The following is a 231,164-nucleotide window of genomic DNA, read 5'->3' as shown; positions in this document are numbered from 1 at the left end:
CTTTCTCAGCAATTGAGAAGGCTGAGTTTCATTTCTATTGTTTTCTTTTCTACTCTTGTCCCCTGGGACATATCATAAGTACCACTATCGAAAGGGTCAACAATGTGAGGAGATAAAAATGCAGGGACTACCTGTTGCATTCCATTGTTCAAATTTCTCTCTTCTTCAGCCTGAACCTGTATTTTTAAAGTGTAACGGTCAGGACATTTTCCACTGCAAGTGACAAAAGCCTAATTCTTTCTGGGTTATATTACAAAGGGTATTTCATTCATATTAACTGAAATGCTCAGGGTATCAGTTTCAGGTATGGCTGGATCCAGGGACTTAATAAATTCAAGACGGTCTCTGTTTCTCTCTGTCTCTATCTCTGTCTCTTTACTCTGTATCTCTTGGATCTCAAGACAAGCTGTCCCAATGTGTTGACAAAGATGCTTACGAGTACCTAGACTTACATTCCTCAGAACTCACATTCTTTTTCCAGTTAAAATCCCAAGGAGAGTTTCAATTGTTCTGGCTTGGTTCATGCGTATCAATGTGGGCAGGAGAATACAATACCCTGATGGGCCAGGCTTGGATATTAATGGTCATCCTTGGACCCTGGGAGTCAGTCAGTCCCATTCAACCACATGGAGTAAGAAAGGGCATCTGGAAGTATATCTGAGTAGAGTAAAAGCCAAAAAAGTCAAGTACATAAAGTGAGTTGTTGCCTTTCCACACCTCATATTAAATAATAAATGTTTTCTAAGAAAGTTCTTGAAGAACCTGGGTAGAGAGGAAGCAGAATAGGGAGAGGGAGGTAAATAGAGACGATAATATTAAACTGTGTGCCTGTTAGTTGTGATTCCAAGAATTTACAGTATCACTGACAAAAAAGTATTTGTATTTTCTTCCTAGTTTTCAGTGTTGATGAGCAGCAATTTCATTCTCAAACTTCAAATGATGCAATGTTGATAACCAATGTCAAAATACAAATTACTAGCTTCAATATTTTCACCTAATCTTTCTTAAAATTCTTGAATGCTAATCTATTTTTGCATGCTAATCTATTCACTAGCTTTGATGTTTCACACATATACTGGTGTATTAATTGTGGCAGAAGGGAAAAGTCTAAGATTTTTCAAAGCCCATTTCTATGAAAAAACAGAAGATGAACAGAACCTTATGGCTTGCCATAGGGATATTTATCAAGAGAAAAAGAAGATACACATTTCAATTTACCTGACACATTCTACAAGAAATCATGGCTGCCAGGTTAGTCTCAAACAGATTCCTTCTAAATTCTGCAGCAAATGCCTGAGCCAGTCTTCACAGTACCTGCGCCAATCTTTCCTGCTCATTTAAGCACCTGCACAGATGTCTCCCCAGCCATGTTGTGTTAAGGAGAAAAAAACTTCCTAATGTCTTTAGAGAAGACAAAGTGATTCAACCCAATGATCTTTCATTTCTCCACTTTTTACCTCAAAACCTCTACCTTCTGACACTTTCCCTTTGTTTTCTTTTTGAGGAAGATGTGATTCTCCACCAAAAATCAAGCTTGCTACTCTCTATTATTAATCCCATTTCTTCCTCCTGAGCCTTGCTTTATGTTTAATCCATGGCCCCATTTTGATCTTTTAGTCTCTGCCTCACATGTAGAATTGTACCAGATGCAGTCCTCTGGCACACTGGTTAAGGTTCATTTCCAGGACTTATTGGAGACTGATCCCAGAACTCTTGGCAAATTTACTTTTTTTTTTTTTTTTCCTTACTGATGAATGTGTCAGGATCATGTTGTATATCCATAAACCTGTTTCCTTTTCTTTTTGGGCACACAGTTAAATATTTTCCAGCCTAGCCTGCAGTTAGGTAGGGCCATATAATTTATTTCTAGCCATTGCAATGGGTAGAAGTGATGTAAACCAGTTCCAAATGTAGCCCATAGAACCTCCCAAGAGATCCTCCACACTCCTCCTCTTTCCTTTCCATAGCAGGCCTCAAGCCTTTATATTGAAGATGGCAGCCACACAAGATGGAAGGAGCCAGCATCTCCAAATGATTTGGTGGCATAAAGCCTCCCCACCACCACCCCCAGCACTGACTGGATTGGATGTGATACAGGTGAAATAAGAAATAACTTCTATTGTTAGAAGACACTGATCCTTTGAGATTAATCTGCTCTTCTACGTAGTAATAACCCTAACTCTGAGCTCAGCAATGCTTATCACTTGTGACTAAATTTAAACCTGTTTAAATTTAATCATTGTGGCTATTGAGCAACTGAAATGTGGCTAGTATAAATAAGAAGCTGAATTTTATTGATTTTTAATTAATTAAAATTTAAATGTAGAGAGTCACATGTGGCTAGTGGCTACCATATTGGACATTGCAGATACAGAGTATTTCCATCACCATAGAAAATTCTAGTGAATAGTGCTGCCCTAATAAATAGAACTGTTCTTTTTAAATAATCTCTTGCCCATAGAAACTCTCTACTTCAGTAAAACTAATTTCTCTCTACCTAAAAGAAAGCTCCAAACCTTCCTTTCTCACATTGTTACCTTTACTTGCCACCGCAGGAATGAACTATCCTACCCTTCCTGCCTTTGCCTACCTTCTTGACTGGGTGGTCTCGAACTCCTTGCAGTCTGTCTTCCTTCCCTACTGCTCACCTGTAATCAGTATGCTTGGCAAAAGTTTGGCCACGTCTCTCTCCCAGGTGTGGCCTAAATTCTTCTCTCTGGATCCATCTGTCTCCTGAGCTCTAGGCACTCATTTTCATTCTTTAGCATCTCAAGGTTACCACGTGTTTCAGTGCTATCTCATCAGAGAAACCAGGTCAACTCTGAATTATTTACACCAAACCCTGAGATGGCTCATGTTATCATTGTTATCCCCACAAAATAACCACAGCACTTTCATGTTCCAGAAGGCAATCACCATTTAGGCAAACACTGAAGGTAGCGTGAACCCCTGACCTTTGCAAGCTCAGAATGAAATGGAAAGGAATTCATGATGAGGCAGTTCCAGTCCTGAGCAGGAGGGCTTTGACCACAAGCTAGTTCATGTGCTAGTCAGACCCTTGTGAGAGAACTCTAGGCCAGCTTGCTAAAACTGAGCAGGAGAATTTGGAGACAGTCCAGACGAGAGCCACAAAAGCGAAGCATGACAAGAGTAATTGAAGTTGTGTTACAGAGGCCGTCTATATTAGGCTCCTACTGAGTATCATGTGGAATGTTACAACACAAAGCATTGGGAACAGCTGTTCTGGGCCTTGACAAGAGACAGGAGAGAAGAAATGAGAACAGGTGTGAAATCAAGAATTTACCCTGGATACGGGGCAAAGTCGAGACGGTCAAAGAAGGATTCATGCTTATCCCAGGCTGAAGAGGAGCCCAAGTCCCCTCCAATCGGCAGCCCCAGTGCCTCTGCTCACCAGCATTTCCAGAGGAAACTTCTGGTCGTGTTAAGCTTGTGGTAAGCTATGGAACTTGAAGTTTGCTTCCAAGAGCTCCTTAATAAGTTCCAAATATGGGTTAAATAGTTCTAAAACTGGTAAAAAGGATAGCTAAAAATATCAAGGTTTATAAAGTCTGTACAGAAGTTGCAAGAATGCAGTGATCTGGAAAAAACCTGGTATGTTCATTTCCTGGAGAAATGAAGCCGGGGTTCAAACTGCAGTAACAAAGGCAACTAAGCTGATGGCAGGTGTAATTAAGTTAATGGAAACTGCAGGGATGAATATAAATCAGAATGACTAACAGTTCGAGGCATTAGTTATGCAAATGTAACATAGAGGAGTCCATGAGCTAAGTTGCCACACTAATAACTCTTTAAACCAAGGGCATCACACATTGCACAAGAACATGGCTTTGGTCCCATTGCGTTTCTGGCACAAGAATAGAAGGGCCCCCTTGGTTCACATGTTGCTTGGGCAGAGCAGGACAAACTGACAGGGATGGCATAATTTTTTAAAACCACCATGGTCATTTACTGAAGTAGTTTCTCTAATAAGTTTGTGAAAATTTAAAATATTGATATATAAATGTAATGCATGCTAATTCTGAAAGATTTTTTTTGTTTGTAATTCTTTATAAATACATTAAAATGAAAATAAATACATACGTGCATGCATACATACATTAAAATGTCTCACAGCTTCTATCTTTACTAGATATTATAGGATTAGTAATTGGATAGTGTTTGCAGAAGTGTGAAAAAACAATCTTTGTAGTTGCCTCGTAAAATGTCTACAATGTATCCTCAAAAGTTGGGTCAGTATCCTAGAAACAAAATATTATGTAATTCATGTTGAATTATCCAGTTACAGAGTTTAAAATTGGGTGTAACTTTTATTTCTGTAGAACTAAAAAATAGTGCATAAAAATGAAAGAAGGAGCATATCTTTCTGTTATGTGGCACCAAATACCTTATTCGAATATAGAAATCCAGTGCAACTTTTGTGTCATTATTTGGTATTGTTCTTTGTTTTCTTTTTTTCTTTTTCCTTTTCTTTTAAGTAATCTCTACACCCAGCCTGAGGCTCGAACTCATGACCCCAAGATCAAGAGTTCCACGCTGTACTTACTGAGCCCGCCAGATGGCCCTATTTTTTTTTCCCCCCTTTTGAATCAAGACTGTATTGGCTTTTATTCTGTGGTCTTCTCACTTGAGATTTTTTTTTTAAGATTTTATTTATTTATTTGACAGAGATTACAAGTAAGCGGAGAGGCAGGCAGAGAGAGAAGAGGAAGCAGGCTCCCCGTAGAGCAGGGAGCCCGACGTGGGGCTTGATCCCAGGACCCTGGGATCATGACCTGAGCAGAAGGCAGAGGCTTTAAACCACTGAGCCACACAGGCGCCCTCACCTGACCTTTAAATTGCCCTGGAAAGTTACATAATATTTTGATTATTGCTGCTGAGGTTTTATGTATCATGTAAAAACTAGTGGAAAAAACTATGGCACCAATGTATTCCTATGAGGAATTATGTTTTGTTCACTTGTATTTTGTTTGCTAAATAACATATTGATTACTTAGACTCACAGCATGCTCTTCTCAAACAAAGATTTTGCGGTCATTTCTAATGACCTTCTAATTTCTAGCCACTTCCCAGTAGGCTATAGAATAAATAAATTTCATACACTAATTCTTGTGTCTCCACTGTTGATTGGTTTAGGGAAATGATATGTGTATGAGAAATGAAACTGGTGCAAAAAAAGATTGTGCAGTTTTCACTCCTAGTTAAATATACTAACTTTTGGTTATAAAACACACATTTAATAATAGAAAAAATAATTGGCTAAAATTAAATATTTTTCTCAGCCAATTTAGTGACTTAGATATTTAAGTTATTAGAGAATGAAACTGTAGGTTCATATGTCCAAAGTGATTTGAGACCAGCTAGAATCTGAGAACTTGGGCTCCAAGGGGAGCTTATTTGGTGTCTTTTGGGTAGAAATATCATTAGAATTGCCAGAGTTCTCCGGAGATTTGGACTGAGATCCCTTAAGATTTGGAATAATTTCTCATGACATTCAGACTGAGAGCTCACAAGATTTGGATTGAGATCGCAGAAGATTTCCCTGACATCTCAATATTTGGAATGAGTTCTCACAGTCTTTGGGTAAAAATCTCATGAGAAATACCTGAGTTCTCAAGAGAATTAGAGTGAGATCTCACAAGATTAGAAATAAATTCTCAGGAGATTTGAGTAGAAATGTCATGAGAAGTTCCCGAGTTCTCAAAAGACTTGGACCATGATCTCATGAGATTTGGATTGAGACCATGTGATTTCCCTGAGTTCTCACAATATTTGAAATGAGTTCCCGTGAGATTTGGATAGACAGCTCAAAAGAAATTCCCAAGTCTGGGGCACCTGGGTGGCTCAGTGGGCTAAAACCTCTGCCTTCAGCTCAGGTCATGATCCCAGGGTCCTTAGATCAAGCCCCACATCTGGCTCTCTGCTCAGTGGGAGGCCTGCTTCCTCCTCTCTCTCTGCCTGCCTCTCTGCCTACTTGTGATCTCTGTCAAATAAATAAATAAAATCTTTTAAAAAAATTCTCAAGTTCTCTCGAGATTTGGACAGAGATCTCTTGAGAGCTGGACCATGATCTCATGAGATTTGGATTGAGATCACGTGATTTCCCTGAGTTCTAACGATATTTGAAATGAGTTCTCAAGAGATTTCTACCCAGATCGTGAGATTCACAATTTGGGTAGAAATCTCGTGAGAATTGCGTGAGTTCTCAGGAGATTTGGCTGCAAGCTGCACTGGTATGTCTTTCAGCAGCTCTCACAATGCAGCTCAGCACTACCTACAGTGACTGATGGCACTGCCATGCCATCCAGCCACTCTCATAATTCAGCTTTCCACCACTGGAAGCAGTGCTGAGCTCCAGTGCAAGAAAATAGTGAAAGATGGGGCAGTTCAGGTTGCTGTCAAGGGAGAGAGTGCTGAGCTGCAGTGGCGAGATGCTGGAAGACATGCTGCTGGAGCCTCCTGACAGTGGATGCAGTGAGCAGATACAGTGCAGTGTGGGAAGGAGAGGCAGTGTGGATTTCTGTCACTGGTGGCAGTGCTGAGTTGCAGTCTGAGTGATGGTGGAAGACGTGCCAGTGCGGCTTGAGACCAATGGAGGCAGGTGGGAGCTTCATTGGGATACACTGGAAGGCCCAGCAGGCAGGTTCACGTCGCAGGAGGGAGTGGTGAGCTGTGGTGCAAAGTCACTGGAAGGCATGGCAATGCTGTTTGCCACCACTGGAGGTAGTGGCGAGCTGCAGTGTGAAAGATGCTGGAAGACGAGTCCCTGCAGCCTGTCGCCAGCACTGAGGGCAGTGGTGAGGTGCTGGGTGAGAGACCGTGACAGGCGACGCACTGCAGCTTGTTTCTATAGGAGACAGTGGTGAGCTGTATAGTCTCTCTTTCTCCAGGCTCAAGAGTGGTGGTAACAACCTCTAGAGCCGTCTACCAACTCAGCATTGATGCCCCATGTCCCTGGGTTTGGTGGTAATGAGCTGTCAGGATGGAGGCCTTCCTGGAGGAAACCAGACCAGACTCATGTTGCTTTTGGAACAGATGAGTTGAGCGTGTTTTTGGAAGAGAAACTTCACTTCTCCAAAAAGGACGACATTGGTCTTTAGAATGAAGCTAATTACTACTTAAGAAACAAGCATGTGTCTCCCCTTCTCCCTGGAACTGGAGCAAGTGTGCAGGCCACAGGTCGGAGGTGCCTTCTTATCCCCACCTGACAACACTTCACTCTGGCTCCGTGAGACCCAATGTTTTGAAATCAGCGTCCGAGTCAGTCCTGCAGCTTGTCACAGAATGTCAGCGTTCGGAGAAAGCAGCAGGTACATTGGGTGCAATGTAACATCCATGTCAGGACGGGAGGTAAAACTTCTCTTTAACCTCAGACCTCCTGGGCTTTTCTCTTGTCTCTACTGGAGCCACAAAGTTAACCTGAAGCAGCTGTCAGCAATCTAGAGTGGGTGCAAGAGTTCCTGAGTTTCCCTGCAGGTAGAAGAACATGGCAGGGGATCCCATTTTCTCTGTTCATTTCTGGCTTACAAAGTTATTTGGAACATCTCTTTCCTAGGCAATCACTTTGATTAGGAAAGGAAGATGAGATTTATTCTGTGTTTTAACCTAGAATGTGTTCCTTCATCTAGCCGTGTTTATTCACCTGGGCCTAGCTGGTGGTGGAGTGGCCAGCATCTGGAGTTAGGTGGCTTTTTGCGGTCAGGCAGAGACTTACATTATGTCTTGTCCTTTGTCAAAGGTGATGTTTCATAATTGATTAGTCTTTTCATCCAAAGTGTTAACAATGAGGGCAGAGGGAAATTTCAAAATGACTCCAAGGAGACTTGGATGATTTAAAAGGGAAGCTTGATTTTCTAGTTTCACTAAATGGATCATCTAGATAGTTGGACATGCCATATTTTCTCTGCAGTTTCATTGATGGTGAAGTCAGAAGGAGAGTCTTTGGGAATTCTCCTAGATGGAGGCATGCTGGTGGCTTCAAGGGGCTTGGCATCAGGAGCCCTGGGGTGAATTTCTGGAACTGCTTGCCTGGCGCTGGGTGAGTCAGGTTATCCCACAGGTTTTCCATTTCCTCCTTAGGAAATTGCTGGCAGGGAATGTTCTGCTTCAAGCAGAGCCCTCCTGCACTGTCGCTGGGCATGCAGCCTGTTGCAGCCACTCTGGAAAAGAGCATAGTGTTTCCTCCAAAAGCTAAAAGCAGAACAACCCTAGGATCCAGCAATTGCACTTCTAGGTATTTACCTAAAGGACACAAAAATGCACATTCAGTGGGGTACAAGCTCCGTGATGTTTATAGAAGCATGAACAACCATAGCAAAATGATGGAGGGAGTCCCAATGTCCATCACTGATGAATGGAGAAAGAAGATTTGGGAGATCGATACACAATGGAATATGCCCCAGCTTCACAAAGAATGAATTCTTACCATCCGCAAGGATGCAGATGCATCTAGAATGGATTAAGCTAAGCAAAATCTGTAAGGAAAGACAAATACCCACTGACTTTACTCCTCTGGGATTTCAAAAGGACCACGGGTAAACATAGTGGGGGGAGGAAGATAGACAAATGAGGAAACAGACTCAGCCTTAGAGCACAAACCGAGGGTTGCTGGAGGGCAGGTGCGTGAGGGGAAAGGGTTAAATGGGTGATGGCTAATAGGGAGGGCACTGGTTGTGATGAGCTCTGGGTGTTCTATGGCAGGTGAGGAATCACGAAATCCTATCCCTGAAGCAAAGGAATGAACACTGCAGGGAAATGAACAAGAATTTAAGTCAACGAAGAAAAGAAAAAGACCATGTTCTGCTTCACGAAGAGTGAGGTAAAAATGGAGTGACTTTCGCTCTCTTATTCTGTAGATGGTAGGTTTCAAACACTGTGGCAGGATACGCTAGTGTCTTACTGCATAAGGAGTCCTCGGAAAGCTGCAGTGAAAGATTCAGATCTCAGAGCACGTTCATGTTCCATTGATATGTTACTTACAGTTTGCCCAGGTAGGAAGATAAGTGCAGAGAAATACGACAGAAGAGGACAGGAGGTGTTAACCATTCAGGAGGTAGCCTTCTGCCTTTCTCATGAAAGCCTTGGGCCAGTGTAATTTTGGAAGGGGCGGGGAATCCTGGAGCGTTGCAGCAGACAGGGGAGTTCCAGGTCTGGGGAGAGCTGACAGGGGTCCCTGAGGAGAGCGGAGTGCATTCTGCAGGAGGGTATGGGCAGGGCTGGCTCCGGGGTGTGGCTGTGTGTCTCCCATGTGACAGTTGCGACAGGTCAGGGCTGTGAGCAGGTTCCTGGCTGAGGACAGGGGAGGCCTCGGTGGCGAGCTGGTAGAGCCCCTTCTGTGCCACCGGCCTCAGCCAACACACACGAGCTCCTCGTCTGTCCCCGTCCCTCCAGTTCAGACTTCTCCGTGTTGCCAGGCCAAGACGTTGGGTTGGGCTTCTTTCTTTGAGTGTGTGTGGAGTTTCAAAAGTTAGATAGTGGAAATGACATCAAGACATGTGTTCCTCTTGTATTTCCTGCTCTCCTTTCAATCACTGAAGTGAATCAGACCTGCTAGTGGAAGGGGCAGTCTGTGTGTTTTTCTTTCCTGTTTTAATTAAACAATGGGAAAACAGGCTTCTGAAATAGTCAAAGAATCCTTTGTGGGGGTTCATGTTTTTCTCTTCCGTGAACACTTTCTCACGTTAGAAATGATTTTTTAGGGGCGCCTGGGTGGCTCAGTTGGTTAAGCATCTGCCTTTGGCTCAGGTCATGGTCCCAGGGTCCTGAGATCGAGCCCCACATTGGGCTCCCTGCTCAGCGGGAAGCCTGCTTCTCCCTCTTCCACTCCCTCTGCTTGTGTTCCCTTTCTTGGTGTATCTCTCTCTGTCAAATAATACATAAAATTTTTTAAATTAGGTTTTGAAGTAAAGCACAGCCTCAGAGCTGTAACAGGGTGCAGTGAGCTTTGTGAGGGGGAGAAATGGAGGAGTGTAAGTTGTTTAGGAGCCTAGGGAGTGGCTCATTGCAATCCCAGTGGAACACAAGCCCCAGTTAGCCTTCCCTTGTGAGGTGGGGAAGGCGGTGTGTGTGTGTGTGTAGCTGCTCACCTGGTGGCCCATCCTGGACTCTGAAACCTGACCCGGTGAATCACTTGCGACTTGAACTGGGGAACTGATAAAGAACAGAGAATGAACCCTGGAGGATGCCTGCACCCTATGCACTCGGACAGCTCCATGGAGCAAAGGAGCTCATCTCCTGTGAGGTGTGTCAGGATCCCTGAGGGTGTTCATTTTGCTTCCTGGGAAGAGGTTGTGTTTTCATCCTTATCTGAACCAGAGCCATGTTGTCTGGTTATGGAGAACCAGACCTTTACGTGACCATGTCATTATTATTCTTGTTATTTTAAGAAGGCAATCTAGACACTGACTTCGAGATACAAATATCCAAAGGAAAAACACAAGATAAACTATATATATGAGGACTGAACTTGTAGGGCCTCTCATCAGGATGGGCAATGTCGGGCTGCCTGTATAAGAAAGAATACGGAATTCTATTTGGATAGAAGTGTGCTGTGCCCTCATAGTGTTCTATCCTTCTCCTTACTTCTCTGAAGGGAAAATAGAGTGGTGACTGGAGCTTGGTGTCTGATTTGAAGGAATGGGAGACAAGAGATTTGAAAGAGCAGTGTTCATGCTGATGTTGTGCTCCATGCCTAGGGAGTGAGGGTTTGAAGCTTGGACTCAGAAGCGTTGGTGTTCAGGAGGATGTGGTCTGAGTTTCTCGCACACAGAATTGCTCAGCTGGTCTGACTAAACAGACCCATTCCTGCCTTTTGAAGGGCAGCTTGAAGGTGGCTCAAAACCCTAGGGCACTGGAGGAAGGATCTAGAAGGGACACTGGGGGGACCAGTGTAGACAAACCCAGGGAATTCCAGAGCTAACGATGAACACGTTTCTGAGACTGGAGTTGGCTTCTCTGTGAGCAGCAGTGAGCTGGGCTAGAAAGCAGTCTCTGGGTCTTAGGAGTCACCATATCAGCATGTGTGAACCTGGCAGGGCAGTCAGATCAGATAGCTGGGAGACTGTGAGGCCTTGGTGGTGGCCTTCGCTCTTGATGCACAGGCCAGCTTGCTCCAGGGCCAGCCCTCCTGTGTGGAAGAGGCCGGTTTTCATTTGGAACTGAAATCTCAGCTCCTGCCACGAGGTTTCAAGGCCACACAGAACACCAGTCTCCTTGAAGCTCTAGTTCCACATGGGGCCTGACCTGTGAGACTGAGACCAATCCTGGGCAGCCTGCTGCTGCTGCTGCTGCTGCTGCTGCTGCTGCTGCTGCTGCTGCTGCTGCAGGTTCCTTCCTGGAAAGTGTGCAGCAAAGCCCGATTTGTGATGACGTCCCAGGAAAGAGGGAGAGGTGCAAGATTCTGCCTAGCACAGGAGGATGCCGGACGTCAATCACAGGTGGCTGGTGCAGGGAGGAGAGACGTCTGTTTCCCAGGACCTTGGCTACAGGGAGGTTTGGACCCTGGGATGCTTCTCTCCTCAGCTTTTCAGATGAGCACATCCGGCAAGGGGAGAAAGTGTGTGTGCTCACCTGGAATTGAGGAAGGTGTCTGGTTTTAGGATTCATGTTCAACCAGATTCCTCTTATGGCTCATTTTCCTGATGCTCTTCAGGGTGCCACAGGTGGACCCATTGTCCCAGGCATCCTTGCTGTGCGAGAGCTCTGGTCACCTTTTCCTCCAGGGCTCTGGACTGGGAAATCAGAGGGAGTCCATGGTGAAACCACCAGAGTAGCGCTCTGTTTCCCCCTTGTCAAGATAGCCTGGTGACTGTTATAACTTGTCTGGAAATAGAAAGCAGGAGACAGGGCTGGGTTGATGAAGGGGAGGTGGAGGTGGTGCTTGCTATTTGCATAGGGGCCAGGTGGGTCTTCACTAGCAAGTTAATGCTTGAGTCAAGTTCTAAAGAAGGTGAATGATCTCCCATCAAGAGCCTTCTAAATGGAAGGGAAAGAATATGCAAAGGCCCTGGGACAGGAGCATACCAGGTATGTCCAGGAGCAGCAAGAAGGCCCTGTGGCCATAGGAGATAGCTTAGGACATGACTTCAGGAAGGTGACAGAGGGTGACAGAAAGTCATTGCAGGGCTGTGACCCCATGAGACTCTGTTTCAGTGAGCCGTCCTGGCTACAGTGTTGAGAACAGATGACAAAGTGTTGAGGATGGGCAAGGAGGTCAATGAAGTGTTTTCAGGAACTCAGGCAAGAGATGGGCTCCAGTGTGGACCAGAGAGGTGGCCTTGGAAGGAAGGGTTAGTCCTATCCTAGGTACCTATTGAAGATGGAGCTCGGAGGATTTGCCAACGGGTTCAAAATTGGGAATGGGAGAAAGGAGGAAGTGAAGTAACTCCCAGCTCTTGCTGATTGTCCAGAGGGAGGTGAAAGAGGAGGTTTCTGGGGGTAAGAGATAGTCTGTTCCACCTGCTGAGGAAAGTGCCTTTCACAGTGGCTCTGCTGTGAACTTCTACCCCCTTAACTACTTTCAAGAACAGGTCTTCCCCATTTTTCTCAAAGTTCATGGTAAGACACTTGACTTTTTGGAAAGGTCTATGTTATTACCCAGCTCCAATAGCAGGAAAAAACCTGAAGAGGATTTCCCTCTTATGAAAAAAGTCAAAAAGTGGGCATCACATTCAGCATCTGTTTTGTGGGGAACCACCACAGAGCAGCGTGCATCCCAACCAGCTCCTTCCTGGGCACGGCTCTCTGCATCCAGCCACTGGCACTTTGAATCATGTCTGTGAGCATCTGCTATGCTTTATCTCCATTTATTTTGGGCATCCATTAGAATGTTATGTCCTGAGGCCTAAGAAGAGCCAAAGAGAAGGAACTTTTGGTGTCTGAGCATGCTCACTAATTTTTCTGTAGAAATGAATGGTAAGTTCTTTAATTACATCATTTTAGTTAGGTAAGTTCTTTTAGTTACATCTTTAGTTACATCATTTACATCTTATAGTTACATCATTAGTTACATCATTTTAGTTAAGTAAGTTCTTTTTTAGTTACATCATTTCTGCTGTGAGAGCAGGAATACTGTACTTTCAAACAGTGGGGGAGACTTTACCCCATCCTGCAGGGTTAGCTTTCGTCTCCATGTAGCACAGAACATTCCATGACTTGCAGATTTTATCACTCAAACATGGTACCTTTGGCCACCTTTACCCCTTTCCTCCCTTCCCTGAATCTGGCAACCACCAATCTACTCTCAGTATGTATGCATTCAGTGTTGTTTTGATTCCATGTGGAAAGTCCATGAGAGCCTTTGGTCTTTGCCTTTCTGTGTCTGAGTTACTTAGCATAATGCTCCCAAGGTCATTGTTTCCATGTCTGGTTATTGTGAATAATGCTGCCATGAACATGGGAGTGCATCTCTCTTTTTGAGGGAGTGTTTTTGTGTTTTCCAAAGAAATACTCAGTAGAGCAATTACCTGGTCATGTGGTAGTTGTATTAATTTTTTTTTCCCAGAACTTCCATAGTGTTTGTCACAGTGGCTGCACCAACTTCTATTCCCACCAGCAGCACACAAGGTCCCCTTGAGTACACACCCTTGACCACACCTGGTGTCCGTCTCTGGACACTGTCTCTGGATTGCCATTCCCACCGTTGTGAGGTGATAGCTGATTGCAGTTTTGACGTATGCTTCCCTGACGACAATTAGTGGTGTTGAACAACTTTTTCTGTGTCTGTTGGCCACCTGTATGCCATCTTTGGAAAGTATCTATTCACATATTCTCCCCAGTTTTTATTCAGTTTTTGTTTGGATTTGAAGGAGTGTTTTGTGTATTTTGGATATTAGCCTCTTCTCACACATACGATGTGCAGATATTTTTTCTCATTGGATAGGTTGCCTTTTAAGGGTTTGATGGGTTCTTTGGCTATGCAGAAACTTCAGTTTGGTGTCATTCCATTTTATTTTTGCTTTTGTTACCTTTGTTTTTGGTGTGTGATGTAAAAGACTCTTTACCAAAATGAATATCGAGAGACTTACTACCCGTGTTTTCTTCTTGGAAGTTTATGGATTCAGTTCTTATGTTCAAGTCATTCATCCATTCATAATTTGTATGTGTGATGTAAGAGAGTGATCCAGTCACATTCTTCCACATTTAGTGTCCAGATTTCCCAGTACCATTCACTGAAGAGACAGTCCTTTCCCCATGGTATATTTTCTGCTGTGTTATAAGTTAAGACCACACATGTGTGGGTTAGTTTCTGAGATTTCTTTCTTTCCTTTCTTTTTTCTTTACTTTTTCCCTTCCTTTCCTTTCCTTTCCTCCCTCCCTCTTTCTTTCTTTCTTTCTTTCTTTTTCTTTCTTTCTTTCTTTCTTTCTTTCTTTCTTTCTTTCTTTCTTTCTTTCTTTCTTTCTTTCTTTCTTGTTTTACAGTTTATTTGTTGGGAAAATATTTTTCCTGTCAGAATATATTCACTGTGGACTTCATTGATGATGTCTTCATACTCTTTGGTAGGACTTTTCTCTGACATCTGTGTTTTTGTAAATGAGTAGCTGGATTTTAGCTTTCAACAGTTTGAACATTTGGGCAGAACTACTTAAGTAGTATTCTGTTCTTCCATCAGACACCAGATTGTGTCTGATTGTCTTCTTTTGTGATGTTTGCAGTTGTGATGATGGATATCTATATTTCCTTTTCTATGGTAAGTTTATTAAAGAACATTTAATTTCTCTTAAAAATGTGGATTCTAAATCATCCTTATTTTATAATATGTATTTATAAAAAACAGCATGTTTAAAGAAATGCATTTATTGGAAGCAACTGTTGGAAGAGGACATCAATATTATTAATTCCCATTCAGAGTATAATTCTATCATTCTATCAGTATATCAGTATAATTCTATCAGTATATCAGTATATCAGTATAATTCTATAATTCTATCAGAGCTAAGTTTAAATATACCTTTAATATATGAATGAATAAATGTGGCCAAAAATACTGTGATTATCAGTTTCTGAGCTTCCTCTTGTGTTCCATTGACCTGTGTGTCTGTTTTTATGCCAGTCCCATACTGTTTTGATGACAACAGCTTTGTAATCTAGCTTGAAATCAGAGTGTGGTGACTCCAGGTCGCTTAATTGCTTGTTTGCTTGCTGTGTTTCTTTCTTCCTTTCTTATCAGTGAGATTATTTATTTATTTATTTATTTATTTTTATGCAGTTAACATTTATATTCTGTAAGGACTTATTTAGCAAGAGGCTTCCATTAAGGTTAAACAGTAACCTTGTTGCCCTGCATTTGTGAGTTCAGTCTCACAGGTATTGACCAAAGCTGTAGGCACTAATTGAAAACTACATTGTGCCTACCGGCCTCAGAGTTCCGGCCAAGTAGAAAGAATGAATCGAACTCTTAAAGAGACCTTGATAAAGTTAATTCTGGGGACTGGCATTGGGTGGGTAGATCTCCTTCCCTTCGCCCTCCTCAGGGTGCAATGTACACCCTACTTAAATAATGTGACTCCATTTGAAATAATGTTCTGGAGGACCTCCCCCCCCCCTAATTACAGGAGGTTGCTATAGCAGAAATGACTGATCAATCTGTACTCCAGTCACTGCAAGCATTACAGCCTGTCTTAAAAAGGGCCCATGCAGGGATCCGGACTGCTCACACTGGGTCGGAGACGGAGGTGAAGCCACATCCTTACCAACCCAGGGACTTGGTTTGGATACACCACCACCAAGTGGGAAACCTCACTGGAAGGGGCAGTTTACTGTCATCCTGACCACCCCCACGGCAATAAAAGTAGAAGGCATCAGGGCCTGGATTCATGCAGGTCACATCAAATAAGCCGAGGACGAGAACGTCCTCCAGAGGTGGATGCCTCTGCCAATGGACCCCGCCGATCTGGACTAAAACTAAGACTCAAAAAACAATGAGTTCATTAATTCATTGTTGCCCCTGTTGTTAAGATATAGGCAGGAGGTATAAGCAATTGCAAAATAAAAAAGAAGGGGTGCTCTGCATAACCCTAGGAGAGAAATACTGTTTCTGGTTAATCACACTGGAGTCCTTAAAACAGTCTAACAGCCGTTAAAGGGGGGTATAGAACTGACTAAAAAGTCAAAGATTTGACTAGTCTCCAAAGAAATGGGGGGGAATGTAAGGACCTATTTAGCAAGAGGCTTCCATTAAGGTTAAACAATAACCTTGTTGTTTAACCCTTAAACTGTCCCTGCTCCCCTTCCCCCAGGGGACTGACTTAAAAACAAGTCCCGAAAACCAGCCCCAGGTAACAAAGCTCAAATACAAGGGTGGGTCAGGCCAGGTGGAGACATCCGATTAGTGGGGGGGGGGGGGGCGCATACTGTCTCCCTAGTTACTAAGGAGTATGGGCCCCACCCTTTGTGCACCTGTTGGGCGCCAATTCTGACCAAGGTGATAGGCTGGTTCAAATGTCTACTAGGGTAAGTTGTAATTCAATTGGTCACCTAGCATGACTCTGCAGCTTTCTGTGTTACAGTGTCATTGGCCACCTGTGTGTGGCCAGGCCCAACCGCATGGCCTTTGCCCTTAAAAGCTAGTCTGCGAAACAGAGAAAGGTCTCCCTCTCTGTAAGAGGCATGGCCCTGGCTGGTCAGTTTGATTCTTGATGCTTGGCAGGAAATAAAGCTTTGCTTGACCTTCGCTTTATATCAGTCTCGCTCCTTTAATCACGACCCGTTTTTGGGGGGGCATAACAAGTTTGAGATCCTTCCATTTTACACAGTGCATAGTGCTCACCACAGCACATAACCTCTCTGTGCCCATCACCCAGCCACCCCATTCCCTCACCCCCTCCCCTTTAGAAGCCCTCAGTTTGTTTCTGAGTTTAAGTGTCTCTTATGCTTTGTCTCCCTCTCTGGTTTCATCTTGCTTCCTTTTTTCCTCTCTTCCCCTATGATCTTCTGTCTTGTTTCTTAAATTCTGCATATCGGTGAGATCATGTGATAATTGTCCTTCTCTGATTGACTTGTTTTGCTTAGCATAATACCCTCTAGATCCATCCATGCCAGTGTAAATGGCAAGATTTCATTTTTTTTAAAAGATTTTATTTATTTATTTGACAGACAGAGATCACAAGCAGGCAGAGAGGCAGGTAGAGAGAGAGGAGGAAACAGACTCCCTGTCGAGCAGAGAGCCTGACCTGATGTTCAATCCCAGGACCCTGAGATCATGACCTGAGCTGAAGGCAGAGGCTTAACCCACTGAGCCACCCAGGCTGAGCACTTTTTAAGGTGTCTGTTGGCCATTTGGATGTCTTTGGAAAAATGTCTGTTCATGTCTTTGGCCTATTTCTTGATTGAATTGTTTGTTCTGTTGGGTGTTGAGTTTGATAAGTTCTTTCTGGATTTTGGATACTAGCCCTTTATCTGATATGTCATTTGGAAATATCTTCTCTTGTTCTGTTTGTTGTCTTTTGGTTTTGTTGACTGTTTCCTTTGCTGTGCAAAAGCTTTCTATCTTGATGAAATCTCAGCAGTTCATCTTTGCTTTTGTTTCCCTCACCTTTGGAGATATGTCTAGCAAGAAGTTGCTCTGGCTGAGGTCAAAGAGGTTGCTGCCTCTGTTCTCCTCAGAGATTTGGATGAATTCTTGTCTCACATTGAGGTCTTTCACCCATTTGTCTATTTTTTGTGTATGGAATAAGGAAGTGGTCCAGTTTTATTCTGCATGTGGCTGTCCCATGTTCCCAGCAACATTTATTAAAGACACTTTTTTTTCCCGTTGGATGGTCTTTCCTTCCTTGAGAAAGATTAGTTGACCTTAGAGTTGAGGGTCCATTTCTGGGCTCTCTATTCTGTTGCACTGATCTGTGTGTCTGTTTTTGTGCGAGTACCATGCTCTCTTGATGATGACAGCTTTGTAATAGAGCTTGAAGTGTGCAATTGGATTGCCACCAGACTTGGTTTTCTTTTTCAACATCCCTTTGGCTATTCAGGGTCTTCTCTGCTTCTATACAAATTTTGGCATTATTTATTCCAGTTCTGAGAAAAATGTGAATGGTATTTTAATAGGGATTGCATTGAATCTGTGGATTGTTTTAGGGAGCATAGACATCTTCACAATATTTTTTCTTCCAATCCATGAGCATGGAACATTTTTCCATTTCTTTGTGTCTTCCTCCATTTCTTTCATGACTATTCTATAGTTTTCTGAGTACAGATCCTTTGCCCCTTTGGTTAGATGGATTCCTAAGTATCTTGTGGTTTTTGGTGTAATTATACATTGGGTGGACTCCTTAGTTTCTCTTTCTCCTGTCGCATTGTTGCTGTAAACAAATGCAAGTGATTTCTGTGTATTGATTTTATATCCTGCCACTTGACAGAATTCCTGGATGAGTTCTAGGAATTTTGGGGTGGAGTCTTTTAGGCTTTCCACAGAAAGTATCCTGTTGTCTGCAAAGGGTGAGAGTTTGACTTTGTTGCCAATTCAGATGCCTTTTATTTCTTTTTGTTGTCTAATTGCTGAGGCTAGGAATTCTAGGACTATGTTGAACAATAGTGATGAGAATGGGTATCCCTGCTGTGTTCCTGACCTGAAGGGAAAAGCTCTCAGTTTTTCCCCATTGGGAATGTTATTCGTTGTGGATTTCCTATAGATGGCCTTTATGATGTGGAAGTATGTATCCTCTATCCCTGCTCGGTGAAGAGTTTTGATCAAGAAAGGATGCTGTAATTTGTCAAATGCTTTTTCTGCATCTACTGAGAGGATACTATGATTCTTGTTCTTTCTTGTATTAAGGTAGTGTATTCCATTGATTGATTTGCGGTTTTCGAACCACCCTTGCAGTCCAGGAATAAATCCCACTTGTTCATGGTGAATCATCCTTTTAATGTACTGTTGGATCCTATTGGCTAGTATATTGGTGAGAATTTTTGCATCCATATTCATCAGGGATAGTGGTCTATAATTGTGCTTTTGGGTGGGGTCTTTGTCTGGTTTTGGGATCAAGGTAATGCTGGCCTCATCAAAAAGGTTTGGAAGTTTTCCTTCCAGTTCTATTTTTTTTTTTTTTTTTAAGTTTCGAAAGTATAGGTATTAAATCTTCTTTAAATGTTTGGTAGAATTCCCCTGGGAAGCCATCTCGTGCTGGGCTCTTGTTTCCTGGGGGATTTTTGATGACTGCTTCAATTTCCTTGCTGATTATGGGGCTTTTCAGATTCCCTTTTCTTCCTGGTTCAGCTTTGATCATTTCTATGTTTCTGGGAATGCATCCATTTCTTTGAGACTTCCTGATTTGTTGACATAGAGTTGCCATCATATGTTCTTATAATTGTTTGTAGTTCTTTGGTGTTGGGTGTGATCTCTCCTTCTTCATTCATGATTTTATTGATTTGGGTCCTTTCTCTTTTCTTCTGGAGAAGTCTGGCCAGGGGTGTATCAATCTTATTAATTCTTTTAAAGAACCAGTTCCTAGTTTCATTGATCTGTTCTACTATTCTTTTTGTTTCTACTTCATTGATTTCTGCTCTAATATTCATTATTTCTCTTCCCCTTCAGAGTTTAGGCTTTCTATGCTGCTCTTTCTCCAGCTCCTTTAGGTGTAGGATTAGGTTGTATATTTGAGACCTTTCTTGGTTATTGAGAAAGCCTTGTAGTGGTATATGCTTCCTTCTTAGGACTGGCTTTGCTGCAACCCAAAGATATTGAACAGCTTTGTTTTCATTCTCTTGTGTTTCCATGAATTTTTAAAGTTCATCTTGAGTTGATACTGGTTGACCCTTTCATCCTTTAGTAGGATGCTCTCTAGCCTCCATGTATTTGAGTTCTTTCCACCTTTCCTTTTGTGATTGAGTTTCATTTTCAAAGCATTGTGGTCTGAAAATATGCAGGGAATGATTCCAGTCTTTTGGGATGAGAATGAATATGGCAGCCTCCCAATCTCTGGCCCCAGAGCTGAGAGCTCGGGGCCCCACTCCTCAGTGTGCCCTCACAGAAAAGCAGTCAGTCATTCATGTTTCCCTGGTCTCTGTTTCACTCCGTGCTCATAGGACCTGTGACCAAGCATTTCTGTCTCTGGTTGACCCCGTTTGGAGTCTCCAAACCCAGCAGACTCCTGCAGCATGCTCAGGCACCACTCCTCTTGGTGGAGGAAAGGGACTCTCTCCAGTTGTGCCATTTCTTGGGCCCCTTCTCAAAGATCAGTGGCCAGACTGTGCTGTGGATCACAGTTTATGGCAACCTCCAGCTTACAGACCACTCCTGGGCTCACTCTTTGCAGCCAGCTTCCCTGCTCTGATACCTGGGAGCTCTGCTGCCCTCAAGCAGAGCTTGAGGGTCTTCCTGGGACCTCGAGGATCCTGACCCCACACTGTCCTTTCAAGGGTTCCACCCCCTGCTTAGCCTCCAGAGTGACATCCCTCACCAGAGCAGACTTCTGAAAGTTCCAATTTTTTGCTCTTTGCCCTTAGCACTTGGCGGTAGCCAGCTGATGGAGGCTCCTTCCCTCCATGGTTTATCTTCCCGCCTAATGACTTGGACTCATTTTTCTGTACTTCCTACCTTTCGGAAAGTAGCCACTTTTTTGTTTGTAGAATTGAAGCTATTCTTTTATTTCTGCTTGAATTTTCAGGTGTTCAGAATGGTTTGATAGCTATCTAGCTAAATTCCTTCCAGGCGAAATGAAGGTCTCCTACTCCTCTGCCATCTTGAACTCTTCTCTTCTTCTTTTTCCAGATTGCTTTGGGTATTTGGGGTCTTTTGTGATTCCATACAAATTTTAGGACAGTCTTCTATTTCTTTGAGTAATGCCATTGGAATTCAGATAGGGATTTCATCACATCTGTAGATTGCTTTGGGTATGGTGTATATGTTGACATTATTAACTCTTCCCATTAATGAGCATGGCATATGCTTCCATTTATTTGTGTCATATTCCAAACCTTTAGCCCATATATTCACCCACCAACACATGCATGTTTTTCCTTTTGCCTTTTTCCACCATGTGTTGAGTATACCAGGTCTTTCTCATTCTTGGTTACTTTGATTACAAGATTTTTTTTTTTTTTTTTTTTTTTTTTTTTTTTTTTTTTTTTGCTTGATGTAATTGTCCATGGCATTGCTTTCTTAATTTCTCTTTGTGAAAGTTTGCCATCAGAATATAGAAATACAAGTTGGGGCACTTGGTTGGCTCAGTCAGTTGAATATCTGCCTTCAGTTCAGGTCATAATTCTGGGGTTCTGGGAATGAGCCCAACATTGTGCTCCCTGCTCAGCAGGGAGTCTACTTTTCCTTGACCCTCTGCTGTGCCCCCTGCTTGTAATCTCTCTCTCTCTGTCAAATAAATATATTCTTTTTAAAAAAGAAATGCAACAGGTCTCTGTATATTGACATTATACCCTGCAGCTTTACTGAATTTGTTTATTCTAACAGGTGTGTGTGTGTGTGTGTGTGTGTGTGTGTGTGGACTCTTTAGGGATTTCTCCGTATAGTATCATTTGCAATTAGTAACCATTTTCTTTTCCTATTTAGATTTCATATCTTTTGCTTTGTTTTGGTTTTGTCTAAATAATTTGGTGAGGGCTTTCAATATGATGATGAATGAAAGTGGTAAGAGTGAACATTTTTATCTTGTTCTTGCTGGTAGTGGGAAAGTTTTCAGCATTTCACCCTCCAGTATAACGTAAGCTGTGGGCTTTTCATATAGGTCCTTTGTTTGGTTGAGGTATGTTCCCTCAGTACCCAGGTGGCTTAGAGTGTTTATCATGAATGCATATCAAATCTTGTCAAGTGTTCTTTCTTCATCTATTGTAGCAATCCTCAGATTTTTATCTTTTGTTTTGTTAAGGTGGTATATGCTATTGGTGGGTGTGCAGATGTGGAATCATCTTGCATCCCTAGAATAAATCCCATGGGATCCTGTTATGTGATTCTCCTCATGGGTTATTGAATTGATGTTGCTGATAATTTGTTGAGGAGTTTTGCATCTCTGTTCATAAGGGATACTGGCCTTTCCTTTTCTTGTAGCGTCTTTATCTTGTTTTGGTAACAGGGTACTGCTGTCTTCATAAAATGAGTTTGGACATATGCCCTTGCCTCCTATCTTTTAAACAAATTAACAAGGGCTGGTATTAATTCTTATTCTACTGTCTGGTTGAACTCCTCAGTGAAATTGTCTGGTCTTGGGCATTTGTTTGTTGGGAGGATTTGATTATTGAATCAATGTTTTCACTAGTGATCAGTTTGTTTAGATTTTTTTTTCCCTTCACAGTTCAGTTCTTCTAGGTTTTTCTTAGGATCTTATCTATTTCTTCTAGGTTGTCCAAGGTGTTGGCCTCTATTTGCTCCTAGTACTCTCTTAAGATCCTTTGTATTTTTGTGGTATTCATTGTAATAGCTCATGTTTCTTTTTAAAAAAAAAGTTTTCACATTTTTAAATATAAATTCCATTAGCTAAGGTATAGTTTTTGATGTAATGGTCAATGATTCATTACTTGCTTATAACACCCAGGGCTCATCACCACATGTCCCCTCCTTAATACCCATCACCCAGTTTCCCCGCTCCCCAACCTACCTCCCCTCCAGTTTGTTTCCTATGATTAAGAGTCTCTCATGGTTTGTCTCCCTCTCTGATTTCTTCCCATTCAGTTTTCCCTCCCTTTCCCTGTGGTCCGCCACACTATACATTGTGTTCCACATATGAGTGAAACCTATGATAATTGTCGTTCTTTGCTTGGCTCATTTCATATAGCATAACCCCCTCCAGTTCCATCCACATCAATGCAAATGGTGGGTATTCATCCCTTCTAATGGCTGAGTAATATTCTATGGTATGTATGTACCACATCTTTATCCATTCCTCTGTTGAAGGACATCTCAGCTCCTTCCACAGTTCAGCTCCTGTGGACATTGCTGCTATGAACATTGGGGTGCATGTATCCCTTCTTTTCACTGCATCTGTATCTTTGGGGTAAACACCCAGGAGTGCAATTGCAGGGTCATAGGGTAGCTCTTTTTTTTTTAACTCTTTGAGGAACCTCCATGCTGTTTTCCAGAGTGACTGCACTAGATTGCATTCCCACCAACAGTGTAAGAGGGCTCCCTTTTCTCCACATCCTCTCCAACACTTGTTTCCTGTCTTGTTAATTTAAGCCATTGTAACTGGTATAAGGTGGTATTTCATTGTGGTTTTGAATTTTGAATTGAAGCGATATGGAGCATGTTTTCATGGTCTGTTGGCCATTTGGATGTCTTCTTTGGAGAAGTGTCTTTTCCTCTCTTCCTCTCTTCTGCCCATTTCTTGAGTGGATTCTTTGGTTTTGGGGTGTTGAGTTTAAGAAGTTCTTAGTAGATCTTGGATACCAGACTTTTATCTGTAATGCCATTTGCAAATATCTTCTCCCATTCTGTAGGTTGCCTTTTAGTTTTATTCATTGTTTCCTTTGTTGTGCAGAAGTTTTTATCTTGAAGTCCCAGTAGTTCATTTTTGCTTTTGTTTCCCTGGCCTTTAGAGACATGTCTTGCAAGAAGTTGCAGTGTCCAAAGTTGAAGAGGTTGCTGCTTGTGTTCTCCTCTAGGATCTTAATGTGAGACAGGAATCAATTATCTTTCTTTCCTGATGTATTTGAGTCTTCTCTCTTTCTTGGTGAGTTTAGCTATAAGTTCATCAGTTTTGTTTATCTTTCAAAAAAAGGCAGCTCTTATTTTCATTGACCCTTTGTCTTTTTTGTCTCCATTAGATTTATTTCCACATTCCTTTGTATTATTTCCTTATTTCCACTGTTATGGAGCTTTGCTTTTATTTATTTATTTTTTTATCCCACTCTTTCCCACACAAAATTAGGTCAGTTATTGGAGAACCTATGTATGGTATGTATGTATGATACTTCATATTTGGAATGATTTCTCATGAGATTTGTGTAGAAATCTCATGGGAAGTGCGCAAGTTCTCATGAGATTTGGCCTGAGATCTCACGAGATCTCTGGATATCTGGACTAAGAGCTCATGGGACTTGACTGAAATCTCATGAGATTTGGGCCGAGATCTCATGAGATTTGGACATAGATCATGAGTTTCCGGAGATGTCATGATATTTGAAATGAGTTCTCATGAGATTTCTACCCAAATTAACAGTGTTTCCCTATCATCTCCTGAAGAAGTGTCCCTGTTTGTCAGACCAAGTGGTGCAAGTTAGTATGTAGCTGCAACTTTGTAATCTAAATATCAAAATGTGGAAAACAGTGACCCCTAATATTTGGCAAGTATGTTGTCTATTATTTAGGAGTTTCTCTTTCCTTGTGTACACACACGCACACACACACACACCCTTAATGGAACATTTTCACATAAAAGTTTATCAGTATTCCAGAAAATTCTACAGCTAAGCAAGTCAGTTTTAAAATATTCTTAAGTCTTTAAAATAACCAAAGAGCAATTAAAGAGGCTTCAAATTCTATCTTTGAAAGAGAATTCTTTTTTTAAAAGATTTTATTTATTTATTTGACAGAGAGAGACACGGTAAGAGAGAAAATACAAGCAGGGGTAGTGGGAGTAGGAGAAGCAGGCTTCCTGCCAAGCAGGGAGCCTGATGTGGGGCTTGATTCCAGGACCCTGTGATCATGACCAGAGCCGAAGGCAGATGTTTAATGACTGAACCACACAGGTGCCCCGAAAGAGAATTCTTAACATTAAAAAATTATTGATCTAATGAGGGCATGTTTCATTTATGTTTCTTGGAACTCTAGTTACATGGTGTTTCTGCTTCAAAACCTTCCATTCTGACAAATAACAGTTTGTTTTATTAAAAGACTCCAGGGATTCATAAAAGGAGCATTACAGATCAAAAACCCAAGGTAATATATACTCTTATTTTCCACTTGTTTTCCCTATGTTCCTTTATTTTCTCTTGTTCTTATTTGAATAAATGAGTCTCACAAAGTAGATGCTTATATGCTTGATAGGATTACTATAGTATTGTAGTCTTGTCAGAATTTATGGGAAGAAGCATGACTAAATTATCATTAGTTCCGTTGTTTTAATACACTCTGTAAAAGATGATGCTTGCGGTGCCTGGCTGGCTCAGTCAAGAGAGCATATGACTCTTGATCTCAGGGTCATAAGTTTGAGCCCCATGTTGGGTATAGAGATTATGTAAAATAAACAAACTTTTAAAAAATCATGCCTTATAAAACAGAGTAATAACTATCTTAATGTTTTGTGTTTAAAACCATTATCTTTCTCTAAATATATTCCTATGTATTAACAAGGTTATGATGGAAGAGTGAAAGGGGAATGGAGCTATCTAGGTACCCTGCTACTTTTACCCCTCTTCCTCCCTACCTCCATTCACTGCCTTTCTAAAGATGCATTAAACAATAATAAAAATTACTTTCATATTTTTGGTGTCCACCTACAAACATAATTTTCTGTAACTGCCATAAACTTCTTTTTAAAAGGAAGCAGAAGAACCCAGTGGTCAAGGTTTGGAGGCCAGATCTATCTGAGTTGGAATTGAGCTCAGCTAATTTCCCAGCTGGATAGTTTTGACACATCCCTTACTCTCTTTAAACTTTTTCTTTTGCGCATTAAATAGGGATGCCTACTGTGATGGTTAATTTTATGTGTGAACTTTACTGGGATACCTAGACATTGACCAAACATTCTGGGTGTGTCTGCGAGGCTGTTTATGGATGAGATTAACATTTGAATCCATAGACTGAGGAAAGCAGGTTGCCCTCTCCAGTGTGGGTGGCATTATTCAATCTACTGAAGGCTTGACTAGAATAAAAAGGTGATCCCCATTTATTTCTTGCAAAATGGTATTATACACATTTCCTCATATCATGAACCACCTTTCTACTTTCAGTTTCTATGATTTTGACTACTTTAGCAATTTCATATGAGTAGAATATACAGTATTGACTGTTCTTTTGTGACTATTTTATTTCACATAGCACAATGTTCTCGAGTTTTATCCATGTTGTAGTATGTTACAGAATTTCCCTTTTTAAAGGTGGTATAATATTCCATTGTATGTATATACTACATTTCCTTTATCCATTCATCTGTCAGTTTTGGTTGCTTCTATCTCTCGACTATTGTAAATAATGAAACAATGAACTTGGGTGTGCAAATATCTCTTTGAGATCCTGCTTTGAGTTCTTGCGAATGATATTGTATTTGTAGTATGCTATTATAACCCCTCTTACCTGGCCATCCCACTCCTAAATTTGTTTGCTCTTTCTAAACACAAACATTGCAGTTGGACTTGGGGCCATGGATTCTGATGAACTACATCCCTGTGGGACCTCAGAATGCACACCTGGGCACCAAGCACCTGGAAAACACACAATGATAGAAGGAAAAGAGAAACCAATTTGTGTAACATTATAAAATGAGATACCTAACTTTGTGTGAAGAATGAAGCCACTTATTTACCTTGATTTCACTGTAAAATTTCCTTCTCCTTGATTTTGTCTTTTTCTCGGAAGAAAACCCTTTCAGAGTTAGCTAACCTTTCCCTATGATCATATGGCAATCATTTCCATCCCTATCTTCTCCTTTTTTGGCTTTACTGTTGGAGGGTAGTAATAAGAACTAACCTTTTTTGAATACTTCTATCAGACACTGATATATATATATATATATATATATATATATATATATATATATATACTTTTTTGTATGATAACTCATTTAATCCTCACAAAAGCCCATGAAGAGATCCTGTTTTTAGCTACATTTTGCCAATAAGAAACTGATGCACTGAGAGACTGAGTTTTACAAGGATATTCAGGTGTGTAAAGATATAGGCTAGGGCTTATGGCAGACAGGATGGAGATGACTTTAGAGCAGCACTTGGAAGATACAAGTCTTGGAAGACAACCCCATTGTTGGGGTTCTTTGCACAGATTCACAAGGACTTGATCTTGGCTGCCAATGGGGCCCTGTCAGATGAGCATGCTGGGGTGATATCTCTTCTAGCCCAGCAAGCAGCTAAGCTAACCTCACACCCCACTGACATTCCTGTGGTTGTCAAGAATTGGATAATGGGAACATTATGATCCGGGAACATGATGGCATCACAGTGGCAGTGCACAAAATGGTTCTTGATGTCTCACAGAAGAAGTTCTCCAGCAGCCTGTCATAGGAGTTCAATCCTGCCTATGTTAATTATCTTACAAAAGCATGAAAGTTCCAGCAGTTAGGCCATTTGTTTAGGTGCATTGGGCAATTTTCTATTAATTTTAGAGTGTTTTGGGACACTCAGTGGACTGACCTATCAAAATATTAGTAAGAGAAGACCATGTTTTGGGGCACCTGGGTGGCTCAGTGGTTTGGGCGTCTGCCTTTGTCTCAGGTCATGATCTCGGGGTCCTGGGATCGAGCCCCGCATTGGGCTCTCTGCTGAGCGGGGAACCTGCTTCTTTCTCTCTCTTTGCCTGCCTCTCTGTCTAATTGTGATCTCTCTCTCTGTCAAATAAATAAATAAAATCTTAAAAAAAAAAAAAAAAAAGATTGGCACCTGGCTGGCTCAGTGGTTTAAAGCCTCTGCCTTCGGCTCTGGTCATGATACCAGAGTCCTGGGAACAAGCCTCACATCGGGCTCTCTGCTCCACGGGGAGCCAGCTTCCTCCTCTCTCTCTGCCTGCCTCTCTGCCTACTTGTAATCTCTGTCTGTCAAATAAATGAATAAAATCTTAAAAAAAAAAAAAGAAAAAAAGAAAAGACCATGTTCTGAAACATGGTTCAGGTCACTTTGTATATAGAATTTTGTGATGTTCAATAAATCGGTTGGAGGAAGAGACAAGTATATAAAAATACAGTGATAGGTACAAAGAAAATTGAGCAAATAAAAAAGTACACTTAACTCCAGGAAAAAAAAAGTACAAAAAGAAAGGAATGTAATTATTTATATTACATTTAATAACATTTGCATAGTAAACACTAATGATTTAAGAAAAATTATGACATAACTATATTGGGAGGACAAGGGGAGCGGAGGTATATGGTCGTGAGTATGTGGTTTAAGACCACAGAACTTTCATCATCCATGTATGAAATCAATAGATTGTTCTGAAATTGGTGTATGAAGAAATAGCAATATAAGCATATTTTTGGAAATATAATAAGAAAGAGTTAAAATAGTCGTGTCTGTTTCTTAGAGCCATATGACAGGATTCTGCCAGACATGTTTAAGTAAGAAGGGGTATTAGTTCATAGAACAAGTCCTAGAACTATACCACAAAACTGGCCTGGTTAGGGGGCTGCTGCAGCTGCCCCCAGAACCAGCTGCATTCACTGTGGTCAGGAAACTCAATCTGCTAAAACTAACCCCAGAATATATTGCCTCTGCTGTACTTACACCAGCAAAAATGGACTCTAGCCACTCAGCTGATTTCCTCACATTCTTTTCTTCTAAATCAAAGTACATGAACCTTACTCACATTCCCCATTTCTGTAGCAAGGGTGGCTGGGATTTTTCTCCTAATTCCACTTTGGTAAAGTGGGGTTCACTAATGGGAGGTTGTCAAACTATGGAGAATGCTTTTCATGAATATAGGCATATCTATGTTTGTAAATTCACAGACCATCTTTGGAAGGACACATGTAGAAGTGGCACTAGTGATTGACTTCTGACAGGAGAACAAAATGGCTGGAGGTGAGGTTAAGTGGGATTCATCATCTTTTGAATTTTGTTCTCTGTGCTTCTAGTACCAATTCAAAAACCAAATACAGGGGCACTTAGGTGGCTCAGTTGTTTGAGCATCCGACTCTTGATCTCAGCTCAGGTCTTGATCTAAGGATCATGAGTTTAAGACCCATGTTGGGCTCCACACTGGGTGTGAAGCCTACCTAAAATAAATAAATAAAAGTGTATAGCATTAAAAACAAAAGACAAAAAATAAATACAAATTTTTTTTAAACCTGGAATTAACTCCTGTCTATGAAGGCTGAAGAGATAAAGGATGAGAGAAAATTAAATTTGAAGCCTGAGTGCAGCAGGTGCTTGGAGCTCCTCTGTTACCCGTACTTGTCTATATCTTCACTTTTCTTGTTTTGTGAAGGATATTACCTTTAGTTTCATATTTACAGATCTGTGGTTTACCAAGTAGGTTTTTTGTTGTGCCAAACGTTCTCATATTTTCAAGGTTCTTTGCTTGGAATAGATACATTATAAATATTCAAAATGTGTAAGTTATGAAAAGTGGAACGACTTTCAATAAGAGTTATTTTTTTCAGGAGTTTAGTTCTAGACTAGACTAGTTATGCCTGAGAGTTTTATAATGTCTGTACGTAGCCTTGGCCGTGTGCAGAACACATGCACATATGTTATCTATTACTTGATCCTTTGCACAAGAGTTCCATGTGATCCTTGCTATTCTTAGCTTTGTCCAAAATCTAAAATTAGAACTAGGCTAATATTACATTTCACTTGATTACCAGTCTGACCAAGGATTTTAATCATCCCGAAGCCACACTGAAAACACTTCTCCCTGAAATCCTCTCTTAGCTGGTCATCACTAACTTAGACCATATCAGCATCCACTGACAATGGTAAGTATTTTTCAAAAATATTTCTTCCCCATTTTTCACATGGAAAGAGATGGCTGATGACTTTACTGTGTCTGAATTTGCTAGAATGTACATCTGAATTTGGAATTGAACTTAAAAGTCTCTTGTGGGGTTTTATAGTCATGCATGTAATTGTTTTCCTCTGGAATACTGATTTCCCTAAAAGTTAGAAACATTTGTTTGTTTGTGGTATTTTTCCTTTCTTTCTTTCTTTTGCCTTCAGAAAGTGGACTCTCCCGGGTATATCCTTGCCAAACTATGTGCTTTTCTGTTATGGTAATAATCAAGGTAGAGAACACAATTCTATGCTGGAAGGAGAAATACATACATCATTATTGACTTATTTTCCTCAAAGGGAAATTGGTTGCTGTTGTAGGAAAGCTGATGGCTGAATGAAGTTCAGTGGCAAACTGAAATTTGAGCATATGAATGGTTATATATGTTTAAGAATGATCTCCCTGATATGAGGAAGTGGAGATGCAATGTCGGGGGCTTGGGGGTAGGAAAAGAATAAATGAAACAAAATGGGACCGCGAGGGAGACAAACCATAAGAGACTCTTAATCTCACAAAACAAACTGAGGGTTGCCAGGGGGAGGGGGGTCGGGAGAGGGTAGTGGGGTTATGGACGTTGGGGAGGGTATATGCTATGGTGAGTGCTGTGAAGTGTGTAAGCCTGATGATTCACAGACCTGTACCCCTGGGGATAAAAATACATTATATGTTTATAAAAAAATTTTTAAAAATTAAAAAAAGAAATACACATTTACATGTAGACACTTGGGATATTTAAAAATGTCTTATTATGTGATAAACACTTCAAACTTGCTAAAATCTGAAACAATAAATTGTAGGTTGACTGTGATGTCCCCAGGGGCTTGGATTATCATCATGTATATCCCAAGGTTTCTCGATGGTAAAAAGATCTTGCAGGCTGTTTCTGTGGAAACAGTGAATTCTTTGCTTAAAAATAGAGATCTTTTCCTACTAATATTCTGCATATTGGCAATTATATATCCATCCTCACGTTTTAAACATTTTTGTCCTCTGTAATAGAGTTATTTTGCCACCCCTCTCTGTCTCAGTCTGTCTCACACTGCATACTTTTAAGGAAATCAGCAATTTAGAGAAGATTAATAATGAAAAGCAATAATCTCTACCTCATTCTCTCTATCACTCTAGAAGTAAGCATTTTAACCATTTCAGGATTTAGTCTTCATTGGTTATCTCCATAGGTCCTGTTTTTTGTTTTGTTTTGTTTTGTTTCAAAGGTGGTTATTATTTCTGACCAACTTTAGGCATTATCTATGGAACTTCATTGTGAAAGATGATGCTTAAGTTCACTTACACCTCCATCAGGGTACATCTTATTTTTAATTTCTCCCTTGATTACCTTTATAACTTGAAACAAATGCTTCAATCTCTAATTCTCATTCTGTAAAATACAGTGTCTATGACTCCCCACTTTGAAGATGTGGCTATTAGTGTTCTTTCCTTCTACTTCTCTATTTCCTTCTTCCACATTCTGTTTAAGTATTTATTTTATATTTTCTTTTTTTTAACATATAGGTATTTTTTTTTTTAAAGATTTTAGTTATTTATTTGACAGAGATCACATGCAGGGCTGGATCCCAGGACCCTGAGATCATGACCTGAACCAAAGGCAGAGGCTTAACTCACTGAGCCACCCAGGCGCCGCTTATTTTATATTTTCAAGATGTGTTATACTTAATACATTCTGTTCTTTAGCCATAAATAAGTCTTCCTTGCTTTTTGATAGGTTGATTTATTTAAAATTTGATTTCCATCACTCAAACAGAAATAATGCAGTCACTCATTTGGAAAGCCCCTGGATATCACTAACCTTTTACTGTTTTATTTTTCTCTATGGATCTACATGTTCTGAACTTTTCATATAAATGGGATCATACGTGGTCTTTTGTGTCTGGCCTCTTTCACTGAGCACACTTTCATTCAAAGTTTATCCATGATGTAGCATGTATTGGTACTTACTCCTTTTTATGGCCAAATAATATTCCATTGTATGGATATACCCCATTTTGTTTATCCATTTGTCCATTGACAGCCAGTTGTTTCCATTTTTTGGCTGTTCTGAATAATGCTACTTCAAATTTCAGGTAGAAGTTTTTTTGTTTTCTTTTGTTTTTGCCTTTTTTTTTTTTTTTAGTAATCTCATTGAATATATTTATTGACATAATCTAAAAATTGTCTCCAGCTTTACTGAGATACAAGAGTAAGGTGTACAGTGTGCTGAATTGATACACTTATGTATTGCAAAATGATTACCGCCATGGCATTGGCTCACACCTTCATCCTGTCACATGATTGCTTTTTTGTGGTGTATGTAATAGAGGATTACAGTTCTGTGTCTTTGGATGAGTTTATACCTGCAGGTTTCTGACATCCTAATTACAACATGAAATATCCCCATCGCTTTAAGCTTGTTGAGCACCTCTTTCTGCTGATTTCCACCACATGGGTCCCTGTGTGTCTTTTATTTTTCTTTCACGGAGCATGTTTCTGAAGTGTATCCATGTTGTGTAGATCTCAAATCCCTCGTATGGGAATCATTGTGAATCATTACAGTATGTGACCTTTTGTATCTGGCTTCACCCATTAGGTTCTTTGTGGAGATGAAGAACTAAAAGAATTAGCAGCGAAGCTTGTGGAAAGAATTTGAAATTCCATAATGGGACAAAGGGAGTAGATTTTAAGATCTTGGCAGCAGACAAAATGGACTATGTTGTGACCAACAGAATGGTCTGGGAGAGCCTTCCAATCAGAGCATATGCTGAGTTGGAAGGAAGGTATGGGGTGATCTGTGTACACCAGGGAAGCAGGGTAGGCACCATCCTGGGATCCTGGAGCCGCAGCCATGTGTCTCTTGGAAGAGCTAGTCTTGACTTCCACCCCAGCTAATTGCTGTTGTTTGGCTTTCTTGAGTTTTGTTCTGTGGTTCTTGGACCAAACCTGCAGCACAGTTGGATGGATCTCCAGTTTTGAGGCCATTTCTTTCTGAAGCCTGACAGCAGGATATGGGTTCTTGCTGAACAAGAATTCCAAACTGGCTAGTTTTTTCTCAGTGAACATGGTTTGTTTCCTTTGTGAATGCCTCTAGTGCTTTCCCTTAGGAAGGTGTCCTGTGCCTGACATCCCAAGATCTAGCTGTGTCCCCATGCTCTGGTTCTGTGTCAAGCCAGGTAGAAGTTTTTGTGTGAACATATGTTTTTATTTCCCTTGTGTATAAATCTAGGCATGGATCTTTTTCTATTTTATACTTTCTTATTTTTTCCCATTTTTATACTAGACATGCCTCTTATAAACAATGCACAGGATTTTGTCTTTTATTTAATTGGACAGTCTTTGTGTATTAACTTGTAATACTTAGTAATCAGGAAAATATAAATTTGTGACCATAATGAGATTTTATGCAGTAGTTTGTTAGTAAGGATGTGCATCAACAGGGACCCTTATACAGTTGTAGTAAGAGTATAAATGGGCACAATCACTTTGGAAAAAATTTGGCTCTATTTTATAAATTTGAACATTCACATATAGTATGATCCAGCAGTTTTTTCTAGGTATAGACCCAATAGAAACAATACCACTTGAGCACCATGAAAATAAGGACAAGAATTTTGGAAACAATATTGTTCATAATAGCAAAACCCTGGTACCCAAATACCCACATTCATTGGGACAGAAAAATTAAATTATGGCATAATCATACATTTTGGAGATCATGGCATATCAGTATATGAAATGTTTTACTTTATGGAGCTATATAATTTCCCATGATATGGATGTGCTATAATTTACTGATCGAAATTTATATTGTGGTGTGCCTGGGTGGCTCAGTAGGTTAAGCGTCTGCCTTTGGCTCAGGTCATGATCCCAGGGTCCTGGGATGGAGCCCTGCATCAGGCTCCCTGCTCAGTGGGGAGCCTGCTTTTCCCTCTCCCTCCACCCACCCCCCGCATCCTCCCCCACTCATGTTCACTCTCTCGCTCTACTCTCTCTCCCTCAAATAAATAAATAAAATCTTGAAAGAGAAAAAGTGTCCAAGGCATAGTATTTTTATGAGGATTATTAAGTGAGAGATGATATGTAAGTGTATAAAATAGTCTTGGGAACATGGAAAGGGTACAATAAATATAAGCTATTATGATCATTTCTGGACCTAGTGAACATTCTGAAACACGTTTTTTTTCTCCACTACAATTAGGTCCTTTTTGAGATGGCATCTGTGACTCAGCTATTCAGAACCTAATGAAGTTGGTGACTCTGTGACAATGTGGAGAAATCATGTCAGAAAATGCAGTTTGTATTGGGGCTGTCAATGCTGTGAAGGAAGTTTGGGAAGAAAGAATAAAGAAACACAATGAAGACCTGAAGCGAGAGAAGGAATTTCAACAGAAGTATGCTTTAACGTGTTTGTTATTTATATTTGGTGAAAATTCAGAACATCATCATTATAGAAAATAGTGCTTATTAAATGCCTTAATTGTTGAATTTGGTATTTCTACTTACTGAAAACTCAAAATATAACTGAGGGGTACACCCGATTCAATTAAGTGTGGCTATGTGATGGTGGCCACAAAAAGTACAAGTGTCCATATGTGAAAATAGTAGTTATTTTTAGGCCCTCAGAAGAGTCTGTTCCATGTTCCTCAAAGTTTGATTAGTATCATTGAGTCCAGTTTTCGGTGATTGCTTGTTCAATATTATATCCCCTAGGCAACATCTGACAAGAGAAGGTACAAGAGATTCTCACCTATTTGAATAGCCATGAGTTTCAGCCAGGGTCCCTGTGGATCACCCAATTCCTTGATTTAGGCTGTACTTAAATAGTTTGGCTCTTATTTCCTCTGCGTTCTTGATATCTACCTATTTTCCTGATTGGATGTCTCCAAAACACTATTAATTTTGCAAGAAGAGCCACTTTCCTCATGGATCCCTATGATTCTCACCCACCAGAACTCTTTCTAAGAATCTAATCACTTTTTGTCCTTCAACATATATGAATATTGGCCCATTAATAATGTTATATGTCAGTTATATCTCAGTGGGAAAAAAATGCTCCTGCATCAGTTAGCAAGTACCATAAAATTCAACTAGAAATGGCTTAAGGAATAGGGAAGTCCTGAGGTAAGGCAATCCCAAACCTGAACAGCTTTAAAGACTGGGTTTATTTTTATCACCTTCTACTGCTAATCTCCGTGTGTCAGTCTGGGCCTCAGGTTCTCCTCTGTCTGTGTCACAGGATGACTGGTCCACTTCCAGGCATCACAGCCAGGCATCATTATGTTATCAGAAGAGTGGAAACTATTTCTGTTCCTTCAAGAATGAGGAAGCCTTTCGGAGGCTCTTTAGCAAGGCTCTCCTTCGCCTCTCATTGACCAGAACTGGATCATATGTACTCTCATAATCCAGTCCCCTTCTAGGGGAATGAGCCTGTATGCTTGGTTTAAACAAAATAAGATTTATAGCTGGTTACTGAGGGGGGGGAGTATAATACTTGGAAATAATAGCTATTCCCCCAGTAAAGAAGAGGGGGAAAGGTTCTTGATCAGCAATTATTTTGTGTCTATTCTCTGTACAAGCAAAAATCTGGATGGGGAGAGTCCATTCTTTTCAACCAAAGCCAATAAAAAAGATAATGATGTTGACAATGATGAGGGTAGCAGCTTTTTATTATGCGCTTACTGTTTTCTAGGCACTCTGCTAAGTGGTTTGTTTGTAGCATCTCATTTAATCTGAACACACAGAAACAGAGTGTCTTAATGAGGATGGATTGCATTATGAGAGAAGGAAAATCAAAGTAACGTTTTCTTTTTTTAATTTTTAAAAAAAGATTTATTTATTTGAGAGAGAGAGAGTGGGGAGGGGGGTGAGGGACAGAGGAAAATGGAAAAAGAGAATCCCAAGCAAACTCCCCACTGAGTGGGGAGCCCGCTGAGGGGCTTGATCTCAGGACTGTAAGATCATGACCTGAGCCGCAATTAAGAGTCAGATGTTTTACTGACTGAGCCGTCCCAGTCCCCCCAAAATAATACTTTCTAAACAAGAGATGTTAGCTTTTTTTGGGTATTTGATCTGAGGCTGGAGTCGTACTCCACTGAGTCAGATACTCAGACTTCTATCTTGTTGCTCGACTGTGCGTGGCTTCCTTTCCTAAAGTCACTTAATGGTCTCAAATGATACACCAACTGCAGCCACCATAGGTGATCCCAGCTTGCAGGAATTTGCACACACTACTGCTTCTGCTAACATCCCATTGATAGGATCCATATCTAACTACAAGGATGGCTAAATGAAGTCTTGTGCCCAGTTAAATGTAGAGACTCAATTCTTGAGGAGGAGGAGGAGTAACCATCTCTGCCACACATGAGTGTTCATTTTTTCCCTTTTAAAGATGGAAAGCCTGAGGGATGGGCCTAAGTAACATGTCAAAGATCACACTGCTAATAAATGCAGAACTGGTATTCATACCTAACCAGTCTGATACAGGAGGCATGATATTTACCTCAGGGCTTTCCCTAGATTAGGCCTTTATATATAAAGCAACCCTTATGAAACCTATTATGTTTGTATGTTACAGATGTAATAAACTGGACTCTAGACTACTCTTAATAAAGCCTATCTCTTTTTAAAACAGTGGGCAGATCAGGAATCCTTACTTGCTTCTAAACTCCCTAACTTCACCTATTACACATATTTAGTTAAGAACCATTTAATTGGGGCACCTGGGTGGCTCAGTCGGTTGGGCATCCAACTCTTCATTTTTGGCTCAGGTCATGATCTCAGAGTTAGGGGATCCAGTTCCTCATCAACTCTGCTTGAGATTCTCTCTCTCTCCCCCCGCCACCTCTCCCTCTCCCTCTGACCTCCCTTGCCCCTCATGCACACTCTTTCTCAAATAAGTAAATAAATAAATAAGTAAATAAGTAAAATCTTTAAAAAGAAAATGATTTCAGCAATTTCAAATTCTCTCTGTACAAAATAGGCAAGAGATAACAAGGTTAAGGACATAAACTAATGTTTCTTCTCTCAGCTAAAGGTGGCTAGAGATTTATTTCAAAAAGGCTAAAGTTTAAACAGAAATTGACCTCATTGTCTTTTGATGCCAAGCTGTCTTGAAGAAATTAAGCACTTGGGTTAGAGTTGGTGTGGCAAATCTGAGAAAGCATTTAGAATATAATAAAAAGGGCTCACAGGAGGTAGAAATTTTCTATTTAAAATTGAAAGAATGTCCTGCTTTGACTAAGTAGTGGATAAATTACAGAATACTAAAGGTGAAGGAAATATTAGACATTATTTAATCCAAACCCCATTTTAATAGGGCAAGGCCCACATAGGTGGTAAGAGTTGCCCACAGTCACCAAGTTAAGTGATACATTCTAGACTTAGATCATAGAAATTCAGATCCAGAAAGAATTTAGGAATCATTATAGAGATGGAAAGAGACCAGCTGAATAATAGTTAGCCTCACTGTAAACTCATTAAGGACAGAGCTTTTTGCATGCACAATGTGCAGCATAGCATTTGACATATAATGGCTGCTTGATGAATTCTTTAAGTAAAAGTTTAGGGAATAAGACATCTGATTGCATTTGTCATTAAATCCTGTTCTGAAATACAAAGATCTTTTTGGCAATTGACTATTCAAATTAATTAAACCTATGTTCTTTGATAACTGCTTATATTTCTTTATTATGTATCATTCTAAGACACCAAAATTACAAAGATTTCAATTCTAAATGTCTTCTTTCTCATTTTTCCTATACTAAAAATTTTCTAGTATAGAAATAAAAATTTTGCAAACTTTTACCAGTTATTTTCATAGCTTGATATTATTCTTATGTATGTCTGCAATGAACCAAAAATCAATAGGAATGTGTTTTTAGAATGACAAACGTTTTATGCATATCCATATCTGAAAAATGAAATCTGAATAAAATTGGAATGTAGTTGTATATAACTTAACTCTGAAGTTGAACTGTATTATTTGAAAGTCGTTATAAAGTTATTAACTATCGGGGTGCCTGGGTGGCTCAGTAGTTTAAGGCCTCTGCCTTCAGCTCGGGTTGTGGTCTCAGGGTCCTGGGATCGAGCCCCGCATTGGGCTCTCTGCTCGGTGGGGAGCCTGCTTCCTCCTCTCTCTCTGCCTGCCTCTCCACCTACTTGTGATCTCTGCCTGTCAAATAAATGAATAAAATCTTTAAAAAAATAAAGTTATTAACTATCTATGGATTAGGTATCTAATAAATGCCAGTCAAAAAGACAAAGAGCTACCTCTAGTTGATGGCTCTAGGATGGCTGTGATCTAAACCATGGACACTAACAGAAGTAGGCAAGGATATGAAGAAATCGGAAGCCTCATGTGCTGCTGGAGGGAAGGCAAAATGGTACAAGCAATTTGGACATAATTTAGCAATTCCTAAAAAAAAGTTAAAAGTAGAATTACAATAGGATGCAGCAATTCTACTCCTAGGACTATACCCAAGATAAAGGAAAACATATGTCTACATAAAAACTTGTTTACAAATGTTCATAGTGGCATCATTCATAAGAGCCAATAAGTGAAATTAACCCAAATGTCCATTAGCTGATGAACAGATATGTTCATCATAATATACACCAACAAATGTGGTATATTCGTGCAGTGGAAGATTCTTCTTCTATAAAAAGGACTATAGCACTGAAACGTGTTACAGCATGAGTGAACTCTGAATAAACTTATACTGTGTGGAAAGGCCACATATTGTATAATTCCATTTGCATGAAATGTCCAGAATAGGCAAATTCATAGAAATAGAAAGTAGATCAGGGGTTGCAAAGGAACTGGGAAAAGGAGGAATGGGTGTGGGTTTATTTTATTGTATTTTTAAACGTTTTTATTTTATTCCAGTTTGTTAATATACAGTGTTGTATTAGTTTCAGGTGTACAATATAATGATACAAAAATTCCCTACAACACGCGAACCTCATCACAAGTGCACTCCTTAATCCCCATTACCTATTTAACCCATCCCCCACCCACGTCTCCTCTGGTAACCATCTTGCTTGTTCTCTATAGTTAAGAGTCTGTTTCTTGGTTTGTCCCCCCCCCCCCCGCTCTCTTTCCCCCCCATTTGCATATCTGTTTTGTTTCTTAAATTCCACATATGAGTAAAATCATATGATATTTGTCTTTCTCTGACTGACATTTCACTTAGCATAATATCCACATTGTTGCAAATGGCATGATTTCATTCTTTTTTACGGCTGAGTAATATCCCATATATGTATGAGCATATATACACATATCTATGCATCTGTGTGTGTGTGTGTGTGTGTGTATATATATATATATATATATACACATATATATATACATGTATATATGTTTGTGTATACACCACATCTTTATCCATTCATCAGTTGATGGACACTTGGGCTATTTCCAAAATTTGGCTGTTGTAGGTAATGTTGCCCTTCATATTGGTATTTTTGTATTTCTTGGGTAAATACATAGTAGAGCAATTGCTAGATTGTAGGGTGGTTCTATTTTTAACTTTTTGAGGAAACTCCATACTGTTTTCTAGAATGGCTGCACCAGTTTGCATTGTGCCTGGAGTTTTTTTGAATGATGAAATTGTCTTGGACCAGATAGTGATGATAGTTGAGTAACTCTATGAATATATCCAAAACCATTGAGTTGTATACTTTAAAAGGATCTATATGATATGTGAATTATATATATCTCAATAAAGCTATTACTTAAAAAATCTCTGGAGAGTTATGACACTTTCAAAACTTAAATATAGGACACTTATGATACTAATCATATTTATAATTCTTACAAAACAACTTCTTTTCTAATTTCCAGATACTATCAATCAAATGATTGTTTTTGATGGATCACTTTTTATGTAAAAGTGAATGCTACCTGTGTATGTCATTATTGGTGAACTAAAATGTTGTTTTCTCTCTTAGGCTAGTGAGGATCTGGGAAGAACGAGTAAGCTTAAGCAAGCTAAAAGAAAAAGTCATCAGGGAAGATGGAAGAGTCATTTTGAAAATAGAAAAAGAAGAATGGAAGGTAAGATTCATAGAAGTAATATTCTTCTGTATTTTGCATTTTGTGGGATAGTTAAGAAAATTACTCTGAGAGTGTATGATTAAGTCCAGAATCGTTAGAAATTCTAATTTTAATAATACACCAAATGAATTTGGGCAACATGAACAACTGAAAAGAAATATAACTTCACATTTTTTTTGGTAAAAACTCAATCAGTTTGCTTCAACTCTGCCTAAACTTAAGTCATTTGCAATTTTTCTCCTATTAATCCTACTAGTAAGCAACTTCTCATTTTCCATAAAAAAGATGACCATCTGCCTAACAAAAATCATATAGCTTTTCCAAAACAAATACTGAGCTTAAAGTCCACAAAATGGAATAAGATATTCATCTTATTCAAGGTCTACTACCTGATTCATATTCTTTCTCATAAATACACATATGCAGTTGCTTGATTACATTAGTCATGCTCTGATTTTTATAAGGGTATTTATACTTTGGGTCAGTGTTTGTTTTCATACATGTAGGTATAGTTAGCTAGTGGTTTATTTTCTCTGGGCTATTTTAGGTAAACAGAAAAAGGCGTAGAGTTCAGAAAGTTTGAAACTCTTAAAACCTTTAAATAAAAAATATGTAAAAAACTTAGAAAATATTTCAAAACATAAGGCAAAGAGAAATTTGAATTATTGATTAAAATGATTTTTGTTTCTCTAACCACCACATTCTCATTTCCAACTACATATGTACTCTAAAAAAGTCTAATACAACAATATCTTTAGGAATTGATATATGGGTGTGCACTATTGACCAAAATACATTATCTTTGTTTATTGTGATAGAGGTTTGAAGGTTTACTACCCCTACCCACAAAGAAGAGTTCTTAAAACTTGGAAGTAACACAAAGCACTTGGAAATATAACCCATTAAGGAAAAAATAATCCAAAAAACACAAGTCAAGTAATATCTCTACAATTATATTTCAGTGTGACATGATACTAAAATAATTTAAGTAATATGGTAATTCTGTCATTTCTTTTACTTGAGTTTAGACCCTCCCTTCTTCTCTACTAAAACTGCGTCAGCTACAGGAATGGCAACTTCATAGAACTGGTTTATTGAAAATTCCTGAATTCATTGGAAGATTCCAGAACCTCATTGTATTAGATTTATCTCGAAACACAATTTCAGAGATACCTCGAGGAATTGGTAAGGAAGATTGACTTTATTCCCTCATTTTTTCTGAGAATTTTTTTGATACATGGAATAATGACATCATTTTTACATAGCCCCGAGTCTTGAGAAAATTGTAGACATCTAAATTGAAGCTTTCAGAAGATCCAAGTTTCTGGGATTTACAGAAGCGATTTAAGATAAGATTTCAAGGCAAGAAAAGTCTCTTTGGAAACATTGTATGTATTCTGGAAACAATGTCTTTTGTTCAGTTAATCCTCCTAGAAGAAAACAGGTTGAAGGTAAGAAAGATAGATTCCTTAGATGAGAAAAAATCCCCAATTGGAAAATTGGCCACAATATAGGAGATGAAACAAGATGAAAAAAAAAAAAAACCCACACATTTTTTTGCTTATAGCACAGATAAACCCCCTTATTTTTAGAAGGGGCAGGACAGGAACTGGGAAAAGGGAAGAACCTGAGAAGTATGATTTGCCAATATGAAACTGGCAAGTAAGTTATGCTGTCATACTGGAAACATTATTTTATATCCATCTGCTCTCTATTGTGTATTATTTTTTTGTAGGACTGCTCACTAAACTTCAAGAGCTGATTCTTAGTTACAACAAAATCAAGACTGTCCCCAGGGAACTAAGTCATTGTGCCAGCTTGGAGAAACTAGAACTTGCTGTAAACAGAGACATCTGTGATCTTCCACAAGAGGTCAGAAAGACATCAGTGTCTATGACTTTATTCTCCACCTACAACTGGTTTACTTCTCAACGGTGTGATCGCCAAAAATACACTAACGAAGAAATACTATAAACTTTATTTCAGAAAATATTTAGTGATAATCATTTCCTATTACTATAACACATATTTTTATTTAGAGAAATACCTACTTACCATAAAAGATACTTCTATTATTGTCACAGTACAGACATCATTTGTGATCTCCTTAAAGGCCAGAGAAAGAGTCTTCCTTATTTCTATTTCCAGAATTGAAGGCACAGCCTAAGTTGCAGTTGTTATTTAATAAGTGCTTGTTGGATAAATGATTACCACAAAGCACAGACAATGTGGTGATGGAGAATCTCTTTTGTTTACTACTTGGTGTTTATAGAGTGATCAGGGTCTGAGATAGAGGTGAAGTGGTAAGAAATGAGTTCTTCAGTATCAGAAAAGTGTTCCTTTGCTAGTTTCTTAATTTCTGCCAAGTAAAAGCAAAGCAATGGGTTTGCAGAGCCTTCAAACTTTGATTTGGTATGATGACTTGTTATTAGTAAAACCAAGCTGATCATAGAGATGTAGACACTTTCAAACATATTTCAAACATATTTAATGATCTTACAATCAGCAAATTTCCAAGGTATTGACTTTGCAAGAGGAAACGTAAGAAACATAGTAAGACCCAAAACAAAATAGAAAGCCTATTCCCTTCTCCCATTCTCCACTATTTTTTGTGAGAATATCACTTTTCTCTCCCACACCAGTAAATATGTCACCAATTATTGTTGCTCTTGCAGATAAAGCATAGTTTCTACATTTATATCTGTCTCTTCTTTTAATAGTTCAACTTAATGAAACATATGCACTTATTTATGATGAAAATGATGATCACGGGGACAATTTCTTTATAAGAGGGCAAATAAATATTTTATTTTGAACTTTTTAAAAAAAGTAACATAATGTATTATTTGCTTCAGGCTACAGGTCTGTGAATCATCAGTCTTAACCCAATTCACAGCACTCACCAGGGCACATCTCCTCCCCAATGTCCATAACCCAGCCACCCTATCCCACCCCCCAGCAACCCTCAGTTTGTTTCCTGAGCTTAAGAGTCTCTTATGGTTTGTCTTATTTTGAACCTCTAATTCCTGTGATTTTTTTCTAGTATTGGCTCCATCACTAAAAATGCTGTATGAATTTGGGCAAGTCTATTAACCTGTGTTTGCCTTAATTTTTTCACATAAGAAATAGGTTTTATTGGGGGCACCTGAGTGGCTGATTCAGTTAAGTGTCTGCCTTCAGCTTGGGTCATGATCCCAGGGTCCTGGGATGGAGCCCCGTATCTTTTCGGGCTCCCTCCTCAGCAGGAACCCTGCTTCTCCCTCTCCCATTCCACTCCCCCTGCTTGTGTTCCCTTTCTCACTATGTTTCTCTCTGTCAAATAAATAAATAAAATATTTAAAAAATACATTTTATTGGAACAAATACTAAACTGAGATCTTAAGCCTGAGATTACTTCCAAGTATGCCTCTAAGTTAGCTGGGTAGCCTTGAACTCACCACTTTCTATAAGGTCTCCATTTTCACATATGCAAAATAAAGACTTATTATAATGTTAATATCTTTCCATATAAAATCAAAGCGTTCTAGCAGGACTGAGAAATCAGTAACAGGAGGAGACTTATCTCTCAGCCACTACATTGCACATACTGTATACACACAAACATATTTACGCCAATGTGAGAACAACCTTTTTATACTCCATTCTAAACCATTGAAAATTTTTAAAGTCTGATGACAGATTTTGAAAAAATGTTTTATTTGTAACCTGAATTCTAAGGCTGGACAAATGTTATCTACTAAATGGAAACCTCCTGTTTTTTGCATTGCCCATAAAACACTGTATTTGTGCTTTTTTGTATGTGTGATGTTAAAGATATGGAACAAATCTTTACATTCCCTGAGATAAAAATAAAACAGAACTTGCCTAGATAAATGGAAATTCTTTTGGAAAAGTTAACTGAGTTCTCACATTTTGAAACTTATACTACAGTGTTATACAGAAAGTTTAGAAATTTTGTGGCTTTAGGTCCGTGAAAACTTGAGTGCACATCACACATCATTTCTAGTTACATGGCCTCTCTCAACCACTTTGTCCATAAAACAGAAATAAGATATTTACCTTAGAAAGTTGATGAATAAACTAGAGTTGTAAGAATCAACATGAATACACTGAGACACTGTTATTAAGAGAAAAAAGCAATTTCAGGGATGTACAGTTTCATAATCTTCAAATAAAAATACTAACTTTTGTTTGTGAAAACATATAATAGCGATTACAGAAAAATATATAAAAACATATATTTACGGGGCACCTGGGTGGCTCAGTGGGTTAAGCCTCTGCCTTTGGCTCAGGTCATGATCTTGGGGTCCTGGGATCAAGCCCCGCATCAGGCTCAGTGGGGAGCCTGCTTCCCCCTCTCTCTCTGCCTGCCTCTCTGCCTACTTGTGATCTCTCTCACTGTCAAATAAATAAATAAAATCTTAAAAAACAAAAAACAATCCCCCATATATTTACATATGTAATGAAAACAAGAAAACATGCACAGGAATAATAAATACCAAATTCAGGAGAGGGGTTCCCTCTGGAAAGGAAGAAGGGAGGAACACATAGAAGGCAGTCAGTCATATCAATATATTTTCTTTCTTCTTTTTTATGGATTTATTTGAGAGAGAGAGAGAGTGGAGGAGGGTGCAGAGGGAGAGAATCCCAAGCAGACTCCCGGCTGAGTGTGGAGCCCAGGGTGGGGAGGGTGGGGGAGTGGGGGTTGGAGGATGGGGAGGTGCAGTGGGCATCTCAAGACTGATGAGATCATGAGCTGAGCCGAAACCAAGTCAGTTGCTTAGCCGACTGGAGCCATCCAGGCACCCCTCAATATATCTTCTTTCTTAAGCTGAGCACACTGGTGTTTGGGATGTTATGCTTAATAAATTTCCATTGATGTTTTCATTGAAAAAATAAAATTACCCAACAGTAAGTGCTATGTCTGAGATAGCATACTTAAAGCATCAGGTACAAAAAAGAGGGTTCAATAAAGATAAGTATTATTTTGAAGTTTGGGTTTTCCCATACAAATCTCAAATGCAGGATGAAAGGAAAATGCAAACACAAGCAGGTTCTGTAAAGGCTGGATCTTGGGTATTTGGAAGATAAATTTTCTTTGAATAGATGAGCTTTCTATAAGAGTTTTTCAATTCTCCGGAGGTTATTTAGATTTATTTTGATTTCAAAGTTATTGTGGATGACTAGGACTAAGTAAAGCCCAAGCGTAATGTGAACATTTGTTGATGTGAAACAGCTCTACCAATGTGAGTGTTCTAGTAGTTTTCATTGCGGACATTTTGAAAACCCTTGCTTGCCTCTTCAGCTCAGCAATTTGTTAAAGCTTACGCACCTTGATTTGAGTATGAACAACTTCACTATAATCCCTCTGGCGGTGTTGAACATGCCTGCTCTCGAATGGCTTGACCTGGGAAGCAACAGACTTGCACAACTTCCTGATACTATAGAAAGGTAAAGTATATGATTTTCTGTGCTATTAGCAGATGTGTTGAAGGCATCCATAATAAATAACAGATGAAACAAAGGGGAACCCAAGTGTAATCAATCACAAGAGATCCATGTAGTACTAAATATGCTACTTTTAAACAATATTTTCATTTACTTAAGTATAAGGGCTTTGGAGAGAAAAACTGGCTGTCTGATTTCAACGTGTTGACATGAATACGTGCAGTAACATTACTTAGTACATGCCAGGCCCTCTGGGCTTTACAAATGGATGAGGAAACTAATGTAGAGATGTTAGCTAAATTGCTCAAGATCGCACTATAGTGTGAACCTAGGGAGCCCGGCCCAGAGTCCAGGCTGTTTGCCATAATGAGTACTTGTCTTGCCCAGCTAGGCAGATTAATAATTTCTGAATTTTCTCCTAACCCTCTAGTTCAGACTGGACAATATTTATAGTCATTCTTTCAGAAATCCCATGAGAATAGTGAAGAATTATAAAATGTGTTGGTTTCCTTTCTACCACCACATGCTGAGAAGTGTGCTGTAGGGATTAACCCTCCAATGCAGTTTCCCTAATAATCAGGTAATGTGAAGTCAGTTAAGTCAACTGGTACACCAGTTAAAAGAGATGTTATGAAAAATGACATTTCTTTTTAGGTAGTAAGAACCAGGGTTTTCATATCATGTATGATTAATCGCAGAAACCTCTTTTAATTAGAATGCAGAGTCTACATACATTATGGCTACAACGGAATGAAATAACATGCTTGCCAGAAACAATCAGCAATATGAAAAATCTGGGTACTCTTGTTCTCAGCAACAATAAACTGCAAGATATTCCAGTGTCTATGGAAGAGATGACCAATCTGAGGTAAAAGTTGTAGGCATAGAACTGACATGTTCCTTTCTGGCTGCAGAACAAAGTAATATAGAGAAATTGTTATTAGTAGATTTGAATTCTCATTCATATGAATGAATACATTTAAAAAATTTTCCAACTTTGAAATCCTATAATTTATAAGTAGGGTTCATGTAATACTGGTCAAAATTATTCAAGAAAGAATCCTTGAAACAAAAGTCATACTGGGATTGTGAGCTTTTAGGAATGCGCTCGGCTGATGACATTTTTATGAAAATCATCTTTGGAATTGGTAACAAACCTCATCTATAAATAAAAATCAAAAGCATGAAAATAGTGCTTATTTTCCTTCTAAATAACTAGTGGACACAGGCAATTTTGTTACAGATAGAATAAATAAAACATTATTACTAAGTTATTTACTCTCAGAACTCCCTCACATGTCTTCCTTCCAAAATTTTGTTTCCTGACAGAGAATACAAGATGTGAGAATTCACATCAAATCCCACAATTCCCATAACAAAATCATCCATTCATTCATTCACCTATTCAGGAGCTGCTGAGTCTTGTACCTGATGAAGATACAGTGATATATAAGACACAAGTCTATATAATATTGCAGAAACTTCAAGGTCATAGCATTAATTGTATATTTGAAATGCACTGGAATTGCTCTGGGAAGCTAAACTTCATATTAAATACATGCAAGGGAATAATAGTCACTTCGATAAGTTTTGACAATGAGTTGTCTAAAGCTAGTGTTATTTTTCCCTTCTGGAAAAGAAACTTAGATTTTTTTTTTTTTTAAAGATTTTATTTATTTGACAGACAGACTCCACAAGTAGGCAGAGAGGAAGGCAGAGAGAGAGGAAGGGAAGCAGGTTCCCGCCTAAGCAACGAGCCTGACATGGGGCTCGATCCCAGGACGCTGGGACCATGACCTGCGCCGAAGGCAGAGGCTTTAACCCACTGAGCCATCCAGGCACTCCGAAACTTAGAAGATTCTTAAGATTTATTACATTTTACCAAAATGTTCGGTTACTGAAATCAGTTTTTAAAAAAGTAATTTAGTGTATTACCATTTGATCTTTCTCCAGGGAAATAAATGTACACTTCTATGGCATCTATAAAAATACTGTTTTTTGGTGAACTACTAGGTTTGTCAACTTCAGAGACAACCCATTGAAAGTGGAAGTAACACTTCCTCCCAGTGAAAGCACAGAAGAAGAGGAGGAACAGGAATTATTTGGCCTTCAGTTTATGCATGCATATATACAAGAGTCCCGGAGAAGAGCAGGTATGGCTTTTTTATGTAACACACATCAAATATTTGATAGAGGAATGTATATATATATAAAAATTCCTTTATGGATTTCTCATTCCATTTTATCTTTTCTGTCAAATTTTGTCTCTTGGTCAACATTGTGGGAGGAAAAAACTGAAATTCCAATCTGTTCACAGTTTTGAGAAAGGCTTGGAGAGAAGTTGTAAAGGTATTGAAAGTTCTTCAAGTAAATAAATTTTTATTTATTTTTCTTTAAGAAAAAATAAATTTTTCTTTAGCCAAAAACTTGAAGCACAACCAAGTGAATGAAGATGTTACTCTTTTATTTTTTATTAAGATTTTATTTATTCATTTGAGAGAGAGCACATGCTCGGGGGGTTGGGAGAGAGGGGGAGGGAGAAGCAGACTCCCCGCTGAGCAGGCAGCCAGCAGGGCTCCCGCCCAAGACCCTGAGTCCATGACCTGAGCCAAAGGCAGATGCTTAACCAACTGAGCCATCCAGGTGTCCCTGAAGATGTGATTCTTAAAGCTTCACTACCTCATTCTAGCAGCTTGTCATATATTTCATTACCTTCCCTGTCATTCCTCTTTTTCTACAGCAATACAAATAGCAATACAATAATTTTGCCTAGGAATGAGAAATATTAAGAGAACATAGATTTTTAGCCAATAGTTAAAATGTGAGGTTTTGATATATAGATTTCAATCATTCAGTCTCCAATAATTAAGAATTAAACCACTTTTTCACTGAAGGAAAGCCTTTAACTTAAACCAAGATTAGAAGAGGCCAAAGAGATAATTCTATTAATAAAACTAATGAAACAATAGTACAGTAATAGAAATCATAGTTTTATAATGCACTAAAACATAAAAAGTTTTTGAATCAAAGTTCAAATATAATTTATCTTCACATAGTTGCTTTGGGGAAGGAGTATAATCCAAGAAAATGACAGCGTTTTAGCTAGAATAAATAATTTTTTACTAACATCCAGTGGCAGATATTAGGAAATGGTCATCTGATCTGTGGTAGCAGGCTACAGAAACAACAGCAAGGAAAAATAGATTGGGAGACAAGTAAAGTTACAGTTTGGGGCCTTGTTTGGGGTATAAATACATAAAAAACCAGATAGTAGATAGAATTGGTGAATGAATGATGGGAAATGAGAAGACCCCAAGATTAATCTGTTTTTGGTTAGAGCAACTGGATGGATAGTGATGCTGAGATGAGGTGGCAGAAGTGGAAGATGCGGAAATCTGACATAGTTGTGGGACATGTGGGAAGAGGTAGTTGTTTGGATGAATCTGAAAGTTCAAGAAGGGGTTTACTGTCCCTGTAAATTTGGCAGGTCAAGGAATAGCAATATACATATCCCACATAGTTACTTTCTTATGGTATCTTAAGGGAAATAAGTTTGGGGAAAACAAGAATCTTGACCTATAGCTTGTTGAAGGACAAGCTCATCTGTCCATAAAGTACTTGGTACCATTTTCAGAAACATCATGAAGCTAAATGGGCACAGGACTATTATAACTATTGAGTGTATGTCTATGTTTTGTGAAACATAATTGAGATTATGCCTGTTGTAGAATATTTTTTATTCCTTGGCATAAATTGTTAAATGATGCAAAACAGATTGTATGACACAAATTAGCATTGCCTGACCCAATAAAATCACGCAAATTATCAAATGATGTATACTACCTTTATTTATGTTCTCTTGATTGGGCAGCATGAATAATGAACTTGAGAAATAATCCAAACTATCTTACTTTAATAATATTTGGCACAGAACTTATAAAAAGAGAAAAAAGTTATAACTTAAGCAGAGATAATTAAACCAAGTTTGTCTATTGTTATTAAAAATAGACTATGTGAATTAGTATTACTAATGTATTTATTGAGTACTTACACTGCGCTTGGAGCTGTTTTCAGTATTTTACACGTGTCATCTCATTTGTTACAACAACCTTGTGAGGTAGGTAGTATTATTATTATCTTCATCATCCTCAGTTTAAAAAGGGAAATTGAGGCACAAAGAGATTAAGTAGTTGTGCAAGGTCATACACTGAGATGGTAGGGCAGGATCTGAACCTAGGTAGTCTTATAAAATATAGGAGATTAAAGTGGAAAAGCCAGGAATTCAAAATGTGTTAGGCTTCTATTTTACAATTCATGTGATCATAAATCTATATATAGGATAAAAAAGTTACCTAAGAATATCATTATAGTACCTAAAATTATTAATTCAGATCTTTGTCTTGGCAAAGGTACCAATGATTAAGACAATTTTTACAAATAAAGACAGAAATACATGAAGTATATATAACATGAAGACAGTAACAGTCCTTACTATATGTTTGGCTTAATATTTGCTTTGCATAGAAACTGCTTATACATTAAATAAGGCCTAAGTGTGAGGTGGTTTTTGGTTTCATTATCTAATTTCCATTTTATTCCAAATTATTTTCTCAAAAGGAGAGGATATACTTTTAATTGTGCTTATATGTATAAAAATGTCCTTTTAAAAGATGTGATAATTAACTTCAGAAGTTATTTCAAGTTTCAACTTAATTTGTGAATGAGGTTTATAAGTTATCTTTTTGGAAGTTCTAACTAGATAATTATTCAATTAAAAAAATGAAGTGAAACAGTTTATTTCCCTTGAAAACCTTCTCTTCAGTTTTGCTGTTTGTCATGGATAAATTCAGATAACACATAAATACATGTATGGCTCTGGTAATCTGAAGGTGAATTCATTAATGATTGTGAATATCTCTGAATTTCTTTGCATTAGGAATAAAAAAATCACAATTGATTATACTTTCCAGATTAGAATGGACAAAAAAACCCATATATAAGCCAAGTTCTCAGACAAGCCCTTGGTACAAACAGACAATTGATCATACATCTTGAACTTGAGAAGTAAAAAGTATTAAATAAAACCAAAGGACAATAAATTTCCAAAATTAATACAAATAGAAAGCTAATGTGCTAGTTGTGTATTGATGTGTTATGTGTGTTTCAGATAACCAAGTCAACTGTTCAACTACTTTACCAATCTCTATAAATACTGATGGATAATATAACTCAAGATGCCCTGCTGAAGAGAATTACTTTGAGAATTTGAATTTGCTAACATTTGGACTTCTAAGTAAAAAACAAAGCTATTACCAAAGTTCAGTGAGGCCACAACATTTTTTAAAGTTCACATCTCTACTACGTAAAGTATATTTCATTAATATAAAAATACAACTAAAAAAAATTTTTTTTGGTGGAAGACAGATGTTCACAATTTCTTTTCCATTAAGCAGTTGTTTCTGGTGATGAAGAATGATTTGGTAAAGCAGTTAACAATACATTTTCCAAAGACACCAGAGGATCTGTATAATACTGTAAAGCAGGACTGAATCCTTTCTGCTGTAAATACTCGACTCGGCCTTGGTCAATCAGCAATTTACAAAGATGCCCTATTTTCTTCTTCTCTTCAACAGTAAGGAACCTAAACCGAATAAATACAAAACATTGTTAAAATTTGTAAAAGTTTACAAAAAGTTATTTTAGTCACTACTATGTATTGATAAGTTCTGAAGTAACCTGCAATATACTAGGTGCAACGTCCCATGCTTCCAAAAGACGTTTTATTTATGTCACAATAAAAGTGTATTTTAATGTATTCTAAAATTGGATGGTAAAATGCATTTTCATGAGCAGATTCCTGGGGACATTTATCTAAAAAGAAAGTCCAGCAATAATAAAACATTTCTGCCCTGGTGTCACGCATTTCCAAGAAGTCACTTACCCAGGCGCACTCCCACTGCTTTCATCCGTGATTCGGCATCCCCCGTCGTCATGCTCTTCACTGTCATCGTTCTGCTCATCTTTTCTCTTTGTGCTGAGACTGGAGGCTTCCAAAGATGTTTTTCGCATCCCACAAGTCGCCCAACTACTCATTCGCTGGAAGTAGTGGAATTCCACTGCTCCAAGGCCTAGAGCCCTGAAATACTCTTTGCCCACATAATGTCTCCAATCACACCTGTGGTGACAACAGAGTGCAATAACAATGCCAGCCACAGGGCTCCACTTCTCTGGGACATTTTTCTCATTTCCTTTCTTGGCCACAGTGTTAATTTCTTTTCCTGTTTTATCATTCTTTATGCGTTTGGCTAAAGGTTCTTCATTCCTTTCCTCACAACTGGCAGCATAGGTTTCAACCAAACATCGTAATGCAAGATCTGCAAACACAATTATGTGGCCCCCCCAAACCACAGCATCTTTAAAAATAAGTATTTTTTACATTTATTCAGCAGTATGGTTTCTAAAATCCCCAAAACAAAAAACCTGTTTAGCTTTATACTTGTAAGAATTCTTCCATGAATTATCAATTTTGCTCATATTTGCTGTTTTCTCATTAGCATCTCATTTTCACAGATTTATTCTACGTCCCCCCAAAACTGGCTAAAGCTTAAGTTCTACAGTCTGTCAAAACTTTTAGTCCAACTAATCAACTTGGCTCTCATTTCTCCTACTCTACCTGAGGAAAACGACTTGAACAGGAAAAAAAAAAAAAATCATTGATCTATCTACACTTACATTCCAGGAAGTTTTGAGCTTAAGAAACCCAAATGAAGAATGGAGGGAAAAGGCATCTGCTTAGCATCTGCTTAGACTGATGTTAGGTGTCAGTCCTGAAACATATAATATTCACAGCAAATCCTGAGAAGCTGAAGAGCTGGTAAGAGGGAGTCATTCTGTGGAAAGTAGACCTCACTGAGCAGCCTTATGTACTTGTGCATTCATTAACTACTGAATGCCTTTCACATGCAAGCTTTGTGAATGTAATGATGACTATATACATAAACGTCCAAGGTAGATATATTCCACTTTCAAAAGAGTTTTAAACTTAAAAGCTAAACAAATAGATTTTTTGATGACTATGACTATTTCCCAGTGAAGACTGCTCTATGGTTGACAATACTGGGAAGACCCCAAATATATACTGTAAAACAAACAAAAAAAAACCCAGAAAACATATTTTCTGTCTGATTAGGCCAGCATGCTGTGCCTATTCAATCAAAAACATATTTTGAAATTTTATTACCCTAAGATGTCACCAATGACTATTAAATGACTTAGTATTTTACTAGTAAATTTAATTCAATATATGAGTTGAAGTCAATAAACACTGGGAGAAAGGGATTTTCATAAACTATTATTAACTGACAAAATATATTCAAGTTAGTTTTATTTATATTGGACTTAAGTAAATGAATTTCAGAAATGTGAATAAAACAGAAAAATTATTAGAAGAATGAAGTTATTTTAGAATCAGGAGGAGCTTTTAACAATCTATTTTAACCCCTCCTTTACAAAGAACTTAAAGGACAAAATGACATACCAAAGAAAGGGACTAGGAAACACAGCAAATTCATGGTCAAGATTATTCATTCATTTACGGAAATGCTTATTGTTTCTATTATATGCCAACCACTGTGTTAGAACACTCCCTATGTGCCAAAAATTCACAGCATAGTGGGAGAGCTAGAATTATATAATAGACAACTAAAATATCATAAAGTAAAGATATGTGGATGGGATTATGATAAACAGAACTTGAAGGAAATCAGAACTTGACACAGTACAGTACATGGGAAAAGTACACAGGATTTCCATTTGCTGACCAGCAGAGCTGCAGGCAGGAAGCGTCAAAGGCTGGAAGGCAGGGGCCAGACTGACAGCCGGTCGTCCTGTTAAAGAGCTTAGACTTTATGCTCTAAGTATTAGGAACTACTGAAGAGTTTAAGACATATTAGGTATGTAGCCAAAAGGTCTAAATATTAATAATTAAAGAACAGGTAGTGGAAGGAGACCACGAGAGAAAGAAGGGCATAGATGTAGTAGAAGAACCAGGAAAGAAGAATGTCACAATAGAGAATGAAAAAAAATTTCAAGAAGGGCAAGCAACCAGGATGCCTGGCTGGCTTAGGCTGAAGAGCATACACCTCTTGTTGCTATACCACATGACCTCGCGGGCATGAGTTCAAGCCCCACGCTGGGTGTGGAGATTACTTAAATTTAAAAAAATAAATAAATAAAAATTTTAAAAAAGGGCAAGCAACTACAGCAGAGATTTTTCAGTAAGATAAGAGTAAGAGGGATGAAGGAAAAATTCAGAGTGACTTAAGAGGGGACAGTGTGTGGAACCATGAAAATGGACAATATAGATTATATTTTTGACAAACTTGGGTCAGATGGGTAAGAGTAAATGAATGCACTTTTTTCCCTTTCCCCAGGACAGAACTGGTTTATGCCAGAAGGCTCTTATGAGGGTCAAATGATATAAGGTACACAAGTCATTTTAAAAACCATGAAGGACAACACAAGCCATTTCCCAGCCAACCTGAATAATGTCTAATGGAGGCTCCAATTTCCTTGTATGGAAGTTGATGAAACCAGCAGGAGCCAGGGAGATGTAGTAATAATTAACATTCACTAATCTGTGCCAGACATTTACATGTAACCTGGTAAATTATATGTTATCTCTGTTTTACAGATGAGATAACCAAAGCTCAGAAAGTTTAAGTAATTTGCAAAGGTTACACAGCACAGCTGATTTCCAGACTATCCGATTTCAAAGCCCGTGTTCTTTCTACCTTACCATGCTACACCTGACAGATGGATGTGCTAAAATAAGACATCTTCTATTTTTTATCTAATATTTCTTTTTTCGTTTTCCCCAGAATCCTGGTACGTATAATCATCTTCTAGACTAGAGGTTTCAGAGTCCTTCCCAAGCAACTTCTTGAAAATATCAGTAGCTTCTGGAGTAGAATCATACAGTTTCCATAAATGATTTGTTTCCTTTTTGGTTGAAATATAACCCAAAAAGCTTTAAGTCTTTTTAAGTCTATTTACATCTAAATATCTCAGTATTTACATGTAACACTCTTGATTCATCCTGGCCAAAATAAGCAGATAAATAAGAAAACTCTATATCTGATCTAACATAGGGCCAGTGCTACTATGAAGATTAATGAGTTGTAAGCATATGTGATAAAAACTAACTCAAGAGACTATTTCAATGACTGGAACCATGTTAAGCTAAAACTTAGTGTGTTCATATAGATTATTAGTATGTTTACATACCTGTTGCTACACCACATAGATGCTTTCCAATTCCTACCACAGGTAGTTTTTCTTTGCTTAGCAAAGGAATCTTATCTGAAATAAAAGGAAATAAGAACCAAGTTAGCATTCTTGTGAGATGAGACATTACCAAGGCCTCCTGAAAAACAGAACTAATTTAAATCTTTGAATTTAAGGGCTGAAAGAGACTCAAACAAAAACTTCTCACTTTATAGCTGTGGAATAAGAGACTCACAGATGTAGTGACCTGAGAAACAACACAGAGGGCTGCTGACCAGCCAGAATTAAAATTAAAGTTTCTTTCTTCTTTTTCCCTTTATTTCCCTCTTGCCCCTGGTGGGGCCTCTTCTCCCAAGGTAAAGTTTCTTGACTTTTGGGACAGTATTATTTCTTCTATACTGCCTCAGGACTTTCCCCTGTATAAGCCTTACTCTGCTAAATATTAACTCATCGATAAAAGAAGTCAAAGCTTCCCCTGCTACAAGATTTATTTTGAAAAAATAATATATATGATAAACATTTATGAATAACATTATAAAATACAATATTCAGTATTAATTAAACTATAGACTTTACTGTTTCTTGATGCTCAAAAATAAGATATTATCTTAGCTTTTCACTTGTTTTTTAAAAAAAGAAAATATTCAGGGCGCCTGGGTGGCTCAGTGGCTTAAGCCTTTGCCTTCAGCTCTGGTCATGATCTCAGGGTCCTGGGATGGAGCCCCGCACTGGGCTCTCTGCTCAGTGGGGAGCCTGCTTCCCCCTGCCTGCCTCTCTGCCTACTTGTGATCTCTCTCTGCCAAATAAATAAATTTTTAAAAAAATTTTAAAAAGATAAAAAAAAGAAAATATTCATAACAGTCCTGAAAAAGTAAAAAAAAAAAAAGAAAAAAGAAAAAAAAAAGGGTCCACAGGTAATGCAGTAAGATGTAATATATCACAGTTGTGGTATGGCCTCATCCCACCCACCATTTATTTTCCTTTTTATAAGATTCTGAAATGTAAAGTATGCTTCCTGCTACAAATCCAGCTATAGCATCTATCATAGTCAACAGTCCAATGCAGGTACTTAGTAAATATTTCAACCATTCTATTGCTTGCTTTCAAATGTTAGTATATTATATGCCAGGAGAAAATGGTACTAAGTGGAATAGTTTGCCTGTGTCAGCAAATATAGAAATTTATTTATTTATTTATTTATTTATTTATTTATTTAAATATAGAAATTTAAATTAAGGTAGTTCAAGAAACTGACCATCAATTAGGGTGAAGGGAAAGGATGTCTAAGAAAGCCCTTCTGCTTTATGCTTAAAAATTGCCTTATTTCCCCTCTCTCTCTCTCTTTTCTTTTCTTAAAAAGAGATTTATTTATTTATTTTTTAAAGATTTTATTTATTTACTTGTCAGAGAGAGAGAGTGAGCACACAAGCAGGGGGAGCGGCAGAGGGAGAGGGAGAAGCAGACTCCCGGCTGAGCAGGGAGCCCGATGCGGAACTCGATCTCAGAACCCTGAGACCATGACCTGAGCTGAAGGCAGATTCTTAACCGACTGAGCCACCCAGGTGTCCCTCTCTCTCCTATTTCTTTGGGCTTGGAAAACAGAGCAGAGGAACTTCTGGGAAATGATGGTAGAGTAAATGCAAATATCTAGTTTACTCCCTCTTAAAACGCCACCGAAATGAGGGTAAAAGGATTTTTAAAAAGGTATAAACTCAACAAAATCTGAAAGAGAACTAAAGGAGACAAAAGTGGGAAAGGCTGTGACTCAACCAAATTTATTCCACAAACCTTCAAAAGACTCAAGAACTAGGGGCATCAGGTACCTTGGCAGTAGAGCTCAGTAGCTACAATAGGGAGTGTTGGTGGAAAGTCTGTTTAATAGTCAGATCCCCACCTCATAGCTCCTTGATAGCTACCTCTTTCCCACGTGGTGAAAGACTAGACTAATTCTCTGGAGCTAGTAGAACAGGAGGACAGCAGCTTGAGGGACAACGGGAAGTTGAAAGTTGAAGTATGGCAAAACTGCAGGAGTCAGTGAGTGTGCATACTAATTTCCCTAGCTTTTGTTCCCCACAGGGTCCTAAGATGTTGGTAATCAGACCTTTACCCTCCAGGCAGGTGATCAGAAGAATCTTCTCTGCTGAATGTGACCTTCCCAAGTGGAAAGATCACATCTTAGGCAGATCACCCCAAAGTGGAGCTCAAACAACTCCACCTGAGTACTCAGAGCTCTGAGTCCCTCAATTCTAAGAACACACCATCAAGGAGCACCAGATGTTTGAGGACAGCCTCAAAAGTCAAGAGACCAAAACAAATGGAAAAGAACAAATTGTGAAAACAGGTAACGAAGGGAGACTAAATCTAAAAAACCATTATTAATATCCTCAGAAAGATATTATAATTATAAAAAAGAACAAGATACAACAATAAAGGTAAATTCAGAGAAAAACATCTTAGAAATTAAAACTATGAGAGAAGAAATTAAGTTGGAGAAATCTTAGAATGTATAGGAAAAAGACCAAAGACAACATAGAGAAGTAGAAAACCACCCCACCACCCATCTAGTAACTATATTGTAAGAATTCCTCCATAATGGGAGAAAAGAGAAAGTAGAGCAGAGAAAATTACGAAAGAATGCAAGGCAATTTCCCAGAAAGCTGAGAGCACTAGAATCTCTAAATCAGGATTTCTTATCCTTAGCATTATTGACTTTTTGACCCCAGTAATTTTGTTTTGGGGAGCTCTACCATACCATATAGGATATTTAGCAGGCCTCTGGTCTGTATCTGTTAGATGTCAGCAGCATGCCTACTGCTATGACAACCAGAAGTGTTTCAGACATGGCCAATGTGCCCTAAAGGACAAAGTAGCCTCCACTGAAAACCACTGGTATAAATCAAAGTGTCAGGCAAAGCGGATAAAAACAACCATAGGAAGGTATATTACTGTGAAAATTTTAAACACTAAGGATAAAGAAGGACCTATACATTTAAAAAAAAAAAAAAGGCAGCTCAAGTACAAGGGACCAAGATTCAGAATAGCACTGAACTTTTAAATAATACTAGTGAAACAGAACTTGCAAAATTCCAAAGGAAAATGATTTTCAACCTAGAAATACAAATACGCAGCCAAGTCAAGTGTAAAATAAAAGATGTTTCCGAACAATGCAAGGTCTCAAATTTATCTCTAATGCACTGTTTCTCAGGAAGCTATAGGACTAGGTGCTCTGCCCGAAAAAACTAAATCAACAGAGGAAGATGTGGGAAAAGATGTGGAAAAAGAAATTTCCACCCAGGAGAGTGAAGGAGGATGAGACTGAAGAGAGTTTTAATGTTGATCATTGTGCCCCAGGAACAAAGGGCATCCAGTCTTGATTAGAACATGTCTGAAGCATGCAGGGAAAAATTTTTCAGGAAGATGAAAACTAAAAGAATACTTGATGAATGTATTTATAACAAATACATTTTTAAAAGACCAAGTAAATAAAACTAAATTATTAATTTAGCAAACAATAAAAATATAGGATAAAGAAATTTACTACATGGTCTGGGGATAAAAAATGATGATTTAATCATTTAATACATATTAGAAAGATGAGGAATGGGAAGTGTTTGCACTTGAGATGGGGCAGGTGTAGAAAATTTTCATCTTCCATTGGGAAAAACCGATAGATTACGCTTGTGGGGAAAAAAAGGGAATCAGGTAAAACAAAAGCCTGTTGTCACTTTAGATAAATATAAAAATTCACCCATAAGAGATAAATGTGGTTGGCTTTAAAGAGAGAGCCAGGGCAAGGAGGGAGTGGCTGGTGCTATGTTTAAAACAACTTGAGAATCTGTAGAACTATTTGACTCTTAACCACATAAATGTAACTTTAATAAAAGCCCCAAATAGGGGGAAAAAAAAAGACAAAAAACAAAGAAAAAAGAAAGGAGGTGGGGATGTCAGCAGTGACCTAATTCAACAGATACTTCTTATTCTTTCTCTTCCCCTTAAATGATTACTCAATTCCAACCCTGCCACCCAGAAAGGAAAAGTCCTTTAAATAAATGTCACTTTCTCCTCATCTCAAACTACCTTTAATCACCCTCAGTATGTCATTACATAAGTCTTTATTTTAACTATTAGGAAAAAAAAGAAGTATGGAAGTCAGGAGTTTATAGTTCACATTTTGACTTGTGGCTATATTTTTAGACAGTCACTGCTTTGCAGGAAAAAAGATTTTCCAATTAATGCAAATTCTAAAAGGGCAGTATTGACCTAGATTGTAGATATTTGCTCCTTTTTCTCTTATTTCAGTTTGAAAATATGGAATGGGAGCACATGGTGGGCACAGAAGGGTTAGAAACTAATAAATATGGTAGGTGGCTTTTCAGTATTATTTTTTTTAAAGATTTTATTTATTTCTTTGACAGAGACAGATCAGAAGTAGGCAGAGAGGAAGGCAGAGAGAGGAGGAAGCAGGCTCCCTGCCGAGCAGAGAGCCCGATGTGGGACCCGATCCCAGGACCCTGAGATCATGACCTGAGCTGAAGACAGAGGCTTTAACCCACTGAGCCACCCAGGCGCCCCTCAGTATTCTTAATAAGAATTCAACACATAGCATAAAAACTTGTCTAGGATTTTCAACATTAGAAAAGTAATATTTTCAGTTAAACAGTTTTAAATACAGTGATTTATATGTAAATGTTGGGTTTCACAAAGCTGTATTAATTAGTGTATGGAAGAAGGTTACTAGGATATGCTTGTATTAATAGAAAAAACTATACAAAGACACAGAAAAGGCACAAAGTGTATGACTGAAGGGGTGTGTGTGTGTATGAAATGTGACTTCCACAGAGATTAATTATCTTGGTACAATTTAAAATTCTAGAGGGGGCGCCTGGGTGGCTCAGTGGGGAGCCTGCTTCCCCCTCTCTCTCTGCCTGCCTCTCTGCCTACTTATGATCTCTCTCTCTGTCAAATAAATAAAATCTTAAAAAAAAATCCTAGGAAGTATCTTTTACCATCAGCTGGACAAAGAATGCTCATTTCTTTAACAGTTTATGTAAAGTCATGTTAATGACAGGCAGAAGGCACTAGCCTTTTTAAGGGGGTGGGGCAGAGAGAGAGGGAGAGAGCAAACCTTAAGTAGGCCTCATGCCCAACATGGAGCCTGAAGCCAAGGCTTGATCTCATGCTGAGATGGTGACCTGACAGGAAATCAAGAGTCGGATGCTCAACCAACTGAGCCATCCAGACGCCCCTGAACAGACTCATAATTAGAAAAGACAAAGAAATAATGTAGGGATATGTCACCAAAACTTTTAAACTCTTTCGTAATATGACACTTCATTTCTAATTGAAACTGAAACCTCATCTTAAAAAAGTTCAAACCCTAATTTGATTTACATTTATCCAAATGATAGATATAACACTCTATATTAATAATGCATTAATTTTAGTCTGTCTTCCCTGAAGGACTGTTCTGCATCACTGGATTTCTAAGCAACTGTCAGAATTTGAAACTTCTATGATTTATGCTAGGGCAACCGAAAGTTAGCAACTTACTCAAACACAAGTGTTGAATATCAATCTGAAGTCTCTCAAATACTGAATTTTTCTTTCTGTGTTTGCCATCTACCTGCACAAATAGAACATTGTCATAACAGCAGCTTTTTTATGTTTAAAAAAAGCTTTATGAAATTAAAAATATTTCTACTTGTTTTCAAAATTCAGAGGAAATAATTTCCCATCTTATTTTTTAATATTTAAAAAACAGAATCACTAGTTAAAAATTTATCACTGTTATATTCTTTGATGGAAACTCCAAAATAACAATATCATACATTTTTAAAAGGCTTGAAAAATTAAAAAAATTATGTATAATTATTTCCTTTAACTCTAAAACTTCCCAATTTATTGATGAAGGAACTAAGGTTTATAGATCTTAAGTGACTAACCTAAGATTATTTGCCAGCTCCTTTGCCTTTGTTAGGCCGTAATATACTATTTTTGGCTCATTCTTCTTACTCTCTCTGAAAGATCACAACCACCATTCTGATCTATGTCCCTATGCCAATGACTTACAAATCAACACTGTGGCCCAGATATTTTTGATAAGCACCGGATACATATCTAGCTGTGAAGTAGAAAGCTCTACTTCAACTGCAAACTCATTCAAAACTGAACTCATCATTTCTCCCCTCAAACCTATTCTTTCTCTTCCACCTTCTATATTCCCTATCTCAGATAAAAAGCACCACCGTTCACTTAAAGCCATAAAGTGTCACCTGAAATAACTCCTCATTATTAATGACTAATAAATCACCAACTCTCTTTGCTTCCAAAGTCTTAGCATTTCTCATATTCTTTCCCTCCTCTCCATCCCACCACAACAGCTTTAGCTCTGGCCCATTTCTTACTTGGATTACTGGATATAATTATCTTGTTATTAATCTCCCTACTTCAAGTTTCAGACTCTTCTGATATAGCTTTAATGGTACTCCTAGGATGAACTTTAAAAAAGCCTTCTTATTTTCTTCACCAACTCTTACATATTCTTTCAATCTCCTCTCAGCGGTCACTTCCTCCAGGAAACCTTCCCTGACCCACACTACACTGGGGCTGGTGTTCTATCTTCTTGCTCCTATGGCTTTTGGTACTTACCATTATCATAAGAGACTTAGCATACTGAACCAAAATACTCATAAGTATGCCCCACTAGATATTAGCTTCTCAAAGACAAGAACTAAATCTCATTCCTCCAAATCCCCAGCACGTAGCAGGATAGAATCAAACTCCTTCTCCTGGCACAAAACAGGACACCTTCCAGTCTAGCCATCCTCTCCTATCTCATCACCACTGAACTCTACTTGGGACCATGCATTCCCATAAGACAGAAGTGTTTCCATGTTTCCCTGTCATTTCAGGTATTTGGTTACACTGTTCCTCAAACCCTCTATCTAGGAAACACCAATTCTCCTTTTAAGATACAATTCAGGCATCACCTTTTCTATGTAGCCATTTGCGTCCTTTCCCTGCAATAAAACATGTCACTCCCTCTTTTGAAACCATACTATACTCTGTGCAGATTTTTTTCATACTTTGATACTTTTCTATAATCATTAATTTGTCTGCCTCTCCTTTCTAAATATCAGTAATAGGACATAGGGACCTTGTCTTGACTTTACCTACCCAATGTGTATCATGGTGCCTAATGGTAGGCTCAATAAATATTTATTGAATGAATAAAATATTTACTGAATGAATAGTCAGTAGGTGGTACAGATAGGTTAGAACCCAAGACTTTTAACTCCTAGCTTGAGCTTGGCCCTTTCCACATATTTTCTTGTCTCTGCAAATAATTTAAAGAACTCATCTCAATGGACTATTAAAATTTAGATTAAAAAATTTACCTTCAGTTTATCAATATAATTAGAATAAAAAGCCATATCAAATCAACATGAAAAATAATTTTCTTTAAGAGACATGTTTCTGAGTATCATTGTTTCTTTTCTTAACAAAAAAAGTACAATCAAAGTTTGGTTACTAATATACTGCCATGGTTTCACTTACCTTGAATCTCGTGGTCACCTTTTCTACTAGGATGAAGTGAACTTTTTCAGCATCTTTTAAGGCAATATCAACCCAATGAGATAATTTTCCCTTTCCTGCTCCAAACTCAACAAAGCATCTTCTTGGACCAAGTAACTTTAATTTTTCAATGTTACCTAAAATAGAAGCCTGCAAACTTCACAAGATTATTTTATAAACTCAAGCAAACACATCTGGCTTGAATTGGAAAAAAACAAGGTAATTTCTACAAAAGGCAGCATGAGCACATTGATAATTTTTGTTTGGCTTTAAATTTTTTCCCTTGCTTTGAAATTTTTAACACATAATACTCAGAACCATATCCATGCCAAAAGTTTTTAATATATGTTTACATTTATTTTTTAAATGGAAAGATTCTGTTCTCTACAAGATAAACTAAACAAAATCGCATTAAGAACTATATTTAGAAAGAATGTTAGCTTTTGACAAATGAACAAAAGGCCAATTTTAGTATAATTACTTTGGCCTAAACATACCTGCTGTTTCAGGTGTTTGGTTGCAGAATCACCATTTTTAGGGTCATTAAGGGCATCATGCAATGCTGGATGGGACATAATTTGATCTTTAAGTGTAGAGTTCAAACCTGTGCCAAATATAAGCACAATAGCTTAAGCAACCAAACATGAAACCGTAGGGCTCTGAGCAATGGTAGTAACATTTTGTAAACCACGCTGGCATCAATTCATGTGGCACCTAATTATTTTAAAAATTTTAACTTGCAACTGTAGGCAAACTTACCTTCACTTGCTTTCTGCAATTTCTTAATTAAGTTTTCCAAATGCTCTTTGGAAAGAGAAGAAATTGGAACCTATAAACAAAAATGGGGCATGAGCTTATCTGGGAATGACACATCACTAATAATATGGATTCTATAGAAAAAATACATTCTAAATTCAAAATAATTAATTTATCCTAAACAAAAATTGGGACATAGCTTATTCACAGAAATAGCTCACAGACACCTTTTAAAATTAAATATAAAGTCAAATACTTACTAATTGTTCAGGTATTTCTGTTTCATCTTTTAAGCCTGCGTTAATATCCTGAATAAAGAAGTCCTTAACAAAAACAAAACCACAATACTGTCATTAATGTGAAGAGCTCAAAAAAATTAAGGTCAAAAACTGATCCTTCCCTTCGTCCCTTACTCTGTACCTGCCGTCCGCCTTTTTTCCCAATTATGAATTAAATAACTATTGAGCACCTACTATGGTCTTTAATTTGCTTTAGTGCCAAGGACTCACCACAGTAGAGAACAGAACAGACAAAAATCTCTGTATTCATGAACCATATATTCTAGTGAGATATTGTTTGAATAAGCAGTCATATTCTAAAGAAATTTGTTAGTAATTTTCATTAACGTTTTCACCTATCTATAGCACAGATTGAGAGCTGTGTCCGTTTTGCTTATGGTGTTAACAGCAAAAACAACAAACTATCAACTACACATGGCTGTTTATCAGAGAGGCAGCATGACCAAAAAGAGAGAGAGGATATGGTATTACAATGGTTTAGGTCTGATTTCTTCTCTTTTAAAATGCTGATTAAATAAATTTTTTATCTAAAATAAAATAAATTAAAATAAATTTATTAAATTTTTTATCTAAAATAAAAAATAGAAATGTATTGTCACTATGTTGTTTAAAATAACATAGCATAAGATCATTCTAGTGTATCTTCAGAAAGATTTTATGTAAGTATCGAGATCAGCATCTTCCAACAGAATCTTCTGCAATGATCAAAGTAATTCCAGATCTTCCCTGGAGAACATGATAGCCACTAGTTTTGAAATACTACTAGTGTGATTGAGGAACTGGGTCTTCAATTTCACTTCAATTACCTCGAATTTAAATAGTTACACATGGTTAGTGGTTACCACACTGGACCATGCAGATATAGAAGAATGAAATAACACTGTTTCTACAAATCCCGTTCTAAAAGTAAAAACTACTCCTGGGACTTTATGCATACTAACGGGCTTTTGTTACACAGAAGGGTAACATGCTGTGTGTTGCTGCCTTTACTTATATGGATAATAAGGATACTGGTGATTAAGTGGAACAGGAGAAGACAACGGGTATTACAATGTTCCATTGGATGACTGGCAAAACTGTAATAGAAAATTAGGTATAACTATTATAATTTGATGTATTCTTAGTTTAAAATGATTGCCAAGAGTGCTCCAGGTAAATTGTGTTGTGGACTAGATTTTTAAATGTGAAAACTATTCATACTGGAGAAATGTATCACCAATTTGATTTTATCTTATATGCAGAATTTTTCTGAAAGATTTATTTTAGTGAGAGAGAGAAAAGAGTGAGAATGAGTGGGGGAGAGGGAGAGAATTTTCAAGCAGATTCCCCACCGAGTATGGAGTTGGAACTGGGGCTCGATCTCATGACCCACGAGATCATGAACTGAGTCAAAACCAAGAGTCAGATACTGAAGTGACTGAGCCACCCAAGTGCCCCAGTATACAGAATTTTTTTAAAAAACAATGAATAGTTTTATAAATTAAAGCACAATAGTGATAAAACTTTGCCTGGGTTCCAAGTTTCACATTATGCATAGTGCACTACATAAATGCCACTCTGCATTTTTTTCTGCATCCTATCATCCCATCGTTTTCCTCCCTTTCCTTTCCACAGTATCTTGGCATGCAATGGTGTCTGTGCAGGGGTATTCCATTTTTAATAAATTCACCTCTTCTCTTAAACTTTTCCAAGAGCATGCATTCCATCTGTTTACCTGAACTAAAATCTAGCACTTAGGTAAGGAAGCCAATCTCCATGCATACTTCAAAGTAAAAGCAACATTCTTTTTACTAAGGGGCTAACTGGGGTGGTCATCTTTTTTCTTCTACAGATCTTAATGTAAAAATGCTTCCTGTTAAGCTTATGTCATCTGACCTAAGCTGGTTCTCAGCTGGAAGGCATCTGGAAATGTATGGTGGTATTTTATTGTCAAAATGACTGAGAGGTGCTACTGGGAGACAATTCTCCATGGGTCTCTCAATTTACTTCAAGTGTTACAAGTAATACGCACGGACACCTTTGTTCCAGACTCTTTTTTCAAGGACATTTGTATACCAAGTAGTCTTGGAAGACAGAAATAGTTCTCCTAGAGCAGATGGCAGGCCTGCTTATTACAGAGTAATAAAGAAATGTCTACTTATGGAACAAGGTCAGGCAGGTTTCCTTACTGCCCATTTATTTTTTTATTATCTTTTAAAATATTTCATTTTTTTATTTTAGAGAGAGAGGGAAAGCATGCATGTGCATGCTGGGAGTTGAGGGATGGGGGAGGGAGGAGGCAAAAGAATCTCAAGCAGACTCTGCACTGAGCATGGAGCCTGACGTGGGGCTTGATCTCACAAACCTGAGATCATGATCTAAGGTGAAATCAAGGGTCAGACCCTTAATTGACTGAGCCACCCAGGTGCCCCTATTATCTTTTTCTTAAGATTTATTTATTTGAGAGAGAAAGAGCATGCATCCAAGTGGGGGCTGGGGTAGAGGGAGAGAATCCTCAAACAGACTCTCCTCTGAGCATAGAGCCCAACATGGAGCTCAATCTCATGACCCATGAGATTGTGACCGAACTGAAACCAAGAGTCAGAAGCTCAACGGACAGAGTCACCCAGGTGTCCCTTTACTGCTTATTTTAAAAGAAATGTATTTCATAATCTTGAGGTTCTTCAGCTGTGACATAAGCTATGCACAAAAATGTCAGGATTCACCTAGGCCCTGTTGACTCCATGGACCTTAGGGAACAAGGGGCATCAATGCAGGCAAGAAGCCCATGTTACTTGCTGAGCAGTGAGTAATGAAGTCCTTTGTCTCTGACCCAGGAGTGTCTTCTGCCAGCATCCACAAACCTGCAGGCTAACTTGTTAGCTTGACAATAAGATTACACTTCAGATCCTTCATATTCCTCATAAGTGCCTTTGCCATTTGCTGCTCAGAGGCCAGGAATACTAAATACAGGGATGTCTGAAATACACAGGACATGACTATTCCACTTGAAATACCAAAAGCCCATTGAGGGTAGGAGCAGCTCACACTTTGATGTCAGTGTCACCTAGAGTTCTGTTCTTGGTCTCATGCTCTATTTCCTGGCTATCTTATCTCATCTTCACTCAGCTCTCCTCTTGTATTCTATACTCCAGTCATGTGCAATGCCCAGTCCCAGATAAAGCTATCAACTTTCTCACTTCTAGGTGCTTACATATGTTTGTTTTTCCTTGTCTGGCTGAGTCTCCTCCCATCCCCCCCCCTCTTTTTGGGGGAGGGGAGGGCCGACGGGGAGGGAGAAATAATCTTAAGCAGGCTCCATGCCCAGCGTGGAGCCTGACTTGTGGCTTGATTTCACAAATGAGATTACCTGAATAGAAATCAAAAATTGGACACTTAACCAACTAAGCCACCCAGGTGCCCTTGGCTGATTCTCCTTTGACCTGTAAGTCTCATTATATGACACTCCTTCAGAGAAGCCTCCCTGACTCCTTCCTCATCTCTCTCATCCCCTATTTCTCCCGAAAGAGGGTTAGGCTCTCTTCCTTTATTCTTCCACAGCACTCTGTATTTAATCAATTTTAAATATATTATATTTTTTTGTCTCTCCTACTAGACTGTAATGTTCTTATAGGCAGGTGCTTGGTACAATGTCTGGTATAAGTACTCAATTAATATTTATTGAATAAGTAAGTTCCTCCCTCACCCTTCCAATCTCTTACCCAGGGTAACTTAAAAATTCAAGGCTTTACCTATGATCTGTATGTACTGACTTCCAAACTACTCTACTGACTTTCAGACTCACATATCCAACTCTAAGCTTTTGGTCACCAACTTTTCTTGATTCTGCTACCTAAATAATTCTTGCATTTATTCCCTATGCTTTCCATCCTCTTTCATTTAGTCTCTTATGATGTCCCACCTGGATTTCAGCAACAGGCCCTCACCAGTCCTTCCAATTCCAAGCCATCTTCCCACACTGGTCTGAGGGAAAGTTTTGTAAGAGGTAAAGCTGACCACATCATTCTTTAGCTTAAAATCTTTCAATGGTTCCCCATATCTTTCAGAATAAAGTCCGAGTTCTTCAAAGTCTCAATGTGGTTTCTCACTTTCTGCCTTTGTGCATATAGTTCTTCTCACCTATAAGGACTTTTCTTCCTTTTCTTTGCCAAATCAAGACTCAGCTTAAGTGTTATTCCCTCTGGAAAGCTTTTCTTGACCCCTTGGATATAATTTTAATTTTTATACAAGTATGCTCTTACGACATGTGTACTTCTTTCACTAAACTTATTAAGATCCCTTATTTACAAGTTAACTTATCAGTCTCAAACTCTTTGAAGGCTGGGGCCATATTTTATTGAAATAAATTTAGTAAGCACTAAGTAAATATTTTGAATAAACTGTGAAATTACTCTCTAAACAATACACTTGTTGCACAAATTCTATTATCTGAATTAGGATTATAAGTGGATTCACAGTCTGATGTCGTATATACTCAAATGCATTTACCACATTCAAGCCTTAAGGCTAGAGTCTAGCTAAGTATTCACATTTGTAATCAACTAAGTATATACAAACATTACATACCACACATATCACCTTTCAATTTGATCAAAGTGATAAAACACTTACAGGTTTTGGCCTCTCTCTTGAGTTACATTTTTTCAAATGCTTTGATAGTTGATCTTCATATACTGTACTAAATTTAAAGAGAAAAGTATTTAAAATAATTTTATAAGACATGTGATAATTACTCTTTCTAGCATAGAAAAACCCTTATTGGACCCATACTTACTGTTTTGGATCTAGAGGACACAGAATTCTTTTCCGAGCATTTTCTTCCTAAGAAAGAAAAATCATATATTGACTTGGTTGAAAAATATCAAGTCATTGCTTACAGATACTAGATATAACTTCAGTGTAATCATAAGTCTACGTGTTCCCAAAACAAGGTAAGGAAACCGTAAAAGGACAATAATAAAACACTGGCAAAATAAGTTTAGCAACAAAAATCTCCAAAGTAGCTAGTTTTTGTTTCTACGAGCAAATACTCCTTTGGATAACGAGGGTTTATAGCTTCAAACAGATTTAGAGAAGGCCTACATATGGAATTTCAAATCTGTGATAGCATCGACTATAATTTGCCTCACTATTTTGTAATAATCTTTTGTGGTGTCTTTTTTTTTTTTTTTAAGATTTTTATTTATTTATTTGACGGAGAGATAGAGAGAGAGAGTACAAGTAGGCAGAGGGAAAGGGAGAAGCAGGCTCTCCACTGAGCAAGGAGCCTAATATGGGGCTCAATCTCAGGACCCTGGGGTTGTGACCTGAGTCGAAGGCAGTCGCCTAACTGACTGAGCCACCCAGGCGCCCCTTTAGCGATGTCTCTTGGGGGGCAAAATCACCCTCAGTTAAGAACCAGAGGGTAAAACTATGTACAAGTGGTCTCAGCTATATATGATACTTAAGACAAAAAAGATGGAAACATAATGCTTAATTAGATCGTATATCTTATATTGCAGATTTAGTAGGATGCCCACAGTTGAAAATCAAATTGCGTAACGTGTCATGTTTCCCTTGGTGTCTTGCAATCTTTCTTCAAGGGACCAATAACAACATTCCTTTCTCTCTGGTAATACCAATCAACTTGTAAGGAACTAGTCACATTCTACTACTGTTAGCACCTGCAGTCATCTTTGAGATGTTTTGTTAAAGTCAAATATAATAAGGTCTTAGAGTGGGAACAAAACTTTTCTCCCACCATAACTCTCATGTTTAAAAATTTAATTAATTAATTAAAATCTCATTTTTTGATCAAGGGATGTTTGCTGATCTCCTCAACCCACAATACAACTGTAGGTATACTTCGAAGAGTTCTCAATGTAAGTCATGGGTCTTCCACATTCCAAAACAAGAATATGCTTGTTTCTGTATACTTCACTCTAGGCAAGTATCCGTCAAATCAAAAATACGAAGTAGAGATATGCTATGATGGACAGCAGCAGATGAAGGAACCCTGATCTGTACTGGATATTGCCCAGGATAAACCACCTAATAGAAATAATGTAAATAATATTGGACATCCAGAAGCCATGAAACCAGGTGCTTGCCTATTTGGTTTCCAAAACTGACTAAACGGGTTCTTCTACAAGCGTTCTGCATCTCTTGTTCTTACTTTTATTTTTTTATCATATATATCCTAAGGAAATACACACAAAATACAGTTGACTCTTGAAAGGGGGGAGGGGAAGCCACACCCCTCCTCCACAATCAACTTTTGACTTTTAAAAAATGAGATTTAAAACTTTTTGAATTAAGTACAAATAGTCTACAGCTAACCTAAAGCCTCACTGCTAACATAAAGCTGATTATGCATATTTTTTGTTGCATGTATTATACACTGTATTCTTACAATAAAGCTAAAGAAAATGTTATTAACAAAGTCTTAATAAGGGAAGCACATTCATAATACTGTACTGTGTTTATGAAATCCAGGTATATGTGGACTGGCAGTTCAAACACGTGGTCAAGGGTCAACTATACAAAAAATTAAAGATTTTATTTATTTGAGAGAAAGCACAAAAACCAAGGAAGAGGCAGAGGGAAAGAGAGAAGCAAGCTCCCCAATGAGTAGGGAGACCGCTGTGGGGCTCAACCCCAAGACCCTAGGACCATGACCCCCTCCCAAGGCAGAGGCTTAACCGACTGAGCCACCCAGGCGCCCCAAGGGTCAACTGTATATTGACAGTACAATTAATATGCCTAACAGTATTCTCAAACAAAATTGTACGCCTCTGGTTTCAATTTTAAAAAGTCAATTCTTACACGATTTTCAATCTTTCCTTCCCCCTTTCAGCAGTTAAAAGTTGCTTTCAAAAGACTGTACTCTAAATTTTTTTTTAAGTTTTTAATCACTCCGTGCTCCTCGCAAGCACACTCCCTAATCCGCAGCACTTACTTCACCCATTCCTTCCCTCTCCCCTTTGGTAACCATCAGTTTGTTCCCTACAGTTAAAGAGTTGTGTGTCTAAATAATTTTTTTTTTAAGTTTCTCAACCGTATTCACAAGAAGTGATTATTACTCACAAAACAATCAACACAATTAGTGAAACCTTGCGATTTCCCATCAAGAAGGCGGAGACTGGGCGGAGTGTATAAGGCGGTGGCTTGGAGTAAAACTAAGATCTACTATTACCCTAACTTAGTATCAAGGTAAACGGGTCTCTGCTGGCGCTTTAGTTAGCGCGAGAAGCACTACACTTCGCTAGGGCTCAGTACCGCTCCATAGGGAGGGCAGGGCTGCGCTTAGTACAGGAAAAGCCAAAAAATCCAGCGAACAGAGCAGAACTCTGGCAAAGGGAGTTTCCGGACCAAGAAACTTATTTCCAACTCTCCAAAGGGTAGGGGCAATACCAGACCTCCGCGGCTCCAGCGTGTTCCCCACAGAATCTTTTCCCCGCTGCCACCACCATCCTGCAGAAGCGCTTCTTCTTTTCCACATAGTAACTGCAGCGACCCTCAACCGGGAAGTCAGTCGTATGCGGGGCCGGCGCAGAAGCCGCCATAATTCAGGGTTCGTTTGTGGTGGTAAGCAGCGAGTGAAGAGAAGAAAAGTTCTTTGCTTCCCTCGGGTCCCCTTCCCTTAACAAATATGGCTGCCGCGGGTCCCGCCACGCAAGTCAATACCCGGAACTGCCCCCCCATCTTCTGCAAAACCGGAAGAAACTGATGGTGGCTGACGAGGTCCAAGTCTTCCCCGCTTTCCCTCTGTTTCTGTTTCCCCGCCTCCTCAGCGGAAGCCGAGCGCCAAACTCAAATTTTAGCAGGACCCGGACTCCTTTAGGCTAGTTCGTGGGCTGGGCCTGCTGGACTTTTCCGGTTACTGGCAGGGGCAGCGGGCCAACATGAGCCAGGTTCTGTTCCAGGAGCTAGTCCCACTGCAGGTGAAATGCAAAGACTGCGAGGAGAGGTGAGGTTCTGCGTTACCCCGTGCCCGCGGGTGGCGGTTGGGGTCCGGCCAAGGCGGAGGACGGGGAGAGGGGGAAGATGGCGGCTCTGGCCAGTGGCCACCGGCTTGCGGCTGGGTGTGCGGCTGGCGTCCCGGGACGCGGAGAGAGTCCCGCTTGGAACCTAAGTTAGCTGCGGAGGGCGCAGAAGGGAGAGTACGAGGAAATGGAAAGCTGACCCGCGTCAAGTTAATTTCCAAAAAAAAAAGAAAACAAAAAACCTAGCTCTGAACGGCATCATAGAAGATTATAGCCCTGCTCTTTCGTTCTGAAAAAGTTAATTTTGTCTGGAGAAGTGAAATAATTTACACGAGAGCTTACAATAAATTCACGGCCAGAGTGGCGCTAGAACTTTGGTCTTGGCTCCCAGCCCTTTTTTCACTCTTTGGATTATATTGGAAGTAAATTTAAGCTTCAACTTAAAACAGTTTTTAGGGCGCAGTGCCTTTTCTTTACATTAGTTACTAAAAATAAATAACGTTTACTCGACTAAAAACAGTAGAGGAAATGGTAAATTTCATTCATTCATTTAACAAATACTGCTTACTGGCAAAACACCTTGCCGGGTACTGGGGACATAGTGGTCAGGAAGAACAGTCCCTGTTTCCGTGGAGGTTACAGTCCAGTGGAGGAGGAAATAAAGGCCAGTCTCACAGCTAAACGCAAAATTACGACTTTGACAAAGGTGGTGGTGCTGTTGGGGTTTAATTTGAAGCCAGGAGATTTCGATTTTGTTACGCCTCAATGGCTGACTCCTCTCTCAACCTCGTTTCCTCATTTGTAAAACTGACTTAAGGTGCCTGCGTACATGATATGAGGATGAATCCTGAAGATGTTTATGGAAACTAAATGGTTGGAAATGTGACGTTAGAAATGAAGACATTGCTTTATTGAGTAATGTGAAGCTAGCTTATAGTTCAGAATTAGGTCTAACGTCAGTCCACAGGTCAGGCAAGGAGATACCAAAACTAGCAGTTACAGGTGGAGATACTGTAGGGTATTTGATTTGGTCATTCTTTTGTGCTGTTCAGTATGAGAGTCACGTATGGTTACTGGACTTTTGAAATGGAGCTAATCCGAACTGATGTGTGGTAAGAGTAAAATGCACATTGAATTTTGAAGATTTACTTACGAAAAAGAATGTAAAATATCTTAATTTTTATGTTGCCTGTAAAGATGACACTATTTTGGATATATTGAATATAATATATGTGGGATATAAATTATTAATAGAACAAATGTTAATAAATATATTCTGTATATCATAAACATTGGAAATATTTATATTTAACATATTGATTATATTTAAGAAAATTATTACAGTTAATTTACCTCTTCCTTTTAAAATTTTTTAATGTGGTTTCTAGAGAATTTAAAATTATATTTTTGGCTCATATTTGTGGCCTCCGTTGTATCTCTGTTGGACAGCCCTGTTTTGGAATAATTTTAGAACTATAAAGGGGGAGAGCATCATTTCTGATTCTAAAACTGGAACTCCTAATTCTTCTCCATTTCATTATATTGTCATCACAGTTACCTTCTTAAAACGCATTATCAATCATTTTACTTCTCTTGTTTAGAAATCTTTGATATATTTCTATCACGTATAACAGGGATCAGCAAACGAGCCCATGGGCCAGGTGGCCTTCTGCCCGTTTTTTTAAGTAAAGTTTTATTGGAACACAGCCATTCTCATTTAAGAATTGTCAAGCTGCTTTTGTGCCGTAAGAGCAGACGTGAATAATTGTGACCGAGACCTTTGGCCTGCAAAGCCTAAAGTATTTACTATCTGGCCCTTTACAGAAAATATGCTGGCCCCTGACCCATAGGGAAAGTAATCCAGACTTTAAATATTCAAGGCCGGTTCAGCTCAACAAATATTTATGAATACCTACTGTGTGCCAGGAATTGTCCTACCTGCTGAAATGGTCTAGCTTCCTCTCTCTTTACTCCTCTGCCTCCCGACGACGACGACAACAACAACAATGAAAACAATTTTCATTCTGGGCCTCAAGGAACTCACACTTAATAGGGGAAACAAAAAGATCTTCTTGGGAGAGGTAGAATAGCACAGGTTAAGAGTTCAGGCTCTGGAGCCATATTATCTGGGTTTAAATCTCATTTCTGTCACTTATTGACTGATACCGTACAATCATTTTTTTCTTTGTGTCTCATCTTTAAATTAATGATGATAAAAGTAACTGCCTCATGGGATTATTAGGAGGATGAAATGAGTTAATACATACACAGTGTTTAAAACAGTGCCTGAAGTAGTATAAGCGTGCACTAAACATTCAGTTATTATTAAGATGTGATTAATGCATGAAGTGACATCAGTGCACTAAAGTCATAAGAAGGAACTTCAGGAAGATAACTCAGAGAACTCTGGAGGGAAGTAATGCAGATTTTGAAGCCCATGGTTTGACACCAACCTCTTTTTTAATTTTTGTTTTAGAAGTTCTGTTCCCCATATGCTAGTCATGTAAGACTACTTATCCATTGCATGTACCTCATACTCTCAGTACCATATCCTTATTCCTGTTCTTCTCCCTGCCTCAAATGGTTTTTCATAACCTTCAAGGTTTGTCTTAAATCCCTTCATTATAAGGACCTTTTCAAAGTTGCCAAAGTTGAAATTAATTGCCCTTATTCATTTATTAGATAGCACAGTGAAGGTGAAAGGTCTGAGTTCTAATTTGGGCTCTGTAAGTTGGCTTTAACCAAGTTTGTAACAGTGCACCTCAGGTTCTTCCTTTGTAAGACAGACATAACTATTAACTTAGTAAGATTGTTGTTAAATAAGATATATGTAAAGCACAGGGTAGGTATTCAGTAGTGTGGGTGCTCAGCGTTAGCAGTCCTTCCCTTCCTTCCCCTGAAGCGCTAAAATGCTAAAATACAGTCAGAAGCAAAGTCTGGATAGAGTCATTTAATCTGATTTGAGGACATGGACCGTGTTTGTTTCTGTTTGTATCCCTAGCATCCAGCATACTACCTGGTTTACAGTAGCTTTTATTTGTTTGAATTGAAAGGCTCAGGTCACAGCTTCTAGGTGGCGGAGGTGGGCTAGAATCCAATTCTGATAATGCCAAATCTGACTGAGAGGGAGGATGTTATGTGAATTTATGCATTGTTCGGAGTATGAGATTTATTTTGAGAAATAGCATTTTTATGAGTTTTTATTGATTTGTTTTATATTGTCCCTCTGACAACCATTTAATGGAGAAAATAAGATTGTGATTTCAGATACTGTATTTTCTGAAAGCTCAGGTTTTTCTACAGTATATTTTGGGGCAAGAAGGAGAGGTTTAATCTATGGGCCTTTCCTCCTCCCTTTTTCTCCTGAAAGTAATGCATTATAGACATTTGGAATATATGCAACAATATCATTAATATCCTTCTTAAATTATATTAATGTGATTCTTCCAGTAGTATCTAAAGAATACTTTGCTAAATGATTTTTTGATTTTTTTTTTTAAAACAAATTTATCAAGTATGACAGGACTTTTGAAAGTGTATGTCACCATAAAAAGTTACCTACTGCAATGTCACATCCCCTGTGGCAGGATGTTTTAGAAAAAACTGCAAGACAAAAACCAAGCATAATGACAGTATAGATCAGGAAAGGTTCTCACAAACCCAACTCAATTCACTTATCTTACAGATTAGGAAATTGAAAGTTTTTTCCCCCAAGAATACTTAATTTTTCTTAAATTATTTTATTTATTTGTCGGAGAAGGAGAGCGAGAGAGCGAGAGCCACACACACACAAGCAAGGGGAGCTGCAGGCAGCTGCTACTGAGCAGGGAACCTGATGCAGGACTTGATCCCAGCACCCTGGGATCATGACCTGAGCCAAAAGCAGACACTTAACAGGCTGAGCCATCCAGGCATCCCCAAAATACTTCATTTAAGTAGAATTAGAGTAGAAATATAATGTTTTACATATATTGCGCTAGATAATAGAAAAATAGAAAACATTTTCTGTTCTAAAAATAATTCTTCCTATCTGTGGTATTTGCCAGTGCTGCTTGTTCTTTTTCAGATAATGTAAGTTATGGTAACCTTATCATATGGTAATGTCATCATACTAAGATTTAGCATCCAATCATTTGTTCAATAGGAAGTTTAACTAAAATGACATAAAAAAGCCAAAAAAATTATTTTTAAGTTGGAGCATAAAAAAATCTGGACAATTGAATCTGTTCTTGGTCAACTGTTACCAAATTTTTCCAACAGTTGGTTGCTATACCTTTTACTTCTTTTACTTCTGCACTGGATAAGTAGCAGAATATGGGAAAATTTTAAAACAACTTTGGAAGAATAGCCTAAAATTCTATTTACTTTTGTTTCCTACACATCAGGAAACAGCCATTGTTATTTAATTCTAGCAAAATATAGAACTTTTGTACTGAGATGTTTTTTCACCAGTTCTTCCCTTTATTTCCTTGATCATTTAAGCATCTTTGCTCAGTTTGATAAATGGTTATGAGCACCTTGATTTATATGCCTCTGTCTGATGCTGAATTCTCTGAGATGCAACAGAGAATGTGGAAAGCTATGGGTTTTTTTGAAGTTTAGAGTTACTCTAGGTTAAGGTGGGTAATACACTGTTGACGTACTTCCATGGATGTATTGAATAGGGACTATATTGAGCAGATGTATTTGGTGGATTTTGTGTATGTATAAGGGAGGGGAATGTGTTATCTTACTTCCTGGATTGTAAACATTCCATGTATTCCAGTACTGCTTCACATTTTAAGTTTTTTAAATGGAATCTTATAAATCAATTAGATTGTTTGAAATGGTAAATTTTTTTAATGTAGGAAATTGTTATTAAGTCATTGGTTTGTTTGGCTTTCAGTAGGTGCTATTTCAGGGTCTGGGCAGTAGGTTATATTCCAGGCCAGTAATGGGAATTCCACATCGTTTATCTCATTTGATTCTCACAACAATCCCATTTTATAGGAGAGAAAAAAACAATCTCTGGTAAAAACCTGATTATTCACTAGTGGAAGAACAAGAACTTAAACTTCAAATCTGGTATGCTTCCGAAATATCTGTTCATAACTTAGGGAATACCAGTGGAAGATCTTACAGCTTAAGACTGAAAACTTCAGCTCGGATGAATGAGTGCTAATTCCTTCCATACGAATGTTTCTGACAATTGGGTATATCTTTTCGTACAGGAGAGTAAGTGTTAGAGTGAGCATTGAACTACAGTCAGTTTCCAATCCAGTTCACAGAAAGGTTGGTATTAATTTCTTTTGAAATATTTTCATTTTGGGGGGGAAATGTAATTTCTATGCATTATAATTATTTTTGTTCTTTAAGAATGTGAGCTCTTTTATTACACCAACTTGCTTTTTAGTTTTGGGCCAGTTTGCAACTTGCAAATCTGGGGTGGTAGAATCTACTAAGACAATGACTGAGAGATTATTATACCATACATTTCTTTTTTTTTCCTTTTAAAGATTTTATTTGTTTATTTATTTATTTGACAGAGATCACAAGTAGAGAGGCGGGGGTGGGGGGGTGGGGAAGCAGGCTCCCTGCTGAGCAGAGAGCCCAATGCAGGGCTCTATCCCAGGACCCTCAGATCATGACCTGAGCTGAAGACAGAGGTTCCAACCCAGGCGCCCCTATGCCATATATTTCTTCCTCTTCTTTTTTTTTTTTTTTTTTTTTTAAGATTTTACTTATTTATTTGGTTGGGGAGGAGTGTGCATGTGGGGGAAGGGACAGAGGGAGAGAGCACAAAGAGAGTCTCAAGCAGACTCCTCGCTGAGTGTGCCCTACTCAGGACTTGATCTCACGACCCTGAAATCATGACCTGAGCTGAAATGAAGAGTCAGATGCCCCACTGACTGAGGCATCCAGGTGCTCCTGTACCATCTGTTTCTAAAGCATACAGGAAGGGTTGGGGATTGGGAGAATTGGTTAGGTTTGCCCAATACCCTTATAAGTTGCTAGAATATATATTGCTACCCTGTAGAATTGGCGTTTCATGTTGCACATGTGAGGATAGAATGAATGGAAGCACTGCAAAGAGATATTTTTGAATCTGTACCTTTTGAAGGGAAGCTTTTAGAGCATCAGTCCTATATGATCTTCAAAAGTATGAGTCATTAGCAGTGATATGGATACAGACAAGATGACTAAGAAGTACAGCATCTGTTTTCTCTGTGTCATAGCTTTCCCTAAACATGATATTCAAGGACCTTGTAGTATTAGTAGTAGCTTCAGTTTTTTATAGCATCTTGGGGTGAATTTCAAGAAGTACTGCAGTAGAAGCTGCCTAAAGAACAGGACGTTCTGAGGTAGAGCAAATACCCAGATTGCTAATTTTCTGGAGAAGAGATTATATGTTATATTTTTTACATGTTATTCCTTAGGCCTTCTGTTCCTCTTCATTTTCTAGCTCTACCCATAAGTGTTCAGATTTTTCTAGGACCCTAGCAGTTCCTCCGTAGCCATAAGTAGATTTTATTTCAAAGTGGAAGCTTATTCTTAACCTGAGTGCTGATTAGTTCTTCATTAGGCCTCCATCATCTTGTTGCTATGTCTGTTTTCGTCACATAAGTGTTCTCTAAAGTACATAATTTCTGTGTACTTCTCTGTCAGCTTTAGCTGCTGTGATGTTCTGCCATACTGTAAGTTTATGTAGAAAGTGGTCTTTATGAAAGATATTTACTTCATGTGAAACTGAAAACAGATGGAGCTCCATGTCACCGGCCACCTGGAGTAGGAGAGAATAGGCCCATAGGAAGAAGCCCTGGCAACATGTTACTTGATACTCCTGTCCTCTGCCTGAGAGGCAAATACTCCTTTATTAGGATACATGATTGCTTGTCATTTCAGCTGATATATTGGCAGTTTTGAAATATTAGACAATTAACTTGTGGGAAACTGAAAATATAATTGAATATGATGTGGCCAGTGGTAAAATATTATCATGGTATAGTGCAGCAAGGACTAGGTCTCAATTCTTCCAAGCCTCTAATAGGAAGGTATTCCTCAGCCTTCAACTGCTAACATTTAATTAGTTTGTATAGACCCCTACATGGCTCTCAAGGAGCAGAATATCTACCCCTGTTTAAGATTCTTAAGTCTCTTGAAGACTAATGAAAACCCAGCTGTACCAGAAAACAAAGTCACCTGAAGAATATTGGTGATACATTGTTGTTATTGGATAATTTCACATTTTTTTAAATTAATTTATTTATTTGACAGACAGAGATCACAAGTAGGCAGAGAGGCAGGCAGAGAGAGAGAGAGGAGGAAGCAGGCTCCCTGCCAAGCAGAGAGTCCAATGCGGGGCTCGATCCCAGGACCCTGGGATCATGATCTGAGCCGAACGCAGAGGATTTAACCCACTGAGCCACCCAGGCACCCGGATAATTTCACTTCTAAGAAGGAAGAAATTTCTCTAAAAGCCTATTTATTGAAAACATTAAAAAATAAAATCTTTCTTTTAGGATTTAGTTATCCGTCTGACTGATGATACTGATCCATTTTTTCTATATAACCTTGTTATTTCCGAGGAAGATTTTCAGAGGTAACTAAATCTATTTTTCTGTTTTTATATTTAATCTAGGAAATAAGTTTTATTAATGTATTGGTACTATTGTCTTTGAAATGCAACGTTATGAACCTTTGGTATTTTGAGAATGCCGGACTGCTTATACTATAATTATTCAGGATGTTTTTGAAAGTAAATATTCCATAGCTTATCAGAATTCTGCTTAAAACAGCTTGAATTTGGAGCTTTAGCTAAATATATTGACTTTTCCCCTCCCATGGGATAAATTCTATAAAAAAGTTCTCTAGTTCTTGATTTTAATGGGTATTTGGTAAATAAGAAAAGAATATTTTAGGGTTTAAATTATAATTAAAGATAGTAATTAAATTTTTTAAAACTCTTTTCTTCTGTATAGTTTAAAATTCCAGCAAGGCCTTCTGGTAGACTTCTTAGCTTTCCCACAGAAATTTATAGATCTCCTTCAGCAGTGTACTCAAGAACAAGCCAAAGAAATTCCAAGGTAAGTCTCATGAGAACCCTAGGTCATTAAAATTCTCTCAAGACAAACTCTTCTTTGTAAGACAAATTGATGGCAAGATATTTTGTATGTGTTATAAGTACTCCTATTTTTAACTGGGTTTAGGGCTATTAAATAACAAATTTTAAGGAATCATGGTTAAAATAAAAATATTTACTCCTTAATTTTCATGTCTTGACAGAGTCATTACAACTATCTGAAATATTTAACAGCATCAAGTACATGATTTTATAATGAACTTGGATAAGAGGAATGAATTTGTGTTTGTATGTGTATATTCATGTTTGTGTGATACTAAAGCCTGATCCTTTCATTGTAAAGTTGACTAACCTTTTGTCTTTTGGTTTCATTAATTGATGATTGTTGTTTGAATCCCTTATTTTTTTTTTTTTTTAGGAACTACAAAGTTATGCATTTCTAATTCCGTCCTTCCTTTTATATTTATTAAGTATAATCCTTTTTATAAAGGAGAACTTTTCCTCATCAGTTTGGGCTGTTTGATTACTCTGGAAAGAAAAAGATAAATGCTTAATTCTTTTAATTTTTAGAGTAAAGAGTTGTTATTTTAATTACTTTTGTGCTTTCAGTGGGTTTTTGGTTTTATTTTTCTGCTTTGTCTTTCATTGTGAGCTTATGAACATTTGTATATTCAGTGTATTACAGTAAATGCTTTCTATGTTTCTTCCTCAGTTTTTTCATTTTGCTATTAGTTTATCCAGTTTTACCACTGGGAGTCCTTTTATATTGGCTCCTTTGATTCCATTGTGCCCCCTTTCCCAGTGTTTCTAATCATCAGTGATTCACTGGCATTTATTCAGTGGGAGAATTTCACTATCTCATAAGTGTTGTTATTTTGTGATACTTTCTTTTCAAAGGTTTTTGCTACAGTTAGTTTCTCCATCACCTATTTTGGATAACTCACCTGCCTTTTTAAATGTGGTAGAGACAAATCCTTTTAAGCATCTTACACACCTCTCATTAAAACTTTTACCTGGAAGTGATGTGGAAATAAAGAAGTTTTTAGCCAGCTGTTTGAAATGTAGCAAGGTAAGATTTAAATTCAAGTTACTCTTTTAAAAATAAGTGCCAGAAGTCTCTGATAAGTCACTGAAGAGCATAGTGCTATTTTTGTTTTCAGAATAAAGTATTTTTAAAGATGTCTAGTAAGTTTTTATAATAAGTAAGGAATTTATTTTTACCTTATTGGTTTTTGTTTTTCTCCATTTAATCAAGATACAGTGAGAGTAGAACTGGGCCAAAAATTGAAAAACTAGGTCCCATCATTTTTATTAATTTTCTGTGATCTGGGGCAGGTCACTTAAACTGTTTATACTATGGTTTCATCAACTGGTAGATAAGTATGGAAATATCTACTACTGTATTACACCTGTCTCAAGGAAAAAAGATATGAAAGTGTATATTGAGAATTACAAAATGCTCAATAATTTTATAAGGTATATGGAGCAAGAAAAAAACATTAGGATACCTCTTTATAGTTTTCAGAAAGTCGTTTTAGTCAAAGCTATAGATTAGTGCATCTCAAATTATAGTGGTACATAAATCCTCTAGAGATCTTGCTCATTCTGATTGTGAAGCAGAAGACCTAAAGTAGAACCGGAAATTCTGCATTTTTAACAAAACTCTCAGGGTGATGCTGATGCTGTACTTTGAGTAGCACAGCTATAGATGATTAAATTGTAAACTGTGTAATTTTATTTTATAAATAGGAAGAAAAATTATCATTGATTCAATCACTAGATGATGTTACTAGGCAACTGAATTTCACACAAAAGGTAATGCAGATTTCATTTTGTCTTTGTGAGTTCTCTAAACATTGGCTCTGAATTACTTCTCGAATCCTATCCAGGCTTTTGTGTATTATTTTTTAAGGCATGTTAACTTTGAATTCCTTCTCCTTTTTGTCACCTTTCCTCACGAGTAAATTGTCTTAATCTGATCCTTTCTCTGATAGTTGATTCCATCCAAACATTTGTTACCTTCCAGGTCTTCATTAAATAATATATAGTACCTGTCACATGTCAGTTCTTTGCTCTTTTTTTCATCTCACACCTCCTGTCTAAAATGATGTTTCAGTTTGTATCTTCTAACCTTTTCCCTTCCATATGAGTGTTATGACTTATTCTGATAGGCTTATTATCATTTCAGTCAGAGCTACTACTTTTTGCCCTTAGTCCTTAAAACTGAGGACCTCAGTATCTGACGAGTGGCATGGCTTTAGGCAGAAATTGTCCTGAGCAACATAGCCCATCAGTTTGATTGTGTGTAAATGAACCACTCCATGCAATTGACTTGCTCTATCCTGGGCTGCTTTATTTCTTAATGTCACAGGAGAAGATTGGGTGGTGAAGAGCCAGACTTAACTAAAAGGTTAAAGATAGTTAAGCTTGCCTTCTGGGCCATGTTAGCTCTAAAATTCTTTTATTCTAATCTTGATTTCCTCAAATTAAAAAAAAAAATCTGTGTAGGAAGAGGCTTTGATGTTTTGGAAAGCTGTGATTCCTTTTCTTTAATATCCTTTGTAAATATTGTCATGTTCTAAGGTAATAACATTCACAAGGCTTAATTAATATTTTGAATTGAACTCTAATACAGACATTATCAGAAAAAATCCAAGAATTAGATAAGTTGCAGAATGAATGGGCATCACATACAGCTGCATTGTCAAATAAACATTCCCAGGAACTGACAAATGAAAAAGAAAAGGCCTTGCAGGTATGAACATTAAAGAAAATAGAAAATTATTTTGTTGCTGCTGTTAGTCACTTTGTTATAAAAGTAATATATGCTTGTTTTAATATGTTCAAACATTACAGAAGTATATAAAAAAATAAAGTTGCTCCTTAAAATTCTTATTACATAGAGGTAATTTTGTAAACATTTTGGTATGTGTTTTTCCAGACTTTTCTCTTTATATGTAAATAATATGACCTTTGTAAATATTTGTTGATATTTACAAATTTAGAAGTATGTAAATCATATATTTGTACATGCATAGTGGGTTTTGGTTGTATTCTGTGCTAATGGGGTCCTACAGTATATATTGATTGTAACTTTTTTCACCTAACATGACATCATAGGTCATTCTTTATCAGTTCAGATATTCCTTTTTAGCGGCTACATAGTATTCATTATTTGGGTATAACGTAAATTAACTACTTACCCAACTGATGTACATTTAAATGCTTCAGTATTTGGCTGATGCAAATAATACTGCAATGAACATTCTTTGTTCCTTGAAGTGAGATTGCAGTATACCTATATAAGATGCCATTGGATATTGCAAATATGCTAGCCAAAAAGATTTTACTAAATCTAAAAGGGTATGACAGTTATTTCCCCCTATTCTTTTTTTCATCTTTATTAAGTTTTTAATTTTAATTCCAGTATTGTTAACATACAGTGTTATATTAGTTTCAGGTTTACGATACCATAATTCAACAATAATATACATTACTCAGTGTTCATCATAAGTGTACTCTTTAATCTCCATCACCTGTTTTACCTATTCCCTCCACCCCACACCCCTGCTCAAATAACCATCAGTTTGTTCTCTATGAGTCTCTTTTTTGGTTTGTCTTTTTTTCCTTTGTCCATTGCCTTTTCTTCGAAATTCCACATATGGGTGGAATCGTATGATATTTGTCTTTCTCTGATTGACTTATTTTGCTTAACATTGTACTCTGACTCCATCCGTCTTTTACAAATGGCAAGATTTCATTCTTGTTTTTGTGGCTGAACAGTGTTTTGTTATATATATATTTATATCTAATGGAACACACACACATGCAAACAACCCACATCTTCGTCATCCATCTGTCGGGAGATGCTTGGGCTGCTTCCATAATTTGGCAATTGTAGATAATGCTTCAGTAAACATAGGAGTGCATATATCCTTTTGAATTAGTGTTTTTGTATTCTTCAGGTAAATACACAGTAGTGTGATTACTGGATCTTAGGGCAGTTTTTTTTTTTTTTAAACCTTCATTTTCTTTAGTAATCTCTACACCCAGTCTGGGGCTCGAATCCACAACCCTGAGATCAAGAGTCACATGCTCTTCTGACTGAGCCAGCCAGGAGCCCTTATGGGTAGTTCTATTTTAAAAATTTTTTAAAAATATTTATTTATTTATTTATTTGAGAGCGTGAGTGAGAGAGAATGAGCAGGAAGAATGGCATAGAGAGGGAGAAGCAGACTGAATCACCCAGGTGCCCTTCTATTTTTAATTTTTTGAGGGACCTCCATACTGTTCTGCAGTGGCTGCACCAGTTTATGTGAGGTTCACGAAGGTTCGTTTTTCTCCACATCTTCACCAACACTTTATGTTTGTTGTTAGCTGCTTTATGTGTTTGGGTGCTCCCCAAGTATGTTGGGTGCATAATAAAATATATGTTGGGTACGTAATTATCTACAATTTTCATATCTTCTTGTTGGATTCTCTCCTTAATAAATTATACAGTGTCTTTGTCTCTTGTTATAGTCTTTGTTTTATTTCTTTTTCAAATTTTTATTTACATTCAAGTTAGTTAACATATAGTACAATATTGGTTTCAGGAGTAGAATTTAGGGATTTATCATATACATATAAAACTCAGTACTTATCATAAGAAGTGTCCTCCTTAATACCCATCACCCACTTAGCCCATCTCCCACCCACCTCCCTCCATCAACTCAGTTTGTTCTCTATCATTAGGAATCTCTTATGGTATACTTCCTTCTCTCTTTTCTACTCCCTTCCCCTATGTTCATCTGTTTTGTTAGTAAATTGCACGTATGAATGAAATCATATGGTATTTGTCTTTCTCTGACTGACTTATTTCACTTAGTAGAATACACTCTAGCTCCACCCACATCATTGCAAGTGGCAAGGTTTTATTCTTTTTGGTGGCTGAGTAATATTCTGTTGTGTATATATGCCACATTTTCTTTATACATTGATCATTTTGTGGATATTTGCTCTCTTACCACAGTTTGGCTGTTGTTGATAAGTCTTTGTTTTAAAGTGGAATACCAGTTTACACTGCCATTCTGAGGGTGTATGAAAATAATGCACACATTTTCATATGCATCTTGACCACCTGGATATTCTCATAGGAATTTCAAGAATTCTCTTGCCTATTTGCATCTTTAGCCCATTTTTATTTTTGTTTATTTTTAAAGATTTTTTTTTTATTTATTTAAGAGAGAGAAGGGGAGAATGAGCAAGCACGAGAGAGAGAGAGAGAGCGCACAACCTGGGGGAGTAGCAGAGACAGAAAAAAGCAGACTCTGCACTGAGTCTGGAGCCCGATGTGGGGCTTCATCCCAAGACCCTGTTGTGACCTGAAGCGAAGGGAGATGCTTAACCAACTGAGCCACTGAGGTGCTCCTAGCCCATTTTTAAATTAGACTATTAGTATTTTACTTACAGATTTGTCTGATGTGGACACGAGTCCTTTGTCAGGTATATTGTATTTAACTTTTTAATCTGGAGTATATTTTTGTGGAGTACAATATGAGGTAGGTATTTTTTGATATCAAGTCAGTCATTTGTTCTAATACCATATATTCCACTGATTTAAAATGCAACCTTTAAGATATTCTAAATTCCTTTGTATATTTGAGCTTGTTTTGGAGTGTTGGGGGGAACTGATATCTTTTGGGATTTTATTTTTTTTTTTCTTTTTTTTTCTTTTGGGATTTTCTAACCCAGAAGAGAGAATATCTTTTCATTTATTCAGGTCTTATTTAAAACAGGCTTATAGTTTGCCTTTTATTTCCCTCTGTTTTCTTTCTTTGTTCCTTTTCTTCTTTTTATTTTTTTTTACAGTTCTTACTAAATTTTTTTGCCTAAGAGATTTTACAGGTTTTTGCTCTATAAATTGGACTATCTGTGTCCCACCACTATGATAACTTTCTGATTGTTGCTGTTGTGCATTAATGTCATACTCATTAATTTTACATTATATATACCGATTCTGATAGATTTAGGGCTGATTGTCTTAGGTTTTTCAGGTAGATATATAATGTATAAAAATGGTAATTTTTTTAAAATTAATGTCTTTTTTTCTTGTATAGAAAAATGCTAAATAGTAGTGGAATCCTTTCCTCATTCTATTCTTTTTTTGATAAATAAAATATCTCCTTTTTTTTTTAAGATTTTATTTATTTATTTGACAGAGAGAGATCACAAGTAGGCAGAGAGGCAGTTAGAGAGAGAGGCGGGGGAAGTAGGCTCCCTGCTGAGCAGAAAGCCCGATGCGGGGCTCGATCCTAGGACCCTGAGACCATGACCTGAGCCGAAGACAGAGGCTTAACCCACTGAGCCACCCAGGCGCCCCTAAATATCTCATCTTTAAGAATTATGTTTGCTGTGCATCTGAGAAAGTTGTCTTTTGTTCTGGGTCCTGAGAGTTAATCCAAAGAGTGCTAAGTTAGATGAAGTGATTTTGAGGGATTTAATCAAATAACCATGTCATTTTTCCACTTTAATAAATGATAATGGATTTTTTTTTTTTTTTGGAGGGATTGCTGGTGTGTGGGGAGGGGTTGGTGCTGGGAAGGGCAGAGGAAGAGGAGAGAATCTTAAGCAGGTTCCATGCCTAGTGGAAAGCCTGATTCAGGGCTCAATTTCGTGACCCTGATATCATGGCCTGAGCTGAAATCAAGAGTCAGATACTTAACCGACTGAGCCACACAGGTGCGCTATAGGCGGTGATTTTAAAATTTTCGTGTGTATCAGAATTACCTATAGTGAACAAAGTAGAAAATGTACATGTTGTAGTGGTATCTCTCACACTTCCTTTCCTTTTTTTTTTTTTAAACAAAAACTCCAAAATTCTAATATCATTGGAATAAAACAAGTCCTTTATTTTTGTTGCCTTTATTGCCTTCAGTGTGTTTAATTACCTTCTTCAACAGTTACATTAGCATCTTTCCCAGTTTATTCTTGATTGCTCCTTCAGGGTTTTCTTCCCACCTTCATTTTCAGTCTTTTTTGAACTTTTTCTGTTTTTCTGTCTTTTATTGCCTTCTCCCTCCTTTCCATTTTTCAAAAAATGAGAGAATTTTAAAGTAGTTATATAAAATTCTATGTATATATTATACACACACACTCACACTTGTATATATAATATATATAATATATATAAAATTTCAAGTATTTTGTGAGGGAGACACTCCCCTGTTCTTTTAAGAATTTTTGAATAGGTACTTTTTTGGAATGTAATTTTGCAACTTACATCACATTTTGTATTTGTTTATTTTTTTGTTGTTTTTTTTTTTTTTAACTAGGCTCCACACCCAACATGACATAAACCTACTGAGCCATCCAGGCACCCCTGTTTACATTTTTTGATCTATAATTGATCATAAATAATCTGAATTTTGGATGTATGTCTGTGTACAAAAGCAATCATAGATTTCTAATTGTGAAAAATTGGAAAGTCCTTACCCATAGTAATGCAGGGTTTAAATGAATTATAGTATATCCATAGAATGGAATATTGTACAGCTATTAAAGTGTTTACAGAGTTTTTTTAATGCTCTGAAAAGGTACAAACGTAGGGTATCTGGATGGCTCAGTTGGTTGAGCGTCTGACTCTTGGTTTTGGCTCAAGTCATGATCTCAGGGTCATGGGATTGAGCCCTGCGTCAGGCTCTGCATTCAGCTCAGAGTCTGCTTGTCCCTCTACCTCTGTTTCTCCCCTGAGCTCTATCTCTAAAATAAAATCTTAAAAGAAAAAGAAAAGGTACAAATGCCAAGGAATAAAAAGTACGATTAAGTTGTATCAGTGGTTTGGTCTTAAACTTAAAATATGTTAGTTAAACTTAATGTATATTGTATGTGTATGGGTGATGTCAATATAAATATATTAGCAATATATAGTCCCAAAATAAATATTCTACAAATATTTATAAATACTTAAAGTGACTCCCTGGATGAGATTATTGGTTATTTGTAATTTTCTTTGTGCATTTAAGAGTATGTATAACTTTCATAATCCAAAAAAAACTTTATATTTGAAAGGTACTTAGGATCTGATAGTGTTCATCAACAGAAATGATAAACAGACTAGTGGTATGATTCAAACAGGCACCAGAGATTACACAGTTATAACCACATTCAAATTTTATCTTGGTTAAATGTTGCTACTAAATGTAAGACTGAACTAATGAATAATACCTTGTTAATTTTAAAATTTTAGAGTTTTTATTAAAAATATACATTGTTGTAAAAAAATGAAATAATGGTATTTAAAATGAACACTGGAAATTCCCTATGTACCTGCTCATTTTTTTTTTTTAACACAAATAGGTTTACACTATACCATTTTGCAGTTTTTTAACCTAATCATATATAATTCTTCCCTTAACTTGAAGACTGTCCTAAATATATGAGGGTTTTACAGAAACAGGAATTAAGGACAAGATCATAATGGTAAATTTGCCTTTGTTGACCTTTCTTCTTCATGAAATCCATAATTGAAAATAGATCCTCTTTAAAACAGGGAAATGTTAAATCACGCCGAAGAATAACTAAGATTAATTTTTCTTCAAATCTTCCTGTATTTTATTTGTTTTGGTTTTTTTGTTGTTGTTTTGAATTTTGGTACTATATTTTTATTATAGGCACAGGTCCAGTATCAACAGCAGCATGAACAACAGAAAAAAGATTTAGAAATCCTCCATCAACGAAACATCCAGCAACTACAAAACAAATTATCTGAGTTAGAAACAGCTAATAAAGACCTAACCGAAAGGAAATATAAAGGAGACTCTACCATCAGAGAACTTAAAACAAAACTGTCTGGTGTTGAAGAGGTATTAAACTTTGGGATTGTTTCCCTCTACTCCAATTTAAAATAACATTTTAATTTGGTGACTTTGTTAACTTGTGTAATACTTCTGATGCTTTTCAAGGTTGTCTTGGTGGTATTAGGGTAATCAGATGTTGCCAAAAAAACTTGATAATCTAAAATCTGATGAAAAGGGATAATTCAGAACAGAACTGAGGTAAATTTGGATATTTTTAGTTATGGTCTTGAGGAGCACTTCATTGACACTGCCTTTAGATTTTTCAGTGTACTTTTGATTTCCACACTGTCTATAGTTTAGCATATTCAGTCTTGACAGGACTGGTTCGTTCAGCCCACTTAACACGTCAGACAACTGTATGAAGTTGTGTCTAATAACAATGATATTAGTAATTATAATAACTAAGGCATACTGAACACATGCTATGTGACAGGTGCTGTTTAATTGCTTTACATATATTAAGCCATTTAATTCTTATAACAATGCTTTTAAAGAAGGTACTATTCCCATTTTGCAGATGATGAACTAAGGCACAGAGAGGTTAAGTAACTTGTCTAAAGTCACATAGTAAGTGGAAGAGCAAGGATTGGAATCCTCTTATTTGCTTGTCTTTAGTATTCCCTTGTTCTTTCAGGCAGCAGAGACATTTTGAAAATCTTGCAATAGTGGCACATTATTGATGGTTTGGCCCTGATGATAGATTCCTTCCTAGCTTTATACATTATTATCATGAATTAATCAGAAAATGCAGATTTTGTTAAGTCCATCATATTTAAATACAAACATCACCGGTGTTACTCAAGCTTATGATACTTCCCACTCCATTTCACCAGTCTCTTGTGCTTAGGAAACTCTAAAGCTTGACTGATTTTATGTTCAGATTCTCAGTATTCTGCCCCAATAGGTGTTTTTAGTGTATTCTCCCTGCTCCCTTTACTGTATCCTCCCTGCTCCCTTTACCCTTCATAGTAGTTTGTAAAATATTGTAGCCTTCCTAGTACATTGGATAGTCATTATAATGCTATATGACTTCTTTTATCTTAGGTCTAAAATTGGCTACTTTATAAACAGTGTGCTCTGTTAGATGGGTTTTATATAATCTAATCAAAATATTTCTTCCAATATTTGCATAAGACTTGAAAATTATGAGTCCTGGGAATTAAAAAAAATTTTAGTTGTTGTATGGTAAAATATTAGCTTCACTACAATATAGTGATTCAACACTTCCATACATCACCCAGTGCTCATCACAACAACTACATTCCTTATCCCCATCACCTATTTCACCCATCCCCCTGGCCACCTCCCCTTGGAAACCATCAGTTTGTTTTTAATAGTTAAGAGTCTGTTTCTTGGGGCACCTGGGTGGCTCAGTCAGTTAAGCATCTGCTTTTGGCTCAGGTCATGATCTCAGGGTCCTGGGATTGAGTCTGGCATTTGGCTGTCTGCCAAGTGGGGAGTCTGCTTTCCTCCCTCTCCCTCTGCCCCTCCCCCTGCCCGCTTATGCTCTCTTTCTCTCTAATAAATTTAAAAAAATAATAAAAAATAAAAAAAACCAAAAGGAGTCTGTTTCTTGGCTCTCTCTTTTTTTTTCCTTTGCTCATTTGTTTTTTAAATTCCACATATGAGTGAAATTATATGGTATTTGTCTATCTCTGACTTACTTTACTTAGCATTAAACTCTCTAGCTACATCTGTGTTGTTGCACTGGGGACTTTTTTTTAAACTTCTGAGTATTATTACCTAATCATGTTAAATTTATCTTTTAAACATTAGTTCTCTGAATATAATTGCTGCCATTTATTATTTACTGTGTGCTAGGCATTATGCTAAGCAATTTGCATTAAGGTTTTTATGAAGATGAAGTGAAGTGATTTATGAAGTATTTATTATTTCTGTTTTACAAATGAGGGAACTGAGATTTAGGGAGGTTAAGTAATTCCCAAGATTACCCCAGAGTACCCTGATTGGTATACAAGTCTGTCTGATAGCAGGGTTTGCTTCTACAACTACTATGGCATATTACTATAAAATTATTTTGTAAAGTTTTGTTAAAAATGAAAGTTATCTAGGAATACTATATCCTGGATTTGTGTATACTGGCAGTATTTTGTTGGTATTACCTGATTATAAAGTGATGTGTCATAAATTTTTAAAAATCTGTTTTTAATTCACAATTATATTTACTTGGTTTTGTTGTAAAGAGTGAACCAAGAGGAAATCCAGAAGTGTTAACGTATTTGTTGACATGGAAAGATATTTGTAATATATAAAGAAGGTTGATTATAAAACTGCACAGTATGAGAACTTTTTAAGAAATTGGTGTGTATAAACAGAGCAAAATATTAACTGTGGATCATGGTTGTCACCCTTGTCCATTGCAGAGCTCTTAAACACCCTAGTTCCCAGGCCATACCACTTGCTAACTTATAAATAAGACTCTCTTGGGGATGGTACCAGGCATCGGTAGGATTTTAAAGCTCTCTAGGTGATTTCAAAATGCATACTAGCTTGAGAACCACTGCCTACGTGTTAGAATGATAGGGCTTTTATTTATTTATGTTTTTGAAATCTGTTATAATGGGCATTTATTACCTAAGTGGTTTTTTTAAAGTGTAAATTTTGAGCTACCAGAAAATCCTTATTACTAGTTTTTAAAAGTTGTAGTAATTTATTCATAAATCAGGATTATTTTCCTTGTTGTCATTGAACTAGATATTAGTGTATCTTACAATTATATTTCAAGTCTACAAGTTACATACACCTTTAGAGTGACTTCTATTTTTTTTTAAAAGTTACTAGAACTTTAAAATATTACTTTCTTAAAAAATTTTTAAACCTCTTAATTATAAGTAACCAGAGCAGCCAACTTCTTTTTCATACTGCATCATTTTTTTTCTTCCTGTAGGAGGTCCAGCGGGCTAAGCAAGAAGTCCTCTCTCTGCGAAGAGAGAATTCTACACTAGACGCAGAATGCCACGAGAAAGAAAAGCATATTAATCAGTTACAAACAAAAGTGGCTGTTTTAGAACAGGAAATCAAGGATAAGGACCAACTTGTTTTAAGAACAAAAGAAGCATTTGATACAATCCAGGAACAAAAGGTCTGTTTAAACATTTTTTAAACAAATTGGTGATCACATTTACAAGTGATGCTTTTCTTAAATACAAACATCCTATTAATTATTCATGTTTTAAAAAATATGTATCAGGTGGCTTTAGAAGAGAATGGTGAGAAAAATCAGGTACAACTAGGAAAACTTGAAGCTACAATAAAATCATTATCAGCGGAACTTCTTAAGGTTTGTTTTTTAAAAAATAATAGAATATTAAGTTTTCTTGGGTTAAGTAGAAAGAGATATATATATATGAAGCTCTTTTACAGGCAAATGAAATTATCAAGAAGCTACAGGGGGATCTGAAAACTTTAATGGGTAAATTGAAACTGAAGAATACAGTAACTATTCAGCAAGAGAAGCTTTTGGCTGAGAAGGAAGACAAATTACAAAAGGAACAGAAAGAATTACAAGATGTTGGACAGTCTCTCCGAATTAAAGAGCAAGAGGTAGTGAATATTTTATATTTTTGCACGTGTGACTATTTGCAAAGTATAACATTTTCTCAAACATACTTTTAAAATTTCTACTTTATTATATTAGAGAAGAGCTTTAGCTTTTATCCCCCCAAAAAGAACATGACTAGCTTCAACAGAAGTTAACTTACTTCAATTTGAAAAGTTGGTTATCATGGCTCAGATACCTTCAGTATTCATATACATGTACAGTATATGTGTATATGTATATATACGTATAGTGTTACACAGTTGAGCTATAATTAACTTTTTCCTTTTAACAGTAGTTAATAGTAATTAATAGAAATACATTTGTTCAGTTTTTATTTAGCCTTTATTATACTTATGAGGATTGACATTTCAGGTGTGCAAATTACAAGAACAGTTAGATGCTACCGTTCAAAAGCTTGAAGAAAGCAAACAACTTCTAAAAAACAATGAAAAATGTAAGTATTTTATGTTTTTATGTAAATGAGGTTTGTAATTGTGTTCTTACTCTGAAAATTGTTTTTGAATTCATAGAAGTATAGGTAAATCAAGATATTGCTACATCCAAAAAATTTATTTTAAATATATTGTTTTGATGTCTTTGTTATAATAACTTGTATATCAGCTGCCCTGTAAAACTGTTATCATTATAAAGAAAACCATATTACATGTGTCAGTAACCCAAAATTAAGTGTTGAAAATATTGACTATAATTTAAATTCTTCACCAAACTTCTTTATTACTTTATTTTAATTGCTGTATTTATCTAATAGTAATAACGTAATTATTTGAAACTAAAGTGTAAGATTAAGCCTTTAACATTTTTTTGGTTTTTGTATTGGTTATCAGACAAGAGTGTGAACTTCAAATAAACTGTAAGATATTCTAGAAATGAAAGCCTTCAAAGAGATCCTTGACTAGCAGAAATGTATGCTTCTGATAGTAATAGAATAAGGAGTTCTCTGTGGCAGTTGCTAAGATAAGAATCTTTAATGGCAAAAATTTAGGTGAACCTGTATTTTCCTGTGATATAAGATAGTTTTAAAGACTTGAAATTTTAAAAATCTCAATATGATTTTTAGATGTTTGAAGTTAATTAGAAAAATTAGTCAAAATTCTTTACCTTGTTTTGTTCTTTTATTTAAGTAATCACATGGTTAAATAAAGAACTAAATGAAAATCAGCTAGTGAGAAAGCAAGATGGATTGGGACCTTCTACCACTCCACCTGTACATTCTAGCAGCAACATAATCAGAAGTGGGATTTCTCCTAACTCAAATGTGGTATGTTTTAAATTAAGACTTGAGTGGTCTTGGTAAATTACCTAAAACTAAAATATTCCCAGACTGTGAGGAAGTCTTCATGACTTCAGGTGCTGGTACAAATATGGCTAGAGTCCTATAACTGTTAGCACTGAGGTAAAGGTTAATCTTAACAAAGAGGCTGTATTTCAAGGGCACACTTATTTTTTAAAATTTAATTGGATATAGAAATCATTCAGTAATAACCAGAGTAATGCCAAATGTTCTGAAGAAGGGAGTACTCTGGGAGCCTTAAGAAGGAAGAACAGAGTTTGGGCTTAAGTTTGAAACTATGATAGAAGAAGCATAAACTGATGCTGAGTGAAATAAGTCAAGCAGAGAGAGTCAACTATCATATGGTTTCACTTATTTGTGGAGCATAAGATATAACATGGAGGACATGGGGAAATGGAGAGGAGAAGGGAGTTGAGGGAAATTGGAGGGGGAGATGAACCATGAGAGACTATGGACTCTGAAAAACAATCTGAGGGGTTTGAAGCGGGGGGTGGGAGGTTGGGGGAGCCTGGTGGTGGGTATTATGGAGGGCACATATTGCATGGAGCACTGGGTGTGGTGCATAAACAATGAAATCTGTTACACTGAAAAGAAATTTTAAAAAATTGCCAAATCAAAAAAAAAAAAAAAAAAGAAGCAGCAGCATAAGCTGAACTCTATTTGAAAAAGAAAAGAGAAAGAAATGTCCTTTTATCAGCCTATCAGCTCTAGATTCTAGAAGGAATTAGTTATGATATCTAAGCTTTCTAGCTCCTAAGACCAGGTCTTTTGCTTTCTCCTTGCAAGAAATTAGGAGAAAAAGAACAGCAGCTCTTTACATCTGGGAGCAAGGCCCTGGTGTTGCTAGGAGAGCTGGCCTGACTCACAACTAGGTCTTGGGGCTCTTCTGTTGAACATAAATAATTTCACAGAATATCAACATCAGGCAAGGCCACTCTGTGACTGTGACAGATCAAGACAAGAACAAGACCACCTCATAATCATATCTGAACACAATTTTAAAAAATGAAAAATGCTAAAACATAGAATGGGCAAGCATCCTCCTATCCTGGCTAACATGATTGACTGTTCCTTTTTTTTTTTTTTCTCTTTAAGATTTTTTATTTATTTATTTGACAGAGAGAGAGATCACAAGCAGGCAGAGAGGCAGGCAGAGAGAGGGAGGGAAGCAGGCTCCCTGCTGAGCAGAGAGACTGATGTGGGGCTCGATCCCAAGACCCTGAGATCATGACCTGAGCCGAAGGCAGTGGCTTAACCCACTGAGCCACCCAGGCACCCCTGACTGTTCCTTCTTTACCAATTACAGTTTTGGCCTTAATACATTCCTCCCGACTTACCTAATATTTATTTCGATGATCAGTCATACAATTATCCTCATTTCCAGATAGCATCTGATCCACAACAAAGCTACACTTTATTAAACTCTCTTAAACCACCTAACATATAAGTCCCTTTTAACACCTGTGTACTGCCACATCCTTACTATGTTTCCCAAGGTATGCAGTCTCTGTTGTTTGTAAGGAGCAATAAACCCACCTTGTATACTTATAGATATGTTTCTGGTAGTTTTTGATTGGAGAGCATTGGCAGAGGATTTAAAATGCACGTATCTAATTGAATTTTAAATCTATACTAGTAAATCAGATTGTACTTGATGTTTAAAAAAAGGAATATATTTTGCTAAATTGGGAAAAGGTGTGAAAAGAAGTGCCCAGTACTGAATTACAAACTTGAAAAATTTGACAGGCTTACCCTCCATGACTTATGATAAATAGCTATGTAGATGTTTTTTGTCTTGCAGCCAGTGATGTATACAATTGTTTCTTTTCTTTTCTTTTTTTTTTTTTAAAGATTTTATTTATTTATTTGACAGACAGAGATTATAAGTAGGCAGAGAGGCAGGCAGAGAGAGAGAGGAGACAACAGGCTCCCCGCTGAGCAGAGAGCCCAATGCGGGGCTTGATCCCAGGACTCTGGGATCATGACCTGAGCTGAAGGCAGAGGCTTTAACCCACTGAGCCACCCAGGTGCCCCTGTACAATTGTTTCTTAAGGTTTGTGTTTCCGTTGTTCTCTTTTAGTCTTTAGGTGGCATTGGTTAATGGTGTTGCGCCTTATTGAAACTTAGTGGCAAAGCAAATTATGGTCTGAATTAGTCTATTTAAGAACGTGTATCTTGTTCTCATTCTGGCAGAAAATTTTTATTTTATGTCTGATTGGCTTATTGATCTATGACTCCACCCTACGCCCATTCCCCCTTTTCAGGAATGGAAGACCTATAGAGAACCAGGATGGTTCAGAGAGGTCGTTGTTTGAACTCAGTTCAAAGACAGGTCCAGTCGCTTATTTTGCTAAGCTTGTACAGCCACTCTTTAGAAAACTTAGAGGTATCCTAGCCTCATGCTATTATAATAAAGCAGAGTTTCATAGTGTCATGATAAAATTGGCCTCTAAGATAGTGCTTTTAAGTATTAGTATTATAACAAAAAATATCTCATCCTTAACCTTTTTATGTTTTTATTTTTAGGTTGATGGTAGACTTCCTTACCCAACTTGTGGGATTGGTTATCCTGTCTCCTCTGCATTTGCATTCCAAAATACCTTTCCTCATCCTATATCTGCCAAAAATACCATCCACCCAATTTCAGGACCAAAGGTAGAAAAATTAACTAATAACTTTTGGGGGGGAAAATATAGCAATTTATTAACAAACATTTTTTTTTCTTGAAGATTAGCCTTTGGTCAGTTGCTAAGTATTAGGTAATACATAAATATATTCCCAAATATCTAGTTTATGCTTACAGGAAATACAGTCTGTACTATATGGTATTTCTTGAGTCACTCTGGTTTGTAAAAAGCTGGACATCATTCTGCTTACATTTTTTTTTATTCCCATTCAGCCTCTTTTTCCACTTTATTCATTCTTGATTACAACTCTGAAGCCTAACTAGCATCACTGACTTCATACTGTTGATATATTAGCTCTGGTGACATTTTTGGATTCTGTTGCCAGTGTTTATTCTCTCTTTCTTTCTTTGAAGATATTATTTATTTATTTGACAGCAGTGAGAGAGGGAATATAAGCAGGGGAAGTGGGAGAGGGAGAAGCAGGCTTCCCACTGAGCAGGGAGTCCAATGTAGGGCTCGATCCCAGGATCCTGGGATCATGACCTCAACAACTAAGCCACCCAGGTGCCCCTGTTGCCAGTGTTTAAAGGTCTGATAAGGCAGACTTGTAGCATATTCTAAAATGTAGTTCTGGCAACATTATCTTAAATAGCATAACCTAGCATTTCCTCCAATGTGATTTATTTGCTAAGGCTTTTTTCTATCCCCTTGAGTTTTTCATCATCATTAGTACTAATGTCTTAGGAGTACTAATGTCTTAGGTGTATATGTTTTCATATATATTATAATTTTATTTCCATAATTTAATCTGCTCAGACCAGCCACTGATTCTTTTTCTTTCCTAACATTAGGTGAAAATTTGATTTTTTGTAAATTGTAGAGACAAATAAATGTTTTTGAAAGAGTTTTTTTTTAAGATTTATTTATTTAAGGGGTGCCTGGGTGGCACTTATTTAAGTGGGTTAAAGCCTCTGCTTTCAGCTCAGGTCATGATCCCAGGGTCCTGGGATCGAGCCCCACATCAGGCTCTCTGCCCAGTGAGGAGCCTGCTTCCTCCTCTCTCTCTGCCTGCCTCTCTGCTTACTTGTGATCTCTCTGTCAAATAATAAAATCTTAAAAAAAAAAAAAAATTATTTATTTATTTTAGAGAGAGAATGTGTGCATGAGGAGCGGGGGCAGAGGGAAAGGGAGAGAATCTCAAACTGACTGCTCCCTGAGCATGGAGCCTGATGTGGTACTCAGTCCCATCACCCTGAGATCATGACTTGAGCTGAAATCAAGAGTCAGATGCTTAACTGACTCAGCCATCCAGGTGTCCCTGAAAAGAATATTTTGAATTGAGGACTTTGAGATTGCTATTATAAATCCTTTATCAAATTAGTTTTGGACTGCCCTAAAAATAAGCTGTGTTGCTTAGCCTATGCTTCTTTTTAACTTTTTGAGCCTGAGAATTCTCAGTGAAATGAGAATTAAACCTGAGTTTTTATACTTTGAATATCATTATGTAAAGAGTATTTAGGTTCATTTAGTTGGCTTTTCTTGCATTGTCTGTTAAAGAGTATCAGATATGTGTATTTAAAGGGGTACTATTTTTTTTTTTTACAATGTTACCTAATGCTTGTACTGTTAAGTTTATTTGTCCATATTTTATTTTTTAATTTTAATTCTAGTATAATTAACATACAGTATTAATTTCACGTATACAAGGTAGTTATTCAGCAGTTATATATATTACTCAGTGTTCATCAAGGTAAGTGTATACTTAATGCCCTTCATTGAGTTCACCCACCCACCTCCCCTCATTTTGTCTTCTGCAGTTTTTTGTTTTTGTTTTTCTTTGACTTATTTCACATACTGTTATACCCTTCAGTTCCTTCCATGCTTTCCAAATGGCAAGATTTCATACTTTCTTTAATGGCTGGACAGTATTACATTGTATATATACCACGTTATCTTGATCCATTCATCTATCAATGGACAGTTGGGCTGCTTCCAGAATTTGGCTATTTTAAATAATGCTGCTATAAATGTGGGGGTGTATATATCTTTTCAAATTAGTGTTTTCTTATTCTTTGTGTAAATACCCAGTAGTGGAATTACTGGATCATATGCTATTCTATTTTTAGTTTTTTGAGGAACAGTGGATGCATCAGTTTGCATTCTCACCAACTGTGTGTGAGGTTCCTTTTTCTCTACATCCTTGCCAACGCTTGTTTCTTGAATACTATGTTCCTTAATGAATATCAATGTACTCAAATGTGATTGCATGTTGGATCAATTTTTTTCTTGAGAATTATGATTGAATTGCTTTTTCATTCTATTTTAAGTTTTTATTTTAATTACAATTAGTTAAATGCAGTATTAGTTTTAGGTATACAATATAGTAATTTATCAGTTCTATATATCACTTGGTGCTCAAGTGATCACAAGTACACTCCTTAATCTTCATGAACTCTTTAACCCTATTTAACCCCAACACCCTCCCTCTGGTAACCATCAGATTATTCTCTGTAATTAAAAGTCTGTTTTTGTTTTGACACACACACTCATTTTTTAATTTGCTTGTTCTCTTAAATTCCATGTATGAGTGAAATCGTATGGTATTTGTCTTTGACGTATATTTATCTTAGCATTATATTCTCTAGCTCCATCCACATCATTGCAGTTGGCAAGATTTCATTCTTTTTTTTTTTTTTTTTAAAGATTTTATTTATTTATTTGTCAGAGAGAGAGAGGGAGAGAGAGGGAGCACAGGCATACAGGATGGCAGGCAGAGGCAGAGGGAGAAGCAGGCTCCCTGACGAGCAAGGAGCCCGATGTGGGTCTTGATCTCAGGACCCCAAGATCATGACCTGAGCCAAAGGCAGCTGCTTAACCACTGAGCCACCCAGGCGTCCCACAAGATTTCATTCTTTATATGGCTGAATACTGTTCCATTGTATAGATATACCACATCTTTTCCATTCGTCAACTCATGCATAATTGGACTGTTACCCTATCTTGGCTATTATATATAATGCTGCTACACACATAGGGATGCATGTATCCCTCTGAATTAGTGTTTTTGTATTCTTTGAATAAATATCCAGTAGTACGATTGCTGGATCATAAAGTAGTTCTATTTTTAACTTTTTGAGGGACTTCCACACTGTTTTTCAAATTGCTTTTTTTTTTTTAATCTTAAACAGCTTTCCAGGAAAAAATATATATATATAAATAATGTCCAAAGGGAGGACAAAAAATACTACACATACTTTCCAGATAGTTGCCTAGTTTATAGGTCTAAATATGACTTACAAGATTACCTTTATAGTTTTTCTAGAATTGGAGGAATCATTATAGCCAGGATGTTCTTGAATATAAGAGCTAGACTTTCAGGGTTTCCTCTATCACTGATCTCCATATCCTTTTGATTATGTATCCCCAAAAGTTAAAAAACAAAAACAACCTAAAACAAATAAAACATGTTGAGCTTGAGTCTAGTGAATATTTGTGAATTATATGCATACACTATTCAACTACTGTATTATGTACAGTATAGTTTAGTGGTTAAGAAGGTGGAATCTGATGTTAGGGTTTAAATCTTTTTTTTTTTAATTAACATAAAATGTATAATTAGCCCCAGGGGTACAGGTCTGTGAATCACCAGGTTTACACACTTCACAGCACTCACCATAGCACATACCTTCCCCAATGTCCATAACCCCACCACCCTCTCCCTATCCCCCTCTTCCCAGCAACCCTCAGTTTGTTTTGTGAGATTAAGAGTCTCGTGGTTTATCTCCCTACCAATCCCATCTTGTTTCATTTATTCCTTTCCTAACCCCCAAACCCCCCATGTTGCCTCTCAACTTCTGCATATCAGGGAGATCATAATTTTCTTTCTCTGATTGACTTATTTCGCTAAGCATAATACCCTCTAGTTCCATCCCTGTCTTTGCAAATAGCAAGATTTCATTTCTTTTGATGGCTACATAGTATTCCATTGTGTATATATATACCACATCTTCTTTATCCATTCATCTGTTGATGGACATCTCGGTTCTTCCATAGTTTGGCTATTGTGGACATTGCTGCTATAAACATTCAGGTGCACGTGCCCCTTCGGATCACTCCCATTTGTATCTTTAGGGTAAATACCCAGTAGTGCAATTGCTTGGTCATAGGGTAGCTCTGTTTTCAACTTTCTGAGGAAACTCCATGCTGTTTTCCATAGTGGTTGCACCAGCTTGCATTCCCACCAACAGAGTAGGACAGTTCCCCTTTCTCCCCATCCTCACCAGCATCTGTCATTCCCTGACTTGTTAATTTTAGCCATTCTGACTGGTGTGAGGTGGTATCTCATTGTGGTTTTGACTTGTATTTCCCTGATGCTGAGTAATGTGGAGCGCTTTTTCATGTGTCTGTTGGCCATCTGGATGTCTTCTTTGCAGAAATGTCTGTTCATGTCCTCTGCCCATTTCTTGATTGATTATTTGTTCTTTGGGTGTTGACTTTGCTAAGCTCTTTATAGATTTTGGACACTAGCCCTTTATCTGATAGGTCCTTTGCAAATATCTTCTTCCATTCTGTGAGTTGTCTTTTGGTTTTGTTAACTGTTTCCTTTGCTGTGCAAAAACTTTTGATCTTGATGAAGTCCCAATAGTTCATTTTTGTTAGGGTTTAAATCTTGCCTTTATCAAGGTGAATTGGGTCAGCCACTGAAACAGACAAAAAAGAAGAAACCTCTAACTTTCATGCTTCAGTGCCTCCACTTGTAAAATGGAACAGTAATTTTATCTGCCTTGCTGGATTATTGTAAGAGCTAGGTGAGTTAATACATTTCCTTAGAATAGTGCCTTGTACGTGATAATTGCTTTATTATGTTATGTATTATTAATAAAATACTCAAATATATAAATTGAAAATGTATATAAATCAAATTTATGAGATTTTCTTCTACCTCAGCATGTGGTCACAATCACTGCCTACTTTGGAGACCACTGATCTAGGTAGACCTGTGCTGGCAGCTATAATCATTAAAACATGCTCTTTTTAGTTGAAGTAAAAAAATTTTATTTCATGATACTGAATCTGTGATATATGTGATGTCTTTAAATGTTTCTGTTAAGATTTAATACTTTTGAGGTACCTGAGTGGCTCAGTTGGTTAAGCAACTGCCTTCGGCTCAGGTCATGATCTTGCAGTCCAGCGATTGAGTCCCACATTGGGCTCCCTGCTCAGCAGGGAGTCTTCCTCTGACCTCTCCCCTCTCATGCTCTCTCTTATTCTCTCTCTCTCAAATAAATAAAGTCTTAAAAAAAAAGATTTAGTACTTTCTAGTAGATGTTTAACTGTAAGGATGTAAAATTACATGAGCTAAATTAAGCAAGAAGCGAAATCATGCTGAAGGACATACAAGAGTATTTTGAAAGATTATGCCATGTTGTCTAATAGAATAGTTTATAATTTTAAAGCAAGATAGACAAAGTAATTTTTCCTTTATTTTTGAAGACAATAATAGCCAAGGATTCACTCATTCAATAAATATTTAATGAATGTTTACTATGGTCATACATTGTTCTAGTTACAAGAGATACAGCAGTGAAGAAGACAGAGTCATTGCTGGTGTGGTGCTTACATTTTGTGGCAAAAACCCCATTATGATTGCAAACTGTAGTATCTTTTAAACTAAACTGTTACTGAAAAGATGTTACTCGATGTCAAAGAAAATACTTATAAAATCACTGAAACATTTAATTTAAAAAAAAATTTTTAGTTCTTTTTTTTTTTTAAGATTTTATTTATTTATTTGACAGAGAGAGATCACAAGTAGGCAGAGAGGCAGTCAGAGAGAGGGGGGAAGCAAGTTCCCGGCTGAGCAGAGAGCCCGATGTGGGGCTCGGTCCCAGGACCCTGAGATCATGACCCGAGTTGAAGGCAGAGGCTTAACCCCCTGAGCCACCCAGGCACTCCGAAACATTTTAATTTTTTTGGAGAGAGTCCATGCATGTGAGCAGGAGGGGATGAGGTGGAGGGAGAGAGAATCTTAAGCAGGGTCCTTGCCCAGCACCAGCATGATGAAGGGCTCAATCTCACAACCCTGAGATCATGACCTGAGCTGAAATCAAGGGTTGGCTGCTTAACCAACTGAGCCGCCCAGACAGCCCTCACTGAGAACTTTTACAATGATCAGATTTCACCCTGGAGATTGTGATGTGAGGGATTTTCTATAATGAGAATGTAGTGAAGATCAGAGGATTGATTTATCTTGATAATGTTTAGCCCACAATGTATATTCAGAGACAGATTTTACCTGCATTCCTCAATTCAGTTAACCACTTTATTCACCAGATGTTTCTAAATTAATTTTTGCTTATTTTGTGTTAACTATTTAAAAAATAATATATGAACATAGGAAGTCCCACTTGTACAAGAGGATATAGTGTCTAAATGTCCCTCCTGTGGTTTCTAGTTGTCACCTCAGAGAAGGTCACTGTTAGGAGTTTTTTTGATATATTCCAAAAATATTTAAGGCATATGCAAGGATATATGTGTGTACCTGTCTGTGTATGTATGTTTGTATACATCAGGGTTTGTATATTTAACCATAGATAGTACATGCCTACTGTTCTGTGCCTTACTTCATTCAACAGTATTATGGAATAGGTCCATTTTCATGTATCAGAATGTTTTTGTTATTTAATAACTACTTAGTATATGGATGGACTATAATTAATTTAAGTAGTGCTTTGTTAATGGATGATGAGTGATGTTGAGCATGTTTTCATGTATCTGCTGGCTACCTGTATATCTTCTTTGAAAGAACCATTCAGATTCTCTGCTCATTTTTTAATCAGATCATTCGTGTGTGTGGAGAGGGAGTGGTGTTGAGTCGTGTCACTTCTTTATATATTTTTGATATTAACTTCTTATTGGATGTATCATTTGCAAATTTCTATTCAGTAGGTTTCCCGTTTTGTTGATGGATTCCTTTGCTTTTCAAAAGCTTGTTATTTTTGTGTGGTCTCAACAGTTTATTTTTGCTTTTATTTCACTTGCCTTTGGACACACATCTAGAAAAATGTTGCTAAGGCTGATGTCAAAGAGATTACTGGCTATATTTTCTTCTAGGAGTTTTACAGTTTCAGGTCTCACGTTTGGGTCTTTAATCCATTTAATTTTTAGGTATGACGTGAATGTCATCCAGGTTCATTCTAGTGCATTGAGCTGTCCAGTTTTCCCAGCACCACTCGTTTAAGAGACTGTCTTTTGCCCCACTTTATATTCTTACATCCCATGCTATAGTTTAATTGGCCATATAAGGATGGGTTTATTTCTGTGTGCTCTATTCTGTTTGATTGATCTGTGTGTTTATTTTTGTGGCAGAACCGCACTGTTTTACTATAGCCTTGTAGTATTATCTTGAAATGTACCTCCAACTTCATTGTTTTTTTCTCATGAACTGCTTTGGTTATTTGATGCCTTTTGTGATTCTGTAGAATTTTTTTTTTTTTTTTTTAAGATTCTATTGGAGAGAGGGAGGGCACACGAGTAGGGGGTGGGGAGGGGAAAAGGGAGAGGGAGAAGCAGGCTCTCCATTGAGCTTGGAGCCTGACTCAGGGCTCCATCCCAGGACTGGGGTATTATGACCTGAGCGAAAGTCAGGTGCTTCACCAACTGAGGCACCCAGGCGTTCCTCTGTAGAAGTTTTAGTATTATTTGTTATAGTTTTGTGAAGAATGCTATTGGTATTTTGATAGGGATTACATTGAATCTGTAGATTGCTTTGGGTAGTGTGGACATTTTAACAAAACTAATTCTTCCAGCCTGTGAATATAATACAGCATTGCATTTGTTTTGTCTTCAATTTCTTTCATCTGTGTTTTATAATTTTCAGAGTGTGTGTCTTTCACGTCCTCAGTTAAGTTTATTCTTAGGTCTTTTATTTCTGGTGCAATTATAAGTGGGTTTGTTTTTTGTTTTTTAAGATATTCATTTTCATCTATAGGTATTATTCAGTGTATCTAAAAAATTTTTTTTTAATTTTCTTAATTGAGAGAGGGAGAGGGAGTATATGTACATGCACATCAGTGGGAGTAGGGGCAGAGGGAGAAAGAAAAACAGACTTCCCGCTGAGTGTAGAGCCTAACGTGGGGCCTGATTCCAGGATGCTGAGATCATGACCTGAGCGGAAGTCAGATGCTTCAGAACCAGAGCCACCAGATGCCCCTAAAATTTTATTGATGAGCTTCAGAACTTTCCAGCTACAGTTTAAGTCAGATTATTGAGGTATCATTTACACACAGTAAAATTTAACTTTTGTAGTGTACTCCACTTAAAAAAAAATCTGTGGCAAAATACATATAAAATTCACTGTCTTAACCTTTTTGAAGATTTATTTATTTGAGATTGAGTGAGCTTGAGTTGGGGGACAGAGAGAGAGGGAGAAACAGGCTCCCTTGTTCCGAGCTCCCTTGTTCCTGGCTCTGAGTTCCCTCTTGGGGGAACTTGATAGGGGCCTCAATCCCAGGACTCCAGGATCATGACCTGAGCCAAAGTCAGACGCTTAAACGATTGAGCCATCCAAATGCCCCTCAACCTTTTTAAAGTTTAGAATTAAAAATTGTGTATACACAGGCAGTGATGTTAAATACATACATAATACTGTGCAACCATCACCACCAGCCATCTCCAGAGTTCCTTTCATCTTGTAAAATCGAAACTCTGTACACGTTAACCAGTAATTTCCCAATTTCCCCCATGCCTCCCAGCTCCTGGTAACCACAGTTCTACTTTCTATCTCTATGATTTTGACTATTATAAATACCTCATATAAAGTGATATCACCATATAGTATTTGTCTTTTTGTGACTGGCTTACTTCACTTAGCATGTGTCGTTAGATTTCATTCCAGTTGTACCATACAACTGGATGTGTTCAGTTTGGATTTGTCAGGATTTGTTCCCTTTATATGGTTGAATAATATTCCATCGTGTGTATATCACACATTTTGTTTATCTTTTGATGGACACTTGAATTGCTTCCATGTTTAGCTATTGAGAATAATGCTTCTGTGTACGTGGGTGTACAAATATGTCTTCAAGCCCTGTTTTCATTTCTTTTGGGTATATAACCAGAAGTAGAATTGCTGGTAGCAACTTAAAAATTTTTTTAATATTTATTTATTTGAGACAGAGATCACAAGGAGGCAGAGAGGCAGGCAGAGAGAGAGGGGGAAGCAGGCTTCCCGCCGAGAAGAGAGCCCGATGAGGGGCTCGATGCGGGGCTCAATCCCAGGACCGTGAGATCATGACCCAAGCTGAGGGCAGACGCCCAACCCACTGAACCACCCAGGTGCCCCAGCAATTTTAATTTTTTGAGTAACTGCCATAATGTTTTCCATTATGGTTGTACCATTTTGCATTCCCACTAATAATGTCCAGGAGTTATAGTTTTTCCACATCCTTGCCAAAACTTGTCTTATTTATTTCTTTTTAATAGTAGCCATCCTACTGGGTGTGAAGTGGTATCTCACTGTAGTTTTGATTTGCATTGCCCTAATGATCAGTGATGTTGAGCATCTTTTCATATGCTTTTGGCTATTTGCATATCATCTTTGGAGAAGTGCTTCTTCAGATTATTTGAGCAGCTTTTTTTTAAAGCTTTAATTTTAATTCCAGTTACTTAACATAGTGTTATGTTAGTTTCAGGTGTACAATATGATTCAGCACTTCCATACATCACCCTGTGCTCATCACAAGTGCTCGCCTTAATATCCCTATCAGCTGTTTAGCCATCCCTTCATCCCCACTCCCTTTTGGTAACCAGCAGTTTGTTCTCTATCATTAAGAATCTGTTGTCTCTTTTTTTCCCTTTGCTTATTTTGTTTCTTAAATTCCATGAATGAATGAAATCATATGGTATTTGTCTTTCTCTGACCTGTTTTGCTTAGCATTATAGCTGCACCATGTCATTGCAAATGGCAAGTTTTCATACCTTAGAGCTAAATAACACTCCATCGCATACATACACCACATCTTATTTATTCATTCATCAATTGATGGACACCTGGGCTGCTTCTATAACTTAGCTATTATAAATAATGCTGCTATAAACATAGGAGTGTCTGGAATTGTTTTCCTAATTTCCCTTTCTGCTGCTTCATGATTAGTGTATAGAAACACAACCAACTCTGTATATTAATTTTGTATCCTGCAATTTTACTGAATTCACTTAATCTAGTATTTTTTGTAGAGTCTTTAGGGTTTTCTATCAGTAGTATCATGTCATCTGTAAATAGTGATTGTCTAACTGTTACTTACCACTTTGTATGCCATTTATTTCTTCTTGTCTGATTGCTCTGGGTAGGACTTCGAGTACCATGTTGAATAAAAGTAGCTAGAGTGAACATCCTTTTACTGATCCTGATGTTAGGGGGGAAAGTTTCAGTTTTCCACCATTCAATATGATGTTTGATGTGGGTTTGTCATATATGGCTTTTGTTATGTTGAGGTATGCTGTTTCTAAACCCAGTTTGTTGAGAATTTTTATCATGAATGAGTACTGAAGTCGTTAAATGCTTTTTCTTTTTATCTATTGAGATGATTGTGTGATTTTTGTTAATGTGGTGTTTCACATATTGGTTGATTTGCAGATATTGAACCATCCTTGGATCCCAGGAATAAATCCCCTTAAATGGGGTGAATGATGCTTTTTTCCTTCCCCTGAGATTTATTTATTTATATTAGAGATAGCGTGCAAGCAGGGGGAGGAGCATAGGGAGAGGAAGAGAGAGAATCCACAAGCAGACTCCCTGACTGAGCTTAGAGCCTGATGTGGAGTGTGAATGATGCTTTTATTATATTTGGCATGTTGTTTGCTACCTTTTGCTGAGGATTTTTATATCTGTGTTCTTCAGGGATGTGGCCTCTAGTTTTCCTTTTTTGTAGTGTCTTGTCTGGGTTTGTTGTGACAGTAATGCTGGCCTTGTAGAATATATCTACGTATTGAAGCTTCCTTTCTTGTTCTATTTTTTGGAATAGATTGACAAGAAAATAGACATTAATTCTTCTTTAAATGTTAGGTAGAATTTGCCTGTGAATCCATCTGGTTCTGAACTTTGATTTGTTGGGAATTTGGGGGGGTTTTGGAAGATGTTATTTATTTTAGAGAGCATGAGTGGGAAAAGGGACAGAGGGAGAGGGAGAGAGAGAGAGAGAATCTGAAGCAGATTCCATGCTGAATGCAGAGCCTGACGTGGGGCTTAGTCTCAGAACCCTGAGATCATGACCTGAGCTGAAATCAAAAGAGTTAGATGCTTAACCAATTAAGCCACCCAGGTGTCCAGGAATTTTTTGATTATTGATTTAATTTATTGACTAGAAATTGGTCTCAGCTGTTCAGATTTTCTGTTTCTTCTTAATTCAGTTTTGGAAGATTGTATGTTTTTAGGAATCTTTCCCTTCTTGGTTGCCCAATTTTTGGCATATAATTTTTCATTTTAGTTTCTTATAATCCTTTGTGTTTCTGTGATGCTGGTTGTTACTTTCCTTTCTGATTTTATTTTCTCTTTTCTTCATGAGTCTTGCTAAAAGTTTGTCAGGTTTGTTGATATTTTCAAAGAACCACCTGATTTCATTGATCTCTTTCGGTGTTTTTTTAGTCTCTGTTTCATTTATTTCTGCTCTAATCTTTATTTTCCCCAGCTTGGGCTTTGTTCTTTTTTTTTTTTTTTCTTTCTTTCTTTTTTTAAAGATTTTATTTATTATCTGCTAGAAAGAGACACAGTGAGAGAGGGAACACAAGTAGGGGAAGTGGGAGAGGGAGAAGCAGGCTTCCCGCTGAGCAGGGAGCCTGATGCAGGGCTGGATCCCAGGACCCTGGGATCATGACCTGAGCCGAAGGCAGAAGCTTGATGACTGAACCACCCAGGCACTCCATCTTTTTCTAGTTCCTTCAAGATGTAAAGTTAGTTTGAGATTTTTCTTATTTTTTGAGGTAAGCCTTTATCACTATAAATTTTCCTCTAAGGATTGTGTTAGTTGTATCCAGTAGACTTTGGACCACTGTGATTTCATTTTCTTTTGTCTTCATTTGGATTTTTGGTTTCTATTTTTTTTTTTTTTTAAGATTTTATTTATTTATTTGACACGGAGACAGTGAGAGAAGGAATACAAGCAGGGGAAGTGGGAGAGAGAAAAGCAGGTTTCCTGCTGAGCAGGGGGCCTGATGAGGGCTCCATCCTAGGACCACCTGAGCTGAAGTCAGATGCTTAACAAATGAGCCACCCAGCCGCCCCTGTCTTCATGTAGTTTTTGATTTCCTCCTTGATTTCATTGACCCAGTGGGTATTTAGTAGCATGTTATTTAAGCTCCATGTGTTTATGCTTTTTCCAGTTTTTTTCCTTGTAATTTCTAGTTTCATAACTGTTGTGGTTGATATGATTTCAGTCTTAAATTTATTGATCCTGTTTTGTGACCCAATATGTGATCTGTCCTAGAGAATGTTTCATGTGACTTTATTTTACTTTATTCTTTTAAAGATTTTATTTATTTGTCAGAGAGAGCACAAGCAGGCAGAGTGGCAGGCAGAGAGAGAAACAGACTCCCCGCTGAGCAAGGAGCCCGATGTGGGACTCAATTCCAGTACCCTGGGATCATAACCCAAGTCAAAGGCAGACGCTTAACCGACTGAGCCACCTAGGCATCCCCATTTCACATGATTTTAAAGCAGTGTGTATTCTGTTGTTTTGGGATGGAACATTCTGTATGTATTTGTTAAGTCTATCTCGTCTGATATGTTATGCAAAGACACGGTTCCCGCTTATTTTTTGCCTGAATTATCCATTGATGTAAGTGGGGTGTTAAAATCCCCTACTATCATTGTATTACTGTCATTTTCTCCATCTGCTAATATTTGCCTATTAAGTGCTCCAATGGTCAGTACATAGATATTTACAATTGTTGTATCCCTTTATTATTCTTTATCTTTTGTTATGCTTTAACGTCTGTGTTGTTTGATTTAAGTATTGCTATGTAGGCTTTATTTCGCTTCGTTTTTGTGGAATATCTTTTTCATCACTTCAGTTTCAGTCTTCATGTGTCCTTAGATCTGAAGCGAATCTCTTGTGGGCAGCATATAGATGGGGCTTGTTTGTTATCCATTCTGTCACCCTGTGCCTTGACTGGACCATTTAGATCATGTATATTTAAAGTAATAATTGATAGGTATGTATTTATTGCCATTTTATTGTTTTCTGTGTGTTTTTGTAGTTCTCTGTTCCTTCTGTTGCTCTCTTGTGATTGATGACTTTCTTAATGGTAGGCTTGGATTTCTTTCTCTCTTGTGTAACTACTACAGATTTGGTTGATGGTTACCATGAAGTTCATATCTAATATCCTAAGTATTTAGCAGTCTGTATTAACTTAATGGTCACTTAATTTCAAAGACATTGTAAAACAACTTTATTTTTACCTCCTCCTTCACAGGTTTTGTGTTTTCATGCTTTACATCTTTTTATTTCACAAGTCCCCCTAACTAAATTTTAAAGATTTTATTTATCTTAGAGAGCATGCCTGTGAGCAGTGGAGGAGCAGAGGGAGAGGGATGGAGAAAGAATCTCCAGCAGGGGGCGCCTGGGTGGCCCAGTGGGTTAAAGCCTCTGCCTTTGGCTCAGGTCATGATCCCCAGGGTCCTGGGATCAAGCCCCATATGGGGCTCTCTGCTTGGTGGGGAGCCTGCTTCCCCCTCTTTCTCTGCCTGCCTCTCTGCCTACTTATGATTTCTTTCAAATAAATAAAATCTTTAAAAAAAAAAAAAATCTCCAGCAGACTTTGTGCTGAGTATGGAGCCCAACATGGGGCACAGTCTCTCAACCCTGAGATCATGACCTGATCTGAAACCAAAAGTCAGATGTTTAACTGAGCCACCCAGGTGTGTCATCCCCTTAACTAATTTTTTAGAAATAATTGAGTTTGCTACTTTGGTCTTAAAAACAACCTTCATCTAGCTTCATAAGCAATTGCTTTGTTACCTTTAGTGTATGTTTGCTTTTATTTGTGAAATGTTTTCCTAATTTTCTTCTAATTATGGCCTTTTCTTTTCCACTTAAGGGAGTCTCTTTAGAAAGTGACTTTTTTCTCTGGGTCCTTTTAAGATTTTCCTTTTTTCAGTAATATTTCTTTCAGCAACTTATTTATGATATGCCTTGGTGTGGCACATGTATGTTATTATCCACTTAGGGCTTTTTATTGAGGACTTGTTGTCAGGGGTTAATGGTTGACGGCTTGGAAAATTGTGATCATTATCTCACTTTGTATTTTTTTTGTTTTTTCCTTTCAGTACTCCAGTTACACATAGTTGGTCACATATTTTTCCATTGAGACTGTTCATTTTTTTTAAAGCTTTATTTATATTCTAATATTCTGTCTTAAAGTTTACCAGTCTTTTCCTTAGTGCTTAATATGCTATTATTTCTGTCAAGTGAGAAATTTGTATTTTAGGTAAAGAATTTGTCATCTCTGCAAGTCCATTTTATTCTTTTTTATATCTTTCATTTTTCCCATACTTCTGATTTCCATTAAATTCTTGTTCATAGTTATCATTGTTCTAACATCTCCTTGTTCTAATTTCTGTCATTATATTTTATTGACTGTTTTTTTCTTGGTGTTTTCACAGTTTCTCTCATTGTGATCTCTAGTAATTTTTGATAGAATGTGGAACATTGTCAGTGGTTACATTGTTGAGTATATGGATTTTGTTATCTTCCTTTAAAGAGTGGCTGCTATTTAAGTTAGTTCGGGGTTCCTTTGATCCCTTTGAAGCATTCTGGATTTTTTGTTTTCTTCTTTAGCTTTACTTCAGTTATCTGGGTAGCTTTTACTCAAGGGGTAGTTTAGCCCTTCTATAAAGCTATGTTCCTTCATGGCTCTTCACTGAATGCCTTAAATAATTGCCAAGGACTTTCAACTTTATCTCCATGATCATGAACCTTGGGAATTGTTCAGATTAAATCTGCCATCTCTTTTTTTTAGTCTTTGGAGATTTGTCCCTATGCACATGTCTAGTGCTGAGCAAAAACTCAAAAGGGACCCATGTGCAGATTTCTAGAGGTTTTTCTCTTTATATGTTTTTTTTTAATTTTATATTTTCATTTATTTGAGAGAGAGTGAGCAAGTGAGCATGAGCAGGAGGAGGGGCAGAGGGAGAGGAGAGAGAATCCCAAGCAGACTCCACAGTGAGCATGGAGCCTCTTGATCTCCCAACCCTGAGATCATAACCTGAGCCTGAATCAAGAGTCAGACGCTTAAATGACTGAGCACCCAGGAGCCTCCTTATAGCTTCTTGCTTGTCAGAATTCTGCTCTGCAACTTCCAATTACCCCAGCCTCCCTAAATTCTGATCTTGATCTCTTCCACTCTTAGCAATTATGTTTTACCTCTATACCTGAATTTAGATAAAGTACTTCCACTTGGAAAGCTGGGTCAGTTGTAGGGATCACACTTCTCTCAAAGATCACAGTGGTGTACCACCTTTTTGTTCAGTATTTGAGACCATTCTTTTTATTTTGTCCAGTTTTGTGATTTATGACTTTTGCCTGTATCTTATGAATTGATATCTGGTACTTAACATTTCTTACTCTTTCATGTTTATTTTTCTATAAGGAATATTGGAAAATTCTTTTTAAAAAATCCACTTTTAAAAATCCTTTTTGTGTTTAAGGTTGTCATGTGAAATGCATAGATTAATGTAGGGAAAACTAATAACTTTGGAATACTGAATATTGATGGTCAAGTACATTATTAGCCTATACTTTTTTTTTAAGATTTATTTGACAGAGATCACAAATAGGCAGAGAGGCAGGCAGGGGTGTGGGAAGCAGGTTCCCCACTGAGCAGAGAGTCTGATGTAGGGCTGGATCCCAGGACCCTGAGATCATGACCTGAGCCAAAGGCAGAGGCTTAACCCACTGAGCCACCCAGGTGCCCCTACCTTTTTTATTCGTAATTTTAACCAATAGTTTGTACCTATCTGCTATTATTGTGAATTTTTACTAAAAATATTTGTTGTTTTCTTGTGCCTTTTCCTTTTGTATGCAAGTAGTCAGTTTTTTTAATCTATTAGTTTGGTGACTTAATATGTATACCTCTATTTTTAAGATACAACCCATTTATAAGTTTCTGGTATGAAACCTCAGTTGTATATCTTAGTTTGGATTTTTGTATAGATTCTTGGATTACTTTTTATTGTTTTTAAAGATTTTTTTATTTATCGTTGGGGGTGGAGAGAGGAGGGGTGTGGAGGGAGCCAGAAAGGGAGAGAAGCAGACTTCCTGCTGAGTGCAGAGCCTGAGCCTGATTATGATCTGAGCCAAAACCAAGAGTCAGTCACTTAACTGAGCCACCCAGGTGGCACTACTTTTGATTGCTCTGAAGTTCAAATTCCTAGCTTTCATTTAGAATCCTTAAATATAACAGCCTTTGAAAATTCTTGAAAAGGAAAGAATTCTCAGAATGCACAGAATGCGCGAGGTATATGCATAATTGTGGTAAATAGGGAGACAACTTTTAGAACTGTGACACTTCCTTAAATGTACAGTTGAGGGGATGCCTGGGTGACTCTGTCATTAAGCATCTGCCTGCAGCTCAGGTCATGATCCCGGGGTCCTGGGATCAAGCCCTGCATCAGCTCCCTGCTCAGCGGGGAGTCTGCTTTTCCCTTGTCCACTCCCCCAGCTTGTGTTCCCTCTTTCACAGTCTCTTTCTCCGTCAAATAAATAAATAGAAAATCTTAGAAAATAAATGTACAGCTGGCCCTTGAACTATGTTGGGGTTTGGGGGCATTGACTCCCCCCCACATTGTAAAAAAACTGCATGTAACTTTTGACTCCCCCCAAACTGAACTACTGTATTTTTAATATATATATTCATATATATTTTTTACCTCACCCCCCACACATGTATTTTATATTGTGATTGAAAAGTAAGATGTTGCCAGATGATAACAAGCAAAGGGAAAGTAGAGGAAAGATACAGGGTAGGCTGGAACAGCAGGACTTTCACGTGCTTTTGGCGCTCCTCATCCCACCACCTGTGTGTGTGAGGGTTAATTCACTGAAGGCTTGAACTGAGAGGCAGTAAAGGAACCAGCTCTAGAGAGCGATTCTTGCTTAAGTGGCAAGGCCAATTACTGGTCCTACTTGGCCAGGGAGCACAGAATGATACCACATCACCAAAGAGTCTGGGGGAACTCCACAATGACAGGAAGAAGCCTGCAGTGCAGAGCTGACAGCAGGGAGAGGTGCTGTCGGCCATACTGAATGTTCTCCAAGTGGATGGGCTAATAGCCCAGGGATCTAGCGGCTCACAGACTACCAGCATTTCCTATAAGCAGAAGCTGCCTTAGAACCATGTAGGGAGTCAGGTGGATCAAGCCAACCCAGCGAGATGGTAAAGGTCCTCTGCGTTCCTCTAGACATTGCATAGAAGGAAATTTTCTACATTTCTGGGTACTGGATAATGAGTGTTAATCCAGGATCCAGTTTTGCTGACTTCGGGTGGGGATAAGGAGATTTATGGTACCTCATTCTACTGTACTGTATTTATTGACCAAGATCCGTGTATAAATAGAGCCCTGCAATTCAAACCCAGGTTGTTCAGCTATATTAATGTTTGTTTTGGTTCAAAATAATTTTTTTAAAAGATTTTTTTTATTTGACAGAGCTCACAAGTGGAGAGAGAGGCAGGCGGCAGGGGTAGGGGAAGCAGGCTCCGCGCTGAGCCGGAGCTCGATGCGGGGCTCAATCCCAGAACCCTGGGACCATGACCTGAGCTGAAGGTGGAGACTTAACCCACTGAGCCACCTAGGTGCCCCTCAAAATAATTAAGAGAATCATTTTATGCTGTTCATCTTGCTTCTATCACAGGAATGTTTTTGACAAGGAGAAAGAGGATTTTTTTGTTGTTAAATCTTCTCAAGAAAATGTGCTTGTGTTATAAAATTTGTGTTGAACCTGTTCTTCTGTGGTCTAGATTTATCAGAAAAAAAGTGGAACCACCTGTCTCCATATGGAACTTTCTCGGTTCTCACTAGTTGGGTTACATGATGTGTTTTCCATCTTTACAGGTCCAGTTTAACTTGCAGTTTACAAAACCAAATACACCGCTAGGAGAAGTTCAGTCAGGAACAACTGTTAGTATGCCTTGCTCAACTGATAAGGAAAAGTAAGTACTTGTTGGCATAAAATTTAATGTTTGCAATTTTATCCATGCTTGAAAGCTTTGATGCCCACTTACTGTGACATTTTAAGTTGCTGATCAGTGGGATTGAAGTGGATTTCTTTTTATCTATAAGAAAGAGATTTCCCGTATTTTTTTAAACTGTAAGAGACAGTTAAACATACAGTAAAAATTTATTTTTTAAGAGTGACTTTCCTGCATAACTGAACCACCTTTCATCTGTTTGGGGGCAAGTCCATAGAAATCTTTTTAACTCTATTTAGTGTGGTTTTGTTTTTGTTTTCTTGTATGGCTGTGTCTGCCTCTGAAAGCTCTCCGTTTTTCTGAATTAATGCTTCCAGTGTAAAGTACTCTGAGAAGCCAGCTATTTAAATTTTATTTATATTTTAAAGATTTATTTATTTTAGAAAGAGAGTGCACGAGCAAAGGGAGGGACAGAAGGAGAGGGAGAGAATCTGACTTCCTGCTAAGCATGGAATCCAAAGGCTCAATCTCAGGACCCTCAGATCATGACCTGAGCTGGAACAAAAAGTTTTACCCTTAACCGAATGAGCCACCCAGGCACCCCAGGAGTCACCTATTTTAAACTGCTAGAATTCTTTGCTAAGAATAAGGCTTGTGAGATTGTCCCATACCTACCAAAATAAGCTTTAATTTTATGACACATTCTGCCTACTCAGAAATCCCTTCCTATTTTTTAACTCTTACATAGGTTTTACATAGTGAGGTTTGTTCCGTCAGTGAGTTGTGACTAAATTAAACAGCTCATGAAAACTTGTCTCTCTGGGTAGTCTCACTGGTAGTCTATACATGTTTGTACTATTTTTTTCTTATTATGCTTCTTCAAAATTAATCACTTTAAGACCTGTCTGCTGGCACTCATTACCATGAGCTAGCATCATTCAAGTATATTGCAGAATAAATTACTAACAGTTCAAAGAGGCTTCTTATCCCAGTTCTCTGGCTCTCATTCACTGACTTCTGTAAAACTGGCACCAATATGAATATTACAGAAGTTTGGGAGCCTCTCAAAAAAAGAATTCTTTGAAATCTTGAAATGTGTTATATTTAATCTTAAACTTGTTTAAATAAGAGGCACAGCATCTGTAATCCCTGTTAATGGTAGAACACCATGTTTGTATATTTAACTCTGTCATATACACCAAGCACAATTTTACTTGCAGAAAATATCATATTTGTGGTACAAAAATCAAACATAATCATGTGTCCCTAAAATTAGGACTGTTCAGCTATTTTGAGTGTTTCTTGTTTATAATTGGTTTTTTCCTGTATTTGTTGTCAGGAAAAAGTGGCAATGGGTATCAAAAGTTAAAAAAAAAAAAAAAGTTAAAATTGAAGGAAATACCTAATCACCCACTTAATTCTTTTCTGAAAATTGGAAAAAGACCACTTAATTTTAAGAATGTACATTGTTTTACAAGTGCCTTTAAACTCTTATGCCATGGAACTATTAGTGAAACTTGACACTGGACAGATTTAGAAAAAAGGAGTATGGTGGTAGAAGGGGTAAAATACAATTACGTAAATGCCCCTGTATTTTTCTAAACTTTTGTATTTGTATTCATCTGACTAGAGTTCATTATTTATTAATTTTAATAGTGCATATTAATGACATCTTTGAAGTACTATAAAGTTCTGAAGAGCTTTTGGCAAAGGAAAAATTTTACTCTTTAATTACTATTTTTTAAAAGTAGGCTCCATGCCTAGTGTGAAACCCCGTGCAGGGCTTGAACTCACAACCCTGAGATTTAGACCTGAGCTGAGATGGATTCAGAGGCTTAACTAGCTGAACCAACCAGGTGCCCCTTACTCATTTTAAATACGAGATAGAAATGGTTAAATGATACTCTTGAAGCATGAACATGTGTTTTCATTCAGCATATATCACTTACGCATTATGGTTTTATGGTTTCATAGTACTAGAGTTTTTAGTTCCCCTTATTCTTTATCTTAGCTCTTCGACTTATTAGTGTTATTTATTATAGTCTCCTGTTCACTGGGAAGGGTACTTTGGCTTATGGATAAACTGCTTGCTTAAGAAACCAGTGAAGGAAAAGAAAAAAAAAAAAAAACCAGTGAAGAATGACTTGTTTTGAACAAAGCTATAAACATAGTTAGATCATTTTATGTATAGTATGTGTTTGTAGATTAATAGTTAATGTTGATGGTTTATCTCAAGTGAAAATAAATGTTAAAATAAATACTACTTTACTTTCAAGTGGTGCAAATGTAGGGCTGGAATCCAAATACCTGAAGAAAAGGGAAGACAGCATTCCTTTACGTGGGCTCAACCAAAACCTGTTCAATAATCCAGGTGAGAGGACAGTTCTGAAATGGATTTGACAGTGGTTTAATTGACTATATTTTATATAGAACTAAGTGAATACAATAATCTTTTTTTGTCCTCATTTGCAGACCATCAAAAAGATGGCACTTTAGGAGCATTACAGACATCTTCCAAACCTGCAGTGCTCCCTTCTGCATCTTCAGCGTATTTCCCTGGGCAGTTAACAAACAGTTAATGCTAGTGTTGTCTTTGACTTTTTATTGAAATTTTATAAATTCCCATGGTTTAAAAATGTATGAGCAGCATAGATCAAAATTCTAAGCCAGCAAGTTTCAGAGTTTACTTGAGCTTACTGTATTAGATTGTTTGGATCCTTTTTCACTCCTGCTGTCGTTCCACGGCAAGCTAGAGGAGCCAGTTGGTACTTGGGGGATTCAGAGTGAAGATTCTGAGTAAATGATGCTTTTTAGTTTGTGAACATAGTGTTTGATAGAATGATAGTATGAATTTTATTAAATGAATCCTTAGAAATTCTCAGAATTTCTGAGGGAAGAGTTGATCCTCGTAAGGGACATTCTAGTCATTGAGGATCTGGGTAAATGAAAACCTGCTTAGAATATGAAACCAAAGAATGTCACTAATTCATTTTATCATTCCCATTGGTAAAATAAAAGTTTTAAGTTTGACAACTGAAAATTATGAGGGAAAATGATTATCTCCAAAGATAACTATATTATTGATATTTATAATAAAGGGGAAATCCTAAAATTACCTTCAGTGAAATTAATCCTTCATAGCAAATAAATACTTTCCTTGCAGCATCTTTAAATTAGCTGTCGAACAAGTCTAATTCTGATAATTTTGATAAATTAGAAAAATAATTTGGACAATGTATTATATAACCTGATTAAGTATAAAGTACTTTGAGCTGCAAAGTTTATAGGATTTTAATGCTTCCTGGAAATCTATACTTACCCAGTTTTTCTCTCATTTGGAGTTTTATTAGTTTGTTATTCAGTTAAATCCGTATTAGTGGAATGTTTTAAAAAGAAGTACATTACAACATACTTTAAGAGCATCATGAGTATTCATTGTTTTTTATACTATCAGTTCATTTTAATGTTTGCTTAATAAGGTAGGCAAAGTGAGTAACTGCTAGAAGTTACAATTTTTTTTTCTTCTTTGTAACCAAACCAGTTTCAAGTAAGAATTATTTGGAAAAAAATTAGGCTCTAAAATTTCACCCAGACTCAAAGGGTCCCATTTTGTTTTCTTACTGATGACCACCCAGTACAGAGTAGCACTGTCTTATGAAATGTATAATTCAATTATTTACAAGGATTGCTAATGCTCATATTTAAAAAACTATTTTCAAGGACCTTACTACATAAATTAGGAAAGAGAATTCAGTATATTAATATCAATGTTATTAGGTTTATGGTAAGACAAAGAATCTAGTATTTGGTCATATTTTTCTGAAGCTGTGCTGGTAGTTGCAAGCAGTCTTAACTAGGGGATTTATTCTAAAAAACTTAGTAACCATTACTGGGTAGTGACTTTTATGTATGACTTGTCATTTCAATATACTGTATGAGTATTAGTAAGAATACTTGGTTACAGTAACATGTAAACATTTAATAATCTAGAAAGTAGCCTCTTGGTGATATTAGAATCTTTCCTGTAAATTTTATGTAATATATAAAAACATTGACAGGGTTTGGATGGGATTTGGGGCATATAGGTAGTTCTTTTTTATGTGAAATTGTTTTGCAGTGTACAGCTGTACATGTGTTAATAATCACAAGGTTGCACTTAACATATTTCTATAAACTGAGCTTTGTTAATAAAGTATTTATGGAGTATGATGTGTATATAAAAATAAACAGGATTGATCTGCAGTTGACGATGCTTAGAACTTAAGTACTTCCATTTAATTTATGGACTAAGTTTCCATTTCTTTGTCTTCCTATGGGAGTATTTTGTAGTGAGGGGGGAAAAAGGATTAAAGGGAAGATGGTGTAAAGCTTTGATTTGTTACTGTAAAAATGGTTATGGTAACAAATAAAGCCAACAGACCTTACAGGGAATGACAGATCAAGACTTTCTTTTTAAAAAAAAAAAATCATTAAAATATTTAATTTTATTAACAGAATATTTACATTTCTTTTAAGACCTTATTTAACCATAGTGAACGTTCCAAGTTTAAAAAGCATTGAGCAATAACCACACACAAGATGAAAACAGTGTAAACTATACAATACTTTATGTACAATTTTTACAAAGTAACACTTTTTAAATAATATAACTGGACACAAAAATATACACTTTAGAGAAATTCACATCAGTAATTGTATAAAGCTCTCTTCTAGAGTCCTGAAAATTTAGGACAAACATTAGCTCTGTAAATAAAGTGTTACTGTGACAGTCCTGAAAGGCCACTATATATATTTATCTACATATAGATATCACATTGACATTTTCAAGGCTACCAGCTTTACTATATAATTTTTAGATTATGTATTCAAGTGTTGAGGTTCTTGTGATTATGCAAACATTAAAAGAATAGTGGTATGAGCAGCTGGGGAACAAACCCAAGCCGGCGCTTAGATTTACAGACTCTACCCCAATTTAAATTCTAAATGGCTGATATTTTCTCATTTCAAAAACAGTGGTGAATGTTTAAAATAAAATTACTACAAACAAGCTTGAAACATGATTCAGATTTAGTACAATTTTCTTAGTTTTTTTTTTTTTTTAATGCAAACAATTCATTTACCATTTCTTTACTTTAGTGCATCTGCATTAAGGCTTTGAATTATTTGACCCAAGATTTTACAATGTTAAAAACGAACAGGTCCATAACCGTACTACCTACTCTGTCTCACTGTGAGTCAGCATAGAGTTAAAGCTCAACACCTGAAGGAAATGGTAGCAGAGACGTTGCTAGTATCTAAGAAGGTATGTATATAGTTTTTAATTAAAGGATGTATAATAAAACAAAAGCTAGTGGCAAGAAATTGGTGCTAATAAACAAAAGGTTTCTTTTCAAAAGAAATTGTAACATCTTTGGAAAACTGTCCGGTTCTGGTTCTTTCTTTAGTTCCCACGGAGTTCATGCAGATACATTTCTTAAGACAACCTTAAAGTACATTGTAGATGGAAATGGAATGTACATCCAGAACTACAGGTGAAAACTAAGACCTGGGTGTGATAGAAAAGTCTTCCTGATTTCAGTCATCACACATTTGTGTCCTGGAGTAAAGGTTCTTTGGCCTCTCCTGGCGCTTGTGTACTATGAGGATGGCTGTGACCGCCACAGTGCTTTCTCCAACTGCTGGACCGTAAGCTTAAATTGGTATGTTCTGGAATAAACAAGGCAACAAGCAGAGCCAGCAGTACTGAACAGGCTCCAAAGAGGAAGGGGGGGCCAGGGATGATCGAATTCTGAGAAAGAGAAAGGTAATTAGGACTTTTGCACTGAAATCTCCGCTCTTAAGAAACTGCTTATCTTTTAATAATCAGATTGCTATGAATTGTAAGCCAGGGTCTTCTCTCTTTCTTCAGAGCCATAGTTAGAAAATGCATTTGCTTTTCAGGAGAAAGGGACACTATCATACTCTCCTATAAAATTCTGAGGGTAACAGCTGACCCAAGGAACAGAGCCACAAGAGTTTTTCAAAAATAGCCTATGCAAAAATAGACTGTCACCTGCAGCACACAATCTGAACACATCATACGGCTCATGAGCCTTCACCTCATTAGTTCAACAGGAAGATCTCAAAAGTAAAATTAAGCAGCATACGCTATGTCAACCATAATAGTGGAATCAATGACCGTTTTCTTTGTTTACAAAAGCAAACTACATTCTCCAGTAACTGTAAGTGAGGGAAACACAGCTAATGCTGTTACCTAAGAATCAAAAGGCTTTTTTTTAGCCCAGATATGTTCATTCTTAACAAAATCTTGCACAGCCAGTTTAACCTGTGTACAGCCTACAAACATTCATTTTTATTTAAAAGCAGTTTCAGCTGCTCTGCTAAACAAGCCGGAAACTGATGAGCTGTTTGTATTGGCTAAAGATACGATGTCTGCCGTTAATGTTTTCAGAGTCCAGAGTGCTAACCATTACACCATGGAACCCCACTGTTAATGTTTTCAGTTGTACGGAGGGAAAGTACAGCAAACAGGTGAACAAAGATGTGAATCAGCACCTAACTGCCATTTGCTGCAGAAGGCAGGCCTCGCTTGGGGACCTCGTGCAGCACCCATATCCCCGACGAGACAGCGGTACACACCGGTGGCTATTAACCATGCCATGAGGTGTAACATCACGAACTACAACAGTTTGATAATTCTTAAATTGACGAGGGGAAAGGTCTGTACAGCCAATTTCAAAAAGAGGTATACAGGGGAACACAGTCCCTTCGGCCTTGATTTTTAAGTACTGTAGATCTAAAATAATCTCACATAAAAGCTTGGGTGACCAAAAACCATTTATCTTTCAACCCAGCTAAATGAACTGTATTTTTAATCAGGTGAATGAAGAATTACCTGTTCGAAATGGTGCTGTGGGCTTGTGTTTGTTCCCAAGTCTGTTCCTGTCATTGGCAGTTCTTTAAGTTCCACATGGAATATGTAGAAAATGAATCCATAAAGAGCTGGTCCCAGACCATTGCACAGTCCTCGAATTCCTGTTATCATTCCTTGAACAACACCTAAATTGTTTACACAAATTATGTAATGCACCGTTTATTTTTTTCCTGCCCCAGAACCAGAACCAGACAAACAAAGTTAATCTAAAACCAAAGTTCTCATCAGACACTAGCAATTTACCACGATGGCATTAACAAAGTACTTAGAAGCCATGAGCTCTACAAAGTAAGCTCTCTGATACAAATGTGAGATCAGGTAGACCCAACCCAAACATAGGTCTAGTTTAAGCAAGTAGGCAAAAGCACTTTATTTCCCTTTAAAACACCCCTGGCTAAAAATCAGGCATGAGTTCACAATCATAACTGTTAAAAAGAAAAATCCTGCCCCTAAGCAGCTACTTAAGACCCTCTGAGTCAAATAAAAAGTTTGAGTTTCGCTTTCCTCTGCAATCTTTTCTCAAATTTAAAATGCAATTTGCTTTGGCCATAGGCCTTTCCTTCCTCACTTAATCAACCACATGATCGCTGTCCCTCTTTTGTAACACCACTTTTTCCCCTTATGACTAGAGAAAACACATCCTTTTCAAAGAATTATCTGTTAGCATTTTGAGAAATACTCCTTTCACAAAAGCATAAGATAAAAAATGTTTTCTATGGTCTTTAGATGACTGAAACCTAAGATTTAAATAAAAAGGTTACTTAAGCCCAGGATGTCTAGCACATCATAGCAAACACATAATAGTGAACGTAAGGTGGCCAGCCTACATCACTAGATTTTCTAGCGACAGAACAGGTAGGGCCACAAGCAGTGAGCGACATGGTTACAGATATCCACCGAAGGACAATACCTTGGAATCTGCTTTTCCTCTTAAAAGTGAAAGCAATTTTAAATACTTTGAAGATACACTTTTGATCCCGTACTGAGGAAGGAGATAGAAAATAGGATTTGAGTATTCCGTGCTTTGAAATAATTATCATGGGTTCTTGTCAACTCACCTTGTTGATCAGCATCGGCAGTTCGTGAAACAAGGGCACTGACCGCTGGAAAGGTAATGCTAGACATGGCCGCCACTGCCCCAGCAGCCCACATCATCCTGTAACCAAAAGCAGCAAAACAGAAATATATTCTTCACTGCACCTGTCAGTCAAAATATACACTTGAATTCAAGTTACTTTTACTGCAAAGTGGCTGTGGTACAAGGAAAAGGAGAACTGTACTTGGTCTATTCCTTCCTTCCTGTGTGACTCTGGGCAAGTCACTCTAAGGTCTGAGCAGCAGGTGGGGATGGGGAGCGTTAGAATACCATACGATACACGTACAGAAACGGCATTACGTGTTTCCCCAGCCAGTAAGACTGCAGGCCGTGTTCCCGCAGACTTGTGCTTCAGTGTGAAGCTACTGAGCTGACCTAAGCCTTGGATGATCTGGGCTTGAAACTTGAAATAAGTGTTTTAGATCATTAAAACTGTGAGTGCCTCTTTGTAAAAACTAGTCTGGAAAACAAAACATCCATCAGAACACATTCTTGGGGCACCTGGGGGGCTCAGTTGTTAAGCATCCGCCTTCGGCTGAGGTCATGATCCCAGAGTCCTGGGATGGAGCCCCACATCGGGCTCCCTTTTCAGTGGGGAGCCTGCTTCTCCCTCTCCCACTCTCCCTGCTTGTGTTCCTGCTCTCGCTCGCTCTTTCTCTGTTAAATTAAATAAAATCTTTAAAACAAAACAAAACAAAACCACTCTTGAGGCTTACTCCTATTCGATCCAAACAGAGGTAGTATGTTTGGGGGAATGAAACCTGAGTGAGCCGAGTTCAGTCCCATCATCCTGAGCATGAAGGCGCAACTGTGCGGCCCAACCTTGACCTCACTACAGCCATCACCCTGCAGGCCACCAGACTGGCAAGAAAAGGAAACAGCCTTCTCTCTGACAGGAAGCTGGGGCCAAAACAATAGGGCTTTCTCAATGAACTTCTGGTCTGTCTTCAGTAATGATCACTGATGTCACATGTTTTTTTCTAACCAGAAAAACAACGAAGGTAAATAACACTAGCTTTCAGGGCTTTGCTGCTTTGAGATTACATGTTTTATCCTAATGACAGACTGATACAGATTAAATGCTCATTAGAGATTTAAAAACGAATCTCATTAAAAAAAATCTGTCACAGAAAATGTCACACCCCTCTACCCTCAAGCCATTCTAGAATATACAAATACACAAGTGAGAAATCTGTATTATATACATTTTGAGAGAAAAAAGGCATAGTAGGAGATGGACTAAAATCTAATAATAAGCCTCAGATGAGAAGGAAATAAAAGTCTGTCAATTAGGGGCACCCACGTGGCTCAGTTGGTGGGGTGTCCAACTTGATTTTGCCTCAGGGTCCTGGGATCGACCCCCCCCCCCCCCCCCCACTCAGCAGGGAATCCACTAGGGATTCTCCCTCTCCTTCTGCCCCTCCCCCACTCACGTGTATGCTCATGCTCTCCTCTCTAAAATAAAAATCTTTTAAAAAGTCTGTCAGTTATACCTCAACAAAGCTGGGAAAAAAAGGGCAAATATCAAAATTTTAAAAATTAAAATATACCTACCAAGGTTCTGAACCAAAGCCATACCATGCCAGCTGTAATATTTGAAATCCCAGACCCAATAAAATGGTGTTCTTATTTCCAATTGACCGCATAAGTAAACTCAAGACTATGGTCTAGAAAAGAAAAACCAGAATGGAATGGTTTATCAGAAAAAGAACTTTTTAAAAATAAAAATAAAAAATACTTGGTGACGTCCTTCAGTCTGTAATATAAAAGGACTACCACTTTTCTACATTTTGGCATTTTTAGCAATTGCCCTGAATATATCCGGAGACCATTACTCCAGGTCATATACAGCAAATGAAAGGTCCCTTTGCTGACACAGATCCAGATCCAGGGAAGAAGAAAAGTGAAAACAGCAAAGTTGAACTTTCTATTAAGTACCTTTCTATTGACTGCTTAAACAGAAACTGTAAGCAGTAGCATCAAAAGGTCTGAACAGGGGGCTGCTTGGGTGGCTCAGTGGATTAAGCCTCTGCCTTAGGCTCAGGTCGTGATCTCAGGGTCCTGGGATTGAACCCCGCATCAGGCTCTCTGCTCAGCGGGGAGCCTGCTTCCTCTCTCTCTCTCTGCCTGCCTCTCTGCCTACTTGTGATCTCTATGTCAAATAAATAAATAAAATCTTAAAAAAAAAAAGGTCTGAACAGATGATTTGGGGATCCTGGTTATGTAACTGCTTTAAAAGTTTTTACGGGTCCAAGTTAATCCAAAATGCTTCTCCCTCTAAGCAAAACTGAAACAGTACAAGAATTACTCTCTATTCTTCATCTAAATTATTGCTGAAAGCATGATGCTTTTACAAACAGTAAACAGCTGTAAGTGTGATTTGGGAAACATACAGCGTAGGAAGGAAGCATTTGGAAAAACAGCCTGGATCATGATCTTGGCTCTAATTATGTGACCCTGGGCAAGTTACTTCACACTGAAATAGTTCTGTCTCTTATAAAATGGCAATGAAGAGTACCTACTTCAAAAGTCTGTCATGTAGGTTAGAGGAGGTAAATGCTTAGCACTGTGCTTGGCACGCTGTAGGTGTTTAATATTATGGGTTGAATGGGTTTTTTCTTTCAAAGCAAATAGAAATTCAGCAATGCTTTGGGAACATGAGAAAGTATTTTTATTATTGTTTAATATTTAATTTAAATAAATTATATTTATTATTTATTATAAATAAATATATTTATTATTGCTATTTTTAGAAAAAGACTGTGTATCTTTTTAAAAATCTGCATCTCTGCCTACTGCTCCCCCTGCTTGTGCACTCTGTCAAATAAACAAACTCTTAAAAAATAAATTCTTTAAATTGAGGGTGCCTGGGTGGCTCAGTCAGTTAAGATCTGCCTTCAGCTCAGGCGATCCAGCAGTTCTGGGATCAAGCCCCACAATGGGCTCCCGCTTAGCAGGGTGTCTGCTTCTCCCTCCCCCCTGCACCCCCTCATGCTCACACTCCCGAAAAAAGCTTTAAAATAAACAAAATTCTCTAAATTGAAATAACCATTTAAGAGCTTAATCCGATATAATCACAAACCAGTGGAAAGCAAATGAAGAGCCCTGTAGGAGTTCTTGAACAATTAAGACTCCTAGATTTCTTCTTTCCGATTTACCCTTAAAACACTAGCAAGTGTAAGAGTTCCACAAGGTATGGAACCTTGCTGGATTCCGTTCTTCTCAACAACCACAACCACAAAAGGGAACTCAACCTGAGTAAGCAGTTAGCAAAGAAAAACTTCCTGTATACAGGACACCCTAACTGAGAACACTGATTTTCTCCCGAAAGGCAGGAACTTCCTTAAGTATCTGTAGCTTTGTATCCCTAGCGGCTACTGTATGTTCTTAATATTTATAGAAAACATGATTTTTAAATATGTCAAAATAGTCTCAATAATGGGATAAATTAGTGTATACAGTGTGCTAGACAAGAAAAATTATTTGGTGTCCCTTAATTTAGTGTAACTTATTTTGTCCCAAAGGTTAAATAACCAATTTAACCAAGGCGTATATAGCTAGTTAACAGTTAACTGACATCAGTTTTGGTCCGTTAAGCAAATATATGCCAAGTTCCTACTGTATCCCACTGCTATTCTAGGTCTAAGGGAACTGACCCAAGGGTGAGAGAATAGGTCAAAGTACTGGTCAGCAAACAAAATACCTCATCTGGGAGGGAAGATGGACGTAAGTGCACTGGTTTAGAAAGATCATTGCAGGTTGTAGCTGCTATGGAAAAAGATGAAATGGGGCAGTGGAATAGAGGTGTTGCTTGAACCAGGATGGCCAGAGAAGGCCCTTCTGAGGCGACAGCTGAATGGGGAGGGAGGTGGCTACGTGAGTATCTTGGGGATCAGAATACTCCAACAAGTGGTAACGGCAAGTGCAAAGGCCCTCAACTGGAATATATTCAATAACAGGGATTATGGGACACAATGAGGTCATGTTGAGTCCAGGTTTTTTTCTGGTTGCAAAGGAAAGTAAATTTTAAGCAAGAGGATTAAAATTTCACTCTACAGGGGCGCCTGAGTACTTAGTCTGTTAAGTGTCCAACTCTTGATTTTGACTCAGGTCACAATCTCAGGGATGTGGGATCAAGCCCTGCATAGGGCTCCCTGCTCAGCGTGGAGTCTGCTTGAAATTCTCTCTCCCCCTGCTCACACTCACTCTCTCTCTCTCTAAAATAAAATCTTAAAAAAAATTCACTTTACAAAAATTACTTTCCCAAGTGGTGAATAAACTATAGGGAGACCACTTGGAGGCAAGAGCCATGGTTCAGACTGGCTCCTAGTATCAGAGATGGGGAGAGATGCTTCAATTCGGAATGGATTTTGGAGACAGAGGTAACAGGAGATACCATCTGAGGGACTGACTATGTGGTAAGGATAAAGAAAGGCAAAAATTCACAAATATGACACCAAAGTTTGTTGTGGCTCCAGCAACCAGGAGCATGGTGATGCCCATCAACGAGGTGAGCAGTGCTAAAGGGAAGGAATCCAGATTTCAGTTTTGGTTATGTCAAGTTTAAATGCCCAACATGTGTCAAACAGGAGCTCAGTCAGGGGCCGGCCTAGAGGTAAAATCTTAGGTGGTCACCAGCACATATAGGACTAGATAAGAACACTGAGGAAGGAAATATGTTCAACAATAACCCTGCACTCACATAAACTTTTATTTAGTGCCAAAGTTAGGCTTGCATGCCTCCTGGCACCAAAGAAGCGATGAGGCCTAAAAGCCCCAGAGGGGACGGCAAACATTTGGCTCCTACTGGAAAGTGTGTCTGTCCATGTTTCCAGATCTTCTCATTTGGGGGGAGAAGCTACACACACATATTTTCGTATAACCTCCCAATCTTTAAATGGTTACTACTAATTTTTAAAGTAAGTATGTATGTATGATTTATTTTAAGATTTTGTTTTTTTAAGTAATCTCTATACCCCATATGGGGCTTGAACTCCCAATCCCGGGACCAAGAGTCAAATGCTCTACCGACTGAGCCAACCAGGAGCCCTTTTTAAAGTTAAAGCAGAAAAATAAACAATGGCTTCTAATTTAGCACTTAACTGAGTAGCGGGCACAATACAGGGTGCTACAGTGACCAAGATGAATGTGCTATAATCCTGACCTCACTCACAGGCTACTCTTCCCACAATCTACCGAGGCAAAAATAATAAAACATAAACAGAGGTAAAAGCAATAGTACAGTGTATTCTGTACAATGACAGAGATATACCTCAGTTAGTATGGGAACTCAGAGAGAGGACACTTAGAGCAGAGGGTGGAGAGGCAGAAAGACCAGCAGGAACAAAGGCACAACGGCAAGCAGTAACACGAGCAGGCAAGCAACAAGTTATTCTCAACTGTATACTTGACATAAATGAGAATACAAGACAATTCTTCTACCTTTGGAGTTATATATTATACTTAATATTTTAGTTCATATAATGACAGCAACATAATGGTCATTTATCTATATATACTACATACTTCCATTAACCTGTTTTTTGAAGTGCAACTAATTTTCTCACTTTTTAAAATGTGATTCATCTCAAAAAATGGTATTTCTACGTAGGCCTCAAAAGCTAAATGGTCACTTAAGGACCATACTCCTTGTGGGAGTATGTCCAATATGTATGTCCCGTATGTCCAGTAGGTCCAATGCTGGCTGGCTGGCAGCTCATATCCTCCCACACTCCCAAGCACTGCAAGCGCTCCGCACATAAGCCCAACCATGCCCCCTCCTGTATCCACAGCTATTTTCCATCTTGTTTTTTTAAAGATTTATTTGACAGAGACAGATACAGCGAGAGAGGAAACACAAGTCGGGGAGTGGAAGAGGGAGGGAGCAGAGAGCCCTCGAGCAGGAAGCCAGTTGTGGGACCCTGGGATCATGACCTGAGGTGTTTAATGACTGAGCAACCCAAGCGCCCCTGTTTTCCATCTTCTACCTTTTGTGCTAGGTGCCCTCTGCTGAGCAGAGAGAAAATTTCCTTTAAAGCACCTTCACATCACTCCAGCAGTGTTACTGCCCAAATTTCTAAGGCATCTGCAGCTTCTATGATCAGTGACATGTGAAACAGCTACTCGTCTCTTACGTGTCATTATAATAAATGTTAGCTTGTTCTCTTCATCTAAATCTTAAACAAAATATTACCAAATGTAATCTCAGCAATGTATGAAAAAGATAAAACATCATGACCGGGTTGGGTTTATCCCAGGATTCAAGGTTGGTTTAACATTCGATAATTCCTCAAGATCAACTCTGACTATTTGTACATTTTCCTTGGTGATATGCTTCAGAAAGGTGTTTTTTACAAAGCTATTTTTACATATAGGCAACAATATATTTTCCCCAAAGCTGAAGTGCACTTTTCTGACAGCCAGAAATGCACATTTAAATGCAACATTATTTCTGATTAAGGGGCTTCAAGATAAAATAGGAGTTAGAATGGATATTAAGGACAAAACATGATATAAGGAGCACTGGGTATTATTTAAGACTGATGAATCACTGACCTCTACCTCTGAAACCAATAATATATGTTAATTGAATTTAAATTAAAAAAAATTAATAAAATGGAAGTTAGAAATAGTACTAATAATACTCAATGCCATATGAATGCAAGTGTGGGGCAATGAGTATATTATAGAATTTAAATCTGAATTTGAAACTTATCACTAAACCTACCAAAAATTCGTAAGTGACAAGATCTGCAGAAGGAATCCTACACCTAAGAGATGGTAAAACATCTGAGAGACCTAGGAAATGGACCCTGCCTTTCATTTTCTGAAGAACAGAATAAAACAAAGAAAGCTGCAATCTAGAAAACTAGATCTAAGGTAAGAAAGAGTGTTAGATTAGATCATCCACATCTACATCTAAGCCAAGCCAGAGAGGAAGAAATGGGTGGGACTTATTCACTGAAAGGAGAAAGACTGACTCGAGAAAAATTCTGGTCGCCGGAATATACTACTTGATCATGGAAAAGAGATTTGAGGCCAAGACGAAATACTCCTAAGAAAATCCAAATTGCTGATTGATTAATATCTTATTTATCAACCAACCACTGCGTTTCCAGGGTAAGTACTTCACGTCATTCCTCCGCTCAAAACCCTCTAACGGCTTCCCATCTTTCCATTAAGTCTCAGCATAACCTGTGAGGCCCCAGATGACCTGATGGTTCCCCCTGCACCTCCTGACTTAATTTCTTGAAGGGCGCTGCCTCGCTTGCTCTGCCAGAGCCGTGCTGTCCCCTGGCTGTTTCTCACACGTGCCAGCTACAGTCCTTCCTTAGAGTTTTGCTTCTGTACCTGCTGCTCAGAATGCTCTTCTAGATATTCCCATGGCCTGCTCTTCATTCCTTTGGGTTTCTGCTCAAATGTCACCAAGTATCAGCTAGGCCTTCCCAACCCGTCCAGGTAAAATAACACCCATCCCCAGTCCCTCTGTATCCCCAGCACCATTTTTCTTTATCGTTTTCATTATACCTGATACATTTACGCAGACATATTTTTGAAGCGTCTGTCTTATCCCACAAGAATGCAAACTCTACAACAGCAGGGATTTAGTTCAGTTCACTGCTACACCCCCATGGCCTGACACATGGCAGTACTCAATAAATATGTGAGGACTGATATAAAATTTTTTACTTTATGCGGGTGTACTCTCTAGTATAAATCAATAAACTACCTTTCCGCTTTATATACTGTATAATGAGTAAAATGTGCCCATCCCCAAAATCTGATCCAAAATACACTTAATAAAACTGAAATACACTTAATAAAACTGAATTTCTGAACTTACAAGCCTCAGATTCCTGACACTGGTGACTCCACCAAGAAAATGTCACTTGAGTATCACTTGAGGCCCCATTGGGATGGTCAACCAGGAGCAACACTCTACCGCCTCACTCTAAAAAGAGACTCACCTGTGCAATAATGGAAAGAATGCCAAGGACTGCTATAAATGCTGCAACACTTTCCGGTGAAAACTTCATTATCTAAAAGGTTTCCAGAAAAAGTAACATTAATAAAGACAAAAGTGCAACAAAAACCGTACTGATGCAAGTCCTTGTATATTAACATTAAATGGGCCAGAACAAACCCCACAACTCATTTATAACCAAAGAATTCTTCAAAGGAAGACTCTGGCTTTCATTGAGAATCACAATTTTAACAACTGTCGACAGACTACAAATAATAGCTACTTAATTTAGATTCGGTAATTCTAAGTCTCTTAATTTAGACTTAGGTTTCATAAATTTGAGACCCCTATCAAGCACTCAGAATCCATGCTCTAAATAGTGCACTGTTTTGTGATTTTATGGATATCGATAAAGGCTTGATCCTCCTTGGTAAGATTAGTGTCAAGGAGGAAAAACGAATGCGCTCAGTAGAGCTTGCTGCTTTACTGATACATGCCTTCCATGACTGAGAGACAGGACCAGACGGACGGATTACAAGCATCCCATCACTTCTACAGACAACACATAAGCTCAAGCCACATGCAGTGATGGGATAATCGTATCTTTCTGCAGAAGCCGAAGTCTTAACAGATATGCCTAAGGAGCATCAACCACTCTACGTAGGAAGTAAACTCCAGTGAGCTGTTATTTACAACACAGGAGGCATTTAAAAGTCTCTGCTATCACAGCTCTCGACATGAAATATTTTTGTTATGAAGGCACTAAACAGTGGAAGAAAAGTCCCCTTGGCACATTAGGATTTTACCTGTCTGAGGTATAAAAAGAAGCTGGAGTATTGGCCTGCCTCTGGTAGGTAGGAGAGGAACACCGTGATGCAGATCAGCAGCACTATGGAATCTTGGCCCACTTTTTTTAAGGACTAGAATAAGAAAAAGACTGATATAAGGTTTTACATCCAAACACCGAACTGTTTTTAAAAATATGCAGTGTTATCTTCTGGCAGTGTACATACAGACACTTAGCTATCTTTTCAAAATGTCTTTCATCCTCCCCAAACTATTCTGAAAAGTATTTCAAAATATTTTAAAAATACGTCAAGATGTTTTCCCCAAAGAAACATCCACGACAAAATACGAACACTGCACTGAATCATACATTCACTTTTTTTGCCGAAGAGAAGGAAAAAACAAACTTTTTACCGCAAAAGGGTCAGCCTGTTCCCAGGAAATGGGTGCCCCCCATGACGCTGGCCGCATCTTCTCGGGCAAAGACTCTGGCACAGCAACAAGGATAAAACAAATATCCAGCAACGCTATGGCTGTAGCCAGGACCACCACCAAGCTGTCCCCATACACACGGCCGAGGTAAGCTCCGATTGCGGGGCTGGTTACCAGACTTGCAGCAAATGTTGCTGAAACCTGCAATAAATCCAAGTGGACAGGAAGAGATTAGTCCGGACACCCTGACTCTCCTTCAGAGCTGCAGAATGCAGATTTACGTCAGTCTTCCTGCCACGCTCTCCCTTTCCAGGATCCTACCTGTGCTATTCTTCTTATATTCTCTTCTTTTGCAGAAAGAGGAAAGAATTAGATTCTTAACTAAAAAAAATATGTAATGGCCTGAAAGAAGTCTAAAGAACAATGCTCTAGGGAAATCCACTGTCACTGTGATTTTTTTTCCCCAATATTAAAATTAAAATGAGATGAATGTTTACCTTGATGCATAAGGCTGGCTGAAATAAAGCTTAAAGACTTTGAGGTTTATCTTCTTTCTCATCAGTAAGAGTGTAAGTGCTAGTACAAAACTGAACTACGTGATCGTTTAGGTGGCAGAGTTAGGAAGGATAGGATCACAGGTCCTTGGCACTGAGTTTATCACTAACCGTGTCTCTCTCAAACTTTGAGGAAGTCCACACACGTCTGGGGAAGATGCAGATTAAAGAGGACACAGGGGAGGAATAACTTAATCCCAGACGTGTCTGGCCTATTAGACAAAATGGCCGGCAAGTCAGTAGACATGGCAGCAAGTATCACCTGACAGAGACCATGCTCTGTGCTGGAGAATTAGAAATTAATGTTGTCATGCGTGAGCTGTTCCCCACCTTGTGCTTTATTTATTCTGTCTCTGTGCCATTTTTGACTTCTGGATGGAGCATTTAACTTCACAGAAGTGCTTATGTTTAGCTGTTTCTTAATAACTGCTCAAAAGAAACAATTCAACTTCCAAAGGCCAATTATTTGACACGTACATAACAATGTAGTAACTTTAAGCATCTCACTATTAACCCAAATGTCCATCAGCTGGGGAATGGCTGAACAAAAAGAGTACATCCCATACAGTGTAAAAGTACACCAAAGTAAAAGAGGAACTACTGGTAAATGTATCAACAGGAACGAAAGAGGATAACGAAGTGCAGACAGAAAAGACCATGTTCTGTTATTTCATTTATATTTAATTTCTATTAAAAGCAAACCTACAGGGGCACCTGGGTAGCTCAGTTGGTTAAACCCTCTCTTAGTTTGGGATCGGGTCAAGATCTCAGGGCTGCTGAGATGGAGCCCCACATCAGACTCGTGCTCACTGCGGAGTCTGCTCTGCTTCAGATTCTCTCTCTCCTGCTGCCCCTCCCCCCACTCAGGTGCTCAGTAACAAAATCTTAAAAAAAAAAAAAAAAAGGCAAAACTACATAGACAGAAAGTACACTGGTGATTGGTTGCCTGGAAGGTGGGTGGGGATGGATGGCAGATGGCCTTTGGGCAGATGGAAATGTTCTAAAACTGGATTGTGGTGGTATTTTGTGAGGACAGATTTAGCAAATTAAAGATTTTTATTTATTTATTTTGGAGACAGGGAGCACTCACACATGCAAGTGGGGAGAAGGGAAGGGGGCCATCATCAACTTCGTATTGTTTAGTGTTCTAAGTTTATAACTGAAATCAGTTTTGTTTTGTTTTTTTTTAAGTTTCTCACAATAGGTATTTCCCCTAAAAACTTCCTAATCCATGATTCTTCATGTCTTTTGAATCAAAGACAGTTTCTTATAAAACTAAGATTCAGGCTGACACAGCACGCAGTCCTTCTTTATCAAAAGATCCTTGTCCCATATTTGCTGACACTCATCACTGTCCTGCTTCGATCTCAAAATGATCTGTATACTATCATGTCTCTGTTAGCGTTTTTATTCCTAGATTTAATGGACAAGAGATTACACTACCACCAACTACTTAATTTCTCAAAATAGCATTCAGAGGTTGGCAAACTGCCAGCTCTGGGTCAATCCAGCTAAGGATGGTTCTTACATTTTTGAAGAGATACACACACACACATAGATACAGAATGAGACTCTTTGTGGCCCACAAATTCACAGAAACGTTCTGCTCATCCCTGACCTATACATTAGCCTATTGCATTTTAGAGTAGCCATTAAATATTAGTAATGTTTAAAAACACATGACATTAAATAATTCCTTATTTTTAGTATTTTTTTAAAGATTTTATTTATTTATATGTCAGAGGGACAGCGAAAGAGCACAAGCAGGAGGGAACAGCAGAGGGAGAGGGAGAAGCAGGCTCCCCGCTGAGCACGGAGCCCCATGTGGGATCGGATCCCAGGACCCTACTAGGATCATGACCTGAGCTGCAGGCAGATACTTAACCAGCTCAACCACCCAGGCGTCCCAATTTTTAGTATTACTTAAAAAGAACTTCTAGAGTAAATGAAGCAAGTTGGGATTGGGAGGGAGATAAACCATAAGTGACTCTTAATCTCACAAAACAAACTGAGGGTTGCTGGGGGGAGGGGGGTTGGGAGAGGGAGGGTGGGGTTATGGACATTGGGGAGGGTATGTGCTATGGTGAGTGCTGTGAAGTGTGTAAACCTGGCGATTCACAGACCTGTACCCCTGGGGAAAAAAATATATGTTTATAAAAAATAAAATTAATAAAAAATAAAAAATAAATAAAAAATAAAAGAACTTCTATAAGGTAAAAATATTCTATAATTTCAAACCTGACATATATGACTACTACTAAAAAATCAAAATTTATAAGGCTTTGTACTGAAAAAAACTTTTGATATAAGTCATCCATTAGATAGTAATTGATGATTTTATTATGAAATGTATTTTATACAAAGAAGTAAATTTTGTAATGCAAAGGCTTACACTTGTAATATGAAACAATTAAAAAACAAGGTATTTTCCCACAGATACAAAGAACAGAATAAACACACATACCAGTCCATAAGCCATACTTCTTTCATGTTCTTGGGTTATATCTGCCACATATGCAAATACCACGGAGAAAGTCACTGCAAAAACCCCAGAAACAGAGATAACAGCAAAATACCACCTAGGATCGAAAAAAAATTGACAAGAACCGTCAGAACAATTACCATTACACCGTAACTTTCCTTTATTCCTATAAGTGAGTTAGAGTAAAAAACAGCTAATTTCAGTCAATGGCTTACTAAGACAGTTCACGGATTCTTCTATAAATCATAAGCCATAGATATAAAGAAAATACACTCTTAGAAGTCACCCTTCAAAAGCAATTCAGTTACTATGCAGGAATACTTAAAATTGGACAATATATCCAGGTGAATATTTTACCCAACTGCTGAGCTGTTAAATGGCTTTGTTGTTGGTCTTACTAAAAAGAGCAACAAACTAAACTCTACTGTAATTGATCCATTACTATTTCCCACCACAGCACTACACAAAACGCAAAATTCAGTGGGTACAATGGAGAAACAAGTTACTCTATATTTATTTTATGCCTCTATATATTTTATGCCTCTATAAACCAGATGCTTTTCCATAAGCTATATTTGGCTTTTCAAATGTTGGCAAAACAAACATTTCAGTCTTCACATAGAAGAAACCTGTGTGGCAATACTCATAAATGAAACAGAGAATAGACAATTATTGTAAAGAGTGAAAAAAGCTATTTTAAAAAGCAAACTATATTTTGGTATATATGATTTCAAAATAACTGGCCAGGAATAAAAACTTCCTATTGTAATGTTGAATGTTTAGTTTTAAAAATCATGTGTCATCATAATGAACTTTCAAATATTCCACTAGGGCTTTATTGCTTACTCAATTTTTTTCTAATACAGTTTTTCACAGCAAATGTTTTGTTCATCTCCTAGACTCCTCTGATAAGATTTCATTTGAGTGATTAGCATTCATCAAGGGTTTGGCCTTCAGAATTGTATCTATCTAACCTACAAGAGGAAGATCCTGGCTCTTATATTCCCTTAGTCTTTCTAGATAGCCATGGAAAATACAGCCCATCTATGATGCAGAACTAACATTAATATGCAGTGGAGTAGAACATTAGGAGAATTAATAAAGCTACAACAAAATTGGGCTCTATCACCTTGAGAAATCATTCTCATTATTAGCTTTCCCTCCCTTCCTCCTCAGTGAAAGAATCCTGATTTCAGTTAAGGAGGCCATGAGCCTAGCATCTTGTAACAAGGAGGAGCATATGCCTGAAATTTGACCAGATACAAGCAGAGGTTGGATGAGAACTGTGTAGTTTCTTTATAGGAAGGCAGTGTGCTCTTCTTAGCCATTCCTTCTGTCTTGCTGCCTGAAGTGTGACACAAGCTGGCGCTCAGGCAGCCATATTGGACATTGGAGGTGCTAGCAGAGGACAGCAGAGCACAAAGATAGAAAAGGTCTGATTCCCCAGAACCGCCAAACCAGCTCTACACTGCTCAACTCCTAACTTCTTTTATATGGAGAAAGAAATAAGCTTCCTTGATGTTAAGCAACTATTATTTTGGGCTGTGAAATCCAAAAGCAGTTTATCGCCAATAGTCTACACACTTCCTATAGTAGTATCTAGCTCTAAAATCATTATGAACTATTACTTAGCCACTATATTTTTAAGGACCCTCTCATCTGCATCAAAGAATACTGGAAGAATAAAATTAAAATCTATATAAAAGGTAAGATGGCAAAAAGGTGAACGAAATTAAGGACTATTCAGAAAACAATGAAGAGAACGATATTTAATCGTTGTGATCTGATTATGCACATACCATGGGCTGATCTTCATTAAAGGAATTGGGGCACATGTGAAAAATACTGTTAGCAGCAAGAAGGATTTCCGACCCCAAACATCAGAAAGAGCACCAATAAGTGGGGCACTGAGGAATGACAACAACCCCTAAAAAAAAGTAAATGAAAAAAAAAATGTATACAATCTATACCAATGAGCCAAAAATAAATCATTCTACTATCATAGAAGAATTTTTTAAAGTTTATTTCTAACATAAGCATAATACCACCAAAACTTTAGATAACTTATTTCTTGTCTATATAAAATTTAAAACTTTCCCAAGATTGTCTAGAATCACCTGCAGGGCTCTGGTTGCATGTTCATATGAAATGCTCTAATGAATTCCCAACACAATAATTCCACATTAACAATTCTAGAAAGAATATCATGTTAGTTATCTGTTTTTATATTCATAGGCTAATGTTTATATTCATAGGCTAACTACCTATTTATAAACCTTGTTGGTCAAATGAAATCAAGAGTAGGGAGTATGCACAACAATCAAGACTTTACCATATAGTTCTATATTTATGTATTTTTTAATAGTTCTTTTCTCTTCAGGCTGTATTTTTGTTGTTAGCTTATAAAAGCATTTAGATCTCTGAAATAAAAATGCCACACATAAATCTGTTATGATGTGGTTTATCATTATATGTAGTTGTCTGTATTTGAGTCAGATCATTTTTAGATGACCAACGAAAGTAAATATATTTTTCTTTAATAATAAAGATATTTAAAACCCAGTTCATTTTTGAAGTGTTAAGCAATCCCCCAAGATATACTCAAATTGTAAAAATTAACAGTGAATTTGTCTATTAACTAACTGTTATACTGGTAGAGGTACACACACGAAAGTGTATGTGCCTGTGTGTACGTTGGCAAATACATCACTGATCCTACCTTTACTCCTTGAATTAAGCCATTCATCAGAAATGTATGTTTGGGAAAGGTTTCATGTAATACCTAAAGAAAAAATACAAAATAAAAATCTCATACCACATTTTACTCTCAGTAAAACTTCTACATTTATATTTTAAAACATACCTTCTCAAAATTTTATCTCTGTAAATTTTCAGATTTGTCTGATGCTATACATTTGAGTAAGTACTAATAATAGCAAACATTTATTTGGAATTTACGATGTCACAAAATGCTAAACTGGGCACTTTACATATATTATTTCCTTCAATTCCTCTTAATGATCCTACAAGAACACTGATACAGGCAGAAGTTAAGCATCTTACACATGATTACATAGTATGTAGCAAAACTGAAACTGAACACAGGAAGCTGGGGTTTGAAAGTCCATGCTTTTACTTAGTATGCGGCGCCTTCACTGTTTTGGCGCCTTCACTGTTTGCCACATACAACTGACTTACAACTCCTTTACAGACAGGTGCAGGCATTATTGAGATAGGAGACTGGGAGAATAGGGAAATTTTAATTGCTAAAAAGTGAATCTAGAAAGACACCATAAAGTAAGAAAAAGAAATCCCCACCTCTGAAAATGTATAACAAGTTACTCTATTCTTTCTAAGACCGAGTCTCAAACCACATAACATTAATTTGTTCAATGGGCAGCAAGTGAACCACTGGGTAGCCACTGGTTAAAAAAGCAACTGGAGGGAAAAATGACTGAAAAAATAAGGAGGAACAGCTATGATTTTTACAGCCTATGTGTCAGAGGCTTTATATATACTTTTACTTCATGCTAACAATATTATGGGTTATATAAAATATCACTCTACAGATGAGGCAACCAAGTTCTTGCTTGACCTAAAAGCCACTGCTTCTTCCATTATACCATGCTGTTTCTCCAAAAAATATAAGAGAGAATGGCAATATGGAGAATAAGAAAGTTGGGAAATCTCTTTAAGAAGAAAAACTATGCTGAGTGTACATTCTAACCCCTTTACAGGGATTAAAATGCTCCCTTTTCTTCAGTTACTCTTATGCCCAAAACTAGAAATTTAACAAAAACGAACTCACATGTAAAAATAAAGAAAATTAGAAATGAAATGTTTAGTCAAAGAAAATCATTAACATGGGAAAAAACACGTATTTATGATATTCGTTTATTTTTTCTCTATATTTTATATGATATATATTACATATTTTCTCAACTGAAGGGGATTTTGACCTCCAGGGGTTATATAACAACGTCTGAATACATTTTTGATTGTCAAAATTTGGATGGGGAGCTACATCTAAGAGGCAGAGATCAAGAATGCCGCAAAACACCTTACAGCACGCAGGTCAGCCCCTCACAACAAATAATCATTTGGCCCAAACTGTCCATAGTGCTAAAAGTTTCTCTAAAGAACCAGACAGCAGGTATCTTTTTATAGCTTTGTAGGCTATACAGTCTCTGTCACAAGTATTCAACTCAACAAAAACAGCCAAAGACTATATGAATAGGAATGGTCTGGCTGTGCCCCAAATACATTTATGAGAAACAGGCTAACATGATGTAAAGGATTTGCTCTATATATCTGGCCATAGTTTGCCAGTTCTTGCGCTAAAGGAAAAGATTTAAACTCCCTAAAGTGGTATCTCCAAACTTTTTGCAACAAATCAGTTTCCTTCCAATAATTACTAAGGGCCAAATCTTTGTAGGGACAAAAAAAAAATGTGTGTTACAAAGAATGAAGACCATAACAAATGCCTACAAAAAGCTTTATGATATGCTAGATCTCACTGCTAATGATTCACTTTGCCAAGCTACCTTCCATTCCAACAATCTGGTCTTTCACCATTTTAAATATTCTCATGCTTTCCAATATTCACTTTCATACAGGACATCATCTCCATCTGGCATGTTTGTTCCCCTCATTTTGCCTCTCTAGCCAACCCCAAACCTTCCAAATTGTACCTCTGTCACCAAACTTTCCTGTCCAAAGCAATCATTTCCTCTTTTAGAGCCAACAGGAAGTGATTATAGCACTCGACAGTCACAAAGGGTTTGTGAAATTTCTTTTATCACTGAGCTACTTGGCTCTAGTATTTTTTAGTTCTTCATGTATTTAATATTTATTTCCTTTCAATTATATTTCAGAGTTCTTAAGGACAGGTACTAGATACACTATACCTTGCATTTAATGTATCTTTATCTTGATTAGTGCCTCACAGAATGCCTTCATTTAGTAACTACTCACTAAATGCTCATAATTATCTGATACACTGTTTCCAAAGTGACTTAATATAATAATTATGCAATTTAGCTAATGTTAAAAAATAAAAACCTTTACAACCCCCAAAAGGAATATAGTTAAATTTGGGGCGCCTGGGTGGCTCAGTGGGTTAAAGCCTCTGCCTTCAGCTTGGGTCATGATCTCAGGGTCCTGGGATCGAGTCCCTCATCGGGCTCTGCTCGGCAGGGAGCCTACTTCCCCCTCTCTCTCTGCCTGCCTCTTTGCCCACTTGTGATCTCTGTCAAAAAAATAAACAGAATCTTTAAAAAAAAATAGTATAGTTAAATTAAGATAAACAAACATTCCTGTTTTGATTTTTTTTTTTTTTTAAGATTTATTTATCAGGCAGGCAGAGAGAGAGGAGGAAGCAGGCTCCATGCTAAGCAGAGCGCCTCATGCAGGGCTTGAACCCAGAACCCTGAAACCATGACCTGAGCCAAAGGCAGAGGCCTAACCCACTGAGCCACTCAGGCGCCCCTCCTGTTTGATTTTTTAGCAAAATTTTAACATAGAGACAAATCTAACAATACAAATGTAAAGATTTTTAATCTGTGAGGATCCTTTTAGCACTGGACATTAGAGCCAAATAGGAAAAGATATAGTATTTCCCAAGAAATTTTACAGGTCATAAAATGTACGGAATTCTAAAACTTTTAGAAGAAACAGCCCTTAAAATATTAAATGCCTCAGGACTATCTCTGTAGCAAAGGCTGATAAGCCATTTACATAGAAGAAATACCGGAGAATTTTGGAGAATTCGAGTATAGGGTCTCGCTCCGGAACACACATTGCATCTGAGCATCCGGGACCATCAAACACTGGCCTAGTTTTTCCAGAACCATAGGTCAAAAAAGTCAAGTCACTTCTTAGCATTATGGATTCTTAAACCTATTATTCTCTGTCTAATATATCATCATCCCTGATTGAATACCCACTATGAACCAAACATATAGCCTCTCAAAGTGTTAGACTTCAGTCCTTAAAAAATATTTGGCAGCCTAAAATTCTTTGTAGTGAATGTAAATCTCCTTGTTGGTGGAGACTTCACCATCCTCCCTTGGGCAGGTCTTCCACATTAAAACACAACTTTGGTTCTTTCACTGTGTTCTAGAGAACACAGGGTTCTAGAAGTTCTATGAGTTTACGACTCAAAGATAATGGAAATCACATGAAATTTTTTAAAAAGAATTCTTTAACTTCACATTGGTTTTGAAAACTAAGGCTAGGGGCTCCTGGGTGGCTCAGAAGGTTTGGCATCATGTCATGGTCCTGGGGTCCTGGGATGGAGCCCCTGCATCTAGTTCCCCACTCAGCAGGGAGTCTGCTTCTCCCTCTGGCCCTCCCCTGCTTGTGTTCTTTCTCTCTCTCCTAATAAATAAATACAGTTTTTAAAAAAAGGAAAAAGAAAACTAAGGCTAATAAATCCCAAACATCATAATCCTATTTATTATAATTAATGTATCTTAACATTGGTTATCTGTTAAATGAATAAATCAAAGAAAATCTTTGAAATTTAAAATGCTGGAATGCCTCCCTGGCTCAGGCAGTTAAGCATTCAACTGGGGTCATGATACTAGGATCCTGGGATCGAGTCTCATGTCGGGCTCCTTGCTCACTAGGGAGCCTGCTTCTCCCTCTGCCTGTCATTCCCACTGCTTATGTGGTCTCTGACAAATAAACAAAAATCTTAAAAGAAAAAATTTAAAGTGCTAAAACTTTACAATTTTTGAGAGCTATGTATGGAGAGATAATGACTTAAAATACAAATAAACTGGGGCACCTGGGTGGCTCAGTGGGTTAAAACCTCTGCCTTCCACTCAGGTCATGATCTCAGGATCCTGGGCTCTCTGCTCGGCGGGAAGCCTGCTTCTCCTCTCTCTCTCTCTCTCTCTGCCTGCCTCTCTGCCTACTTGTCTGTCAAACAAATAAATAAAATCTTAAAAGAAAAAATACAAATAAACTGAATTATAACTTCATCTTCATTCTTCCTTTTTTTTTTTTAAAGATTTTATTTATTTATTTGAGAGAGAGAGAATGAGAGAGAGAGAGAGAGGGTATGAGAAGTGGGAGGGTCAGAGGGAGAAGCAGACTCCCTGTGGAGGAGGGAGCCCGATGCGGGACTCGATCCTGGGACTCCAGGATCATGACCTGAGCTGAAGGCAGTCGCTTAACCAACTGAGCCACTCAGGCATCCCTTCATTCTTCCTTTTTAAAAAATAAATGTTAAGAGCCATGACTCTCTAGATTATAATCCGTTTCAAAGCACATAAAATGGAAAATAAAATGTTTAAAGTTAACTTTTAGAAAGAGGGTGAAGTACTATGATTTGGTGCCTTCTTGTACCTTGAAACCCCCCTCCCCCATGTCCCCAACACCAACATGGGGGTGGGGAGTAAGGGAGCATAGGAATTTAAAACAAAGAAGATTGCCAGAAAGTCAACAACAAAAATTTGAAAGCAAAAAGCCTCAAGGTGAGCAAAACCTTTTTAAATCCACACTGAATTAATCTATTGGTTCTTAATTAGTGATATATACTAGGTATATGAGAATCACTTCTAAAAAATATACATCTGGGCCTCACCCTGAAAGATTCTGACTTCAGCAGGACAGGGTACAAGGCCCAGATATTTTGATAAAACTCCCCAAGTATCATTAATATTCACTTCTAGTAAGAAAAAAAAAAAATCAGTGACAAATGCACATTTTAACTGCTGAAAATGTTCATCTCTGGTTGGCTGATTTGTCCTAACAGGAAAAGTAAAGTTTACCCTGAAGCCAAGATCTCTTATCAAACTGTTGGTGCTTGATTGGAGGGGTAGGTAGGATTGCAGGGGAATTTTTCTGTCCTTACACAATTCTATATTGCTTTAGGTTTTACAACAAGCATACAATGCATCTCTAATTATTTAAAAAAAGTGTAAGGGCCTATTTAGCCAGAGGGGCCCCACCTCGGTTGAACAGCCATTTTGTTGTTCATGCAGTAAACTTAAATTGACCCTTCCCCGCCCCCGCCCCCAGGGGAACTTACTTAGAAGCAAGTCGGGAAACCAGTCCCAGGTAACAAAGCCCAAATACAAGGGTGGGTCAGGTTAGGTGGAAATGACAGCCTGAATGCAGGATGAGTCAGGTCAGGTGGAGACATCCAATCAGTAGAGTGAGCTTACGGTCTCCCTAGCTACCAAGGAGTGTGGGCCCCGCCTTTTGGGCGCCAATTCTGACCAAGGAGATAGGCTAGTTCAAATGTCTACTAGGGTAAATTGTAATTCAATTGGCCACCCGAGTGTGATCTAGCATGACTGTGCAGCTTTCTCTGTGTGTTACAATCTCATTCGCCACCTGCATGTGGCCAGGCCCAACCACATGGCCTTTGCTCTATAAAAGTTAGTCTGTGAGGCAGGGAGGGGTCGCTCTCTCTGTAAGGGGCAGCCCCCACTAGTCGATTTGACGATCGGTTTGATTCTTGATACTTGGCTCGAAATAAAGCTTTGCTTGACCTTCGCTTTGTATCAGTCTTGCTCCTTTGATCATGGACCCGTTATTGGGGGACCCACCAAAAGTAACATATATTATATAGAGAAAAGAATTATATATACATGTGCTTCCACACACAATTTTCTTTAGAGATATTTCAAAGATTCTTGCTATTCCAATGCCTGCAGGCTGCAGTTCCTGAAAGAATCTGCAATATAACAAATCTCAGCATTTAGATACAATCTAATCAGGACAGCTCAGTCCTTGTTTTGCCTAGGTTTGTCCCACCCCATCCCCACCTGGATCTCCCCATCACACAAAGAAAAATGTAGAACACAAAAATTGCAATTATTTAAAAACATGTATACATTACAGATAAGAACTACAAAAATAAAATTCTGAGCCTAATATTCATTAATATGTAAATTTTTTTCTGAGGACGCTTGACTTTAAAATTGTTAATGAAGTAAAATTGGGAAAAGATAAAGAGTAAGGACTATGATAGTATTACAGACAATTCTTCCTAATAACCACAACTCCATTTCGCCATTTAAAAATTCAGATATAAAAGACAAATACGGGAATTAAGAATACTGTTTTAACAACCATGGTGAAGAAATTCTTGCTATAAATCAAATAATTGGCAATGTTATAGATATTATTACAAAAAATAGAATCATGCTGGCCAAAAAAAAAAAAAAATTCATCAAGTCCTCCCAAATTAGCAACTTTCATTTTCCTGATCAGAACACAATTCAACATTTTATAAAGTAAAAAAAAAAAAAAAAAGAAAAAAATCAAAACACTACCCATTTTTTAGCTAACAAAAAAGTAAAAATATACTAAGCACAAAGTTAGTTACAATAAATGAACTAAAAAACAAGCCTTTACGTCTAAATAACTGGACTCTTTCCTGTTCTTAAAGAAGACAGTCTTCTTTTGTCCAATTAGGAAAAAAAATATCAAAGTTAGACAAAAACCTGACCTATCTAAAGGATATATAATAGAAGCAAATTTTAAAAACTGCTATATACACTTTAAATCCTGTTGACAAATTATGGAAATATTACAAAAAGCTTTTTTGATGGCTCACAAACAACTACCCAAAACATTTTAATCTCTCTTCTTAGCTACCCTTCAGACTGCCAATAATCTTAACTACCTAAATCACAGGTATGAACCACTTACTCCCAGCCTTCCCCTAGGCTTAGCACTGGAACAAAGCAAGCCTAGTTTCAAATACCAACTCTGCAGTTTACTATCATAGTAGTTGCAAATAAGCTGCTTAATTTTTCTAAACCTTAATTTTCTCATGTGTATTATCAGGCTAATACCTCACCCATAAGGGGACTTAGACGATTAATAGTGATAATGCATTTCAAGTGCTTAGGACTGTGCCTGAACCACCATAATATAAATAAATATAAATGAACTGCTTACTATCACAAAGCTCAAGTACTTTTAAACTAGGACTGATGCTCCACCAGGTAGATTTATATGTTAAACTGGTAGTAGACTATAAAAAAAACACAGAACACTCTGGAACATGAGGGAAGCGAATATAAGTGTGAGACCACACAGTTATCACAGCACCTCAGTAACCCATGACATCAGGTTATTACAATATAATGAAGTTACAAATGTCATAATGAACTTGTATCACCTGATGAAGTTCCAAATCAGAGTACGGCATGGATATGAAGGCAGGAAATGTATAAATTAATTTTTGAAGGACTCCCATCAGAAATCATTAAATTAAAAAAAGATCAGGTATTTTAAAAGTCCACATTTCAATTATTTTGAAAATCTATTAATGTACAGTTGATGACCTATTACAAGTAAATCCATTTTTTTTTGGAGAAGATTTTATTTTTATTTATTTATTTATTTATTTGACACAGAGAGAAAGAGAGAGAGAGAGCACAAGCAGGGGGAGCAGGAGAGGAAAAGCAGGAAGCCCGATGCGGGGCTCAATCCCAGGATCCTGAGATCATGACTTAAGCCAAAGTCAGACACTTAACCAACCAACCCACCAAGGTACCCCCAAGTAAATCCTTCTTAAAAAGTAAAAGATCTCAATGAAAACAAACTCAAATCAGCATTCTTACAATTACATGTCAGGGAACTGCTACTATTCAGGGAACTATTCTAACTTGCAATGCATGATTTATTTATAGAAGAAACGGTTTACTTGAAATTTCCTGTTCTTATGAATTGTGTTTTTGGTTTTTTGTTTGTTTGTTTGTTTTTTAAAGATTCTGTTTATTTGACAGAGAGAGACAGGGATCATAAGTAGGCAGGCAGAGTGAGGGGGGGAAGAAGGCTCCCTGCTGAGCAGAGAGCCCGATTTGGGGCTCGATCCCAGGACCCTGAGACCATGACCTGAGCCAAAGGCAGAGGCTTAACCCACTGAGCCACCCATGTGCCCCCTGAATTGTGTTTTAACAGTACTGATGAATATGCCCTATATATTCAAAGCAACTATTAACCATCCATATTTTATGTAGCTCCAGTAATGATTGTGTAGCCATATAATATGGAGATACATGGAATGGAAATTTTCTTTCTTTTTTAGAACATAAATCTACTTATATGATCATATAATTTATTTATAAAAGTTTTTGTGAAAACCTTTCCTGTGTAATGAGCAATCTCAAAAAATATAAGGAAGCATATCACTTTAAAATTCTGTTACATTTGGTAAGCTATACATTTATCCTAATTACACCTTTCAAGGTATTACTTCCATAACTACTCCTTCCTTTATTCCATTCCCCTGATCTACATCAAAAGGAGAAAACTAGTTATCACCTGAATTGTTTGGATTAGCAGGAATGTCTTTTCTAAGGTTCCAAACCTTGGGATGTTTGGGCAAAATCAGCTTAGGACTGTGAAAAGGCTACCCCTCGAGACTTACCCTAACCTAAGAGAAACTTGCATTTGGAAAATGCAGCTGCATGAATGAATCTCAAAAGAATAATGCTGAGTAATTCAGGTCATAGATAACATTTTTCCTAAGCCTCTCCGTTTAAGAATCCCATCCACCCTATCCAGAGCGGGGAATGAGCCCCTGCTTACCCAAGGGCAGTATTCACAAGAAGAATCCCACCCAGCCAAGCCCTCCCCACAAAGTGAGGGAGAAGTAAAGGCTGAAAAAGACAACTAAACCAGAAAAATACAGTATTGAAGAGCTGATAATATTGGTGTAAGAATTCACCATGGAAAGGTTAAAAAAAAAAAAAAAAAAAAAAAGGACCACCTTTCCAACCCCCCTGAAACGGAACAAAAAGAGATTTAAGTCCATAATAAATATATTAAAAGATTACTTACCACCAAGGTGGGTGCTGTCAATAGTCCCCAAGCAAAAAACTCCAAAAAGATGACGATAACCGCATGGTAGACACTAGGAGAACCTATTCCTTGAGGCTATAAAAACAGATTTTAAAGAAGTTAACAGTGCATTCCGGAATGACTAACAATTATGGCAACAGTCAATATTTACTGAGATCATACATGTACTGGCACTATGTGAAACGTCTGAATAACTTACTGTCCCTATCCTCAAGGTAAGCACATGTGTCCCTGTCCATCACATAAGCACGGTGTACAACAGTAACACAGTCTAGGGTTGGGATGGGAATATCAGACTTCCCGGAGGAAGATTAAAAGGACGAAAAGGCGTCAGACAGACAAGGGTCAGGGGTGGGAAGGCGAATAAGAGAGGTCAAGGCCACAGCCTCTATCAAAGGCTGTAAGGCTGGAGAGCAGGAGGCATGACAGGACTCTGAGAGTTCAGTACAACTCAAGCATGGGCTGCACGCTGGAGTTTGAGAGGCGAGCTAGAACTGCACAGGGACTAGCTTCCATGCTCAGGAATCTGTAGTTCATTTTGAAGGCAATGGGGAGCCACGAAAGGATGTTAGGTAAGACTCACGTGATCAGATAAAAGTTTTAAGAAAGATCATTCTGGCAAAGGTGCAGCAGATGGATGAAAAGTAGGTAAAAGTGAGGAAAGTTAACAGTCAGGAGGCAACTGCACTAACCTCAAAACATGAATGAAGCAAGTGGCAAGATATTAACATGGCTCAAAAGCAGAACAGGCCCCAGAGTAGTACATCAGTAGATCTGGGATTTGATACACAGAAGAAAGAAAAATACAAAATGAAGTTTATACCGCTGCTAACAATGTCTTAAGAATTACTTTAGTTGTTGAATTTTGTTTTCTAGGGCAATATTAAATTGATGGAAGAGCCAATGACCTGTAACATTAATGCAGTCTCCACTAACAGGTTTCTATAATAAAAAGACAAGTTTAATCAACACATATTACAATGTCATGCATAAGTTGTAAAGTACATTCAGTAGTCTCACGTGGCAACTATTAAGGGTTTGGATTTCTCTATACACTAAAAATGATGCCACATCACTTTTAATATTGTCATAATGCAACATCATTATTTAAAAACAAAACAAAACAAAAAAAAACACGTAACTCTCCCAACCTTCATAATTTAGGTATCTAAAAACCCCCTTGGTAAAACCGGCAGTTTAGGAATTTCAGACAAGAGAGGTAGGGCACACAAGAGGTGAAGGACCACGGCTGGGAATGAATTTGTCCAAGATCTCATTCATTCAACAAACATTTACAGAGTACCTACTATGCACCAGAGGTGCAAGATTATAAAAACCATTAAAACATACTCCCTGATCTCAAGGAACTCACAAGCCAGAGAGGGAAAAAACCTCATTATACATCATCTGCTTATGTGCAAATGCAATAAAAGAGATACATAGAAGTAAGGGAGCAAGGAAAGAGTATTACAAGAAAAGGTGGTAGTATGGACAATCTCACCAGAGAAAGCCATAATGAAATAGAGAAGTGCCATGACAGCTGAAGACTGATGAGAATAAAGTAATAATCATGGAGTAAAGAGAGGAAGGCAGAAGAGGCATCTTCTACGCTTTGTTAAGGAGTTTCTCATCATTACTCCAGAGACACAAAGAACCCCTGAAGGGTTTCAAGCAAGAGAATGGTGTGATGAGACCTCCATTTTTTTAGTACACCATGATGATTTCCTAAAGCTGGAAACCAGGGAGCAAATTGCATGTAAAAGGCTATTTCAATCAGTTTCAAGAAGAAATGATGAGGGCATAAAATGAGGAGTGGCAAGGACACTGGAGGGGAGGTAATGGATATAAGTACAGAGGATGTGAAAGTGGCAGCACTTGAGAAATCTGGGAGAGAGAGTGAAGAATGACTTCAAATTCTTAGCTTGGTTGTCTACTAGCGGAAGCTGGTAGCGTTGCAGCTTTTTCCCCAAGAGGCTTGGATTTACTTCACTAAGACACTGCCCCTTGTACTTGAAACATTTCTATCATCTTTTGAGGACGCACTAAAACAATGAGTTAGCATGATGATGTCTGAAACCACCAGAGTGGGTGAGATTACAGGGAGAAGAGGAAGTGGGAAAAGAGAAGTGGGCTAAACCAGACTCTAAGAAACACCAACATTTAGTGGGCAGAGGAAAATGAACCACGACAAAAATAAAGAAGGAACAAGTCAGAGAAATACCAGGACACTTAAGAGAATACAGTGTTACAGATGACAAAGGATCAGTTTTAGGAAGGGGTAATGTCCAGTAGCAAACAGAGCAAGTACAGTTAATTTAAGAAAAGGTCAAAACACAACCCTAGGATTTAGTAAGGTCCAAATTGTTTTTGTTCACCACTGCATATAGTCAGTCCTCAGTGAAATGCTTAGTAGAATGTCTCAGGACCTTTCACATGCTAATTTACATTATGAATTTCCAAGAAGATACAGTATGCACTGTATTCCAAACTTGATGGAATCCTTCTTTCATAGAACTGGTAGTATCTCATGGCCATTTGAGTTCCTTGTAAAAACTATTTGGGAAGTGCTGATAAAAAGATAATTATAGAACAATGTGGATAAACATACACACAGCAAAAAAACTGGAAGGAAATGATGTTAAAAGTGGCTGTTTCAGTGAAGAGCACTCAGTTGGCTGAGGAGAATGTCAGTGAAGGCTTCTTAGGGAGGTAGGCAGTATTATCTAAGACCTGGAAGTACAGTGGGAAAGATGTAGGGACTGTCAGGTGCGCATGTGTATTTGGGGGGTAGATGTCAGTGGAGGGTAATGATGGCCAAGAGTATCTGAGGTAAAGGGAACAGCATACGCAACAGCATACTAAGACAGGACACATCACAGCTTCTTTCAGTACCTGATGTCTAAGGAGAAGAGGTAAAAGAAGTTGCGAGGTGAGGAGAAGTGAAACTGAAAAGGTGACTTGAAAAGTCACAAGCAGACCTTTAATTTGCAGGCAGCAGGGTAACTGAAACATTTCAAGCCAGGGTTAACATCACATTATAGGACTTTTTGGAACAGTAACTTTCACTGCAGTGTGTCAAAGACTTTGAAAGGGAGGAAGGAAGACCAGAGGCAGGCTACTGAAGAAACAACAGGGGAGAGGTAACAGTAACTATAATAAGATAGTGATAGAAGGGTTAGAGAAAGTGAATAGAATGCAAAAAAACACTTAAGAGGTTGAATCAAAAGGACTCAATGGCTGACAAGATGTAGCAGAGGACAAATAAGGGAAGATCAAAGATGAAAAGATAAGACTTCTGTGGTTTAGTCAGCCATACTGTGAGGAAAGGAGAAAGAACAAAAGATTCATTTTTTCAAGATTTTATTTGACAGAGAGAGAGAAAGAGCGCACAAGCAGGGGAAGCAGGAGGCTCCCCACTGAGCAGGGAGCTCAATGTGGGGCTCAATCCCAGGAGGGACCCTGGGATCATGACCTGAGCCAAAGGCAGACACTTAACCGACCGAGCCACCTAGGCACCCCAAGGTTAATCCATTTAAGGCATCCTAGTTTGAGAAAAACATGCACAACTGAATTTGAAGACAACAAACTGAGGACCAAATGGAAGAAATAATGATTAATATCTAGATAAAGCATTCATAAAAACCAATTCAAAAGTACTAAGACACCATAAAAATAAAACAGACAAAATTAGTTTTAAAAATAGCTAATAACAGGGATGCCTGGGTGTCTCAGTTGGCTAAGTGTCTGCCTTCAGCTCAGGTCCTGACCCCTGGGTCCTGGGATTGAGCACTGCATCGAGCTCCCTGCTCAGTGGGGAGCCTACTTACCCTGCTGCCTGCTGCTCTCTCCCTGCTTGGGCTCACCCTGGCTCTCTTTAAGTAAAAAAAAAAAAAAAAAAAAAAAAATCTTAAAAAAAAAGCTAATAACATTCTATCCTATGAAAATAATCAAACATTCAGAAAAAGCTCTAGGATTAAGATGTTCATGGCAGTATCATTTATAGTAGGAAATATGGAAATCTAAATATGGAAACCTAAATCAGACAGAATATGCAGCCAAAAATTGTTTATGGATCATTTTTTTTTAAGATTTTATTTATTTATTTGACAGAGAGACAGATCACAAGTAGGCAGAGAGGCAGGCAGAGAGAGAGGAGGAAGCAGGCTCCCTGCTGAGCAGAGAGCCCGATGCAGGGCTCCGATCCCAGGACCCTGGGATCATGACCTGAACCAAAGGCAGACGCTCAACGACTGAGCCACCCAGGTGCCCCTGTTTATGGATCATCTTTGATGATATGTGAAAATGCTTATGGAAATGTTAAGTTTAAAAAAATAAAAGGAAGATATAAAATTGTAAGTGTCAAGTAATTTCAACTCTGAAAATCAAAACAAAAACTCACCTCAATGTTAATTAGGTAGCAATTTTAAGGGATGTAAAATTATTATGTTGTTCTGAATTTTCTAAATCTTTTCTAATAAGCATACCCTTACCTGACATACAAGGAGAATGTTTTGCTTATTTAAGAGAAAAACTAAAAACTAGAATGGAAAAAGATAGTTAGATATACTGCCCCTTCTGAGCTATTCTCTCATTTCCCAGAACTAGGAAGAAAAAGTGTGTGTGTGTATTTTAAAATTTATGAGCAAGTGAGAGAGCACACGCGCACACACACACATGCAAGTGTGGGGAGGGGCAGAGAGAGATTCCCAAGGCAGACTCCCTACTAAGCAGAGCACCCCAAGGGAAGCCCAACTTGGGGCTCCATCCCACAACCCATGAGATCATGACTGGAGCCTGAAACCAAGAGTTGGAGGCTCAACTGACTGAGCCATCTAGGCACCCTTATGTACATATTTTTAAAGCAAGGAATGGGGTGGTGGGGGAGAGATAGGCATATTTGCTTATCCTAAAGTACTGGTGATTTTGAGAGCTGTATTGTGTCTATATTCATCTCTTGTTTTCAATAAATTTAAAAGTAATACAAGATCTTGGGGGTGTCTGAGTGGCTCAGTCTGTTTAGTGACCGACTCTTTTTGTTTTTTAAAGATTTTATTTATTTATTTGACAGAGAGAGAGAGAGAGAGAGATCACAAGTAGGCAGAAAGACAGGCAGAGGTGGAGAGGGAAGCAGTCTCCCAGCTGAGCAGAGAGCCTGATGTGGGAGTCAATCCCAGGACCCTGAGATCATGACCCGAGCCGAAGGCAGAGGTTTAACCCACTGAGCCACTCAGGCGCCCCTCAGCTCAATTCTGAGTTCAAGCCTGCTTTGGGCTCCATGCTGGGAGTAGAGCCTCCTAAATAAATAAATATAATAATAATAATAATAATAAATACAAGATCTTAATAAAATTGACAAATCTTAAAAATATTTTACTGATTTACAATAACAAATACCTCTAGGTAGGACTTTTGACACAAGGTCTAGTGGTTTTAATGGAATACCTATCCACTAGCAAAATCCTAGGACAATTAGGGAACGAATACCAGGGTCATGGCCTGGGCAGAAAGACCAGGGGAAGGTTCATTGACAAGTAGGTACAGATTTTGACACTGAGTAGTTTACAGCATTAAGAGTAGAGAATTCGGATCATAATGAGATTATATCAACAGATGGCATCTGAGGGGGCTCAAGAGAATTCAAAGAGGTACAAAGTGGAAAATTAAAAAAAATAATAAATCTGAACATGAACTACCCCAACCCAACCCCAAATGCCAAGATATGACACCTATAACCATAATAATTACTATATCAAAAGTCTTCAATTCAGCTGAGTAATTTCTCTTTTTTTAAAAGATTTTATTTATTTATTTGACACAGAGAAAGAGATCACAAGTAGGCAGAAAGAGAGGGGGAAGCAGGCTCCCCGCTGAGCAGAGAGCCTGATGTGGGGCTGGATCCCAGGACCCCGATATCATGACCTGAGCCAGAGGCAGAGGCTTAAAAACGCACTGAGCCACCCAGGCGTCCCTGAGTAATTTCTCTCTTAAAGAGATATGGTTTCATGACAGTCACCTCTAACTTCAACTTCCAAAGTCAGGGACAATATCCTTTAACCTCACCTCCACCCTCTCATCTAATTCTCATTTTCCAAATCTGTTTCCACTGGAAACAGAATATGGTTTCATCATCTAGGTTTTTGTACTTACGTTCTCTTCTAGCCTATAAAACAAGATAACTTCCACAAATTTATATTTCACTGTGTAAAGTACTTCTTTCATTTTATTTAGCCTAAATTTCCCTTTTTTAAGCTCATGCTCTCTCAGACAGGCCCAATGCTTTATTGTGCTTTGATCTGGAGCATCTGGTACATGCATAGCACAAAGGTGTTTAATGAATGTTTGTAGAACGTAAATGAATTACTCTTTAAGTCCCTTCTATCGCTTTAGATATTCAGTATCATTACTGTATTTAAATACTGTTAAAAGGGCAGTATCTTTATTCATTAATTAAGCTAGCAACGTCTCCTATTAATATCCTCCTCTATGATTTAATATCCCACTACTGGCTACTGTGTAGCTATTACATGGATTTAACATGGATCTAACATTTACACATACCCTAGATTAAAATAATAATGAAAGAGTATTACTGAAAACATAATCGTTTACATTCAAAATCTTATTTCTCTTCCTAACAACCTTTTCAACTGGACATTATTATCTCCATTTTATAGTTTAATGCAGCAAATAAGAGATGGAATGGAATCTATCCAGGAAACTCCAGAGCCCAAGTCTGGAGTTATGCTAGTTGCAGTGGTTAAGTTACACTGATATGTTGGTTGCCACAGACTGTTACTCTTTTAAATGTAGGGATCTAGTTTTTTCCATTTTAGTATTCAGCGTGTAGCACAATGCCTAGTATAGAAAGGGTATTTTGTGACCATGGATTGATTCATAGTCCTAATCATGTGATTACTAAACTGCTAGGGAAATTAAGTTAGTCTACCTCTCTCAGCAGTAAGAGGTAATTAATCTCTTAGCTAAATCCTTGTCTAGCTCCCAAATTTTAAGTCTATGATTGCCTAATCAATATGGGTTTATGAATCCAGCAGTTATTATGCAGAATGTTGGCTTTAATAACTTATGTTGTATACTTATCAGTGAACCAGGGGCTTATGTAGACTGTTGGCCAGGAGACAAAAAGTAATTCTACCTATAACTAGGCATTATAATCCCATCTATTAAACAGAATTTATCATGTGAGTAAACAATGAGAATGAGCTAAACTGAGACTCATTCTTCAAAATAACTGGCCTAGAGTATTAAAAATTATTGATATAATAAAAAACAACAAAAAAATTATTCTAGACTGAAGAGGCACGGCAACTAAGTGCAATGGTTAAATTCTGTATCCAAAAACAACGACAACTATAAGCGAGGTTATTGGAACAATTAGAGAAATGTGACTATTGCCAATATATTATCTAATAGTATTGTATAAATGTTAAATTTTCTGAATGTGGTGATAATATTGTGGTTATGTGGGAGAATATCCTTTATCTTAGGTGATACAATCTCAATGTTTTAGGGGTAAAGTGTCTTGATGTCTACAACTAATTCTGTAATGGTTCAGAAAAAATAGGAGGATGTATAGAGGAAAAAAAAAAGCAAATGTGACAAAATGTTCATTTGTGATTGTGAATCTATGGGATGAGCAAATGAATACTCATTATGCTATTTTTGCAACTTTTCTGTAGTTTTGAAGATTTTCAAAATAAAGGGAAAAATAAAAAACATGGTAAGAACTAAAATACAGTATAAGGGAGAATAATTTTGAACTTAGAATTTAATTTTGACAAGTTATCAATCAAAAATGAGAGTAAAATATAGATTCAGAAAGAAACACTGAATTTTTCTTGGAACAATACACAACTAAGCTAAAATAAGATAATGTAAAAGTCTTACAGGCAAAAAAAAAAAAGATGCTTAGTTACAGGCATCTAAGAATTGTAGTTTTTCATAGAAGAACATTAAAAAAAAAGTACTGTTAACTACAAAGCTGCTTTCATGGGATTCTGACACATTATGGCATAACTAGAGGGAATATAAAACTTTATTGCTGGTATCTGGTATCATGTTTCTTTTCTCACAAAGTCAAGTGGTGCTTTCCTTAATTACTCTGATTTTAATCAAGCAAAGCAAGAAATATTACCTCCGTGGAGCAAAAAGAAAACAAAACCAATCCTCAGTTTCCTGGAAGTATGAATCACCATAAAGATTTTTTAACACTATTATATTAATTAAGCCATTTTGGCTTAATTTGCAGTGAGACTTTAGATTTTATTTATATGCTACGGATCAATTTTAAAGACAGATATTTAATATCTGTTTTATCACATAAGTGAAGATATTAGTTAGATTGGTCCTAAATAGAAATTAGAACTACTTCTTAAACATATTTAACAAAAATATGATGAGATCAAGTTTTACTCTTAAATAACAAAAAAAAAAAACCAAACAAAAAATAGAATTTACCTTGTGGTAAATTTTTTCTTAAGATTTATTTTTAAGTAATCTCTACACCCTAGGTGAGGCTCAAACTTACAATCCTAAAATCAAGAACTGCACACTCCACCAAATGAGCCAGCCAGGATCCCCACTTTGTGGTAAATTTTCAAAAGATTAAGCAACACTACTGCCCATCACATCCCCTCCATTCTTAGGAGAAAAAGATGTATCCATTATATCAAGTTAAGCCATCATTCAATTAAGTGCTTATCCCCATGAACATCTTTAATGGGTTACATGGTTCAAATGACTACAAACTGAACAACGTAAACTAAAATCGAAAATAAAAAACCACCATCAACACAAACATCAAACTATCATCGACACCTAGGACGGAGCCTAAACTTGGTGTGATCTCTAATTAGTCAATTTATATAGCTAAATGAATTATTACGTACCACCCCTTATTTTATAAAAAGACTCCCTAAGAAGGGAAAGTATCTTACGTGGTAGAATTCATAACTGCTTTTATACATTATTGATAAAGTAGACCCATTATTTATTTACTTTTTGAAGATTTTTATTTATTTGTCAGAGAGAGAAAGAGTGCATAAGCAGAGGGAGCTGCAAGCAGAGGGAGAGGGAGAAGCACGTTACCCACTAAGCAAGGAACTCGATGCGGAACTCAATCCCAGAACCCTGGGATCATGTCTTGAACCAAAAGCAGGCACTTAACTGACTGAGCCACCCAGGTGTCCCAAGACCCATTATTTAGAATAAGCTATTATATCTGGCCCTCAGTGAGATAAAACTGTTTCAGGGATCTTAATATACCCTGGCTGCAACTGTGAAATGTTACTTTGACACTTCTAAGTCAAAATAATGTTAAAAGACAACTTGAGCTTTTAAATGATAGAAAAACTGACATCATAAATACCTGTCAGAATACTACCCGGAATAAGCCATTCTTTTTTCAACTTCAAACTTTGGTAGCTGTAAATGAGTTACAGTTCAATAGTGAATTTCTGCAGGTGCTATGATTACTGGGAAACAAGACTTCACACTTAGGATGAACTGGATATATAATCTAAAAAATCTGCTTACTAATTTATCCCCAAACATACTACCCAAAGCAAATGTTGAACCATACCATGGAGGGAAGGAGATAAGTCATTCATGGTACTGTCTGACACAAGTTTACCAAAGATAGTATATTTATCCTGATGTTTCTGGGCATGGGCTAGTGACTTCAGAAAACACTTGCGTTTTGAAGGCACTGTCGCCCCCCCCCCCTCACAGACAGCAGCTCTCAGGGCACTAAGGGCTATCCTGCAACTGCCTCAGCCATCTTTGTAGGTGAAGGATGCAAAGGATGAGGGCTTGGGTCCAGACTTTTGAAATGGTTGCAGACTCCTATTTACATACTTAAACTCAAAGATACAAGGAATAAAAATCTGGTGCTTTGCTTCTCTGGGTATATTTCATTTTGCAAATACCAATTTTATGTTTTATGTTTCCAACAACGCAATTCACACACGCTGGACTTTCTATCAAATCTTTAGTCATTTTACCAATTTATTTGTGAAAAAATTGGACATTTTCCCCTTTGTCAGAGATACAGTACCACAACTGTATTAACAAAACAAAACAATAAAGATCATGTTAAAAAAATAAGCAAACTTCAAAAAACCATTTAAAAGTTCTATTTTTGATAATACAAATACTTCATCTATGTAACTCTTTAGCTCTTAGCCTCTAACAGGAATGTTTATATATAAACAATCTGTTAATAAATACATGGTAAGAATTTAACAACAAAACTGGAAGTATTCTAAAATGTTAGAATGCACTTTTAATTCAACCAACTTAAATGGTCTGCACTGAATAATACACTCATTAATGTCACACTCATTAAAATTTGTAACAAAAGGGGCACCTGGGTGGCTCAGTGGGTTAAGGCCTCTGCCTTCCACTCAGATCGTGGTCCCAGGGTCCTGGGATCCAGCCCGCATCTGGCTCTCTGCTCAGCAGAGAGCCTGCTTCCCCCCACCCCCGCCTGCCTCTCTGCCTACTTGTGGTCTCTGTCAAATAAATAAATAAATAAAATTTAAAAAAAAAAATTTTTTTTTTTTAACAAAACTGTATTTCCACATAAGGATGCTTCAGAAAGCAAATCCACTAATAATATTACAATTACTTTCATCAGTAAAATGGTATACAAAAATGGTATACAGGTATAAATATATACCTACTAAATTTAATCTGTGGAACTCTTCTATAGTTATGAGAAAGTATGGACTCTTTTGGGAATCTCTCTTGAAAAATGGAGAGTCAAAGAAAATTCTGCAAACAACTTCAGGGTGTACACACCCAAGTTAAAAACTCCTGATATATGGGGCACCTAGGTGGCTCAGTTGTTGGGTGTCTACCTTCGGCTCAGGTCTTGATCCGGGGGTCCTGGGATTTAACAGGTCATGATCCCGGGGTCCTGGGATCCAGCCCCGCATTGGGCTCCCTGCTCAGCGGGAAGCCTGCTTCTCCCTCTCCCACTCCCCCTGCTTGCGTTCCCTCTTGCTGTGTCTCTCTCCGTCAAATAAATAAAATCTTAAAAAAAAAAAACAAAAACAGAAAACTCCTGATACAGAATCACACACCTTTATGTAATTTCCCTTAACTGTGTATGAATCAAATAGGCAATTTACTAGGCTCACCCTGGTTTCAGAGCATATTCAAATACAATTTCAAGAAAAGCGTTTAGTAAATTATGATTAACCTGGCTCATTTAGAAGGGTCCACTTCTTCAACTGTCAAAAATGGCAACAAATCTGTTCTAAGTTTTTGAAAAGTCATTATCTCATTATTAGTTTTGGTTATAAAATGAAAATTGGCTAATAAGGCTTACAAAGACATCATTGCAGAAAGACGAAGCAAATAATTTAGCAGAAAGATGAGGCAAAATAATTTTACTAACATTGTTGAGCACTAGAAGAAAACGAAAGATGATAAGGTCAGTATCATTGGCCAAGGATCCAAAATACTGTTCAGAGACTGTGAAGTATGATGATACAGCCTCAGACACCTGACAGAATGAACCACCTACCAGTGGAACACACACACACACACACACACACACACACACAAAATACCAATCAGCAATTTTATTCCCTTTCTTAAAACATGTTTATAAGGGCAGTCTGACCAATTACAAGTAAAGAAGCAGAAAAGGGAGTGCCATTTTAAAATTTCTACAACTATAATATACTTTCTTCATTTATAGCTAGAGTAGCTTAAAATACAAACACTGTAAAAAAATTATCCTGACTCTTCTGAAAATATAAATATCCCATGTGTATGTGTGTGTATAAAATCAATATAGGAATACATGCAATTACCACAAAAAATCCAAAAGTATGTGCTAGCACATACTTTTATTTTAAGAACTTAAAGAGTGTTTTTATCACTCTGAATCCATATTAGGCCCTATAAGATTCAAAGGTGCATAAACAAATATTGTATTCTAAAGAGGTGTCCAATGCTTTTAGAATGGAAAGTGCAACATAAGTGTATAAAGATGATAAATAATTATACCCACATGTCCATAGTTCTCAAGAAAACCTTCCATTTATTCAATGTGCCCTCTTAAAAACTTACTGACGCTTGTGTAAAATTGTATTTTGCTTCCAAAAACAAGCCACGAATTCACAACTTTAACAAATAAGATAAAACATAAAAATCTCTTCCAAATCTCACAGGATTTGGAATGAAAGCATCTGCTGCAAAGTGAATCAAACGAAACTCCAAAGAGGTAACAAAACTGAACTTTACCTTAAGAAAAAGGAAGGTGTGTTTCCTGATCAGAACTCCACTCTTAATCTTTTGCAGAGAATATGGATCTTAAAAATCACTTGCTTTTATATAATACAATCCTTTGTTGCTTCTATTTTGTAGATTTTATATAGAAGTTAAAATATCAAGTCCCTATGGTTAACAAAAACAACTAGTATTCGTTCATGTGATTTCTCTCCCACATAGTTCTAACCAACTTCATCAAAAGGGCCAAACTATTCACAAATGATTTAATCAAAATAATGTTCTAATTATTCAAGTACAACAAAAAGATCTAAGGACTTGAAGTTTCTTTTCTCACTACATGTCAAAGCTGTGACATCTAATTAATTTTACAGTTAGCTAAAAGTATATTCTGAAATTGCTGCACATGTCCCAAACTTTCTAAATTTTAGCATATGGATTGGGTCCCTATTCTGAAATGTCAAAAAAAAAAAAAAAGTTGTCATTTATTTCAAATGGATTGGGCAAATCCTCAGTGGTGGCCTAATTACTGTACATATTTAGCACTATGCAAGCTGTTGAACCGGGCTCCAAATATCCAAATATATATATACATGTGTGTATGTATATATATATATATATATATATATATATATATATGAATAAATATAAGGATGAAATAAGAGGAATCGTTTCTGCACATTTCTCAAGAAAGTGTAACACGTATTTTACCTCTGCATTCTATTTCAGAACGTAATGTCAAAGAATGCAACAAAGACTGGAGAGTAGCAACGGAGAAATTTCAGCATAAAAAAGTATAGTAGAGTTAAATTTTCAATTAAAAATCCTACGTCCCCTGCTGGTTAACTACAGCACACTGCATAAAGTTTATTGTGATGACAACTGTTTCTAAAAAGCACAATTTTTTCTTGCCCTCTGTCTTCCTTTCAAAGTGTCTTCTAATCCTCAGGCCACGATAACTCTATTTGGCGTCTTTTATTTTAAAATAAACAAAGTGAGTTTAAAACAAGAGGGTGGTTACTTGGTTACTGTTCTTTGGAAACCAGCGGATTTAAGTCTAGGCCCCTGATGTCCTCCGTCACGCTTCTGACTCCGCGAAGTAAAGAGGAAAGCCCACCTTCTGACAGTGTTTACCACACTGGAAGGAGCTAAGAGCACTGACCCAGAAGGAGGTGGAAGAAGAAAGTGAAGGCACTGAGGGGCCCCAGCGGGGTCGCCACGCCAGATGCCACCGGGTTAGCAGCCTATGGGAGGCCAGGGACTGCTCCCAGCATCTTCGAAAGGGCCGCGGTGGAGGCGGCGCAGGGCCGAAGGCGAAGCTGCGGGGCCGAGGGGCGCGGCGGTACCAGCACCACCCGGGCGACGCGAGGGGCCGGCCGGCGGAGAGCCGGGCGTCATTTCCAGCCCGCGGCGGAGGCGCACGTGGGGATCGAGGCCGCAGGGCCTCCAGGGGTCGCCGAAAGAGAGGGCGGCAGGTGCGGGAGAGGCAAGCGGCTTCCCCAGAAGGACGGGCCCCGGAGGCCGCAGGCCGGGACGAGGGAGCAGAAACAAGAAGGCCCAGGAGGCTGAGACACCAGCACCACCGACGGGGTGGGGGAGAGCGGGGACGCTCGGGCGGCTGGTGGCGGCGGCGCTGGGGGCAGAGCTCGAATGGGGGCCCCGAGGGACGCTCCCCGGCGCGGTACCCCAGCTCACCGTGCCTCCGTCCTTAATGATGATCTTCTTAGCCAGCATGATACTGCGGTTCGCGGCCCGTTTCTTCTTCTTCCCCTGGGTCATTTTACCATCCTCGATTCCTGGCGTTGCTGCAGCCACTCCCGGGGCGGCCGGCCCCAGCGGCGAGTGCCGTGCCGCCACTACTGCCGGGCCGAGCCGCTCGGGGCGCCCGCCGCCATCTTGAGGGCCCGGCCTGCCTCCGGCGGCGCGTCACATCGTGCGATCCGCGGAGGAGCCCGCCCCGCCCCGCCCACGTGACACCGCCCCGCCCCCTCGGTTCCTCGGCGCTCTCCGGGCGGGGAGGGAAACCCAGGAGGAAACCACTAGGCCCGCGGCTGGTGGACCGTTGTGGTTTTCCGGTTCCTCAGCTCGCTTAGTCCTCACAACAGCCCTGGGCGGTAGGGACCCTTCATTCCTTCATCGATAAAGAAATATAAGTTTCTAAAAGTTACCTGCTCGTGGAAATACGGCTGATAAATGGTTGCCCTGGAAATCTGACCAGGCCCCCTCAACTATTACCGCTATCGCTGCGTTCTAATCAAGACGGGAACCGAGGGAACAGTTGAAATCGTTTTCCGGAAGTAGTGCGTAAGGATAAACTGATTTTTCAGAAACAGTATTTTGTCTTCGTGCTCAGCCCCTAGTCCTACTACCCCCACCCCCGCCCACACCCTCACCACCGGCTCCCGGCTCAACTAGAGCGTGCGTTTCCAGCAGCTCCCCAGTCCCAGGACCTTTTATTTCCTGCCAATAAAAACGTACATAAACCTATGTTACGCTTTGTAACCCACTACTTGTTTTACTGTATTGCTTAAAAATTAATGGGGGTAAAATTCTAGAAATGACAGTTCACACAAGTGAAATATGGACTACAGATTAACACAATGTTAAGTCTGATTTTGATAACTGTACTGATAAGAGAATATCCCTTATCTTAATACACTGAAATCTCAAAGAGTCAAGGTTTGTGATGCATGCTACCTGCTCTCAAATGGGAGAGAACATGTTTGTATATGGGGGGGGGGCGGTAAGAGTGACAAAAAGGCAACTTGTTAAAAATAGTGGTTTTTTGAATATGGTGATTTTAAGATATTTTCACAAATTCAATGATATACTTTGGAAGAGATGGGGTCTCATTCTCGCCTTCAGTGTGGGACTGGCGTGAGTGACTCTTTTCTGTCTAAGAGATACAGCAGAACTGACAGCAGTGACTTAAGCAGGTAGGTCATAAAAGGCATGAATCTCCCTGCGAGGTCTTTTCTATTCATTCTGGGCTCAAGTCTGGGGAAGCCAGCTGCCATGTTATGACACTCAAGAGCCTATAGCCAGGTCTCTGTGTGTCCAGGAGCTGAGGCCTCCTACCAACAGGTAGGTGAGTAGCCTTGGAAGCAGATCCTCCAGTGCTGGTTAAACCTTTAGCTGACTGCAACCCCTGCTAACCTCCTGACTCCAATATCAGGAAATCGTGAGCTTGGACCACCTAGATTAGCCACTCTGGATTCCCTCTCAGAAACTGTAAGGTAAAAAGTACTTATTTTAAAGCACTGTTTTGGGGTAATGTATAATATAGCTGTAGATAGCTAACACGCAGGGTAAAGGGGATGTGTTCTTTGTACTATTGTTGCAACTTTTTTTAAAAAGTAGGCTCCTTGTGGGGCACAAACTCAGGACCCTAAGATCAAGACCTGAACTGAGATCAAGAGTTGAGGCACATAACCAGGTGAGCCACCCAGGTGCTCCTATTGTTGCAACTCTTATGTAAGTTTGAGATTATTTAAAAATAAAATGTTAAAGGATAAATTTGAATTTTCTGTTCCTTCTATTTCTATATAGAAGAACATTTGACTAGAAATGGAAAGCAGGGGCACTTGGGTGGCTCAGTGGGTTAAGCCTCTGCCTTCTGCTCAGGTCACGATCTCAGGGTCCTGGGACTGAGTCTCGGCATCAGGCTCTCTGCTCAGCGGGGAGCCTGCTTCCCCCCACCCGCTCTGCCTGCCTCTCCGCTTACTGGTGATATGTTAAATAAATAAAATCTTTAAAAAAAAAAAGGAAAACAAAGGTGTTTCAGTTTGATGGCTAGTTCAAGTTACATTTTCCCATCAACAAGTAAACTCATCATTTGTTTATTATTATTATTTAAGTAGGCTCCACATCCAAGGTGGGGCTTGAACTGAAGATCAAGCATGGCATACTCTACCATCTGAGCCAGCCAGGATCCCCTCATCATGTTAAAAAATATTCTCTTGCTGAAACATTTAATTGAGCCCCAACCTGAAGCTCCTTAGAGAAGGTCATGACAAGATTCATAACTAAATTCTTAGGAGCTTGTTTTGGATGAATGTAGAGGGCTGGTTAAGATAATTTATTATGTGGTTACTCTGACTTTTCATAGCCCCTCAGAATGATACTTCATCGAGTTATACCAATTTTACCATCCCAAAGAACTGATTATTAGTCAGTCAAAAAATATTTTTGAGTACCTGTGTTTGTCAATGGTTTACTAGACACTCAGGATACATTCGTACATAAAATCCTATTTATCTTCATGAAGCTTAATTATACTGGGGGACAAACTTATGAAACAAACGTAAAAGGAAGATAATTTCAGATTGTGGCAAGTGCTATTGGAAATAATGTAATAAAGAGAAATTTAACACACTGAATGTCCAGAATGTCCCAGGCTTTGAGCTTAGAGTGCAATAGTAAACAAGAGAGAGCAGTCCTGTTCTAACAGACCTGTCGTGTATGTATTTGTGGCTTTGTATATGATTTAGGGTTGTGAAGATTCACAAACTTTACATTGAGTGGTTAGTATGTCAATTAGGATTCTTTGGTTACAGTCAACAGAAACTAGCACTGGCCAGCATAAGCAAAAGGTAGTGATTCTGAAGGATATTGGGAGTCCCCCAAAATAATGAGGCGGCCAAAAATCAGTCTTGAAGACAGGTAAGAACCAAGGTGGAAAGTTCATAAGAACACTTCATGAGGCACCCTGGAAAATACAGGGATTCCTTAGAGAGAAGAGCAAGTGGCTGAAGCTAAATATTACTAAAGAAACTAAGATTGTATCACAGAACCCAAACCTCAAAATGCACCATTTATTAAAGAAACTGCACTTTACTATATGAACAGAAGAGGGCTTTCTTTAGCTGTAAAACTGAGTCACCCACATCCCTTCACACCCTGCCCCTCCCACCCCATAGAACCACCTTTCTTGCTGATGCAGGAAAATCCAGAACATCTTACCAGGAACAGAAAAAGCCACCAAAACCCCATACAAGGCTACTATTAAAACGGAAAATAAAGACTTTTCAATTAAAACAAAATTCTACCCTCTAGAAAATATGAAGCAGAGGAAAACTACATACAACACTCCAATATGAATTAAATATCATTAAATATACAACTGCAGATGTGAAAGGATGCAACATACACAAGATTTAAAACCCACCGGGAAGATGAGAGTAGATCAAACTCAGGCAGTATACTGAAAAAATAAAATCATCTAAAAAATGAATACTGTATTATAGTGTCCCCCAAGAAAGACATAATGAAGGTAAGAAGCATGGAGGAGAAGCATAAATCAGTTATTAGAACAAAAGAAAAGAAAAAGGGTCAGAGAGAAGATGACATGGAAAAAATTATCTGGGCTTCCAGACAAAAGCCAACAGCAAACAAAATTAACATTTCCAAAGAGAAAAATATCAAGTGGTGCCACAATAGCAATAAAACTAAACAATGCAACAGTGGAGCAACATTCTCCAAAAAATTCAAGAAAGTCTGAGTCAAGGATTTTTTAATATCTAGTCAAGCTGTACTTAAAGTATCTAGATTCTAGCGGCACCTAGTGGCTCAGTCCATTAATAACTGCAAAGAAACCTTAAATTTTATTCAGTATGTTTACCATTAGTAATATTGGTATTGTACTACTGAAAAATATACTATATAATAAAACATATAAACAAATATATTGTGACTCAGAACAAGTATTTTCACTGTAAAAGAGATGCAAATACAAAACTAAAAAAAAAACCACCTTGTATTACTAAATGTTATCAATTTGAATTCATGAACTTTTAAAAAATTTACTCCCTAGCTCTGTCCACTGAGATGGTATAAAAGCAAAGAGAGTCCATTCTCCCTGAAAAGAATAGGGCTCCTTGGAGAAATAGTTGATATTCCAGGTTTGGGATGGGACATTTTGTGACTGAAGCAAGAAAAAACTCACAGACTAATGTGATCATGTCTAAAAGACACAGGAGCTGGCCTGCAGTGATTTCCACTGGCTATTGGCTCACAACATCAAAAAGAACTGTGACTGTAATTGACTTTGATACACTGAATAATTTGAAGACCTAATGGTATTTGAAAAAAGGGAGCATTGGGAAAAGGGAAATAGTCTTTTTTCATAGAAGAACATAAACTAATAGGAAGCAGAAGAAAATTAGAAAATTAAAATTTTTAACTTTTTTTAAAAAGATCTTATTTATTTGACAGAGAAAGAGAGATACAAGTAGGCAGAGAGGCAGGCAGAGGGAGAGGGGCAAGCAGGCTCCCTGCTGAGCGGAGAGCCTGATGTAGGGCTTCATTCCGGGACCCTGAGACCATGACCTGTGCCAAAGGCAGAGGCTTAACCCAGTAAGCCACCCAGGTGTCCCTAAAATTTTTAACTCTTAAAAATTTTTCTTTCTTTCTTTCTTTCTTTCTTTCTTTCTTTCTTTCTTTCTTTTCTTTTTTTTTTTAGAGAAAGAGAGAGTGTACAAGCAGGAAGAAGTAGAAGGAGAGACAGAATCAAAGCAGGCTCCAAGCCCAACATGGAGCCTGACCTGGGGCTGAATCTCACAACCCTGAGCTTATGACCTGAGTTGAAATCAAGAGTTGGGTGCTGGGCCACCACCTGGGTGGCTAAGTCAGTTAAGTGTCTGCCCTTAGCTCAGGTCACAATCCCAGGGTCTTGAGATAGAGCCCCACATCGGGCTCTCTGCTCAAGCAGGGAGTCTGCTTCTCCATCTTCCTCTGACCCTTCCTGCTTATGCTCACTCTCTGTCTCAAATAAATAAAATGTAAAAAAAAAAAAAAAAAAAAAAAAAAAGAGGTGCTTAACTGACTGAAGTGCCCAGAATAATGTGTCTTCAACGTGATAAAATATAAAATCTACAAGATTACCCATGAAATATTCTTTCCAAAAGCACTTAAGCTGAAGCTAATCAAACCTACAGACTCCACTTTCAGTTCAGTGGAAATGCAAAGAATAAACGGAACAAGTCAAAGGAACAGATAGATTAAGGATAGGAGGAAAGCGATTGCGATTCTTTAAAATCACATCATGGGGGGAAACACAAAGGGGGTGCAGGGAAGGATCTTCTAGACTAATAAGACAATCAAATACAAAGTATGAACCTCAACTGCATCCTGGTTCAAAAACAGAAAAATTTAAATTCGTTTTTAAGACAATTAGAAATATCTGAATATGAACTTAGATGATACAATCAAGATAATTTAAGTCTCCTTAAGTGTGATAATGGTATTGAGTTAAATAGAAAAATGTCCTTATTTTTAGGATATGCATGCTAAAGTAGTTAGGAGTCAAGTGTTCTGAGAAGCTAGTATGGCAAAATATTAGTAATGTTGTATTTAGGTGAAGAGTAAATGAGTACATGTACGTTTAAATTTTTTCAAAATGAAAAGCTGAAGAAATTTAAATTAAAAAAAGAGTCTAACAATGATTAGTTTGTGAATGCATGGAGATAACCCATGAATTTTTCAAACCTAACCTGGCAAAATCTGTCATAGCATGACTGAAGCCATTGAAATAACAATATTATAAAAATAAAATATTCAAAATAAAGTAAAAAAGGAGACAATATTAAGTAATGGAAATTTGAAGCATTACGTACATAATATCCAAAATGAACTTCAAGTTTTAAAATTCTAAAATTCACAGCAATAATTTCAAAGTCATAAACTGAAACATGGACTCCTCTCCTGTCATGATTTTCTATAACTCTCTATGACCCAACAAAAACAACTCTACTTTGGCTATAATATTTAGAAAACTTATTGAGGGAGCTTGCATATATTAGAAAAAGCCCTTAATATCACAATTTTTAATTGCTGTATTTACTACCTACATAGAATAAACTAGAACACAATAAAACTTTAGCCCGAAGGAGATAATGTAAACCCTCAATTATTAGAAATCATGTTTTTGTACACGCAGTGTCTTTTAAAAGAGAGCAAACACATAAAAACAAAGACATTCACAGATTTTGTTAAAAATTCATAAATCTAACTTAGCAAATTTAACTAAACCCCTTAAATACTTTACAATTCAAGCACATTTTAACAAGAGTATATTTTCAGATGATTACTCCCACAGTGAGGTGTACTTAAAAAGGGATGAAAAGTGTATTTGTCTGGTAAACGAGTTCCAAAGGAATAATATGTTACTTGTCTTAAATAAGTTGTTTTTACATATTAGAAATCCTAAATGAATAAATGTAAATGAATTCATAAATGAAATATTGCTTCGATCCAATGAAGGGCTGATGCTTAACCCTAGCAAAGGATTACTGGAAATGTGGACCTATCGATTAACAGTGAAGCCCTACAGTCAACCAAAGGAACAACTGGTATCGCTTTTATTCTGTTAACCTTTTATCATAATAGTGATGGTTAACGGTAATTTAAAGTTAGCTTATAATTGACTTGGTGCTAAAGACGCTGAACCGCCAAGAGGGGCCTGAGTGTGAATGAAGGACCCAAGGCTGTCTAAAGCCACAGGGAAGCTACTGGAAAATTCATCACCACCACTGCCAGAGTTATTTATGGCTTTGTTTTTTACATAAGCTCTCATTTTCGCTTCATAGTTCTTATCTTGTAGGCTTTTATTCCTGAATCTTGGCTAAATTCCTTGGGCTTAATCTTCTGGTCTCAAAAATATTGGACAGTTGCACTGCCCACCTACCTGATCATTACTATGGTTGGTTACGTATCCTCATTTGGAATAAACATGATGACTATCTTCATTCAACTCCACTCATACAATCATAGATAACTATACTAAAAATCAAGTACAGAGGAAATACTAAGAAAAGGCCATACCAGCATTAAGACATATTCCTATTAGTGAAGGAAACCAAATGTTCTTACAGCCAAAGAACTTTATGCCGAAAACTGAATTCTATATAGACTAACACCAAGCATTTATTATATTTTTGACGTAATAATTTTGACCATAACTGTTCTTATGTATACCCAGTACTGAAATGTCAAAAAAAGCAAGTTGAACTTCTTTTAGATTAAATTCCATTAATATTATAAATATTCTCAAGTATTTGTTATTAATGACAGACTAAATAAAATACTGTATTACCATGTAACAGACTTTTAAAAAAGTATCAGTAAAATCAAGAAGTCCCTCCAAAGAAGCGTTCATGTTATAATCTTCAAATGGCAAAAAATGAGTAAATAAGAAATAAGCTTAAAATTGTATGTTAATATACAATATAATTGTTCTTTAAAAAATAATCCAGCATTTATAAAGTCATTTAACATCAGAACTGAAAACTAAATGAATACTACATGTGCTACGTAGCACTGTATCTGATTATAAATGTTTTTCTACCCTCAAGTCATATGTTCAGAATCATTTGCCAATACTTTTGAAATTAAAATCATAAAGTATAAAAGTCTCTATAAAGAACTGTCATTGCTTGTTGTCATCATCAATTCAGAAGAATGTGTATAGACACAAATGATCACTTTGTAATAAGGAATTTGGCTTTACCTAAAGAAAGTTCTGGCCTGCATCTTTAGGACCTCATACCTGATAATTTATGCTAACAAGATGACTCAGGATGAACACCTGTAACTCGATGTCAGCCAGTTTTCCAGGGAGGGGCAGGGCTGGAAAGTTCTCAACCACATGGGCAAAGAATCAATCAGGCCAAGAAATAAAACGTGAATAAAAATTTGGACACCACAGCATGAGTGAGCTTTCCTGATTGGCAATACTGTATGTATACTGTGGCTGGGAATAAATAACACTGTCCAGGACCCCACAGGGAGTAGACAACTGGAAAGGAAAACTGGAATTTGGACTCCTAGATTCTACCCTATATGCCTCTTCCTTTGGCTGATTCAAATTTGCATCCCTTCTTGATAATAAACATGATGAGAGTGTAATAGCTTTCATTAACTTCTGTCTTTCTAGTGAATTATTGAACCTGCAGGTAGATTTGGGAAACCCATGAATTTGCAGTCACCAAGACACACTCTACTATAGTAGTATTTGACATCTTTGGGGTCTGAATACAAGTTATTTCCTCTTTGCTATTTTCTTTTCTGGAATATGTATGTAATAATCCTGCTTTGAGGGAACCCAAAACTTTTAAGAATGGTAAGAAAGACCATTTACTAATGCCACTATCTGACTCTGCTGAATGGCAGTAATTATGTATAAGATTTGAATTATGAGGTGTAAGTATGAGGTTGCATAGGACTGGGATTCAAGGACTGTGATATACTTCCAACAAAAGTATTCCAATTCCAAAAAGATGTAAAGATTTTCAGTTAATTATTTTCACAAGAAGAAACCAAAGTATCTACTTTTAAAATGCTGACATGCTGAAATAAATAAATGCTGATACTTTTTAGTGACCTTTTAAAACAAAGCACTTCGTACAAGGTTATTTCACTAATAGGCGTGGAAATGAAATCCTTTGTATTGCTTATCATTTGATCTCTATGCACTGAATTGATAGTCACAGTAGAAGCAATTATATTCAATGATTTATGAAGAAAATATATACCAATTACTGTAATTACTTAACCTTGAGGCTAGCAAAAAGATAATTTATTTAAAACAACAACAACAAAAAATTAGGCTATTATCACACAGAGAGAGAGGTTCTAACTAGTTTAAATAAAACCCAGTCTTCCATGCTAGAGCATAGGCTAGGAAAAAGGAAGGAACATCACACATGATAAAGGTAACTAGAGAGATACAGAAAGATCAGGGAGTCATTTCTGATATATAGAAAGGACTCTAATTTGGTTAAGTCAAACACAGGTGAGAAGGGAAACAAGGAAATATAGGAACAAATTGAAGTGGTTAATTATGAAAATCTTTTTCATAAATCTACTAAATAGATAATAACTGGATACCAAAAAATGACAGAGACAAATTGATCCATTAAAAAGCCATTTAACAAAAGACCAATTTATACATTCCTCTAAATTATGTCCATAAAAAATTTAAATATACAAATCACATTCCCAAACTCAAAGGAATCTTTCTAAACAAATAAAATACATAGACATATAAACAAATTCAGAATTCAAATCATTTAAAAATATTTTAAAAATCACAGTAAATTATATCTCATAATAAGAAATAAAACAATCAAATAACAGCCATATATATACACTTGTTAAAATTTCAAAAGCTCAATGATGGAGCAGTGGTGCATAATTTATTTAAATAAGTACTGTTTACTAATGTTTATACAGTATACTAATTTAATATTCTGTTAGATAATGGATTTAAAGAGCAAATGTTGAAACATCCAAAAAATTGAATTATAGTTATTCAAAATGTCAATTTCCCCATGTGTCCAAAATAGTGAATTACAGTAATATCTTTCAGAAAAGTCAGTTATTTGGTAAAGCAAGGCACATAGGACCAGATTTTGATAAAGGTGCTTTTTCTTTGGTCCTGTAATTACTTTAAATATGCTACATGTCTGGGAGATTCTTAAGATGACTTTCAATATAGCATAAATAACTTATAAACCTTTTCTTATGTAAAGCATACATCCATGTGTAATTAAATATAACAATGAAAGTGTAGATAAAATAAGCTAACCCTTATTTTTAAAAACAAAACAAAACTCAGTTGAATGACGATACAATGACATTTTAAAAGTTCAATAATTTGATATGTAGGAAAAGTGTACCAATATTTAAGAATAATCAATATTACACTACATCTACTGGGCACAAAGTCAATTAGTTTCTTTTTAGATTCTGTCTCCTTAGAATCTAGTTTAAATATCAAACTACCTTCCCTTCTGTGAAATTGTGACATTCAATATAAACTGATGTAAACATTGAATTTTTGCATCTCTAAACTATAGTTTCTACCATAAAACTAGCCTCCAACTTCCCTAAGAACACTTATTAAAGAAGTGGTAATATTACCATGTTGAAACACCTACATATTGAATTTTAAACTTTTCTTCCCAAATACTTAATTCTTCATTTTTAATAGAACTATCAACTGGAACTCTTCTCCCATGAATATAGTGAACAAAGTAGTTGAGAGATAACAAGTAAACTTTAAAAAGTAAGAATTTAAATAGTCAAGATTGATTGATACAATAAGGCTTTTGAAGGTCATCAAAACACACCACACACACATATACGAAAATGGCATTATTTGAGTAAATAACATGGTCTAGGATATAGGCCCCCCTTCTCAAATCCAATTCTTTCTCTATGAATTAAAAATTATAAGCCACACAACCCAATCTCTAATAACATCTTTAAGCCTACTAGAAAAGCAAAATATAAATTAAACTTGTCTAATAAAAGTTGGTTTAAAAATAGGCTTTGGATCACTTCATCTTTTCTCACAACTCTTAATTATATTTTTAAAAGCTTTATTGGCAATCTTAAAATTATATTATTTTGGACACTGGAAAATATGGTAACTAACATGTCTAGTATCCAATTATTTGCTTTTATCATTTTTTGAAGGTACACTCAGCCTATGTAAATGTACACTGAATTAATATATACTAGTACCCAACTAGTACTTCCATGCAGGCTGAACATAAATCTTTATATATACTCTTGAATTCTTTGCATTTGCAGGACTTAGATTTCACTCAGAAGTAGATAGTAAGATGTAAGTCTGAATGCTGTTACGATCTAAAAACACAATGCTCAGAATGTGGTGAAGTTATTAACAAATACTCTAAAAGATGGTCACTGAAAATCATAGGTCAGGTTTCCAGAAAGTTTAGTTAGTTCCAATTTGGAATCACCAGCTAATTGATTTAAGATATTTTGTAATTTTAATCACTTTTAGACTCCGAATGGAATAGATTAAACCTGTGTCTTATAGAGATGTGGTTTGCATAAAGCAAAGAAACACAGCCAGTCCTAATAAGCCGAAGTACCCAAAAATTTGTAACACGGTATTTTTGAGCCAAATTCTATTTAACAAAATCCATTATAACCATATAAAAATAGTTACTTTTTTTAGTTTTTATACTATTAGAATGGGAGACTTAAAAATATATAAGCATGAATGAAAAAATAAAATACTTCTTATACATAATAGGTAATTCTATCTATAGTCAATAATTAAATTATATCCATATTCCGTATTCTTGCCCACCAATTCACTTTACCACTTTTGCTATATTTTCTCTCCCTCTTGAACCAACTTATTAAATAACTCATGTAATTTATAACCTCAACTCCAGTGCTAATCAAAACGGAAAAGAAACCACTATCTTAAATCTAAGTGGTGGCTCCTTCCCAGCAGCTTCTACAGGGCCACAGAAAGGGAACTCAGAATTTGCCACCTCTCCTAGGCATGTGACCAGAGTATTCTCGGGGATGGTGGGTTTATGAAAAGCCTAAAAAATTCTTCTGAGCAGCCTTGAGTTTATAGCTATAGTGCCATTTAAAATAATATAATATTATGGCAATCTGGAATGTCTCTAAGAAAGGTCATTTTGGTCTCAATTCATTGATATCTATACTATTATTATTTTGGTTGTTGTTTTTAACAGCTGTAGATTAAAGGAATTTTTACAGATCAATGACTACAATATTCATTTAAAAACATTTTAGTTGTGTACAGTATACGCTTTGATAGTTCAAAATTCTCCAAGTGGAGATATTAGATAATAATAATTATTTTCAATTATTAAATGAGTATTTAATCCTTTTAAATTCATTTTGAAACTTTAATGGAAATTACCACATACAGCAATTTAATTTAAAGAAATATTAAGGATTTATCTGATTTACAGAAAAGAAACACAATTAAGAGATTAAGAACAAAACTCAATTAGTGCAAAAGTCTCAGGCTACAATCTAGCACAGGAGCAACTGGATTGCTTTCAGCAGTTTCAAAGCACTAAACGGATCTTAAAATGTAGATGGAGAAATAGATGTGTGTATTTCCCTACATTAAATTTAAGTATGAATTTTATTCTCTCATAAATTAGACCCAGGACATAACTTTATCAATTTTTATGTAGTTGAACAAATGACATTTAGCAATCTTTTCTTTAGTAATCTTTTGTATAAATATAAAAATCTCAGATACATTAAAATGTTTTTCAAATCATACTTCTGTTTTTTCACAGCTTTATAAGCAATTATAATTATAATTTTCAAACTTTGAATATTCCATGTGATTTGATATTTCTATACAGAAAAAGATAAAAAACATTTAATAAGATTAAATAGATCTCATTTGCAAAAATTGTATCTGACATTTGTTGTGTGCTCTTGCAAAGAGTGCATAGGACATTTCTGCAGCAATCAAAAGGTAAAATCTTTTTAAACTCAGATTTCAAGTTTTCTCCAATAATTATTCTAATAGCTGGAAATACTTTCAAGCTTTGATTTCTAGATGTAAGAGCTATTTCATTAACATATACACATTTAATCCTTAAACTTTTATATTTTCAAATCATTTGAACAATACAATGAGATTCAGCATGATGATATCTTCTGAGAGTCTGTAGAAGTCCTCTATGCAAGATTAATGTTGAGATTCCTAGTGCACCATTGTGAAAAATCAGTTAAAGATAGTATACGACTATGCTTTAGTAGGATTGCCTGTAGGTTTGGGATCATAACCATATAGGAAAGTAGCTGTTATTACAAGGATGGCTCCAAGGAAAAAGACACTAAATAGATGAAGAAAAAATGAAAAAGAGATAATCAGATTAAAAGCAAAACAACTTCTATTTCTTCTCTTATAAAAACAATTTTAACTTGGGAAAAAAATGTTCCAGTAATAAGGCTAACAAATACTAAGTACTTAATACATTCTAGGTATTCAAGCCAAGTGTTTTCTATGCATCTCATTTAATTCTTATAACCACCTTATGAAGAAGTATTAGTATTAACCTCATTTTTTTTATATATGAGGAAACTGAGGGTTAGAGAGTTTAAGTAACTTGCTTAAAGTCAATTTAAGTGGAAGACAAGACTCAAATCTAGGTATGCTTGACTCTAGAACCCTACTTTCATCCACTGCACTGTATTGACTCCCAAAGCAAAGATGTTTTAAATGTATTTCCCCTTAATATGTCTTTTGCCTGTAATACATTGAATAATAAAAGATCTCAACTTTTAAATATTTGAAAATATAAACAGAAAATGGCATTCTTTTGAGACCAAAGTAAAGTTCAGCTTTTTGTTTGTTTTTTTTAGTAAAGTTCAGTTTAAAATCCAAGGTAGTAATTAGCAAAATTCAGGACCAACTTCACATGATGCTTTACAAAAGGAAATTCGATTAAATGCAGGTAGACTTGGTTTATTCTTTATTTTATCTATCCAGAGATATAATATACCTTATTATAAACTATAAATGAACTTAAACTGGTACTGGAACTTAAAGTGGAGATAAAGTGAATACGAATTTAACTTTTAAGATGTAAATTCTTCAAAGTACTATTACAGGGACATGAGTTAGTCTTGGTTTTAAAGTTTCTATTAATAATTCAAAGTTACTCTCTTGAGTTTTACAATAATAAACATTTGTTCTATAAAGGAAAAAGATCACAACCCTTACTATGACATAAAGGGCCCCTTCCTAATGTGGTCCCCCTGACCTCATCTCCCATATTCCACCCACCCAATCTATAGTTCAGCCATTCCATTCAGTGAAACAGTGTGCCTTTCAAGACAGTGTCCTTTTAGATGCTACTCCCTCCCTCTGCTTGCAATGTCCTTTCTCCCAAGAAAATGATTATTCATAACTCATGTCTAATGTCTCCAAGACTCATTCCCCTAGGTGGAGATACTCTATGATAACATTTATTACACGTTATTAAATGACACATTATTGACATGTCTGCACGCCTGCTTAACCATGTGTTCCTCATTCATCATTATATCCCATGCCTAGGATATAGAGGGAGCTCAATAATTATCTGCTGTGATAAATTATCTGCTGTTGGTTTGATGTAAATGGGTAACTTTTCAAAAGCCTCTGATGCAGGTACACATGTAAGATTATGACAACATAAACCTTCCTACAATACCTCTTGAAGAAAATTAGTACCATAGGAATATTTCATAATTAGGCTTTGGGCAAGCTTCTGACTGAAAACTTCCTCTGTCAGGCATTCTGACCTTTGCCTAGCTTTCTGGACCTCTGGAATTACACAGAATCACATGCTCAACTGAAAAGCTGTCTGATCCAATTCTCTACCCACGGCAAGAATCCATTTTATGAAATTTCTAACAGGATCTACTAGAATCCCTAATAATGTCATGAAACCCCCGCTTGTCAAGATAGCTATTTTTACATGGTTCTGAGGAAAAAAAATTTGTTGAGGAAAAACTATCAGAATACAATGATTATTTCAAGGATTTGGGCACCTGATTTCCAACAGAATTGCATATATATACTTCATTGCTGCACTGATCATAAAATTCTCATTTTTCACATGTCTATCTCTCTAATCATTGTTATCTCTTTGAAGAGATGAAATCATATCTCTCTGAAGAGATGAATCATATGAATTCATACATTCCTGTTTCTCCAGGATCTGGTACAGTGAAAGGAAGGCACATAGTGGACACTTAATAAATTTTTGATAGAAGAATAAATAAGCCTAAATGCAAGGATGATTAATACCAATAAGCAAAATAATAACACAAGAAAAATAAGTTAGGAAAAGGAATACTGGTGATATATTAATAAAGGTGTTGAGCAGTCAGCTGAAAATAGGACTCTAGAGTTGAAGTTAAGTTGGGACTTATCTTCACAGAGAGGACAGACAAGACATGGCAGTGAATGAGATGAATGAGAGAGTGAATAAGGATTGATAGGTTATTAAAGGAGCAGTCAGAAAGGCAAGTACCAGGGAACCACCTCTGAGAAAAACAACAAACAAAACCTAAGCAGTTTTAGGAAGTGAAATGGGGATAACAAAGGAAAATACATTAATACATTTGGAATAGGGGTCATTGGATTTATTACTTAAGAGATGTTCTTCACAAAAATAAGAATACATAAAGATAGAGAGTCTAGTTATAGGAAAAATAATCCATCTTCTTCATCTGACTCAGTGTCAAAACATTCATTCATTCAATAATAACAAACTCATTATCTTTTCCCTTTTTATCTTCATCCCAACATACCCTACATAGTCCCTCAGAAACATGGATTTACATGCAGATATAAATCTTATTGACAAACTACTATTCTTTTGCCCTTCTACTGATTTACCTGTTCATTTACTTGTTTATTGTTTATTCCCTACATGACTCAAAGATTTAAAGTTACCATCCTGAGTCAGCTTTATATGAGGTGTTATTTTTTTAAAGGTATGCCTTTTTAAATGTACCCTAAAAATCTAGATTCCAAAACATCTAAAATAATTTAAAGTTCCCAACTTACTCAAATAATACATTCGTGCACAATTTCCTCATTTAATGAATAGAGGCTAAAGCATCATTAAAATATATATCCTAGTTGTTAGGCTAGTCTCACTAGCTAGGTAGTTCATTCCCATACCAAACTAGAAATAGAAATACTTTTAAATCCATGCCTCAGAGAAATTAAACATTCCAACATGTCTGTCCCAGACCTATTACCCAGGTTGCTAGAAGAATGAAACCACAAATGTTTAATATAGAAACATAAAGAGCATATTATGTTTTTCTACTGCCACATTCCATCTATAATCCTATCTCACTCTCAGTAACACAAATAAATATTACTAGCTGTATTAAAATTTTAAGAACTTGAGTATTCATTCAAATAGAGTGCCTATTATAGGCCAAGCTTCGGCTTTGCTGACTTATAAGATGGTAATAAGTCTTCTGAAGAAAGGAGGAAAGAATGTTAGAATGGAGGGGGGTGCTTTTATTTAGGGAGGTCTCCTGATACAGTAAATCTGAGCCAAGACCTGAGGATGTGAGGGAGTTTGTCATGTGAATACACAGGGGATGAGTATTCCAAGATGACTGAAGGGCAAGTCAAAGCCCGTACCAAAGAGGTTGCTGTAGATAGACAGATAGGGGAGGGGAGGGAGGGAGGAAGAAAGGAAAGAAGAAAGAAAAAGAAAGGAGGGAGGAGGGAAGGAAGGAAACAAAAGGAAAGTAATATCAGATGAAGACAGGTGCATAGTTGAGGGCCATATCAAATAGGCCATTAATAATTACAACTTTTAGGTAACAGAGTGGTGAGCAGAGTGGTGATATGATCTAACTTACATTGAAAATAGTTTGCTGAATGGAGAACATTGTAGGGGCACAGAGCAAGAGACAAAGCAATGAGATAAATCAAGAGACTATTTCCTTAATCCAGGTGATAAATGAGTATGCCTTGGACCAGGGGGGTAGCAATGGAAGTTGTGAGAAATGGTTGACTCTGGAGATATTAAAGAGGAAGAGGTGACAGGCTTTATTTCTAGATTGGAATGATGTATGAGAGAAAGGTAAAGAGAAGTTGATAACCTTACTTCCTATTTCACTCAGAAGATAAAGAACTTTCATATATTTTAACTTTCTAAGTCTGTCTACATATCTATAGGCCTTCTCTTAGGTTACTGTGGACAAACTGTTCCTGTTTAAGTCAAGGAGAATTTTAGCCTAAGCAACTGGAAAAGGAAGGTGCTGCCATTTACTAAATTGGGAAACCCTTATAGGGTTAGGGAATGAATTATGTAGTAGACATTCAAGTGAAAATGTCAAATAGGCAATTAAATATACAAGCCTGGAATTCAAAGTAAAATGTGAAAGTAGAGAGAAAGAAAAGGAAAGGAAAGAAAGAAAAGGAAAGGAAAGGAAAGGAGAAGAGAAGGGAAGAGAAGCAAAGAGAAGCGAAGCAAAGCGAAGAGGAGAAAGAAGGAAAGGGAAGGGAAGGTTATCATCCTTGAGAATAGAGATCACCTAAGGAAGTGAGAACAAATAAGAGGTTCAAGGACAGATCCTTCAGAGACTCCAAAGTTTAGAAGTTAAGAAGATGAGGAGGGGAGTGAAGTTGACGAAAACCAAGACTAGTAACCTAGAATCCACTAAAATATAATCTCATTACTCTGGGATTATAAATTAATAATTATAAAAAAATAATAGGACTTTCAGTACCAGCTATAATGGGTATTAATCACACTTCATTCTTCCTGACTCTGTTTCCTCCCTTGGCATCGATGACACTACACATCCTGGGTCTCCTGCCTCACCCATCATTCCTTTGGTAATTCTCTTCCCAACCACTCTTCTGCCACCACCTAAAAGAGTTTTCTCCTGCACATTCTCTACATAAACTATTCTCTTCAAGAATGTCATCTACTCTCCTGGCTTTACGTATATCAATTACACACATAAAAATGCCACTATATGATTTATTGAACTTTTTATATGACATTTTACTTTGGGGGAAAAGTTTGAAAAAATATTCCAGTCTATTGGGAAAATTCTGGCTAGTTAAATTTGTACAAAAAACTTACTAGTGGAATATTTTCTTCTATGTAGTTAGTTTGAAACCTTTTTTTTTAAAGACAATTAAGGAGCACCTGGGTGGCTCAGTTGTTAAGCATCTGCCTTTGGCTCAGGTCATGATCCCAGCGTCCTGGGATTGAGCCCTGCATTGGGCTTCCTGCTCGGCGGGAAGCCTGCTTCTCCCTCTCCCACTCCCTGTGCTTGTGTTCCCTCTCTTGCAGTCTTTCTCTCTGTCAAATAAATAAATAAAATCTTAAAAATAAATAAATAAATAAATAAAAGACAATTAAATGCTGGGAAACAGAGAGTTGCTGGAGGGGAGGCAGTAGAGATATGGGGGTAACTGGGTGATGGACATTAAGGAGGACATGTGATGTAATCACCACTGGGTATTATATAAGACTGATGAATCACAGGCCTATACCTCTGAAATCAATACACTGCATTTTAATTAACTGAATTTAAATTAAAAAAATGTTTTTTTAAAAAAGATAAAACAGAGAGGGAGGTGAACCATAGAGACTCTTAACCCTGGAAAACAAACTGAGGTTGCTGGTGGGAGGTGGGTAGCGGACAGGGTAACTGGGTCTCGGGCATTAAGAAGGGTACATGATGTAATGAGCAGCAGATATTATATGCAACTGAAGAATCACTAAATTCTTCCCCTGAAACTAATAATACACTATATCTTAACTAAATAGAATTTAAATAATTTTTAAAACTAAAAAAAAGACAGCTAAATGATTTTTTACTATATTTCCTTGATTCTTCAAAAGTTATAATAAAATACACAGACCTGTACCCCTGGGGGGAAAAAAAATATATATATATGTTTATAAAAAATAAAATTATTAAAAAAAAAGTTATAATAAAATAAAATTTTTCATACCAGATCTTATTAAGAATTCTTATTTTTCCACATATTTTGGATACTTAAAGAAATAGAAAAGAATACATTACCTGGTTGGCACAAAATCTTGTAGCCAAAAATAGGATATCAGTGTTGATAGTATTATGGATAAAGAGGTTGCAAATCCTTTTAAAATATTATCTGCGTATTTAATAACAGCAGCTATTACAAGGCCTCCAAGTGCCTGCAAAAATTTTAAAAGATTATTTTAAACAAACATATATAAAACTGCCTTTCAAAACAATCTCATTATTCAATGAAGCTTTAAGCTTTTGTCCTATAAATTTAATCCCACTATAATAACTGATTTTTATTAAATATATCCTATAACCAACAGACTTCCAGGTTTCATTCAATAGCCCTTTTATTTCAAAAGTGATCTGATGAAGTAACTACCACAATAATCTGCAGTTTGTTATAATATAGTTTGTACTGTGAAAAAAACATCTATCCTCAACCAATTTAGTAATTAAACATCACTTGTTCAGACAAATGTGGAAAGACTGGTCACTCAGTTCCATGAAATGTTTTTATTTTTGAAGTAAAAATAAAGTGTAACTTGAATTTTTTTTTACTTGGCTTTCTTCCCCCAGTTTCTCACCATTCAACCTACTTTTTATTGCTGTCAGATTATTCTTCTGAACTTTCTACCAAATCTCTCTCAAAGTCCACACTGTGCCTACTTAAATAATGAGGTTTTACCACACTATACAGTTTTGTTTTCTGCCAAACTCTACTTACACATCCTAAATCTGGATTACCCATGTTAAGAACTTTTACTGTACCTCTGCACATGACAGAAGCTTATTAGTGAAAATCACAAACTATGCCAATTGAGCTCACTGCAAACTGATGTCCTATTACCTCCTGGCAATGTGCGTGTTCATCTATTTAGTCCACGATGAATCCCTCATATCGACTGTACCAAACCTCCTTTATCTTGCTCAAGTCTTACAGGAAGAGGGCTTTCCTCTGCTAGAATAAAAGCTATCATACAAACTCTCTTGATTTACCCTATCTCTACTTCAAATTTCCTCTGAATTTTCACTTACCCTTGTCTCCTTTTATCTTAAAAATAGAAGTATCCTTCCTGCTTTCAAAACACAACTATCCTTTGCTATCCACACCCACCTTCTGTAAGAGGCCTTGCTTCTTACAGCTTCAAATACCTCCAAAGAAAGGATTTGTGAGGGCAGTGACTTGCATCTTCACTTTTATATCCGCCAGAGTAATCAAGTATATTTTTGACGATGAAATTACTCAACCTTCGACCAATTTCAAATTATAAACGGAGATAATTTGAGGAATATTTTAATATGTAACTACAATGTAAGGCAGATTTGAATATCTAGATCTGCTTTTGAGCCTTAATGCACTGATCACAGACTTCCTATATAAGAATTGTAAAACAAATCAAAAGTTATATCTGTTTTCAGCTTGAACTCTTTTATTCTTAAACTTGATTTTAATTATGTCAAATTTAAATACCATAAAGTTATTTATGACCTTTTCAAAGTGTTTTAATTATTGCATTAAGACCAGTTCTATTTTAACTTCCCTGAATAAGCTTGATATAATGAGAACACCCAACAGGAGGGATCTCTTTCCCTCACATTGTACATCAGGAGCTACACTGATTATCTACATTAAAAAAAAGTTTATTAGCACTAAATATGACTTTAAATGCTTTACCTGAAGAATAACAACTATCCAAGTCAGTCGGTTATATCCCTGAAAAAATCCATTCTTTGACACCAATTCTCCATCATAAATGTATACACCCATTAATCCAAATATACTCCCAAAGAAACCTTAAAAAAAAAAAAGTCACGTTTATGTCATATGTCATTTAGTTTGGAGAAACTAAACTAAACTTTATTTGGAGAAAAGTCAGGTTTATGTGATATGCCATTTAGTTTGGAAAAATATTTTTCCATTGACATTCCATATAATTTTATATTTATATAATTTTATATTTAGCTTTTCCTTTTTGACAAAATTTGACTACTTAAAAAATCTTTTACTTGGGTGGGCACCTGGGTGCTGAGTCGGTTAAACCTCTGCCTTCAGCTTGAGTCATAATCCTAGGGTCCTGGTCCTGGGATAAGCCCTGAATTGGGCTCCCTGCTCAGCGTGGAGTCTGCTTCTCCTTCTTCCTCTGCCCCTGCCTGCCCCGGCTTTCTCTCTCTCAAATAAGTACATAAATTTTTTAAAAAAGAAATAAAATTTAAACAATAAAAATCTTTTACTTGGATATTTATATAAACCTAACAAAATTATACTTAATACTGTATTATGATTGTAAGAAAAAGACAGGAGGATATAGAAAAGAGCAGAGATTACCAACTTTGGAACACTAAAAAATATAATGGCATTAAGGGCGCCATGGTGGCTTAATCAGTTAAGCTGCCAACTCTTGGTTTCAGCTCAGGTCACGACCTTGTGGTTGTGAGATCGAGCCCCTCAACGGGCTCTGTGCTCACTGCAGAGTTTGCTTCAGATTCTCTCCCTCTCCCTTTCCCTTTTCTCCCCCTGCTCTCATGCTCTCTCTCAAATAAATACATAAATAAAATCTTTAAAAATATACATAATGCTTACATTACATGACTACATGGCTGTCTCATTCAAATATCTGAAAAATGGTCACTTTCGGCATATTCATTGTCTCATATCTTCCTATTGCTAGCTCTAGATGTTCATATATACGTATTTATATATGCAGATATAAAAGCTCAGATATGTGGCATAGCATTTTTCCTTATTAAGAAGTTTTGAAAGTACATTAAGTAGTATCCAAAAATTCAAAGCTAAGAAATAGTCAGGCAACATCAGAAGCTGTCATTACTAAAGCCTCACTGTTAAGGAAAGCCAGTTCAGTGAGAGGAGAAACTATGTCTTATTCACTCCTATGTCCCTTATCTGCACCACGGAATTTAGCACATGGCTACTGGATCTAAAAGATTTCCAGGAGCAATTCTAAGCTATAAAGAAAGAAAGAAATGCCTACAAGCGCCACCTGTTAGGAGTCGTCTCTGGTAATATTTGTAGTAAAGAGTGCAGGGTGAAGCAATTTCTTTATAAAGCCATAATTACTTGAAGATTCCATGATGAAAAGGAACTAAATAAAAGGGATATGAAATGTTCTGCTAATTTTATTTAGGCCAACTCAATCAATTTTAATTAAGTTTTTTAGTTGGCCCCGCGTCAGGCTCTGTGCTCTGTGTAGAATCTGCTTGAGATTCTCTCTCCCTCACCTTCTGCTCCCCAACCCCTCATGCACTCTAAATAAATAAATAAATAAATAAATAAATAAATAAATAACTCGCTCTTTAAATGAATGAATGAAAGTAACAGCTGATAATGACAAAACAAGGTATATAGTACTGAAGGCTACATACATGTCAGTATATACAGATCTACTGCATTCTATCAGTTATATTATATGTCATTGAATGAATAAGAATATGAAATATATACATAACATCATGTGCCACAAGTTTCTAAGTGCTTTATGTGTGTTAACTCACAACAACCCTATTAGGTAGATACTTTTATGCCCATTTTATAGATGAAGAAAGTGATACACAGAGAAGTTAAATAAACATGCCTGAGCTCACAATGCTGGTAAGTGATGGACTCTGGATGTGAATCCAGGCAGTGTGGCTCTGGACTCCATGATCTTAACCACTGCACTATTTAATCATATTGGTAGTTTATTTCAACAATCTTCTACATGTTTTCTATTTTTTACAATTATAACCAATGCTAAAATAAATAACCTTAAACATCCATCTTTGTACTCTCGTGTAAGTTATCTGTAGGATAAATTCTTATCTAGAAGTGGAATTTTTGCATCAAAGCGTTTATTTACAATTTTGTTAAACATTCCCAGTTTCAGATCCAATAAGGTTATATCAATCTATACTCCTCGCAATCACAGGTAATAAGAGTTCCTGCTTCTCCACTCTGGCTAACATAGGATCTTATCAACTTGCTAATCTTTAACAGTTTGATACTTGAAAAATTCTATTAAAATGTTTTAATTTGGGGGCACCTGAGTGGCTCAGTTGGTTAAGCATCTGACTTTGGCTCAGATCCTGGAATAGAATGACCTCTACGCTCAGTGGGAAATCTGAATCTCCTTCTCCCTCTTCCTCTGCCCCTACTCTGCTAGTGCGTGCATGTGGGTGTGCACACTCTTGCTCTCTCAAATAAATGTTTTAAAAAATATGTTTTAATTTCTGTTTTTGTAATCTCAAGTTATCTACAACTTATTTATGTACCCTTTTTGAAACTTTGAGGTAGCTTACCGTTCACTAGATTGTGTTACGAGGTCAAATTAAAGAGTAAGAAAAAAAAAAATAAGAAGAAACCCATAACCACAGAATCATGAATTCTGGCTTTTTGTTTTTATTTTATAATTCAAGAAAAGTTAGGGCAATTACACAATCTTTTAATAGTTCTTTCTTTCCTGATATTTGCATATTTATATTATATATTTATATTTATAGTGATTACTATGCAAGGTACTTGATTCTAAACACTTTACAAGTACTAATTCATTTAATCCTCATAGCAACATATGGAGTTAGTACTATAATTAAGGACATTTTATCAATGAGGAAAGTGAAGCAGAGGAAGATTAAGCAACGTCCCTAAGGCCACACAGGTGGTTAAGTGATGAAATCAGGATTTGAGTTGATCTGACTACAAAATCAAGTGTTCTTATCCACTATACTACAGATACACTGTTTCTGAAATGGTGAATTAAATTGGTTGGTGCTTTTCAAGCCTCTGTACTTACTTTCTAGACAAACAAACAAAAAGAAGCTAATCTTTAAGTATTTTCTTCGAATATTCTTTTTAAAAAACCCAACTTGATACATTTCTATAGATTTTGCACAGAAACGGTAATCCTGCGATAAAAAATGAAGGTTTGGTTTGCCTGTTATCACATTATTTTAAAATAGCTGGAAAAAATGGACTAATCAAGTTTGGAAGGTTTATTTGGGATGGTTTGACTTAAAATATAGGCCATTAGGAGTATAGATACTCACTGTGGAGGGCCTAACTGCTACCAAGGCAGACATGGCATACCTATTGAGTTGACGTAGACAGAAGAAAAAAACGTTTTCAAAGATGAGCTCCGAAATCACAAGGACAGAGGCCTAAGATAGAATGGATGATTTGCAACTGAGCTGTCTCTCACATATACCGTTTTCCAGAATGACTATATACCAGGAATACTAAATGCTGGAATCTTTGTATGAGGAACTAAAGGTTATAATACTGTATATAAATAAGTTTAAATATTTGTTCAGGGGTGCCTGGGTGGCTTAGTTGATCGGGTGTCTGCCTTCAGCTCAGGTCATGATTCCAGGGTCCTGGGATTAAGCCCCTGGGAGTCTGCTTCTCCCTCTGCCCTCTCTCACTACTCATATTCTCTCTTGCTTGCTCTGCTTTCTCTCGTGCTCTCAAATAAATAAATAAAAAATATTTGTTCAAAGGCAATCCTTCAATTTGTGAGGTATGTTTTGTTTTAAACTATGTACTTTCAGTTAGAAAAAAATGACATAGTATTTAAAAGCTAAAACAACATTTTGAAATAAAAAGAGATATTAAGATTTTTTTTATTAACATATAATCTATCATTTGCTCCAGGGGTACAGGTCTGTGAATCATCAGGCTTACACATTTCACAGCCCTCACCATAGCACATAACCTCCCCATGGAGATTAAGATTTTAAAACAAAGATGAAAATTTCATGATTTCAAACTTTCTCCATTCAAGTATCTTTTTTTCCTTTTTCCAGCTTTACTGAGGTAAAACTGTAAGATATTTAGAGTACATCATTGTTAGGTAACATGGTAATAACAATAACATGTATTGTATCACTGAAATTTAACAGTATTTTAATCTCCTTTTCCAGGAGATTAAAATATGTCATTTGTAACATCCTCTGAGAATTGTAGCAACCAAAAATACAGTTCCTAAGTTTCCAAATAGTGAGGACTAATACCGGCTACATACACCCTTATGTCACAGACCTAAAATTCCATTTCTTGAATAAAAGACATTCATTTAAAATACAATGTTTTAGGGGTCCTGGGTGGCTCAGTGGGTTAAAGCCTCTGCCTTCGGCTCAGGTCATGAGCCCAGGGTCCTGGGATTGTGCAGAGGGCTCTCTACTCAGCAGGGAGCCTGCTTCCCTCCTCTCTCTCTCTGCCTGCCTCTCTGCCTACTTGTGATCTCTGCCTGTCAAATAAATAAACAACATCTTAAAAAAAAAAAATACAATGTTTTAAAAGGCAAAAACCTTGGTAGATATTTGTATCAATGGCAGAATTAGGGAAGCTTATTTGTTTAAAGATATATAGTAATCTTTACATAACAATAAAATCATTAAAAAAAATAGTATTAGAAAGCATTTAAAACTTATCTTACCAAGCTGAATATTTCTTATCCACACTGATTGTTTGGTTTCTTTTAAGATTTTCTCAAAGTAAACTCCAGCAAAGCCACTTGAAAAACATGCTGTGAGAACTGCCATGAGACCTACAAACTGAGAACCAGCTGAAAGTTCCTTAGGATCAAGCTCTTGAGAATCTGAGGGCCACTGAACAAAAATAAAAACAAAACTGGAGTTTAGTCCTTATGATATTTTACAAAGTGCATAATTAGAGCCCACTTTCAGACCTTAAGATAAAAATGGAGCCAGTATCATTCTTGGGGTTTGCAGGAGAGCTTTTGAAAGAAAACCTTAGAATCATTTTATTTTTTTCCCTTTGTAATATTACCGTTACAACTTACAATTTCAAAAAATTCCCTAAAAAAAAGAAAGAGAATGAATAAATGCACAGATGCACAAAATACCTTCTATAAGTTGTAGAAATTCAAAGTGTGAACTGTTGGAGCAGCAAAAATGAGTCTGGTATTGTTGGTAATTATGAAAGGTCCATGTGGTATCACGTTAACAATTGTGGGCTTTATCCTATAGATCGGTGTTCCTGAAACTATCATCTTCATGGTTTTAGTCAAATCTGTGTTCTACCTGAACTATTTATTACTTGGTATTTTAAAACACCTCACTTTTAAAAATGTAATACCTATTTTAGCTTACCCTTATTAGCATTATCTATGAAAATACGGGTTTGAAATGACAGTTAAATTTTTGTAAAACCCGTTTAAAAAATAACTATTAGAAATATTTATTCAGGGCACCTAGGTGGCTCAGTTGGTTAAACGACTGCCTTTGGCTCAGGTCATGATTCTGGAGTCCTGGGATGGAGGCCCACATCAGACTCCCCGCTTAGCGGGGAGTCTGCTTCTCCCTCTGTCCCTCCCCACTCTCATGCTCTCTCTCAAGTAAATGAAGTCTTTTTTTAAAAAAATTTATTCAAGGGGTACCTAGCTGGCTCAGTTGGTAGAGCATGCAACTCTTAATCTCAAGGTTTTGTAAGATCGAGTCCCACACTGGGTGTAGAGATGACTTAAAATCTTAAAAAAATGCTTGCATTGTTTAAAAATAAAATATTTGTTCTAGAGAGACATACCACACTCTGGGGGGAAGTGATAAACATACCACACTCTGGATGACAGGAAACTAACATGACTGGATTTGTTTTTAGATAAACCATAGTGGGGACACCTGGGTGGCTCAGTCAGTTAAGTGTCTGCCTTTATCTCAGGTCACGATCTTAGGGTACTGGGACTGGGATCCCTGCTTAGCCAGGTACCTGCTCCTCCCTCTGCCCCTTCCCCCTGCTCACTAGCACTCTAGATATCAAATAAATAAATAAAATCTTAAAAAAAAAAAAAAGGCAGACTCAGCAAGGTCTTAGTGACTGAAGATTAGATGTACAGGTATCAGGAAAAATCTAAGCCAACTCCCAGGCAGAGTAAATACTGACAGAAAAAACAGAAACGAGAACAGGTTTGGTAAAGTTTAGTTTTAGATATGCTCAGTTTATAAGGCCTATTGAAAAACCAAGCTAAGATGTCCAACAGGTTTTTTTATTTAGAAATACAAATCTGAAATTACAGGTGATGACATAGACCAAGGAACTATGAACATTTAAGTGTTAATAAAAACCTACAGAATGGATAAAGTCTCCAAAAATAAAGATATAATTTAAGGGAAAGAACAAGCCTACCAACAACCCCAATACCAAGCATCAAGGAAGAGGACCCCAGGAAGTAACTCAACAAGGAATCATTAGAAAGATGAGAAGAACCAGTAAAGAATGTTATCAGGGAAGCTGACAGACAATAAGAAGGGAGTGATTAATAATCTCAAATGCTCAGGCATCCAGTGAAAATCAGATTTGCTTTACATGCAGTATCTTATTTCTCTAACTAGATTGTTTATCAGATAATTTGATTTTTATTTATTTTAAATCTTCCTTCCTTCTTTCCTCTTTTCCTTTCCTTTCCTTTTTCTTTTATTTCATTTCCTTGTTTACATTACAATGCAGTTAACATACAGTACTATATTAGTTTCAGGTATAAAATATAGTAATTTAACAATTCTGTATATTATTCAGGGCTCAGGATAAGTGTACTATTAATCTCCTCCACCTACTCCCCGCATCTCCCCACCTGCCTCCTCTCTGGTAACCATCAGTTTGTTCTGTATAATTAAAAGTCTGTTTTTTGGTTTATCTCTTTTTTAATTTGTTTGTTTTGTTTCTTAAATGCTATATATGAATGAAATCATATGGTTGACATATATATATCAGAATATTACTCAAGCATAAAAAAGAAAGAAATCTTGCCATTTGTAACAACATAGATGGCTGTGAAGAGTATAAGGCTAAGTGAAATCAGTTAGATTTTTTTTATCAGTTGCAGCCCTAATAGAGTATTGCTCAAAAGAAGCCTTCAAAAAATATGTCAGTTGTGAGAATAAGCATTTATTTGCTTCAATAATTAACAACCATATTTTCTATGCACAGTAAGTAAGGTTTTGAAACTGATAAAAATGAAAGGTATACTTATCTTAGTTACCTGTACAAAAGCAACTCCTGTCATCAAAATTACTAGGGAGAGCCACTGGTACACACCTAATTTTTTACTAAGCATAGACACAGAAAATAATGCTGTTGTAAGAATTTTCAACTGATATGTGACCTGAAAAAGAAAACAGCTAATATTATTGTTTGTTTCTTTCTTTCTTAAAAGAAGTATTAGAAATATATTTTAAGTACCTGATAAGTAGCTGCATCCAGATTTGACAGTGCCACATAGAGTAAATTATTCTGAAGAGTATATATCCCTGATGGAATAGCAAGTTTAAGCGTTTCCATTGGTTTATTAAGTATTTCATCATGTAGTATTCGATTCAGTGCTCTTAGACTACATTCTAGTAAAAACATGAAATGGGTAAAATCATTAAGAACTCTGAATAAGTTACATACCCTCTCTCAAGGCGTGTTTTTCTCACGTATAAAAGAACAGAAACAGGGGCGCCTGGGTGGCTCAGTCAGTTAAGCATCTGCCTTCGGCTCAGGTCATGATCCCAGGGTTCTGGGACCGAGCCCCGCTTCGGGCTCTCTGCTCAGCGGGAAGCCTGCTTCTCTTTCTCTCTCTGCCTGCCTCTTTGCCTACTTGTGATCTCTGTCTGTCAAATAAATAAATAAAATCTTTAAAAAAACAAAACAAAACAGAAACAGTCCTACATGTTAAGATACCTTTAGGTCTAGGGGCACCTGGGTGGCTCAGTGGGTTAAAGCCTCTGCCTTCGACTTAGGTCATGATCTCAGGGTCCTGGGATCGAGCCCCATATCGGACTTTCTGCTCAGTGGGGTGCCTGCTTCCTCCTCTCTCTCTGCCTGCCTCTCTGCCTACTTGTGATCTTTGTCTGTCAAATAAATAAATAAAATCTTAAAAAAAAAAAAAGATACCTTTAGGTCTAAAGTATACCTTTAATGATACTAATTTTTCGAAGTTAAATATTATAATGTAGCACATTAAGAACAGCACTATCCTTATATTCTTTTATTAGGGAACACAAGCAAATTGATTACCTATGTACACACACACACACACACACACACACACACACACACATATTTATGATAACCAAAAGCTCAAAGCATTAATTTTTCAGTTGAGTATTTTTATTCTATAGTAGCAACATTATAAAAGCTTGTATTTTGTGCCTTCTATTTTATCATGAGCTCAGACCTCAAAGGTATCTGTCTCATCCCCTCAGGTCTAGGTGCAGGTCCAAAGCTGCTACAGCAGCTCAGTGATGACATCAGGGACCGAAGCGTTCTCTCCATATATATTGACTTTACACCTCCATGCTTCTCATCTATTATCTACATGATTATTGCAAGAAAGTCACCAAATGATTGCTGCACTTCTGTCTGGTTCTTGTTTTTAGGCAACAGGAAAGAACAGGAGGACATAGTGACTTTCAGGCATTGTCCTCATAGACCAGAATTTTGTTGCTCACCTACTATCCCTTGCAGCAAGGGAGCTAGGACCTGGGCAATGTAGTCTTTTCTTTCATATTTTTCACATTAGAAACAACAAAGGGAGAAAGGGGTAGAAAACGGACCTGAGCTAGCCAACCTACAGTATTAATCATAAAAAGTATCCAGAGAACATTAAGTGACACATAAACCCTGCTTGGCTCAGTGGAACATGTGACTCTCCATCTCATGGTCCTGAGTTCAAGCCCCACATTGGGCATGGAGCCTACTTAAAATTAAAAAATAAATAAATAAAAGATACATACACCCCCAAAGACAGGAGAAATCTAAGGAATCCTACTACTTTGCCAACAATGACACTTCATAGATGATTTTCTCTCCCAACATAAAACCTGAAAAGTTTCATTATGAAAACCTTTTAAAAATGAAAATACTGTTTAAAGGTTAATATCTGGGTGCTCGCTTCCGCAGCACATCTACTAAAGGTTAATATCTGATATTTACCTTTTCCTCACCCTAAAATAATAATAGTAAAATAAGATGTAACTAAAAGTTACCAAAAGATTTTTTTCTTATACCTCATTTAAACATTTTTAAAATTAGGGACACCTGGATGACTCAGTGGGTTAAGCATCTGCCTTCAGCTCAGATCATGATCCCAGGGTCCTGAGATACAGCCCCACATCAGGCTCCCTGCTCAGCAGGGAGCCGCCTCCTCCCTTTGCATACTGCTCTCCTTGCTTGTGCTCTCTCTCTCTGACAAATAAATAACTAAAATCTTTAAAAAATTTTTTAAATTAAACTAAAATTTTAAGTAATTAATGCTATCTCATATTTTTCTCACCAGCAGTTTAGGGAAGGTCTTGTTGCATGTCCCTTCCATTTCCTGTTATTGTTAGGCTTTTTATTTTCATCAATCTAAAGATAGTGAAAGTGAGTCTGTGGCTTTAATTTGATTTCTCTGATTGCTAGTGAGGTTGATCTATATTTCTATATTTATAAATACTTATATAAACATTTTTATATATTTATCTTTTATTTTTTTAAGATTTTGTTTATTTATTTAAGAGCGAGAGTACAAGCAGGAAGAAGGGGCAGAGAGAGGAGAAGCAGGCTCCCCATTGAGCAGCAAGCCCTACCTTTGGCTGATCCCAAGACCCCAGGATCATGACCTGAGCTGAAGGCAGACTTAACCCATTAAGCCATCGAGGTGCCCCATATTTATGTGAATTTTATTCTACATTACTGGTGACTCAGTCTTCTTTTTTTTAAACCACAAGATCTAGACCGTTTTACAGGTGAAATTCTTTTTTTTTTTAAAGATTTATTTCTTTATTTCAAGGGTGGCCAGTGGAGGAGGGAGGAGCAGAGGGAGAAGGACTAGCAGACTCCACACTGGGAGCAGAGCTGGATGCTGGGCTTGATCTTACAACCCATGAGATCATGACCCGAACCAAAATCAAAAGACTGTCAGACACTTAACCAACTGAGTCACCTTGGCACCCCAACTCAGTCTAATTTTGCTGATTCTTCTTCTTAATCTGACCTCTAAATGTTAGGAATGCTACAGAGCTTAGTCTTTGTCCTTCTCTTCTCAGTATATACTAAATTATTTCATCTAATCCTTGACTTTAAAGCAATATATAAGATGACAAATCCTTGAGCTCCATATTCATATATCATACTATTTAACATTTCCATTTGAATGCCTTATGGGCAACTCAAATTTAACATGGCCCAAAGAGAAACCTTAATTTCCCCCTAACTTATCTTCCATATATCATTTACTGCAGTACTCACTCACCCAGTAATTTAACCTAAAAACATAGGAATTATTCCTCAGACTGGTTCTCTATTTCCTTGACCATCACATACCTAATCTACTAGCAAGTCATGTCAGCTATAGTTTAAAAAAACATCTGTGTGAACCAAATCAATGCCATCTTGGACAAATCTGCTATGATGACCATTCTGAGATATGAAGCATTCTGGAGCATAGATTCCACCCCCCCTCAAATGCACGCGCTCGTGAGCGCGCACGCACACACACACACACATACACACACACACTTTCCTTTTGTTTAACCACATCCTTAAGTACCCCCTTGAAATATAATGTCCATGATTTGTCTTGGAGATATGACTGACCCACACCTTTTCCTAAACATTTTCCTCTTGGGGGTGCCTGGGTGGCTCAGTTGGTTAAATGTATGCCTTTGGCTCAGGTCATGATCTTGGGGTCCTAGGATCAAGCCCCACATTGGGCTCCCTGCTTAGCAGGTGTCTGCTCCTCCCTCTGCCGCTCCCCTTCTTGTGCTCTCTCACTCTCAAATAAATAAATAAGATCTTTAAAAATTTTTTTTTCCTCTTGGATGGGTCCTCAACATGTACTCTCCAGCCTCAAGGGGCTACAAAAGCAGGTCTTAAGGGAGATAGTACTGCAGAGATCTACTCCTCTTGCAGCCATCCATGACACCTTTGTCAAGCTGCATCTGTCAGCCTTTTTCTTTGGTCTCAGAGCTCCTTCAGCCTTTGAGGTTGTTTTGCATTTACCTCCCCTGCACAGAACAACTCATAAACATCATCTCTTCTCTAGCAATGTAATCTAAGCCACTAGCATCTTCTTGCCCGGACTAGTACAACAGCTTCCAAACATGACTTCCTGAACCTATTCTTGCATCTTCTCTGCTGTATGGGTACTGCATTGGTCTTTCCATGTGTAAAACAGGACATGTTTTAAACATTCCAATTATTTCTTTTTGTTTTTATAGTGAAATTTGCAGCCTACAAAGCTATCTTACTGAATGCCAATTCAATTCTCCTCCCGGATCAATATGCTACAGTCACATTGGCCACCATGATAGTTTCAAAAGTATACCAAATTTACAACAACTTAATTAAAAAATGGGCAGCAGACTTGAACAGATATTTCTCTAAAGATATAAAAACAGTCAATAAGCACAAGGAAAGATGCTCAACATAATTATTCATTAGGGAAAATCAAATCAAAACCACAATAAGATACAATACCTACTAGAATGGCTATATGTTGTTGGTTTTTTTTTTAATGGAAAATAATGATTGGTGAGGATGTGCTATAATTTAAAAAAACAAACAGAAAATAACAAGTGTTGACGAGGATATAGGGAAATCTGAACCCTTGAACAGTGCTGGTGGGAATGTAAAATGGTGCAGTTGCTGTGGAGAAGTCTGGTGGCTCTTCAAAAAGTTAAATGCAGAATCATCATGTGACCAAACAATTCCACTCCACAATATATATCCAAAAGATACAAAAGTAGGAACTTGAGCAGAGACTTATACTTCTATTGCAGTATTATTCATTATAGCATTATTCACATAACCAAAAGGTGGGAAAAACTCAAGTGCCCATGAATACATCAATGACTAAAATGTTATATATACAAACACATACATATATATATGTATAATGAAATATTATGTGGTCATAGAAAAAAATACAGTTCTGATATGCGTTACAACGTGGATAAACCTTGAAAACATTAAGTTAAATAAGCCAGACATAGGAGGAGAAACATTATATGATTCTACTTAGATGGACTATCTAGAAGATGCCAATTCATAGGGACAGAAAGTAGATTAGAAGTTCCCAAGAGCTGAAGTAAAGGAGAGTGGGAGTTATTGCTTAATGGTTATAGAGTTTCTGTTTGATGTGATGAAGTTTTAGAAAAAGATGGTGCTAATGGTTGCACAACACTATGAATATAATTAGTACCAATGAATTACACTTAAAAATGGTTAAATTTATAACATTTATGATATACAGGTATGTGTAAAAATATATTTTACTATAATTTCAAACAGTTAATAATGTAATATAGCCAAAAAAACACAAAATTGTACACTTCAAAATCTGACTTGTATGGTACATGAACTATATCTTCATAAAACTGGTTTTTTTTTAAACTATATCAAATTAGTCACTGCTGGACTAATCAATGCAGCAAATAAAATAAAAAACATTGACTTTAATTATGACTTCTTTAAATTTCTAAAACTACAGAATTATAGAACTCACTTTTATTCTCAATTATAAATGCAAGAAACCACATTTCATACTTCTAGCATTAACCAGAAGACATAAATCATGATATAGATCAGAATAAAATACATTTGTTACTGGACTAAAACTGTCCTGAGAAAATGAAATCTATAGGGGGCACCTGGGTGGCTCAGCTTGCTAAGCTTGGCTGCCTTTGGCTCATGTGAGGAAAACAGGGTCCTGGGATCAAGCCCCACATCGGGTTCCCTGCTTAGGGGGAGTCCACTTCTTTTCCCTCTGCTCCTCCCCACCGCCTCTTGTGCATATGCACTCACACTCTCTCTCTCTCTCTCAGATAAATAAACTCTTAAAAAAAAAAAAAAGAAAACGGAAAATATTGAAATGTTCTTAATACTACGACATTAAATAAGGCAATAGTGTTCAAATGTGTAGTTATCAATATATATTTACATATGTCATATGTAAATAACCCCAAAACAATCAAATAAACTGCAATGACTTAAAAAACAAAAAACCAAAAAACTTACTGCTGTCTTTGTAGACTAATAAAATGCAGGCCATTATTTTCAAAAGTTCGGCAACAACCACTGCTGTAGAAGATAAATAACGAGGACCCTCCTCTTTTAAAGTCCTAGAATAACGCATTGTGAGAACCAAACTGGTAGTCTGAAAGACTAAAATTCCCAAGGAAAGGTATTTTAGGTTGGCAGACATTGTTTTATCTTCATTTGCCTGAAAAACAAACAGGGCAAATAAAATCAGAAAATACAGAAACATATATTAAAAATCAGTATGAGACTTCTTGTTCCAGACAAAATAGAGTTAAGTGCATTCCACCCTCTTCTGCCTGCTAATTACAACTATAAATCCTGGACCAAAGGAAAAAAGTTAACTACTATAAGACTCTGGAAGGTGAAGGAAATAGACAAACTGACTAGAGACCCCAGATCCTGAGTGATAACCCAACTGGAGACTTTTGCCACTTATGTATCTCACCCTGGCTGCCGTAACAATTTACAACCTGGAACCACAACAGGTAGAGAGCAGTAACAAACAAAAGCCCCAAGGAAAACCCATTTTCTCCAACCAAAAGAATAGGAAGATAGCAGCTCTGCAGGATGGAGCCCTACTAACTGGATGTTATGTAATGTGTGGACCAGAGACTTGCTGACCATCCCTACTCTGCATTAATGAGGACAGAGACAGTGGCCCTCTTTCCTCCCATCCAGGTCTACAGCTACAAATACTAATGAGGCTGAGCCCCATGAACCACTCTTGCCCCAAACGAGGCAAATGTCAGCAAAGAGGCAGCACCCTTCCTCCCTCTCTAAAAATGAAGATTTAAGTAGGAACAAAGGTCTCATAATATCCAAATGTCCTTGATATAATCCAAAAGGAGTATATTCTTCATACCAAACAACAACAAAAAGGAAAAATCTCAACTAGGATGTGTAAGGATAATCAATAGACAAAAACACAGAGTTGACAAGGTGTTGGAATTATGAGACGAAAATTTTAATTTTTGTTGTTGTTGTTATTGTTTTTTAGAGGGAGAGGTGGGAAGGAACAGAGGAAAAGGGAGAGAATCTGAAGCACGCCCAGTGTGGGGTCCAATCTCAAAACCCTGAGATCCTGACCTGAACCAAAATCAAGAGCTGGACGCTTAACCCACTGAGCCACCCAAGGGCTCCACTGACCTCCAAACAAGAATTTATTTTTTTTAAGATTTTATTTATTTAAGAAAGAGAGAGCGTGAGGCAGGGGAGGGCCAAAGGCAGAAGCAGGGAGCCCAATGTGGGGCTCAATCCCAGGACCCTGGGATCATGATCTGAGGAAACACAGACACTTAACTGACTGAGCCACCCAGGTGCCCCCAGACAAGAATTTAAAAGAAGCTACTGTAACAATGCATGAACAAGCAATTATTAACACTCCTGAAATAATTTTAGATTCATAGAGAACAAAAAAATTACAAGAGTTTTTGTGTACTCTTCACCCAGCTTTCCCTACAGATAAGAGTTACAAAGTTCCTATATTCTCCCTAAAGTAATTCAGAATCAACTCTAAGAAGCTCACTTTAACTATGAAGATACAAATAGGTTAAAAAGTAAAAAAATGGAAAAAGATATGCTATGAGAAAAATAACTATGAGAAAGCTGAAGAGGCCAAATTAGTATCAGGAAAAATAAATTATTTAAGAACTATTCCTAGCATTACAGAAGGACATTTCATAATGATAAGAGTCAATGCATCAGTAAGTTATAGCCACTATAGATGAATATGTGTGCCTAATAACAAGCTTCAAAACACATGAAGCAAAAACTATTAGAATTAAAAGGAAAAAGCAAGTAAGTCATAATGTGAGATTTTTAACCCACTTTTCTCAGTAATTACACACACATACACACCAAAAATTCCCAGTATGAATAAAGAAGATCTGAACACTATCAACCACTATAACTCAAAAACATGGAGATGCTCCACTAAGAGCCTCTTTCAAGGAAGGACTTAATGCAGTGTGTGTGGTTAGTTAAGTGCCTCTCCACCCAAGGTCATATCCTTTGCTTCCAACAGATCTAAAGATTCAATGCAATCTCAAGCAAAATTCCTACAGGCTTTTTTGCTAGAAACTGACAAGCTGATTTTAAAATTTATATGGATATACAAAGGACCTAGAAAACCAAAACAATTTTGAAAAGGAAAAACGAAGTTTAAGTAAGTTAAACCTGTGAGGTACAGCTGGGTGGCTCAGTCAGTGAAGTGTCCAACTCTTGATTTCGGCTCAGGTCATGATCTCAGGGTCATGAGATTGAGCCTGGCCATGGGCTTCAAGCTCAGTGGGGAGTCTACTTGAGATTCTCTCTCCCCTGCTCCCTCTGCCCCTACCCCCACTCATGCACATGCATGCCCTCTCTCAAATAAATAAATAAATCTTTAAAAAATAAATAAATAAAGCTAAACTCCTGCAATTCTATACTTACTATAAAGCTCTAGTAATTTAAACTGGTATTGAGGGGGCACCTGGGTGGCTCAGTCATTAAGCGTCTGCCTTCGGCTCAGGTCATGATCCCAGGGTCCTGGGATGGAGTCCCATGTTGGGCTCCCTGCTCAGCAGGAAGCCTGCTATCCCTCTCCCACTCACCCTGATTGTGTTCCTGCTCTTGCTGTCTTTCTCTGTCAAATAAATAAAATCTTAAAAAAAAAAAAAAAAACTGGTACTGACATAGGACAGGACAGAAGGATAGATCAATGGAACAGAATATAGTCCACAAGAAAATCCATTCATATTTGGTCAAATGACTTTGACAATGGGAACAAAAAGAAATAATTCTAGAACAAGACGTCTGCATTCTTTTTAAGTGAATCTCTACCCTTATCTACTTCACACCAAATATTTAACTAGAAATGGATCACAGACCTGTCATAAAAGCGACAGTTATAAATATTCAAGAAGAAAAAGGGAGAAAAATGTAGCCAGGTAGGAAAATGCAAAGATTTCTTTCTTTCCTTTTTTTTTTTTTTTTTAATTTTAAAGATTTATTTATTGGGATGCCTGGGTGGCTCAGTCATTTAAGCCTCTGACTCTTGGTTTCACCTCAGGTCATGATCAGGGTAGGGAAGACAAGCCCCATATGGGGCTCAGCACTCAGTAGGGAGTCTACTTGAGAGTCTCTCTCTCCAGCTCCTTCTGAGATTCTTTCTCCATCTCCTTCTGCCCCTCCCCCCATTCTCACTTTCTCTTAAATAAATAAATAGGGAGGAGGAGGAGAGCAGCAGACTCGGGGCTCGACCTTACTACCCTGACTGAGATCGTGACCTTAGCTGAAACCAAGAGTTGGAAGCTTAACCAACTGATGTCACCCAGATAAGACATGCAAAGGTTCTTAGATAGGATACAAAAAGCTCAAACCTTAAAAGAAAAATACGGATAAACTGAATATTATCAAAATTTAAAACTGTTCATCCAAAGATACTATAAAAATAATAAAAGGCAAACAACATCATGGGAGAAAATATTCTCAATACATATATCTGACAACGGCTTTGCATCCAGAATATATATAGAACTCCTAAAACACAATAAATGCAAGACAATCCATGAGGAAAAAGATCTGAATGGCTCACCATTTCACAAAAAAAGAAAAATGAATAGCTAATGGGCAAATGAAAAGACATTCAGCATCATAGTCATTAGAGAGATACAATTAAAACTACAATGAGATACTAGTATATACCTATTAGAATGGCTAAGATTATAAAAATTGATGCTACCAAGTGACAGGATTTTGAGCAAATAGAGCTCTTAACATTGCTAGTGGGCCACTTTGAGTAACAGTTTGGTAACTTATTCCAAAAAAATAATAAAAATCTTTCATATAACCTAGAAATTCTACTCTTAGGTATATACCCAAGAGATTTGAAAGCATTTATCCATAATACTTATGAATGCTTATTCATGGGAGTTTTATTTGTAACAGCCAGAAACTGGAAATAACCCAAATGCCCATCAACTGGTAAATTACTAAACATACTGTGGTATATCCTTATGATGGAATACTACTTAGCAATAAAAAGAAATGAAATGCTGATGCATGGTAAAACATCAATAAATATTTTTTAAAATCTGAGCAAAAAAGTTTATAGACAAAATAGCATATACTATATGATTCATTTATATGAAATTCTAAAAAGGGCAAAAGTAATTTGCAGTGATGCAAATTTATGGTTGACCGTGGCCAGGGGTTGTGGTTGGGGGTTGACTACAAAAAGACAGCAAGAGATTTTTGGTGGTGATGGAAATATTCTGTATTATGGTTATGTAATGCTTATACAATTGTATTCACTTATTGTAACTCACTGAACTAAACATATAAAATGGATACATCTTATTGTGTGTAAATCACAGCTTAACAAAGCTGATTAAAGACTGAAGACATACTATGTAGTAGCATTCCTCAGGAGGCTTTCCTCATGGCTTTGATTCTGGCTCTAATTTCTTTGGATTAGTACCAATGGTGTTCTGTTAGCCTGTTCTTCAGCCAAACTCTATCCTTTCTATGATTCCATCTTCCATCCTAAGTTTTGTTAGTATGGACCCTCTTTATTGTATCTCTCTTTATAGCTCTCACAACCAAGCCACCAATTACTGTTCTAGGTATATGACCCTCTGTCTTCCCTTACATCATAATTATACTAAAATAGCCTGTAATATATTCAAACAGATTCAACAGTCATTATTTGGTGCCTACACTAGGCCAACTACCATGGTTACAGAGAAAGCCTATCCTTGAAGACACACAGTCTAGCTCATTAAATTTAGCAATTCTCTGACTGAATATGCTCCAAAATCAAACAATGTAACACCATCAATATGAGGATAAAATTTTTAATGAAGAAAAAGAATGAAAAAAATTACCTTAAGCACTCCATCTGAATTTCAGAGAGAAAATCTGAATAATGTATATCTTTTTTGTCACATATAAAGGATAAAGCTTAGAGGAAAGAATACATAGATTTATGTATCAACCATCTCACTTCTGTAAATCTACATTAGCAAGAGTCCTAATGTGAAATAAAATTATAGCATTTTAGAGGTAGAAGATACTTTAGAAATTAGCTAGTATAAATATCTTCATTTTAAAATGAATAGTGAACAGAGAAATTAGATGACTTGTTCAAGGTCATTTAACTACTTATTGGAAATATATAGTTAAATATCAGGTTCGCTAGTTCTCACTACATGCTACTGTAGAATTCCAGAGGACATCCTGGTGGCCTTTATCTCTGTATGGAAGGAGAGCAAGTTGCCAGCAATCTACATTTGTCATAGCCACCTGATTCTCCTGGAAAATCTATTCAAGGAAGTCTTTTGTTTATTCTGTGCAGCTAAGACCATAATGTACCTGTTATAACAGCAATGCTCTAGTTTATTTTCAACTGAAATTTTCAAGGTCAGATTCTAAACCAGGATATACTGTTTTTACTATTTTGCTTTTCCGTTTCTAAGCATATACAAACATCAACACGTTCAACTTGGTAATTCAATTCTTAATTATTATTAGTTAACAGTCTCTTACAATGTATTTTTTTTTAAGTATGTGAGATAATAGAAAAAATATATATTGGTCTCTGCCCTACCTCCTGAAACAGGGATCCTGAAACCCTTATAATTTCCGAACTGATAAGGGCCCTAGGAGCATCTTTTGTTCTAATATTTGGTCTTCAGCCCCCAGTCCTTACACAGGGCTCCTGAAACCCTTGTAATTTCCTGAATGATCAACTGATCATGCCTACATGATGAGAACTCCATAAAAATTCCACTAGTAGGAGGTTCAGAGAGCTTTCAGGATAACAAGCTATACACACCATGAGGAAGACACATCCCAACTCCACAGGGACAGAAGTTCCTGCACTCAGGACCCTCCCAGATCCTGTGCTTATATATCTCTTCATCTAATTGTTCATTTGCATCCTTCATTATATCCTTTAATAAACTGGTGTAAGAAAGTGTTTCTCTGAGTTCTATGCGGCACTCTAGCAAATTAATCCAACTTGAGGAGGGCATGGTGGGAACCTCTGATTTGTAGCCAAACTGGACAGAGTTGTGGGTAATTTGGTGACCCACTACTTGCAACTGGATCTTAAATAGGGTGGGAGCAATCTTACGGGACTGAGCCCCTAACCCATGGGATCTGACACTATCTGCAGGTAGAGAGTGTCCTAACTGAGTTCAATTGTAGGATACCCAGCTGGTATCACAGAGAATTGCTTGGTGTGAGGAAACCATACCTACTCCCCAACATTTGGTGACCAGAAATGTCAGAAGTGAAGTGTTCTGTGTGAGGAGTAAAGGAGACACACAGGAGGAAAGAACTGGATTGTTTTTCTAATATAAAGTTGAAAAGTAAAATATACACAAACAAATGATCATTTGTATTAGATCAACTATAAAGAATTACAATTTAATTCACAATTCTGCCTAAGGGAAGTATAAACTCAAAATGAAAAAAAAGTAAAAATACAAGTATTTCTAAGATCATACAAATATACATAGCTTGGTTTTGAAATACAATACTGGTAAAACTAAATATTTTCATTTAATACACACCATAAATTCGCAGCAAATCCATAAACATGAAATCTATCAAAACAAAGATTATATTCCATTTCTAAACGTATATAAGACTAATATTGTTTCTTCATTTTAAAGTGTATAGTATTTTCTCATTACTGTTGAACACGAACTCTATTAACAATCCTATGTTTAAGATTTAATTTTAGTCCTCCCTATATTTTCTTCTCTTGCCACCTAATTCCTTTTTAATCCTTTCAGGTATCACTAATTCCTAGTTTCTATATTTTTCTTTGTTTAATTAAAATTTCCTATCTAAGAAACTTGCAAACCAATAATCAACAAGAAACTGCTAAATTCTCTCAAATATGTAGCTCTTTTCGATTTATTACCAAAAGCCTTACAAACCAGTCAATAAATTACTGCCCATGTCTTTTTAAGGTCCCTGGTTACTAAGCTCCCTGAACTCACTTTGGGTTCAGTGAGGCTCTGAGGTTTACAGCAGGATCAGAGGAGTAAGGATGCTTAGATGTTGCACTTTCACTTAATAGCTAAAACCTGAAAAATGCACTCTTCTTGATTGCTAGAGTAAAGAACACTATTTCATTCTGACGGCCTTTTTTCCTTTGTTCTGTTTTTTAAAAATACCATTTATTGGGCGCCTGGGTGGCTCAATTGGTTAAGCGACTGCCTTCAGCTCAGGTCATGATCCTGGAGTCCTGGGATCAAGTCCTACATTAAGACTCCCTGCTCGGGGGCACCTGGATGGCTCAGTGGGTTAAGCCTCTGCCTTCAGCTCAGGTCATGATCTCAGAGTCCTGGGATCAAGCCCCACATCAGTCTCTCTGCTTGGCAGGGAGCCTGTCTCCCCCTCTCTCTCTGCCTGCCTCTCTGTCTACTTGTAATCTCTCTCTCCTTGTCAAATAAATAAATAAAGTCCCTAAAAAAAAAAAAAAAAACTCCCTGCTCGACAGGGAGTCTGCTTCTCCCGCTGACCTCTCTCCTCATGCTCTCTCTCTCTCTCTCAAATAAATATTTTTTAAGAAAAATAGCATTTATTACTTTATTTTTAAAAAGCAGTATGTTGGGACGCCTGGGTGGCTCAGTTGGTTGGACGACTGCCTTCGGCTCAGGTCATGATCCTGTCATGATCCTGGAGTCCCGGGATCGAGTCCCACATCGGGCTCCCGGCTCCGCGGGGAGTCTGCTTCTCTCTCTGACCTTCTCCTCACTCATGCTCTCTCTCACTGTCTCTCTCTCAAATAAATAAATAAAAATCTTTAAAAAATAAATAAATAAATAAAAAGCAGTATGTTTTTAGAAAAATGAGAAAACTTATTTTAATTGGTAAAAATTTAAACCATAATCAACTATCCGAAAACATCTAATGATATTTTGGTATAGATTTTGTCAATAATTTTTCTTATTTCAGTTTTTTGGAAATCCCTAAACCCCAGGACTTTGGTGGCAAAGGTGAAATAAAGTACCTAGGCCATTTCATATTGACACTTAAAAGTTTTCAACAACGTTTTGGGTTTCTTATTTACATGGAAAATAAAGTCTTATAATCACAAAGTTCCACCTTTTCCTAAAAGAGAGATTTTTCTTGAGGGGGGAAAAAAGATGGAATTTTAAAATTCAATGAAATACCAAGAACATAAAAAACATCCATGATTCCATAACCCAGAACTGATGTCTCAATTTTGTCACATTTGTTTACCTTTCCTTTTGTAAAGGAATAAAACATTACAACTAAAGTCGAAATCCCCTTTAAGCCATAACTCTAAGTCCTGTTCCTTTCTCCCTCCCCGGTAGGAACCTAGTACAAGTTTAGAGTATATATTTCTACTCTACCATTAAAAATTTTTCATACATTTATAAACATAATCATAAGCCATAATTACATTAACATGGCATCAAACTGTATCCATGATCTGGCATTTTCCTTATTCTATTCAGCATTGTTTTGCTATCTATGTTCATATACAGACCTAGCTCACTGCTTTTCAAAATTCTAATGTTCCATCAAATGAGTGAACCTTTTACTTACCCATTCTCCTGCTGATAAACATTTAGCATCCTTTTCCTTTCAAAATTTAAATTTAAAAATTTAAAAATTTCCTGGAGTGCCCAGGTGGCTTAGTCGGTTAAATGTCTGCCTTCAGCTCAGGTCATGATCCCAGGGTCCTGGGATTGAGCCCCATGTCAGGCTCCTTACTTAATGGAAAGTCTGCTTTTGCCTCTGGCCCTTCCTTCTGCTGGTGATCTCTCTCAAGTAAATAAAATCTTAAAAAAGAAAGTAGTTTCCAAACATTCTTGCTTTACAATGTCAATTCTAAGTTTAAAAGCTTAAATGTTTTAAAGGCTTAAAATGTTTAAAAAATATACATTACATGAAGTATATGTATCATTAATGAACACTACTGCTACCATCTCTACCCCCAAATCAGAATTAGTGAGAAATGAGTTGTGTATACCATCATTAATTGCATTAGATATGTATTAACTAATTTTGAAATATTCAAAACGTTATATACTAATAATTTTTACTCACCTTTTTAGACACAGATAGGTCCTTGTAGGTAAGTATGAATATCAGTCTGGCTACAGACTTATTCCAATAGCTTTCCAAAGTGTATACATAATCTTTAGGACTATATATGAAACCCATTATTTCTATTGAAACAAGGCTATCTGTATTTTGCTGATATGTCTCCAGCTACTAAATGTCCTAAAAGACCAAATGTTTAGTCAATGTTTTTAAACTGTAATCAAATTTACATAGATTATGTTAAAGACTACTAAGTACCTAAGAAATTCTGCATATCAATTTTCCTTCAATTGTAAAAATAAAAGCCTCAATTTCTTAACTCACGGTTTTTTGAGTAAGCTATATTTACATTTTCTAAACAATAGTTCTGAAATATACTCCCTAAGTACAATATAATAATCTACTAGAGGTTAATGACACAATAAAGTACATATGAAAACACATAAATTATAAAATGCTAGGCAAATATCAGTTCATATTATATGCTATTCAGAAACAGTTACTCATTCAAAACGGATCTTTTAAGATTTTCCCAAGTACATGAACAGAAAAAGTAAATAAATACATACGAAAATACTGACCTCAGTTGCAATTTTTTGTCCACCGTCTTCCATGATGCCAAACTTTAAAACTGCAACCTATAACTGTATGCTAAATATTGACAAATAAAATTCATCACAACTGCCTTTTCTTCTGACACTGGCATTTATATATCTTCCTTTCAAACTACCTCAGAAGTAGCCACAGCATGTCCTAAAAGTAGCAACAATATGTCCTACTTGAAATCCATAATAATCTTGTAGAAAATCCAAAAATTTTATTTTTTATAAAAGTGAAAGAAAAATGAGTCAAAGATAATTTATACTATCTGTATAACCAATTTTATTTCTATGATAGAAATAATAACTTCCACTAAATTAGTTCACTTTTAAGTGCAGAGCACAATCCTGCTCAGTAACACTTAATAATCAACACTTTACTATCTAAGATTCCTGTTACATTCTAAGTAAAACAACTTTTCATTGTTTCTCCTTCCCTTTCTTCCTCAATGTGTCAGGTGTCGGTTTACATAAGGCAAATATTACCTGTATGTAAATTACAGTTCTGTCAATTTTTAACTTGTTCTTTCACTACTGCAGAATTTTCATTCTTACATTCAGTTAAATTGATAACACTCAAATATTTCTTCAACTATACAAATATAAAAACTATTTGCATTCTAATTTTTAGATTAAAAATTGTTCAGTATTATTATACTCTATGTAATGTCAGTAATTTGGAAAACATAATGGTCTAGTAAGTATAGCTCTAAGATCCCCTTTGAATGTGTTGTGCTTCAGTCTCCCATTTCCCCATCTCTGTGCTATTATGCCCTACCACCTTCCACTATGGCATTTCCTCCACTTACAGCTAAAGAGAGAAGTTAAAGATATTCTTAAAAAAAAAAAAAAAAAAAAAAAAGTTCGAGCTATTCTAAAAAGAATAAGAGTTTTGTAAAAGCCAGGTAGGGTCCACAGACACTAACCATTAGTAAATGTTCAAGACCAAGGAAATTGGGGGCAGAAGTGAGAAAGGTATCCTACAACACTCCACAACTTGCCATCAATATTTAATACATAGGAGGCGCCTGGGTGGCTCAGTGGGCTGAAGCCTCTGCCTTCTACTCAGGTCATGATCCCAGGGTCCTGGGATCGAGCCCCGCATCGGGCTCTCTGCTCGGCAGGGAGCCTGCTTCCCCCTCTCTCTCTACCTGCCTCTCTGCCTACTTGTGATCTCTGTCTGTGAAATAAATAAATAAAATCTTGTTTAAAAAATTAAAAAATTTAAAAAAATATTTAATACATAGGATACTTAGGCATTGGATACACAATGATGACCGAGACACATATAGTCTGTTTCTTCATGAAGTTTATCCTCTAGCTTGAAAGACACATTATTCAAACAACTCAAGAAATAGTGTAAGTATGTAAACTGCTTTGATATAGGGTGCAAGAGAAAAATATCATAGGAAAATGATACCTTATGTCAACTTAGTTAAACTCAAACCTATCTCCCAAAGTCCTTTACTCTGTATAGTGCTAGGTTAGAACTGGCTAAACACAAGTCTGCACAAAACTTGGGGGAGAGAGTGACAAAGAGCCATTACTCTCAGAAAATACTCAGGGTTAAATTTGGTAAAACAGAAACAGAGAATTAGATTCCAGTTGTCCTCACTCTTCCCTGCACTAGGTCAGCTCTTCCTCACAACTGCCAATCCTATTGCACAAAAATGGGCTCATCCCTCCACCATACTCTTGACTATGAACAGAAAAAGAAAGCGACACAAGACAACTTTTTATACACCTTTCCACCAGCTCCATTACATGGTCCTATTTTGGCTACAGGACGTCCTTGCTTCCTAGATTCCTTTGAAAGCTCTGACTTGTGTACCCACACTAGTGTTTGAGGGAGGGCTGCTTTTAGTGACTCTTCAGAAACCCTTCGACACTTTTTTATTTTTTTCCCCCAACACTCTCTTTTTAGACTTCTACTTCTCCTTCTTTCCCCACAATTGTGAAAGGTCTTATTCATACCATAAAATCCTTATCCTATAACAGTGAAGGGCTCTATTTCTCTACTGAACCCTAATACAGTGTTTAGTACCAAATGTGGTTCTAGGGTAACAGAACCACAATGGAAGTAATTTGGAATTAGTTTTCTGATCTGACTAGATTTAAGGCCATTAATGACCCTGTTACCAGTGGTAAAGGAGACACTGGCTGCTCATCATGCTAAGGCAAAAAATTACTTAAACTATGGCCTATAAACACCTATAATCAACATGAGGTTTTGGGTGATCAAATAGTTGCTACCACAATATTTTCTGAAAATTAGCATATAAAGGTGTTCACTTTTTTCTTCTAAAATAACTAGAAAACTTGGAGAAAGACAATAATGAACTTGAGAATCTAAATTCACAGCCCATGGTCCAGGTAAGGTATCAGAAAGCTTCTATCACAGGCCTAAGAAACTCATCTCTTTTAGCTATTAAGTCAGTGTTTCTGAAAAACAAATCCAAAGTCTGATCCTGTCATGGGCCTGAAATAAAAAGCAAACTGAAGGGTGCCTAGATGGCTAGTTGGTTAAGTGTCTGCCTTTCTAGTCATGATCCCAGATCCTGGGACTGAGCCCTGCCCTGGGCTCCCTGCTCAGCAGGGAGTCTGCTTCTCCATCTGCCTCTCCTCCTGCTCATGCTCTCTCACATATAAATGAATAAAATCTTAAAAGAAAAGGAAAAAAAAGCAAATTGAGTTTTTAATTTCATAGGGTCCCAGTATCCTATACTCTACACATTTTTACAATCTCTATATCCTAGCACATGTCCAAACATTAAAATATGCCTGAGGATTGTAGTAGGCTGAAAAATGGCCCCCAAATGTATAGGTCCTAATCCCTAGAACATGTAAATGTTACCTTATTTGGGAAAGAGGATTTTGCAAATGAAATTAAGGATCCTGAGATTGGAAGATTATGCTGGATTAGCTAAATGAGCCCTAAACACCAGCACAAGTATCCGCATAAAAGACAGAAAAGGAGAACACAAATACTTAAGAGGACAAGACAGTGAAGATGGATCCACAGAGAGATCTGAAGATGCTGGCCTTGCAGACTAGTGATAGAGCCACAAACCAGAAGCTGGAAGAGAAAAGAATGGGTTTTTCCTTAGAGCCTCCAGAGGGAGTATAGGCAGCCCTGCTGACACTTTATCATCAGCCTAGTGATGCTGATTTTGGATTTTTGGCCTCCAGAACTATGGGAGAGTATCTTTCTCTTAATGTAAGCAACTAATCTGGGGTAATTTTTACAGAAGCCACAGAAAATCAATACAAGTATGTGTATTTTTAAAATTTAATTGTTCTCCGTTCTATGTCTACTTAGGCAGAAACCATTTAAAACGTTTAGGAGGAAGACGAGTAAAATTAAGTTTTCAGGACTCAAAAGAATTAATCAGTTACCAGGAAAACTAGCTTATACTGAGAGTGTGTATAACAACTCCTCTCACAGAGCACCAGGGTGGCTCAGTTGTTAAGCATCTGTCTTCAACAATTCCTCTCACGTAGTTTGTGCTGCGCTTAATAAATATTATTTAAAATAAATGCCAGACTCAGTAAAAAAAAAATCGAGGATACCAAATAAGTGAGATATTACTCTAGTGATGTTCTGTCATGGAAAATTTGAAGCCCATCCACTTGGTTCACAAAACTATATGGTTAATAACATTTCTATAGGGAAGGAAAGGACTTGACCAATGTTACAAAGTAATTCTACTAATGCTTATTTTAGAAAACACCAATTTCTTTGCTATTTTAAAGGACATAAAGGGCAAAAGATAGTACAGATCATCACTATTTTTATTCATGTCTTTGTTTTTGTAACTGGAAATATTAACAGCAGTAATCAGATAAGAGTTTATAATGTAGAAAACAATTTCCAATTTTAAAATTTCTGTTCACACTAGAGTATTCTCAAATTGACTCCTTTTTTTTTTTAAACAAGAATTTATTTATTTACTTGACAGAGAAAGAGAAATAGCATGCATAAGCAGGGGGAGCAGCAGGCAGGAGAGGGAGAAGCACACTCCCTGCTGAGCAGGGAAACCAACGTGGGGCTCGATCCCAGGACCCTGGGATCATGACCTGAGCTGAAGGTGGATGTTTAACCAACTGAAGCTCCTCTGGCGCCCCAAATGGACTCCGTTAAACATGATGTTTTGCCCAGTTTGAAGTACACTACATATGTCAAAACATGCCATCTAAAACATACCTATCTATAAAATAGAAAGTCAAACATAATATAATCATTCTATAAGATAGTGTTACTCCCCAAGTACTAACATTAATAACAAGGTTCTAGCATTTTTTTCAAATGTTTAAGAATTAAAATTACCAGAAGCCTGGGTGGCTCAGTTCATTAAGCATCTGCCTTTGGCTCAGGTCATGATCCCAGGGTCTAGGGATCCAGTCCTGCATCTGGCTCCCTGCTCAGCAGAGAACCTGCTTCTCCCTCTCACTCTGCCTGCTGCTCTCCCTGCTTGTACTCTCTCTATCTGTCTCTGGCAAATGAATACATAAAATCTTTTTTTTTTTAATTAAAATGTACCGGGATAATTAAGAATAATGTTTAGCTATTTAATTCAGCCTGAGGACAAACCTGAAAGATCAGGGACCTTAAGATGTTTTTCTTTTTTTAAGGTTTTTCTTTATTTGTCAGAGAGAGAGAGAGTGAGCAACCACAAGAAGGGGGAGTGATAGGCAGAGGGAAAGGAGGCTCCCTGCTAAGCAAGGAACCCAATGGGGGACTCAAATCCAGGACCCTGGGACAATGACCTGAGCGGGAGGCAGACATTCAAACAACTGAGCCACCGAGCTGTTCCAAATGCTTCTCTTTGTAGCACTCGTAAATGGTAAAATTTTTAGAAAACTGTTTAAAATAATTTAACTGAAACTTAATAGAACATATAGCATTAGCTGATATTTATGGACAGATTGGCAAGGACAAAAAATTTTTTGAACTCTAGCTATTTAACTGTGTTTGAATAGTTAATGGAAGAATACCACCCTCCCCGAAGGACAAAATTCCACTGCTAAAATTCAAATGCTATGTAGTGGTTGGATTTTGTCTTTTTTTTTTTTTTAACCACCACCCTTTCTAAACAGGAAAGTGTTACCACTCCCAGGTAAACCTATAGTCTTAGGAGTTTATATATACAATGGGTTTATAAACTACATAGATTATGAGTACATTTCAGTTATGCCTGTTCAATATTTACTGTTCGTCTTACATCACTCTGCCTCCCAACTGATGGGACAGCCCACAGACTCTCACAACTCAAATCTCCGTATAGCTGGTATCTTATAAAAATGTAGATCTGATCACATTCCTTTTTTTTTTAATTTTATTTATTTATTTGACAAAGAGAAAGAAAGCACAAGCAGGGGGAGTGGCAGATAGAGGGAAAGAAGCAGGCTCTCAGCAAAGCAAGCAGCTGGATGTGGGGCTCAATCCCAGGACCCCTGAGCTGAAGGCAGACGCTTAACCATCTGAGACCCAGGCGCCCCTCATTCCTTCTCTTTTTGTAAAATTTAACTAACTCCCTACCAATAAAAGATACAGGACAAACTCACATAAAACAGTCCGTCGCTACCTGGCCCCAACCTAAATTCTCTGCCATAAACTATGATCTATCTCAAACATTTTTTCTTCATACATTCTTTGAAGAAATAACACTTTTTAAAAAATAACTCTTTCCTTGGGGCATCTGGGTGGCTCAGTTAGTTAAACATCCAACTCTTGATCTCAGCTCAGGTCTTGATCTCAGGGTTGTGAGTTCAAGCTCCTCGCTGGGCATGGAGCTTATTTATTTATTTTTTTTTTACTTTTTTTAAAAAATTTTTTTATTTTTTTATGAACATATATTTTTATCCCCAGGGGTACAGGTCTGTGAATCGCCAGGTTTACACACTTTACAGCACTCACCATAGCACATACTCTCCCCAATGTCCATAACCCCACCCCACTTTACTAACCCCCCTCCCCCCAGTAACCCTCAGTTTGTTTTGTGAGATTAAGAGTGACTTATGGTTTGTCTCCCTCCTAATCCCATCTTGTTTCATTTATTCTTTTCCTACCCCCTTAACCCCCCATGTTGCATCTCCACTTCCTCATATCAGGGAGATCATATGATGTCTTTCTCCGATTGACTTATTTCGCTAAGCACGATACCCTCTAGTTCCATCCGCGTCATCGCAAATGGCAAGATTTCATTTCTTTTGATGGCTGCATAGTATTCCATTGTGTATATATACCACATCATCTTTATCCATTCATCTGTTGATGGACATCTAGGTTCTTTCCATAGTTTGGCTATTGTAGACATTGCTGCTATAAACATTCGGGTACACGTGCCCCTTCGGATCACTACGTTTGTATCTTTAGGGTAAATACCCAGTAGTGCAATTGCTGGGTCATAGGGTAGTTCTATTTTCAACATTTTGAGGAACCTCGGCATGGAGCTTACTTAAAAAAATTTTTTTTTCTTTAATTATAAATTTTTCTTTCCTCTTCTTTATCTGTAGAATTTCTTCTCTTGTATCAAAATACAAGTCAACTCTCAGTGAAGCTTTCCTAAGTTTCAAGCTGACTAAAGCCTCTCCTCTACTATATTCCAATGTGATTTTTATACTTATATTTTATAATACCACTTATAAATTTTATCAGTCTAATTTGTTGACATATACGCATTTCCATGTTTTACTCATCATTGTATTTCCTGTAGCTCCTTACCAGGATATGTCACATAATAGGCATGTACTCTATGTTGAATTTATAAAAGAATAAATAAACTCTACCATATATAAATTCTCAGAAGGGAAGAATGACCCTCACAAATTAAGTTTCTCTGTATAATACATAAAAGATGCAGGCACCCATGTCAAAACATGTTTCCATTAAATGTTTCCTAATAATTGTAACTTCACAAGTTAAATTAATAAAAGAACATTTACTGAGTACCTACAGCATATCAGACATTGTGCTAGGTGCTTTACAGGCATTATCCCATTTAAATCTCATTTAATCTGTAAAAGAAGGAATCACTCATGTTGCAAGTTCTGGGGCACATGGTGGCTCAGTAGCTTAAACATCTGCCTTTGACTCAGGTCATGATCCCAGGGTCTTGGGATTGAGTCCCACATCAGTCTCCCTGCTCAGTGGGGAGCCTGCTTCTCCCTCTCCCTCTGCTGCTCCCCCTGCCTGTGTTCCCTCTCTCGCTGTCTCTCTCTCTCTGTCAAATAAATAAATAAATAAATTTTTAAAAAATACTTAAAAATCTGTAGGTTCTGAGATATTAAGTATATAATTTGCCTTGCCTAACATGTCAGAGCTCTGATATAAAGGAAGATTTCTCTCAAAGCTACCAATTCATGACTTACGAATTTTTGCAGTCTTTTGCATGGTCTTTGCAGTAAAGGCTAAGTATTTAAAAACATCTAAGTTTTAGAGGGCCAGTCAGAATAGTATATTAAAATATGACTCTGTACTCAGATTGCCTAATTTCACATTCTGTCCCCACCACTAAATAGAGCAAATTATTTAACCTCTCTGTCCCTCCTTTCCCTCATCTATACTATGGAGGGGAAGGGATAGTATGTACCTCACACCATGGTTATGAGGATTAAAAACTATCAATCAAAAAAAGTGGTTATAATACTCTAGTGCTTTATTTGAATATTCACTGAATACCTTTGTAAGACTTACTCATGTTAGAAAATGCTACTAGAAGTGTTGTTTAAAATTGGTTTTAGAGAACATATGAATTTAGAAAAAACTTCATATCCAGCCTTTAGAGAAAAAGTAAGCAGAACAGGTAAAAGGTGTATGTAGACACTCTCTTATTGGAATGATCTTTTTTAGCATTTTACCGGTTGTGACTTAAAAAGTTTCAGCTTCGGGCGCCTGGGTGGCTCAGTGGGTTAAGCCTCTGCCTTCGGCTCAGGTCATCATCTCAGGGTCCTGGGATCTAGTCCTGCATCAGGCTCTCTGCTTGGCAGGGAGCCTGCTTCCTCCTCTCTCTCTCTCTGCCTGCCTCTCTGCCTACTTGTGATCTCTCTCTGTCAAATAAATAAAAATCTTTAAATTAAAAAAACTAAAAAAAAAAAAAAGTTTCAGCTTCATCTTAACTCTAATTTCTTTTGTATTTCCTGATCCATCATGCTTTTTCAATCAAAACACTTATCTCCACACAGCAACTGGTTCTTTGTTTTTTGAGTGGTACCTCCAATCTGAATGATAAACTACTAAGAATTCTGGGCAGCCAATTTAGATAGAGAAGCTGCATAACATTCAAGCTTACAAAGTAAAAACTCTCATATTTATATACCAAACACTCTCAAATCTACCTAGCAAACGACATTTAAAAGTTCACTAAAAATTTATAACCACAGCACTACACTCCTTCATGAAACCAGACAATTAAGTTGAATATACTTAGGATTGACTTGCTTTTAGAGAGCCGACATCTAATGCTTAGCTATCAATTCATATTGATCTGAACTTTAATAATAAATTCATAGACATGAATAACAATATTAACTGCTGGTTTGATGATGTTCAAATAATGATGGTCAATGACATTCATTGCTGGTTGGATTTTAGTTACTGACAAGTCTACAATTTACTCTTAATTTTTTTGCAGTTTCATACACATACACAAAAATTCCACAGCAGATTAATATAAAATAGAAAGTTCCCTGTCTAAAACTTTCAGGAGAAGGAAAAAGCTCAAAAGTAATACTTCGCAGCTACTGAATGGTAAGACTGGGCTTTAACTGAGGTAATTTCAGTTGGTTCTAATGTGTATCCTTCATTCATTCATCATATTGAGCTCTCACTGTGTGAAAGACACATCTGAGGCTCAGTCAGTTAAGCGTCTGCCTTCAGCTCAGGTCATGCTCTCCAGGTCCTGGGATAGAGCCCTGCATCAGGCTCCTTGCTCAATGAGGAATCTGCTTCTTTCTCTCCCTCTGCCCACCCTGCTCCCTGCCCAACTTGTGCTCTCTCTCTCTCAAATAAATAAATAAATAAAACCTTAAGAAAAAAAAGACACATCTGAAGATACAAATTATATCCATATCGAATATAACTGAAGCAGTGTAAAGAGTTTGTGCAGAACCTAGGGCCAGTTATTTGATCTATCTGACCTTTAATGTTCTCATCTAGAAAATGGGGGTGAAAGAAAATAGAATATGCCACCGCAAAATGCACCACTTTAGCATATTGGTTATTTCAAGCTGTAGGTACTTAAAAAACAGCAAATGCAGGGGAGGGTTTTCCCAAACCTTCCTCTTCTACCTAAAAACAAATCCTCTACAAGCAACTCAGTTGTCATAAATCCCCCCTCTCCAGAGGAGTTTCATCAACTAGGGAGGATTGACTCACTATAGAAGAGCAGATTAGAAGTTAACACTATACCCAGATAAACCTTGCCACAAACTATCTTAACTCTTACATATTCTTCTAAGGGCCCATTCGTCTTTCCTAAAAATCGCTTACTTTTCCCTAAGAGGCCTACATCTCCCTTCCCCTTTCCCTCTCAGAATGGTATTTAATTCTGAATTCTAAAGCTACTCCTTTGAGTTACTCATTTTCCCTGAGTGTATACACTGTATATATGGAGAACATATGTTAATAAGCCTCTGTTTTTCTCTTGTTAATCTGTCTTTTATTATGGCAGTCTCAGCTAGGAACTCAGAAGATCAGAGAGAAAATTAATTTCTTCCCCTACAGTTTCTGGTGACAAAAGATGGGATTGCTGAGATACCCTACGCACTCTACAGCTCACAGATGGGACCCTGGAAGAAATAGCAGAGGCCAGAGATGGGTAAGAATTCTTACCAAATCAGCTCTCCTTGATCTGTTTATATAACGCCCAGTCAAGAGAAGAAGGTAAAATTTCATATGGCCTCTTCCTTTCCAAAATCAGATTAGCAGAATAAAAACATTTGTAAATATTAGTTCTCTGAATTAAGATTCTCGGGAATTTGGTTTTAGGGTACCCACTGGTTATTGATAAAGTCTCATTTTGTGCCCTAAAAATTTGGCTTGGCTTTCTGCCTGCCTGGGGCATGCAGGTTCTCAGAAATGTGGGTTGCACCCCATTGGAAGCTAGCATCCTACTGACTGCTGCCAGTTGTTTGGAGAGTGCAGGATGAAGTGGGGACATGTTGTCTCTTTCTTTTGGCTATCTTTTAATAGTGCTTCTGGACCTTGGGAGGGCTGCATCTTTTTTACCTTCTCTGGGGATGTTTCTTGCAACATGGTTGAGTCATAAAAGGCTTATTGGCCGGGCGCGGTGGCGCGCGCCTGTAGTCCCAGCTACTCGGGAGGCTGAGGCAGGAGGATTGCTTGAGCCCAGGAGTTCTGGGCTGTAGTGCGCTATGCCGATCGGGTGTCCGCACTAAGTTCAGCATCAATATGGTGACCTCCCGGGAGCGGGGGACCACCAGGTTGCCTAAGGAGGGGTGAACCGGCCCAGGTCGGAAACGGAGCAGGTCAAAAGGCTTATTGGTTTTGGTTGTGAGTCACTCAATAGACTTACCTTTGGTTTAAAAAAAATTTTTTTTTGAAAAAATATTTTTAAAAAGGAGTTCAGTACTGCCAGGAATATTTACTGTTTGTCCCAGCTGAAACCTGATAATAAGATATTTGAAAGGATTTTTAAAGGAGCTCTATGGTCAAGTTAGTCTAATTGGAAGCTGGTATTTGGAGCCGGATGGGAATTATTTTTGTTCTTTAATGCCTCTCTGTTCTATTTCATCGTATGCTTCCCATGAGAACTTTTCAGTCCACTGAAATCCTCTTCTTGAACCCCTGCTGGCTATATACTCTGCCACCTCTGTCTACCTCCTTCTTATTGGCATGGTTTTGCTGAGGATAATCTGGAACTTCACTGGCTTCTTTGGGAAACCTAAGATCTTCCCAAACTGGTTCTTCTAAGACCTCTCTCTCTTCCCATTACTTCTGCTCCTTCTTCCTCCTTTAGCCAACTTCAATATTCTACTCATTTGCCTTGAATCCTTCAGGCAGGCCCCTATCTCCACCATCCCTCTTTCTACCCCTGCAAGATTTCTCTCTCCCCACTTTAGCCCTCAGGTGCCTATAGTCATTTGAACTTTAAGACCCCTATCCTCCATCAGGATCTCTAAGAGAGTCAGAGACAATTACCCTGATGCTGAAAAGGGAAAGGGAGTTATTTGGAAACTGGGCAAATGAACAATCTTAAAAAGTCTTCTCAGGGCACCCAGCTGGCTCACTCAGAGAAGTGTGTGACTCTTGATCTCAGGGTCATGAGTTCAAGCCCCAGGTTCAGTGTAGAGATTACTTAAATAAATAAACTTAGGGGAAAAAAAGTCTTTTCAACAAACATTAGTAAAAAGCTTTAGCCATCTAAGCAGGTAACCTTACCTTATTCTACCTGTCAGACACACAATTTGGGCCCAACTGTTCTTTTATATAAACTAGTGAGTTTTCTATTATTGTATCTGACACATGGTTAAGAATTTAAAACAAAAGTCATAAGATCTCATTTCTGTTTGTGTGTTTTAGATGTGTAATATTTTTCTACCTCTAGATGGTCTTGCCAAAAGTAGTTTGTAAAAGAGCTCAATTTAATTAAATTAGGGGAAAAGGGAATACTATATTAATTTAATATTCTCGGAGAGAAATACAGAAACTAACACAAATGTTTTTAAGTTCACATGACTTAGGTAATCTTTGGCAAATAAGAATATTGTTGGTTTAGCTAAAACAACAACAACAAAACAAACAAAGTTGTCAGCATTAAATATAATGCAGACATACAACTTTTCTACCTGGGTTTACAAGTCAAATAAGCACAACATTAGCTCTATGTTACAAAATTTGTCAGCAAGAAAAATAGTAAGATGACTAGCTGCTTAATATTACAAAATTTGTCAGCAAGAAAAATAATAAGATGGCTAGCTGCTTAATGTCTCATGAAATTTTCATGAGTAATTGAAACGTATTTGTTTAAGACAAGTGAATTAAATAAATGTAAAAGTTTAAATGTAAAAAAATTTAAAAATACAAAAGTTCATAAATGAACTTTTCAACAATAATTATTTTTTTTTTAAAGATTTTATTTATTCATTTGACAGAGAGAGATCACAAGTAGACAGAGAGGCAGGCAGAAAGAGAGGGAAGCAGGGTCCCTGCTGAGCAGAGAGCCTGATGCAGGACTCGATCCCAGGACCCTGAGATCATGACCTGAGCCGAAGGCAGCAGCTTAACCCACTGAGCCACCCAGGCGCCCTCAACAATAATTATTTTTTATGTCTGCTTGAATAGTTTCCCAAATCTTTTTGGTGACTTAATGTCCTTAGAGTTTTGAGAAGTCAAGTTAAATGATGGATATTCAGCGACTATGTTTAAAAAAAAAAACAAACATTTCACAATTACTTACTTCCTAGTTTTCACTAGAATTAAGCATTCTAAGAGTTAAGAATTCTAATTAATATATGTAATTCAAATACTAGAAATAAGGGGGGAACCCTGTATACACGGAAAGTAGATGTGTTTTGGTATGAAAACTATAAGATATGGACATATGTTTTTGTCAAGAGAAAAAAAAGGGAGTAATTTTGCCCTAAAGTAGAATAATTGGTTTCTCCATAATGAGAAAGAGCAAAATAAAAGACAAACACTGAATAGATATAGAAAGCTGAGAAGAGAGAGAGAAGAAACTTATTTTGAGCGGTCAAGTGGCTAAAACTGAATGCATTAGTTATAGGGGTTATAAAAATGAGCCTTAATATCAAAAGTACATTGATGTAAAACTAGAACTGAGTCTTTTTTTTTAAAAAGATTCTATTTGTTTATTTGACACAGAGAGAGGGAAGCAAAGGGAGAAGGAGAGTAGACTCCTCACTGAGCAGGGAGCCTGACACGGAAATCAATCCCAGGACCCCAGGATCACGACCTGAGTTGAAGGTAGACACTTAACAAACTGAGGTACTCAGGTACCCTAGGATTGAGTCTTGTTTCTCCTTAAAGAATAAAGTTTTCTTGGACTATGGGTCTACTCCTGATAAGACTGTGAAAGGTTTTCCTTTATCTTTTAAGTAACCTGCCTAGAAAACAAAGATCCAGTGTTTTATCAAAATAACTTCCTGTGTTTCTCATTTTCTTTATCAGGTCTTTGATTACTTAAGAAAACAACCTTCTCCATTAAAAAAGCGAAGGTTTTATATATATACCTATGTTAAAGGGATTGTTTCACAGGACCTACGATCCTATTTAATCATGTATTTTTTTTTTAAGATTTTATTTATTTATTTGACAGACAGAGATCACAAGTAGGCAGAAAGGCAGGCAGAGAGAGAGAGAGGAGGAAGCAGGCTCCCCGTGGAGTAGAGAGCCCGATGTGGGGCTCGATCCCAGGACCATCATGACCTGAGCCGAAGGCAGAGGCTTTAACCCACTGAGCCAGCCAGGCGCCCCTTTAATCATGTATTTTAAAAGCTTTTAATATGTTTGGCAAAATTCCCCAAAATCACATCCTAAATGAAGTCTTTTGGACCTGGAACTTTGATTTGTTCCAGAGGGTCGCTGAAACATCTCAAAAGATTTGTTCTAGCTCCTTATAAAAAAAGAAATGTCAAACTAATTAGGTTTATTTGATATGTCAAATTATATAGAAAACCTTGCTAAATAAGTAATATTTAACCTTCCTGGGTTATATTTGTATGAAGGATGTTATTAATATGTGTTCCAGAAATTGTATAAAATTTCTTAAAATTTGATATAGTCTGGTAGAATGTCATCAGTCATAATCCATTATAATCTTAAAATATGTGTCACAGAAATAACCAAATAGCCTTGTCAACTGCATTAGAAATGAACTGATCAGATCTTTAACCATGGCCATTTTAAGTCTTTTTCATTTATAGACAGTTATTTTTTTGAACTGATGCTTTCATGAAAGCTTTTCCAAGCTGCTATGATCCAAAAATGCTTGTCTTCAAAAAGATTCATGGAAAGAATTCTGGCAAGTACTCTAGAATACAGGTTTCTGACAACTTTAAGATCATACTAGGGAAGAATTTTCAGAATTCCATGGAAAAAACTGACAGATTCATAAAACTACTAACCCATAATCAAGAAAAACAAGAAATTAAATGGGACTGAATAAACTGATGAGAATCATTGTAATTTTTGAGTTTTTGTTTGAAACACTATTGGTTCTTTAACATTTTGTTTAAAAGATTTAAGGAGTGCTTGGGTGGCTCAATTGGTTAAGCATCTCTTTCAGCTCAAGTCGTGATCTCAGGGTCCTGGGATCCAGCCCCAAGTAGGGCTTCCCGTTCCACTGGGAGCTTGCTTCTCCCTCTCCCCCACCCCTATTCATGCTCTCTGTGTCAAATAAATACATAAAATCTTTTTTAAAAAATTAAAAAAAATAAAAGATTTAAGGAAACCTTTTCTCTTAAGCTTTCTATAACTTACAACAATTTGGAAAAGTGTACCTGTATAAACAAAATTAAACATTTGTCTTTTTCTCCTTACCTAATTCCTCCCAGAAACCCTTAGGATGTTTAGTCTCATGGCAATGTGGTTATTTGTATAAGTTCAATATGAATCTGTTCTCCCTGTAACAAGACACAACTTGAAATACTGGCTATACTGCCAAAGTTTTGACTGACATTTCAGTCAAATGTCAGAGAAGGATGGGTATAATATCTGATATGACCAGACAACTTTAAGACTAAGATTGACTATATAGAGCCTATAATACCCCTTCAAAAAAAAAAAAAAGCTCAACTGGTATCTTGCTTTCAGGGTTCTCAGTCTTATCAGGGGGGTAAGGAAGAGGTCAATTCCTGGCAGGCCCAAGAACCTCAGGATCTCCTAGAGACCTCTAGAAGAGAGAAGAGAGGAATTCACCCAAATCTAAAGGTATTGCAGGCAAAGTCTAATGGTGAATCCTTGGCTTGGCATCCTGGCCTTAAGAAGCTTTTAAAAGTCCACTCAGAGATTACTTTTGAAAAGCTGCAGCAAGGCAGACTTCAAAAGAGCCTATATGGCTAATCGCTATTCTTACATAAATAATCAAACCAAGTTTAATGAAACTAGACTGATCTTGCACGCAAATTAGTCATATTGTTTACCTTTGGTAGAAATGGAGATAACTGTAGAGAAATAAAATTATGTTTCAGTAGCCCACTATTGTGGATATTAGATTCTAGTCCAGTTTATTGTCTCTGAGGTTTTGTTATCTACCTATGAACTGGACTGGATCCTGAATTCCTCTATTTTTCTCCACTATCTTGCTATGACTATCCAAACTAACATTTCCAACTTTCTCCCGTCCTTCCGACTTGGAATCACTAAAAACAAAAACTGCCCTTTTGCTAAAGCTGGACAACTGGATACAAGTCGTGATACAAGTGACCCTGGAGGCAAGGATTAATTCTTGTGTGGTGATGTAAACTTATTTCAGATTTTATTAATAATTGTATATTTGAATTTGCCTTTCTGGTCCATGTTTGATCCTAGTAATAAATCTTTGAGGTAGTATAGACAAATTCCTCAAATAACCATAGTAAAATGCAAATTAACAAATATTTAAAGTTATAAATTATTTATAAAAATAAATATTTTATAAATATGTTATAAATATGTTATATTTATATTTTATATTTTGTACTTATATTATTATATTATTATATATTATATAATATATAATGTATTTTATTCATATATGTTTATATTATAAATAATTTATAAAAATAAATTTATAAAAATAAATTAAATAATTAAAATTGTAAAGCTCAGCATACAAAGGAAAAGAATATTTTGGACTAATGGTAGACTTCAGAAAACTTTATAAGAAGGTGTCAACTTCTAATTATATATAAAATAAGTAAGTCCTAGGGGTACAACATGGTGACTATAGTTAATAATACCATATTATATATTTGAAAGTTACTAAGAGAGTAGATCTTAAAAGTTCTTATCAGAAGAAAAAAATGTGTTAACTGTGTGGTGATGAAGACTTAACAAGAGAAGAAAAAAAATGTGTTAACTGTGTGGTGATGAAGACTTAACAAGACTTACTATGGTGATCATTCTACAATATATACAAATATCAAATCATATGCTGTACAACTGAAACTAATATAATGTTATACGTCAATTATATCTTAATAAGAAATGTTTTTAAAAAGAGGTGGTATTGGGGCGCCTGGGTGGCTCAGTGGGTTAAAGCCTCTGCCTTTGGCTCAGGTCATGATCTCAGGGTCCAGCAATCAAGCCCCGTGTAGGGCTCTCTGCTCAGCGGGGAGCCTGCTTCCCCTTCTCTTTCTGCCTGTCTCTCTACCTGTGATCTCTGTCAAATAAATAAATAGAATCTTAAAAAAAAAAAAAAAAGAGGTGGTATGTAAGGCATTAAAGAATAAGTAGAATCAGGGTGCCTGGGTGGCTCAGTCGGTTAAGTGTTTACCTTCAAATACTTAACTCCAGGGATGGAGCCCCACATAGGGCTCCTTGCTCAGAAGGGAGCCTGCTTTTTCCTCTCCCTCTGCTTGCTGCTCCCCATGCTTGTGCACACGGTCTCTCTCTCTCTCTCTCCCTGTCTCTGTCAAATAAATAAATAAAATCTTAATTTAAAAAAAAAAAAAGAACAAGTAGAATCTCAACAAAGATGGTAAGGAAGATCCTTGTAGAAGAAAGGATGCAAGCAAAGACCCAGGCAGTAGGCACACAGCATGTTCAGAAATAACATTTCCAAGTAACTATAGCAGCTTAGCTAAAAAAAAAAAAAAAAAAAAATTATGTGGATAAAGTAATTCAAAAAAATTAAAGGGACATAGTGATCTGATTGGAGCTATGGACAGCTACAATTTTGAAAGGTTTTGAATGCCACCCTAAATAATTTTAAATGTATTTTGGAGCCAATAGAGGTCACTGAGTACTTCTGAGGGAAGAGTGACCAGGGATTGCATAAGCTATCTTTTAAGAAGCAGTATGGAGGGGAGTGACTGGAAGGGGGACAGATTGAGGGAAGCAAGTCCAGTTTGGAAGCCATTGCTATACTGCAAATAAGGGAGAAGCACCACATTTAGCATGGAGACTGCAGGAAGGAAAAAGGGGAGAAGTAAACTGAGACGCTGAAAAAGCAGAATCTATACTTAAGAGGACGTGTTAGGTAGGAAATGTTAGAACCATTAATATAAACTTAACATTCCCTTAAAGGAAACAACCAGAGTTTACCAATGAAAATAAGACCACCAAGTGAGAAACTGTACCAAATTTCATCTTTAACTATCAAAGCTGAATGTTGACTGAAAACCAAAAACTCTGATTCCATTTTCAAAGACTGCATGTAATAGAACATAATAAAAGAGTCAGTCTTACTACTATAAAGTAATGGCATGTAAGCGGTTGGCCAAGCAAGGCCCATTTCAACATTCAGTATCATTCTTTAATTCATTTGAACCAGCGTTCCTGAAAGGTGGTTAGTTGGTTAAATAAATACTATGAAAATCCTCGTTCCCTCAGCACTCAGAACCCTTCCCCCAGCACACGGGCGCGCGCGCACACATCTCCTGATAGGAATCTCACCCAGCTTCGGACACCCCCTGCCTGTGCGCTACTAGCCTTACCAAGGACAGCCCTTCCATCTCTTGAAGTCCCTGCGACTGCAGGGTCCTCGTCTGGTGGATCGGCGCCTACCGCAGGGCTACTCTCGGAGCGGGAGCTCAAGGGACCTTCACGGAAGGAATGACGGCCAGCCGGGCCCACCGGCCACTGGGCTCCACACGCCCCAGGCTCGGAGGCACACAGTGCCCTTTTCATTCGCTTGACACACCCCTTTCCTCGGGCCCTTTCCTCCTCCACCCAACACATTCTGCACGTCGTCCCTCCGAGGTACAACGTGTCACTTCATCCGCTCCCCCCCATGCTTATCTCGACACCGTCCCCTTCACTCGGACGGACTTTCCATCAGGCCCCCGCACACCTTTTCCTCCTCCTCCTCCCGGAGCTGCGCCGCCCGCCCCCACGCCACCGGCAGCCTCTAGCGCTCCGGCGGCCGCTGCAGCAGCCTGCTGCCCTACGCCCGCCTCCCCCCAGGGGCGCCCCATGCTCACCTCCCGCGCAGCTCCACCGGCTGCGCGCACCCCGGGCGGCGACTCAGCTCCGCCCGGCACCCGAGGCTGGCCAGCCCGCTGGGTCCCCCGCGACCCTTGCCGCCCTGGGCCGCCGGCTCCAGCCGCCTTCGCCGCCGCGAGCCTGGTGCGGCCCAGGCGTTTCCGGGTTCCCGCGGTCCCGTCCCCCAAATGCTCCGGCTTCCGCCTCGGCCCGGGCAAACGCGGTTCCCGGCTCGGCTCCGGCGGCCCCAGCTTGGCGCTTGCCAGCTCTGTCCCCAAAGGCGAGGCACCTAGGCGGCTCGGCGGGCAGCCCCCGGTGTAGCCTTCACCGTCGCGTTGCCGCCTGGGGCACTGCCTCCTGCTAGTTATGTCCCGGGTGGAAGAGTCAGATGGAGTGGCTCCCGCCGCGGGCTTCTGCGGGGCTGTCCGGTCGTGCTGGGTGCCAGGGTGTCCGACTGCGAAAAGAAAGGCAAAGTCCTTTGGGGCAAAGGACCCTAAGAGGGAGTGAAGAGGAGGATCCAGGAAACAACCCCAACTAGAAATAGCTGTTACTGTCCCTGAAAACACCAAGATTAGCCCTGGCACAGGCTGCCACCCAGGAGTCCAAAAGAACGCTTCTTGAGTTGGAAATGACCACTTCTCCCATCCTGGCCGAGACCTTGAGTTTGAGGAGAGCCCCTTAATGCTATTAACCAGGGCAGGGGAAGGAACAACCAGCAAGGAAAAGCAAATGGGGCCAGAGGATCTCAGAGTTCTAAGAGACTTAACCCCTTCCTGGCTTCATGGATCCCTTAGGCAACACTAACTTTCGAAGGCCGTCTGATTTCTTTGTTGGAAACCCTCCAACCACCCCAGCCCAGTCTGATGATGGACAAGCTAAAATTATTATTCTAGGTCCAGTTTGATCATCAGATTGCATTTTAAGGTTTTCCCTTTCTTCTTACACAGTGCCGCTGTAAATGAAGCCTACATCTGCTTATATTGCACATGATTAAAATTACCTCCATAGAGACAGAGAGCAGGAAAATAAAATTAAATAACTGTGTTAGAAAAATAACTGGCTTTAAATTTTTTTTTTGTGTTATGACCTTGAGAAAACCCCTGGATGTGGAAATTTATATTAGATCTTAATGTTTGTCCAAATATTTTGGAAACAAAATATGGCTGGTACAAAATAATAATAGCTAGGCACCATTCTAACATATCTATCTATTTTTTTAATTCAAAAATAGTAAGTACTCAGTATATATGTGTGGTTGTAAGGGGAAAGAAAGATAAAATGTTTTAAAAATTAACCAGCAGCAAAAATATACCTTAAGACATGAAAACATTTTTTTAGATTAAAGAAAGGCCTTCAATTCTCTCAGAAAGCTTTAAAATGAGAAAAATGAAAAGTGGAAGCACTTATAATTATAAAACAGTAACATGTGTTTTGACATCTGGGACAGGCATGAAATTGAAAATGATCAAAACTCTATATAAAAAAAAACAACTCTATACAAACAAAAGCAGTGATGAAAATAGTGGGCCAAATAAAAAAGAAAAAAAGAAAGAAAAAATAGAGGGCCAAATATATGAAACTCACAACTGCTGCGAAGTTATGCTCCCTAACACTGATGACCAAAAGAAAGTAATAACTTTCATTAGCCTTATCTAGGTTTACAATTTATACTCATAATACCTACTGCATTGCTTTGAGCTTCCCTGTGTATACCACCCATAGGACATTTTGCTATTTCTCATGCTGTTCACTAAGTGTAGAATATGTTTCTACTGTTTCCACATATATATATATATTTTTTTATAGCAAGCCCATTCCACTTTTAATTCTCTGCTCAGGTATTAACACACACTTGAAGGCTTTTCCAGCCTCCTTCCTCCCAGGGGTCTGATTTCCTTATCTGAGGTCTCAGTGTCTTGAGGCACTCTGATCATACCTAGGTAATTTTACTTCATTGTACTGTGATCTGTTTTCATATCAATTCTTTCTGCCTAACACTTTCCTTGAGATCTGTGCTATCTCATTTATCTCCGGATCTTCAGCATTTAGCACACTGGTGAGCCCATGGTAGAAACTCAATACATATTTCCTAAACTGAACTGTTTTGGAATGATGTCAAAGACAAGCCAGACAGTACAAAAGTTTACCAGGGAAGAATGTGAGCAGAGCCTGAACTGCAAGTCTAGGCACCCAACACCTTCAAAACAGTTAAATCAGTACCCAATATCTAAAACTCTTCCAATAATAACAATTTAATAAGGACTGTCCCTTTGAGTAGTTTGCCTATATCATCTCCTCTAACCTTCAGAACAGCCCTGTAAAGTAGGCATTCGTGTCTCTCTTTTACAGAAAGAGAAACTGAGGCTTAGTGACATTCAGTAACTTACTGAAGTTCCCAGACTTACTGAAAGATAAACTGGGATTCAAATCCCGATTTGTCTGCTTTGAAAGTCCACGCTCACTCTAAAACACTACATTTAGTTGTTATAGAAAGAAAAAGTGGTATAGGAAAAGAATGAGCCAGAATAGTAAAAAGGTGGCAGACAGCAAAAGTGGCAATAGAGTTAAGAAGTGTCAGTGAAGGAACGCCTGGGTGGCTCAGTCTGTTGAGTGTCTGCTGTCAGCTCAGGTCATGATCCTGGAGTCCTGGCATGGAGTCCCATATTGGGCTCCTTGCTCAGTGGGGAGCCTGCTTCCCCTTTTGCTTCTCTCTCTCTCTGACATATATATATATATATGTCATTAAATTTATATATATTTACCTCAAAGAGGTAAATTTACCTCAAATTTACCTCAAAGAGGAGTTGAAGGAGGTCACTTGCATATCATTAATAGCTCAATGGACATGTGATCCGTTTGCTCTGGGATGGATCTCTATATATATATATATATATTTTTTTTTTTTTTAAGTGTCAGTGAAGAACAGAGATGGCCATGAAGGAAGGGAGAAAAACAGCAACCTGGGACAGAGGACTAGCTTTGGCGTCCCTATCATAACAGCTCTGAGAGGCAAAATTTTGGCTACTTAAAGACAGAAAAATTTGAACAACATATGGGCCTGAGGGTAGCCAGTCAAACAGGACTAGGTAACTCAACAGAATTTCATTAGAGTTGCCAAATGAAATACAAGACACTTAGTTAAATTTGAATTTCAAATAAACAATGAATAATTATTTAATATATGCAATATTGGGGATATACTTGTACTAAAATAATCATCAGTCTATCAGAAATTCAAATTTAGGGCACCTGGGTGGCTCAGTGGGTTAAGCCTCTGCCTTCGGCTCAGGTCATGATCTCAGGGTCCTGGGATCAAGCCCCACATCGGGCTCTCTGCTCAGCAGGGAGTCTGCTTCCCCCTCTCTCTCTGCCTGCCTCTCTGCCTACTTGTGATTCCTCTCTGTCAAATAAATAAATCTTAAAAAAAAAAGAAATTCAAATTTAACTGGGTATCCTATATTCTTATTTGTTAAATCTAAGAATCTGATTGAAAGCATGAGTGGTTCCCAGGGGTGCCCCACAGAAATTAAGACCACATCAAATTATATTTGGTGCTGTAGACACTGTAAGCATTATGCACACAAAGTGTCAGTCCCCAGATCAATGTCTTTAGGCAGAGCTAGTAGTTTAGGGACTCTTTTTCTTTATGAGTTTATTTATGTACTTATTTATTTTAAGATTTTATTTATTTATTTGACAGAGAGAGAACACAGGCAGGGTGAGCAGGAGAGGGAGAAGGAGAAGGAGGCTCCCTGTTGGGGATCATGACCTGAGCCAAAGGCAGACACTTAACCAACTGAGTCACCCAGGCAACCCTATTTATTTTTTTTTTTAGTAATTTCTACACCTACCATGGGGCCAAACTCATGAGCCTAAGATCAAGAGTTATGTGCTCTTCCCACTGAGCTAGCGAGGCATCCTGATAAGACTCAGTAGGGAAAAAAGGAAAGGAAAGACAACAAATAAGAAAGAAAGAACAAAGATTATGGTGATATATGTTTCTAATGGGTATCTGTCCAAACAGTTAAAAAACAAAACATTGCAGTGCTTAGAGATAAACCTCAGGTTTCCAGGTGTCACTCATAGTCTGTTCCTATGCTATTATAACTCTTAAAATTATTGAATTGAAATTACAGCTCATGAGTAGGAAAAACTAGTTCATTCTTTTAAGTTGCCAAATTAGTTGAATCTGGCATGCTCTTAGGTCTTCAGGTCAAACAACCTATTTGCAAAGAAAGCTGGAGAGGATAGCCAAATAGCCAAAGGTTATTTACTTGTCCACCATTTACCTCAAAGAGGAGTTGAAGGAGGTCACTTGCATATCATTAATAGCTCAATGGACATGTGATCCGTTTGCTCTGGGATGGATCTCTAGAGTTTAATACTTTATAGAACATCTATCAGGGTGGTTTGAAATGAATTAACTTTCTGTGTCCTCAGTTAGCCAAGAGGGGTTCTCCAGTGGCTTCTGCTTGGCTTTTCCTATTATAATAGACTTAATCTTTGAGTCAGGGTTCAGGGGATGGTTTTATGAAAGTAAGCCCATCTGCCCTACCTATACATTTAAAAACTCGGGAAATTACCCTAGATCGCTGCCCCATGAAGCTTATTGACTCTAGCCAAAGCTTCAGTTATGACCTGACACTCTTAAGTTCCTAACTGGTGGAAAACATAGTGGTCTGGCCATCAAAGAATTGGTTTCATCTCAGAGTCAAGGCCAATTGTAAATAGAAGTTTTGGGGACTTCCCTTTTACGTGGCATAGTTACCTGCCGAAATCACCAGAATCCTTTGTGGAGGAATGGGACAGAGTATGTACTTATACTTGTGCTATTAAAGCTGGTCAGGGGGCGCCTGGGTGGATCAGTGGGTTAAAGCCTCTACCTTCGGCTCAGGTCATGGTCTCAGGGTCCTCCTGGGATCGAGCCCTGCATCAGGCTGCCTGCTCAGCAGGGGCCTGCTTCCCCCTCTCTCTCTCTCCCTGCCTCTATGCCTACTAGTGATCTCTCTCTCTCTGTGTCAAATAAATAAATAAATAAAATCTTTTAAAAAGAAAAAGCTGGTCAGGAGCCTCTTAAGTTTGGAAATGGGTGAGGGGTTGCAAATCTAGTGAAGTTGGGCCTCTACTCAGCAGTCCTTGAGTGCATCGATGATATAGAATTAATATGCAGTTGGATTATGCTGTTCACCAAATTTTGCTGCTCTCTACCTTCAGGGCATGTGATAAGTTGCACTTCCCAGCTCTCTTGTGGTTGTGTGAGACTACATGATTAGTCTGGTCAATCAGTTATAAATATATTATGTGTGTCATTCAGGGCCATAGCACTGAATTGTCAATTTGTGACCTTCCAAAACCTTGCTCTCAGCTTCTGAGTCTGGCAATGCTCACTTCATCAGTCTGTGCCCTAGAATGACAAGATGAAAAGTGAAAGCCCCAGCAACCTGCAGGAGACCCAGAGCATGAACCAGAAATAAATCTTTGTTATTATACTAAGATATTATGTTATATTATATTATATTATAATTTCAACAAAACGTAACATATATTGATTGATACAAAAATTGATGCCCTGAGATGAAGTGTGGCGTGTGTTAACAAAACCAAACTTTTGCGGCATTGACTTAGAGTGAAATAAGCTTATTTTAGAAGCTGGAGGAATGACAATCTTTGCTATGCACTGGAATATTTGATAAAACTGTCACCTACAATAACTTGATAGGTAAATAATGGACCTCGTATGTTTATAGTTCTAGAAGGGACTAGAAAACAAATGTCAGTAACACGTGTTGGTTAATGTTGGCTGTGTTTGACAAGATACTTCATAAAAGAGAAGTACTCAAAAAAATAATTGATTAATTTATAAGCAGAAATGGAAAGAAATAGAGAGAACATACACATTTGGGAACTTGCTGTGTTGGGAGTTGTAAATGTCTTTCATCCCCAACTGGTAAACTATAAAATTGAGTAGGATTTTAAACACACACACAAAAAGCCATCAGAACTAGGCCTATAGGCAAGGATAAAAAATAGTATATCTCTGTCATGCCCATCTTTAAAATTTCTGAACAGATTGCAATGCCACTCAGTAAATCCTTTCCTTCTTTCCTCCCTCCCTTCCTTCCTTCCTTCCTTCCTTCCTTCCTTCCTTCCTTCCTTCCTTCTTTCTTTCTTTTTAAATTATTTGACAGAAAGAGACACAGCAAGAGAGGGAACACAAGCAGGGGAGTGGGAGAGGCAGAAGCCCACGGAGCAGGGAGCCCGATGCGGAGCTCAATCCCAAGACCCTGGGATCACCACCTGAGCCGAAGGCAGACGCTTGACAACTGAGCCACCCAGGCGCCCCTCAGTAAATCCTTTCAATGGGTGAAATGACTCAGGAAGAAGGAAATAAAGGTGTTGCTTTCCCACTAAACTTGATGGACACAAAGAACCTAGAATTAAATAGATAAACAAATGGAGATGTGTCAAGAAAAGAACTGTGGTATGACTATTAACAAAAGAAAATCATGGGAATCAAATAGAAAAGAAGTCTGTTGTGTTGATGAAATAATTGTGCCGCCAAAGCAATCAAGAGCATGGACAAGACTTAAAATACCTCTTTGGGTGGGGGGTGGTGGCGGCTGCCTGTGGCTCAGTCAGTTAAGTATCGACTCTTGATAATGATTCAGGTCATGATCTCAGGGTCATGAGGTGGATCCCCGCTTCAGCTCCCTACTCGGCGGGGAATCTACTTGAGATTCTCTCTTTCTCCCTCTGCCCCTCCTCCTGCTCTCTAAAATTAATAAATAAATCTTTAAGGAAAAAAAAAAAAAAACCCTCTTTGCCTCCAGTCTTCTATAACCAAGAAATGAGTTCAAAACACTGCTCAGCCTCCAAAGAGTGTGTACTCTCAAGACTACTTCAGATATGACCAAGGAAGATAATAGAAAAGGAAGGACCCTCCCCTATGTCAAAGGACATAGAAAACAATGAATTAGGCAGCCTCTTTCTGCAGAATTAGCATCAATTCAAGAAATAATCCCTACACCCATGGTGGCAGGACTTGATAACATTCTTATCATGAAACAGTGTCAGCTCTATATTTCCATTGGTTCTCCTCCCCCATGTCTTTTTTTTTCTAATGATTCTCTATCCCACCCAACCCTACCCCAACTCGTAAGGTATTTTCTGCACTCTGTAAATCTGCCTATTCTAAATACTTCAAAAAATGTTATAAAATATTTGTCCTTTTTTATTTGGCTTATTACACTTAGCATGATACTTTCAAAGGTCATTCATGTTGTCGTATGCATAAGAACTTCAATCTTTTTATTTTATTTATCCATTCATCCATTAAAAGACGTTTGGGTTATTTCTGCCTTTCAGCTATTGTAAATAACACTGCTGTGAACATTCATGTACAAGTATCTGTTTGAGTCTCTGTTCTCAGTTCTTTTGAGTAGATACCTAACAGTGAAATTGCAGGATCATATGGGGTAATTAAACCATGTTTAATTACCCAAGGAACTGCCATATTGTTAAAAAATAGCTGCACCATTTTACATTCCTACCAGAAATGTAGAAGAGTTGCAATTTCTGCACATCCTCATCTCACTTCTTTTCTGTTATTGATTTATAGTCATTCTACTAGGTGGGAAGTGGTAACTCATTATGCTTTGGATTTGCATTTCCCTAATGACTAATGATTTTGAGCATCCTTTCCCGTGCTCGTGGGACATTCATATACCTTCTTTGAAGAAATGTCCTTCACCCACTATATTTATTTATTTATTTATTTGAGATAGAGATAGAACAAGAGAGAGAGTGAGATCATAAGTGGGGGCAGGAGGCAAGCAGAGGGGAGAGGGAGAAACAGCCTTCTCCCTGAGCAGGAAGCCCAATGAGGGGCTTGATCCCAGGACCTCAGGTACCCAGGATCATGACCTAAGCTGAAGGCAGACGCTTAACTAAGCTTAACTAAGCCACCTAGGTGCCCCAAAGCTAAGCAGCTTTCCATAAGACTTGTAAAAATTACATTGCCCATTAACACAAGATATTTACTTTCAAGTTAGGTAAATTCTGATTCAAATATGAATACCGCCTATGGAAAACAAAACTTGTGAAAGTATATCTCGATATGTCACACCAACATATCAAAGTTTCTTGAACTACTACAAAAGGTATAGGGTCCAACTCTGGTTAGATGGCATAAGCATATTCTATACTATTTCTTGTTTCAATAAAACCCTGGAGAATATATGTAAAGCAACCAACTGAGGACTCTGAAAAATAAATAATAGCGGACAAATATGGAAAGAAATCAATACTCAAAGACCAACAAATGGTGAATCCCATATTTTTTTTCCTTCTATCATTCCTTGGATTAGTCTCAAGGCACCCCAAATTCTGGAACATTGCAATGGGCATGGCCAAGAGAAAATCTCTCTCTAATCAGAGGAAGGAGACGAGGTACCCCTGAAAAATGCAGAGAATGGGGGAAATATCCTGTTTTTCTTTCCCTCCGTGGCTTTGCAGGGCTCCAGTTCCAAAGCTGCTCTCTCCATGGGCGGTTGGTTGCATCAGCAGCTGAGCCTCCTGATGTGCCTTGAAGGGAGATCCAGTTGTGGGAGACATCTGACAGCTTAGGAAGACTGAAAGCCAGGCATTCTTGCCAGGAGGATCAGGAAAAGGAACACTGGGAGCCAAAGAGTGTTGTAGAGATTTTGGACAGGAGAAAAGTAAGAAGGGAATTTTATGGATTTGTGTTTGAAGTTCTAGGATCACCTTGAGGGACTCATGTGTGAAACTAACCTGACATAGAAAACCAAAGGTTTTGAACACTACTCTATGGTGTAGACCACCACCCACGCCCCTTTAGCCCCTGAGAAAACACACACAGACCAGACCCAAATACTGCCAGGGTCCAAAAACTGAGATTATTTTGGAACCATGACCCACAGAAGGCAGGCCAAGACTTTTGGCCTGAACCTAACTAGGACAACTAGCTGCTAAAACAAGACAAAGAAAACTCTAACATTCCCCAGTGCATTTTGACAGGACTGAGTCTCATAACATAGCAATTAAAACATCCAGGAGACAGGGGCATCCGGCTGGATCGGTCGGTAGAACATGTGACTCTTGATGTTGGTTTGTTAAGTTTAAGCTTCATGTTGGGTGTGGCAATTACTTAAAAACAAAATCTTAAAAAAATAAAATCAAATCAAAATGAGATACCAGTATATACCTATCAGAATGGCTAAACGAACCAACAGAAGAAATTGGCATTAGTGAGTGCTGACATGGACACAAACCAGCAAACTACCATACATTGTTGGCGGGAACACGATATCATAGAGCTACTCTGGAAAACGGTTTTGCAGTTTTTTCTAAAGTTAAACATACACTTATAGAACCCAGCAATCCTGCTCCTAGGTATTTATTTACAAAGAGAATTGAGAGATTATGTTCACACAAAATCTTGTGCGTGTATGTTTACAGTAATATGAGTCATAATTGCTCAAAACTAGAACTGACCTAAATGTTTTGGAAAGGGTACATCCGTATGATGGAATAATCTATAACCCTATTATATGATATCCAGGAAAAGGCAAAATTATAGGGACCAAGTAGTAGGAAATAGTGGTTGTCAAAGGTTAGAGGTGGGAGAATTTTTTCTTTTTTTTAGCAGTTATTTCTTTGGTTTTATTTAAATTCAAGATAGTTAACATATAGTGTATTATAAATTTCAGGGTAGAATTTAGTGAGGCATCAGTTGCATATAAAACCCAGTGCTCATCACAACAAATGCCCTCCATTTATTTTTAATTTTATTTAAATTCAATTACTTAACATACAGCATGTTAGGAGTTTTGGAGGTAGAGTTCAGAGATTCATCAGTCGCATGTAACACCCAGTGCTCATTCCATCACATGCCCTCCTTAGTGCCCATCACCCCGTTACCCCTTCCCTCCACCCACCTCCCCTCCCCTCCAGCAACCCTCATTTTGTTCTCTATAGTTAAGAGTCTCTTATGGTTTGCCTCCCTTTCTGTTTTATTCCTATTTTATTTTTTCTTTCCCTTCACCATTCATCTGTTTTGTTTCTTAAATTTCAATTATGAGTGAAATCATGGT

The 231,164-nt window shown here is 37.5% G+C and overlaps 5 protein-coding genes and 2 pseudogenes across 9 annotated transcripts; 3 read left to right on the top strand and 4 right to left on the bottom strand.

The window, feature by feature from the left end:
• Positions 1–29,522: 29,522 nt before the first annotated feature.
• Positions 29,523–50,387, top strand: LRRC39 (leucine rich repeat containing 39). The gene is made up of 9 exons (XM_032867217.1): positions 29,523–29,541; positions 33,805–33,997; positions 39,558–39,663; positions 40,692–40,848; positions 41,399–41,535; positions 44,969–45,114; positions 45,827–45,979; positions 47,125–47,264; positions 50,279–50,387. The coding sequence occupies exons 2-9, from the start codon at positions 33,885–33,887 to the stop codon at positions 50,332–50,334; spliced, it is 1,008 nt and encodes a 335-aa protein (XP_032723108.1). The 5' UTR covers positions 29,523–29,541; positions 33,805–33,884; the 3' UTR covers positions 50,335–50,387.
• On the bottom strand, positions 32,196–32,756 carry LOC116873459 (annotated as a pseudogene).
• On the bottom strand, positions 48,937–70,683 carry TRMT13 (tRNA methyltransferase 13 homolog). 2 transcript variants are annotated; one of them, XM_032867215.1, is made up of 11 exons: positions 70,424–70,683; positions 67,801–67,847; positions 67,638–67,704; positions 62,988–63,050; positions 62,731–62,800; positions 62,469–62,575; positions 61,954–62,121; positions 59,947–60,019; positions 54,397–54,471; positions 51,053–51,485; positions 48,937–50,752 (listed from the first exon to the last, which is right to left on the bottom strand). In XM_032867215.1, the coding sequence occupies exons 1-11, from the start codon at positions 70,568–70,570 to the stop codon at positions 50,557–50,559; spliced, it is 1,446 nt and encodes a 481-aa protein (XP_032723106.1). In that variant the 5' UTR covers positions 70,571–70,683; the 3' UTR covers positions 48,937–50,556. The 2 variants fall into 2 exon arrangements, with proteins under 2 accessions (XP_032723106.1, XP_032723107.1); XM_032867216.1 differs by lacking the exon at positions 61,954–62,121.
• Positions 70,684–70,720: 37 nt separating this feature from the next.
• On the top strand, positions 70,721–117,231 carry SASS6 (SAS-6 centriolar assembly protein). 2 transcript variants are annotated; one of them, XM_032867212.1, is made up of 17 exons: positions 70,721–70,974; positions 76,201–76,261; positions 78,490–78,569; positions 78,949–79,053; positions 79,947–80,118; positions 80,799–80,864; positions 81,685–81,804; positions 87,701–87,892; positions 90,795–90,989; positions 91,098–91,187; positions 91,271–91,450; positions 91,821–91,902; positions 92,591–92,727; positions 95,287–95,415; positions 113,494–113,591; positions 115,847–115,941; positions 116,043–117,231. In XM_032867212.1, exons 1-17 carry the CDS (start codon positions 70,910–70,912, stop codon positions 116,147–116,149), a joined length of 1,974 nt encoding a protein of 657 aa, XP_032723103.1. In that variant the 5' UTR covers positions 70,721–70,909; the 3' UTR covers positions 116,150–117,231. The 2 variants fall into 2 exon arrangements, with proteins under 2 accessions (XP_032723103.1, XP_032723104.1); XM_032867213.1 differs by lacking the exons at positions 115,847–115,941; positions 116,043–117,231 and adding an exon at positions 115,319–115,354.
• Positions 117,232–118,036: 805 nt separating this feature from the next.
• Positions 118,037–159,823, bottom strand: MFSD14A (major facilitator superfamily domain containing 14A). Of its 2 annotated transcripts, XM_032867209.1 has the most exons (12): positions 159,603–159,823; positions 145,629–145,724; positions 136,537–136,599; positions 135,617–135,744; positions 133,800–133,914; positions 130,764–130,982; positions 130,370–130,483; positions 129,568–129,639; positions 123,155–123,267; positions 121,563–121,660; positions 120,466–120,629; positions 118,037–119,358 (listed from the first exon to the last, which is right to left on the bottom strand). In XM_032867209.1, the coding sequence occupies exons 1-12, from the start codon at positions 159,684–159,686 to the stop codon at positions 119,152–119,154; spliced, it is 1,473 nt and encodes a 490-aa protein (XP_032723100.1). In that variant the 5' UTR covers positions 159,687–159,823; the 3' UTR covers positions 118,037–119,151. The 2 variants fall into 2 exon arrangements, with proteins under 2 accessions (XP_032723100.1, XP_032723101.1); XM_032867210.1 differs by lacking the exon at positions 145,629–145,724.
• Positions 159,824–166,375: 6,552 nt separating this feature from the next.
• On the top strand, positions 166,376–167,038 carry LOC116873457 (annotated as a pseudogene).
• A 4,470-nt stretch (positions 167,039–171,508) lies between these two features.
• On the bottom strand, positions 171,509–221,339 carry SLC35A3 (solute carrier family 35 member A3). Of its 2 annotated transcripts, XM_032867211.1 has the most exons (8): positions 221,052–221,339; positions 193,252–193,456; positions 187,450–187,604; positions 187,250–187,372; positions 184,688–184,859; positions 179,935–180,053; positions 178,293–178,426; positions 171,509–172,561 (listed from the first exon to the last, which is right to left on the bottom strand). In XM_032867211.1, the coding sequence occupies exons 2-8, from the start codon at positions 193,436–193,438 to the stop codon at positions 172,471–172,473; spliced, it is 981 nt and encodes a 326-aa protein (XP_032723102.1). In that variant the 5' UTR covers positions 193,439–193,456; positions 221,052–221,339; the 3' UTR covers positions 171,509–172,470. The 2 variants fall into 2 exon arrangements, 1 of the variants encoding a protein (XP_032723102.1); XR_004383808.1 differs by lacking the exon at positions 179,935–180,053 and having other exon boundaries at positions 221,052–221,152.
• Between the last annotated feature and the right edge of the window lie 9,825 nt (positions 221,340–231,164).

The sequence above is a fragment of the Lontra canadensis genome, unplaced genomic scaffold (assembly GCF_010015895.1).
Source record: "Lontra canadensis isolate GAN:19392208 unplaced genomic scaffold, GSC_riverotter_1.0 scaffold33, whole genome shotgun sequence".
In the NCBI taxonomy this organism is placed as follows: Eukaryota; Metazoa; Chordata; class Mammalia; order Carnivora; family Mustelidae; genus Lontra; species Lontra canadensis.
The sequence above is the reverse complement of the archived record's forward strand: the minus strand, read 5'-3'. Positions and strand labels throughout refer to the sequence as shown.

Bases quoted from the DNA above. Each gene is read 5' to 3' on its own strand.
- LRRC39 (XM_032867217.1), top strand. From the start codon at position 33,885: ATGTCAGAAAATGCAGTTTGTATTGGGGCTGTCAATGCTGTGAAGGAA. The intron at 40,849-41,398 runs GTAAGGAAGATT...ATTTTTTTGTAG, and splicing joins AGAGATACCTCGAGGAATTG to GACTGCTCACTAAACTTCAA. The intron at 45,980-47,124 runs GTAAAAGTTGTA...GTGAACTACTAG, and splicing joins GAAGAGATGACCAATCTGAG to GTTTGTCAACTTCAGAGACA.
- TRMT13 (XM_032867215.1), bottom strand. From the start codon at position 70,570: ATGGCGGCTTCTGCGCCGGCCCCGCATACGACTGACTTCCCGGTTGAG. The intron at 67,848-70,423 runs GTCTGGTATTGC...TTTCTTTCTTAG, and splicing joins AACACGCTGGAGCCGCGGAG to GAAGAAAATGCTCGGAAAAG. The intron at 51,486-54,396 runs GTATGTAAACAT...TTGTGTTTGCAG, and splicing joins TCTATGTGGTGTAGCAACAG to ATCTTGCATTACGATGTTTG.
- SASS6 (XM_032867212.1), top strand. From the start codon at position 70,910: ATGAGCCAGGTTCTGTTCCAGGAGCTAGTCCCACTGCAGGTGAAATGC. The intron at 90,990-91,097 runs GTCTGTTTAAAC...AATATGTATCAG, and splicing joins ATACAATCCAGGAACAAAAG to GTGGCTTTAGAAGAGAATGG. The intron at 92,728-95,286 runs GTATGTTTTAAA...TTTTATTTTTAG, and splicing joins TTTCTCCTAACTCAAATGTG to GTTGATGGTAGACTTCCTTA.
- MFSD14A (XM_032867209.1), bottom strand. From the start codon at position 159,686: ATGACCCAGGGGAAGAAGAAGAAACGGGCCGCGAACCGCAGTATCATG. The intron at 145,725-159,602 runs GTGAGCTGGGGT...CTGTTTTTATAG, and splicing joins TCATTAAGGACGGAGGCACG to CCTCAAGGAATAGGTTCTCC. The intron at 130,484-130,763 runs GTAAAAAGTTTG...TTCTTATTCTAG, and splicing joins AACAGGCTGACCCTTTTGCG to TCCTTAAAAAAAGTGGGCCA.
- SLC35A3 (XM_032867211.1), bottom strand. From the start codon at position 193,438: ATGTCTGCCAACCTAAAATACCTTTCCTTGGGAATTTTAGTCTTTCAG. The intron at 178,427-179,934 runs GTAAAGCATTTA...AAATTTTTGCAG, and splicing joins GGATAGTTGTTATTCTTCAG to GCACTTGGAGGCCTTGTAAT. The intron at 172,562-178,292 runs GTAATGTATTCT...TCATCTATTTAG, and splicing joins CAAGATTTTGTGCCAACCAG to TGTCTTTTTCCTTGGAGCCA.